The sequence below is a fragment of the Pan troglodytes genome, chromosome 10, assembly GCF_028858775.2.
Source record: "Pan troglodytes isolate AG18354 chromosome 10, NHGRI_mPanTro3-v2.0_pri, whole genome shotgun sequence".
NCBI classification, from domain to species: domain Eukaryota; kingdom Metazoa; phylum Chordata; class Mammalia; order Primates; family Hominidae; genus Pan; species Pan troglodytes.
Genome location: NC_072408.2, coordinates 139818612 through 140106969, shown reverse-complemented (window position 1 = coordinate 140106969; position 288358 = coordinate 139818612). Strand labels below are relative to the sequence as shown.

General features: G+C 42.4%; 7 protein-coding genes, 2 long non-coding RNA genes and 2 pseudogenes across 55 annotated transcripts; 4 read left to right on the top strand and 7 right to left on the bottom strand.

The window, feature by feature from the left end:
* Positions 1 to 646: 646 nt before the first annotated feature.
* Positions 647 to 26047, bottom strand: ZNF268 (zinc finger protein 268). Of its 9 annotated transcripts, XR_010147891.1 has the most exons (8): positions 25776 to 25970; positions 25432 to 25516; positions 19503 to 19703; positions 15954 to 16080; positions 15567 to 15662; positions 14032 to 14137; positions 2769 to 5434; positions 647 to 907 (listed from the first exon to the last, which is right to left on the bottom strand). XR_010147891.1 is itself a non-coding variant. In XM_009426639.5 (7 exons), the coding sequence occupies exon 7, from the start codon at positions 5406 to 5408 to the stop codon at positions 3042 to 3044; it is 2367 nt and encodes a 788-aa protein (XP_009424914.3). In that variant the 5' UTR covers positions 5409 to 5434; positions 14032 to 14137; positions 15567 to 15662; positions 15954 to 16080; positions 19503 to 19703; positions 25432 to 25516; positions 25776 to 26047; the 3' UTR covers positions 1483 to 3041. The 9 variants fall into 9 exon arrangements, 7 of the variants coding, with proteins under 7 accessions (XP_009424914.3, XP_054519857.1, XP_063641415.1 ...); XR_010147890.1 differs by lacking the exon at positions 14032 to 14137 and having other exon boundaries at positions 25776 to 25964; XM_009426639.5 differs by lacking the exon at positions 647 to 907 and having other exon boundaries at positions 1483 to 5434; positions 25776 to 26047.
* Positions 26048 to 50515: 24468 nt separating this feature from the next.
* On the bottom strand, positions 50516 to 77042 carry ZNF10 (zinc finger protein 10). 7 transcript variants are annotated; one of them, XM_063784666.1, is made up of 8 exons: positions 76799 to 77036; positions 76539 to 76716; positions 63905 to 64007; positions 63503 to 63776; positions 62999 to 63090; positions 56355 to 56481; positions 55605 to 55700; positions 50516 to 52007 (listed from the first exon to the last, which is right to left on the bottom strand). In XM_063784666.1, the coding sequence occupies exons 5-8, from the start codon at positions 63029 to 63031 to the stop codon at positions 50542 to 50544; spliced, it is 1722 nt and encodes a 573-aa protein (XP_063640736.1). In that variant the 5' UTR covers positions 63032 to 63090; positions 63503 to 63776; positions 63905 to 64007; positions 76539 to 76716; positions 76799 to 77036; the 3' UTR covers positions 50516 to 50541. The 7 variants fall into 7 exon arrangements, with proteins under 7 accessions (XP_063640736.1, XP_016777992.1, XP_009424894.1 ...); XM_016922503.4 differs by lacking the exon at positions 63905 to 64007 and having other exon boundaries at positions 76799 to 77042; XM_009426619.4 differs by lacking the exons at positions 63503 to 63776; positions 63905 to 64007 and having other exon boundaries at positions 76799 to 77042.
* On the top strand, positions 77031 to 87958 carry ZNF891 (zinc finger protein 891). Its single transcript, XM_003314047.6, has 2 exons — positions 77031 to 77325; positions 85496 to 87958. The coding sequence occupies exon 2, from the start codon at positions 85602 to 85604 to the stop codon at positions 87234 to 87236; it is 1635 nt and encodes a 544-aa protein (XP_003314095.1). The 5' UTR covers positions 77031 to 77325; positions 85496 to 85601; the 3' UTR covers positions 87237 to 87958.
* A 12163-nt stretch (positions 87959 to 100121) lies between these two features.
* ZNF140 (zinc finger protein 140) lies at positions 100122 to 122148 on the bottom strand. 4 transcript variants are annotated; one of them, XM_063785348.1, is made up of 6 exons: positions 121896 to 122148; positions 121639 to 121695; positions 119727 to 119853; positions 119395 to 119490; positions 106838 to 106904; positions 100122 to 102033 (listed from the first exon to the last, which is right to left on the bottom strand). In XM_063785348.1, exons 5-6 carry the CDS (start codon positions 106893 to 106895, stop codon positions 100892 to 100894), a joined length of 1200 nt encoding a protein of 399 aa, XP_063641418.1. In that variant the 5' UTR covers positions 106896 to 106904; positions 119395 to 119490; positions 119727 to 119853; positions 121639 to 121695; positions 121896 to 122148; the 3' UTR covers positions 100122 to 100891. The 4 variants fall into 4 exon arrangements, with proteins under 4 accessions (XP_063641418.1, XP_063641419.1, XP_009424909.1 ...); XM_063785349.1 differs by having other exon boundaries at positions 119395 to 119493; positions 121896 to 122022; XM_009426634.5 differs by lacking the exon at positions 106838 to 106904 and having other exon boundaries at positions 119395 to 119493; positions 121896 to 122022.
* Positions 122149 to 143359: 21211 nt separating this feature from the next.
* On the bottom strand, positions 143360 to 165820 carry ZNF84 (zinc finger protein 84). 11 transcript variants are annotated; one of them, XM_063785327.1, is made up of 6 exons: positions 165522 to 165789; positions 164057 to 164194; positions 161598 to 161802; positions 155064 to 155190; positions 154297 to 154392; positions 143360 to 146008 (listed from the first exon to the last, which is right to left on the bottom strand). In XM_063785327.1, the coding sequence occupies exons 3-6, from the start codon at positions 161610 to 161612 to the stop codon at positions 144030 to 144032; spliced, it is 2217 nt and encodes a 738-aa protein (XP_063641397.1). In that variant the 5' UTR covers positions 161613 to 161802; positions 164057 to 164194; positions 165522 to 165789; the 3' UTR covers positions 143360 to 144029. The 11 variants fall into 11 exon arrangements, with proteins under 11 accessions (XP_063641397.1, XP_063641398.1, XP_063641402.1 ...); XM_063785328.1 differs by having other exon boundaries at positions 165513 to 165570; XM_063785332.1 differs by lacking the exon at positions 165522 to 165789 and adding an exon at positions 165098 to 165504 and having other exon boundaries at positions 155064 to 155230.
* Positions 165821 to 165837: 17 nt separating this feature from the next.
* Positions 165838 to 170429, top strand: LOC104001763 (uncharacterized). The gene is made up of 3 exons (XR_001708444.3): positions 165838 to 166365; positions 168984 to 169034; positions 169783 to 170429. It is a non-coding gene; the product is annotated as an uncharacterized LOC104001763 (long non-coding RNA).
* LOC100610428 (protein tyrosine phosphatase type IVA 2-like) lies at positions 169023 to 169688 on the bottom strand (annotated as a pseudogene).
* Positions 170430 to 175270: 4841 nt separating the features above from the next.
* ZNF26 (zinc finger protein 26) lies at positions 175271 to 241790 on the bottom strand. 15 transcript variants are annotated; one of them, XR_010147885.1, is made up of 9 exons: positions 212250 to 212699; positions 199764 to 199938; positions 199303 to 199401; positions 194776 to 194978; positions 193868 to 193994; positions 193504 to 193599; positions 189196 to 190904; positions 188724 to 188843; positions 175271 to 175749 (listed from the first exon to the last, which is right to left on the bottom strand). XR_010147885.1 is itself a non-coding variant. In XM_063785336.1 (7 exons), the coding sequence occupies exons 3-7, from the start codon at positions 199812 to 199814 to the stop codon at positions 189559 to 189561; spliced, it is 1719 nt and encodes a 572-aa protein (XP_063641406.1). In that variant the 5' UTR covers positions 199815 to 199938; positions 211355 to 211458; positions 212250 to 212773; the 3' UTR covers positions 188480 to 189558. The 15 variants fall into 15 exon arrangements, 13 of the variants coding, with proteins under 13 accessions (XP_063641406.1, XP_063641411.1, XP_063641414.1 ...); XR_010147884.1 differs by lacking the exon at positions 175271 to 175749 and having other exon boundaries at positions 188480 to 188843; positions 212250 to 212744; XM_063785336.1 differs by lacking the exons at positions 175271 to 175749; positions 194776 to 194978 and adding an exon at positions 211355 to 211458 and having other exon boundaries at positions 188480 to 190904; positions 212250 to 212773.
* Positions 203803 to 203915, top strand: LOC112205160 (U4atac minor spliceosomal RNA; annotated as a pseudogene).
* Positions 241791 to 241845: 55 nt separating the features above from the next.
* Positions 241846 to 277086, top strand: ZNF605 (zinc finger protein 605). 6 transcript variants are annotated; one of them, XM_016924741.4, is made up of 5 exons: positions 241846 to 242110; positions 253411 to 253587; positions 267778 to 267898; positions 268128 to 268220; positions 273765 to 277064. In XM_016924741.4, exons 2-5 carry the CDS (start codon positions 253573 to 253575, stop codon positions 275552 to 275554), a joined length of 2019 nt encoding a protein of 672 aa, XP_016780230.3. In that variant the 5' UTR covers positions 241846 to 242110; positions 253411 to 253572; the 3' UTR covers positions 275555 to 277064. The 6 variants fall into 6 exon arrangements, with proteins under 6 accessions (XP_016780230.3, XP_063641405.1, XP_054519849.1 ...); XM_063785333.1 differs by lacking the exon at positions 241846 to 242110 and adding an exon at positions 260490 to 260627 and having other exon boundaries at positions 253500 to 253587; XM_063785335.1 differs by lacking the exon at positions 268128 to 268220 and having other exon boundaries at positions 241847 to 242110; positions 273765 to 277086.
* LOC129136569 (uncharacterized) lies at positions 253454 to 261111 on the bottom strand. Its single transcript, XR_008538407.2, has 2 exons — positions 259301 to 261111; positions 253454 to 256850 (listed from the first exon to the last, which is right to left on the bottom strand). It is a non-coding gene; the product is annotated as an uncharacterized LOC129136569 (long non-coding RNA).
* Positions 277087 to 288358: the final 11272 nt, after the last annotated feature.

Genomic DNA, 288358 nt, shown 5'->3' with positions numbered 1-288358 from the left:
GACCTCAGGTGATCCACCATCTCAGCCTCCCGAAGTGCTGGGGTTATAGGTGTGAGCCACCATGCCTGGCCCCATATATCTCTTTTTAAGTGGGCATACTGCCATTATAAATAATAGTGATTCTGCTGGTAATGAACAAAGGATGCTGGATCCACTAATAGTCTGTTAAACCTAATATGGCTTTCTTGTTAGCTATACATTGATTTGCTATAATTCCATTTAGAATTTTTAAACCTTGGTTCACAAATATGGATTTTTAAACCTATGTTCACAAATATGGTTTGCAAGTCATTTTTTCTCCTAAATTTCTATTTGATGGGGAAGTTGTAAAATATTGGGGTTATCTTTCCTTGGATTTTCCTTTTAACTATTCCTGAAAAGTCTCTGGAATGTCTTTCTTTTCTGGGGCTGGGGTAGAAGGACTAGGTAGATTTACAAACCAGTAACTCAATTTCTGTTTTGTAAAATTTTCATTTCATTAAATAATATTAAGTCCTAATCAAGTATTATTCTTTCCCACAGTATGTGAGTGCTGTCCTCAATCCTGTCAACACTTCTGGCTTCTACCAGGCAAGGCTGCATGTAGATTTGCACCTGAAAAAACAACAAACTAAAATCTAACCCTAGGTAGTAGTAAACTGAATATAAACTTTCTCTTATGAATTTATTCTGTCTTCTTTGGTACATCAGTAATAATATACACCTTTACAGTATTTCCCAGATTGGGGGATATACTTTAGCAAGTATCTGCAATTATTTGTTTATGTAAGATTTCCCTTCCCTTCTGTGAATCATCATTCTTCACCCCAAGTATCTTGAGATTGGATTCTGTATAAGCAGAATACATCAGTTAGGCATTCAGGTATCAAAATTCCTCCGCTTCAAGGATGAAAATTTCTTTGGGTATCTAATAGAGTACAAAGCAGAAGGTGTTTCAGAAATGTTTGCAGTATTGAATCCGCATATTCCTCCAAGATAGCCCTAATCTAACTGCCAGGGTCCCACTCTTCCCAGATTAATGCCCACTCACATAACAAACCTGATGAGGTAGTGAAGAAAACTAATTTTGTGAGTAAGCAATTGGCAGAATTTTTCACCACTCTGACTCTATAGCTACATGTAACTAAGTAGTATCACTGACAGATAATCTTAAATTGAAGTTTTAACATCATTATTCTCCATGTTATACATGGGTATCAAAAGCAATCCCCTCTTGACCACACTCCAGAATTCTGTTTAAAATTTTTCAATGACAACTTATCCATTTCCCCAGAGCCTCAGTGAGCACATGATGCCAACAATTCATTTCATGACTTCATAGCATGGGCCAAGTTTCTTACTTGAAAGACTTCCATCCTGTCTTGGGAAACAACCATTTCCAAATATCCACATATCCTTGCAAGTTTCTGCCTACTCCTCTACCACCCATTTCTGAAGCCATCTGATTTAGTAAGCTGTATGCAAAAGATACACAATGGCTAATGCAATCAAACAAGGAATGTATTAAAAACACACCCAATAGCTCAAAATGAAAGACAAGTGAACAAAGTTAAGAAAATGACAGTAACAAAAGCTGTTCTGGGAACCTCTATTGAAATAGCTACTTATTACATCAACATGCTACCATAGAACAAAAGCTCATGTTGCTTTTCTGAACCTGAAAAACCCATTAACAATGTACAGTTCTGAGCCTCAGCTGACCATAGTGCTCATGCCAAGTCCTGAGCAGGGCATCTTGAATGGTGGTTCCGTCATGACTACATACACCGTTAGGGAATGTTTCTCTAAGAGGAAATCAAGATGTTCTAACCTGTGAAGGTAGAATAGATTCCAGGCTACACAAACACATGAAGTGTGCCTTATATTGATTACTATAACTAAAGAGGTTGCTGCCAAGACTGCTTCCAAAGGGCAGAAGATAGCCCTAAAAAATGTTTGCAGTGTGGAAATGCATTTTTAATAAGTCATATTCTAGTAACAAGTTGCATTTGGTAAGACACAAAGAAACAATGTTGGTATGCAGAGTAGAAACCTCTGGAAGATGATATTGTCATATCAGAGAGATTGTCAATATCAGAGATACTGAAATCTCTGGAAGATGATTTTTGTCTCACATATGGCATTCACAAGTAAAATGCCAAACTGCAAAATTCATATTATGTAGTACACATAGGAAGATATCTAAATATCCCTGTAGGCTCTGGGATATTATTTCTTATTCTTAACCTCCTTACTAGATTCACCTGTACACAGAAATAATCTGTATCTTTATTATTTATAATTGAGAATTTTCTCAAATCTTTTCCTGAAATTTTGGAACACCTGGAATAAAATTTCTCTTAAAATGATTCCTAAAGGAAATAATTCTTCAAAATTAAGATTAAGATATAATAATAGGTTGGTTTTTTTTTTTTTTTTTTTTTTTAGAATGAAGCTTCTAAGGTGAGGTTAACAGTCCAGCTGTGGTTTATTTGGTACATTCATAAGATGTTCACTCCTATATATATTTTTTCCCTAGGGGTTTCTCATTTCTAGATTTAAACTTTCCCTTATAGCATGGTTCCTCCAAGGTATATGCTTCCGATACATAAAATGTTTGTAATTTTGTTAATTCTGCCATTCATTAGCTCAATAATTTCTCTCATTAAAATTCTGTAAACTATGAATTTCAAAGAAGTCTATTCTATATTCATCTGGTTCATGAAGTTTCCTCTTTGTGAATCTTATGTTAGTAAAATGACTTTACAACGTTTAACATGGTTCCTCACCTGTATGAAGTTTTTAAAAAAAGGTATGACTTGCTGCTAAAAATTTTCAGAGTGGTTACTAAATTCAGTTTTCCTGTGTATTGTCTACTATCTTTTTGCATGTAAAGAACAGCTTTCTGTGGATGCCTTTCCATATGCTGTGCATTCATAAAGTTTCTATTCAGTATGAGTTTTCTGGAAGATGACAAGATGATTCCACTTACAGAGTTTCTCTTTATATATGATTCTGTTTCTATCTCTTGTGAATCCACTTTTCAGAGTTTCATAAAATTATCAGTGTTTGTCATCTACATGAGTTCTCTGATGCATAATGAGCTGTGACTTCCAACAAAAGGCCTTCCCACATTCAGTGCACTTACAAGGCTTCTCTCCTGTATGTGTTCTCTGATGTGCACTGAGAATTGATTTTTGAGAGAAGGTTTTCCCACATTCATTGCACCCATAGGGTTTCTCTCCTGAATGAGTTCTTTGATGTACAATGAGTTGAGAATTCCTAATGAAGGCTTTTCCACACTCACTGCATTCATATGGTTTCTCTCTTGTGTGCATTCTCTGGTGTACAAGAAGGCGTAATTTCCCACTGAAGGATTTCTCACATTGACTGCATTTATAAGGGTTGACCCCTGCATGAGTTCGCTCATGTACAATGAGTAGTGATTTCCAAATGAAGGCTTTCCCACATTCATTACATTCATATGGTTTCTCACCTGAATGAGTTCTCATGTGTATAATTAGGTATGACTTGCTGCTAAAAGCTTTCCCACATTCACTGCACCCATAAGGCTTTTCCCCTGCATGAGTTCGCTGATGTGAAATGAGCTGGTCTTTCCTATTAAAGGCTTTCCCACATTCACTGCATTCATAGGGATTTTCTCCTGTGTGAATTCTCTGATGCACAATGAGTTGTGAATTAAAACTAAAGGATTTCCCGCATTCCCTGCACTCATGTGGTTTCTCTCCTGTATGAGTTCTCATATGTATAATAAGGTATGACTTGCTCCTGAAGGCTTTCCCACACTCAGTGCATCCATATGGTTTTACTCCTGTGTGACTTCTCTGATGTACAATGAGCTGGGACTTCAAACTAAAGGTTTTTGCACATTGACTGCATCCATAGGGTTTTACTCCAGTGTGCACTCCTTTATGTACAATGAGCTGTGATTTGAACGTAAAGGCTTTTCCACATTCATTACAACTATAGGGTTTCTCTCCTGTATGAGTTCTCTGATGTACAATCAGGTTTGACTTTGTATTAAAGGCTTTCTGACACTCACTACATTCAAATGGTTTCTCCCCTGTATGAGTTCTCTGGTGTATAATAAGCTGTGACTTTAAACCAAAAGCCTTTCCACAGTCGGTGCATTCATAAGGCTTCTCTCCTGCATGAGTTCTCTGGTGTGAAATAAGCTGGTATTTCCGACTGAAGGCTTTCCCACATTCATGGCATTCATAGGGGTTCTCTCCTGTATGAATCCTCTGATGTATAACAAGCTGTGATTTAAAACTGAAGGCTTTCCCACAATCGTTGCATTCATGGAGTTTTTCTCCTGTATGAGTCCTTGTATGTATAATAAGGTATGACTTGCTCCTGAAGGCTTTGCCACATTCATTGCATACATAAGGTTTCATTCCTGTGTGACTTCTCTGATGTACAATGAGCTGTGATTTCAAACTGAATCCTTTACCACACTGAATACACCCATAGGGCTTTACTCCTGTGTGAATCTCCTGATGTACAATGAGCTGTGACTTGAATGTAAAGGCTTTTCCACAATCACTACAAACATAAGGTTTCTCCCCTGTATGGGTTCTCTGATGTACCATAAGGTTTGACTTTGTATTAAAGGCTTTCTGACATTCATTGCATTCATATGGTTTCTCTCCTGTATGAATTCTTTCATGTATAATGAGCTGTGATTTTAAACCAAAAGCTTTCCCACATTCATTACACACATATGGTTTCTGTCCTGAATGAGTTTTCTGGTGTGAAACAAGCTGGTCTTTCCTACTGAAGACTTTCCCACATTCACAGCACTCACAGGAATTCTCACCTGTGTGAATTCTCTGATGTATAACAAGCTGTGAATGGAAACTGAATGTTTTCCTGCATTCACTGCATTCATGTAGTTTCTCTCCTGTATGAATTCTCTGATGTACAATGACGTATGATTTACTACTGAAGTCTTTCCCACATTCATTACACCCATAGGGTTTCTCTTCAGCAAGAGTTTGCTGATGCACTACAAGGTATGACTTGCTGCTGAAGGCTTTCTCACAATAGCTGCATCCAAAGGGTTTTTCGCCCATATACATTTGTTGGCACATAAGTTGCGATTTCTTATTGACGGTTTTTCCAGATTCAATACTTTCACAGTATTTTATTCCAATAACAGTTTGCTCATGTTTAGAATTAGAATGGAAGAATGATTTTCCATGTACCTGAAACCCATTAGGATTATTTCTAGCATAATCACTAGTGAAATCTATATATTTCAAACTCTTTCCATGCGTGCCACATTTACGAGGTTTTTGTCTTGAAAGATACTTTGTACTAAGAAGACATAGTTTTCCAAATGTAGTGCATTCAAAGCTTTTTGCCATACTTCCCAGTTTGTCTTTATTTTCCTGATGCCAATCCATAAGATCATCAATTTTCCAGACTGTGTCTAGAAATGAGAACAATTGGTCACATGTTATAAATCACATGATTGTGGTATACTAGAAAGTTGCCTATGAAATAAGAACAATTAGTCACATGTTATAAATCACATGATTGTGGTATACTAGAAAGTTCCCTGTGAAATGCCATATCATGAGGTTTTTAGTTTCAGATATCAGATCTGAATATAAATAAATTCTCAGGTATAAAAACACTCAAACTACTGGGTACTGAGGAAAAGAAAAACCAAACTGAAGATAGGCATAGTAAACTGATAAGAAGTTTAAAAGTTTTGCATATTGGATAAAGAAGGCAAAATAGGCAAAAGGAACAATGAAGATAATATAAACATGTCATTAGGGATCTATGAACGTTAGATTTATTCAAAAAATAATTATTAAATACCTACTATGTGCCAAACACTATGCTAACTTCTAGAGAAATGGCAGAGAACAATGCAGATTACTTCCTAGTCCTCCTGGGAATAACATCTCAATACCTAGTAAATGGATAAAAATAAACTGAGAGGGAACATCATTCCTTCACAGGACAAGAAGCAGTTCTTAAAACCATTCAGAGAAATCAAAACTGAAACAAAAACAAAGCTTTCTACAATGTAACAAAAATTAGAATGCCACCAGACTTCTCTTTAGGAAACCTACAGGACAGAAAATAGAGCAATGAGGAATAAAGTCAAAACATTTTCAGATGCACAGGTCTCAATGTTTGTATCACCCTTTTCCAGGAAGCTACTCTTGAGTTGCTCCAAGGAAAGAAATGACAGAGGATATAGAAAATAAAATCAAAAAGGAGATCCCAGGATAAAAATTGCACAGCAGGCCTTAAAAAAACTAAGCTACTCTGAAGCAAGTCAGAAAAACTTAGCAGTCAATATCACTAGGAAGAAAAAAGGAATACAATTAATAATTTGGCTGAAAGTATCAGCCAAGAATATTCAGATACTGAAAGGAGAGTCTGGAATTGAATATACGATGAATACATTAATGGTAACAAAATTAAATTAGCAAAAAATTAACTACAGAAAAAATACAAATTTAGAAACAAAAATAAATCACTGTGTACTTGCATGATTTACCTATAAACAGGAATTACAGTCATACCAACATAAAAACTAAAGACAGATTTAACCAAAAATATGAAATAACTGTATCAGAATGGAGGCATGGGAACATGAGAAGAGACATGTCTCCATCATGAGTGTGTATACGGTGGGAAGGTATGGAGGGAGGAGAGTGAAAGAGAAGTAAATCACCTTTCTATACTGAGCAATCATTAGGGGAGAAAGCCAAGGTGTAGCAGAATAAGCTGGTTATTTAGAAATATGGAGGTAACTACCACAAGAGTTAAAAAGAGACTGAAGATGTTTTCTCTAGCAGGCATGGAAAAGAATGGGCACAGGGTAGGCAAACAGCTTTGTGAACACAAAAACAAAAAGGGAAAGATAGAAAATAGATAGGAAATAAGACTAAGGATCAAGTCCTTTGTCACAACAGGAAATATCTGGAGGTTGAGTAGAAAATAGATAGATGCCCCAAAACAACATACTAACCAGGGTAATGAACGAAAAGGATATTAAAAGAAAGCAGAGCTAATAGACATCTACAGAACTCTCCACCCCAAATCAACAGAATATACATTCTTTTCAGCACCACATCACACCTATTCCAAAATTGACCACATATTTGGAAGTAAAGCTCTCCTCAGCAAATGTAAAAGAACAGAAATTATAACAAACTATCTCTAAGACCACAGTGCAATCAAACTAGAACTCAGGATTAAGAAACTCACTCAAAACCACTCAACTACATGGAAACTGAACAACCTGCTCCTGAATGACTACGGGGTACATAACGAAATGAAGGCAGAAATAAAGATGTTCTTTGAAACCAATGAGAACAAAGACACAACATACCAGAATCTCTGGGACACATTCAAAGCAGTGTGTAGAGGGAAATTTATAGCACTAAATGCCCACAAGACAAAGCAGGAAAGATCCAAAATTGACACCCTAACATCACAATTAAAAGAACTAGAAAAGCAAGAGCAAACACATTCAAAAGCTAGAAGGCAAGAAGTAACTAAATCAGAGGAGAACTGAAGGAAATAGAGACACAAAAACCCTTCAAAAAATTAATGAATCCAGGAGCTGGTTTTTTGAAAGGATCAACAAAATTGATAGACCGCTAGCAAGACTAATAAAGAAAAAGAGAAGAATCAAATAGACGCAATAAAAAATGATAAAGGGGATATCACCACCGATCCCACAGAAATACAAACTACCATCAGAGAATACTACAAACACCTCTATGCAAATAAACTAGAAAATCTAAAGAAATGGATAAATTCCCCGACACATATACCCTCCCAAGACTAAACCAGGAAGAAGTTGACTCTCTGAATAGACCAATAACAGGCTCTGAAATTGTGGCAATAATCAATAGCTTACCAACCAAAAAGAGTTCAGGACCAGATGGATTCACAGCCAAATTCTACCAGAGGTACAAAGAGGAACTGGTACTATTCCTTCTGCAACTATTCCAATCAATAGAAAAAGAGGGAATTCTCCCTAACTCATTTTCTGAGGCCAGCATCATCCTGATACCAAAGCCGGGCAGAGACACAACAAAAAAAGAGAATTTTAGACCAATATCCTTGATGAACATTGATGCAAAAATCCTCAATAAAATACTGGCAAACCGAATCCAGCAGCCCATCAAAAAGCTTATCCACCATGATCAAGTGGGCTTCATCCCTGGGATGCAAGGCTGGTTCAAAATATGCAAATCAATAAATGTAATCCAGCATATAAACAAAACCAAAGACAAAAACCACATGATTATCTCAATAGATGCAGAGAAGGCCTTTGACAAAATTCAACAACGCTTCATGCTAAAAACTCTCAATAAATTAGGTATTGTTGGAACGTGTCTCAAAATAGTAAGAGCTATCTATGACAAACCCACAGCCAATATCATACTGAATGGGCAAAAACTGGAAGCATTCCCTTTGAAAACTGGCACAAGACAGGGATGCTCTCTCTCACCACTCCTATTCAACATAGTGTTGGAAGTTCTGGCCAGGGCAATTAGGCAGGAGAAGGAAATAAAGGGTATTCAATTAGGAAAAGAGGAAGTCAAATTGTCCCTGTTTGCAGACGACATGATTGTATATCTAGAAAACCCCATTGTCTCAGCCCAAAATCTCCTTAAGCTGATAAGCAACCTCAGTAAAGTCTCAGGATACAAAATCAATGTACAAAAATCACAAGCATTCTTATACACCAATAACAGACAAACAGAGAGCCAAATCATGAGTGAACTCCCATTCACAATTGCTTCAAAGAGAATAAAATACCTAGGAATCCAACTTACAAGGGACGTGAAGGACCTCTTCAAGGAGAAGTACAAACCACTGCTCAATGAAATAAAAGAGGATACAAACAAATGGAAGAACATTCCATGCTCATGGTTAGGAAGAATCAATATCGTGAAAATGGCCATACTGCCCAAGGTCATTTATAGATTCAATGCCATCCCCATCAAGCTACCAATGACTTTCTTCATAGAATTGGAAAAAACTACTTTAAAGTTCATATGGAACCAAAAAAGAGCCCGCATCACCAAGTCAATCCTAAGCCAAAAGAACAAAGCTGGAGGCATCACGCTACCTGACTTCAAACTATACTACAAGGCTACAGTAACCAAAACAGCATGGTACTGGTACCAAAACAGAGATATAGATCAATGGAACAGAACAGAGCCCTCAGAAATAACGCCGCATATCTACAACTATCTGATCTTTGACAAACCTGACAAAAACAAGCAATGGGGAAAGGATTCCCTATTTAATAAATGGTGCTGGGAAAACTGGCTAGCCATATGTAGAAAGCTGAAACTGGATCCCTTCCTTACGCCTTATACAAAAATCAATTCAAGATGGATTAAAGACTTAAACGTTAGACCTAAAACCATAAAAACCCTAGAAGAAAACCTAGGCATTACCATTCAGGACATAGGCATGGGCAAGGACTTCATGTCTAAAACACCAAAAGCAATGGCAACAAAAGCCAAAATTGACAAATGGGATCTAATTAAACTAAAGAGCTTCTGCACAGCAAAAGAAACTACTCTCAGAGTGAACAGGCAACCTACAGAATGGGAGAAAATTTTCACAACCTACTCATCTGACAAAGGGCTAATATCCAGAATCTACAATGAACTCAAACAAATTTACAAGAAAAAACCAAACAACCCCATCAAAAAGTGGGCGAAGGATGTGAACAGACACTTCTCAAAAGAAGACATTTATGCAGCCAAAAGACACATGAAAAAATGCTCACCATCACTGGACATCAGATAAATGCAAATCAAAACCACAATGAGATACCATCTCACACCAGTTAGAATGGCAATCATTGAAAAGTCAGGAAACAACAGGTGCTGGAGAGGACGTGGAGAAATAGGAACACCTTTACACTGTTGGTGGGACTGTAAACTAGTTCAATCATTGTGGAAGTGAGTGTGGCGATTCCTCAGGGATCTAGAACTAGAAATACCATTTGACCCAACCATCCCATTACTGGGTATATACCCAAAAGACTATAAATCATGCTGCTATAAAGACACATGCACACGTATGTTTATTGCGGCACTATTCACAATAGCAAAGACTTGGAACCGACCCAAATGTCCAACAATGATAGACTGGATTAAGAAAATGTGGCACATATACACCATGGAATACTATGCAGCCATAAAAAATGATGAGTTCATGTCCTTTGTAGGGACATGGATGAAATTGGAAATCATCATTCTCAGTAAACTATCGCAAGAACAAAAAACCAAACACTGCATATTCTCACTCATAGGTGGGAATTGAACAATGAGAACACATGGACACAGGAAGGGGAACATCACACTTTGGGGATTGTTGTGGGGTGGGGGGAGGGGGGAGGGATAGCATTGGGAGATATACCTAATGCTAGATGATGAATTAGTGGGTGCAGCACACTAGCATGGCACATGTACACATATGTAACTAACCTGCACATTGTGCACATGTACTCTAAAACTTAAAGTATAATAATATTTTTTTAAAAAAACAAAGAAAGGATCTAGAGAATAGAAAATCTGGAAAATAAAATTTATTAAAGGTATTAATATTAAAAAAAAAAGAAAGCAGAGCAGATCAGGGGATCTTAACATCTCACTCCAAGTTTACTGTGAAAAACTGCAGGTAGTTTTCCTATTAAATCTGATCCCTCTTATTCATTTTGTATACAACCATCAAATTCTATCTCCCCAAACATCAATTCCCCACTGGGGCATTATCTTCCGTTAATGCACTAACAAATATATATGAGCACTTTTGGTTTTCACAATGGTTTGAGAAGGAGTGATATTATTAAATGGTCCTATAGTAAAAACTGTCCCCAACAAAATGAAAATAGGCCAGTGAATAATTACTCTGTGCCCTAGAATCAGATTTGCTCCTGTGTTTGACTGTCACTATTTTTTTGGTAGACTTTCATAGTTCATGGATACTGAAGCCATCCTAACTATCAAACCCTGTACTTTATCCTTCCATTCCTTCTGGTGCTGGTAACACACCCATCCTTATCTTTGCTCGGTTCCTGTGTCTCTGCTTTCGTCATTGGAAATCTAATGTGTCTTCTCTACAGCATGCTCTTTGTAACAATAATGGCAAAAACAGGATTATACTTGACACCTCAAGGTAGAGTTCAAAGAATTCAAAAAATCAGGGAATACCAAACCCAGTAACTAAAACACAGGCTTTTTTTTTTTTTTTTTTTTAGATGGAGTCCCACTCTGTCACCAGGCTGGAGTGCAGTGGTGTGATCTCGGCTCACTACAATCTCCGCCCCCCAGGTTCAAGCAATTCTCCTGCCTCAGCCTCCCGAGTAGCTGGGATTACAGTCATGCATCACCACGCCCAGCTAATTTTTGTATTTTTAGTAGAGATGGGGTTTCACCATGTTGGCCAGGATAGTCTTGATCTCTTGACCTCATGATCCGCCTGCCTCAGCCTCCCAAAGTGCTGGGATTACAGGCATGAGCCACCACACCTGGCCTTTTTTTTTTTTTTTTTTTTTAAAGAGACAGGGTTGGCCGGGCATAGTGGTTCATGCCTGTAATCCCAGCACCTTGGGAGGCTGAGGCGGGATCACCTGAGGTCAGGAGTTCGAGACCAGCCTGATCAACATGGTGAAACCCTGTCTAAAAATACAAAAATTAGCCAGGTGTGGTAGCGCGTACCTGTAATCCCAGCTACTTGGAAGGGGGAGGCAGGAGAATCGCTTGAACCTGGGAGGTGGAGGCTGCAGTGAGTCAAGATCGCACCACTGCACTCCAGCCTAGGCAACAGAGCGAGACTCCGTCTCAAAAAAAAAAACAAAATCAAAAAAAGAGACAGGATCCCTCTCTGTCACCCAGATTCAAGTGCAGTGGTGCAATCATTGCTCACTGCATCTTCAACCTCCCAGACTCAACTGATCTTCCAACCTCAGCATCCCAAGTAGCTGGGACTACTGGCAACAGTCATCGTGACCACCTAATTTTTAAAAATTTTTGGTAAAGCTGGGGTCTCACTATGTTGCCCAAGCTGGTCTTAAGCTCCTGGCCTCAAGTGATCCTCCCACCTTGGCCTCCCAAACTGCTGGGATCACAGACATGTGCCACTGCACCTGGCACATAGTTCCTCTAAAAAATTTAGCCTGTTGAACATGATCAGGCATTCTTAAGCTTGAAGATTATTTAAACATGATTCGAGACCATATTAAATATGGTTCCTGGCTGTGGTCCAAAGGCAATCACTGGGAACCCAAATATACACCAAGAGAATTGAGATTCTGAAGCTACAGAAAAGCCATTTCCCCAACGACCATCTCGAGTTTAATCACAGATGATGACGGAAAAGGAAATTATGCTTGGAGAGCAGAAACAAAGGTTCACCAGGTAACTTATTTCACTGCCACAGAAAGAAATTCTGACAAAGCCAACAGTGTAAACCAGTGGCTACCATGTGGTGTTCACTGCTGCTGCCCTCCTGGAACTGGGGGACCCTAGACTTGTCTCTATCCCTCTACATTTGGATGGCTGGATGTGTTTAATTTATCTTTAATTATAGGTCTATAGACCATAAAGAACTACTCCCCACTCTGAATGGGAACAAGATCCTAGACTTGTATTAATGTAGTACAAGAACCAACATATGGGTTGCAGCAAATATCTGAAGATGGATGGCTGGGAAGAAGGGTGTGACAGGTGCTGCCTGGCCAAGGAAGGTGAAGGCAGACAGTGCTGCTTACCCAGTGGTTCTGCCCTGTTCCTGGCTGGCAGTAACCTGATTTTTTTCCACCCCCATCTAAGTGATGTGCTTCAGTCAGGGAAGTGAGGACCCATTTCTATCCCCAGTCCCGCTTCCAAAAGGTAAAGCATAATTTATCCGAGCCAACGGAGATAGCCCCATTTCCCTTTCCAGAGCCTCCCTCAGACAGGGGCATGTGACAAAAATTTAGCCTGTTGAACACGATCAGTCTGCTTGGGACTTCCTGGGATGAGTCTTCCTGTCTGACAGACTCGTGTGTGAAGAAACAGCCCTTTTTATTTCATTGGCCACTGGTATATCCACAGGCATCAACTAGAACTGCAAGAGCCATCTGAGGGCCATTAAAGAAGGTAACCTAAGGAAAATGCCAACATACCTAGATGGGCCCTTGGTGATTGAGTGAATCAATCACTTAGTTGATCCTGGAGCTGCCCCACTTCAGGACCTTTTGTGATGTGTAGTAATAAATCACTTCTGCTTAAATTAGTTGGTCTGGGATTGACCAACAACTGCAGCTGAAACAATCCTAGTAATGCAAGGACTAACTGTTGATTTATGCTGTCATGCTAGTGATAGAATAAATGGGGTGTTCAGGGAAATATATCTGACAGTAACATCGAAGATGAATTAGTATAAAAAGAGTACAATGAATAAATTTAGCTAAATACAACAACCCAGACATGACAATACTGGCCTTGTTTTGAGTGGGAATTGAGACCATGAGGGTTTTAAAAGACCTCTTTTTAAAGGAACAAAATGCTAACAACGCTGTACCAAAATTAGTAAGGGAGCCCTGCACAGAAAGGAAATTCAAGCTGACTTCCCCAGTGTTAGGAAAAAAAACTTAGAATTTAAAAAACAGGATAAACAAAGAGAAGAAGGTGGTATGTAGGTGGAGCAGTGGGAGAGACGATTCCAGTTTCTGAAAACAAGGCCAGGGAGTGGTACAAGGAAGATGCCAGTGAATCAATCAAAACCAGGACCAAAGGGCAGATAAAAGATCAGTATGGCTATCAATTACCAGTAGAGGAAAAGAGCTTCAATCTTCCGAATGGAAGTTGTTAAGGTTTGAATGTGTCCCCTCTAAAACTCATGTTGAAACTTAATCCCCATTGCGGTGGTATTAAGAGAAGATTAAGTTGTGCCCTCATGAATGGATTAGTGGTTTCTAAAAGGGCTTGAGGGAACGATCTTAGGCCTTTTTTGCCCCTCTTTCTGTCCCACAGTGTTCCTCACCTCCAGAGGATGCAGCAACAAGGCGTCATCTTGGAAGCACAGAGCAGGCCCTCACCAGACACCAAACCTGCCAGCACCTTGGCTTTGGACTTTCCAGCCTTCAAAACTGTGAGAAATAAATTTCTGTGCTTTATAAAATTACCTAGTCTATAGTATTTTATTACAGCAACACAAATGGACTCAGACAGAAGTCTTCTTTTTTAGAGATGAGATCTCACTATCACCCAGGCCAGAGTCTAGTGGCACAACCATAGTTCACTGCAGCATCAAATTCATGGGCTCAAGCAATCCTCCCACCTCAGCCTCCCAAGGAGCTGGGACAACAGGTGCACACCACCATGCTCAGCTAACGCATAAGTCTTCTAAAAGTTACACTATATGAGGGAAATGAAGAATAAAGACCCCTTGGATTCAGAAGAGCAAGAGAAGCCCAGTGGAACATGAAGGGAAAAAGTGCTCGGTCATGCAGCAGAAGAGCAGCATCAACAGGTGTCACTGCAGGATCATGGACACTATCACATGACAAAGGAATGTGCTCAGAAGGTATAGAGTGATAATGTTAAAGCCATTAGCAAGGCCAGGCATGGTGCCTGACACCTGTAATCCTAGCACTTTGGGAGGCCGAGGTGGGCGGATCACAAAGTCAGGAGTTCGAGACCATCCTGGCTAATATGGTGAAACCCTGTCTCTACAAAAAATACAAGAAATTAGCCGGGCGTGGTGGCAGGTGCCTGTAGTCCCAGCTACTTGGAAGGCTGAAGCAGGAGACCCGGGAGGCGGAGCTTGCAGTGAGCCGAGATTGCACCCCTGCACTCCAGCCTGGGCAACAGAGTGAGACTCCGTCTCAAAAAAAAAAAAAAGCCATTAGCATAGAGAAGCACAAAAGGGGCAGAATCTACTAACAGGTTTCAAAAAGAAGGAAGATGGGACTGTGGTTGTTGAATTTATGTGTAAGGGATTTAAATGTAATTTTCAAAATATAGAAAGGAAAGGGAAGGATCATGAGAGTCACATCAAGTGAAGGAAAGAGGAAAGGCTTGCTAAAATGCATAATGAAATGAGTCTATCACCAAGATAGAGTAAGGAGGGAAATAAGAATGCCAACGAGAAGATTAAGAGTGGATGGTAAGGCCGGGCATGGTGGCTCACGCCTGTAATCCCAGCACTTTAGGAGACTAAGGCAGGCAGATCACCTGAGGTAAGGAGTTCGAGACTAGACTGGCCAACACGGCAAAACCCCATCTCTACTAAAAATATAAAAATTGGCCGGGCATGGTGGCGCACAACTGTAACCCCAGCTACTCAGGAGGCTGACATGGAAGAATTGCTTGAACCCAGGAGGCAGAGGATGCAGCGAGCCGAGATCACGCCACTGCACCCCAGCCTGGGCAACAAAGTGAAACTCTGTCTCAAAAAAAAAAAAAAAAAAAAGTGCATGGTAACACACGAGACAAAGTACAAACAAGAGGAGCACATCACATTGGAATTCATGCTAATTCTAAATAAAGAAGAAAAGATTTGTCTCCATCACTCACTTGGACAGGTCTGATTTGGAACTTGGGCCTGCACCATACACAGCTCTTCTCCTTGTTCCAACTTGAAGATGATATCAGGTTTGGTGTGTTGGTACCCTATAAATAGAAAATCACAGACAACCTGGAACAAACAGCTTGAGATTCAGAGATTCTGAAGAACGGGAAAGATTTAGTTTGGAGGTAGCATGATGAAGCTGCCTTTTTGCAATTTGGCAAAGTAAAGACCATTCAACTGGCATACTCTGCTGCCAATAGGGAACTAAGAAAATCTGGCCTTAAAATCTAAGTCCAAAATCACTAAGTATTTCACAGAAGGCCTCCAGTTTTCAGCAACCAAGAAGAAGCCTGGAGATCGAGCACACTCCTCCTCAGGGAGGCAGCACTTACCTAGGGACACCAGGTTGCTATAGTTCTCCAACATCACACTCCTGTACAGGCACTTCTGTGCTGGGTCTAGCAGCTGCCACTCCTCCCAGGTAAAATCCACAAACACATCCATGAATGACAAAGGTCCCTGAAATACAATATTCTCATCCAATTTCAAGTTATTTTACTAGGTTTGTGGAAAACTAGCTGTTTAGGGTGTCCATTATTTATGTTTAACTTTGTGAGAACAAAAATTGTATTGAAAACATGCATCAATGTGCATTAAATCAGTCATCTTTCTTTCTTTTTTTTTTTTTTGTTGAGACGGAGTCTCACTCTGCTGCCCAGGCTGGAGTGCAGTGGTGTGATCTTGGCTCACTGCAAGGTACACCTCCCAGGTTCACGCCATTCTCCTGCCTCAGCCTCCTGAGTAGCTGGGACTACAGGCACCCACCACCACGTCCGGCTGATTTTTTTGTATTTTTAGTAGAGACGGGGTTTCACCGTGTTAGCCAGGATGGTCTCGATCTCCTGACTTTGTGATCTGCCCATCTCGGCCTCCCAAAGTGCTAGGATTACAGGCGTGAGCCACCGCGCCCGGCCTCTTTAAAGTTTTAAGCTATCCTAGAAACCACCTATACAAGGATGCTCAGATATGGGACCTTCAGTACTAAAGGCAGGACAGTCAGGCAAACAAGTTCGACTGATCACTCCTACATCTGCAATACAGTTACCGACCTCTATGTCCAGGAATATAAACACAAATGAAATACAGTCCTGCCGCCAAGAAGCTTTTAGCACTGCAGAATGAAGAAAAGTTACATATGCAAATGCAACTGAAAGTCAAAGAAGCTAAGAAAAAAGAACACAGATTACAACGTGGGCACAAAGGAAGAAGGAAGCAATGCTATTTGACAGTGTCAGGTGGAATCTGTGAAAGGGCACTATTGGTACCCAGAAGAGAAGACACATTAAAACTTTATGGACTAAAAAGGTAACTGCTGTAAGTAGCAGCCACTCTGTGGGATAAAGACCTAAACATGAAAATATACAGATGGTAAATGAGCATACAAAGCATGCTCAATACCATATGTCATTAGGGAATTGCAAATCCAGACAAAAGTAAGACACCACTACACACCTATTAGAATGGATAAAATCCAAAAAACTGACCACCAAATGCTGGAGAGGATGTGGAGCAATAGGAACTCTTATTCATTGCTGGTGGGAATGAAAAGTGGTAGAGTCACTTTGGAAGCCAGTTTGGCAACTTCTTACAAATCTAAACAGTCTTACCATATAATCCAGCAACTATGCCCCAGGTATTTATACAAATGAAAACTTATGTCAAAGCAAAAATAGAAGACACACATGACAAGCATCAGATATGAAAAGAAGTTATCATTACTGAATTCACAGACATGAAAAGACTAACTGCTCTGCGCACATAAATTTGGTTAACTTAGTTGAAAAGGACATATTCCTTGGAAGACGCAAATTACCAAACTTACTCAAAAACAGATAAACTTGGGCCAGGCGCCATGGCTCACGCCTGTAACCCTAGCACTTTGGGAGGCCGAGGCGGGCAGATCACAAAGTCAGGAGAACGAGACCATCCTGGCTAACATGGTGAAACCTCGTCTCTACTAAAAATACAAAAAAATTAGCCGGGCATGGTGGCACATGCCTGTAGTCCTAGCTGCTCAGGAGGCTGAGGCAGGAGACTCACTTGAACCCAGGAAGCAGAGGTTACAGTGAGCCGAGGTCATGCCACTGCGCTCCAGCCTAGGCGACAGAGCGAGACTCCATCTCAAAAAAACAAACAAACAGATAAGCTTAATTGATAATTATATATCTATTAAAGAAATAAAATTTGTAGTTAACAGCATACAGATTGGAAAGAAACAAAACTGTCCTTTTTTACAGACAGAGTAAGGAAACTGAGGATGCCAACGAAAAGATGAAGATGACACGACTGTTTATGAAGAAAATACCAAAAAACCTAAGAAAGTTCCTAGAACTAACTAGTGAATGTAGCAAGGTCACAGGATACATGGTCAATACATAAAAGTTGGCTATATGCCTATATAACAGCAATAAATCATTTGATTTTGAAATTAAGAAACTAGCTGGATGCCGTGGCTCACACCTGTATTCCCAGCATTTTAGGAGGCCGAGGCAGGTGAATCACTTGAGGTCAGGAGTTTGAAACCAGCCTGGCCAACATGGTGAAACCCTGTCTCTACTACAAATACAAAAATTAGCCGGGCATGGTAGTGCGCACCTGTAGTCCCAGCTACTCGGGAGGCTGAGGTAGGAGAACTGCTTGAACCCAGGAGGCGGAGGCTGCAGTGAGCCCAGATTGTGCCACTGCACTCCAGCCTGAGTGACAGAGCAAGACTCCATCTCAAAAAAAAAAAAAAAAGGAATTAAGACACTGATACTGTTTACAACAGCAACAACAAAACAGAAAGAACTTACATATAAATCTAAAATATCTGTGTAGGATCTGTATGCTCAAAACTATAAACATTGACTTTTAAAAATCAAAGATCTAAATAATGGGGGAATCCTGTGTTCATGGATTTGAACTCAATCCCAAAGGCACTGTAAATCGAAAAGTGAAAGGTAAAGTAATAAAGTAATAAAGAAACAGATCTTTATGAGCTTAGGATAAGAAAACAATAGGACACAAAAATCATTAGCAATAAAATAAAAAAATTTGCAATCCAGACTCAGTAAAAGTTAGAAATATCTGTTCATCAAAAGTAAGCATTAAGAGAGTAAAAAAGCACGCCAATATTGGAAATAAAAGAAGCATCCGAGGAAAAAATTTGAATATAGGCTTCATAGTAAGTTTGTTTTAAACTTTAATGTGCATGAATCACTGAATCTTATTAAAATGAAGAGTCTGATATTAACAGCATTGAGGTGAACTCTGATATTCTCCATTTCTAACAAGCTTCCCGAACAATACATATTATGTAAACACACATTTTTTAAAAAAAAGGATACACATAAAACACAAAATAACTTTTTGGGGATGGGAAAGGAGATGAAAATTGAGTATGAGGAAATAAGAGAATATATAAATAAAGGTAGATAAGGACCTTATATGAACCAATGATGATAAAAGGGCCATGGGCCAGGCACAGTGGCTCATGACTGTCATCCCAGCACCTCAGGAGGCTGAGGCAGGAGGACTGCTTGAGCTTAGGAGTTGATGACCAGCCTGAGCCACATAGGGAGACCCCCTCTCTACTAAAAATAAAAAACATCAGCCAGGCATGGTGGCACTTGCCTGCTGTCCCAGCTACTCAAGAGGCTGAGGCTGGAGGATCACTTGAGCCTGGAGTTTGAGGCTGCAGTGAGTTATGATTGCACCACTGCACTCCAGTCTGGGCAACAGACCAAGACCCTGTCTCAAAAAAAAAAGTGGGGGGGTTTTGAACTGAACTGAGGAGTGATTAACTTAACCCTCTGACCTAAGGATCTCCATCCCTCTCCGCACCAAAAAAAAAAAAAAAGGTAATAAAGAAAACACTAGGAATAAACAAATGAGAAGCTCACCCAGGACTTGGTGATTTTTGGCTGCTCTTGGGAAATAAACAGCCACTCTAGGACTTTCTCTATTCTGCGACTCTTCTGCTTCTGCCTGGGTGCTCCAGGGAGAGGTTGCAGACCAGGAGTCCCTTGGCCCAAGATGGATTCCTGACCTTGGAGCTTTCTGATCCTATCCCATGAACTGTTTCGTTCTTGGAGAGGTGGGACCTGTAGACTCAAGAGCAAATTTACTTTAGCGAGCATTATTTCCTTTTGGGAAAAGGAAATAGGGGTCACATCACATAAATGTGAGAGAAACACGTTAGAAAACAAGGCAGGTTTAACTTCAGGAAATGCAGGGTTAGAGGCAGAAAAGAAATGGCTTCCTGACAAGGCTTAGCACCAAGAGTTCAAGTCAAGTTTTGAGCCCTTCATGATAAAAATACAGGTACGACCCTCAAACAGCAAAGCTAGAGAAAACTGTCCTGGCTCATCCTAGCCTCCAAACGGACTTCCTGCCACAAACCAAATGGCGTCTTAATAGGCTGGTTTGGTAGGGCAGTAGGAATACCCACACAACATTATTATGAGGGAATAAGGAACCAAACGAGGCTCTGACAGACAATAAAAACATAACCAAAATATCTGACCACATAAAAAATTGTAACATAATATTTCAAAATGAAGTAAAAGAAATCAGAAAAACGAAACTTTGAAAGGACAGATATATAAAAAATAAAAGAGCCTAGAAAGTAGATGCTTAGAAATGTGAAATCTGGAAAATGTGAAATGAGAAATATCAGAATAAACAAATAAATTAGGAAAAAAAATTCAGAAATGAAGATTAAATTTAGGAGGAACACAAAAAAGCGCCAACGACCTAGAAGGTGGCACAGGTGAAAAGTGGGGAAAGCCTAAAAAAAAAAGGAATAAAAAATTAGAAAAAGAAACAATGAATGAAATGCCATGAAAAGGCTGTTCACCAAGGCATTTTTATAACCCAAATATCTGTAACTACATAACTGGTTGAAAACACTATGGGCCATCCATACAGCCAGTAAAAGGTGATAAGAGATAGGGAAGAGGGAGCGAACAACCTCTATGTACCACTATTGGTATAATACAATGATCAATATATACTCTTAGTGATAATGACAAGGGGAAGAATAGTACGTACAGAAAGCTAGCTTTTGTGTTACAAAAAAGAAGTGGGATTGCAAGTATACGTATATGCATGTGTGTGCCATAAAAATGGGATCATATAATATCTAGTCTTTTGTGTCTGGCTTCTTTCACTTCGCATAATGCTTTCAAGGTTTATGCTTGTCATAGCACATATCAATAGTTTGTTCTTTTTGTTGGTGAATAGTATTCCATCACGTTTCATCATTCACCATTAATGGACATTAAGATTATTCCCTGGAGGCCGGGCACGGTGGCTCATGCCTGTAATCCCAGAACTTTGAGAGGTCGAGGCAGGTGAGTTGCCTGAACTCAGGAGTTCGAGACCAGCCTGGGCAACACAGTAAAACCCCGTCTCTACTAAAATACAAAAAAAAAATCAGCCAGGCGTGGCAGCGTACACCTGTAGTCCCAGGTGTACTTGGGAGCTACTTGGGAGGCTGAGGCAGGAGAATTGCTTGAACCTGGGAAGCAGAGGTTGCAGTGAGTGCCACTGTACTCCAGCCTGGGCAACAGAGCGAGACTCCATCTCCAAAAAAAAAAAAAAGATTATTCCCTGGAGACCAACAGCTTATGTCTCAGAGCCTTCTCTGTGTACACTGGGCACAGTCTACCCGCTCCACATTTTACTCTACATTTCAGGGTCTAGGATCCTAGAATCTCTGCCTCAAGAAATCCTCAACCTACATCCAGAGACTAAATAAGGTACACAGGCCAGGAAAATGCATGTAGAGCCAGAATATCTGGGTTCAAGTCCTGGCTCTACATTGACCAGGGGTGCCACCTGGTCTCCAACTAGCCCTTTCTGGACCTCAGTACCCTTACCCATCAAAGGAGAATAACAGCATTCACCACCTGGGGCTAAGGCTACTGTGAAGTTTTAAGGTGATAATACCTAATAAAAGACTTAGCACAGAACCTCATACGTAGTAGACACTGAGCATTAACATTTGGTTGAAATGGCAAAAGAAAACAAAACAAAACATAAAACCAGGAATACTTAATGAAAATAAACCACACTACAAAATGACAATCAACAAGATAAAAAGCATATGCTGGTTCTTAGAAAAGAGGACTCCACCTTCAAACATCCCCCAACTCTGACCAGCGTCTCCATTTCTACCACACTACACAAAATCCCTGCTACCTCTTGTCTGAACGTAGTCACCTAATCAGTCTCTTGCTTCCCCCTCTTTCTGTGTCTACTCTTGCCCACCTACAACCTGTTCCCCACTCAGCACTCAGAAGGGTCTTTGGAAATCCTAAGCAGATCATGTTGCTCCCTTTCTTAGCACCACACCCTCTCCTGGACCCCATGGTTTCCTAGCCTGATCTGGCATCTGCACCTGTGTTCATCTGCTCTCCTCTCTCTCACTCCCTACCCCCAGCCACAAAGTCCTTCCTTCCAGGTTACAAAGGCATCAAACTTCTCTTGCCTCGCAGCCTTGGCCCTGGCTGTTCCCATCCTGGATGTTCTTCTACCTGCTCTTCCCAAGGCTGGCTTGCTATTGTAACTCAGACTTAGCTTAGACGTCACTTCCTCAGTGGGGGCCTTCCCTGAGCACCCAAGCTAAAGTAGCCACCACGCATTCTTTGTTTTTTTTTTTTTTTTTTTTTTTTGAGACAGAGTCTCACTCTGTCGCCAGATTGGAGTGCAGTGGCGTGATCTTGGCTCACTGCAACCTCCTACTCCTGGGGTTCAAGCGATTTTTCTGCCTCAGCCTCCCGTGTAGCTGGGATTACAGGTGCCTACAATCACGCCCAGCTAATTTTCATATTTTTAGTAGAGACGAGGTTTCGCCATGTTGGCCAGGCTGGTCTCGAACTCCTGACCTCAGATGATCTGCCCACCTTGGCCTCCCAAAGTGCTGGGATTACAGGCGTGACCCACCACACACAGCCCATCACCACTAAATTCCATTTAGGTTTTTATGACTGCTACGGTTTCAATGATTGCATCCCTCCAAAATTCATGTTGAAACTTAACCCCCATTGTGATGGTATTAAGAGGTGGGGCCAATTAGCTGGGCATGGTGGTGCGCACCTGTAATCCCAGCTACTCAGGAGGCTGAGGCAAGAGAACCACTTGAACTCGGGAAGCAGAGGTTGTGGTGAGCAGAGACAGCCACTGCACTCCAGCCTGGAAGACAGAGCGAGACTCAGTCTCAAAAAAATAAACAAATAAATAAATAAATAAAGAGGTGCGGCCTTTTAATAGTGATTAATTCATGACGGCTCTCCTTCAGGAATGGGATTAATACCCTCTTAAAGAGGTTTCAGAGAGCTGCCTGGCCCTTTCATCTCTTTGGCCATGTGAGGACACAGCATTCTTCCCTTTTTGCCCCCTTCCACCATGTAAGGATGTAGCAAGAAAGTGCCATCTTGAAAGCAGAGAGCAGAGCCGGGCGCAGTGGCTCACGCCTGTAATCCCAGCACTTTGGGAGGCTGAGACAGGTGGATCATGAGGTCAGGAGATCGAGGTCATTGTGGCCAACACAATGAAACCACGTCTCTACTAAAAATACAAAAAAAAAAAATTAGCTGGGCGTGGTGGCACACGCCTGTAGTCCTATTTGGGAGGCTGAGGCAGGAGAATCACTTGAACCCGGGAGGCAGAGGTTGCAGTGAGCCAAGATCGCGCCACCGCACTCCAGCCTGGGGTCAGAGAGAGACTGTCTCCAAAAAAAAAATAGAAAACAAGAAAACAGGCCTCATCAGATACGAAATTCACCAGCACCTTGATCTTCAACTTGTCAGCCTCCAGAATTGTGAGAAAGTAGTATCTGTTATAAGTTCCTCAGTCTGTGATATTTTGTTACAGCACAAACAGACTAAGACAATGATCTAATATTACTTGATCTCCCTCATACATGTCACTTGACAAGCATTTTTGAGGTTTCCATTTCTTTAAGTGTGAATTACATGTCTCTATTTTGTCTTACTTTTCTTGGGTTCCATCTCAGTCTTCAACACCTCTTCCCCTGCTTTCTCTTGTCATTTCCCTGACCACTGTCCTCAGTTCTCTTCTTAGGGTACACATTCTCCCTGAGCTACTTTGGCCACATCTAATTTGCAACCTCTACCTAGAGGAGCCAATCCATACAAAACTGAAATCTTCCCCCTCTACCAATCACAATTCTGACAGTCTTCCTTTACTCAGCAAATGGTGACACTCCCAACCAGGCCCACAGAGTAGAACTCCAGTTGTCATCCCTGGCTTTTCTGCCTCTCTTAGCACTGCACCCAACTAGTTATGAAATCTAATTTCTTCTGCCTCTTTACCTCCTCTCCTTTTTTTTTTTGAGACAGAGTCTTGCTCTGTCACCCAGGCTGGAGTGCAGTGGCGCGATCTCGGCTGACTGCAACCTCTGCCTCCTGGGTTCAAGCGATTCTCCTGTCTTGGCCTCCCGAGTAACAGGGATTACAGGTGGGAGCCACTGCACCCAGCCACCTCCTCTCCTTTCTCAAAACCACTAATTTACTTAAACCCTTATATTCTCTTACCTGCTGCAGCCTAGACTGTTCTACCCTCAAATCCGTTGTGAAAACACTTCAATAAGTAAACTCCTTCCCCTATACCAACAGTCCCCAACCAGGGACTCGTTTTGTGGAGGACAATTTTTCCATGGACGGGCAGTCGGGTGCGGCGATGGCTTCTGGATGAAACTGTTCCACTTCAGATCATCAGGCATTAGAGTCCCATAAGAAGTGCGCAACCTAGATCTTTCGCATGCGCAGTTTACAATAGGGTTTGTGCTATGAAAAGCTAATGCAGCCTCTGATAGGAGGCGGGGCTCCGGCAGTCATGCTCACTAAACCGCGACTCGCCTCCTGCCATGCACCCCAGTTCCTAACAGGCCACAGACTGGTACCAGTCTGAAGCGTGGGGGTTGGGGACCACCTGCCCTATGTGATAAAATCCAAGTTTTTAATGGGGTCCTCAAAGCCCTCTATGATCTTAGGCCTACGGCTCTAGCCTCATTTTTTAATATACCTCTACTATGACCATTAAACTCAATATTTTAGCAACCCTAAAGTGCCCAAAGTTCACCACATGAGGTCATTTCAAGCCTCTCAAATTTGCACGTTACTTCTTTTTCCTAGGCTGGTTTTAATCCTTTGTCTACTTTAGGTTTGTCATCTTTCAAACCTAAGGTTAAGAATCTCTTAATCATTGAAGCATTTGGGAGTAAGGGGTTAGGGGGTGTCCTTACTTCCAAAACTGACCCATTCCCGCATGTCTCCGTGTATTTCCACAGCCTGCTCCCAGAGCACTCATTAACTTGTCATTGTCTTTCTTATCCACCATTCCTAGACCACTGTTCTTCAAGACAGGGATGATAAGCAACCCATCTTTGCATTTTTAGCACCTGCCCCAGGGTCCAGCAAACAAAATACAATAAAAAAAAAAAATGTTGAACAAGTGAATAAAAAAGTTTGTAATTTCCAAAATAAGGTTTAAAGATCCCAGATACAGAAGGCCCTCAGTAAATAAAGGCTGAAAAAACTGAAAGATGTGTGAGTATCCCTTGTTTAACTCCAAAGTTCAGCGTACAAAGTTGTTAGAAAAGAGATTGATGAAAGGAGGAAAAAAGGAAGTCGGATGACAAGAAGCATTTCTGGAAAGTCTAACATGCTCTAAACGACGATCCAGTTGCCTAAAAGAGCGGTGGGGTGAGAAAGCTCCTGGCAAATTCAGACTGGAATAGATGGAGTGCGCACACGTTGGCATTCAGGGAGAGCTTTTCAAGAATGAAAGAAAACCCCTACTCACCCAAATAGAAGCTGTCCGGACCCTGGTGGCCATCCCTACGGTCAGTTTTGTGTGCCTCGCTGGAAGTGACAGGACGCGAGCGATGCTAGAAGAGAGAGCACAGTGAAGAAAGAGGTCACCCAGCAGTCCCCAAACCCAGAGGGGGAGGGTCCGAGGCACCAGGGCTGCCTGCCATTCTCGGAGCTGAGGCTCCTTCCCTCCCACAGCACGGGATTCACCATCTCCACACCCTCACCCACACACAGGTTAGGGTCAGGCAACCGCCCCGGGTCAGCAGCACGAGAGAGCTAAGGCAGATTAGTTCTGTCCCGTCCCGCCGCCTTGAAACCGGAGGAATTCCCCACCTTCGGCTCCTCCAAACCCTGAAGGGGCAGCAGAATAGAGTCCAGGGTACTGCCTCCACCTCCAGATCTGCAGCCAGAAGGGTTCGCAACCACTCCAGACTCGGCTGGCCCGTTGACCACGACGGGCGATGAACGCTATCTGAGGAACAAGGATCTCGCCATCGGCGCGGAACAATGGCGGCCGCTACGTATGTCGCACAGGAATTGCGTCATGGACAGTCAAAGGCAAAAAAAACTACAACTCCCAGAGGCCTCTGCGAGGAGTTACTCCCGCGCCGGAGGGCTCCGGCCAAGAGCCACCGGGAGGGGGCGTGCTAAGGTGACCCGGAAGCTCAGGCCTTCCTGGCCAGGTCCCTGAGCTCCCGCGCTTGCAGGTTTTAAATTTTAAAGAGAATTAAAATACTTGACACCAATGGCTCAACGGTTGGAGGGATGTAAATTAGGTTACAAGTGTTCTAGTCCCTGCTTTACTGAAATGGTAAAAGTCTTATTTTGCTTTACACTTTAATAACAGATTCGTAAAATTCCCATTACATGTTAACATAAATAATATTTTAATGAAAATTACATATATTTTACAAAAGAAAAAATTTAGTAAGGAGTGGCTTCGCTTTTTAAGTCTTTTCTGACTTACTAGAAAGCTGGATTCTCATATCTGCTTCTATGTTTAATCTGTTGCGTATGTTGTTTTTGTTAAAGTATATAAAGATACAAGTCGAACAAGGGATAGTTTTGTTAGTGTACAATCTGAAACCACGTAGATGAACTTTTTCTACTCTATTACATAAAATCCGTTGGTCTACACTGCACTTTGAATGGATTCTTTTATCACGCATGATTTCGTAACATCATGCATTGGCCAGTTGGAAAATATTGGTTTACTTTAATGGCCAAAGCCGCAATTACTTACTTTTGCACCAACCGAAAATATCCACTAATCATTATTTATCTTAAGTATTGGGAAGAGGTGACATTCACAGAGGCAGATACAAGTTTTCTAGAATTCTTTTGTTTTTGGCTTTTAAAAACTTTTATAAATTTATGAGGTACAAGTGTAATTTTGTTACATGCATCAGTTGTGTAGTGGTGATGTCAAGGCTTTTAAGGTATCCACGCCCTATTGTACGTTATATGCATTGTACCAGTCAGGTAATTTATGATTATCCCTGAAACCCCCCCACACCTTTTGAGTCTTCATTGTCTATCATCCCACACTCTACATCCATGTGTACATATCCTTTAGCTCATACTTAAAGTGAAAACATGTGTTTTTCTTTCTGTGCCTGAGTTGTTTCACTGAAGATAGTGGCCACTAGTTCCATCCATGATGCTGCAAAAGACAATTTCATTCTTTCTTATGGCTGAATAGTATTCCATTGTGTATATATAACACATTTTCTTTATTCATCCATTCATGGACATTTAGGTTAATTCCATACCTGTGATATTGTGAATAGTGCTGTGATAAACATATGAGTGCAGGTATTTTTTTATATATATAATGATTTCCTTTGGGTAGATACTCAGTAACAGGATTGCTTTATCAAATGGTAATTCTATTTTTAGTTCTTTGAGAATTCTCCACGCTGTTTTCCATAGGTTATACTAATTTTACTTTCTCACCAACAGTGTATAGGAGTTTCCTTTTCTCCACATCCTCACCAACATCTTCTTTGTCTTTTTATTTTTATTATTTTATTTTATTTTTTGAGACGGAGTTTTGCTTTTGTTACCCAGGCTGGAGTGCAGTGGCCCGATCTCGGCTCACCGCAACCTCCGCCCAGGTTCAAGCAATTCTCCTGCCTCAGCCTCCTGAGTAGCTGGGATTACAGGCATGCACCACCACACCCGGCTAATTTTGTATTTTTAGTGGAGACAGGTTTCTCCATGTTGGTCAGGCTGGTCGCAAACTCCCGACCTTAGGTGATCCGGTCACCTCAGTTTACCAAAGTGCTGGGATTACAGGCATGAGCCACCGAGCTCGGCCTGTTTTTGTTTGTTTTGAATTTTTTTTCCTTTTGAGACGGAGTCTCGCTCTGTCGCCCAGGCTGGAGTGCAGTGGCGCGATCTGGGCTCACTGCAAGCTCCGCCTCCCCGGTTCACGCCATTCTCCTGCCTCAGCCTCCCAAGTAGCTGGGACTACAGGGGCCCGCCACCACGCCTGGCTACTTTTTTGTATTTTTTTTTAGTAGAGACGGGGTTTCGCCGTGTTAGCCAGGATGGTCTCGATCTCCTGACCTCGTGATCCACCCGCCTCGGCCTCCCAAAGTGGTGGGATTACAGGCGTGAGCCACCGCACCTGGCCCGGCCTGTCTTTTTAATAACAGCTACTGTGACTGATGTAAGATAATATCTCTTTTTTTTTTTCCCACGACCTCGCTCTGTCGCCCAGGCTGGAGTGCAGTGGCTTGATCTCGGCTCACTGCAACCTCCGCCTCCTGGGTTCAAGCAATTCTCCCCGCCTCAGCCTCCCAAGTAGCTGGGATTACAGGTGCCCACCACCATGCCCGGCTAATTTTTGTATTTTTTATGAGAGACGTGGTTTCGCCATGTTAGCCAGACTGGTCTTGAACTCCTGATCTCAGGTGATCCGCTCACCTCGGCCTCCCAAACTGCTGGGATTACAGGCGTGAGCCACAGCGCCCGGCCTCATTGTGGTTTAAATTTGCATTTCTCTGATGTTTAGTGATGATGTTGAGCATATTTTCATATGCCTGTTGGCCATTTGTATGTCTTCTTTTGGAAAGTGTTATTTGTGTTCTTTGCCTGCTTCTTAATGGGATTATTTGGGTTTCGTTGTTGTTGTTGATCTGTTTGAGTTCCCTGTAAACTCTAGATATTAGTCCCCTGTTGTATGCAAAGCTTGCAAAAATTTTCTCCCATTCTGCAAGTGTCTCTTCACTCTGCTTACTGTTTATTTCACTATGAAGAAGCTTTTTAGTTTAAGTCTCATTTCTCTCTTTTTCTGTTTGTTGCATGTGCTTTTGAGGTCTTAGTCATGAATTATTTACCCAGACCAATGTCCAGAGGAGTTTTCCGTAGGTTTTCTTCTAGTATGTTTATAGTTTCAGGTATTCCATTTAAGTCTTTAATACAACTTGAGTTGATTTTTGTATATGGCGAGAGATAAGGGTCAAGTTTCATTCTTCTGCATATGGCAATCCAATTTTCCCAGCACCATTTATTAAAGAGGTTGTATTTTCCCTGTGCTTGTTCTTGTTGACTTTGTCAAAGATCAGTTGGCTGTAGATATGTGGCTTTATTTCTGGGATCTCTATCTGTTCCATTGACCTATGTGTCTGTTTTTATACCAGTACTATGCTGTTTTGGTTATTATAGCCTTATAGTATAATTTGAAGTCAGGTGAAGTTATGCCTCCAGCTTTGTTCTTTTTATTCAGGATTGCTTTGGCTGTTTGAGCTCTTTCTAGGTTGCATATGAATTTTAGGATTTTTTTTCTTTTTCTTTTTCTTTTCTCTTTTTTTTTTTTTTTTTTTTTTACACAGAGTCTCACTCTGTCACCCAGGCTGGAGTGCAGTGTCATGATCTCAGCTCACTGCAACCTCTGCCTCCCAGGTTCAAGCAATTCTCCTGCCTCAGCCTCCTGAGTAGCTGGGATTACGCGTGTGCACCACCACGCCCGGCTAATTTTTGTATTTTTAGTAGAGATGGGTTTTCACCATGTTGGCCAGGGTGGTCTCGAACTCCTGATCTCATGATCTGCCCACCTTGGCCTCCCATAGTGCTGGGATTACAGCTGTGAGCCACCGCACCCGGCCTAGGATTTTTTTTTCTCTAAATCTGTGGAGAATGACGTTGATATTTTGATAGGGAGTGCACTGAATCTGTAGATGGCTTTGGATAGTATGATAATTGTAACATTATTAATTCCTCTGAACAGCATGGGATGTTTTTCCATTTGTTTATATCATCTACAATTTCTATCATCAGTATTTTGTAACTTTCCTTGTAGAGAGTTTTCACCTCTTTGGTTAAATGTATTCTGAGGTGAGCTTTTTGTAGCTATTAAAAGTAGAATTGCCTTCTTGATTTTGTTCTTAGCTAGATGTTGTTAGGGTACAGAAATGCTACTGATTTTTTGTTTTGATTTTGAATACTGAAGCTTTCCTGAATTCATTTATCAAATCTAATACTTTTTCAGTGGCATCTTTAGGTTTTTCTAGATATAAGATTATATCATTTGCAAACAGGGACAATTTGACTTCCTGTTTTCCAATTCAGATGCCTTTTATTTCTCTTGCCTGATTGCTCTGGCTAGAACTTGCAGTACTATGTTAAATAGCAGTAGTGTAAGTGGGCATTCTTGTCTTGTTCCAGTTCTTGGAATGTTTTCAACTTTTCTCTCATCAGTATGATGTTGGCTGTGAATCTGTCATATGTGGCCTTTACTATTTTTTAGTATGTTCCTTCTATGCCTAGTTTCTTGAGGATTTTTATCATGAAGGGATGCTGAATTTTATTAAATGTTTTCTCTGCATCTATTGAGATGATCGTGTGGGTTTTGTCCTTAATTAGGTTTATGCAGTGCATCACATTTGCTGATTTGTGTATGTTGAACCATCCCTGCATCCCTAGTATAACACTCACTTGATCATGTGTATTATCATTTTCATGTGCTGTTAAATTCAGCTTGCTAGTATATAGTTAAGGATTTTTGCATCTGTGTTCTTGAGGGATATTGGTCTATAGTTTTCTTTTTTTGTTGTGTCCTTGGTTTAGGAATCAGGGTAACATAGGCCTTGTAGAATGAGGTAGGGAGAATAATTCCCTCCTCCTCAATTTTTTGAAACAGCTTTAGGGGAATTGGTATTAGTTCTTTGTACATTTGGTAGAATTCGGCTGTGAATCGATTTCACCCTAGGCTTTTTTGGTGGGGGAGATATTTTATTATTGATTCAATCTTGCTCCTTATTATTGGTCTGTTCAGGGTTTTTCTTTATTCATGTTTCAATCTTGGGAGGTTGTATTTTCCAGGAATTTATCCTTATAATCTAGGTTTTATAGTTTGTTAGTATATAATTGTTCATAATGGTCTCTAATGATCTTTTGTATTTTTGTGGTATCAGTTGTAATGTCTTCTTTTTCATTTCTGATTTTGTGTATTTGGATATTCTATCCCTTTCTTGGTTAGTCTACCTAGTAGTTGTCAGTTTTAGGGTTTTTTCCTTTCAAAGAACCAATTTTTGATTTTATTGGTCCATTATATTGTATCCATTTTTGTCTCTATTTCATTTAGTTTTACTTTGACCTTTGTTATTTATTTTCTTCTGGTAACTCTGGGTTTGGTTTGTTCTTATTTTTCTAGTTCCTTGAGATGTAATGTTAGGTTGTTAATTTGTAATCTTTCTGCTTTTTTGATATGGGCATTTAATGCTATCCACTTCCCTCTTAGCACTGCTTTTGCTGAATCCTATAGGTTTTGATATGTTGTATTTCCATTTTCATTTGTTTCAAAAAACTTTTAAATTATAATCTTAATTTTTTCACTGACCCAGTGATCATTCAGGAGCATATAGTTAATTTCTACATATTTGTATGGTTTCGAAAGTTCCTCTTGTTGTTGATTTCTACTTTATTCCCCTGCAGTCTGAGAAGATAATTGATATGATTTTGATTTTTAAAAATTTGTTGAGACTTGCCTTGTGGCCTAACATATGGTCTATCTTGGAGAATGTTCCATGTGCTGATGGGAAAAGTGTATATTCTGCAGTTGTTGAGTAGAATATTCTATAAATATCTGTTAGGTTTGCTTGGTTTGAAGTCCAATTTAAGTCCAATGTTTCTTTGTGATTTTCTGTCTTGATGATGTGTCTACTGCTCTGAGTGGGTGTTGAGGTCCCCCACTACTATTGTATTGCTGTCTATCTCTTTCCTTAGAACTAGAAATATTTGTTTTAGGAATATGGGTGCTCTGGTGTTGGGTGCATATACATTTAGAATTATTATATCCTCTTGCTGATTTGATCCTGTTATCATATATTGATTTTCTTTTTCTTTTTCTTTACTGATGATTTAAAGTCTGTTTTATCTGATGTATATCTATTTCTGCTCGCTTTTGGTCTCCATTTGTGTGGAATATCTTTATCCACCCCTTTTTTTTTTTTAGTCCATATGTGTCTTTACAGGTAAAGTGAATTTCTTGTAAACAGCATATAGTTTTATTATCTTTTAAAATTCATTCTGCAAATCTATAGCTTTTAGGTGGAGTATTTATTCCATTTACATTCAAGGCTAATATTGATATGTGAGGTTTTGTTCTTGTCATATTGTTGTTTTCTAGTTGTGTTATAAGTTTTTTATTTCTTTCTCTTTCTCTGTCTCTTTGTCTTTGTGCTTTGGTGGAATTCTGTTGTGTTGCCATTTGATTTATTTGTCTTCCTCCTCTGTGTAATTATTTTATAAGACCTGTGAGTTTTATACATTCATGTATTTTTATGATGGTGAATATTAGCCTTTCATTCCCATAGTTAGGACTCTTGAGCATTTCTTATAGAACCAGTGTAGTGGTGACAAATTCCTTCAGTGTTTGCTTGTCTGGGAGGGGCTTTATTTCTACTTCATTTATGAAGCTTAATGTTGCTGGATATAAAATTCTTGGCTAAGTTTTTTTCTTTTAGCACTTTGAAAATGCCACCCCATTCTGCTCTGTCCTGTAAGGTTTCTGCTGAGAAGTTCACTGTTAGTCTGATGGGGTTTTCTTTGTAAGTGACTAGGCGCTTTTCTCTTGCTGATTTTAAAATTAGTTCCTTCTACTTTGATTTTAAGCAGTCTGAAATTGTATGCTGTGTTGAAATTTTTTTTGCAATACATTTTCTGAGGATTGCTGGACCTCCAGTATCTGAATGTCCAAATCTCTGGTTAAACTTTGTAAGTTTTCATCGATTATTTATTTCAATAGATTTTCTACCCTTTTTTATTTTTCTTTCCCCTCAGATGACAGTAATTCCTAAGTTCAGTCACTTTATGTAGTCCTAAATGTCTTGAGGGTTTTGTTCATTCTTTTATTTATTTTTAAATTTTTGTCTGACTGGATTACTTCAAAAAAATTGTCTTCTTTCTTCTGCTTAATCTAGTCTATTGTTGAAGCTTTCAAATGTATTTTGTAATTCCTTCAATGAAATTTTCAGATCAATAATTTGTTAGGTTTTTTTTTCAAAGGTATCTTATCTTCTTGGTAAATTTCACATTTATATCCTAAACTGATTTTCTGATTTCTTTGCATAGGTTTTCAGATTTCTCTTGCATCTTATTGACCATCTTTAAAATCAATATTTTGAATACTATATCTGGCATTTCAAGACTTTCTTTTTGGTTAAGATGTATTGCTGGAGAATTATTATGTTACTTTCAGGGTATCATAATATCTTGCTTTTTCATGTCTCCTATACCTTTACACTGATTTCTGCACATATGAAGCAATAGTTGCTTCTTTTACTTTTGAATTTACTTTTGTTGGGGGGACACTTTTTTCTTAATGATGTGACTATGATGTTGGTCGGGTAGAGCCATTTTACTTTGCTTCTAGGTATTTACAGTGGCAAAGTCTGTATTATTTCATTGGCTACACATACCCTCGGTGTAGTGCCTTTCTCAAATGATGGTTGTAGTAGCAGCACACCAGGCAGGTGAATGGGCTCACAATCTCCTGGGAAACTGGGGTGGCATGGACAATGGGAGTAAGACTGCTCTGACAAGTTATTGTATTAGTCCGTTCTCACATTGCTATAAAGAAATACATGGCCGGGCCGGTGGCTCAAGCCTGTAATCCCAGCACTTTGGGAGGCCAAGGTGGGCAATCACGAGGTCAGGAGATCAAGACCATCCTGACTAACATTGTGAAACCCCATCTCTACTAAAGCCACAAAATATTAACCAGGCGTGGTGCCTGCCACATGCCTGTAGTCCCACCTACTTAGGAGGATGAGGCAGGACAACTGATTGAACCCGGGAGGCAGAGGTTGCAGTGAGCCGAGATCGCACCACTGCACTCCAGCCTGGGTGACAGAGCGAGACTCCATTTCAAAATAAATAAAGAAATAAAGTAGTACCCGAGACTGGGTAATTTATGAAGAAAAGAGGTTTGATTGGCTCACAGTTCCACAGACTGTACAGGAAGCATGATGCTAGCATCACTTAGCTTCTGGAGAAGCCTCAGGAAACTTACATTCACAGCAGAAAGTAAAAGGGGAGGTGGCATTTCACAAGGCCAGAACAAGAGCAAGGCAGAGTAAGGGGGGAGGTGCTACACACTTTTAAGTAGCCAGATATCATGGGAAACCACTTACTACCTCAAGGACAGCACCAAGGGGATGGTGTCAAGCCATTCATGAGAAATCTTCCCCCATGATCCAGTCACCTCCCACCAAGCCCCATCTCCAACATTGGGGATTACAAAGTAACACAATATTTGGTGGGGAAACAGATCTAAACCATACCAGTTATTCTCATTCCTAAGTGCTGTGCTCTTGCAGTAGGAGCTCATTCCTAAGTGCTGTGCTCTTGTGTTTCAGTGGGCTGTGTGGGCCAGCATCCAGGCCAGTAGGTGGTACTTGTAGGTATCAGCTAGCTGCAGTAGTAGCCGTGGGATTTATGCCCAACCTCTGTTCCTTAGAAGAAGTACTTGGGTGTCCCAGGTGGTGGATTGGGCCATGAAACCCCCAGAGGCCAGGATCCCACACGCCCTCTCAGAGGGATGGCAAGGCTGGATAGAGCTGGACCAAGCAAGACTGCACCGAGATCACCAATGACAGGTGCATGCACTAACACTGACAGGGCTTGTGGGGCCGTCCTCAGGCCCCTAGTGAAATGCCCAGCTTAGGGGCAAGTGCTCCTGTGTCAGGGGCTCAGCATGGAGAGAGTAGGGCAGTCTCAGCACTGCAGCCTTGGCAGGCAGGAGTGGGGCCTGCTTCCCTCTCACATCCCAGTCCCAGTAAGGCTCACTCCCTAACCCAGACTGTGTCCGCCAATCTGCATATTTATTCAGTCACTGCAGTTTCCTTCTACTCTGCAATGCAGCCCCAGGCAATAGGAGTCATTGCCTGGTTCAATACCATGCCTCCCCAGAAGTTCTCCCCCTGCTCCAGTCAGAAGGTGGGGACAGCCCAGTTCAAGTGCCAGCAGCTGGAGCACACACCAGACTTGATTCTCCATTCTGGCTGTAGGAGTCCCTCACCAACTTGAGCCCCAGTTCCCTGAGTCCCAGCATGGGTCTCTAACACAGTCAACTGATGCCACTGCTAGCTCCCTGGACTCAGTACAGCTTTATAAGAGCTAGGATTGAGAATAACATCCTATTATTGTAGACGCCCAGGTCTAGAGGAGTTCATGGGATACTTCCCAAAGCAGCTCTTCCTCACAGTCTACTGACTGCTCCCAAGTTAGATCCAGGGCTCAGGAGGATCAAGGTGCTCTCCTGTGGCCTGGATTGCACAATTCCCTAGAGGGAAAGTGAACCACAGAAAGGCACTCAGTTACCCTCTCCCATATCAGGGATTCACTCCCAGTTTTTGGCCAATTGCAGCCCTGCAGGCTGCCTGCCCTCCTTCTCTTCCCCAGATTCTGGAGTTTCCCTTTGCTTTTCTTTTGAACTCCTATGTTCCCTCTTGGATAATATGTTCAAAGTGTGATTGCCCAGACACTATTTTGGTTCATAGAAGTGGATAAGGTGAACTGAAAAAGCCTCTAGTCAGCCATCTTGGGGAAAGAAAACCAAAATTGTATTTTTCTCTTGAAAATTCTACTTTTATATTGACCAATAAATAAATAAATAATAAAACCCTGTCATTTGCCTTCCTTTAAGTGACAAGTTTACTTGGTTGATTTTTGAGAGAATACCTGCAAAGGTTTCTCAGTCCTTCTTTAATGCAAAGTTCAGCTCCCAATGTAAAGTTCACCTCTCAATGTAAATAATCACACAAATGCTTTTTCTTGAGACAACTGTGGAACTTCAGTATACAGCACAGAACGTTCATTGCACAGATATTAAAAAGAGATGTATTTAGGCCAGGCGTGGTGGCTCACACCTGTAATCCCATCACTTAAGAACGCCGAGGCAGGCAGATCATGAGGTCAGGAGTTGAGACCATCCTGGCTAACACGGTGAAACCCCGTCTCTACTAAAAATACAAAAAAATTAGCTGGGCGTGGTGGCGGGCGCCTGTAGTTCCAGCTACTCGGGAGGCTGAGGCAGGAGAATGGCGTGAACCCAGGAGGCAGAGCTTGCAGTGAGCCGAGATCGCGCCACTGCACTCCAGCCTGTGCGACAGAGCGAGACTCCATCTCAAAAAAAAAGAGATGTATTTAAGAGTTGATATTTAATAAAATGACTCTTTACTGCTTTATCAAAGACATCCTAAAGTTAAATTGACTTCCTTTAAAAAATACAAATCTGGGTGGAGCGGCTCATCTCTGTAATCTCAGCTACTTGGGAGGCTGAGGTGGGAGGATCACGTGAGGCCAGCAGTATGAGACCAGCCTGGATAACATAGCGAGACCCCATCTCTAAATAAAATAAAATTACCCAGGTACGGTGGTGAACACCTACAGTTCTAGCTACTCAGGAGACTGAGGCAGGAAGACTGCTTGAGCCCAGGAGTTTGAGGCGGCAGTGAGCTATGATCATGCTACTGCACTCCAACCTAGGCAACAGAGCTAGACCCTGTCTCAAACAAACAAACAAAACTATGAACGTGTAGTGATGAAGAATACAATGGCTGCTAATAAATATCTTTTTTTGCTATTACCTTGATTGATGCTGAAGTGCCAGCAGTTTTACCCACCATCGTTTTGTACCATCAGTGCAAATTTCAACACAGTAGATAACCGCTTAAAATTGGAAATATCAGTGTTTACTGTAAAATTATTTAAACTCTTCTGTAAGTTTGAAATTTTTCATAAGAAAATATTAGGGGAAAAGTCATTATGGAAAAGATAAACTTTTCAATAAACTGTATAGGAACAACAAGGTAGCTATATAATAATATAAATAAAGATGGCTGTCTCACAATATATTTAAAATAAATCTCAGGTAGATTAAGTACGTCAACTAGGCTGGGTGTGGTGGCTAATGCCACCAAAGCACTTTGGACAATTTGAGAAGACCTCATCTCTAAAAAAAATTTGTTTAAATTAGCTGGGGTGGGGGTGCATACCCGTAGTCCCAGCTACTCAGGAGGCTGAGGCAGGAGGATCCTTTGAGCCAGGAGTTTGAGGCTGCAGTGAGCTATGATCATGCCACAGTACTCCAGCCTGGGTGTCTCTTTAAAAAAAAAGTATGTCAGGCTTTAAAAAAAATCAGGCTTTAAAAATTTTTATATATTATATTTTATTTTATTTTTATTTTTAGGAACATGATCTTGCTCTGTTGCCCCAGATGAAGTGCAGTGGTATAATCATAGCTCAAGGTAACCTCAAACTCCTGGGCTCAAGTGATCCTCTCACCTCAGCCTCCCAAGTAACTAAGACTACAGGTATGCACCACCATGCCTGACTTTTTTTTTTTTTTTTTTTTGGAGAGATACAGTCTCACCATGTTGCCAAGGATGGTCTCAAACTCCTGGCCTCAAGTGATCCTCCAGCCTCGGGCTCCCAAAGTGCTCTTTAGCAAAGCTCATTACCCAAGATAAGGGAAAAGATATCCAGGTATGGTGACATGCCTGTAGTCCCAGCTACTTGGGTGGCTGAGGTGGCGGAGGATTGCTTGAGCCCAGGAGTTCGAGGTTTCAGTGAGCTGTGATTACACCATTGCACTCCAGCATGAGTGACAGAGTGAGACTTCCATCTCTTAAAAAAAAACAAACAGAAATGTTCACACAAAAACATGTACATAAATGTTACCAGAAGCATTATTCATAATAGCCAAAAAGTGGGAACAACCCAAATATCCAACAACTAATGTTTGAAAAACAAAATGAGACATATCTATACAATGTAACAGTATTAAGCAAAAAAGGACTTAAGTACTGGTACATGCCTGAGCAAATAAACCTCAAAACATTATACTGAATGGAAGAAGCAAGTCTTATAAGACCACATATTGCGTGATACTATTTACATGAAATGTTCTCAGAAGGCAAATCTGTAGAAACAGTAGCTTATTGGTTGCCTAGGTCTGATTACTAATGGATATGAAGTTTTGGGGAGGGGGTATATGAAAATGTTCTAAAAATTAATTTTTTTTTGGAGACAGAATCTCACTCTGTCACCTAGGCTGGAGTGCAGTGGTGCTATCTCAGCTCACAGCAACCTCCAGCTCCCAGGTTCAAGCGATTCTCCTGCCTCAGCCTCCTGAGTAGCTGGGATTATAGGTGTGCCACCATGCCCGACTGTGTGTGTGTGTGTGTGTGTGTGTGTGTGTGTGTGTGTATTTTTAGTAGAGACAGGGTTTCACCATGTTGGCCAGGCTGGTCTCGAACTCCTGACCCCAGGTGATCCACCCATCTCAGCCTCCCAAATTTCTGGGATTACAGGCGTGAGCCACCACGGCAGGCCCTAAAATTAAATCATAGAGATGGTTGCACAATTCTGTGAAAATAATTTTTTTCTTTTTTCCTCTTTTTTTTTTTTTTGAGACGGAGTCTCGCTCTGTTGCCCGGGTTAGAGTGCAGTGGCAAGATCTCGGCTCACTGCTAGCTCCACCTCCCGGGTTCATGCCGTTCTCCTGCCTCAGCCTCCTGAGTAGCTGGGATTACAGGCGCCCGCCACCATGCCCAGCTAATTTTTTGTTATTTTTTTTTCAGTAGAGACGGGGTTTCACCGTGTTAGCCAGGATGATCTCGATATCCTGACCTCGTGATCCGCCCGCCTCAGCCTCCCAAAGTGCTGGGATTACAGGCGTGAGCCACTGCGCCTGGCCTGTAAAAATAGTTTTAAAATGAAATTATATACATTAAATGGTTACATTTTATGATACGTAATTTGTACCTTATGTTTTCACATATCATAGTGCAATGAGGGTTGGGGGAATCTCTGCTAAAGTCAATCATTCAGAGACCCATGTTTACAGAGTCTGTTGCTTTCAGTATATGATTCTGATAGATTTCTTATGTTGAAATCCAGCTTGCAAATGGTGGATGGGAGAGATAGTGGAAGTTATACAGGGTGTTTAAGCACCTTTACAAGATTTTTTTTAAAAATATAAAATCAGCTGGGCACGGTGGCTCATGTCTGTAATACTAGAACTTTGAGAGGCCAAGGTGGGGGGATTGCTTGAATCCAGGAGTTTGAGGCCAGCCTTGACAACATAGTGTAACCCCATCTCTACAAAAAAATACCAAAAAAAAAAATTAGCCAGGCATGGCGGTGTGCCACCCATAGTCCCAGCTACTCAGGAGGCTGAGGTAAGAGGATCACCTGAGCCTGGGAGGTCAACACTGCAGTGAACCGTGATCACGACACTGCACTCCAGCCTGGGTGACAAAGTGAGACCCTGTTTCAAAAAAAAAAAAAAAAAAAAAAAAGATAAAGTCATGACTCTCATACAAACACAAAATAAACATGTGCCGAATATTTTAATTACCTTCTTATTTAATGAGTGTACCAGTAAGCTGTTGTAAATAGTCCAAAGAAGAATTCAAGGAACCACAGATAAATAGGCAAGAAATACGAGGGTGAATTTACAAAAAGATGCAAAACTAAAGAATTGCATTCAACTAGACATAATATATTTGCATTTCTATAGAGAATAATATATTACGAGTTTTCAATAAAGTACAGGGTTGTAAAATATCTCAAAGACAATGAAAAGCAGATATAATATGGAAGAGTGCTTTAAATAATGCCTAGATTTACACTGAAAATACAAAGTAATATTTTTATTCATGTCTAATTCTTTTTCAAGTTTCCCTGACAGTCTTTCCCACTTTGTGTAATAATCTAAAGAACGTTCATTCTTCATCACATGGGACATGACTGAAAGCAGTATATCCCATTTTAGCCCATATTCCATGGCCAGAACTTGGTCACTTGACTCCATGTAACTCAAGGTGTGTTTGGAAAGAGTTGCTAATGAGGAAAAAGCAAACAGTTTTGATGAGCACTGGCAGATCCTCTACTACAGAAAGTTGTCACAGTAATCAGGGTGGAATATGCTTATGTCTCAAGCTATTTATTTGAGATATTTAGATTTTCCTGTTGAGTTTGCCATTTATTATTATAAAAATTTCCTATCTCTCATGATATTTCTTGCCATAGTCTGATGTTAATATAGCCATGCAAGTTTTTTTTTTTTTTTTGGTTACTGTATGCATGGTATATATTTTTTCCTCTCCTTACATTTCACCTCTATTTACCCTTATATTTAGAAGGTCTTTCTTACATCTGTTCTTTTAAAAATAAATTAAAGAGACAGGGTCTCACTCTATCACGCAGGATGGAGTTCAGTGGCACGACCATAGCTCACTGTAACCTCAAATTCCTGGGCTCAAGTGATCCTCCTATCTCAGCCTCCTAAGTAGCTAGGAATACAGGTGTGCACCTGTATAATATATATTATATAATGTATGCTACATTATATAATATATATAACATATATACCTGGCTAATTTAATTTTTTTGTAGAAATGGTGTCTCCCTATGTTGCCCAGGCTGGTCTTGAACTCCTGGCTTCAAGCGATCCTCCCACCTTAGCCTCCCAAAGCACTAGGATTATAGGCATGAGCCACCACAACCAGTTCTCTTTAAAAATGTTTTTCATAAATCACATTAGCATAAAAATTTCTTGTCATCTATCACTATCAATAAATATATACTAAAGGCCTGAAAACACCCCCAAACACACACACACACACACACACACACAAAATAATTGTGAGGGGAAATTAGCCTATGCTTGAAATGCAAAATTCAATATGATGTTAAAATTGGCTAATTCTAACATTTTAAAATTGCTCTCTTTAAATTTTTAAAATTTTTTTATCTCGTGGATATATATACATAATAAAAACTTCCATTTTAACTATCGCTAAGCATACAATTCAATGACATTAATTAGATTCACAATGTTGTGTAACCATCACCACTATTTCCAAAACTTTTCCATCACGCCAAACAGAAACTCTGGTACTCATTTAGCAATAACTCCCCATTCCCCCATTTGCCTGGAAACCTCTGATCTACTTTCTGTCTCCATGAATTTGCCTATTTGACCTGGGTCATATAAGTGGAATCATACAATATTTGTCCCTTTGTGTCTGGTTTATCTCATTTGGCATAATGTTTTTCGGGTTCACCTATGTTGTTGCATGTACCAGAGCTTTGGTTCTGTTTTATGACTGATAATCCTGTTGTATACTCCATTTTGTTTATCCATTTATCTGTTGATGGACATTTGGGTTGATCCACCTTTGGGCTATTATGAATAATTCTGCAAGGAATATTGGCATAAAAGTATCTGTTTGACTCCCTATTTTCAATGCGTTGGGGTATATACACAGTGGCGGTATTATTGGGTCATAGAGCAATTCTGTCCTTTCCAAGAAACCACCAAAATGTTTCTCACAGTGGCTGAACCGTTTTACATTCCCACCAGCAATGTACAGGGGCTCCAATTTCTTCACATCCTTACCAAACACTTGTAGGAAAACAGTCTGTTGCCAGTCAAGAGTAAGGCCATCTTGAAATGAAACTGACATAATGACTAATGTTTGAAGCATGCATACCAAGACATTGCTACGGTAAGTTCAAAAAACAATGCCCGTGCCATAGACAATCCCTCATAGAGATGCTTCTCTAAATTCCTATTGGTCATGAGTTTTGCAAGAGAGTCTGAAACATGGCCAGCTGAACATGTCTTAACAAAAAAGCTTGTGATATAAAGAATTCTTTCTGGAGGGTGAGTGCAGTAATCCGCAGTCTCATGGTTGCCCAAGACATCACTTCTGTTTATAAGTCCCTATTGAATGTTTCTGAGAAACTGGATTTATTAGCTTCTTTCTTTGGCTTCTCAGTTCCCTTGGCCTGTAGGGGTAGGTTTGAATATACCTGTTCACTGGGGAATAAGACTTAATACTTTCTGCTTTAAAAAAAAAATTACACCTATCCTAGAAGATGTGGAGTGGTATCTCATTGTGGTTTTGGTTAGCATTTCCCAAATGACTAATAACTTGGACCATCTTTTCACGTTTAGTGGCCATTAGCACATCCTCTTTGGAGAAATGTCTATTCATGTCTCCACTCATTTTTCAGTGGGGTTGTTTTCTGAGTTGTAGGAGTTGTTTAAATGTTCCTGATATTAAACTCTTACATGATTTGCAAATATTTTCTCTATTTCTGTAGGTTATTGTTTCACTTTCATGATAATGTCCTTTGATGCACAAAATTTCAAAATTTTGATGAAGTCCAATTTATCTATTCTTTTCTGTTATTGCTTGTGCTTTTGGTGTCATAATTAAGAATCTATTGCCAAATCTAAGGTTGTGAATATTTTTTCTTTTTTTTTTATAGAGATGGGATATCACTAGGTTGCCCAGGTGGGTCTCCAACTCTCGAGGTCAAGTGAGCCTCCTGCCTCAGCCTTGCAAAGTTCTGGCATTACAGGTGTGAGTCACCATGACAGGCCCTATGATCATGAGGATTTTTCCTTTATGTTTTATTCTAACAGTTTTACAGTTTTAGTTTTTAAGTCATTGGTCTAGTTTGAATTAATTTTTGTATGTAGTGTGAGAAGGAAGCCAATTTCATTCTTCTGCATGTGGAAATCCAGTCATCCGGTGCCATTTGTTGAAGAGATTATTTTTCCTTACTTAATATACTTGGCACCCTTGTAAAAATCAACTGGACATACATGTATAGGTTTATTTTTGGACTCTAAATTCTATTCCATTGATCTAAATGTTTATAGTTATGCAAATACCACATTGTTTTGATGACTGTCGCTTTGTAGTAAGTTTTGAAAGCAGAAACTGCCTCCGACTTTATTCTTCTTTTTCAAGATTGCTTTGGCTATTCACAGCCCTCTGGACTTCCAAATAAATTTGAGGCCAATATAGTCTGAATTGATACAAAGTTAACTTCAATATCATGCAAAAACTCTGCTCTTATATAGTTCTGTTTCCTGCTTCCCTTTATGTTATTGTCCCAAGTTACATCATTATATATTGTGTGTCTGATAACATAAATTTATAGTTTTTTTTTTTCTTGAGATGGAGTCTCTCACTCTCGCCCAGGCTGGAGTGCAGTGGTGCCACCTCGGCTCACTGCAAGCTCCGCCTCCCGGGTTCATGCCATTCTCCTGCCTCAGCCTCCCGAGTAGCTGGGACTACAGGCGCCAGTCACCACGCTAATTTTTTGTATTTTTAGTAGAGACGGGGTTTCACCATGTTAGCCAGGATGGTCTCAATCTCCTGACCTTGTGATCCACCCACCTCGGCCTTCCAAAGTGCTGGGATTACAGGCATGAGCCACCACGCCCAGCCATTTATAGTTATTTTTATGTATTTTCTTTTACACTGACACTAGCTTCTATAAGTGCCCATGTAGTCTTTTCTTACTGAAAGTCTTTCTTACTCTCTATATACCATCAAGTTACTGTCTAGTGTCCTTTCATTTTGACCTGAAGGATTCCCTTTAGAATTTCATGTAGGACAGTAACAAATTCCGACTGCTTTTGTTTGTCTCATTTACCATTCTGAAAATCCTAGAGCCCTTAAGAATTATGCTAAACCTATTTTGCTGTGCTCTATAAATGGAACAACAAAGCCTGGGTGACAGCACATCTGTTTAATAACATGGTTTACTGAATATTTTAAGCCCACTGTTGAGACCTACTACTCAGTAAGAAAATATTTCTTTCTAAATAGTACTGCATATTGGCAATGCACCTAGTCACCCAAGAGCTCTGGTGGAAATAAATGCTGTTTTCACACCTGCTAACACAATATCCATTCTGTAGCCCATGGTAAAGGAGTAATTTTGACTTTCAAGTCTTATTTCAAAAATATATTTTGTAAGGCTACAGCTGCCATAGCTAGTGATTACTCTGATGGATCTGGGCAATGTAAATGGAAAAAACTCTAGAAAGGATTCACCATTTTAGGTGCCACTAAGGACATCTGTGATTCATAGGAGGGAGTCAAAATATCAACATTAATAGGACTTTAAAATAAGTTGATCCCAATGCTCATAAATGATTTTGAGGAACTCAGAACTTCCATGGAGGAAGTAAATCCAAATGTGGTGGAAATAGCAAGGAAACTAGGAGTGGAGCCTGAAGATTTTAGTCCTTTCTCTTCCTTGTGTCTTTGCTCTACCAGTAGTAGGCTTTATATTTTCATATGTTTTCATGATGGTAGATATTGCTCTTTTGCTTCCAGGTGTAGGACTCCCATACGAATTTCTTGTTTAGCCAGCCAGTCTACTGGTGATGAATTCCCTAAGTTTTTATTTGCCTGGGAAAGACTTTCTTTCTTCTTCATTTATGACTTCATTTAACTTTTCTGGATATAGCATCCTTGTTTGCTGGAGAGTTACTGTGTTCCTTTGGAGGTGTCATTTTTTCCTTAGTTTTTTTTTTTCATATTTCTTGTGTTCTCAACATTGATATATACACATCTGGTGAAAAAGTCACTTCTTCCATTTTTTTGAATTTGCTTTAGTAGAGGAGGAGTTTTTCCTAAAGATGTATCTATGGTGACTGCAACTATGTGTCTATGGCTGACTGCAAGCTTTACTTCCTGGGCTTAAGCAATCCTCCTACCTCAGCCTCCCAAGTAGCTGGGACCACAGGCATACACCACCTGGCTAAGTTTTGTATTTTTTGTAGAGACTGGGTTTCACCGTGTTTCCCAGGCTGGTCTCAAACACCAGAGCTCCAGTAATCTCCCTGCCTTGGCCTCCTGAAGTGCTAGGATTACAGGCATGAGCCACTGCACCTGGCCAGGTAGGGCACTTTTTAATTTAATTTTTAAATTTTTTTTTTTGAGACAGACTCTCAGTTACCCAGGGTAGAGTGCACTGGTGGGATCTGGGCTCACTGCAACCTCTGCCACCCGGGTTCAAGCGATTTCCCTGCCTCAGCCCCCTGAGTAGCTGGGATTACGGATGCCCACCACCACACTTGGCTAATTTTTGTATTATTAGTAGAGATGGAGTTTCACCATGTTGGCCAGGCTGGTCTTGAACTCCTGACCTCAGGTGATCCGCCCACCTCCCAGAGTGCTGGGATTACAGGCGTGAGCCACTGTGCCTGGCCCGCGGTAGGGCACTTTAGTTTTTATTTTGGGTCCATGCAGCAGTGTAGTCTCCATATAATTTCTTCAGCTGTAAGCAGTTTCAGTGGTACCTGTGATTTCCTCAATGGCTTAGAGCACCATCGTTGGTGTAGACTGTAGTAGTTTTGCTGGAGATAGGGATTCCAGGTGGGCCAGCCCTTGTGCCCCAGGGCCCAAGGGAGTGGGAGTGGTGGGCCAAGCATGCTTGTCAATAGGGCTCCTGGGATGCAGATATGCAGGAGCTATTGAGCCCCAATGCAGGGTGAAGTGTGGTAGGGTCTGGGCTCTCAAAATGGCACTGTGCTGCAGCTACTTAGGCCTCAGGGTGTGTGTAAGACCCAGTGTATGCCCCATCTCTGTAGCAATGCCATCATGTGGTCTCCAGGCAGCTACTATGTTGGTCTTAGGGCCTGTGAGGGTTGAGGAAATTTCCCATGCTAGGATTGCAAGAAACCATGGTGGAAATGTGGACTGCTAGGGAATCTCTCACATACCCTTTCCTCACATTGGGGTGTTTCTCTGGGTTCTCAGTCAATCTCCAGTGGCTGAGCAGGCTACCTCACCTCCCTCTGCTTCCTTGCCTTAGGTGTTTTCTATCACTTCTCTGTTGAATTATATGTCCTCTCTTAGATGATCTACTCAAAGTGTGATTATATACTTGCCATTTTTGGTTCCTCTTTGTGAATGAGGTGAGTACCAAATGCCTTTAGTCAGTCATCTTGAAGCCCGCCCTCTAAACATAGGTTTTATATTCACTAGGAAACCAAAAATATTGTGTGACTTCCTTATGATGATTGATTGCTTTGTTGTGGTGGTGTAGAATGAAGCCTGCAGTATCTCCAAGGAATGCCTGTAATCTGTTCACTTTTTAAAATTTACTTTCTGTTCCTCACACATATAATTCCAATTGTTTTATCTCCAAGTTTGCTGATTTACCTTCTGTCTGCTCAAATATGCTGTTAAACCTCTATACTGAATTTTTCATTTCAGTTATACTTTTCATCTCCAGAATTTCTCTTCAGTTCTTTTTAATAATTTCTATCTGTTTATCGATATCACCATTTTGTCTAATAAGTTCAATGTCTAGGCAGTGAGGACTGATTCAGGAACACTCATGTGAAAAGCTTCTATTTCCCAAACATATTATCACAGCATTCTCCAGCACTTTTTAACTGAAAAACCCTTCAGATCAGTATATGACAAAATTCATTAGAATTTTAAAAAATTGGCCGGGTGCAGTGGCTCACGCCTGTAATCCCAGCACTTTGGGAGGCCGAGGTGGGCAGATCACGAGGTCAGGAGATCAAGACCATCCTGGCTAACGGTGAAACCCCGTCTCTACTAAAAATACAAAAAAATTAGCCAGGCGTGGTGGTGGGCGCCTGTGGTCCCAGCTACTCGGGAGGCTGAGGCAGGAGAATGGCATGAACCCGGAAGGCAGAGCTTGCAGTGAGCCAGATCGCACCACTGCACTCCAGCCTGAGTTACAGAGCGAGACTCCGTCTCAAAAAATAAATAAATAAATAAAATAAAGATTAATTTCGGGAGGACTGCCATCTTAACAATACTGAGTTTTCCCATCCTTGACCAAGGTATATTTCTCCATTTCTTTTGTGTTATTTATTCTTATTATATGTTCCTTAACTTCTTCCAGCAATGTTTTATAGTTTTCACTGTGCAGGTCTTTCATGTTTCATTAAATTTATCTAAGTATTTCACATTTTTTCTATCATTGTAAATGGAATTATATTTCTAATTTCATTTCCTAATTGGTCACTGTTAGTCCAAGCTGCAACATTTTATAAACCCCCAACCATTTCACAGACCCTGGTCAAGGTGATTCTTCAGGGGCTTGGGCCATGAGAAACATCCTACCTAACCACCTGACAACAGGAACATCTTTATCAAATGCTGCCAGGCAGCAAGCCATACCACCCAGACCCCTTCCACCCGGACCTATAATTACCCCAGCCTGAAAGCAGCAGTGGGCTCCGGCACTAAGCTGGTCCCCTCTCTGCAGGTTTTTGCTGGCAATAAACCTGTGTTTCTGTTGAGCCACTCTCTCTTTAACCCTCACCTTTCCTTCAAAACCTAACTTTTTTTGTATCATTATAAATGGAACTGTATTTCCAATTTCATTTCCTAATTGGTCACTGCTAGCATATAGAAATAAAATTGATTTTTGTAACCTCATATCCTATGACCGTGCTAAATTCCTTTATTAAGGTTCTAGTAGCTTTTTTTTTTAACGGAAAAAGAAGAGTCTCACTCTGTCACCCAGGCTAGAGTGCAGTGGTGCGATCCTGGCTCACTGCAATCTCCGCCTCCCGGGTTCAAGCGATTCTCCTGCCTCAGCCTCCCGAGTAGCTGGGATTACAGATGTGCGTCACCACACCCAGCTAATTTTTGTATTTTTAGTAGAGACAGGGTTTCACCATGTTGGCCAGGCTGGTCTTGAACTCCCAACCTCAGGTGATCCACCCGCCTCAGCCTCCCAAAGTGCTGGGATTACAGGCGTGAGCCACCGTGCTGGGCCTCTAGTAGCTTATTAATATGTATGAGCCCTCACACCCCTTTTTTGGAGACAGGGTCTCACCCTGTTGCCCAGGCTGGAGTGCAGTGCTGTGATCATAATTCACTGCAACCTCAAACTCTGGTCTCAAGTGGTCCTCCTGCCTCAGGGCCTTTTAAGTAGCTAGGACTATAGGTATGCACCACCACACCTAATTTTTAAACTTTCTGTAGAGACAGGGTCTCGCAATGTTGCCCAGGCTGGTCTTGAACTCAGTCAATCCTCCTCCCTCAGCCTCCCAAGTTGTTGGGATTATAAGCATGAGCTAACACACTGGGCCTTGGTATGAGCTTCTGAAGAAAAAAAAAATTCCATCACTGAGGAGACTGCTTTCCTAATTCTACAAGTAAGATATATTATTTCAGGAGGCTTTGGAAAGAACTGAAAAGTGTAAAAATAGAAAAGGAAACACCAATTTTCCCAATATATAGGCTAACTACTGTTAATATTTTGACAAATTTCCTTAGTGTTGGGCAACACTCATTTTTTACAATACATTTATTTTGACATATTTGAGCTTATTCCATATTAACAATTATTTATCATGCTTTTGTAACACATGACAGCATTTTTCCTTTACCAAACTTTTTGTGTACATATTTTAATGCCTGCATAATCTTCCATTACACGGATATGCCACAAATATTATGCTAGTGTACATTTTTTATTTTGCAAATTATGCACTGTCATAAATATTTCAGTGATCATCCTCATACATATTTCTGTCTTCATTACAAGTTAGACCCTTAAGGTGTTAACAATAGTAATATTATTAATGGCACCTACTATGTGCCAGGCACTCTTTTATGTGATTCATACATATCATCTCAATCCACATGACAACGCTTTGAGGTAGATACTAGTAGTAACCTCATTATACAGTTGAGGAAATTGAGCCACAGGTTATTAGCAATGTTAAGAGCCCCAGTTAAGTGACTATTCTACTCCCTTAATGAAAACCATTTCTGATAGGTATGTTGTATGTGGGCATGGTGTGTACACAGTGAGAAGAGCAGCAGGAAACATGAAACCCAGGACCTAGTTCTGAGTCTGACTTCACTGAAAATGTGAGACCAGGGCCAATTCACTTGATCTCAATTGTACAACGACAAGTATGAGCTAGAGGCTGCCATGTTCCTCGTAGTTCTCAAGTCTCCTGATTCTAACCATCATTTCTAGGTTTTTTCCTCAGAGAGAGATCAAGATCTCTGGTTGGCTTCAGCAATACTTCATCTATCAGTCAACAATCAATCATTGAGCAGCTAATATTTATGCCAGAAAATGGAGAATCATGGTCAGTCCCTATATACAACAGACTGATGTTTAGAATGAAAGAGAAAATTAAAATAGATCCTCTTCCTGAATCTTTTGTGGGTTATTAACTTACCAGAGAATCTGAAGACTGGGATCCTCTCCATAGAATGGAAAACCTTTGTACAAACAGAATAAATGTGTATACAACATTACAAGCTGTTTATTGATCCTCAGAAATGAAACCTATATCCACTATTTGTCAGTGATTTTCCCAGGCTGTTGAGTTCTGATTTAGGCAAAAGGGAAAAACCATGTATGACTGTAAGGGAAGTAAGAACTCAGTAAATTCTTATAAGCACACAAGCAGATTTCAATTAAATAACAGATATTAGGGTGCGGCAATATTATTAATAATCACAGCCAGTAACTACAGAGAACATAATATATGTCAGGCACTATTCTAAGCTGTTTCCATTTACTCATTTAATACTCACCATAATCCTACCAGGTAAGTACTATTATTATCGCTAATTTACAGATGAGGATATCAGTAAGTTTGGCACAGAGAAGCTAAGCAGCATGTTCAAGATCACCCAGCTAGTGGGGTTTCAACCTGGGTAGTCTAGCTCAAGTCTACGCTCTTAAACACTAATCTTTCTTTATAAAGATAAAAGACTACCTTGAGAAAGAGGGTATCTTTGGACTGTGCTCTGTTTATCACATGAGGACACTTGCTCTAAATATTGTTTAAATACTTGTTCCCACTAAAATGGGGACCCTCCCTGATATGTTCAAATGCCCAATGTTCCCCTAGGTCCTAACATCCAGAGAATTACTGTGTTTTTAAATTCTCAGGAGCTTTTGCAGTGCTAATAAGAGTGGAAAAAGTGGAACTCTGTGACCCAAAACAATTTAGAATAGGAAAGCTCATTAACAGGTGGTAGTCAAAAGCTTCTTTGATGGTAGAATAGAGAAACTAGATATCCTCTTACAATATTTAAAAGTTTCTTAAAATAATTATTACAGCAACATTAAACAGACTATAAAACTCAGTCAAAATCTCCTTATCTAACAAATCAATTCTGTTCAATTATCTGTATACTTTCAATTCTTGCCCACATGCAAATGTACTTAAAAATGGGTTAGCACTGGTAGTGGAGATGTGTTGTTTTTAATTGTACTACATTATAAGCATTTTTCCTGCTGTTAACCAAAATATGGTTTCTACCAGACACATAAAACATACCAAACACTACTAAATGTCCCAGAAGAGAGACACAGTCAAGAAAACAATGACATATTGACTGAAATATTATTTTCCATCTTTTGTTGCATTAACTGTATCATTTCTTAATTCTCAGCAACAACTCCCCCATAGTAGCATACTCATTTCTTTTCAAATGAAGGGGTTCTCGCTCAACAACTCACCTATTTAATAATTCCTTCTCAGATTCTAGCATTTAAGACTTGGTCAAGAATGCTCCCAGGCCAATTACTTCTGTAGGAATTCATGAAAAGAAGAAAATCTGATGGATTTGTGTACTGAAATAAAATCTGTGGTTTCTTTCCCTTCCAGGACCAATTCTCTAATGTGCAATAGGATAGTAACAAGACTGAAAGCATTTCCACATAGATTCAATTTGTACAGCTTATCTCCAGGAGTTCTCCAATGCAAAATAAAGTCATTGCTCTTTGTGAAAAATTCCCATATTTATTAGTAAGCATTTTCTCTAATATGATTTGTCTGGTATCCAATAAGGTTAGAGGTATTAACAAGCGCTGTCCCACATTGATTGCATGTTAAGAACTGCTCTCCAGTGTGAGCTATTTGATGAACTATAAATGGAGAATTCTGGCTGAAGATAATGCCACATTGATTACATTTATAGGTCTCTTCTCCAACATGAATTCTCTGGTGCTTAATGAGGTCATTCTTCCGGATGAAGGCTTTCCCACACTGACAGCATTCATATGGTTTCTCTCCAGTGTGTATCCTCTGATGCACAATAAGGGCAGAACTCTGGCTGAAAGATTTTCCACAATCATGACACTCATATGGTTTCTCTCCAGTGTGGGTTCTTTGATGTGAATAAAGGTGAGAGCTTCGACTAAAACATTTTCCACAATCCTTACACTCAAAAGGTTTTAGTCCAGTGTGAATTCTATGATGCACAACAAGGTGAGATCTCTGGCTGTAAGACTTTCCACATTCATTGCATTCATAGGGCCTCACTCTCACATGGGTTCTCTGATGCAGAATGAGATGTGTGCTCTGTCTGAAAGATTTCCCACATTCAGGACATTCATAGGGTTTCTCTCCAGTATGTGTCCTCTGGTGTCTAATAAGCCTAGAGCTATGAACAAAAGATTTCCCACACTGATTACATGTGTACAGTTTGTCTCCTGTATGAGTTCTCTGATGAGTAACAAGGTGAGAGAACCAGCTGAAGGATTTTCCACATTCTTTACATTCATAGGGTTCCTCACCAGTATGGGTCTTTTGATGTCCAATGAGGTGAGAACTCCGGCTGAAAGACTTTCCACATTCTTTACACTCATAGGGTTTTTCTCCAGTATGAATAAGCTGATGCCTAGTAAGATTAGAGCGCCAGCTGAAGAATTTTCCACATTCCTTACATTCATAGGGTTTCTCTCTATGTATGCCCTTTGATATACCAAGAGATGAACCATGAGTAAGAGAGTTGTCATTATCAGGGCATTTGTAGGATTTATCACCTGTGTGAGTTCTTGCAAACTGAATAAGGTGAATGTTTTGACAGAAAGTTTGACCACATTCATTACTGTTACTTGCACAACTGTCCTGATGACCATTAAGAACTAAATCATGTTTTAAACTTTTAGTATGTGAGTCACGTTTATGGAAATACTCTCTCAGTACTAGCTGAGCAGGAAGAAGACAGTTTCCCCCATATTTACCACTTTCAGAGACTCTCTCCTGAGTAAGTACTTTCTTTTGGGTGAATGCCACTTGCCTCAAATGTCTCTCTGGGTTTTCCTGATACTTGTCTAACTGGTCTCTACATTTCCAGACTTCTTCTAATGACAAATACCAGAGATCATTCCTTGCCATTCCTTCCATTTTAATGTCACAGGATTGCTTATCTTTAAAAATGCTCCTGCTGGAAACTGATGATTTGATTTCAAATGCAGTCTCTGAATCTGAAAGAAATGAAAAATGTTTGTGTAACTAAACAGAGTATTAAGGTGAGAATGCTAGGATGTATGTGGAGACAAAGTATGCAAGATGTACACAGTTGCTTTCAAATATGGCTTTATAACTTTGATAGAGAATGAGAAAAGGAAGAATGGAGCGGTAAACAATAAATGCATTGTGGTATACAGTACTCACAAAGGGCAAAAGGAGTAAGGAGAAGCCACAGGACACAGCATGACACATGGGATCAGGGTATCAATGGTGAGGGTAGAAATAAGGGAAATTCCATAAAAAGGACTGCACTCTTATTTTCTAATCCAGATATTAACAATGTAAGTTCCTCACCTGTCTACTTGTTGTCAGGACTTTCCCCTGACACACATTCTTCACATTACTATCAATTTAGTATTCTCTCTCTTTTTTTTTTTTTGAGACAGTTTCGCTCTTGTTGTCCAGGCTGGAGTGCAATGACGCAATCTTGGCTCAATGCAACCTCCGCCTCCCAGGTTCAAATGATTCTCTTGCCTCAGCCTCCCAAGTAGCTGGGATTACAGGCACCTGCCACCATGCCTGGTTAATTTTTAATATTTTTAGTAGAGACAGGGTTTCACTATGTTGGCCAGGCTGGTCTTGAACTCCTGACTTCAGGTGATCCACCCGCCTTGGCCTCCCAAAGTGCTGGGATTATAGGCGTGAGCCAGTGCGTCCAGCCCAATTTAGTATTCTTAAACCATGAATGCAGCCATACGTCAGGCAATGCTTTTTATCCAAATCACAGAAGCACTATAGAATAACACCCAGATAAGTGACACAACAGACCTCTCAGAGCGGCTACATGACAAGCTGGAAGAGTAACTGCACAAAAGTTACCAAGATACAAGTTCTAATCTAAGTTTTATATTACTACTAGTGGTGAATTTAGACAAGTTGCTAAACTTTGAAGAATTCATTTTGCTTATCTGTAATCTAAGGATGATAGTATTTGTTATTTAAGATTATTATATTATATAAAGCATGAGCCTATTACAGTCTCTGGCACATTCCTATGGTCAAAGCAATAAGATTTACAATAATCATCATCATTCTTCTCATTTTTTTGATTTCTTCGCTCTGAAACATAAGGACTTAACAACTGATAGGACTACTACCACAAGATGTGAACTTAGAATCTGAAGCCTGACCCATACGCTCTTAGAATTTCTGCCATCTGCTACCTGTGTATATTACTGCAAATTATTTCTCTTGAATAAGAGCTTTATCTGTTTCTCAATGTCTTTCAGGTAAAACATATAATCCCAAACCTAAAAAATACACTGATAATACCACTTCATCTTACATAAGTGGGGTGACATTCCACTCTTACCTGGTATTATGGGTTAAACTGTATCCCCCCCGCTAAAAAAAGGTATGTTGAAGTTTTAATCCTCAGTATCTCAGAATATGACCATATTTGGAAATACAATCTTTCCAGATGTAATTAGTTATGATGAGGTAGTACCAGAAATAGGATGGGCCCCTAATCCAGTATGAGGGTGGTCCTCCATAAAAAAGACACAGACACAGGGGAAGAGACCATGTGAACATGGAGACCAAGACTGGAATGATATATCCACAAGCCAAGGAATACCTGGGGCCAGCAGAGCCTGGAAGAGATAAGGAAAGACCCTCTCCTAGAAGCATAGCAGAGCCCCACTGACATCTTCATTTTAGACTTACAGCCTCCAGCTGTGACATGATACATTTTGGTTGTTTTGAGCCACCTAACTGCTGGTTCTTTGTTACCGCAGCCCCAGGAAACTAATACACCTGGTAAATGATCCCTGTGCCACGCCTGGTCCCTAAATGACTTCCTTATACAATCCCACCCCGACCAGTCCTGTCCCTTACCACTTAGTTCCTAGTTTCTTCCCCATCCTGATGATTTTTAATAGGAAATACACCACCCTTTCCTCCCTTTCCCCAACCCAGAACATCAGAAAATCTTATGGAGAAGTTTTTCAACCTACAAATGCCAACTGGAAGATTCTATGAAGAATATCTATGATAAGGGGGGTGCTGAGCACTTATGGAGGACAATTCTGAGTGGAGAGTTTGATCATAAGAATGAGGTGTTTTATTAATATCCTAAAATCTTCCACATATTATGTAATACAGCCATGCCAGTAAGTTATTGTCGAAGTCTGTTGGACCCATCAATCAACTAATCATCTGATTTTTAAAAATCATCATTCATTATATTTTTTGATTTGATAATGAATTTACAGCCTTGTAGATTCTGTAAAACTCCATGCCTTTAAGCCCATGAAGTCTGAGTATTTCTTTTGACAATAAATTCTCAATAAAAATATAAACTGCTGGGTCCAGTTAATAATTGTTATTTTTGGATACTTGTCAACAGACATTCAGGAAAGCTTACTAGATGAACAAAATAGAAAAGAAAGAAAGAAGGTAAGTAATAAAAAGAAAATATAACAATATTTCCTCCCATGGTCCCAAAGAAAGACTTGCTTTGAGATACCATTTTGATACAATCACCTACAAGGCAAATACTAAAAAGTAAAAAAGAGCTTATGATAATATTTCAAAGTAGAGATTTAAACTAAGTGGAAGTTCAGAAGAGGAAGAGGCCAATACTTAATGAGGAATCATAAAAGCCTTCATGGGAAAGAACTTGAGGCTAAATTACAGGACAAGTAAGACTCAGATTTAATTTACATCACACTCAAAGTCTGAGATGCAGGGAAATGCCTATAAATAAATTTTTAAAACATTAAATACAAAACTAGATAGAGGCTGGGCATGGTGGCTCACGCCTGTAATCCCAGCACTTTGGAAGGCCAAGGTGGGCGGATCACTTGAGGTCAGGAGTTTGAGACCAGCCTAGCCAACATGGTAAAACCCTATCTCTCCTAAAAATACAAAAATTAGCTGGGCATGGTGGTGCATGCCTGTAATTCCCGGTTCTTTGGGAGGCTAAGGCGGAAGAATCGCTTAAACCTGGGAGGCGGAGGTTGCAGTGAGCCTAGATCGCGCCACTACACTCCAGCCTGGGAGACTGAGTGAAACTCCATCTCGAAAAGAAAAAAAGATCTAAAGTACAGTAGGAAAAACTGGTGTTTCTGTGAGCAGCCATTCTGGAAAGGAAGGAGAGTTGAGGCAACAGGAATTATGAGCTCTCTGCAGCAGTTTTCTACCTGGCAGAAAACAAACTCTCAGAAAAGAAGGTGATAAGAGTCCCACTCCAGAGCTTGCACAGAGAACTGAGTTGTGGGAAGGGGTCACATGAAAGAACAAAGAGAGGCAAAAATGCAAGAAGTGATTCTATGACAAACGAAAGCACAAGATGCTAGGGTTAGTGGTAACAATTAGGAGAGCGACACGTGCAAGCGCTGAAACCAAGCACGTCAACAGACAGAGAAACCTTTGCCTCTGAATGCAAATGGAATGTAAAGACTGGCAGTGGGGAAACAGGGGCCAGATAAACTCAGTCTTCCCAGGAAGAAGGGTCTGTGAGGAGGGCCAGTGACCACTATCTCTAGAAGTTCTAGCACCTCACAGCCCATCTGGGCTGCTGCCTATGACAACTCTTGACTGGTCCTCACCAGGATGGGTCTCTTGGTGAATTTCTCTCTCCACCAGCCAGGGCTCTTCTCCCTTCTCCAACCGGAGGATCACATCTGGCTTAGTAAGCTGATAACCTGTTCACAGTGAAAGACAAAGAACAGGGTAAGAGTCAGGGGAGCTCTGAGGTAGGCACAAAGAAACATCTCAGATTCAACCTGACCACCAACCCTCTGCAGGACTGGCAGGGACTCTAAAGTTGACAGAGGCAGGAAAACTTATTTTATTTTATTTATTTATTTTGAGATGGAGTCTCGCTCTGTTGCCAGGCTGGAGTGCAGTGGCATAATCTTGGCTCACTGCAACCTCCACTTCCGGGGTTCAAGTGATTCTCCTGCCTCAGCCTCCCAAGTAGCTGGGACTACAGGAGCACGCCACCACGCCCAGCTAATTTTTGTATTTTTAGTAGAGTCGGGGTTTCACCATGTTGGTCAGGATGGTCTCAATCTCTTGACCTTGTGATCCGCTCACCTCGGCCTCCCAAAGTGCTGGAATTACAGGCGTGAGCCACCACGCCCAGCCAGAAAACTTTTTAAAGAGGCATTTTTAAAACTTCAATACATTAAAACAAGTTTTCCACAAAAGCTGGAGTAAAAAAACCCTGTTCTATGCCTCAAAGAAATTAGGTCTCTGAACGCCAAGCCTATACTCTGGTGTGATACATGCTTCAGGGTCTCTGTACCTTTTGATCAATGGAGAACCAAAATCTTCAAAAACAGAGCTAGTCTTACCCAAGGAAACCAGGTTCTTATAGTTCTCCAGCATCACATTTCTGTACACGATCTGCTGAGCAGTGTCCAGCAGCTTCCACTCCTCCCTGGTGAAGTCCACAAATACATCCTTGAAGGTCACCAGTGTCTACAACATCAAACACATTTGCATTGCACCAGATATGCATCTTTGCTATCCCCCTTTCCTGATCGCTAACAGGAAGAGAAATTAAGCTGACAGCACTGGGGCAGGTAAAGTGGATGGACCACAATTTATTCTAGGAGTGAGTAGTATTTATTCTAGTCAAGTCTTAAAAGGAATGGCTATTAGGTACCTACTGTCTGAAAACAAGTTTTATGTGATGCTTTAGGTTAAAGAAAACTGTCATAAGCATTTTTATTTAAATTAAATTTTAAACAGCTATGGCAGGGGGAATCATCCATTCTCCAAAAAAGTTAACCCACTTTTACACTACGTAAATAAAGAACCTAATTCGAGTACACCTTAATGCTTAAGAGATTTACCACCCTAGCCATGTTTTATAACCTAAAATAATTATCCAAAACATTTTTCATGACTATTGGTAGGTACTAAAAAAAAAAAAAACAGAAGAGTTGGGAGATTATATTTTAGCAGTAGCAAAACAATTTGACAAAGAAACAGGAGACAGATGCAAGGCCCTTATCAGCCACATCAAAAATAAGTGTTGATTGTATCTAGAGAAAAACCTATTTGAGTGACTGAGGGTCTCTCATCAAAGACCATAAAGGTCAGAAGACAGTGGAATAATGTTTGTTTGTTTTTAAATGCTGAAAGAACAGACAAACCAGAATTTCTACATCCAGTGAAAATATCTTTCAAAAATGATGCAAAATTAAGATATTCTCAAATGAACTAAAACTAACAGAATTTGTTGCCAGAAGTTCTGCTCTAGAAGATGTGCTGAAGGAAGTTCTTCAGGCAGAAGGGAAATGATACCAGAGAGAAACCTGAAATCTCAGAAATGGAAGATAAATAACAAAAACAGTAGATATCTGGGTAAATATAATAGATTTGTTTTCTTCTCTTAAATTTTTCAAAAATATACAGAACAGTTGAAAGAAAGACCTGTAACATTTTCTGGTGCAGTTTTTCGACGTACACACAACTTTAACAAAAAGGGAGGAATGTAAAGGGACCCACATGTTGTAAGGCTTCTAGATTTTGCTTGAAGTAGTAAAAATTAACTCTAAGTGGACTGTAAAAGATTAGATATGTATATTCTAATCCCTACAGCAAATATTAAAAAATACAAAAATATAAAGCTGAAAAACCAAGACATTAAGTGAAATACTAAAATATATTCAAATAATCCAAATAAAGTTAGTAAATTAAGAAGGGGGAAAAGATATACAGAGAACATATAATAAAATAACACACTTAAATCCAATTGTATTAATTAATAACATTAAACAAAAATGGTCTAAACGTAACAATTAAAAAACAGGTAGCCAAACTTTATCAAGAAAAAAAAAAAGCAACCGGGTGCAGTGGCTCACACCTGTAATCCCAGCACTTTGGAAGGCTGAGGTAAGTGGATCACTTGAGTTCAGGAGTTCAAGACCAGCCTGGCAATATGGCAAAACCCTGTCTCTACAAAAAATACAAAAATTAACCAGGCGTGGTGGCATGTGCCTGTAGTCCCAGCTACTCGGGAGGCTAAGGTGAGAGGATCACTTGAACCCAGGAGCCAGATGTTACAGTGGGCTGTGATCACACCACTGTACTCTAGCCTGTGCAACAGAGTGAGAACCTGTCTCAAAAAAAAGCAATAGCAAAAACCACAAGTCCTTGAGCCCTGGAGTTTCAGACCAGCCTGGACAACATAGGGAGATCCTGTGTCTACAAAAAATTTAAAAATTAGCCAGATGTGGTGGCTCATGCCTATAGTCCCAGCTACTGGGGAGACAGGTGGGAGAATCACTTGAGTCCAGGAGTTTGAGCCAGACTGCAGTGAGCTGTGATAGCACCACTGCACTCCAGCCTGGGCAACAATGAGACCCTGCCTCAAAACAAACAAACAAACAAACCACAAGCCTCAACTATCTGCTACCTAAAAGAAAACATTGGGCCGGGCACGGTGGCTCACGCCTGTAATCCCAGAACTTTGGGAGGCTGAGGCGGGCGGATCACCTGAGGTCGGGGGTTCCAGACCAGCCTGACCAACATGGAGAAACCCTGTCTATACTAAAAATACAAAATAAGCCAGGTGTGGTGGCACATGCCTGTAATCCCAGCTACTCGGGAGGCTGAGGCAGGAGAATCGCTTGAACACAGGAGGCAGAGGTTGCAGTGAACCAAGATATCGGCATTGCACTCCAGCCTGGGCAACGAGAGCAAAACTCCAACTCAAAAAAAAAAAAAAAAAACCAACATTGAATACAACCTAGAAACCTAGAGAGGTTAAAAGTAAAAGGACAGAAACAGATATACTATGGAAACACTAATCATACAAAAGCTAGAGTGGCTGTATTAGTATCAGACAACATAGAATTAAGAACAAAGAATATTAGCAGAGATAAAGAGGGATATTACACACTGATAAATGTGTCAATCTGCAAAAAAATTTCAAATCCTAAATAGATCAAAATGTAACATATAAATTTATAAAACTTCTATAAGAAAACATAGGAGAAAATATTTGTCATTTTGAGTTCTTCAGAGGGTTCTTAACAATAACACCAAAAGCATGATCCATAAAAGAACAAATTGATAGGTCAGGCATGGTGGCTCACGCCTGTAATCCCAGCACTCTGGGAGGCCAAGGCAGGAGGATCATCTGAGGTCAGGAGTTCGAGACTAGCCTGGCCAACATGGTGAAATGCCGTTTCTACTAAATATACAAAAATTAGCTGGGCATGGTGATGCACACAAGTAATCCCAGCTACTTCGGAGGCTGAGGCATGAGAATCGCTTCGACGCTGGAGGCAGAGGTTGCAGTGAGCCCAGATCACACCACTGCACTCCAGCCTAGACGAGAGAATGAGACTCTGTCTCCAAAAAAATAAAAAAGAACAAATAGAAAATTGACAAAGTGAGCTTCACCAAAACTAAAAATCTTTTTCCTCTTCAAAAGACATTGCTAAGAGAATGAAAAGACAAGCCAGAGACCAGGAAATAATATTTGCAAATCACATTATCTGACAAAGGACTTGTACATATAAGGTACAGAGAACCCTCAAAACTCAGTAAGAGGCTGAGCACAGTGGTTCACACCTGTAATCCCAGACTTTGGGAGGCCAAGGCAGGCCTCGGGAATGCCTCAGGATTGCCTGAGTTCAGCAGTTCGAGACCAGCCTGGGCAACACGGTGAAACCCCGTCTCTACTAAAATACAAAAAAAAAAAAAAAAAAAATTAGCCAGGCATGGCGTCATGCACCTGTAGTCCTAGCTACTCGGGAGGCTAAGGCAGGAGAATTGCTTGAATCCGGGAGAAGGCAAACGTTGCAGTGAGCTGATATCGCGCCACTGCACTCCAGCCTGGGCTACAGAGCAAGACTCCGTCTCCCAAAAAAAAAAAAAAAAAAAAAAAACTCAGTAAGAAAACAGACTAGTTTTCTTACTGAGCAAAAGACTAAAATAAACATTTCACCAAAGAAGAATATAGGTAGTTGGTAATAAATAAGCAAATGATGCTTAATATCATTATTTATTAGGGAAATGAAAGTTAAAATGACAGTGAGATACCTCTAAGACACTTATTAGAAAGGGTAAACTTTTAAAATGTGTGATACCAAGTGCTGGTGAGGATGCGGAATAACTGCCACTCCCACACATTACTGTGAGAATGCAAAAATGCTACAACCCCTTTGGAAAATTTGCATATTTTTCATAAAGTTAAACGTACTCTTGGCACACACCTATCATTCTCTTGGCTAAATACCTGAGTATGAAAATTTATGTCCACACAAAAACCTGTATGCATATGTATAAACCTGAGAAAGGGCTTTATTTATAATTGGCAAAAACTGGAAGAAACTCAAATGTCCCTCAACAGGAAATGCATAAACAAAACGTGGTACAGCCACACAGTGTAAATCTACTCAGTAATAAAAAGGAACATCCTACTGACTCATGCAACAACAGATGAACCTCCGATACATTATGCTATATGAAAGGAGCTAGAGGCTTCATACTATGAGATTCCATTTATGTGACCTTCTGGAAAAGGTAAAAATCAATAGATCAGTGATTGCAAGGGGCTGGAGGGGGAGTAAGCATGGACTATATACAAAGGGGTAGCACATAGGGAATTCTAGGATCATGGGTTTGCCCTGTATCTTGGTGTTTTTTTTTTTTTTTTTTTTGAGATGGAGTTTTGCTCTTTCACCTAGGGTAGAGTGAAGTGGCACAATCTCAGCTCAGTGCAACCTCTGTTCCCTGACTTCAAGCAATTCTCCTGCCTCAGCCTCCCAGGTACCTGAGTTTATAGGCGCCCGCCACTGTGCCCAGCTAATTTTTGTATTTTTAGTAGAGACGGGGTTCCACCATGTTGGCCAGGCTGGTCTCGAACTCCTGACCTCAAGTGATCCACCCGCCTCCGCCTCCCAAAGTGTTGGGATTACAGGCATGAGCCACAGTGCCCAGCCTGCTCTGTATCTTGAATGAAGTGGGGGCTACACAACTATATGCATCTGTCAAAAATCACAGAACTGTAAATCCAAAGTGGAAAACGTTACTGTATGTAAAAAAAAAATTTTAAATGGAATGTTCTAAGAGATCTGTATGCTGGATATCTTCTCTCCTTCCCTCCAGGTTTCCTCTCCACCCTACTCTGTTCCCCAGGGAGGGTGAGCTGTGTGGATTATACCAAAGGTTTCTCTTGCCCTCTGCCTTTCTGATTTATTTCACCAATGGAGATCACCAGCTGGATATGGCAAGAAAGTTGCCCCAGTGCAGTGGTGGTGACGTAATGGAGGTACCTTGACAGATGGGAACAGCCTCTGTGAACTGCAAGTCTGGTTTCCAGAACCTGTTCTCATCCCTTCAGGCCTAATGGTGATGACACTCTGCTCCCACCTCATTCTCGTATTACTGAAGTTCAGTGTGCCTGCTACTTTCCACTAGTCCTTGACTCACTCATTGCTGCTCAGTTTCTAAGAAGCCTGCCCAGTTTTAACTTCAGTGGCTATCTGATTTCTGGCCTGGTGCTTTTAGCATTCCTATAAGTAATACATTGCACTTTTACTGTGAACACAGAGACAAAGCATATCATGGGGACACCACTGAAAGGTGCATGACATGTTAGTCAAGAACCGGATTTGAAATCAGGCGAACCTGTGGTCAAATCTGTACATCTTAAATTTTGTGTTTTTTTTGTTTTTTTCTTTTTGTGGGGGCGGGGGGGGGTGGGACAGAGTTTTGCTCTGACACGCGGGCTGGAGTGCAGTGGCATGATCTTGGCTCACTGCAACCTCCGCCTCCCGGGTTCAAGCAATTTTCCTGCCTCAGCCTCCGGAGTAGCTAGGACTACGCCACCACGCCTGGCTTATTTTTGTATTTTTAGTAGAGACAGGGTCTTACCATGTTGGCCGTGCTGTTCTCAAACTCCTGACCTCGGTGATCTGCGCACCTCAGCCTCCCAAAGTGCTGGGATTACAGGTATGAGCCACCGCACCTGGCCTGTATACCTTAAATTTTGGATTGGATAATGCTTATTTAACTTCACCATGAGTCAGTTCTCTTAGCTGTAAAATACCGTCTGTCTCATAGTATTATACACACTAACACAACAGTACAATACCGTGTTAAAGAAGACAGAGATGAGAAGTGCCATCCGCTGCAGTCCAGCATGTACAGACATGCCAAGAAGGTATATAGCCTAAGTATGCTTTCATTCCTCCTAATACTTTTGAAATATCTTGTGTGCTTCTTGTTCTTTGCTGGAAGTAAGCATTATCCTGAATTGTGTTGTTTATTGTTTTCAAAATGCCCTTACCTCATATGAATATAATTGTAAACGAATAACTGTTTGGCCGGGCGGGGTAGCTCACACCTGTAATGCAGTGCTTTGGGAGGCCGAGGCAGGCGGATCACCTGAGGTCAGGATATTGAGACTGGCTAACACAGTGAAACCCTGTCTCTACTAAAAATACAAAAATTTAGCCAGGCATAGTGGCACACGCCTGTAGTCCCAGCTACTTGGGAGGCTGAGGCAGAAGAATCACTTGAACCCGGGAGGTGGAGGTTGCAGTGAGCTGAGATCGCGCCACTGGACTCTAGCCTGGGTGACAGAGCAAGACTCCGTCTAAACAACAACAAAAAAAGAATAACTGTTTGTAAATACCTGTTTTTGAATTTTTTGGTCAGCATGAGTTCATCTTTTTCTTGTATTAGCCTCCAGTCCATTTTAAATATAACACTAATCTCATTCCATTCTATCATATTTTCCACTACTATTCTACTATTTTTATTTTGTATATATTTGAAAATTTCTGTAATAAAAGAAGAGAGGGAAAGACCAAAGCCCACAGTGATCTGTCTTCTTCCTAACTCACCTGGGAACAAAACAAAAACCTAATTCTAGTCTGCTGGAGAAGAAGATATAATTTCTGAAGATCTTTGGCAAAGGAACTAAAGCAAAAAGGAATTCCCAGTTGGAAACTGGGAAGAAAGCCCAGCTTACCCGGGACCAGGCAGTTAGTGACTTAGCATCCATGCCCTCCTTGTTCTTGATGATACTTCCTTGAGTGACAGCAGAGTGCTGAGGAGACAAAGCTGGGAAAAAGAAAGAAACATAAGTTAAGTTTGCTATGACTGGGAGGCTCCCTAAATTGTCAGTCTAAACTTCTTCATACCAGCTGGGTATGACACAAACACCCACTATACAGAGGAACATCAGAGATATTCTATAAGCAAATCTACAGTGCCCGAAGCTCCCCAAGATTAGGAAGAGAAGAGCTACATAAATTGCATTTTTACCCCCTTAATCTCTGGAGTTCCACACCACATTTGAAGATTTAAAACTGAATGATCCTACCTACCATTACAAATTTTTTTTTTGAGGAAAAAAATACCAAACCTGACCTAATCAAATAGTCTCACTTTACAGATTAAAAAAACAAGTGTTGTCTCCAGCTGGTCACAGAACAGAAGTCAGAGATAGAAGCCCAAGAAAAATGTGACGCACCATTACTGGCTTGAAGATGGAATGCAGTGTGAGGAACATGGCAGTCTCCAGCAGCAAAGAGCAGCACCAGCTGAAAGCCAGCTAGGAAGCAGGGACCTCAGTCCTGCAGCCACAAGGAACTGAATTCTGCCAAGAAGAGTGAGCTTGAAAGTGAATTTTTCTCCACGGCCTCCAGATGAGAACTCAGTCCAGGTGACACCCTGATTTCAGCCTTTAGACATCCTGAGCAGAAAACCCAGCCATGCTGTGCTTGCACCGCTTCTGACCAACAGAGCTGATAATAAGGAAATGCTGTTTGAAGCTGCCAAGTTTGTGGTATATGCTACAAGCAACAGAAAACTAATATAGCCAATTACATTTTAAAGATAATTTAAATATTAAGGAAAAATATTATATATTTACCTAGGTAGTTACCATTCGCCAGTGCTGTTTACTCGTTTGTGTAGATCCAGATTTCCATTTGGTTTCATTTCCTTTCTCTCTGAAGCACATTCTTTAACGTTTCCTGTAACGGAGGTCTCCTAGTGATAAATTCTTTCAGCTTTCTTATAGCTAACAATGTCTTTTTTGTGCCTTTGGCTTTTTTTTAAACAGCCATATGGTACAATTCAACCATTTAAACTGTGTATTCAGTGGGTTTTGGTATATTATATAATTTTTTAAATTGCAGTAAAATATTTTTTTTTTTTTTTTTTTGCCATTTTAACTGTTTTTAAGTATCCAATTCAGTGGCATTAAGTACATTCACAGTGTGGTACAACCATCACCACTATGTAATTCCAAAACTTTTCCATCGCTCCAAACAGAATCTCTGGTACCCACTCAGTGGTAACTCCATATTCTCCCCTATTCCCTGGAAGCCCCTAATCTACGTTCTGTCTCTATGAATTTGCCTGTTCTACTTAGGTCATGTAAGTGGAATCATACAATATTTGCCCTTTCGAGTCTGGCTTATTTCACTCAGTATACATTTTTCAAGGTTCATCTATGTTTTAACATGTATCAGAACCTCACTCTTTTAATGACCAAATATTCCATTGTGTAGAGACTACATTTTGTTACCCACTCATCTGTTGATGAACACTTGCATTGTTTCCATCTTTTGGTTATTATGAATAACACTGCCATGAGCACTGGCATACAAGTATCTGTTTGAGTTCCTACATTCGATTCCCTTGGATATACACCTAGGACTGAAACAGCTGGGTCATATGGTTTTATGTTTAGCTTTTTGAGGAACCAACAAACTGTTTTCCATAGTGGCTGCATCACTTTTACATTCACACCAGGAATATATATGCATATTCTAATTTCTCTACATCCTTGCCAAATACTTGTTATTCTATTTTTTTTAATTACAGCCATCGTAGTAAGGATGAAGTGACATCTCATTGTAGTTTTTACATTTCCCTAACGACTGATGATGTTGAGCACATTTTCATGTGCTTACTAGCCATTTGTATATCTTCTTTACAGGAATGTCAAGTCCTTTACCCATGTTTACAATTGGGTTGTGTGTATTGTTGAGTTGTAGGAGTTCTTTGTATATTCTAGATATTAAACCCTTAACAGATACATGATTTGCAAATAGTTTCTCCCACTTTTTTTTTTTTTTTTTTTTTTTGGAGATGGAGTCTCACTCTGTCACCCAGGTTGGAGTGCAGTGGCAAGATCTCAGTTCACTGCAACCTCCACCTCCCAGGTTCAAGCAATTCTTGTGCCTCAGCCTGTAGCTGGGACTACAGGCATGCAAAGCTAATTTTTTGTATTTTTTAGTAGAGACGGGGTTTCACCATGTTGGTCAGGCTGGTCTCGAACTCCTGACCTCAGGTGATCTGCCCGCCTCGGCCTCCCAAAGTGCTGGGATTACAGGCGTGAGCCACCGCGCCCGGCCTGTTTCTTCCATTCTATAGGTTGAGTTACCTTTGTTGGTGAAAGATGTTTTTTCCTGAATGTGTAATTCTATTTAATAGGTAGACAGTTATTTTTTTCTTTCAGTACTTTGTAGATATAGTTCCACTCTTCTTAGATGTCTTATTTCTGGTGAGAAATCCAATGTAATCCCTTATTCCTCTGTATATAGCATGTATTTTCCTTCTGGCTGCTTTTGAGATTTTCTCTTTTATTGATTTGAGTAATCTGATTATTATTTTCCTTGGTATACTTTTCATGTTTCTGGAGTTTAGGGTTCCTTGAGCTTCTTGAACTTGCGGGTTTATAGTTTCATTAAGTTTTGACATTTCCAGCCATTATTTCTTCATATATTTCTCCATCTCTCCTTTACTCTCTTCTTCAGGGACTCCAATTACTCATATGGTAGGCTACCTGATGCTATCCACAGCTTACTCAAGTTCTTTTCATTTTTTTTCTGGTTTCTTTTTTCTCTCTGCATTTCATTTTGGATAGTTTTACTGCTATGCCTTCAAGTTCACCCAACTTTTCTTCTGGAAATCTAATCTTCTGTTAACCTGGTATATTTTCATTTCAGGCAATATAGGTTTTCTCCCTAGAAACTCAATTTTTTTTAATACTTTCTATTGCTGTACTTACCTTCTTAGCAATACGAAATACAGTTATAACTAATGTTTTACTATCCTCCTCTGCTAATAATAATATCTATGTTAAGTTTGGATGAGTTTCAAATCATTATTACCGTCCTCACTATGGGCCATGTTTTCATCTCTTTGCATGCTTGGTGAATTTGATTGGATGCCAGATACTGTGAATGTTATTGTATTGGATGCTGGATATTTTTATATTACTATAAATTTCCTTAAGCTTTGTTTTAGGATGGTTAGGTTATTTGCAAACAGTTTGATCCTTTTGGGTCTTTCTTTTACAATTTGCTAGACAGGTTTAGCAGTGCCTAGTATAGGGCTAATTATCCCCCATTACTGAAGCAAGACCTTCTTGATAGATACTGATTGGGTAGACACGACCTATCCAATGCTCCAGGAATTGGAAGAGTTTTCCAGTCTGGCTGGTGGGAATAGATATACTCTTCTCAGCCCTATGTGAACAACAGATACTGTTCCCAATAATCCTTTAGAGGACTCTTTCCCTGGCTCAAGTAGTTTCCTCACATGTATGTACTAATCTGTGCTCTGCTGAATACTTGAGGGAGAACCTTTGCAGATCTCCAGAATTCTCCTGCTGTAAGATGCTCTCTTACAGAAGCCATATTGCTTTTACTTATGGGACCATGCATAAAACTGAAAAGGAAACCCTTAAATCTTCAGAAGACAGAGCAAACAATATACAGGAACAAAGTACAAAAGAAATGCAAATGTAAACATATAGGAAATAGTCAAATTTAGTATTCAAAAAATGGAAATTAAAAAAACTAAATTTAAAATAAATTTAAAATGCAATGTTTATAAACTTCTGCTTCCAGCCGAGATGGAATACGAGAGAACAGAATTAACCTCTTGCCCCAACAACAACAAAACAGACAAAATACATTAAACAGTGGTTTTCAAGACCAAGAGAGATAAAATAGTATTGACCTCATAGGGTTATTGTGGGAATTAAATGAGTTAGTATTTGTAAAACATAGAATGGTGCCTGACACGTGGTAAGACTTATTTAAAAAAAAAAAAAAAAAAAGATGTCTAGTGACCCAGTAACACAAGTGTCTTTCTTTTCTTTTTTTTTCAAAGTCGAGGCCTCATTCTTGTCACCTAGGCTGGAGTGTGGTGGCATGATCATAGCTTACTGTGGCCTCAAACTCTTGGGCTCAAGTGATCCTCCCTCCTCAGCCTCCCAAGTAGATAGAACTACAGGTGTGAGCCACTGCACCTGGCTTTTTTTTTTTTTTTTTTTTTTTTTGAGACAGGGTCTTACTCTGTCATCCAGGCTGGAGTACAGTGGCACGAACACAGCTCACTGCGGTCTTGACCTCCTGGGCTCAAGTGATCCTCCCGCCTCAGCCTCCTGAGTATCTGGGACCACAGGCACATACCATCACACTCAGCTAATCTTTAAATTTTTGTAGAGACAGGGTCTCACTATGTTGCCCAGGCTGGTTTCAAAGTCTTGGGCTCAAGTAATCCTCCTGCTTTGGCCTCTCAAAGTACTGGGATTACAGGTGTGGGTCACCATGCCCAGCCTGGCTAATTAAAAAAATTTTTTTTGCAGAGATAGGGGTCTCATTATGTTGCCCAGGCTAGTCTAGAACTCCTAGCCTCAAGCAATCCTCATGCCTTGGCCTCCTAAAGTGCTGGGCCTCTCAAAGTGCTCAAATGACAGATGTAAGCCACTGCGCCCAACCAGCAAGTGTCTTTCTAGAGTTTCTTTTTAACATCCAATCAGTCACCACAACCTGTAAATTCCCCCTCTTAAATGTCTTCCACCAACTCCTACTGCTGTGGCCCTGATTCAGGGCCTCATAATTCTTGACCTAGAGACCTCCTACTTGACTTCTTTGCCTTTGGTCTCTCTCACTCCAATGAGTGTTTGCAGCAACATCATCTCTGTAAAACACAAAAGTTTCACTCCCTGTTTAAAATTCCCTTTTGGTCTCCCAGTACGTATAGAAAAATGGACTAAGTCCTTGGCATAGATTTAGGATCCTCTGTGATTGTGGCTTTTCTACCTCCCTATGCCCTAAATGTTTTATCAAACTACCATACATTTCCCTATAACTATGGTGAACCACTTGAGTTGCCTGAACATCTTTATCTATGCTATTCCTAAGCCAGATATGTTCTTCCTTTTCTTGTCTCTTGGTAAAACCTTACCCATGTTGCAAGATCAAACATTATCCCTTCTTATGTCATTACCTAATTTCTCCAGGAAATTTTAGTGTTTCTTACTCTTTGCTCCCACAGCCACCGAAAGAAGAAGCAACAATGACTGAATTAAAGTACAGCAAGAGAGATCCACAATTAGCTGACCAAAGGGTCATGTCCTTATGGAGAGAAGTTTCTGACATCAGGTACAGGTCTCTGTCCTTATCCTGTTTTTAATCCTTTCACCAGCAATATAAGTAAAGATCAGTTACAAATTTTAGCTGACAATAAAGGCAATGACATACTATTTCAGGAAATTAAGATATACAAGTGGATGCTATATGTACTTTGTATGGATGTTATCACAGGAGTACAAGGTTCCTTTTAAGGAGTCAGAATGCCAGAGTTAGCAGGATAAAGAGGTGTATGAACCCAGATGGTTCCTTTATTCATCCCTTTTTACACCAGACATTAACTGAATACTTACAATATGCCAAGTACTATCCTAGGGGCTAAGAACAGAGTAGTAGCCATTCAGACATGGGTCCTTCCCTCACAGAGCTTGCTTTTCAAGATAAGCAAAGGCTGAAGTAACTGGAAATACTCAGCCTGAAAAAAATTACTTACAGGAAGCAAGAAAATAGTTTTCACACATTTGCACATCCTATCCTCAGAATAATATTTATTCTGAGTTGTTGCACAGGGCAGGATTAGGACATATGTGTGGAGTTACAAAGAAGTCAATTACAAGTCAATATAATGAGATACTGTTAATCAAATGACATATCTGGAAATAGTACTGGCATCCCAGGGAGGTTACTGTGGCCTCGAACTCCTGGGCTCAAGTGATCCTCCCAAGCAGCTAGAACTACAGGTATGAGCCACTGTACTTGGCTAATTTTTTTTTTTTTTTTAGACAGGGTCTCAAAATTTCTGGTCACTAATAAATTTTCAATAGGATCTCATTAAAAAAAACAAAACTACAGTAAGGCTTCTGGTTTAGACAGACACATAAGGTCCATTCTAATAACTACCATAATTATAAACAGTTTGGGTTAGGTCTCACTCAATTCTAATTTCCCTTAGCAACTACTTCTAGATAACTCACTCAAACCTTTATCTAACCCAGCGGTTTTAAACTCTGGCTGCACGCTGGAATTGCTAAGTATGTTTGGCATTTATTGATACCTGGGTCCCATACCAAGAGATTCTGATTTAATTATCTGAGAAGGGATTAAGGATTTTTTTTTTTTAAGAGCTCCACCTGGTACAAATGAATGTATAGCTAAGGTTGAGAAACACAGATGTAAACCATTATTTATTTAATTCCAGGTTTCTACCATTCTTGAGGTAATCAGATCCATCACAAAGGATCCTGTTATGTGACTGGCCAAAACTGACTTCTCTAAAGTATCAGTCATTCTCAGAGCAGGGATACTGGGAGAAGTTTTGTTTGTTTTTGAGGAAACAGCTGGTAAGTTAGTAACTATCTTAGTGGTATAGATTTGGAACTTCTGCCATTTTAATAAATCTCTACCAAACACTTATATTCCTAGCTCTGTACCAGGCCTTGAAGATAGAAATGTGAACAAGGCATTTAATCCCTTACCTCAAGCAGCTGAGGCTACTTGAAGAAACTGAAAACACACATTTACAGTAGAGTTTGATTACTGCTATAATAACGGCAATGGACAAGGGCTCACGGGAGCATAGAAGGTGGTTTCTAACACAGCCTAATGGTTTCAGGGAGGAATGGGCTGAGTGTCAGAGCTGGTTTGGTAGGTAAGGGAGGTTGGGGAACATCGTGAGCAAAGGCAATGCTTAAGTAGATTATGTGTAAGGGGAAGAATTTCAATACTTCTAGTGCATATAGTTTAGGCCAGAGAACAAAAAGAAACAGGGCCAGAGGTGTGCAAAGCCAGATCTAGGTCACAGCCAGCCAAGAATGCCATTCTCAGAAATGTGGACTCTTTCCTAAATGTTGTAAGCCAGGAAACAATATTAGTGTCTTCAAAGTGCTCTTCTAGGGATAGCTGTGTAATGGACTAGAGGAAGATATAATAGTAGCCCAAAAAAAACCAGGTAGTAGGCTAATACTTTAATCCAGAAGATTTGGGAACACAAATTAGGGCCATGATGGTAGAAATGGAGAGCAGCTAGATTTGGGTAGGATCAGTATGTCCTGGAATTTGACCGAATGTGGGTGTGAGAAAGGGCTAGCAGCTTCACATGACTCTCAGGTTTCTGTGTGACTAAATGGAGAACAATATCAGAAGGGTTACGTACTAGAGAAATGATGTGATTGGTTTTGAACATAGTGAGTAGGCCACATGAACACAGTGAGTAAGCCACAGAGAAGTGGCATCTAGGAGGCTGTATTTAAATGTGAGGGTTATCCAGATGTACATCATCTGCCTTCCATATCTGTATTCTATCTGAATCCATTCAAGCTGCCTGGCTATATACTCAAACAGGACAAGCTTTTCGGGAGGAGGATGGTCTTTTGTCACATATTTAAGAGTAACTATATTCTCCTGCTATAAGATATAGGTGAAGTAAACACATGAATAAAGGAGTCTAAGGGGGATCATATGTTCCTATCAACAACCCTGTGACGTATTTCATATAAAGCTTACTAAGAAACAGTAATATTCAATAGTGCCATGTAATGGCATTATCAGACGAAACCATGGCATAAAACCAACCAGAGAACTTGAAGAGTAAAATAAACGGTAGGACCAGGATTATAGAGAAAAATCAACGTTTAGGAAGCAAATAAAAGAGAAGCCCAAAAAGGAGGCAGAGAACCACCAGATAAAGAGATCTAAGATATGTAAATTTCAAGGATGGGTAGATCAAAATAGAGTTAGATAAATTAAGGATTGAAAGGTATTGGATTGGTTAGATAAGCCTTCACTAATAATTTGAGGAGATCAGTTTCAATACACTAGTGGAAACAGCAGACAAATTCCACAATAGGAATGAAAAGTTTGGAAGTGGAGAAGGAAGAGAAAGGGCAGGTAGAAGAGGTGGTGGGGTCAGAGTGGAGACTAAAAACAGAGGAAGCAATTAATAGACAAGGGAGTTGGAACTAGAGGAGAGAGAAGGGGGGAAGGATGGGGTCAAATCTCTGATGAAGGCATCAGGCTTCTAAAGGAAGAAGGATGCTTCATTCTCTCCTACCTCCTGGAAGTCAGGATAGGTGGGATGTTGACAATTAGCAGGCAGTTCAATAAAAATGTGAGTCAAAAAAGAAAGCAAGGCTATTTGCTAACAATGAGAGGAACAACAGGTGGGCATGATCATTGAGGACAGTGATAAAGGTTTGGGCCATGCAGTGACAAACTAGCAAAAGCTGCTGACAAAAGATAAGCTGAGGTTACGGAGAGTATGTCTGTCACACTTGTCTGCCTAGCTGTGATTTCCTCAAGCAGCACTCGCTGCCTGGACAGAAGAAAAGGCAAACTGTGCAGTGTTCTGGGCTGGGATTTCTATGTGTGCAGGTAATGCAGAGCAAGGGAAGTAAGAATGCCTCATGTGAGAAATGTGTGCAATCAACAACAGGATCTAGTTTTGGTATAGACACGAGTCAAGGAAGGAGCTGACAGATTTGAGGAGAACCTCCAAGAAGAGTCGTGAGAATAAGGACATAAAAAGAGCCAGGAGGACAAGGGGTAAGAGTCAGAAAGAGGGATACCGAAGTTTGCAGAGGCTGTGCTGTTTGGGTCATGAGTGGAAGTCTGAGACACACAGGAGTGATGACATGAGCGGAGTGAAGTGAAGAGCCTCCAGAGATGAGAAGGCAAGGTAGGCTCAGCTCATATAACGAAGTCCTGGAACACTGCGATGCCACAGAGGAAAGCTGTTTCAAATCCTCTGCCTGATGATGTCCAGCATTATTTATTTCCTGTTTTGGCTGCAGCAGCATAATGGATCTTGGTATTCAGGGAGCAGTCAGTGCCCTTTCCCCAGCTCACAGTGCAGAGTTTGGAGCCCAACTTACTATTTGGTCACTGCTGTGTAAGAACAAAAGATGAGAGGTAGTCTGGATGCTCTGAGATCCAATAATCTTCCCAGTAAGACAAGGCAGACCCATGAAAGGCAAAAGACAATTCTATATGCGCACACTAAGATCAAAAGGCATTTCAGGTAGCTATCAAGAGTGACTGAGCGTCCCCCACCTGAGAAGCTCTTTTTAAGATGTTAGGAACACAACTATGAGAATAATTTCCCTCCCTCAAGCAGATTGTAACCATGGAAGGATGTTAAAAGTCTAGTACCACAGACATGAAGAGAATGGAGAAAGGAAATGTGGCTGGGGAAATCTGCAAAACTTCCTGGGGAAGGAAAAACTGGAACAACGATGAGAAAAGGTCCAATGTTAGGAGTTAGAAAGTACAGCAACAGCCATTCCACAATGTGAGCTTTACATTTGCAAAGAGATTTTTCTTCCCACCTCCAAATGGTATAATCTCCTAGAAGACAAAGACTATATAATTCTATTTGTGAACATAAATGTTACAATAAAGTCTATATTTTCTACCAGAGTGGTCACAAAAAATATTTATAATCACTCCATTTTTCTTCTGAGGCAAAGTCAAAACATAGTGCCAGAGAAAGGGAGACCATTTTTACTTTGGTAAACTCTTAAGGACAGAGGGCTATATTAGTTTTCCATTGCTGCCAATTATCAAAACTTTGTGGTTTTCAACAACACACATTTGTTACATAACAATTCTGGAAGTCAGAAGTCTGATACAGGTTTCGGAGGGCTAAAATTAAGGTGTTGGCAGAGCTGTGTTCCTTCTGGAGGCTCTAGAGAAGAATCTATTTCCTTGCCCCCGTCCAGTGTCTAGGACCATCTACACTCCTTGGCTCCTGACCCTTCCTCCACCTGCAAGGCCAGCAATGATACATTTCTCTGTGCCTTTCTTTCATGGTTGTATTTCCCTGATTGCTAACCTTCTTATCCCCCTTTTACTTTTTTTTTTGAGAGGGAGTCTTGCTCTGTTGCCCAGGCTGGAGTGCAGTGAAGCAATCTCGGCTCACTGCAACCGCCGCCTCTCGGGTTCAAGTGATTCTCCTGCCACAGCCTCCCATATAGCTGGGATTACAGGCGCCCACCACCACACTCAGCTAATTTTTTTTTTTTTTTTTTTTTTTAGTAGCGACAGGGTTTCACCCAGTTGGCCAGGCTGGTCTCGAACTCCTGACCTCAGGTGATCTCCCCACCTTGGCGTCCCAAAGTGCTGGGATTACAGGCGTGAGCCACCGTGCCCGGCTACCCAGCTCTTTTATTTTTAAGGACCCCTGTTATTACACTAAGCCCATTGAAATAATCCAGGATAATCTCTCCCCATCTTGAGATCCTTCATTGAATCACATCTGCAAATTTTATTTTGCAGTATAAGGTAAAATATTCCCAGGTGCTGGGGATATCTCTGGGGAGCCATTATTTTGGCTGCCACAAGGGCAGAGATGGGCTGAAAAGAAGCTCCAAGTATCGGCAAGAAGGCTATGAAAGTTACTATTTGAGGCACACGCAGTTCCAAAGCACAGCTCCAATCAAACACTTAGCGTACAAGTTTCACAACAACGTTCTGGACCCTTTTCAACTTAATTCCCACTACACTTACCCCATATTCTCTAAGGATCACTTTAATGCCATCTATGCTGTGACGCCTTCCCACTATCTGAGAGAGAATCAGTGGTTCTATCATCCGTAAACATGAAGGACTCTGCCCATGCCCTATTCCAGCACTTCAACGCTGCCTTACAGTACCAAGATTTGTCTGTCTCCCTTATGAGATAGTGAACCACTTGAGAATTAGGACAATCTCATTCTAAATCCTGGGAAGAGGCTAGCAAAGTGCTTAGCACTTCATATTCATTCACTCTGACATGTGACTATACTTAACCAGCACTCACATTGACAGGTACAACCTCGTCAGGAACAGCATTTCACTTGGGGACATGGAGTACATGTTCATTAATAAAGAGAACAGGGTCTCTTCAAGTTCTGAATAGGTTTACCAGTATTTGCTTCAGCAAAGGGCAAGGTATGATCAGCAAAAAGGACCCAGCAGCCACAAAGTTAAAACTCGGTAACCAATAGACATGGCAAAGATATACTTAAAGATACAAAAGGCAAAGATCCTGCATCTGTCAAAACTCAGCAAATGTACACTTAAGATTTGCGCTTTTCATGTTATGTAAATTTTACATCTAAAGAAAAATCTAAACAAATATAGAATTCTAATTAATAATACATACGTATTCTGAAATTTTTAAGGAATACGTACCCATGTCAATTTACTTTGAAAAAAATTTAAAAATACAATGAACTGATGGATAAAAAGAGGGACAGATGGGTATGTGTTAAAATTAGGTACAGTAAGATATTAATGGTAGAGTCTAGATGGGAAGGTTTATAAGTATTCACTATAAACTTCTTTTAATTTAGCTGTATGCTCAAAATTCTTCATAATAAAATTTTGAACAGGAAATGTTAGGATCAGTCAGCAAGGAGATATTGTGTGGAAAGAGTAAAAAATAATGCTCTTGGATGTTCATTACGAGTCAAAGAGGCACATACACAGACAAAGGTGGCCTATATCATATCTTGTCCCAACCTTGCTTCATAGCCAGAGGAATTAAAAGCCCTGGCTGACATGAGACATGCTAGAAAGAGTACTGCTGATGAAAGTAAAAGAGTCTCTTGTAGGCACAACAGAGATATTAACAATAAGAAATTTCTTTTTCCTTAAAATACTTTTTTTTTGAGACGGAGTTTCGCTCTTGTTGCTCTTGTTAATTTAAGACGTGTATCTCAAATCTCTGCCCTTGTGACTGGCATATGTTAATTAGCTGGGCGTGGTGGCTGGCTCCTGTAATCCCAGCTACTAGGGAGGTTGAGGCAGGAGAATTGCTTGAACCCAGGAGGCAGAGGTTGCAGTGAGCCAAGATCGAGCCATTGCACTCCAGCCTGGGCAACAAGAGCAAAACTCCATCTCAAAAAAAAAAAAAAAAAAAAAAAATTCTCAGATTTTCTTGACAATTGAATATAATCTATAAACAGAACTGTTTTTATTCTTACTCATCCTTTATTCTTCTGGTAAGAATTGCCTAGTAAGGTTTTGAAGTTTTTCTCATATAGTTCACATATATTTCTAGCTAAAATTATTTTCTTCCTATTGTGAAGACTTTTTAAAAATAAAAGTATGTGCTAACTTGTTGAGGACGGCAATCAATCTATTAGCTTATATATTTCCTTTTCAGTCACTTTACTACAAATTATTGATAGTAATTGAATCTCTTCTCATTTTGGGGACTTAATTAGTTAATTAATTAACAAGGATAATTTTGTAATCTCTTTTCCAGAAGGTAAGCCTCATATCTACTTAAATATTGTCCTAAGTAGAATTTCCAGACAGTGCTTATATAAAATACTGATAAGCAGAAATTCTCATTTAATTTATGATGTGTATCTCAAATCTCTGCCCTTGTGACTGGCATATGCTAAGAGCTAAAGAAATGCATGCTGAGAGAAGTAATCAAAAAACAAATGTAACTTTCAAAAAGAGGCAGGAGCGTGTGCAACTTACCATCCAAGAGGCTTTGGAAGATGGGGGACAATTTTAGTAAAACAGAAGAGATTAGTTATGTCACAAGAGAAAAGTTAGTGTGGAGGTAATTTTCAAAAGGGTAGGGAGGATTTGTGCTATCCAGTTCTCGGAGACCTAACTGCAGTCATTTCTAACCTAATAACACTTGTTGGCTGGCATTCTGGGTGACATCCTGCCTTCCCTTTTACTTTTTTTTTTTTTAATTAACAGTATCTTTCTGCAATTAATGTATAGCTGGAATTGAAATTGTTCACCTTCTGCATACACTTTGGGTGGGATCTACGTACGAAATCTTGATGTTAACCTTATCTTTGACACTCATATTATGTGTTAGATGGCGTATATATAATTTTAATTCAAATCTAGTGTCAAGGGAAAATAAAAATATAGTAATTAAACTTATGATCTGTCTCTGAAAATAAAAAAAGTAGATTAACCACACAAACACACCTCCAGTTAATCTATTTGATTAAAAAACAAAACAAAGATGAGGAAGCTAAGAGCTAGAGATGCAGGATTTGTTTTTAAAAGACCACACACGAATCGGCGTCACTATTTCAACAAATACTAGAAAGGCCATATGCAAAATTTTAAACATCTATCCCAGCTGGGGGGAAAAATGGAAGTTAGACTAGAAGAAACCTTATTTTGTATGACTGAAAATATCTGGTTCAAACTTACCACCACCGCCGCCCACTCTGCGTCAATCTCCAGGTGCAGCCGTTATTCTCCACAGAACAAGAACGTCCGCCGTGAACGCCGGGGCCGCGCGAGGGACAGAAAGTGACTGAGGCAAGGGGTGACGATCACCGTTAAATTTTTTCATTGACGAAATTACCGTCTACCTAGAAATACGAAGCTGATACACTGCTACATTACTAAAGGGCTCAACACGCGCCTGATGACGATGCAAACACAAAATTCAGCACTTTCGTATATACCTGCAATAAGCAACTAGAAGGTTCGATGGGAGAAAGCGATCCCGTCACAAAGGCAGCAGCAACAGCAAAACAGAGAACGCGACTCCATTCACCAGCGGAGCGCGAAGAGCGGCGTCAGAGGTGAGTCTGAGGCCGGCTCGGCACGGCGGCGCCACCTCCCCGTGGCCTGACGTCACGCACGCGCACGCGCCCCGCCCCATTGGTCCTACGCCCGCCCCTGCTGCGAACGCACGCACACGCACCCACAACACACACCGTTACGCACGCGCCCCAGCCTGGCGCTTAGGCCACGCTCCGCCCCCAGCCCGTCAGCCGGGCGCCCCGGGACCCTAGAGCCGGCGATTCATCGCCGGCGCCGCAGCCGCCACTCTGTGCCGGACCCTGCGGGCCTTCGGCCCAGAGCGCGTCCGTGACGCACAGACCAGGCCCCTCTGCGGGGCGGCGCAGGAACTCCTGGGAAACGTAGTTCGGCCTCGCGTCCCCCTCGGGCGGGACCGCGGACGCCTGGAGGCAGGCACTGAGGACGGGTGAGCATGCGGGGCTGTGGCTCGTTCACCCGGGACGAGTCCCTCGTGGGATCAGCCTCGCCCGCTGAGTTCTCCTGCGTGCAGGGATCGCCTCACGGGAGTCTGAGCAGCAGGGAGCCTGCCCGGGAGGCGGCGGTGGGAGAGGCCCTTGAGGGAGGAGGGGCTACTTACCGGGTGCGAGTGGCGCGCGGGGAGCGAGTGGGGACCAGGGGCGCGCGGGGCGGAGGGGTCCCGGGCTGGCTGCGGGTGCCACGCAGGGAGCGCTGGGGGGCCGGGGATGCGCGTTTGCCTCCTTCTCTAAGCAACACGGGAGGGCTAAAGGGTGCACGCCTCTGTCCAGCAGCCTCTCTTGAATCTCTAAACCTGGTAATGAGTTGAATCACAGCCATCGTTTTTTTCACCTATTGCCTTATACTGTGGTTGAATGCGATATGGTTTTATTTCCTTAATACTCTGGTGTATTCAATTGGCTGTTTCCCTTTGACTTCACCTATGCTCACAAGATTGTGTTTTAATCTTTTTGTGTACTATCCTTGCCCGTTATACTAACAAGATTTTACAAGCTTCATGAATAATTTGGACAGCACAGTCTCTTCTATTCTGTAAAACAGGTCACCACCCCCCACCGCCCCCCCGCCCGCCTCCAAAAGTTTGGTGCTATTTGGTCTTAAAATATTTAGTACGCATTTAACTTCTGACTCAATTTTTTTTTTTTTTTTTTTTTTTTGAGACAGAGTTTCGCTCTTTGTTGCCCAGGCTGGAGTGCAATGGCGCCATCTTGGCTCACAGCAACCTCCGCCTCCCGGGTTCAAGTGATTCTTCTGCCTCAGTCTTGTGAGTTGCCGGGATTACAGACATGAGCCACCATGCCCAGCTAATTCTGTATTTTTAGTGGAGATGGGGTTTCTCCATGTTGGTCAGGCTGGTCTGGAACTCCCGACCTCAGGTGATCAGCCTGCCTCGGCCTCCCAAAGCGCTGAGATTACAAGCGTGAGCCACCGCACCCGGCCCTGACTCAAATTTTTTTAAAAGTCTCATTGATTAGGTTTTTTAGTTCGTATTCTGTTTTAGATACCTTTCCTAGATAATTGTTTTTAATCTAATTTTTCAAATTCATTGGCATAAAATTGCCCATGCTATTTTATCACTGTAAGTAATTTCTATGGTGATTTTTAAAATCACCACTTTTTAATATTTTACTGCTGTAATTGTTATTTTTTTCTTTTTTGAACCTAATTATCTAGGTCTTTTTTTCTTGATTACTCCTATAAGGTATATGTGTACATAGTCTTTTAAAAAATGTAGATTTGGTTTTGGTTTTTTTGTTGTTTTGTTTTGGTCTTTTTTGGGGAGGGGGTCCTATTACAGTAAGTTTTGCTCTTAATTTTTAAATTTTTCTTTTACTTTGTCTCTGTTTTTCTACTTTTTTTTTTTTTTTCGAGACAGAGTTTCACTCTGTCTCCAGGCTGGAGTGCAGTGGCGTGATCTCGGCTCACTGTAGCCTCTACCACACGGATTCAAGCGATTCTCCTGCCTCAGGCCCCACCACGCCCGGCTAATCCAGCTAATTTTTGTTTTTGTTTGTTTGTTTGTTTTTGAGACAGAGTCTCTCTCTCTCGCCCAGGCGGGAATGCAATGGCAGGATCTCTGCTCACTGCAACTTCCACATCCCAGGTTCAAGCCATTCTCCTGCCTCAGCCTCTGGAATAGCTGGGATCACAGGCGCACACTGCCATGCCCGGTTAATTTTTTGTATTTTTTAGTAGAGACGGGGTTTCACGGTGTTGCCCAGGCTGGTCTCGAACTCTTCAGCTCAGGCAATCCGCCCGCCTTGGCCTCCCAAAGTGCTAGGATTACAGGCGTGAGCCACCGTGCCTGGCCATCTGCTTCTTGATTTGACTGGGTAATTAATTTACTACTCTTTATTTGTGCTCCAAGAAATGTGTGTGTACATTTTTAAGAGCTGAATATGTTAAAAGACTCATAATAAAAACAGGAAACACCTTAACCCCATCTCTTCCCAGTGGCAACCACTTGGAAATATTTAAGCAGTTCTGGCTTCGAACTCCTCTCAGTATTTTTTTATTCACCGATTTGTGACATTGTTTTAAAATTTTTATCATGTTAAATAAGAACTTTGGCTGCCTTCTTTCCACATCCTTAAATCACAATGTAATTATTTTACAAATATTATAATGTAGTTCTCCCACAAATTTTGGATAAATATGTTCAGTATTTTCATTTGATGACTACTCTTTAGTACTGAGCCATAACATGTTTCTTGTGCAAGGTTTACCTTTCTTGTTTTTAATGACTGCCTTTTTTATTCATTTGCTTAGTTTTTCTTAAATCTATGTAAAATGTCTTTTGGTTCCATTTTCCTCAAGGGCTAATCTGTCATACAGTCTTATCACTTTTCTCCTTTCCTGGACATCCCCCTGCAATGTAGATTGATCAGTTACTCTGTAGGCATGCAGCACGCTGGCATACCACTGGGCTTCCCTTTTGCCCTCATCAATTTCCTCATCTCACTTCTGTGTTAGATCTCCTGTTTCCTGTAAAGCACTTCTATTCCTGTTTGGTAGATTGTAATCTTAACTGCCTTGAAGAAAGGGTCCATATGATCTACATATATTAAAGTTGTAGAAATGATTAGAAATTACTTTTTCCTCACATTTGTATGGTGTTTTCACCGAGTATACACATCTCAATAGGAAATTACTTTCCATTAGAATTTTGAAAGCCAGTGAAGCTAGATAGGAAATGGAGCAGTGTTACTGTTACTGTTGAGAAGTCCTATTTCATACCTTGTTCTTTTATGTGTAATCTGTTTATCATCTCTTGGAGCTCTTTGGTATTCAAAAATTTCACGATGATGTGTGTTCTAATTATTTAAAGAAATTACTTGGTTTGATGGATCAGTTCTTAGATACTGTGTTTTTTTAAGGAATAAGAAGTTTCTGGCCGGGCACCGTGGCTCACGCCTGTAATCCCAACATTTTGGGAGGCCGAGGTGGGTGGATCATGAGGTCAGGAGTTCAAGACCAGGCTGGCCAAGATGGTGAAACCTCATCTCTACTACTAAAAATAAGAAAATTAGCCGGGCATGGTGGCCGGCGCCTGTAATCCCAGCTACTTCGGAGGCTGAGGCAGAGAATTGCTTAAACCCGGGAGGCAGAGGTTTCAGTGAGCCGAGATTGTGCCACTGCACTCCAGCTTGGGCGACTCCGTCTCAAAAAAAAAAAAAAAAAAAAGTTTTCCAGATTTCTGAGTAATCTGAGGTACCTTAAAATTGCTCATATAGTTGTCTTTTTTTACTTATTCTTACTTTTTCTTTTAGATCAGCTTTACTTACTTATTCATTTATTTATTGAAACAGAGTCTCACTGTGTTGCCCAGGCTGGAGTGCAGTGGCACATCTGGGCTCACTGCAGCCTCCACCTCTTGGGTTCAAGCATTTCTCCTGCTTCATCCTCCCGAGTAGCTGGGATTACAGGTGTGCACCAACACATCTAGCTTTTTTTTTTTTTTTTTGTATTTTTATTTGAGACGGGGTTTCACTGTGTTGGCCAGGCTGGTCTTGAAATTCTGACCTCAAGTGATTCGCCTACCTCGGCTCCCAAAGTGCTGGATTACAGGCGTAAGCCACTGTGTTCAGCCAAGATCAGCTTTCTAGAAAAGTTCCTTAAGTTTATCTTTTTTTTTTTTTTCTGAGACGGAGTCTCGCTTTGTTGCCCAGGCTGGAGTGTAGTGGTACGACCTTGGCTCACTGCAAGCTCCACCTTCCAGGTTCATGCCATTCTCCTGCCTCACACTCCCGTGTAGCTGGGACTACAGGCACCCACCACCACGACCGGCTAATTTTTTATATTTTTAGTAGAGATGGGGTTTCACAGTAGCCAGGATGGTCTCGATCTCCTGACCTCATGATCCACCCGCCTCAGCCTCCCAAAGTACTGGGATTTCAGGCGTGAGCCTCCGTGCCCGGCCCTAAGTTTATCACCCTTGTACCTTTTTGGGGAGTTTTTAAATTATAATTTTTAACTTCCTGGGAAATTAAAAAAAAATCCATAGAGTTGTATTCTTATTTCATAGAGGAAATATCTCTCTGATTATTTTTCAAATTATGAAGTTTTCCAACACATACACAAATATAATAGTATAGTGTACCAATCATCCTATTTTATTTTTTCCTGATGAGAAGATGTACATATTTAGAATTAGCCAGCTGGACTCAGTTTAGATTATTCAGTTTTGTTGGCAACATCCAGAGCATGGGAACCAGGAGCCAGTCAAACATATGCCTTCTTCGCTCCATCAGGCCTGATCAAGGTGTTGACCTTGGCCACATCAGTGTCATAGAGCTTCTTCACAAGCCTGTGAGGAGGGCATGTTGACCTGGTGCTTGTTGGCTTTAAGATCCACAGTGAGCACAAGTGTGTTACCTTCTATCCTCTTCATGGCAGACTCAGTAGGAATTTGATGATAGCATGGTGGTCAATCTTGTTTCTCCTGAGGGTGCTCTTCTGAAGATACGTGGGCTGCCTCCAGAGCCTCAGTGTCTTGGGCTGCTAGAAGATGGGTGACATGCGGATCTTCTTTTTTTTTGTTGCTGTGGATGCCTTTCACCACTGCCTTTTTGGCCTTCAAAGCCTTTGCTTTGGCTTTAGCCATAGGAGAGACAGGAGTTTCCTTCTTCGCCATCAGCGCCATCTTGTGAAAAAGGCCCCATTGTTCTATTTTGAAGCAAATCTTGGACATTATATATTATTTGCAAATATTTCAGAATGCATCTCTGAATGATAAGTACTCCTTTTTAAGTAGGATAGTCTCACACCTGCAAAATTTGTAATTCCTTTATATCAAATTTATAGGCAAAAGCCAAGGGATGGGGTGGGGAGGGTATGCCTGTAGTCCCAGCCATTCAGGAGGCCAGAGGCTAAGGTGGAGGATCACTTAAGCCAGGATTTCAAGGTTAGCCTGGCCAATATAGTGACACCCTGTCTCTAAAAAATAAGTAACTAATGTATAGGCAGTGTTCAGATTTTTCCGTTTTCTCGTGAATTTTTAAAATTCATTTCTTTGACTCATGGTCCAGATAATGTTTATACAATTTGAAGTCTGTATGGTTTTTCCATAGAAAAATTATGTCTCCATATTGTTTTAATTCCAATATCCCTTGCTGTGTGCTCTTTTGAATATGCTGTTGTTGCTTTGAAGTTTGTTGTTTTCTGTTTCTTACATTGTTTCCTCTGAATTCCTTCTTTGCTTTTGTTTTACTCCTACACCCCACTGCTTTCTTCTGAGTTCAGCTTACATCCTTTTAGTAGTTCCTTCGGGAACTATCTTGAGTGGTTAACACACACACCCATATAGAACACCCATATAAAACAACAATAACCTAGAATTCAGTCGTATGCTAAAGACTGAGAGCAATATAAAAGGCCTTTTATATTGCTCTCAGTCTTTAGCATACGACTGAATTCTAGGTTGTTGTTGTTTTCCTTTAGTACTTTGAAGATATTATTTTATTGCCTTTTTGGCCTCTATCTTTGCAACTGAGAAGTCTGTAGTCAGTATAATTGATATTCCCTTGTAGATAATTAGCCTTTTTTCTTCGGTAACTTTAAAGTTTTACACATTATTCTTGATATTCTAGTTTACCTTCAGTGTAGCTGGTAGCTGGTGTATTTTTAAAATGTATTCTACATGGCACATGGTATATAGGCTTTCAGATCAAGGACTTATATATCCTTCTTTCATCTTGGAGTAAAAACAATCATTCATTATATCTCACATTGCTTCTTTTCTGTTCCCTTTTTTCTCCTCTTCTGGAATTCCTGTTCAACACATATGCATATCTTTAATCCATCTGGAATTTGTGAATGTGAGGGGTGTGTTTTTTTCCAAACAGAAAGCCATTTGTCTTGATATCATTTGTTAAATAGTTCATCCTTCCCCCCACCGATTTAAAGTGCCATCTTTGTTATGTACTAAATGTCTAGCTACACAGAATCTGTTTCTGAAGATACTGTTTTGTTTTCTATTATTGCCCTAATATCATTCTGTTTTACTTACTAGAGATTTATAATGTATTTTGAAACATAATAGGGTAAGGCATTTTAAAGTATTTGCCTTGATTTTTTATATATCTTTAGTTTTCTATAAAACTTTAAAAGCTACATTTCAGGAAATCCCTATTAAATACATAGATTAATCAAAATCCCATGGTGATTCACCTAGTGAATCTCGCCATTTATTCAAATATTTTTTCCTATTGTTTAGTAAAGTTGTTTAGTGTTTGTAATTAGTGCTATAACTAGAAAAGAAAGAAAACTATGAGGAATGAAGGGTTAAACCTGCAATACAATTCTTAATATCTTTTACTACAAGGCAAACAGATTTTCTTTCTTGAAGAGGAAGCCTAACTTTCTTTGTTGTTGTTGTTGTTGTTGTTTGTGTGTGTTTTTGTTTTTTTTTTTTCAAGCAAAGGATTTCACTCCGTTGCCCAGGCTGGAGTGTGGTAGCGTGAACATGGTTCACTGCAGTCTCAACCTCCTGGGCTCAAGTGGTCCTCCCATCTCAGCCTCCTGAGTAGCTGGGGCTTCAGGCGCATGCCACCATGGTTGGCTAATATTTAAATTTTTTGTAGAGACCCAGAGTCCCACCATGTTGCCCAGTCTGGTAGCAGTCCTCCACGTTGGCCTCCCAAAGTGCTGGGATTACAGGCATTAGCCCCTGTACCCAACCCAGAAGCCTAACAATTTCCTTTTCCTTCTTGAAAGAAGGGTGTGGGTGTGGAAAAAATACCCCCATGCACAAAACCTTAATTATCATAGGTTCATTTGGTTTACTCAAATTGTTGAGTTTCTGCCATGGGCTGAGGACTCTTCTAGGTACTAGGAATATAGCAGTAAACAAATCAGACAAAATCTATTTCTAAATGAGTTTCCCTAAAGTGACAGACCTATATACGCTCCTGGTTTAGGGACATAGACTCTACCTGATAAAGATCTTTGTCTAAATAAAAATGTCAGTTCTATAATTTTGTCCATTAAAACTGAGTTCTATTGATGTACAGTATTCACAGAAAAGACTTGCATTTGACGGTTAACTACCTAGTCTTCCAAAAGTGAGAACTTTAAAAATATTAGTATAATAAATTGTTTTGTGATTTGTCATGATCCTTAAAGTCCCCAAGCATGTATCTTTTGTATTTACACTATATGTTATTTTGTTATTTATATTAAATCCATTATAAAAATTATCCAGGAAAGTACAATATCTAATGTTAATAGTTAGTGCCTCACTCCTAAACTTGGGAATGCAGTTCATGGTTCTTCCTTTGTCATTTGACCCCATTCAAGTGTTAGATAGAATAAATTATCATAGATGACAATATGGACTTTGGGGAGGGAGGTTAAACTGGAAGTAATAATCAAATGAACATCTGTTTCTTTATTCTAAGTTCCAGGGTACATGTGCAGAATGTGCAGGTTTGTTACATAAGTAAACATGTGCTGCACCTATCAACCCATCGCCTAGGTATTAAGCCTGGCATGCATTAGCTCTTTTTCCTAATGCTCTCCCTGCTGCCCTCGCCCCACAGGCCCCAGTGCGTGTTCCCCACCCTGTGTCCATATGTTCTCATGGAAGTGAACATCTGTTTCAAAGTCACATATACACCTTTAACTTCAATAAAATTCATTGGTAGGATAGCAGCCAAGTTGTCAGTCCTGTAAGGTTATTCTTGTAAACAAGTTATAGAAGAAATTTATATGAAACAGGTGTGTTTCACAGGGAAATTGTTTTTCTGTCCCAAAAAGTTTAAAAAGTAGCAAATAGTACATTAAATTTAATTTGACAGCCATGCATTTTTTACTGGTTGGTTCTCTTTAGTTTACATTTTTAAAAATAACTCATGCCCCATTCACCCAGAGCTCAAAGTGGTCTGCAGGAGAAACCAGTACAAAGAATCAGGATGGCATTTCTTGAAGTGGGTAAGGATCGTTATATTGCATGTCAGTACAAATCCCAGTAAAGATTTTAAGCTGGTTAGACCTTGCTGAGAGGTAATGGGGAGGGTCTACAATTTTATATTCACCTTTCCCCAAGTGGGGCCCTGTTTCCAGCTTTCTTCTTTTACCTGAACCTGCTTCTTTGGCTACAGGGAGAACTTCGGGTGAAATGCATCCCTCCTGTGACTGGATTGGAGACACAAGAACAGAAACATCCTGATCTCTCTACTCTACTGTGCAGGCTTATGTACTCATAAAATGGCAGTTATGGACCTATCCTCCCCATGGGCTTTAACTAAACAGGACTCTGCCTGTTTCCATCTGAGAAATGCTGAAGAGGAAAGGATGATTGCTGTATTTCTGACAACCTGGTTACAGGAACCAATGACTTTCAAAGATGTAGCTGTGGAGTTCACTCAGGAGGAGTGGATGATGCTGGATTCTGCTCAAAGAAGTCTGTACAGAGATGTGATGTTGGAAAACTATAGAAATCTCACCTCCGTGGAATATCAATTGTACAGGCTTACTGTGATCTCCCCATTGGATCAAGAAGAGATAAGGAATATGAAAAAGAGAATTCCCCAAGCCATCTGTCCAGACCAGAAGATTCAACCTAAAACCAAAGAATCAACTGTGCAGAAAATTTTGTGGGAGGAACCATCCAATGCAGTGAAAATGATAAAACTCACAATGCATAATTGGTCCTCCACATTAAGAGAAGACTGGGAATGCCATAAGATCAGAAAACAGCATAAGATTCCAGGGGGACATTGGAGGCAAATGACATATGCCCCAAATAAAACAGTATCTCAGGAGCTATTCCGTGACTATCATGAATTAGAGGAAAACTCTAAACTTAGATCAAAACTTATTTTTTCACAGAGCATTTTCACCAGTAAACATTGCCAAAAATGTTACTCAGAGATTGGATGTTTGAAACACAATTCAATCATAAACAATTATGTGAAAAACTCTATAAGTGAGAAGCTCTATGAAAGTCATGAATGTGATACAACTCTATGGCATCTTCAGAGAAATCAAACAGTACAAAAAGAGTACACATATTCTAAACATGGAATGCACTTCACACATAATATGTTTCCTGTACCTAACAATTTGCATATGGCACAGAATGCCTGTGAATGTAATAAAGATGAAACGCTGTGTCATCAATCATCCCTTAAGAAACAAGGACAAACTCATACTGAAAAGAAACATGAATGCAATCAATGTGGAAAAGCCTTCAAAAGGATTTCTAATCTTACTTTATACAAGAAAAGTCACATGGGTGAGAAACAATATGAATGTAAAGAATGTGGTAAAGTGTTCAATGATTCCTCAACCTTAAGGAGACATGTAAGAACTCACACTGGAGAGAAACCCTATGAATGTAATCAATGTGGAAAAGCTTTCAGTCAGAAAACATCCCTTAAGGCTCACATGAGAACTCACACTGGAGAGAAACCTTATGAATGTAATCAGTGTGGAAAATCCTTTGGCACAAGCTCTTACCTTATAGTGCACAAGAGAATACACACTGGAGAAAAACTCTATGAATGCAGTGAGTGTGGAAAAGCCTTCAACACGAGCTCTCACCTTAAAGTTCATAAGAAAATTCATACCGGAGAGAATCTTTATGAATGCAGTGACTGTGGGAAAGTTTTCAGTGGGGTCTCATCCCTTAGAATGCATATAAGAACTCACACTGGAGAGAAACCCTATGAATGTAAGGAATGTAGGAAAGCCTTCAGTGTTTCCTCTTCCCTTAGGAGGCATGTGAGAATTCACACTGGAGAGAAACCCTATGAATGTATTCAATGTGGAAAAGCCTTCAGTCAGAGCTCTTCACTTATTATACACAAGAGAATTCATACTGAGAGAGAAACCCTGTAAGTGTTATGAATGTGGAATTGCTGTTTTCATTGTCTTAAGGTGGATTCCAAGCTCCTTGTCTCAGTCTTTGTTCTCTAAAATAACCATTTAAGGTTACAAATGGCTCTTTTTTTAATATAACATTTTGTTCTATAAATACTAATTATGACTTTTTTTGATCCATGGCTGTTTAGAATTAGGTATTTTTAATATATGAGGTAGGTATATTTTCAGTTATCTTTTTATTGTTGGTTTCTAGGTTAATTCCATTGTGTTCAGAGAATCTGGACTATATTTTACTGCTTTGTTGGTGTTTTTATGAAAGTTGTTTTCTGGCCCAGTGAGATTGGTATTGCTAGCAGCCAACCAAACATTTGAGCTCATCTTTCCTTACTAATGAATTCCATCTTAGCCAAGAACAATAAGGTCTCTGGTTATAGAACGCTTCTTTGACTTCTTGTAGCTAAGGGTAGCCATATCATTCATTCTTGCTGATTCAAAAATAGACATATCACTGGGAACAGAACTATCTATCTTGTCCTCTACTTTTTGCACTTCATCTTTGTCCCTGTGAATTGGCCATTCCTGAAGCTGCTGAAAGAGCTACCTTGTGATCATGAAAATGACAGCTGTAGCCAAGGGATGAAGTAGAAGAAAGAGATCCCTGTTCCTCAAAGAAATCTTTAAATAGTTGTACCAGCCCTGCACTACTTGTATCTGGATATGTTCCTACATGAGAAAAATAAGGTTTTTTGTTTGTTTTTTGAGATGGAGTCTCGCTCTGTTGCCCAGGCTGGAGTGCAGTGGCACAATCTCAGCTCACTGCAACCTCCACCTCCCAGGTTCAGGTGATTCTCCTGCCTCAGCCTCCTGAGTAGCTGGGATTACAGGCACCACCGCCATGCCTGGCTAATTTTAGTATTTTTAATAGAGACGGGGTTTCACCATGTTGGCCAGGTTGGTCTCAAACTCCTGACCTCAGGTGATCCACCCACCTAGGCCTCCCAAAGTGTTGGCATTACAGGCGTGAGCCACTGTGCCCGGCCAAGAAAAATATGTTAATTGATTTTTTCTTTTTTCTTTTTTTTTTTCTTTTTTTTTTCAATTTTTCAGACAGAGTCTCTGTCTCTCAGGCTAGAATGCAGTGGTGTGGTCCCAGCTCATTGCAACCTCGACCTCCTGGGCTCAGGTGATCCACCACAGTCTCCTCAGTAGTTGGGATCACAAATGCATGCCACCATGCCTGGCTAATTTTAAATATATATATTTTGTAGAGACAGGCTCTTCCTACATTGCTCAGACTGGTCTCAAACTCCTGGGCTCAAGCGGTCCTCCTGCCTTTGCCTCCCAAAGTGCTAGGATTCCAGGCATGAGTTACCATGCCTGGCTCTTACTGATTTTTTTTTAAAGCACTACATAAATACAGTCAACGCAGTCACCATATTGTAGAAAAACAGAGGTATATACAGTTAAATGTTTTATGTTGGATGTACACATTTGAAGAGGAACATAGAAAAAAAGTATGGAAAAGGAATGTTGACCGAGCTTTTATGCTTAAGCAGCAGATGAAGATAGAACCAAGATCACTGAAAGCAAGTGTTTAGAACAGCAAAAAGAGTATCCCAACATTTCAGCATTGGAACTACAGAAAGTTTTCAGACAGAGGGGAAGTTACCAATTTTAAATGCTAAGTAAAGCATGAGATTTTGCTGCTTGATCTTGCAGATACTGACCAGATTAGTTCTAACAAAATATGGAAGGAGTGGCATACGGTGGAAGAAAGAAGGCAGTAGCTGCTGTTGTAGTTATTCATGTTAGCCTCAGAGGATGGTGAGACATCCAGATGAAGAGGTTGGTACGCAATTCTAGAACTGAGGAGGTGTCTAGATAGAGATATAAATTTTAGTGACATCAGTAAAGAGACAATAACAGGCTTTGGAAGGTGAGTAAGAATGAAAAGGGAATGTCTGCCACCTACCCTGAAGACATACATTTAAAGGAACTATAGTAGAGAGATAAGAGGAAAACAAGAAGAGTGGAGTTTCACTGAACCAAGACAAACAAGTTTCAAAAAGGAAGGTGAAGTTGGCCGGGTGTGGTGGTTCACGCCTGTAATCCTGGCACTTTGAGAGGCTGAGGCAGGCGGATCACAGGGTCAGATCGAGACCATCCTGGCCAACATGGTGAAACCCTGGTTCTACTAAAATACAAAAATCAGCCGGGTGTGGTGGCACATGCCTGTAGTCCCAGCTACTCAGGAGCTGAGGCAGAAGAATCACTTGAACCCGGGAGGCAGAGGTTGCAGTGAGATGAGATCTCACCACTGCACTCCAGCCTGGTGACAGAGCAGGACTTCATCTCAAAAAAAAAAAAAAAAAAAAAAAAAGGAAGGTGAAGGTAAACGTTTTTAGTGTTACTTAGGGATCCAATTAGATGAAGTCTAACAAGGTAAACATACAGCCAAGTGAAGATCATTTGTGATTGTAGTTGGAAATAACATAGTGGTACATAATGAAGATGGTTGCTAGATTGGGCTGACTTTAGGAATCAATAAAGGGCAAAGAAGTAAAGACTGGATGTAGACAAGTTTGAATAATAGGAGAAAGGGTAGTAGCTGGAGAGATTTGGAGTAAAGAGATAATATGTTTAAAATATGAAAAACTAGAACATGTTTGAATTCTAATGTGATGAACGTAGTATGGTGAGGTTTAATATGCAGCTTAATAAAGTTTAATATAAGCTTCTGAGAATGGGGTGTAGATGTTTAGAGCACAAACAAAAGTATTGGTTTTTGCCATGAGGTGAAGGGATACTCCCACCATTCTTTCAGGAGTAGAAAAATGGGTGGGTTGGTTTAAATTACTTGTTTATTTATTTACACCTAACTGTACTAAGCAGTGATCAGAATATGTGAACTGTATAATGTTTTGTGTTTCCTAAGAACTGTGTGGCAGCCACTGCTAATTACTAACCAAATATATATATTTTTTATTCTTTATGAATAGATCTTCAGTTTTGCTAACAGTAGTATTGTATTTAGCTACAAAACTACTTATCCCAACCTCTTTGTAGCCTTGATGCCATTTCTACTGTTCCTGGCCAGTAAAATATAGATATATGATTATAGGTTTCATGGTAAGATTATCTGCTAAGAGGAAGGTGGATGAAATACTGCAAGGAGGTTTTAGTGAAGAAGATCTCTATGTATTTGAAAGTCCTTCCAATTTATCAATAGAGCCATCAGTGGAGAAGACAGCAAAGCAAGTAGCAAAGTCTACGTGATTGAGGAGAGGTCATTTAAATAAAAGATAGCAAGGAAGAGAGGGAGAAAGTGGTATAACTAGATGGTATGAGCTTCAAAGGACGGAGTGGTTTTCTCCAGGCTGCAATGGTTAGAAGCAGTGTTAGGGAGTAAGGAAGATACTGATCCCACTTCCAACCTGTGGATATGTGGAATACATGAGAATAAGCCCCCTTGTGATGTGATTGTTGTCAGGTAGGTGTTTTTTCTTTCCCAGGGAACAGCCAAGTTTAAATTAATGAAAGGAAATGTTCAGGGAAATAGTTGAGGATATTAAGGGAGTTTATTAAGGGAATCTCAGAGGGCACCATGAAAGAGTCTCCAGAAGGACAGGGATTTAGGGTTTCTGGCTTTGGCCTGAGGAATACAGAAGATTGTAGTGACATTATTGATAGAGGAAAAAAGACCAGATCAGGGGCTATGACCAGTGAAAACAAAATTTAGAGGGAGTATAGGTTAAATCCCAGCAGTCTATAAGAAGATGATGGGTATTTAGGTCTACTGGGATTCATTTGTAGCTTGGAAAGGAGAGCCTGCAGTCATGCTGTGAAACCAAGTGGTTTCAGGTGTTAGCAGCCCTGGTGGGTATAGCACTAGCCATCAGTAGTTAGAAAATGGTCCCAACTGGCCGGGTGCAGTGGCTCACGCTTGTAATCCCAGCACTTTGGGAGGCCGAGGCAGGCGGATCACGAGGTCAGGAGATCGAGACCATCCTGGCTAACATGATGAAACCTCGTCTCTACTAAAAATACAAAAAATTAGCCAAGTGTGGTGGTGGGCGCCTGTAGTACCAGCTACTCGGGAGGCTGAGGCAGGAGAATGCTGTGAACCCGGGAGGCGGAGGTTGTGGTAAGCCGAGATCGCACCACTGCATTCCGGCCTGGGTGACAGAGCAAGACTCCGTCTCAAGAAAATCGTCCCAACTGCATGTGGTCCTTGGGTGAGATCATCTTAAGGAGTACTCAGCAAGGGATTGTACTTTGCTTGGTTAGGACTGGAATTTACACTCTAATTTTGGCCCAGTGATCTTGGAACAGATTGAGCATCTCAAATCTGAAAATCTGAAATTCAGAATGCTCCAAAACCTGAAACCTTGTGCGCCGACGTGACTTTCAAAAGAAATGCTCATTGGAGCATTTAAAATTTTGGATTTTCAGATTTGTGATGCTCAACTAGTAGGTATAATGCAAATATTCCAAAATCCAAAACAGTTCTGGTCCCAAGTATTTTGAATAAGGAATACTCATCCTGTACACCAGCAGGTAGACTCAGGCACAGTCTCGCCCGGCATCTCACCTGGATTTTATTGCAATAGCCTCCTAACTGGTTTCTCTGACTTGAATCATACTTTCCTTTAGTATGTTTTCTATGCAGCTGCCATGGTATCCTATTAAAAAACAAAACAAAACAAAAACTTTGTGGTTTTTAATAATAAAACTAATACATGCATAGGAGAAAACAATGTAAATAACTTCTGCCCTACACAGAAGGGAAACCCTGGATTCTACTGCCTTAAAAAATTAATATCGTAGGTGAATGTGCATTCTGTCAGACTTTATGTACATACAAACATTTTATAAAAATTGAGTTATACCTTTTATCCCACATCTTTTTTTTTTTTTTTGAGAAGGAGTTTTGCTTTTTCCCAGGCTGGAGTGCAGTGGCATGTTCTCGGCTCACAGCAACCTCTGCCTCCTGGGTTCAAGCAATTCTCCTGCCTCAGCCTCCCAAGTAGCTGGGATTACAGGCATGTGCCACCACTCCTGGCTAATTTTGTATTTTTAGTAGAGACAGGGTTTCTCCATGTTGGTCAGGCTGGTCTCAAACTCCTAACCTCAGGTGATCCGCCCGCCTCAGCCTCCCAAATTGTTGGGATTGTGAGGCCATCGCCCCCAGCCTATCTAACATCTTTTTAAACATCTTTCCATGTCAGTGCATGTAGTTCTATTTCATTTGTAATAGCTGCTTAGTATTTGATTATATGCTTGTACCATAATGTATTTGATCCATTTGCCTCCAGAGTTTTTATAACAATACTGCAATCAATAATATTGTTTATATATTGTGCTTTCCTGTCAACTGTTCTCTACACTTCCCAGGGTGATCCATCTAAAGTACTAACCTGATCACATAAGATTTCACTTTTAATCTTCTTCTGGCCTTTTTCTCCAGTTAAGATAAAATCTTTTTACAAGACCTTGCTCAAACTCTTGCCTTTTCAGGCCTTATCTCTGGTTATTCCCTTTATCTTCACTGTCTCCCTAATTTAACCTGTCCTATTTATCCTTTAGGTATTGTGTCCTTCATCTGCTTTAACAATACTTGTCACACTTTCACACTGTATTGCCTGTTTGTGTATTGTGCCCTCTACACTGTAAGTTTTGGTAAGGTGGGAACTTTGTCTAAATTTTTCATTGTTTTATTTCTTGGCCCAGTGTAGGTGTTCAGTTAAATATTTACGGTTCTTCAGCAAATTTTGTGCCTTTTCTTTTACTTACCATTCTAGTGGAAGTTTAACTTAAAAGCTATTTAAGTGATTGTAAGGTAAAAGTTGCAAGGAGGTGGGTGCAATGGCCTGTGCCTGTAGTCCTATCTACTCTGGAGGCTGAGGTGGGAGGATTGCTTGAGCCCAGGAGTTTGAGACCAGCCTGAGTAACATGAGACTACATTATAGTAAAAATGCATGGAATTAATTTTTCTTCTAGGTATAGGAAAATGTTGCACCATAACAGGTGTGCAGAAACTAAGACTGTTGGGACAACAGCAGTTTAATGTTATTTATATTATGTCCCTCTCCTAGTCCTTCTCCTCTCTTCCCTCATCCCACTCACCACCACCCCATTCACTACACAGACTTATTTTTTGTAGAGCAAGTGTTCATATTCTGTTCCATTATGTATTATAATATGAAAAGGGATGAGTTGACCAAGTATTGGTGAGTGTGTCGTATACTTGCTTTAGACTACCAATGGAAGCATAAATTAGTACAAACTTACTGGGTGGGTGTGGTGGCTCACATCTGTAATCCCAGCACTTTGAGAGGCTGAGGTGAGTAGATTGCTTGAGCCCAGGAGTTTGAAACCAGCCTAGGCAACATGGCAAAACCCCATCTCTACCAAAAAAAAAAAAATTACCCATGGTAGCATGAATCTGTGGTCCCAGCCACTAGGGATGCTGGGGTAGGAAGATCACTTGAGCTGCAGTGGGGTTGAGTCTGCAGTGAGCTGTGTGCACCACTGCACTCCAGCCTGGGTGACAGAGTAAGACCCTGTCTAAAAACAAAAACAAACCAAAAAAAACTTGGGACAGTAAAGCAATAAATGTCCAAAGCTGGAATATTTATACCCTTTAAATATTTAAAACCCAGCAATTTTAAACTGAGATTTTATAAAAGGATTCTTCATGTATAAGTAACAATATTCACCTCAGTTTCATGCCCTAGTGAAAAACTGGAAAATTCCTAAATTCCCAGTAACAGTCAATAAAATGGAATATAATGCAGTCACTAAAATGTATTTCTGTGTGGATTGACATGTGGAGATATATTTGATACATTATGAATTTTAAACAGTCACAAAATATGGTATGACCTTTTAATGCATGTTATAAATATGTGTGTGTGCATTGAAAATATGGAAAGACATAACACCAAAGTTTTATCAATGGTTATGTCATAATTTTTTTCTTTTGTCTTTTTTTAAGATGTCTAGTTTAGTGAACAGAGCTGTGGTCTATTTCTTAAAAATAATTCTATCATTAACTTTTTAATAAATACTTTTTAAAGCATGATTTTAATATCTTCAAAGTTGTAAAGTAAATAATTTGCTTAGGCTGTTGTTGGACACATAGATTCTTTTCATTTTTTTAAATACCAGATTTAAAAAATTAAAAAATATATTTTTATATTTTATAAATAAATATATTTTATAAATATATTTTTAATAAATAAATATAAATACATATATATATTTTTTTTTTTGAGACAGAGTCTTGCTCTGTCGCCCAGGCTGTAGTGCAGTGGCACGATCTCTGCTCACCGCAAGCTCCACCTCCCGGGTTCATGCCATTCTCCTGCCTCAGCCTCCCGAGTAGCTGGGACTACAGGCGCATGCCACCATGCCCAGCTAATTTTTTGTATTTTTAGTAGAGACGGGGTTTCACCGTATTAGCCAGGATGGTCTCGATCTCCTGACCTCGTGATCTGCCCGTCTCGGCCTCCCAAAGTGCTGGGGAAAATATATTTTTTAACTTACCATTTCTATCTCCTACCTTTTAAAGGCAAACTTTTTGAAAGTGTTGATAAAGGGTGTGGATACTTTTTAGACTTCCTCTTACTCTAGGCAGAATTCAAAATATGAAGGATACAAATAAGTTTCTCTGATAAGAACAGGGAATTGTGTTAGAAAAAGCAGTCAGGGCTAGGCACAGTGGCGCACGCCTGTAATCCCAGTGTTTTTGGGAGGCAGAGGTGGGTGGATTGCTTGAGCTCAAGAGTTCAAGACCAGCCTGGGCAACATGGTGAAACCCCATGTCTACTAAAAATACAAAAAATAGCTGGGCGTGGTGGCACGCGCCTGTAGTCCCAGCTACTGGGAGGCTGAGGCAGGAGAATCACTTGAACCCAGGAGGCGGAGGTTGCAGTGAGCCAAGATAGTGCCACTGCACTCCAGCCTGGGTGACAGAGCAAGACTGTGTCTCAAAAAAAAAAAAAAGGTCTCCATGAGAAAATAACATTTAACTTGAAATACGAAGGTAAAGAAGGAGTAGGGAGCTCCTTCTTCTGGCTCCATGGGCAGAGGTGGAGGGACAGAGGAAGAGCTTTCTAAATAGAACAGCAAGAGCAAAAGGACTCATCAGGATTTGACATATTTGTGGAACAGAAAGTAAGTCCAGTAAATGGAAAACTGTTAGGCAAAGGGGTAAGGAGAAGAGTATATGAAACCAGATTGAAAGGAGGCAGGGGCCAGATAAAGACCTTGCTAGCTATGACATGAGTTTATACTTTATTTGAAGAGTTATGAGGAACTATTTAAGTTTTTCAGAGATTGAAATTATTTGTTTTAAAAAGATCACATTTTTGTATAAAAAAATCTTGAGAGACTAGGAAGCTATTTGCAATAGTTCATGTATGAAATTTGAATGCCAAATACTAATTTCCTTAGCATTCACTTATTTATTTATTTTTCTTTATTTTTTAATTTTCTGTAAGTTACTGGGTTTCCTTTTTAATTTTTCCATAAGTTGCATTCACTTTTTAAAAGACAATGAGATTTGTTTTAGCATAAACAGGAAATTCATGGCTAATACATGTCATGACTTAAATTCACCTCTAACTTAAGAAATGCATGTCAAATACATAAAATTATATTTTCTACCTATGAGCACAGTTTCATGGGAGTTTTGATTTTTCTAAAATATTTTTTGATGCAATATCCATTTTTTTCCATGCAATTTTGTCCTTTGTGATATTGAGGGTGTTCATGATGCAGAATTTATTTTAAAAAATTATTTCTGTAATATTTATTTCTCCCTTTTTTTGAGACAGTGTCTCACTCTTGCCCAGACTGGAGTGTAGTGGCACAATCTCAGCTCACTGCCACCTCAACCTTCAGGGCTCATGTGATCCTCCTACCTCAGCCTCCTCAGTTGTGGGGACCACAGGCATGTGCTATCACACCTGGATAATTTTTTTATTTGTATTTTTTGTAGAAATGGGGTCTCACTGCATTGCCCAGGCTGGTATCAAACTCCTGGGCTCAAGCAATCTTTCTGCCTTGGCCTCCCAAAGTGCTGGGTTACATAATTTATTTTTTTTTGTTTTGTTTTCTTAAAAGAATTGTTAACATACCAGATTAATTTTTTACACTTTTTGCCACTTTTTCTGTGTCCTGCCTTTTAAAGGCAGACTTTTTGAACGAGTTGCTAAGGACTCAGACTCTTTCTTCCAAATCAATCATACCCAATAGGCAGGTTTTGCTACCTCTCTTTGCTCTGAAATTTCTTGGATCTCTTCAGAGGGATTTAACAAATTTCCTGTCCTTTTTCTCTTTTCTTTTTCTTTTGTTGGTTTTGTTTTTTTTTGTTTTGTTTTGTTGAGATGGAATCTTGCTTTGTCGCCCAGGCTGGTGTACAGTAGCGTGATCTCGGCTCACTGCAACCTCCACCTCCTGGGTTCAAGTGATTCTCCATGCCTCAGCCTCCGTGAGTAGCTTGGATTACAGGCATGCACCGCCACACCCAACTAATTTTTTGTATTTTTAGTAGCAATGGGGTTTCACCATGTTGGCCAGGCTGATTTTAAACTCTTGACCTCAAGTGATCTGCCTGCCTCAGCCTCCCATGCTGGGATCATGCTGGGATCATGCTGGGATTACAGGCACAAGTCACTTAGCCCACCTTACATACATTGATGTATGATAGAAAATTCTTTTGGGCACATCACAGCAACAAAAGTTAACCCAGCTTTACCTATTTGTGAGTATCTTAAGTCTCCCAAAGCATTTGATTGTTGCTTTCCAAGAAAACACAGAATTGTGGTCATTCTCCCATGACTATTCTTTACTAATATTGATTGCATCTGTTGTTCTATCCCCTTTCTGCATTCATAGTAACTTCTTTTTCCAATGCTGAAGATTAGTTTTAATAACCTTTTGGGAGACTTTTAAAAAACTTTTTTTTCCTGAAGAATAATACATAAAGGCATGCAGCTTTATGAATTTCCCCAAATAGAACACACTTAACCAGTCCCCAGATCATGAGAGCCAAATTAATACTTTTACTACTTTTGCAATATTCCTAGACTCATCTTTTAAACGTCTCCCTCCTTTCTTGTGCTATTGTCGTGCTATTTACTTCGGTGTATTTTATAATCCACCAGATATTGTTATGAAAGTCAATATTTATATCAGAGTTGACAAACTTTGTCTGAAGGTCCTGAGAGTAAATATTCTAGGTTTTCTTTTTTTTTGAGACGGAGTCTCGCTCTGTCACCCAGGCTGGAGTACAGTGGTGCAATCTCAGCTCACTGCAAGCTCCGCCTCCCAGGCTCACGCCATTCTTCTGCTTCAGCCTCCCAAGTAGCTGGGACTACAGGCGTCTGCCACCACGCCCGGCCAATATTCTAGGTTTTGCAGGCCATATATGGTAACTGTTGCATATTCTTATTTTTCTAAGCAGCTTTTTAAAGATGTTAAAATCATTCTTAGCTCAAAGGCCTTGATTTGGTCCATAGACCATAATTTCCCAACACCTGACTTGTATTTATCAACATATTTACCCCTCCAGTGTTATTTATTTCTGCATTTCCAAGTTTCTAAGATCATTTCATACTGCCTGAAAAACTAGTATTTCTTTTAGCCTAAGAATGCTACCGTAAATTTCCTCTATTTTTATTCTGAAACATCTTTATTTCTGAAGGATATTTTAGCTCAGTATGAAAAGAGGTTAGTAGTTTTTCACAGTGTACATATGAGCCCCCCGTCCCCCACTGCAATAGTTTTTCTTGAAGGGACCTGCCTCTCCCTTAGTTGAGAATATTTAAGTGAACTGGCTTCAACCATATGTCAAGTAGTATGTTTGTGGGCTATCCATTTATTTCTAGGAACCCTATGATCATTTAGTCATTGCCACCTATATGGTTAAAAATCTCATTACCAGTGCATCCCTTGGACTCTTGTGCAGATTTTACCCAACCCCTCCCATGCCAAGATCCTATGATCTCTACTGAAATTGGGATCTTACTTTCATTATAGAAGTTCTGCATCATCTGCAGTCTAGAGAGGGTGGGTACCACAGAGTTGTCCAAGGATGGTGGTAAACTCCTCACCAATGTATTTCTTAATACCCTGACGGGAGTGTCTTTTGGCCTTTCTCTGGCTAAGGGAAAAAATGAACATAATAATTCATTCTGATAGTTACATCTCCCTCTAAAGCAGAGGTGTCCAATCTTTTGGTTTCCCTGGGCTACACCAGAAGAAGAATTTTCTTGAGCCACAATAACTGATAGCTATCATTAGTGTTCACGTATTTTATACGTGGCCCAAGACATTTCTTCCAATGTGGCCCAGGGATGCCAAAAGACTGGACACTGGATTCCATCCAGTATGACTTTTAAGATATCTAAGAAGATTTTGCTACACTTATTACAATGGTAGTTTTCCCACAGTGTAATTCTCTGATATAGGTTTGAAATATTGCAGAAATTCACTCTACATTCATTTATACAGTTGCTTTTTCTCCTACAAGAGTATTAAAATTTAAGTATTGCATTGTAATTGAAGGCATTCCCAAATCACTGTGTTTGTATCACTTTGGTTAATTGGAGATTGCTCCAAAGTAAACGTTCTCAATGTTGGCTGCACTCAACAAAAACTAGAGAGCAAAGATTTGATGTAGTCAGGGGTTGGCCAAGTTTTTCTGTAAAGGGCTAGATAGTAAATGTTTAACCTTTGTGGCTGTATATTAAACTCTTCAGTTGTAGAGGTAAGGAGCCATAGACTATGTAAATGAATACCTGGCCCATGGGCTGTAGCTTGATGACCTCTGATATAGTTCATGAGGTGCATCCCCACAGAGTAAACAGTAGGAAGGAAAGTGGATGTGGAGCAGATAATGGGAGAAATTCAGTATACTCTTAAATAAATAAATAATGAATTTTTTAATATCCTAATATTGCTGACAGGGTAACTTGAGTTTTACCCTGATACAAGCCATTCTTGCCTGAGAAAACCAAATCAGATACTAGATACCCATATGTAATAAGGCATGCTGCTTGAGGACACCAAATCAGATATTAAATACCCATATGTAATAAGGCATGCTGCTTGAGAAAATCAAATCAGATATTAGATACCCATACGTAGTAAGGCATGCTGCTTGTATTCGAGTCAGACTGTACACTATTGTAAGATAAATCAGCCTCTCTGAAACAACTCTTAGGGAAACTGGAGAAGCTTCTAAATGTATGTACCAATATGGCATGCCAATGGCAGGTTTGAGGAAATACACTTCTGATAATGTATTCAGAACTCTAGTACATGTAAATAAGGTGTTTTTGGGCTAAAACTTTTATAAATTTCACCTCTTACAAAATTACTTATATTTATCTAATAACACCTCCTACAAATGTGCCCTCAATGCAGCCATTACATTAATGCTCACTAAATTCATTCCTATTCATATTCTCTACCTCTCTTTCTACAAAATAAAATTGCTTACCTTCCTGATTAAGGCAAACTAACCCTGATGGTGTGAGCTTTGTCAGCTGGGCAGGTGGTAATGCCAGAACAGTTTTAAATACATGCTTACAAAAGAACGGTTTTCACTGTACATGGAACAAAACAGGAAGAATACCTTGGTAATTTTCTGTGATGTATCTTACACTTGTTTCACACTGAATAACAAATGTCTATAGTCAGATTCAAGGATAACTGTCAGCATTACCTTAAATCCAAACTCTGTCTGAAAGTTAAAACCATAAAACACCTAAAAACACTTTGTTATGTTTGTATGTTTCAACAAAAAAAACTACTCTTTATTTTTTATGTCAATATTGTAGTTACATTTTCAGAATCACATGCTGTGGGAAAAAATCAGCAAGCAGAAGGTTTATAATAAACCAAAAGATTTATTTAAACATTTTCTGAATTCACTTAAAAAACAAAAAGGAATTCCCCTTCCCTCAAAATAGAACCCTTTCCTACAGATTCCATCCAGTATGACTTTTCAGATATCTAAGGAGATTTTGCTACACTTATTACAATGGTAGTTTTCCCACAGTGTAATTCTCTGATATAGGTTTGAAATATTGCAGAAAGTCACTCTACATTCATTTATACAGTTGCTTTTTCTCCTACAAGAGTATTAAAATTTAAGTATTGCATTGTAAATGAAGGCATTCCCAAATCACTGTTTGTATCACTTTGCTTAAATATGAATTTTCTGATCTCCAAAGTGCATCTTTGTAAAGCTCATCTCTTGCCCATGCATTCTGTCCTGGTTGACAGATGTGGAATGAGGGCTAATCTCTGGCTTTCTCCAATCTATTGGATATGTATTCTTTCCTGGTAGGAATTTACACACGTAAAGTAAGGGACTCCTACCAAATGAAGTCTTCTCAACATTACCAGATGGAAGAATCTCTCAACAATATTGATTTCACCTTGTTATTGCAAAAAAAAATAAGAGTGGTTATTAATGGCTTTTCCACATATTCCTGGGTTTTTTTTTCTCCAGGGTGGTGAATAAAGTGTGGGCCATATTACTTCACAGTCATCACTTTCACATAAGGCTTCTTTCCAAGAGTTCTCTGAAGTAAGGCATTATACTTCTTTTTAAAAAATTCCATACATTCATAGTTTTTCTTTGCAGTGTAAATTCACTGGTGTTCAGTAAGGAATGAGTGGTAATTAAATGAATTTTCATATTCATAGGGGTTGTCAAGAGTGTGTGTCCTCTGATGTTTAGCAAGGTTTGAGCTCCAGCTGAAGGATTTGTTGCATACCTTACATACATAGGGTTTCTCTCCAGTATGAGTTCTCTGATGTAGAATGAGGGAAAAGCTCCGGCTGAAGGCTTTATCACATTCAGCACACGCATAGGGTTTCTCTCCAGTGTGAATCTTCGTATGTTGAATAAGGGATGCGTGCCAAGTGAAAACTTTACCACATTCATCACATTCATAGAGCTTTTCTCCAGCATGAATTCTCTGATGTTTAATAAGGAATGAGTGACAACGGAAAGCTTTCCTACATTCATTACATTCATACGGGGTTTTGGTTGTATGGATGCTCTGATGTCGAGTAAGGTGTGAGAAACGGCGAAATGCCTTCCCACATTCAATGCATTCATAAGGTTTCTCTCCAGTATGTGTAATCTGGTGGCGAATGAGTTCTGAGCCACTGCTAAATGCTTTACCACATTTCCTACATATATATTGTTTCTTTCCTATGTGAATTCTCTGATGTCGAGTGAGGTTGGAGGCACGGCTAAAGGCCTTTCCACACTCAGTACATTCATAAGGTTTCTCCCCAGTGTGCGTTCTCTGGTGTTCAATAAGAAATGAAAGGTAACTGAATGTTTTATTACAGTCCTTACACTCATGGGGTTTCTTTCCAGTATGTATCATTTGGTGTTTCACAAGGTTTGAAATCTGGCTAAAGGTTTTGCCACATTCCTTACATGCATATGGTTTCTCTCCAGTATGAGTCCTCTGGTGTAACACTAGGGAAAAGCGTCGACCAAAAGTTTTTCCACATTCATGGCATCCATAGGGCCTCTCCACAGTACTGATATTCATATGTTGAGCCAGGGCTTCTTGATGAGAGACTGTTACTTTCCTAATACATCCCTGATTTTCTTGCAGCATCTCAGTATGATCCTTGCATTTCCAGCCTCCTTTAAAACTGGAATACACAGGGCCTTGACTTAGAATTCTTTCCATGATCAAATACTGGGATGAGTCATCATAAATGACATTTTTTGGTGAAAAGTCTTTGATCTCACCACTTGACTCTGAAACTGAAAGATACCAAAAAAAAGTGAATGTTTCTTTTTCCTGTATTGAATAAAATAAGGCCATTTCTCCCTTCTTTAGCAACAGAATGAAGTTTTTTTTTTGTTTGTTTGTTTTTTTTTTTTTTTTTCTTGAGACGGAGTCTCGCTCTGTCGCCCAGGCTGGAGTGCAGTGGCGCGATCTCGGCTCACTGCAAGCTCCGCCTCCTGGGTTCACGCCATTCTCCTGCCTCAGCCTCCTGAGTAGCTGGGACTACAGGCGCCCGCTACCACGCCCGGCTAATTTTTTGTATTTTTAGTAGAGACGGGGTTTCACCGTGTTAGCCAGGATGGTCTCGATCTCCTGACCTCGTGATCCGCCCGCCTCGGCCTCCCAAAGTGCTGGGATTACAGGCGTGAGCCACCGCGCCCGGCCCAGAATGAAGTTTTAAAAAATCTTATCAATAGCAGCTTTCACAGCTGTGACTGAAATCTGAGTAGTATGCCCAGAACTTCAGAAAAGATCAAACAGAGATAGACATATAGGTAAATAAAGAGAAAGAGTAAACATAAGTAAGTGAAAGAGCAGGGAAAATAGAGCTATCAGGAAGTATTTGTGAAGGATAGGTTGCTAGTCTTCTTCACCACCATTTAAACGGTATTTACTGCCAGAATTATCTAAAAATGGCAATTTCATAATGCTGCTACTAATAAGTGTTCGTCAGATTGCACAAAGACATTAGATTCTGTTCATTTAGTGCCTCTGGAACATCTTATAATAACTTAATCTAAATGAAAAATAAAGCGGTTTCTCTGAAAACTTGCCTATGATCCTCCAACTCTACCTTCTGAACTAGTATGAAGTTCATATTTGGTATAATTATGTCTTTTCTGGGACCTATTTGAGGGTGGAATGTGGGAGGAGGGTAAGGATTAAAAACCTGACTATTGGGCATTATGCTGATTACCTGGGTGACAAAATAAATTATCTGTACACCAAACCCCCATGACACACAATTTGCTCATGTAACATGAGTAACCTTTAACCTAAAATGAAAGTTGGACAGAAAAATAAAGTGTCTTAATATCAAATGTGTTTGACAAACATAAGCCCTAATTTTCTCCATGCTGAATTTTAACGATGGACTTCATCATTTTTAAATTGGAACAGAATTTTGAAATAATATGAAGTGTCTCCTTAAAAATACATTCATACTCTTGGCCGGGCGCAGTGGCTCACGCCTGTAATCTCAGCACTTTGGGAGGCCAAGGCGGGCGGATCATGAGGTCAGGAGATCGAGACCAGCCTGGCTAACACAGTGAAACCCCGTCTCTACTAAGAATACAAAAAATTAGCCAGGCGTGGTGGCATGCGCCTGTAGTCCCAGGTACTCAGGAGGCTGAGGCAGGAGAATTGCTTGAACCTGGGAGGCAGAGGTTGCGGTGAACCGAGATTGCGCCACTGTACTCCAACCTGGGTGACAGAGCGAGAGTCTGTCTCAAAAAAAAAAAAAAAAAATCGTATCTTTAGGAAATTCTTATTAGGAAATCTATACTTAAGTGTATAGAGGTAAAAGGCCATAATATATAGAACTTATTCTCAAATGTTTCAGAAGAAAAATCATATGCCAAATGATAAGGCAAATGTGTACAAGCAAAGGTGAATGTGGACATTCTTTGTACTATTCTTATAACTTTTACATAAGCTTAAAATTCCCCATAACATCTAAAAACGCATTTTTCATTTCAGTCAAACATACGTTGGCACTTTGGGAAAAATGTTATCTGTTATTGCTCTCACAGTAAGCTTTTAAGAAAAGGTAAATAGACTGTTTCTTTGATGAAATATTTAATTCATATCTCAATAATGGATCAAGATCTGTACCTATATGGTAGGTATACAAAATACATGAAAGATCAAGATGGGGAGGCAGTGAAACAGCTGTTAAAATAATTGTGTCAATGCAGATAAAACTTTAAATTCCTTTCTTGCCTCTTCTTTAAACCAATTCTGTATCTACTGAGTACCTAAATAAGAACTCTGTAGATGTGAACTGAGTAATTCTCTTCAGGAACTGAGAATATAAATAGGGAAAGAGAACACAGAAGAAAATATTGATATAAGACACAAGAGTAAGTTCATTATACTTAGGGTAAAAATTGTATAAAAGACCAGAGATAAGATTTAAAAATCCACTCCAATAAATAAAGGCTTCATCTAGAAATGCTTCAAGGAAACTTATTGGGAACTGAAATATACCAAGTGAACCTGGACATTAAAAAAAAAATAGAAAGCTGTTGGGGCCAGGTGTGGTGGCTCATGCCTGTAATCCAACTTTGGGAGGCTGAGGCTGGAGGATCACTTGAGTCCTAGAGTTTGAGACCAGCCTAAACAACATAGTGTGACAAAATGAGACCCCTGTCTTTACCCAAAAAAAAAAAAAAAATTAAAACTTAGGCACGGTACTGTGCATCTGTACTTCTAGCTACTTGACACAGTGACCTGGAAGGACTGCTTGAACCCAGGAATTCAGGCAACAGAATGTCACCCTGTCTTCAAAAAAAAGGGGTGTTGGACAGGTAAGATGTTATTGTTAGATATGAAGAATAAGCTCAGGTGTTCTCTTGCATGGTAGGATGATTATAGCTAATAATAATGTATATTTCAAAATAGAAGAGAGAAGTTTTGAATGCTCTTGTCACATAGAAATGATACACATTTGAAATGATACACATTTGAGATAATGGATTTGCTAATTAACTTTATATGATCATTATACAATGTATACATGTATTGAAACATCACATTGTACTTCATAAACATGTACAGTCATTGTGTCAATTAAAAAGAAAAAATGGGGTTAATTGCAGATTTAGTGTATTTGCCATATTTCTCACAACAATGAGAGTAAAAAACACAATCAAAACAATGTTCGAGATATAAAAATAGAATGCTAATTACATATCCCTTCACACACTTCCCTTCCTCAATCACCTCACCTCTTCCCACCTCCTACTATACCTCCATACTCTTTTTAGTAGATGCCAAATGGATTTGAGGAAACTCAGTACTTATTAAAAGCCTATAGATAGAAGGTTTCTTTTTTCTTTTTTTTTTTTTAAGAAACGGAGTCTCGCTCTGTCACCCAGGCTGGGGTCCAGTGGCACGATCTTGGCTCACTGCAACTGCCGCCTCCCAGGTTCGAGCAATTCTCCTGCCTCAGCCTCCCGAGTAGCTGGGACTACAGGCACACGCTGCCACGCCTGGCTAATGGTTTATTTTATTTATTTATTTACTTATGTATCTTAGTAGAGATGGGGTTTCACCGTGTTGCCCAGGCTGGTCTCAAACTCCTGAGCTCAGGCAATCTGCCCACCTCGGCCTCCCAAAGTGCTAGGATTACAGGCATGAGCCACCAAGGTTTCTTTCTTGATGTAATAAAGGATTCCTTTGATAAACCAGCAACTAATATACTCCAAGGAAACTTTTTAGATGTATTCACTCTTTTCTTGGGAAAACAGCCTAATATCTTCTATCACCAATGTTATTTAAGATCAATACAGGAAGAAGGAAATTATGGAAAATTATGACAGGGAGACCTGCAGTTTACAGTCTGACTTACAAGGACCTTAGAAGTCACTACTCTGTCCTAAAAACAAGTGAAAAGTTGAACAAACTAAACTCCAGCCCCTTCTAGCCATCCTATCCCACATAAGGTGGAAAAAAAATTAAGAACTAATTAAGTTCTTAGTCCAGAAGCACAGGCTTACCATAATTTTAAGATTACAAAATGCTTCTCTTCCCTCAACACCTTACCACTACATTACAAAAGGCAGTTCCTTTTACTCAGTACATCATGTCCACCCTTCAACGTAAAATTATGAGGTATACTAAATGGCAAAAAAAAAAAAAAAAAAAAAAAAAGTTTGAACAGACTGAACAAGCATCAGAATCTGAGACAGATATGGTAGGAATGTTGGAATTATCAGTCCAGGAACTTAAGAAACTATGATTAATATGCTAACAGTTTTACTGGGAAAAAGTATACAAGATGCAAGATGAGATGGATAATGTAAGGAGAGAAATGAAAATTTTAAGAAAGAATCAAAAGGAAATACTAGAAATAAAAATTCCTGTAATGGGCCAGGTGCAGTGGCTCACGCCTGTAATCCCAGCACTTTGGGAGGTGGAGGCTGGCAGATCACAAGGTCAGGAGATCAAGACCATCCTGGCTAACACAGTGAAACCCGTCTCTACTAAAAATACAAAAAATTAGCCAGGTGTGGTGGTGGGCGCCTGTAGTCCCAGCTACTCGGGAGGCTGAGGCAGGAGAATGGCATGAACCCGGGAGGTGGAGCTTGCAGTAAGCTGAGATTGTGCCACTGCACTCCAGCCTGGGTGACAGAGCGAGACTCCATCTCAAAAGAATTCCTGTAATGAAAATAAAGAATGCCTTCAACGGGCTCATAAGTATTCTGTGTAGATATCTCAATAGAAACGTCCAAAACTGAAAAACAGATAAAATATTGAGGGGAAAAAAAGGAACAGATTATCCAAGAACTGTGGGACAACTACAAATGATGTAATATATGCATAACAGAAATACTAAAAAAGAAGGAAGAACAGAAGCAGTCTTTGAGGAAATAATGACGGAGAATTTCCCCAAATTAATGTCATAAACCAAACCACAGATGCAGGAAACACAGAGAACACCAAGCAAGGTAAGTGCCCTCTCGCCCCTCACAAAAACCCCTACAATTAGGTATATCATATTCCAATTTCAGAAAATCAAATACAAAGAAAAAAGAAGTCAAAGGAAAAAAACCTTACCTATAAAGGAACAAGGCTGGGAATTACAGTAGTCCTCTCCTCTGTAGTTTTTCACCATTTCAGTTACCTTTGTTCAATATTTAAAAGTATTAAATAGAAAATTCCAGAAATAATTCATGTTTAAACTGTACACCATTCTGAGTAGTGTGACGTCTCGCACCATCCTGCTCCACCCCACCCCGAATGTGAATCGTCCTGGCATATCTATGCTGCGAATGCTACCCACCTGTTAGTCACTTAGGAGCTGTCAGACCACCTGATGCAGTATCGTAGTGCTTGTGCTCAAATGACCCTTATTTTACTTAATCATGGCCCCAAAGCACAAGAGTAGTGATGCTGACAATTCAGATATGCCAAACAGAAGCTACAAAGTGCTTCCTTAATGGGAAAATGTGAAATTTCTTCTCCACTCAATAAGGAAAAACTCTCTCATATGCTGAGGTTGCTAAGATTACAGCAGAATGAGTCTTCTATTCATATGAAGAAGAAAAAAAGCAACTCAGCTAGTTTCGCTGTTGCACCTCAAACTGCTAAAGTTACAACCACAAGTGCATAAGTGCTTAGTTAAGGTGTAAAAGGGCCAGGCAAGGTGGCTCATGCCTGTCATCCCAGAATTTTGGGAGGCCAAGACAAGGAGATTGCCTAAGTGCTTGAGGCCAGAAGTTTGCAACCAGCTGGGCAAGATATGGAGCACCCGTCTCTAAAAAAATTTTTTTTAAATTAGGCAAGTGTGGTGGCATGCACCTGTGGTCCCAGCTACTCAGGAGGTTGAGGTGAAAGGATCGCTTAAGCCCAGGAGCTCGAGGCTGCAGTGAGCTATGATAACACCACTGCACTCCAGCCTGGGTGACAAAGTGAGACCCTGCCAAAAAAAAACAAAAAACAAAAAACAAACAAAAAACCGGAAAAGGCATTAAATTTTTGGATGGAAGACATGAACAGAAACATACTCTAACCAATGGCAATGAGGTTCAATACTATCTGCATTTTCCGGCATCCATCGGAGGTTGCGGAAAATATCCCCTGAAGATAGGGGAGGATTACCGTACATCAGATCTTCTCAGAAACCAAGAAAAAAAACAAGGAGAGTGGAGTGAAATATTTGAAGTGCTGAGAGAAAAAAAAAAAAAAAAACTCTCGAGCCCACAATTCTGTAGCCTGTGCGATTATCCTTCAAAAGTGAAGGAGAAATCACTCTCTTAGAAAAATAAACGTTTTTTTAAGAATTTGTTGCCAGTACACCTGCCCTGCAAGAAATGTTGAAAGAAGTTCTTCAGAGAGGTGGAAAATGATACAGGTCAGAAACTCAGACCTACATGAAGAAAGGAATCGCATTTAAGAAGAAATAAGTAAAAGTAAAATAAATATTTTATTTTTTTAAAAGACAGGGTCTTGCTTTATTGCCCAGGTTACAGAAGAGTGTTGGGATTATATTTCACTAGAGCCTCAAATTCCTGGGCTCAAGCACCTCCCACCCAAGCTTCCCAAAGTACTGAGATTCCAAGTGTGAGCCACTGCACCCAGCCTTAGTTTTCTTATTCTTAATTAACCTCACAGATAACAGCTTGTTCAAAATAATAACAATGTATTGGCCGGGCACGGTGGCTCATGCCTGTAATCCCAGCACTTTGGAAGGCTAAGGCCGGCAGATCACCTGAGGTCAGGAGTTTGAGACCAGCCTGGCCAACACGGTGAAACCCCGTCTCTACTAAAAATACAAAAATTAGCCGGGCGTGGTGGTGTGCACCTGTAATCCCAGTTACCCAGGAAGGAAGCTGAGGCAGGAGAATGTCTGGAACCCGGGAGGCAGAGGCTGCAGTGAGCCAAGATCATGCCATGGCACTCCAGCCTGGGTGACAGAGCAAGACTCCATCTCAAAAAATAAAATACAAGGCTGGGCACGTTGGCTCACGCCTGTAATCCCAGCACTTTGGGAGGCCGAGGCGGGCAGATCACAAGGTCTAGGAGTTGGAGACCAGCCTGGCCAATATGGTGACACCGCGTCTCTACTAAAAATACAAAAATTAGCTGAGCGTGGTGGCTCGCACCTGTAGTCCCAGCTACTTAGGAGGCTGAGGCAGAAGAATCGCTTAAACCCAGGAGGCGGATGAGCCAAGATAGTGCCACTGCACTCCAGCCTGGGTGACAGAGCAAGACTCCGTCTCAAAAATAAATAAATAAAATAAAATACAAAAAATTAGCCAGGCATGGTGGCACACACCTATAGTCCCAGCTACTCAGGAGGCTGAGTAGGAGAATCGCTTGGACCCGGGAGGCAGAGGTTGCAGTGAGCCAAGATTGTGCCACTGCACTCCAGCCTGGGCAACAGAGCGAGACTCTGTCTCAAAAAAATAATGATAATAACAATGTATTTTATGATTATAGCTTACATATAAGTGAAATGAATGACAACAGTGATACTAAGGACTGGAGGAAAAAATGAGAAATATTTTATTATAAGGTACTTGCACTACACATGAAGTGGCACAGTATTATTTGAAAGTAGGGTTGGATTATTTATAAATGTAGGCTGGGCATGGTGGCTCATGCCTGTAATCCTAGCACTTTGGGAGGCCAAGGCAGGTGGATTACTTAAGGTCAGGAGTTTGAGACCAGCCTGGCCAACATGGCAAAACCCTATCTCTACTAAAAATGCAGACCATTAGCCAGGCATGGTAGCACGCATGCCTGTAATCCCAGCTACTATGGAGGTTGAGGCAGGAGGATCTGTTGAACTCGGGAGGTGGAGGCTGCAGTGAGGAGAGATCATGCCACTGCATTCCAGCCTGGGTGACAGAACAAGACTCCATCTCAAAAAAAAAAAAATGTATATTGCAAACTTTAGGACAACCATGAGAAAAAGAAGTATAATCAATATGCTAAGAAGAGAAAATGAAATCATATAAAATGCTCAATAAAAAACACAAAACGGGGCTGGGTGCGTAGGCTCACGCCTGTAATCCCAGCACTTTGGGAGGTCGAGGTGGGCAGATCACCTGAGGTCAGGAGTTAGAGACCAGCCTGGCCAACATGGTGAAATCCCGTCTCTACTAAAAATACAAAAATTAGCCAGGTGTGGTGGTGGGCACCTGTAATCTCAGCTACATAGGAGGCTGAGGCAGAATTGCTTGAACCCAGGAGGGGGAGGTCGCAGGGAGCCAAGATTGCGCCACTGCACTCCAGTCTGGGCTACAGAGTAAGACTTCATCTCAAACACACACACACACACACACACACACGAGGTTAGATGTGGTGCCTCATGCGTATAATCCCAGCACATTGGGAGACTGAGGCAAAAGGATCTCTTGAGCCCAAGAATTTGAGACAGCAGTGAGCTATGATTGTATCATTGCACTCTGTCCTGGGAAATGGGGAGACCCTGTCTCTAAAGAAATAAGTAATTTTTTTTTTTGAGACAGAGTCTCGCTCTGTTGCCCAGGCTGGAGTGCAGTGGTGTGATCTCGGCTCACTGCAAGCTCCGCCTCCCGGGTTCACGCCATTCTCATGCCTCAGCCTCCCGAGTAGCTGGGACTATAGGTGCCCACCACCACGCCTGGCTAATATTTTGTACTTTTAGTAGAGACGAGGTTTCATCATGTTAGCCAGGATGGTCTCAATCTCCTGAACTCATGATCTGCCCACCTTGGCCTCCCATAGTGCCAGGATTACAGGCGTGAGCCACCGCACCTAGCCAAAAATTAAATAAATTTTAAAAATGAAGGTCAACAGTCTAAATACGCTAACTTAAGACATTGTCAGAGTGCATCACAAAACAAGACCCAACTATATGTTGTGTACAAGAAACCTAGTTTAAATATGAAGATGCATATAGATTTAGAATAAGTGAGTACAGAAAGGTATACCATACTAACACTTATCAAAAGAAAGAGAAGTAGCTAAATTAATTTCAGACACAGCAGACTTCAGAGCAAGGTTAAAGAAAAGCATTGCATAATGATAAAGGAGTCAATACTCCAAGAAAGAAATCATAAAAATCCTTAGTGTGCATGTGCCTAACAACAAACCATCAAAATACATTAGGCAGAGCCTGATAAAACAGCAAGGAGAAACAGATGAATGCACTATTACACTTGGGGACTTCAACACCCCTCTTTCAGAACTGGACAGATCCAGCAGGCAGAAAATCATTAAGAACATAGCTGAACTTAACAGCACCATCAATCAACTGATATCAGTAGACTACTTCATTCAACAGATTACACATTCATCTCCAATTCCCAAGACATTCACGAAGATAGACACTATTCTTAGTCATAACACACATCTTAACAAATTTCAAAGAATAGAAATCATATAATATGTGCTGTCAGACCACAATGGAATGAAACCAGAAATCAGTAACAGAAAGATTAAAAGGAAAATCTCAAAACACATGGATATTGAACAACACACTTCTAAGTAACACGAACAAGAAATCTGAAATTTAAAAATATGTTGAACTAAATGAAAATGAAAATACAACTTATTTCAGTGGGATAATCAGTGGGATGCAGTGAAAGCAGTGCTTAAAGGAAAATTTATAGCATTGAATTAATATATTAGAAAAAATGTAAATTGTAGGGAAAAGAAAGAGAGATCAGACTGTCACTGTGCCTATGTAGAAAGGGAAGACATAAGAGACTCCATTTTGAAAAAGACCTGTACTTTAAACAATTGCTTTGCTGAGATGTTGTTAATTTGTAGCTTTCCCCAGCCACTTTGACCCAACCTGGAGCTCACAAAAACGTGTGTTATATAAAATCAATGTTTAAGGGATCTAGGGCTGTGCAGGACGTGCCTTGTTAACAAAATGTTTACAAGCAGTATACTTGGTAAAAGTCATCGCCATTCTCTAGTCTCAATAAACCAGGGGCACAATGCACTGCAGAAAGCCGCAGAGACCTCTGCCCTTGAAAGCGGGGTACTGTCCAAGGTTTCTCCCCATGTGATAGTCTGAAATATGGCCTCGTGGGATGAGAAAGACCTGACCGTCCCCTAGCCCGACACCCGTAAAGGGTCTGTGCTGAGATGGATGAGTAAAAGAAGAAAGCCTCTTGCAGTTGAGATAGAGGAAGGCCACTGTCTCTCGTTTGCCCCGGGAACTGAATGTCTCGGTATAAAACCCGATTGTACATTTGTCCAATTCTGAGATGGTAGCAAAACCGCCCTATGGTGGGAGGCGAGATATGTTTGCAGTAATGCTGCCTTGTTATTCTTTACTCCGCTGAGATGTTTGAGTGGAGAGAAACATAAATCTGGATTACGTGCACATCTAGGCATAGTACCTTCCCTTAAACCTAATTATGATATAGATTCTTTTGCTCACATGTTTTTTGCTGACCTTCTCCTTATTATCAACCTGCTCTCCTACTACATTCCTTTTTGCTGAAATAATGAAAATAATAATAAAAACTGAGGGAACTCAGAGGCCGGTGCTGGTGCAGGTCCTTGGTATGCTGAGTGCTGGTCCCCTGGGCCCACTGTTGTTTCTCTATACTTTGTCTCTGTGTCTTCTTTCTTTTCTCAGTCTCTCATCCCACCCGACTAGAAATACCCACAGGTGTGGAGGGGCAGGCCACCCCTTCATAAATCAGTCATCTACCTTCTATGTTAGGAAATTTTAAAAAGAGCAAATTAAATTCAAAGGAAGAAGAAAAGAAATAAAAATCAGAGCAAAGGACCCAGGTGCAGTGGCTCACACCTGTAATCCCAGCACTTTGGGAGGCCAAGGTGGGTAGATCATTTGAGGACAGGAGTTCAAGACCAGACTGGACAACATAGCAAGACTCTGTCTTTACAAATAAAAAATAAAATATTTAGTGAGGAGTGTTGGCATGTGTCTGTACTTATAGCTACTTGGAAGCTAAGGCAGGAGGAAGGCTTGAGCCCAGGAAATTTAGGTTACAGTGAGCTACGATTGTGGCACTGCATTCCAGCCTAGGTGACAGAGCAAGATCCTGTCTCAAAAAAATAGGCTGGGTGTGGTGGCTCACATCTATAATCCCAGCACTTTGGGAGGCTGAAGTGGGTGGATTACTGGAGGTCAGGAGTTCAAGACCAGCCTGGCCAACATGATGAGACCCCATCTCTACTAAAAATACAAAATTAGCTGGGCGTGGTGGCGTGCACCTGTAATCCCAGCTACTTGAGAGGCTGAGGCAGAAGAATCGCTTGAACCCGGGAGGCAGAGGCTGCAGTAAGTGAGATAGTGCCATTGCACTCCAGCCTGGGCAAAAGGATAGAAACTCTGTCTCAAAAAAAAAAAAAAAGCACAAATATTGATGAAATTTAAAATAGGATATTAATAGAGAAAAGCAACCAAATCAACCTAGTTCTCTGAAAAGATAATTAAAATCAATAAGCCTCTAGCCAGGCTAATTAAGAAAAAAAGATGTCATACATTACTAATATCAGCAATGAAAGGGGGCCTCAGTACAAATTTCATGGGCATAAAAAGGATAATAAAGGAATACCATGAACAACTCTGCCCACAAATTTGATAACATAGCTAAAATGGTCCAATTCCTTGAAAGACATACATTGCTAAAGCTCACACAATAAGGAGGAAACTATCTGAATAGGCCTGTATCTAGCAAAGAAATCAAATGAGGCTGCGTGCGGTGGCTCACACTTACAATCCTAGCACTTTGGGAGGCCAAGGTGGGCAGATTGCTTGAACCTAGGAATTCAAGACTAGCCTGGGCAACATGGTGAAACCCCGTCTCTGCAAAAAATACAAAAATGAGCTGGGCATGGTGGAGTGCACCTGTAGTCCCAGCTACTTGGGAGGCTGAGACGGGAGGATCACCTGGGCCGGGGGAAGTTGAGGCTGCAGTGAGCCATGATTGCACCACTGCACTCCAGCCTTGACAACAGAGTGAGACCCTGCCTCGAAAAAAAAAAAATCAAATGAATAATTAATAACTTTCAAAAATGAAAGCATCAGGATTCACTGGTAAATTCTACCAAACATTTAAGGAAGAAATTATACCAATCCCCTCAATCTCTTCCAGACGACAGAAGCGGAGGGAAAACTTCCCCACTCATTCTATGAGGCCAGCACTGACCTAGTATCAAAACCAAAGGAATTATAAGAAAAGAAAATGACAGGCCAGTATCTCTCATGAACATAAATGTAAAAATTCTCAACAAAATACTAGTAAATTTAATCCAACAATGTATAAAGGGAATTATACTCCATGCCCAAGTGGAATTTATCCCAGGTATACAGGGCTGGTTCAACATTTGAAAATCAATTATTGTAAAATATAATCCATCACATCAACAGGCTAAAGAAGTAAAATCACATAATATCAATAGAAGCAATAAAAGCATTAGCAAAATCCAACAACCAATCGTGATAAAAAAATAAAATCACATGATAATATCAACCATTCACTGCTGATGGGAATGCAAAATGGTACAATCACTTTGGAAGACATTTTGGCAGTTACTTACAAAACTAAATATATTCTTACCATATGACCCAGCAGTCACACTCCTTGGTATTTACCCAAATGAAATGAAAACTTATGCCCATACAAAAACCTGCACACAGATGTGCTTTATTCAAAATTGTCAAAATTTTGGAAGCAATCACAATGTCCTTAAGTAGGTGAACATATAAGTAAACTGCAGTACATGCAGACAATGGAATATTATTCAGTGCTAAAAAGAAAGAGCTATCAAGCCATGAAAAGACATGTAACTAAAATGCATATTACTATGTATTATTTATGTGAAAGAAGCCATTTTGAAAAGGTTAATTCCAACTCTCTGACATTCTAGAACAGGCAAAACTATGGAGACAGTAACAAAAATCAGTGGATGCCAAGGGTTAGGAATGAGTGATTAGGCAGAACACAGAATTTTTAGTGCAGTGAAATTATTCTATAAACAACAATGGTATGTGCAGGAAAAAATCTAGAAAGATTTAGAGCCTTCCTTCCTTCCTCCCTTCCCTTCTTTCTTCCTTCCTTTTTCTTTTCTTTTCTTTTTTTTAGACAGAGTCTTGCTGTCGCCCAGGCCGGAGTACAATGGCATGATCTCAACTTACTGCAACCTCCGCCTCCTGGGCTCCAGCGATTCTTCCACCTCAGCCTCCCGAGTAGCTGGGATTACAGACGCACACCACCACACCCGGCTAATTTTTGTATTTTAGTAGAGACGGGTTTCACCATGTTGGCCAAGCTGGTCTTGAACTCCTGACCTCAGGTGATCTGCCCACCTCGGCCTCCCAAAGTGCTCACAGGTGTGAGCCACCACACTCAGCCGTATTATTTGTATAATAAAGATAAAGAGATATAAATATACAAATTGACTAGCATTCCTATAGAGAAGCAATATAGAAAAGAAACTGGGGAAAGTTGCTCAAGAAGAAATAACAGGTATGCAACAATTTTACAAAGAAAATTCAAAATTTTAAGAAGCTGTGCAGGTAACTCCTAAATGTCTACTTTAGTTCAGCATCAGCATCATCTGGTCATTTGTTAGAAATGCAAATTCTGGCTGGTCTGAATGCAGTGGAGTTTATAAGTCATTGATAACAACTAGTTATCGATTTCTTTGTTTCTCCTCCACTCCCGCTTTTTTTTTTTTTGACTAGCCAAAAAAAGAAAGAAATGCAAATTATTTGGTTCCACCCCAAACCTACCAATTTAGAATTTCCAGGGTGGGGCCCAGGAATATGCATTTGAAACCTCTTGACTATGATACTCAATTGCCTACTGGATTTATATATTCATATCCCACAGAGACCCAAACTCAACAAGTCTCAATATAATCTTCCCTCCCCCACAAACTTGCTGATCCTTTTTTTTTTTAACTAAGGGAACAATCATACCACCAAAAAGACGAATGTCAGCCACGACTTCTCAGTCTTCTTCATGTCTGTCATCTAGCCGATCGCCAGGTCCTTTTGAGTCTACTTCTTCACTTTATTTCCAATCTGTCTACCTCCCTTAGCTCCCTGGATGCCTACATAGTTCAGGTAATGATTAGATCTACACTAGGTTGCAGCAACAACTCTTAAATGGTAGCCCTGTTTACTTAAAATAATTCAGAGAAAAAAAGGGGCAGGGGTAAGACAAATACAATAAAATGTTAATCATTACATCTGTAACTAAGGCTGTATAGATTGGAGCAAAGAGAAAAATGAAAGAGAATTGAGAACCTAGAAACATACAAACACAAAAATTGACATTTAACTAATTTCAAAACAGTGAGGAAAATGGTTGATCTATCAATAAATGCTACTATGATAACTGGATCTCCGTACAGAAGATAGCAAAGTTGACTACTAACTCACATGACAAAATAAAGTGAGCGATGGATCGAAATGTGAATGGCAAAATAAGTAGGCTTTTTTAAAAGAAAATATAGGAAGATGTCTTCATCATAATCCCTTAGGAGGGAAAGATTTCTTAAACAGGCTAAAAAAATACTAAACATAAAAGAAAAGATTGATACATCTGACTACACTAAAATTAAGAATTTCTGTTCATCAAAAGAAGCTATGAAGGTTAAAAAAAAAGCCACAATGTGAAAGATTTTGAAGTACATACAATTAGCAAAGGATTTCTATCTAAAATATATAACTTCTACAAATCAATAAAAGAATCCAATAGATACAAGAGCAAAAATCTTCAAGATTCACTTCACAGATGGGGATACCTAGATGTTCAATAAACATACGAAAAGGTGCTCAACTTTATTAATGGCCTGACAAATGCAAGTTTAAACCACAAGCTACCACTGCACACCCTTCTGATAGATGAAAATTACTATGCCCAACAGGCATTCACTTATTGGGTTTGTGGGAGTATAAGTCAGTCAAGGATCTTTGGAAAACATTTTGGCATTATCTAATAACATAAAGAGGTGCATTATCCTCCAACTTGGCAATTCCAGTCCTAGATATAAACCACAGAGAAACTTGTGCCCATATGTATCAGGATACATGCACAGTAACAGCATTGCTTGCAGTATCTCTAAATGTGCAAAAAACTTAAGAAGCCCTCAATAGTAGAACGAATAAATTGTGGTATACTTATCGTACAATGAAAAAAACTATTAGAGCAATTACGTTAAAAATTCTTTTAACTTTTAAAAAAATAGGGTCTTGCTGTATTGCCCAGGCTGGAGTGCAGTGGCACAATCACAGTTCACTGCAGCCTGAAACTCCTAGGCTCAAGTGGTTCTCTTACCTCAACCTCTCAAGTAGCTAGGACTATGGGCACATGCCACCATGCCTAGCTAGCTTTTAAAATTTTTTTGTGGAGACAGGGTCTCTCTATGTTGCCCAGGCTTGTCTTCAACTCCTGGCCTCAAGTGATTCTCCCAACTCAGCCTCCCAAAGTATTGGAATTATAGGCATGAGCCACCATGCACAGCCAAAAACATTTTAAAAATAATTTTGAGAAGCAAATCAATAAATACATTATAAATCTTTCTATATAAAGTTAACAAACACACAAACCTCAACTATAGTGAACACAAATGCAAGCAGCTGATGGAACGATAAAGAAAACCAAGGAAGCTACTTTACCATGAAAGCAAAGAGATGATTAGCTTTATTGGAGGGTTAGGATGAGCACACAGAAGGCTCTCAAGGAACCTAGCAGTATTGTGTTTATTGCCCTTGGGCACATGGCTGTTTGCCTTATAATAATTTATTAAGCTGTACATGTATGTTCATGCATTACTTCTGTCTGTGTGTGATATTTCACAATGAAAAAAATTTTCAAAATAAGATCCTGGAAGGAATACATAAAAACTTCAAGAACTGTGTTAAAGTAGTAGAATTAGGCCAGGCACAGTGGCTCACGCCTGTAATCCCAGCACTTTGGGAGGCCTAGGCGGGCAGATCACTAGGTTAGGAGTTTGAGACCAGCCTGGCCAACATGGTGAAACCCCATCTCTACTAAAAATACAAAACTTAGCCAGGCATGGTGGCAGGTGCCTGTAGTCCCAGTTACTCAGGGGGCTGAAGCAGCAGAATCACTTGAACCCGGACAGCGGAGGTTGCAGTAAGCTGAGATCGTGCCATCGCACTCCAGCCTAGGGGGCAAGAGCAAGAATTTGTCTCAAAAAAAAAAAGTAGAATTAGAGGCAACTTCCATGTTTTCCTTTTTCCTCACTTCCTTTGTACATGCTTTTATCAGTTTTGTTATTTTTTAATTCAAAAAGGACATTTTTCCTCATTTGCTCCCACTAAACAAAGTTTCCCTGCACCTGTGCCATCTCACTGCTTCAGCCCACATTAGTACCTCCTTTGCAAATCCTTCTGGACATTCTCCTAAGGGACCCCGCAGCATTTCATATTAACCACTACTCTTCCTTAAAGCTACAGCTCAGTTTTCATGGCATCTGTTTCATCAGTCCTAAGCTGCTGCCTCCTAAAAAGTACGCATTCCTCCTTTTCTCTCTAAAAATCAGTGGACCTCCATTAAACATGTGCTATAGAAGCAACTATAGAATTTACAGAACTTACAGAATTCATCACCTTTTCTCCAAAACTGACCCTTTTTCTCTCTTTTGTTTCTCTACTACTATCTGTATCCAAATTACCCAAGCCTAAAACACCAACTGGAAATTCCTTTTTTCACTGCTGTACTGCTAATTTGAGGATATCTAATGCAAGTTATTTAGACACATCACTAGGCCATGAATTCCTTGATAGTTATTACACTTTTGCACACCCTCTAGTCTCTGTAGCACTTAATAGAAAGTCTTGAGAAAGATTTGACAAGATTAAAATTTCTGTAAATATTAAGAGTGTATGTGAAGGAATAAATAAATATCAATTAATCAAAGAGTAATGAATTAATCTTTTCAAGGTGATTAAATAGAACAGCAAAATATGTACTTTTAAATTTTTTTTTCTTTCTCAGGTTGAATTCAGGCAATAGAAATGTATGTCCATTTGAAGAAAGAAAGGAAAGAAAAAACAAAAAGAAATGAAATTCAGAGACCAGACAGAACTAACAATGGGAACAAAAAAGACACCTGTGAGAAAGAAGAGACAGTATGTGAGAACTGGTCGAGTATGTCAGCTGTTACGTAATATAGAAAAAACAGAATTGGGTATGAAGTAGTCTTTTATGGAGTTGTAAGTGAAACTTCAGTCTTTATACCTCTGGTATCTTTTTTTTTTTTTTTGAGATGGAGTCTTGCTCTGTCGCCCAGGCTGCAGTGCAGTGGCGCAATCTCGACTCACTGCAAGCTCTGCCTCCCGGGTTCACGCCATTCTCCTGCCTCAGCCTCCCAAGTAGCTGGGACTACAGGCACCCGCCACCACGCCAGGCAAATTTTTTTGTATTTTTAGCAGAGATGGGGTGTCACCGTGTTAGCCAGGATGGTCTCGATCTCCTGACGTCGTGATCCACCCACCTCGGCCTCCCAAAGTGCTGGGATTACAAGCGTAAGCCACTGCGCCTAGCGTATCTCTGGTATCTTTAAGGGAAAATTTTCCAATCAGCATATTAAAAAGTATTCCTTTTTCATTGACTAATTGAGTGGTTTTAAAAAATTTCCCCATCAGCTTCCAACTCACTCACCTGAAAACAGATCTCTTTTCACTTCCCTTTTCCCCAGCCAGGGTTCTTTCCCTTGCTCCAATAAGGAAACCACATCTGGCTTAGAAATGGAAAGACCTGCTTGCAGAAAATGAAATAAATTCAAGATCAGTCATTGAATCCTAAGAGGTGCCACAAAGGAAATGTCAGATGTAAGTTTTTAAAATGTCTAAAAATAAAGTGCAGTTACGTCCCCATCTTAAAACTAATTTTAAGAAACCCCATACCTCTCTTGGGAATATTCAGCCAGATAATTATAACAGCCACCCTAACGGTCAAATTTTGCCTTGAGGGAGATGAAGAAGAATACTTACCCAGTGAGACCAGATGGCCATAGTTCTCCAACATCACACATCTGTACAAATCTCTTTGAGCAGGCTGAAGCCATTTCCACTCCTCCTGGGAGAAGTCTATGGCCACATCTCTGAATGTCACTGACCCCTGAAATGACGGACAGATATTTGCATGACCAGCACGCATGCCCCCGAACTCCCTCATCAAGGAATAAAATGAGTCTCACTGTGGAGGTTAGGCAATGTGTCTAAGTAGTAACAGTGAGAGTTTTCAGAATTCTGAGTAATTATATAATGAAGAGCCTAGCTCTTGTGTTTTGTTGTATAACTGGAGAAAAGGAGAAAAACAAATTATCTGTCCTGAGATAATTTACAATTTTATTCAAAATAAAGGATTATACACATGAACAATATGGATTTTTGGCACTGGTTGTAAAAATTCTTAAGATTTTACAGTATTCCTTTATGTTAATAAACAATGTATATTTTCCTTAATACCAGCCTATTTTAATATAATTCAGCCAGAATTTCTTCAGGGTAATAATTGGCTACAGCAGATAACAGCACCACCCTTCAAATGGGGCATACAGTCTCAAGTTTGTCACAGTTATCCCTAATCCTAAAGAAATACCTGTGAAACTTAGTGGTAATTTTAGCAATGTCACACAACAAGGAGGATAAGCAATAAAGAATCTTGATTCCGCAAGAAGAGAACGTAATACCTCCCAGGACAGAACCCAAAGCACTTTCCCTCAGAGTTAGGGGGAATAACATATGAGCCCTTGCTTTGCAGCCTGGTTTTGCACCACTTGAGTGATCCACATTGATCTATAAGGCATGAATGGGAATTTAAAATGTCTCAAACTAGTAGCAGCCCCAGATGGATGGCAGTTATAATTTACAGTTTTGAAGTTTAATAAAAAAGTCATTAAAGACTGTTGACTAATAAAGCAGCTGTTTCCTACACAGCAAGATCTGCAGCAGAGGTGGAAATTGGATTCCCCAGCAAAACTCAGAGAGCCTCTGAATTTGAAGAGAAGTATGACAAAAAGTAGGATAAAGAAGTGGAACTGAAATGAGGGACTCATTTTGAATAGTTGACCCTGTTATCCCCACTGCTGTGAAGCACAATTACCAGCCAAGCCCTTAGGCCAAATCAAAATAAAAATGTGTTCCTTATGTCATGTCTGAAAAATGAGCTCTGAGGATTCGGAGATTTTGTTTTGGTCACTTCTGCATCCTCAAGACATAGAATGAGTTGCGCATTACAATCACTTGGAAGGACTGTTAGACTGCTGGGCCAAATTCCCAGTTTCTGATTCAGAAGGTCTGGGGTAGGACTCAAGAATATTCATTTCTAATACGTTCTCAGATGATGCTGATACTGCTGGTCCAAGGATCACACTGTGGGAACCACTGAAAGTAGAGGTTCAGTAAAAACATATTGAATAAATGAATGAAGGGGCGCTGGAGTAACGTAAAGCACTCCTCATCCTAATACTGTGGGAAAGAGGAGGCGATGTAACAGCTGGCACCCTCCCCTCTCACCCTAAAACATGCCAGCCAGGTCAGAAACCCCGCCCACATCTGGATAGCTTCCTGTCACTCTCTTCATGTATACTTAAGTATAAGCACCTGAAAAGGAGGAACAAGGGACAGGGTCCTGGGGTTCTGCCAGGCAGGTGGTTGTAGGAGAAAGAAAGCCACGTCCCAAGTCCTGAAAAACACGGCTGCACTTCACAAAGAAAAGCGGAAACAGGCTAAGTGGGTTGGCTCACTTGAGGCCAAGAGTTTGAGGTTACAGGATGCTATGATCGCTCCACTGCCTGGGCGACAGGAGGAGACCCTGTCTCTCTCTTAAAAAAAAAAAAATTATATATATATATATATATATATATATATACATTTATTTATTTATCAATCATTAGCTTACCTGAGACATAGCTCGCAGAAGGGAAGGAGGAAATCAGAAAAGTGTAAAATGGCAGACCTGGCAGAGAGAGAAAGGAGCCCTGAGCGAACAGGCCAGCTAGGCCGCGCCCAAGTCACTAGATTCCCGCACTGGGGATTCCCGTGGCCCCCGCTCCGCGCCTCCCACGTAGAGAGCGGGGCGCCCTGAGAGATCGCGCTTGGACCACTGGCGCCGGCTTTCTCTTCCTGCCACGGCGCGCCTCCGCAGAACCCCCTCACCTAACAGTGGCCACAGGACGGTGCGTTTCCGTGGTGCTTTCCGCCAGGTGGGCGTAGCGTTCCAGGGCTCCGGACCGAGTCACCGCCCGGGGCCATCCGGCGCAGACCGGGAGGGCTCCTTTCGTTGCCTACAGCCAACACAGGACAGACGCTCGGCGACGCCCCCCAGGGCCCCACCGCGGGCGTCGCAGGAATTGCGTCTGCAGAAGCCTCGCCGACGTCACCCCAACCAGGCCGCCGGCCTCAAGAAACTACAATTCCCAGAAGCCAATGCGGCCCTGCGCGCAGGGGCTTTTCGTTCCTACTGGAACTCCCAGAGCGCCTCGCTGCCGCGCCCAGAACGCCAGGAGACAAAGAACGAGGGCCTGGGACAACTACAATTCCCAGACGCCATCGCGGTCCGGTGCGCCAGAGCATAGGGGCTATCCTCCCACGCCCAGAGCCGAGAAACAAAGAACTCGGGTCCTAGGCAACTACATTTCCCAGAAACAACCGCGGCCCCCCGCGGAAGAGTACACAGACCTTTGCGTTCCTATAACTGCCAGAGTGTCTCGCGGCCACGCGCACAACTAGCCGAGAAACGAAGAACGCGGGACTCAGGCAACCACACTTCCCAGAAACAACCTCGACCCCGCGCGAGAGAGCATATGGCTTTCCCCGCCCGACTGCAACTCCCAGGGTGCTTTGAGGCCAAGCGCACATCATCGAAAGACAAAGAACACGAGCTTCAGGCAACTACACTTCCCAGAACCTCTAGCGACCGTGCGCAAAAGAGCGGAGGACGTTCTTCCCCTACTACGACTCCCAGAGTGCATCGTGGCCACGCCCAAAGCCAGAAGACCACGCAGAGCTCCAGCGACTACATTCCCCCAAACTCCTGCGCTGCACGCCAGAGGGTATAGGGTTTTCCTCCCCTAGTACGACTCCCACAGTGCTTTGCTGGCGTGCACACACCGCCCAGAGACAAGGAGCTGGAGACTCAGGTGACTACACTTCCCAGAACACACCGCGGCCCAGCAAGAGCCCAAGACCGCCTCTATTAAACAACTAGGATTCTTAACAACGACTGTGGAGTCAGTACTTCAGTCTAAGACCTTTTGCTACTGGAAAGGGGTTTGGATCTCAGACTCTAAGAGAGGGTTCTTGGATCTTGCACAAGAAAGAATTTGAGGCGAATCCATAAGGTGAAAGCAAGTTTATTAGGAAAGTAAAGGAATAAAGAATGGCTAATCCATAGGGAGGGCAGCCCCGAGGGCTCCTGGTTGCGCATTTTTGTGGTTATTTCTTGATGGTATGCTAAACAAGGGGTGGATTATTCATGCCTCCTCTTTTCAGACCATATAGGGTAACTTCCTGAAGTTGCCATGGCCACTGGTGGGCAGTGAGGACAATCAGGTCGTTCTCATCGCTATCTCGGTTTTAGTCGGCTTCTTTACTGCAACCTGTTTTATCAGCAAGGTCTTTATGACCTGTATCTTGTGCCAGCCTCATGTCTCATCTTGTGACTAAGAATGCCTTAACCTCCAGGGAATGCCGCCCAGCAGGTCTCAGCCTTATTTTAACCAGCCCCTACTCAAGATAGAGTTGCCCTGGTTCAACCGCCTCTGACAGTGGAAGATGTAGCAGTGAGGACAGCCAGAAGTCACTCTCATTGCCATCTTGGTTTTGGTGGGTTTTAGCCGGCTTCTTTACTGTAAACTTTTATCAGCAAGGTCTTTATGACCTGTGTCTCATGCTGACCTGCTGTCTCATACTGTGAGTTAGAATGCCTAACGGTCTTGGAACGCAGCCCAGTATGCCTCAGCCTTATTTTACCCAGTTCTTATTTAAGATGGAGTTGCCGGGCGCTGTGGCTCACGCCTGTAATCCCAGCACTTTGGGAGGCTAAGGCGGGCAGATCACCTGAGGTCAGGAGTTTGCAATCAGCCTGGCCAACAGGCCAGAGTGTAACCTTGTCTCTACTAAAAATACAAAAATTACCTGGGCATGGTGGTGGGTGCCTGTAATCCCAGCTACTTGGGAAGCTGAGGCAGGAGAATCACTTGAACCTGGGAGGTGGAGCTTGCAGTGAGCCAAGTTGGCGCTACTGCACTCCAGCCTGGGCGACAGAGTGAGGCTCCATCTCAAACAATAAAAATTAAGTGGTGGCTCACGCATGTAATCCCAGCACTTTGGGAGACTGTGGCTAGCGGATCACAAGGTCAGAAGTTTGAGACCAGCCTGACAAACATGGTGAAACCCCATCTCTACTAAAAATACAAAAACTAGCTGGGCGTGGTGGTGCACACCTATAATCCCACTCCGGAGGCTGAGACAGGAGAATTGCTTGAACCTGGGAGGCGAAGGTTGTAGTGAGCTGAGATCGCGCTATTGCACTCCAGCCTGGGCGAAAGAGCGAGACTGTGTCAAAAAAAAGAGCAAAACAACAACAAATAAAATAAAAAACAAGATGGAGTTGCTCTGATTCAAGCACCCCTGATGCTTTGGCTTCGTATAACTGTAATAACCAGAATCCTTGCAACGCTCCCAGGTCACCTTGAAACAGTGGTCTCAGAGGATGTGACTCCGAGTCCCTCGTGGCCTTATGGAGCGGCCCAGTCTCTACTTGGTACCGGCACAGCCACGGCTTCTCCCTCTGGGATTCCCCCAGCCTCGAGCAGTCTCCGAGCAGTCTCATGTTACCTGAGAAGGAACGCTGGAGCGGCCCTGGTTTTTCATGTGCTCCAGCTCGAGCCCTCCCCCAGAAGCCTTCTGGAAAGAGGCGCTGGATTGCATCTACAGGGGCTGGACGCCCAGTGACCTGGGGGCGCCTCTACTCCCAGCATTGTGTGGGGCACTGTCCTGGGCACGTAGGAGAGGTTTTGGGGAAGCAAGCCAGTCACATCCCTGTCCTTGAAGAGCACCAACTGTATGCTGAAATACGAGGTTAGGGAAGAGTCAACCCACTGAATCAAAGGAGTATTGTTCCAGATCGAGAGAACAGTTTATGAAAAAGAGAGACAAAAAAGAAAAAGCCCATTATACAAAATGGAAGAGGGCAAAAAAAGAGGAAATTCACTGGCCTGGTGAAAAGACATGAGACTGAAAAAAAAGTCCTTGTGAAGGAGCTTGGATGTCGCTCAGTAAGCTAGGAAGACACATTAAAATTCGAAGGAGGATATGCGTAATCATATTTGCATTCCACAGCCTGTGTTCATGGTGAACTGAAGGGAAGAAGGCCACTAGGGGCAATAGTTAAGTGTTCTGGAAACTAATCTGAACTGTGGCAGAGAATGGATTGAGGGGAATGAGTTAAGAAACAACTTAATGCCAGGCGTGGTGGCTCACGCTTGTAATCCCAGCACTTTGGGAGGCTGAGGTGGGCGGATCACGAGGTCAGGAGTTCGAGACCAGCTTGGCCAACACAGTGAAACCCAATCTCTACTAAAAATACAAAAATCAGCTGGGCGTGGTGGCGCGCGCCTGTAATCCCAGCTACTCAGGAGGCTGAGGCAGGAGAATCGCTTGAACTCAGGAGGCAGAGGTTGCAGTGAGCCGAGATCGTGCCATTGCACTCCAGCCTGGGTGACAGAGCTAGACTCTGTCTCAAAAAAAAAAAAAAAAACCATTTAAAGGGAGAATCTAAAGGACTGGGTGATGAATTGGATATCATCCAATTAGATGGAAGGAAAGGAAGAGCTAAGTTTCTTGTTTGGATGATATGTTCACAGAATTTCCTTCTTTAAAGACTTTTATACCACGGCCTGTCCACTCTTCCGGTTTCAGCTTCCAGTTAGGATACAGATGACTCACCCAGATCTCATAGCTATTTTGTTTCACTGAGATGATGAACCCAGGAAAAGAAACAAGTTCGGAAGAGAAGAAAATTAATTTGGGGACATGTAGAGAATGATGTGTGTGTGTTTAACTTTATTAATATTGTCCAAATTATCCTTTCTAACCTGGAATCTTGCCAAAGATTTCACTTCATTTCCCCACATCTTTTCTTCACACCGAAGTCAGCCTGATTTTTATAAAGCAATTCTGCTCATATTCTTCTGCTTAACATAACTTGATGACTTTTAATTATTCTTAAGTAAAGGCAAAAGTCCTTACCATGGTCCACTGGCTGCAGGATCTTACTCCCATCTTTTCAAGCTTTTCTTACATGACTTTCCTCCTCTCTAACTGCACTTTGTTTCCTCAAATGTCACGTGCCTAAGGATCTTTGAGCACGTTAATTCCGTCTGAAAAAAAGGTGACTATCCCTTCACACCATAACCTCATTAGTTCATTTCAGGTCATCCTTTAGATTTCAGCCCAAGCAAGTCTTGCTCAAAGAAATGTTCTTTGATCCCATTATAATCAGTAAGGTCCCAGTGATTACACCCTAGACTTACTCTCTTTAGCATTTACTTAATTTGCAATTATGTTTGTAATTATGTACTTACATTCATGTGATTATTATGTTAGTGATTACATCACTAGACTGTAAGCACTATGAGTCTAGACACCATTTTGTTCATCACTGTACCCATAATGACTACTATGCTACTTGGTGCTCAGTGAATATTTATTGACTGAAGGAATGACACATATTATCAAATTTTAACTTTATCATATTGTAAGGTAAAGTGATATCATGTTTTAATTTACTTTTTATGATAATATGAAACTGATTATTGACTAGTGTCTATCTTCTGTGAAATAATGTTTCATAGCCTTTGCTATGAAACATTATTTTGCTATGAATCACTTTTCTATTAGGAGTCCTATGTTTTTATTATTAATTTGTAGAAGCTCTTTGCATAGTGGGATTTTATGCCTTTTGTATATATGTTGCAAATACAGTATATTCTCACAAGTCATTACTTATATTTTCCCTTGTATATATGAGGTTGTGTGCTATAAGCTTTTTTTAAAAATTTTGTTTCTCTAGACAGAGTCTCATTCCATCATTCAGGCTGGAGTGCAGTGGTGCAATCTCAGTTCACTGCAACTTCCACCTTCCTAGGTCCAAGTGATTTGCATGCATCCGACTCCCAAGTAGCTGAGACTACCGGCACATGCCACCACACCCGACTAATTTTTTTTCTTTTTTTAGATGGAGTTTCACTCTTGTTGCCCAGGCTGGAGTGCAATGGTGCGATCTCGGCTCACTGCAACCTCCTTCTCCTGGGTTTCAGCGATTCTCCTGCCTCAGCCTCCCAAGTAGCTAAGATTACAGGCACCTGCCACCAGGCCCAGCTAATTTTTTGTATTTACAGTAGAGAAGGGGTTTCATCATGTTGGCCAGGCTGGTCTTGAACTCCTGACCTAAGCTGATCTGCCCACCTTGACCTCCCGAAGTGCTGGGATTACAGGTGTGAGCCACTGCGCCCAGCCTGTGCTATAAGTTTTTACGTAGTCAAATCTAAAAGTCTTTTCCTTTCTGGCTTTTGAATTTCTCTTGTTTAAAAAGGGTATTCATATACCAATTTTAAAAATATTTGCTACACTCTTAATTTTCCTTGTATTTGGGTCTTTTTCTGGATCTTCTATTTTGTTACATGGATCTTGTTGCCTATTTCTGTGCCAATATTATATGGTCTTAATTACTGTAGCTTTCTGGTAAGGCACATCCTCTCTTACTCTTTCTTTTCTAATTTTCTAGACTATCTATCTTATGTGTTTTCCCCTGTAGATAAATTTTATTTTTTATCATTTATTTACTGAGACGGAGTCTCACTCTGTCACCAGGCTGGAGTGCAGGGGCGCGATCTTGGCTCACTGCAATCTCTGCCTCCTGGGTTCAAGCGATTCTCCTGCCTCAGCCTCCTGAGTAGCTGGTACTACAAGCGCCCACCACCACACCCAGCTAATGTTTGTATTTTTAGTAGAGACAGGGTTTCACCATGTTGGCCAGGATGGTCTCAAACTCCTGAAATTTTTATTTATTTATTTATTTCGAGACCAGGCCTCACTCCATCACCTATGCTGGAGTACAGTGGTGCAATCATGGCTCACTGCAAACTCTACCTCCTAGGCTCAAGCAATCCTCCAGCCTCAGCTTCCCAAAGTGCTGGGATTACTGGCATGAGCTATCACACCTGGCTGTAGATAAATTTTAAAATAATCTTGCCAAACTCCTTTAGCAAAATTTATTTGAAATTCCATTGTGATTATATTCAGTGTTAAGAGAGAAACAATACATTCCCTATGCGGTAACAACAATTTGAATGACGGTAGCTTTGTCATCTGAAACCACGGAGGCCAGAGGGAGGTGGCACATTTTCCAAGTGCTTGAAAGATTTGTCAACCTCTAATTCTATATCTACCAAAAATACCTTTCAGGAATTAAGAAGAAATAAAAGCATTTCAGATGAAGCAAAATAATAATTGGTTGACTGCCCTTCAAGACTGACTCACAGAGCATCTCTGACTGGAAAGGTAACAGGCTGGAACTTCAAAAAGACAGAAAAAACTGTGGAGTGGGTTAAAATTGGGGTAAATGTAACGGACTACCTTTCTCGTGAGCTTTTAAAATCATGCTCGATGGTTGAAGCAAAAATTTTAACATCATCTGATGTGAGACTTAAATGTATATAGAGGAAAGACTTAAGACAATTATAGTAAAGAATGAAAGGGCCAGGTGCAGTGGCTCACACCTGCAATCCCAGCACTTTGGGAGGCTGAGGTGGGAGGCTTGCTTGGGGCCAGGAGTTTGAGACCAGCCTGAGCAACATAGTGAGACCCTGTCTCTAACAGCAAGAAGAAGAGTAAAGGGACCTAAATGGAAGAGAGGTTTTTACACTTTAGTCAAAGTTGTAACATATCAATACCTGTAGATTGTGACATTAGGCATATATATCATACTACCTATTGAAACCACAAAGCTATATTCAAAAATACTTTCAATAGCTAAAAACTGGAATTCTAAAATAAGTTCAAGTAGCCCACAGGAAAGCAAGAAAATGGAAAAACAGTAATAAGCAGAAGGAAGAAACAGAAAATAAAAAATAGAAGTCCCACATAATGCTTATGTATAAAAAATAAAAGTCCCACATAATGCTTATGTATAAAAAATAAAAGTCCCACATAATGCTTATGTATAAAAATAGGAAACACACAGACACACAAGTATATATCACTGTGAGTATACTGTAAATTCTTGTTTTTTCTTCTTTCTGTTTCTTAAATATACTAAGATAATTCTCACGAGTTACTCCTCTCTGCTAGAACACTAGTATTTCCACTCAAATTCACCTTCTCAAAAAGGCCTATTAAACTACCAATTATATGTTCACTATTTCGGTAATGGCTACGCTAGAAGCCCAATCTCCACCAGAATGCAATATACCCAGGTAACAAACATGCACCAAGTACTCCCTGAATCTAAAATAAAATTAAATTTAAAATTTAAAAATTAAGGCCGGGCACGGTGGCTCACGCCTGTAATCCTGGCACTTTGGGAGGCTGAGATGGGTGGATCACTTGAACTCAGGAGTTGTAGAGCAGTCTGGCCAATGTGATGAAACCCCGTCTCTACTAAAAATACAAAAATTAGCCGGGTGTGGTGGTGCACACCTGTAGTCCCAGCTACTCGGGAGGCCGAGGTGGGAGAACTGCTTGAACCTGGGAGGCGGAGGTTGCTGTGAGCTAAGATCGTGCCATTGCACTCCAGCCTGGGTGACAGAGCAAGACTCCGTCTCAAAAAAAAAATTAAATAAGCTTGAATAAGATTTTTTAAAAACTACCAATTGCAGTTTTCCTCACATTTAAATCAATCTGTATCATATTACCCTGTTTTGTTTTATCATAGCATTTATTCAAATATTAAAAAGTATGTATATATAATTAAAAAGTGTATGTATATATACATACACTTTTATATACATATATGTACATATATACATATATATATATGTCTCTTGTTAAAATATAAACTCTGTGACAGAAGAAATCTTTTCTTACTCAGACTTTCACCCTATTGCCTGGAACATTATAGGTAGTCCATGGTAGGTAAAGGTTCATAAAATGTTTTGAATTAGTATATTCAATTTTTTTTGTAAACGTCTGTGCACAGTTTCATTGTATACATTTTTCATAAATTAGCCAATAAAGACTTACAGGAGACAGTTTTACTTTCTATAACCTTAAGTTTTATGCAGGTGAAATCTATGTTTTATAGTTATTCTCCTTAGTGTATGTTTTAACATTTTTTTCACCCACATTATAGATATTAATATAACTATATATAATGTTTTTACTTTTTTTGAGACAGGGTCTCACTCTGTCACCTAGGTTGGAGTGCAGTGGTGCAATCATGGCTAACTGCTGCCTCAACCTCCCAGACTCAAGTGATCCTCCTACCTCAGCCTCCCAAGTAGCTGGAACTACAGGCCTATGCCACCTTGCCCAGCTTATTTTTATTTTTTGTAGGGACAGGGTCTCCCTATGTTGCCCAGGCTGATATCAATTCCTGGGCTCAAGCAATCCTCCCACCTTGGCCTCCTAAAGTGCTGGGACTACAGGTGTGAGCTACTGTACTGTTTCTTATGTGCCAATTGTAGAATTATCCTTTCTGGCATTTGTCTTTTTTAGTGAGATATAGGGATGCAACATTATTATTTTGTACAAACTGCTTGGTTGTAGGTCCAAACAACCTGTATTGGATAAAACATGCTTTGAGCTGGACATAGTGGCTCATTCCTGTAATCCCAGCAGTTTGAGAGGCCAAGGCAGGAGAATCACTTGAGGCCAGGAGTTCAAGACCAACCTGGGCAACATAGCGAGATCCCCATCTCTACAAAAAATAATTAGCCAGACATGGTAGTGTGCACCTGTAGTTCTAACTACTTGGGAGGCTGAGCCAGCAGGATCACTTCAACACAGGAGTTGAAGGCTGCAGTGAGCTATGATCGTACCACTGCATTCTAGCCTGGGTGACAGAGTGAGACCCTATCTCTAATAATTAAATTGGCTGGGTGCAGTGGCTCACGCCTGTAATCCCAGCAATTTGGGAGGTCGAGGCGGGCGGATCACCAGAGGTTGGGAGTTTGAGACCAGCCTGGCTAACATGAAGAAACCCTGTCTCTACTAAAAATACAAAATTAGCCGGGCATGGTAGTGCATGCCTGTACTCCCAGCTACTCAGGAGGCTGAGGCAGGAGAATCACTTGAAACCAGGAGGCGGAGGTTGCAGTGAGCCGAGATCGTGCCATTGCACTCCAGCCTGGGCAACAAGAGCGAAACTCCATGCCCCCCACAAAAAAAAAAAATTAAACTGAATTTTAAAATCAAATTGTTTTCAGTAGCCTAGAGAACACATAGAGGATGCTTCTCTTCAATAGGGCTCTGCCACATGAAGTCATCTCTGGATGTATTTTTAAGAATAAGGATATATATATATGATCTCTCTATATTATATATATAAGATCTGTATATAGAGAGATATAGATATAAGAATAAGTATATATATATCCCCCTCAAGGTTCTTTTAATGACTCATTTTCTCCTTTTCTCTGATCCTCAGTTTATAGCTTCAGCAGCAGAGATCAGAAGAGATCAGCCTAAACATTTCTTAAAATGATATTGTGAACACTAGTGTATAAGTCTTTGGAGACACATGTTTTCATTTTCCTTGGTAAATACAGAAGAGTAGAATTGCTGAATCATATGGCCAGCATATATTTAACTTTTAAGAAACTGCCAAACTGTTTTCCAAAGTGTTTTTTTTTTTAATTCCCACTAGCAACGTCTGAGAGTTCTGGTTCCTCCACATTATTGTTAGCACTTGGTATTGGCAGTGTTTTGTTTAGCCATTATGATGGGTGTAATGTGGTATCTCAGTTTTATTCTTCATAGCCAAAAATCTGAAACAACCCAAATGTCCACCAACAGGTGTACAGACAGACAACTGGGTATATTCATACAAAGGAATAATCAGCAATAAAAAGAAACAAACCGCTGATGCCCACACAACACGCACAAATCCCAAAAACACCAGAGTGGAAGTAGCCACACAAAAACAAATACTTTTTGCATAATTTCCATTTATATAAAATTATAGAAAAGATAAAAATAATCTATAGTATTAGAAGGGAGATTCGTGGTTACCTGGGGTCAGTGATGGGAGTGAGATTTGACCGGGAAGAGAAACAAGGGAATATTTTGGAGTAAAGGAAATGTTCTACATCTTGACAGGAGCTGTGGTTGCACAGCCACAGACATTTTTCAAAGCTCATAGAACTTGAACTATACATTAGAAATATGTACACTTAGCCAGATGTGGTGGTGTGCACCTTAGTTCCAACTACTAGGCAGGCTGAGGCAGGACAATCACTTCAGCATAGGAGTTCAAGTCCAACCTAGGAAACATAGCGAGACCCAATCTCTAAAGAAAAAAAAGAAAAGTAAGTATACTTATTTGTATGCAATTTTTTTTGAGACAGAGTCTCGCTCTGTCACCCAGGCTGGAGTGCCGTGGCACAATCTCGGCTCGCTGCAACCTCCACTTCCTGGGTTCAAGTGATTCTCCTGCCTCAGCCTCCTGAGTAGCTGGGATTACAGGCATCTGCCACATGGCCAGCTAATTTTTTGTATTTATAGTAGAGACGTGGTTTCACCATGTTGGCCAGGCTGGTCTTGAATTCCTGGCCTCAAGTGATCCATCTGCCTCAGCCTTGCAAAGTGCTGGGATTACAGGCATGAGCCACCATGCCTGGCTCTATGCAAATTATATCAATAAAAATTCTAAATGTTTTGAAGAAATAACAAGAATTGATAGCAGTGGCTCAAGCCTGTAATCCCAGCACTTTGGGAAGCCAAGGCAGGCAGATTGCTTGCACCCAAGACTTAGAGACCAGCCTGGGAAACATGGTGAAACTCATCTCTACTAAAAGTTATTCGGGCATGGTGGTGTGCACCTGTAACCCAGCTATTCGGGAGGCTGAGGTGGGAGGATCACCTGAGCCTGGGATGTCGAGGCTGCAGTGAACCAGAGCTCCACTGCACTCCAGCCTGGATGACGGAGTGAGACCCTATCTGAGAAGAAGAAAAAAAAAGCAAAGCAAATAAACAGACTAAAATTTGTTAAAGGAATATTTAAAACATAGCGTGTCTGACCCCACAGAAAGCAACAGTTGAACCAGAGATGGTGCCTGGGCCCTGTGGAGAACAGATCTGAAATTTTTTTTTTTTTTTGAGGCAGAGTCTTGCTCTGTCGCCCAGGCTGGAGTGCAGTGGCGTGATCTCAGCTCACTGCAAGCTCTGCCTCCCAGGTTCACGCCATTCTCCTGCCTCAGCCTCCCGAGTAGCTGGGACTACAGGTGCCCACCACCACGCCCGGCAAATTTTTTGTATTTTTTTTTTTTAGTAGAGACGGGATTTCACCGTGTTAGCCAGGATGGTCTCGATCTCCTGGCCTCATGATCCGCCCGCCTCAGCCTCCAAAAGTGCTGGGATTACAGGCATGAGCCACCGCGCCCGGCCCAGATCTGTAGTTTTTATGTAAGAAGTAGCAAGTACCGAAAGTGGCCTAATAATACGTATATGTGCTCGAAGATTTAAGGGCCTGACATTTATGAAGTTTTTAGTTCAGTGAACGGAGGAATGCTAAGACATCCCTTTAAGGGAAAAGGCAAGTTATTGCTATTTGTACCCCACACATGCAGAGGTAAAATGCTTGGTAGACCTCGTTGGATTTGGAAAGCAGCATAGAACACACTTGGAAATTCTATTCTAACAAATAGGCCCTTGATGGATCCCAAGTTGTACAATGTGTGCTTGTGATGCAACTGCAAGGTCCATTTTCAAAGATACCTCGTTTCTTCTATATTTTGGGTTCTCAAAATAAGGTAAGACATTCACAAGTTGTTCATCTATTTTGGCCTTTAAGATCCCTGATCAGTTAACCACTTCCAAAGGTTTATGTAGGTTTAGCAATTCTCATCACCATTATGACCATGAACCTCCTGCACTAACCATGCCTGTCTTGCTCCTTGTGAGTAAATTCTGCTGAGAACTGTTCCATTCCAGAACCTATCATCCCCTTTGACATCAGGAATCTCATTTTAATGACAGTATCTATAACACACAATTATACCCACATTTTTACATGAGGCTGGTTCTCCCTTCACCAAGTAATTTCTCATGGTGAAAGAACTGTCCTCTGGCCCCTGTTGTGGGTCAAAATCGGAGGAATGAGTGAGTGGATTACTTATGACAAATCTATATTAACAATATGTCCTTAAATCCTTAGATTCATGCCAAGAAATTTTTGACATCTCTACTTTACCTTAATATTGGCCTCTGTCAAGTCCAGCTTTCAGCTAATCAGCTAAGTAGAAACAAAGATACAAATAGATCAGTAAAAGCAAAGTCTTGTTCATTGTAAAAGCTAATAAATAAACAAATTTTGCCAAGATATAACAAGAATAAAAGTAAAAAATAAATATTATTAATGAAAAAAAGCAATATAACTACAAATACAGAAGAGATTCCAAATTTGGGGTTTTTTTTGAGATGGGGTCTCACTCTGTCACCCAACTAAGGTTCAGTGGTGTGTTCATGGCTCACTGCAACCTCAAACTCTCAGGCTAAAGCAATCCTCCCGCCTCAGCCTCCCAGGTAGCTGGGACTACAGGCAAGCACAACCACACCCGGCTAATTTTTTAAATTTTTTGTAGAGATGGAGTCTCACTTGTTTTTTTGCCCAGGCTGGTCTCGAACTCCTGGACTCAAGCGATCCTCCCACCTTGGCCTCCCAAAGTGCTAGAATTACAGGCATGAGCCAGCATGCCCAGCTGAGATTTTAAAATCAATAGGAACATATCTGTAATTTCATGTCAATAAATAGATATAATTAGTAGGAAAAAATCTACAAAAACTTCCTCAAGAATTGATAAAGCAGTGTGGAAAAACTGTGACTTACATGCTATCTTTTGTGGTAACTTGCTGGATTTTTATACGGTTTGTCTCCAGTCCTCTAGAATGCATGTGGTGTCTCCAACCTGCTGGCCACTTCCTACCTATCCTGCCTGACTGACATGACTTTGCTGCCATATGTATTACTGTGATGTTCTATAAAATGTTCAGTCTATTCAGATTATATTATGATGGCTGACAGCCCTGGGTAAAACTGTGAATGCACAGTATTGTCTGTCTCATGTTAATGCTACATTTTCTGATCCTTTTTCCTGAATTGAATAAAAAGAATTGGTTTTCCAAATCAAAGGCCACTGCCACATACCCAAGGCCACTTAAATCTGCTTTAGAAACAACGTCATGTCTGCAAGTGGGACATGGACTTGGCTGAACTCACCTGTAGTCATTCCCTAGGATTTGTTAATATCCCAGGGGTACTACCACCACATTCTTTAGGTCTTTACGAGTCGCACTCATCTCTGTCACCCCCTCCAGCTCTTCTCCCCAAAATGCAATATTGTTTTCAATTTATGATCTTACCTTCTGGGTGGGATTCAGAGGTTTTCACCTGGCCTTCCCCACTATGGTGGCTTTTAACCAAAGACCAATAGTCCAATGTAGAAAGTACTCCAACTGCCAAGGATGTCAATCCCAATTATACATTCGAAGACCAAGCAAATGAGTAATGCATGGGTCAGGGGTCAGGGTCACTGGGACCATTGGCCCCACAGTAAGCCTAAATGTATGACCAGGCCTAAATACGCTCTCATGCTAACGGAGGCATCATAATGCTATGAAAGTCTGGTATCAGTATCAACTCAGACTTTGCATATAATAGTCTTTAAAATCTCTGGATATTACCCTTTACCCAGTGTATAGTGAACCAAGTAAGTGCCCATCAGTCTTTGATGAAGGGCTGGAGGTGTCATCACAGTATATATTTGCCATGGTGTCATAGGGTCTTTCCCCTTGGGGACCCACCTACCTCTTTAGTGTCTTTCTGATCTGAATATTAGCTCAAGTTCAAGGATCATGGCATTTTACTGAGGCAACTGCCCTTAGCCTCTTGCTCACTCATTCTCATCTTCTTGGACTATGTTTACTAACAAATTTCCTGGTTGCCTGTCTATCTAGTTTATCCTTGGGGAAGTTATGTTTTACTAACCATCTTCACAAGTTCCTGTGAATCAAACCCTCTTGGCTGTCACACTGACCTTACTATTTATTATAATAAATGTGAATCCCTGGCTTCTGCCAATTAAGACTCACCACCCGGCCTTTCTTCCTTCAACTGTGGGATCCTTACAGGTGCATTACTCCAAATACCTTTCAAGAAAATACTTCCCATTCTCCTGGAGGGATTCATTGCTTTTGGGAGTTACCACAGTATTTGAGACTGTGACCCAGTCTCCCAGCCAGTGCGTGAGCAGCATGGGGGATAGGATGGCCTGGCATCATTTCTGGTCAATGTGGAACTCCTCTGTGGTAAATATTTGTGCTTGCATTTTACTTTGAGCTGACAAGAAATATCCCATTCCAGAGAGACTCTGGCAAACGTGGCAGCCCAGCTGCTACATATTTCACTGGCAGTTACCTGGGAAAATGTCCAAATGGAGAAAAACACCTGGTTGGTGTGATGACCCAGGCACTTAAAAGGTACGGAAGGGGGTGGGGGCGGTGGCTCACGCCTGTAATCCCAGCACTTTGGGAGGCCGAGGCGGGCGGATCACAAGGTCAGGAGATTAAGACCATCCTGGCTTGTAGTACAGGTGTGGGGAGTTCAGTTAGCAGACAGCCCTCGCCTGTCAAGCCCTTCATGGTCAGCCTTTGCTGCAGAAGAGCTTCATCCAAAGTCACCTCCCTTCCAGGTCAGGCTGTATTCAGTGACTGAAAGAGGTGTGAACATAGACTAGACCATGCTTGCCTGATACATGAGCCCTGTCAGGCAACACTCACTACAGAGATCCATTCTAAGTTGGGAGCAGTTTTGTAGGATCTGCATTGCAGTTTAACCTTTTCTTTTGCTTAATCCTACTTCCTTCTCTTTCCTTTCACAGATACTGATCTACAGTGAATACCTCCAAAGTATATCTCAGAGTCAACTTTCAGAAAACCCAACAGATTGCAGCTTGTACCATTATTGAGATGCTCCAAAATAGCAAAGGATGGGCCAAAGTTTTGGAACTGGATTACTCATTATCCAGCTGACATACAAACCCCACCACTGTGGCAGGTGGAGCACAAAGAGGCCCCGGCATAAGGAGGTGGTTCAATCATTAAATAGTTCACCAATAGTAAATTAAGAGGAAGCACCTGTGTTATGTAACAGATGTTTGAACTTAGGAGATAGATTATTATTAAATAACAGGTTTGGGTGCTGATATGTTTTGGCTGTGTCCCCAGCCAAACCTTATCTTGAGTTGTAGCTCCCATCATCCCCCCGTGTCGTGGGAGGGATCCGGGGGGAAGGTAATTGTATCATGGAGGTGGGTTTTTCCCATGCTGTTCTTGTGGTAGTGAATAAATCTCATGAGATCTGATGGTTTTATAAGGGCAGTTCCTCTGTACACGCTCTCCTGCCTGTCACCATGTAAGACGTGTCTTTGCTCCTCCTTCATTGTGAGGACTTCCCAGCCATGTGAAACTTTGAGTTCATTAAACCTCTTTTTCTTTATAAATTACCCAGTCTGTGGTATTTCTTTATAGCAGTATGAGAATGGACTAATACAGTGGCTACTGCTGAAAGCCACTGATGCTCTACATAAAGATAACAAACAGTTAAGGACAAGTAATAGACAATTGATTGCAGTTGTGAAAGAGGGCCTTTGGCTGCACAAAAAGCAGCTCACATCTGCTGTATCACAAGTGGTATTAGGTCCTTGCTTGCAGGAAAAAAAAACTATTGCATGAGGAAAGGCCACGTGGAAGCCTCAAACTACAATCCACCCAAGATAGTAAATAAGAACAATCTCTGGGGGGATAGTAGAGATTAGAGTCACCCTTCAGGATATAAAAGATTTAGGAGTGATGGTTCCCATCATATCTCTAGTAAAAACTACTCATAACTGCAGTTCAACTTCAAGCTCAACTAAGTAGTAGTCCTGATCACAGCCATTAGGCCAGATGTGATATTTCCACTAGAAGAGATTAATACAGCCTCAGATACATGGTATATGGCCACTGATCCAGTAAATGCATTTTAATATCCCGATTCAGAAAAAAGCATAAATGTTTGCATTCATATCAAGTGAAATGATGTGGGCAATGAAATGAACAACATACACGGCTGGGCACAGTGGCTCATGCCTGTAATCCCAGAACTTTGGGAGGCTGAGGCAGGCAGATCACGAGGTCAGGAGATCGAGACCATCCTGGCTAACATGGTGAAACCCCATCTCTACTAAAAATACAAAAAATTAGCTGGGCATGGTGGCGGGTGCCTGTAGTCCCAGCTACTCGGGAGGCTGAGGCAGGAGAATGGCATGAACCTGGGAGGCGGAGCTTGCAGTGAGCCGAGATCGTGCCACCACACTCCAGCCTGGGCGACAGAGTGAGACTCTGCCTCAAAAAAAAAAAAAAAAAGAAAAGAAAAGAAAAGAAAAGAAAGAAAAACAATGTACACAAAATGGACAATGATATAACTAGTTTTGCTCCCAGCGCAATATTAACTCTCTCAACCTCAGAGCTGTGGTTATGGGAAGCACAAGGTCCCCCTAGAGGATCATCTGTGATCTTCCTGCTTCCACACTGCAGTACCCAAACCCATGTGTTCTTTCTCTTTGAAAACACAGCACCGTATAAAGGTCAAACATCAAGGATTAGCCCCAGAGGGGGCACTTTCCACCAGAGGACAGTGTTCTAAATTATAAACTACAGATACAGCATGGAACTTTGTACCCTTGTGTCCAAGGACCAGCATGCCAGAAAAGCCACTCTTTGCTGGGGCATTGACACTGATCATCAGCAGGTATGGCTGCTGTTACACAACAGGGCAGGAGAAAAAAGGAGTGGAACTCAGGTGGCCCTCCTAGGTGCCTCTTTGAACTTCCTTGCCCCATTGTGATGTAAGTGGACAAATACAGCAACTTGGATCTGAAAAGGACATGGTGGCCAGGGCTCTGACCCCCTCAGGAATAAGGGTCTGGGACAAGCTACCACATAAGCCACTTATGTCCACAGAGGTGCTAACAGGGTGTGATGAGAATCTACAGTGAATAATACAGAAAGCAACTGCAACATTAGGGGCTGTGGTTTGTCCTATGAATCTTCCTTTTCTTAGTGTCTCTTCAGAGACAGCCCCACCAGAATCCTAGAGCAGCAGCTTCCCAAATGTAACATAGACAAGGGGATCTAAGTGGTGGGAAGGATGGACTGTGTGATCAGAAACATGCATTATGACTCAGATCTCTCCTCAAGGAGGGACTTACCCAGGGCAGGGAGAGTCATCAGCAGAGAAACTCCACTTTTGAAGCTGGCCTCAGCTGAAATGAGCTGCTTCACCTAAGAAATCAGCAGCATCACTGAAGAAAAGAGCTGCTTCACCTAAGGCTGCTTCCTTCCCAAGGCAGCCTGAGTCTGGGTGATGGGGTGAGCAATGCAGGGTTGTAAGGGCCTGGCCGTCTTGGTTCAACACGAGGCACTCCAATGGGCAGTACATGTTCCAGAGTTCCCTGCTGGCTCCAATGCAGTGCAAATTGACTTCTTCCTCAGCTCAATGTTTTCTTTCTTCTTCTTCGATCATTTCACAGCTGTTGATCCTCAACAGACATCTTGCACCCCAACTTCTCAGTAACCACTTCCAGAGAACAAGTTACGACATAGCCTGATTTCCTCTGTTAGAAATATTTGGGTTGTAACAAACACAACTTGAGCCAGATGAAGCAAACATGAGAATTTATTAGGATATTTGCAGTATCTCACAGAAGAATTCAACAATCAAGACATGAAAAGGGCAGAGGTGGACCTGAACATGAAGACCAGAAGAACCAGGTACTGGAACACAATCGGGACTCTTTCTTGATTTTGCTTTCATCATGGCTTCATTCTTCTCTCTCACTGCAGACCATGTTTCTCCATGTGGCAGAAAACAGCCACTCACTGCACCCACATTTAAATATAGCTTGTGATGCAAAAATTACATAGACAAAAAAGATAGTCCTAGCTTTCTAGAAGCTTTCTAGTGGGAAAGATAAAACATGCAATGATTATATTATCACAGTGAGAAACACACGTACAGGTTCATATAGATTCAATAGGCATTAACAAGGAACAAGGGCATTTCAATTGCAGATTTGCAAAAACATAAGTGATAATAGAAATCTCAAGGAACTACAAGTTGTTCACAGAGGCCAGAAAATATTGCATAGGAGGAAAAAGTTTTCAGAAATGACAGATAGATAGGCATTGGTTTGTACAAAAGTCCTTGCATACCATGAGAATGTTACACTTTAAGTCCACAATAAGCCACACGATATTTCAACATGAGGCATGTGAAATCAGGGTTGCATTTAAAAATAATCACTATGTATACATGTGAAAAATGGACTGAAAAATGATAGCAAGGTGCAGAAAACATGCATGCATCTGCAAGGGTTATGGTTGGTTATCAGCAGTTAGGCCAGGGGTAGGTGTTGAACATCTGAAAGCTCATTGGTACCTGTATAGACTAATAAGACCTCTGAAATTGACAACCTGGACATAGATTGCTGGAATGACCAAATGACTGCGGAGGTCTCAAATGCAGATTCCAAATGCCTACTGCTGTAGATTTTGCTAGAAAGTTACTTTTGATAAATACGGCATTCTGTGGGTGCATTTTATGTCAACATTCTAAAAGTGATGTTCCTGAAACCAAAGTGTCACAAATATATGGACCCATAGATAATGATGTCAGATCCTGCAAGAAAAAGTCACACAGAAGGCAATCCTGGTACAGGTCTCAAAATTCAGTCTGGACCTTAAGGAAAACCCACTACTTAGTAAAAGGAAAACAATGTAAATTGTCCTTTGTAGAACTGTGCACAATTCCAGGTCAGTGGGAAAATCCAGGCAGTAAGAGAATAAGAAAAGATGATGCTTCCTGTATTTGGCCTCCTTTAGTATGCTATCCCAATGTACCTTATTGTGCTCCATAAAATCACAAATAAATCCAGTCTAACTTTAAAACTTTCTTCTTGATGTAGAATTTGTGGTAGGAAACAATAAGGGGCAATGCAGAGACACAGATTTGTGGTTTACAAGGTAATTTCAAAAACACATTAAAAAATCTCTAATTGCAGAATCAGAGCTCTCATGACACTTTAGAAGGTGAGTTCTAGTGATTACTGCACAACGTATTTGAACCTCTGCATCAGTTTTTAACTAGACCTCTGCTGTCAGCATCAATCCTCCCCATAACACCTGACATTTAGAAAAAAATGTTTGTTCTTGGGCAATCAATAGGCTAATGTTGAAGTTCCATTATCTAGTGTAGGAAGTATCAGGTTTAACTGCTTAATAGTTAATGGAATAATCTAGAATTTCCAAGACCTAATGAATCAATCTCTGGGATTGGAAAGAGAATGGTGACAGATGGAAAGAAAAAATAGGGCAAAAATCACCAAGTACAACATCACCCTGTAACTGTTCATTTGCATTAGTTGGTCTCCCACGTCTAGTAAAATGAATTTGAGATATTAAAAAGTAGGAAGTTCTTTTTCTTTTCTTTTTTTGACAGAGGCTCGCTCTGTCGCCCAGGCTGGAGTGCAATGGCACGATCTTGGCTCACTGCAACCTCTGCCTCTCAGGTTCAAGTGATTCTCCTGCCTCAGCCTCCTGAGTAACTGGGATTACAGGCACGCACAACCATGCCCGGCTAATTTTTTTTAAGACAGGGTTTTGCCATGTTGGCCATGAACATGTTGGTCTTCAACTCCTGACCTCAAGTGATCCACTTGAGGTCTCCACTTGAGGTCCTCAGCCTCCCAAAGTGCTGGGATTACAGGCATGAGCCACTGTGCCCAGCCAGGAAGTTCATACACTTCAGTATGAACAAAAAGTTGGAAAATTAAATGCTTTAAAATTACAGCATGGAAAGACAGAATTATTTGGCTGTTGAACTGGTATTCTGGTTTAGAAAATTATTCATTTATTTAAAATTCCAACTTTCCCAAAATGTTGCAAAATCAATAATTAAAGGAGAAAATACTGTTTAAGGTAAAGGTGCAAAATACCATACTGATACAACAATTTGAACATAAAAGGAGAAGTCTTGAGTTTTTCTAAGTTTGCAATCAAGCTCAATATTGGACTTTTCTAAATTTCATCAGCATACAAAAAATATTAACTTTGCCAAGCAACATTATTGAGAGAACATTACAAAATCCTTACTTAGCTAAGGGATGGTTCATGCATTTTTATGGAAATATATAATGGTAAGTTCTCAATGTGAAGTTTTCCATGGGGATAATGCAACTAGTGAAACAAAGTCAAATACATTTCAAGTGATAAAATGGAAATCTTGTTTCCTTATACAGATAGTTCCTGACTTAAGAGGATGTGACTTACAGTTTCTCAACATTACAATGGTATCCACACAACTACTATTTTTCACCTTCAGTATTCAATAATTACATCAGATATTCAACACCTTTTTATAAAATAGATGATGCATTAGAATGTGTTCTGAGAATGTTTAAGGTAGGCTAGGCTAAGCTATGATGTTTGGTAAGTTGGGTGTATTAAATGCATTTTTGACTTACAATGTTTTCAACTTACAATGGGTTTATTGGGAGGTAACCCCACTGTAAGTCCAGGATCATCTGTACATTTCCAGGGACCACAGAAATTTGCTAGAAGATAAAATAGGCATCCTTGAATGTCAAAAATGTTTTTCCAGCACAAAATTCCCTAATACTTTACATCTTCAGAAATGTTATTTTTTAATAATTCATTTATCCATCTAATTTTTACAAGATATTTTATGCAACACAAAAAGCAGCACAAAATATCCATGATACTTTATCACAGTAAATTAAAATAGTGGCATTTGGGTTACATATCACTTACGATACATATATATATACTATATGGAGGCACCTCACTAAATGAGAAAAAGATTTAATACAGCACTACTTTATTTCATTTAGTTTGGGTGTTGTAATGTAGTTCACACACCTTTATTTTGCTCATTCAGTTATATATTACTATGGTTATTCTGTGGTTCCTGCCTTTGCATATTTATTTTATATAAACTGTTACTCAGACTCTGAGGATGCAGAAGACTTACATAATGTTGGCTTCAGTTACTGAATAGAAAGGTCCATAAAAACAAAAGACCCCTTATGTATGTCTATAAGTTAAAAGAAATGGGTTATCACTTAAGGTACTTATTCATGTAGTCATGTTACATGAGTTTCCATTTTTTATATTATTGTTAAAAAATAAAAACCAGTGGTGTGTAGTGTTGTCTTCACAGACATCAGAGGCACTAAAAGGCATATGCGTTTCATACTCCCAATTACATTAAATTATAGGTAAGTCCAAAACACAAAACATATGTGACACTAGAAGATAAGCCACAAATACCACTAAGAAATGTCTTAGATGTTTCAATAACCAATTTATTCACATATTTTTAAAACTTCACACTTCAAAGTGAACATCTGTCAACCACTTAGAATTGGGTATTTTTGGTACCCATGTCTACAAAAAGTGTATGGCTTCCCTTGACAGTACTATACTGAGGGGCAAGTGTTCCCAGTGTCTTTAAATTGTTAGGTTCTCCATAGTATGAATTCTCCAAAATACAAAATAGTCTGGTTACTTGTTGCACTGTCCCATATTTAGTACTTTCATAGAACTTCATTCCTAAGAGCATTTTCTTATGTACAATGAACTGTCATTTCTTAAAAATATTGCCTCATTTCCCACATTCATGGGGTTTTCCCTCATCCCCAGTGGGAATATTTCTAATAGCTTAAGAGACTTGATTTCTGGAAGGCTTTTGGACATTCACAGGATTCTTCTTTGCTGTGAATGTTCTACTCTATAAGGCTTGTCTACGGTTTTAAAAGTTTTTGAGATCCACTGCAGTCATGGGTTCACTCTACTCTATGAATTATGATCGGCTTTCCATACACCACCTCATTTAGAGTTCTCATCCTCATGGAGTACAGACACCTAACACGACGTGACTGTCTACAAACGTTATCATAATTGCATTTCCTGAAGTCCAAGATGATCTGTCAAAGACTACTATTAACTGTATTCCTAGGATTTTTTTACTGTATGAGTTCTCTGATGATTGATGAGCTGTGACTTCTGTGAGAAAGCTTTCCCACATTCAATGCATCGATAAGGCTTCTCTCCTGTATGAATTCTCTGATGATTAACCAGCTGTGACTTCTGAGAGAAGGCCTTCCTACATTCACTGCATCCATAGGGTTTCTCACCTGTATGTGTCCTTTGATGTGGTATAAGGTGTGACTTCCGAGAGAAAGCTTTGCCACACTCACTGCATTCAAAAGGCTTCTCTCCTGTATGTATTCTCTGATGATTGATGAGACTTGACTTCTCCCTGAAGGCTTTTCTACATTCATTGCATTCATAAGGTTTTTCTCCTGTATGAGTTCTCAGATGTCTAATTAGCTCTGACTTCTCAAAAAAAGCTTTCCTACAAAGACTGCATTCATAGGGTTTCTCTCCAGTGTGAATTCTCTGATGGGTATTTAGCTGTGATTTCTGGGAGAAAGCTTTTTCACAGTCCCTGCATTCATACGGTTTTTCTCCAGTATGAGTTCTCTGATGAGTTGCAAGACTTGACTTCTCACCAAAGGCCTTCCCACATTCACTGCATTCATAGGGTTTCTCCCCTGTATGTGTCCTCTGATGTGATATGAGATGTGACTTCTGACAAAAGGCTTTCCCACATTCACTGCATACATATGGTTTTTCTCCTGTATGAATTCTTTGATGATTAGTGAGACTTAATTTTTCACTGAAAGCTTTCCCACACTCACTGCATTCATACGGTTTTTCTCCCGTATGAGTTCTCTGATGTCTAACGAGCTGTGATTTCCTGCTGAAGGCTTTCCCACATTTACTGCATATAAAGGGTTTTTCTCCTGTGTGTGTCATCTGATGTGATATGAGATGTGACTTCTGGGAGAAGGCCTTCCCACACTGAATGCATCCATGAGGTTTCTCTCCTGTATGTGTTCTCTGATGATTAATGAGACTTGACCTCTCTCTAAATGCTTTCCTACACTCGCTGCATTCATAGGGTTTCTCTCCAGTATGAATTGTCTGATGTCTAATAAGCTCTGACTTCTCAAAGAAGGCTTTTCTACAATCACTACATCCAAAGGGTTTTGTTCCTGTGTGAGTTCTGTGATGTGTAACGAGTTGTGACTTCCTGCTGAAGGCTTTCCCACATTCCCTGCATTCAAAAGGCTTCTCACCAGTATGAATTCTCTGATGGTTAATGAGATTGGACTTTTCACTAAAGGCCCTCCCACATTCATTGCATCCATAGGGTTTCTCTCCTGTGTGTGTTCTCCAATGCGATATGAGATGTGACTTCCGGGAGAAGGCTTTCCCACATTCGCCACACTCATATGGTTTCTCTCCTGTATGTGTCCGCTGATGGGATGTGAGCTGTGACTTTTGGGAGAAGGCTTTCCCACACTGGCTACAATTATAAGGTTTTTCTCCTGTATGAGTTCTGTGATGTGTAATAAACTGAGACTTCTGGGGAAAGGTTTTGCCACAATTACCACAGCCAAAGGCTATGTCTCTTATATGTCTGCTCTGATGTTTAATGAGACTTGGTTTCTTACTGAAGCGCTTCCTACATTCACTGCATTCATAGAGTTTCTCCCCTAAACGATTTCTATGATATATGATAATCTGTGACTTTTTATAGCTCTCTTTATATTTATCACAGTCATAGTATTTTAACCAGGTATCAGTATCCTCAGGCTTGGAATGGAGAAAAAAATTATCAAACACATTAAAGTCATCTGATTCTGCTTTTCCATAATCTCCTTTTGGAATAAGCAAATCTAAATGATGTTTTAAAATCAATCCATCTAAGTCACCTTCACTGTTTGATTTCCTTAAAGGAACAAAGTTCATGTTCAGATTGAAATTTTTTCCAAATGCATCACATTCATGACCTCTTTTTATAATTTTAAGCTTGTCTTGGTTATCCTGGTGCCACATCATGTTACCATCTACTTTCCAGACTTCTATAAAGGAAACAAAAAAAATCTGTTTGGTTGTGCTTTCTAAAAACAAAACAAAACAAAACAAAACTAGAAATGCTATGCTGAGGGGTTGGCTGCTTTTAAGGCTTAGTTTCCGAGTCTGAAATAAGTCCCAAGTATAATAACTATCTTCTAGGTATTGCAAGGAAATGCTAAAAACAGAAACAGGAAACTGACTGGAGATTAAGTCATCTTTGGTTGTTGACAAATATGTTTATTAAATGGGGAATGTGAAAAACACATGAAAAGCAAAGAAAAAAGGTTAGAAGAAGCTTTGACCCAATGTTTTGAGTAATTAATTCATTCAATACTTTCTGAGTATATACTATGCCCAGGTATTGTGTAAGGTACTAGAGACACAAGAGAAAAAATAAGTTCCTGTAGGCCAGGAGCGGTGGCTCACGCCTGTAATCCCAGCACTTTGGGAGGCCGAGGCAGGCAGATCATGAGGTTGGGAGATCGAGACCATCCTGCCTAACATGGTGAAACCCCGTCTCTACTAAAAATACAAAAAATTAGCCGGGTGTGGTGGTGGGCGCCTGTAGTCCCAGCTACTCAGGAGGCTGAGGCAGGAGAACGGTGTGAACCCGGGCGGCGGAGGTTGCAGTGAGCCAAGATCACGCCACTGCACTCCAGCCTGGGTAACAGAGCAAGACTCCATCTCGAAAAAATAAAAATAAAAAATAAAAAAATAAGTTCCTGTCATTATAAAATTTATATTGTAATGGAAAAGATAAATAATATTTTTAAAACAACAAACTATACACTGTAGTAAATACTAAGAAGAAAATGAAAATATTTGAAAGAATGATCAGTCATTTCAAGCTTAAACAATGAGAAATATTTTGTGTATTGTTTCTCATTCTAAAGTTTTATTTAAACTTGCCATATGCATCTTCACATTACTATTAAGAAAGCCACTTAGATCCTCCCACCTTAACTGCCTGAGTAGTTGGGACAACAGGCATGCACCACCATGCCCAGATAATTTTTTTTTAATATTTTGTAAAGATGGGGATTCCCTATATTGTCCAGAATGGTCTTGAACTCCTGGCTTTATGCAGTCTTTCCACCTCAGCCCCCCAAAGTTCTGGGTTACAGGTGTGAGCCACTGCGCCGGGCCAATTTTGGTTTTTCATGGAGGACTTTTAGCAGGTCTCAAAAGTTTTCTTCTAATAGTTTTCTTGGTGTTCTATCATTCATAGGTGTTGAATTTATCAAACTTTTTCTATTTCAATTATTACATTTTTACTTTGTTCAAGTAATATTGTATCATATTAAACAAACATTGTATTGTGAAAAATACCCTGCTTAGTCATGGTATGTAATCATTCTTATACCTTTTTGTATTCTTTTTTTAAATATTTCTGAGAATTTCTGTGTCTAAATTTAAATAGGATGTTGTTTCATAGTCATCTTGTGATTCTTTTGTCTCCTTTGGGTATTATGGTATTACTGGCTAACAGATGAATTAAGAAATATTACCTCTTCTACTGCTTGAAGTTTTTGTGAGAAATTGATGTTTTTCATTAAGTGTTGATGAAATGTACAACTTAAGCAGTTTATAACAGCTATTCTATCTAAAAAGATTTAATTTTTTTGTTATGTGGATATAAGTATATTCTATTATATATATAATGAAACAATTCATAGGATGTTTTTTGAGTTTACTTTTGTAATCCATCTCTATCAGTATTTTCTATTTCATAGTATGTTATGAACAATTATTCTAGGCACTTGACATGGAATAATTTGAACAAATAGAGAATGAGTCCTATACTACAATCAATAAATAACTCAAAATTTTCTCCATTTTTAGGATGAAGAATATGAATATAGTTCTGTTACATAATATTTGTGTTTACTGTGTGAGACAAATGAGTTACTGAATGTAAAAATAATTAGTAAAACTGCCCTTTGATTTTGGAATTCATGAAGCAGGCAAATGCCCTACCTTCTATTTTTATCAATATTTAGATAAGGCAGAAAAATAAATTTTAATAAGATACACAGAATAATCTTATATTTGAAGAATGCTATGAAAAAAGATAGTTTGGAGCAGTAGTTAGTATTTGGCTCATATAATGTGTTAGGTACTATTCTAAGCCATTAAACATTTGTATGCTTAATACCTAAGAGTTTAAAGTGAAGAAATCAAAGATTCATTGAAAAAGAAAAATTAAATTTAAAAAAATTGTATTTTTAATTGAAAAATAATAGTTGTACATATCTGTCTACAGTGTAATATTTTGATATATGTTTATGTTGTAAAATGATTAAATCAAGTTAATGTTTATAACCTAAAAAAAAAAAAAAAGAAAGAAAGCCACTTAATGCAACACATTTTCAAAACCATATCATCTTTCATCTAAACTATTCAGGCACAGAACTTTAAAATCCATGTGTACTTTCACTAAAACTATCCCAAGACCCAAGTTCCCATTCTAAAAATAATCTAATCTGACAGTTTGACAGTCATTTGTTACATAGCTCTATTTCCATTATCCTCATGATATAACCATTTATACTATTGTAAGTGAACTTCAAAATATGTGTTTCTTGAGACAGGGTCTTGCTCTGTCGCCCATATTGAAGTGTAGTGTTGTGATGCAGCCTCAACCCCCCAGGCTCCCAGGCTCAAGAGATCCTCCTACATAAGCCTCCCAAGCAGCCAGAATACACAGGTGTGCAACCACATAGCTGGCTAATTTTGTTGTTGTTCTTGTTGAGATGGGGTCTCCCTATGTTGTCCAGGCTGCTCTTGAACTCCTGGGCTCAAGTAATTCTCCCACTTTACCCTCCCAAACCAGTAAGAGACTTGGTCTCTCCCAGAGTGTTGGGGGTTCAGGCATAAGCCAATATGCTGGGCCCATTTTTCAATAAAAATCTACATTTCAAATTTTTTGTGAGGTTGTACCTAGAGGTAAGAAAGATAATCAGTAATGTGAAAACATTCTACAAATTTAAATGTCAACTGAAGGTTATATATTTGTAGGATTATATGGTGGAGGTAGAATCAACAAGATTTGCTGATGTATTTGGTATGGAGAAAATAAATGGAAAAAGAGAATCAAGAATTACCCTTAGGTTTGGAGTTTGAACAATTTGGTAGATTATGGTGTTTATGAATTGAGGAAGACTGAGGGAGAAATATGAGGGTTAAAATCAAGACCCCATTATAAACATATTAATTTTGTTTTTTGAGACAGGGTATTGCCCTGTCACTCAGGCTGGAGTTTAGTGGTGCAATTATAGCTCACTGCAGCCTTGAACTCCTGGGCTCAAGTGATCCTCCCAACTCAGCCTCCTGAGTAGCTGGGACTACAGGTGCGTGCCACCATGCTCAAGATAATTTTCAGAATTCTTTTGTAGAGATGGGGTCTCACCATGTTGCTCAGGCTGGTTTCAAACTCCTAGGCTCAAGTAGTCCTTCCCCTTCAGCTTCCCAAATTGCTGGGATTACAGGTGCAAGCCCCCACAATTGACACAGTTAGGCCTAATATATTAATTTTGAGATGTCTATGACGTTTCAATAAAACGGTATCAGAGAATATGGGTGCAGAAAATGAAACATCTATAAATTAAACTTACATTCATGTTATTTTAAATGTTATCAAATTATTGAACTATTAATACTTAAGTATGTGTTTTAAATTTACATCTGCCTTCCCCCATCTTTACTTTTTTTCCTATTAGAAAAACGGAATTGCCTTATATTTGGTCATTTGTGGTGTATCCCAAATAGTCCCACTCTCTCCATCACTTTCTCTGCTGTAAACTATCACATTACCTCAATGAAATACCCTTCTAATTGGTTTCCCTGCTTCCAATTACATTTTCTATTTGGCAGTCAGATTAAACTTTCAAAATTCTAAATCAGATTTTACTTTTCAAAATTTCTTGACTCAATTATAAGTCCTTTGTATTGCCTACAAGTTGAGTATGATCTAGTTCCCATGCTCTCTCCAACTTATCTGTATCTCTCAGGCATACCAACCTCAGCCACATGGGCTTCCATTCCGTTTCTAAAAGTAACTAAACCATTTTCTGACTTCACATATTGTTATTTATCATTCCTTTTGGAGACACTTTTCCCTATGCTCATTTCACATCTTTCATGTCTACAATTAGTTTTCCCATGTCATTCTCTGTTATGGACTAAATGTGTCTCCTCAAAACTTGTATATTGAAGCTTAACTCTCAGAATGGCTGTATTTGGAGACAGGACCTCTAAGGAAGTAAGATTAAATGAGGTCATAAGGGTAGGACCCTGATCAAATAGGGTTATTGTCTTTACAAAAATAGATATGAGGCCAGGCACACTGGCCCACGTCTGTAATCTCAGCACTTTGGGAGGCTGAGGCAGGCAGATTACTTGAACCCTGGAGTTTCAGAGGAGCCTGGACCACACAGTGAAACTGTGCCTGTACAAAAAAGAACCTGTTTTTAATTAGCCAGGTGTGGTGCTGCACACCTGTGGTCCCAGCTGCTTGGGGGGATCACTTGAGCCCAGGAGGTTAAGGATGCAGTGACCCATGATTGTGCCATTGCACTCCAGGCGGGGTGAGTGAGACCCTGTCTCAAAAAAAGAAAAAGAAAAAAGAAACCCCACAAGAGATCTCTTCTCTCTCTCTCTCTCTCCATGTACACACTGGGAAAAGGCCATGTGAACACATAGTGAGAGGGTGGCTGTCCACAAGGCAGGAAGACAGCCCTCCCCAGAAAAAGATCATGGTGGTACCTTGATCTTGGGACTTTCCATCTCCAAAACTGATAAATAAATTTCTGTTGTTTAAGCTCCCCAGAATATGGTATTTTGTTATGGCAGACTGAGCAGACTAACCCATTCTCTCATCTAATTTATTTCTGTAATAACACTTAGCAGGATCTGAATTTTTTCCTGCTTACTTACTACCCTGTTCTTTTTTTGTCCTCTAGCAAGTAAACACTGTGTTGGCAGGAAATATATATCTCTAATGCTCTAATATACCCATAGTACCTAGCACAGTAACTTAAAAATAAAAGAAGTCAATAAATATTCTATTTTATCTGAAGTAGTCTGGATAGAAAAGAGCATCAGGACCAAAACTACCATCCATAGAAAGCCCTGCTTGCAAGACTGGCCCCTGGCTGGCATCTGAGAACATGGGTTTCAGGAATGTCCCTACTATTTCCTAACTGATAATTACTATGCCGAGACTGTATACAAACAATATGATCAGCACATGTTAGGCAGAGAATACCTACATGACCAGCTCCCAGTAAAGACCTTGGGCACTTATCTCTAATGGTCCTTCCTGGGCAGAAACATCAAACACATGCGTTACTATATTTTTGCTGCAGAGGGATAGTAAACTTTGACCCTTACAGGAGGGAGGGAGCTTAGGAAGCCTGCACACGGGTTCTTCGAGACTCTGCCTGTGCCTTTTTCATTTGTGATCCAGCTGTGTCCTTACAGTGTCACTGTAGTAAATCTCAGTCATAAGTACAAATATGCTGAGTCCCGTGAGTCCTTCTAGTGACTCTGAACATAGGGGGATCTTGGGGACTCTGACACACAGCCCCCATTTGTGTAATCTTGATAATTAGGCTCTCCACTGCCTTGCAATAAAACAAATGCTCAGTGTTTTAAGTGCTCAATTTTTTAAAAAAGAACACAAATATCTCATCTTCTTAACTAAGTGTTATGCTTCTACAACTTATTTTCTGGTCTTACTTTGTAATCCTTTTCAGTAAAGGATTAAACCCACTAGGTGAGTGGATCTCAACTAAAAAGGGCACATAAAAACAACAAGAAGTTTCTCAAATTACAAATCTGCCTTACCACATAAAAAAAAAAAAAAAAACAAAACAAACAAAACACAGGCATGGTGGCACACACCTGTAGTCCCATCTACTCAGGAGGCTGAAGCAAGAGGATGACTTCAGCCCAGGAATTTGAGGCTGCGGTGACCTATGATCACGCCAAGGCAATGCAACCTGGGCAACAGAGCAAGACCCTGCCTATAAAAACGAAGACAAGGCTTTTGGAAAGAAATATATCGAACATTACATGTTCTATAACTAAAGTGAAGACATTTAATTATAAGCCCCTGCATCTATGTGTGCAAACAAAGCTCAGGGACCAACCTTCTAAAAAATATTATATATACTACGATCAGGTCACAGATGGGACTTCAGAAAAAGCTGAGAAAAATGTAGGCTGGGGTAGTAAAGGAACATTTCATAAATATGAATGCAGTGGAAATCAAGTTCCTATGGAAAGGATTAAGAATTTCTAGGTAACTAGTATAATACCATCAAAAGTTCAAGATGTTACATATCTAAAAACACTTGAGAAATGTTTAAATGGAACTGACCATGAATGGGAGATAGGAAGAAATAACTGAACAGGCAGCAGTAGTGTCATACTATGGAGGTCCCTGAAAGCAGAGATTACAAGTCTATAGCAGATGCTGCCACTGCCTCGCCCATACTCTGACATGATTCCTACCCGAGGCACTTAAAACTCTCTACCCAAGAACTTTCTTGAGCTGAAAGCACAAGATTGGTCTGTATGCAGGGACCCTGGACATTCTGGATACTTACTATGGCAGAGCAAACCTCTGGACTGAGAGATGGGAGTTAGTACATAAATACCTGGGCTTCCTGGTACCTCAGAGTATCAAGACTGAGGAATATTCTCACAGTGCCTCAGAGGCACTCAGGAGAACTGAGCATCCACTACCCACAGCAGTAGTCGGAGCGTCAGCCCATCCTTCACTGGCATTAATGCCCCCAGCACTTCCATGGTCTAACTTGCCCATTCTCTCACTACATTTGTGGGGACCATGTCCCCAATAAGTTCTTACACTCACATAAGTATCTGAGGGTCTGCTTTTGAGGGAAACTGAAGTAAGTCAATGTCACAAAGCAGATAATGAGTAAAGAGGTTCAACTGATCAGAGTAGTGTGGGATGCTTTAGGAGATAAAATATGGTGGTATCATTAAGATAGCCTGTAAAATATTAGAATCTGGATCTATCCAGCAATTTGACAACTTCAGAAATGAGACATCATGGACCTAGTTTTAAGCGGAAGTTGAGGGAGGAAGGCTTTAAAAAGATACTTTCCCAATAGAAAAAAATTTTTTAAACAACATGAAAGGATGGTAGAAAGGGGTTATTCGGCCATATGCAGTGGTTCACACCTGTAATCCCAGCACTTTGGGAGACCAAAGCAGGAATCACAAGGTCAGGAGTTTGAGACCAGCCTGGCCAACATGGTGAAACCCTGTCTCCACTAAAAATACAAAAAAAATTAGCCGGGCATGGTGGCATGTGCCTGTAGTCCCAGCTGCTCAGAAAGCTGAGGCAGCAGAATCGCCTGAACCTAGGAGGTGGAGTAGTGAGCCAAGATCGCACCACTGCACTCCAGTCTGGGTGACAGAATAAGACTCTATCTCAAAAAAGACAAAAAACAAAAAAAACAAGAAAGGGATTATTCATATACTTCATGGTGTCTAATCTATAGAAAAAACCACAAAGGAACTTAATTTAAAAGGGAGGATAAGGACAAATTGGGAGAAATGACGGCTCCATTTTCTAATATAATGAGACTGAACAGATTGGGGCGTTTGGGCATCAGAGAACCCAAATTGAAGACAAAATCAAGATGCTTCAATGTACAAACGGAGGTGTCTTTGACCACAGGGGAAGGAGGGACTGAATGGGATCAAACATGTGAGAGGACAGAATACCAAACAAGAAGTCAAGGTCCCAGATGTTACAGAGAATAACGTCATGGCCAAGATAAGCAGGACACATTTCATTTTAAGCTACAAAGAAGCTACGTCTAAATGTGACTTACTTGAGTAGCTAATGTCAATTGTTCTGAGGCACCACCAAAGGTTTAGAGATTTTGAAAAGAGATCCTTAAAGCACATTTCAGAGATGCCAACCCATCACTGACCAGCCAACCCATCAATGACCAGCCCACTCGTCACTGACCAGCCAACCCATCACTGACCAGCCAACCCATCAATGACCAGCCCACCCGTCACTGACCAGCCAACCCATCACTGACCAGCCAACCCATCAATGACCAGCCCACTCGTCACTGACCAGCCAACCCATCACTGACCAGCCAACCCATCAATGACCAGCCCACCCGTCACTGACCAGCCAACCCATCACTGACCAGCCCACCCATCACTGACTAGCCCACCCGTCACTGACCAGATGACATGGGGCTTCTGCTCTCTCCCATCTGCCTGGTTCTCATACACTCACCTGGAGAATCTGAACTTGGAATTTCTCCATCTCCTACCCACGGCTCTTCTCCTTGCTCCAATTTGAAGATGACATCTGGTTTCATAACTTCATATCCTGTTAAGGGAAAAATCACAAAGGCCTTGGGCCCAACTGCTTGGGGTTTAGGGCCTCTAAAGATGAGCAAGGTTTCACATCAAAGTTGGCCTGGTGAAGCTGTACCCCAACAGAGTAAGTAATTCTCAAAGTTACAGTAACGGTCTCCCTTGGTGGCTAATAGGGTCTAGTACAAAGCCACTGAACACTTCAGAGGCTCTGGAGCCAGTAAGCCTGGGTTTACATCCAGGCTCTTTAATTTACTAGCTGTTAGTTCTTGGGAAAGTTACTTAACCTCTCTTGGCCTCGATCTTCTCATCAGGAAAAATGGATAATGACTGTACTTGCCACATAGGATTGCTCTGATGACTAAATGAGTTGATATACGTAAAGCACTTGGTATAAGATGTGGCATATAGTAAGTTATATGCATTAGGTGCTACCACTACTGCTCAAACTATTACTACTTAAGTTTCAGAGGCTGCATGACAAACTTACGACTTCATTATTGAAAGGTGAGACCCAAATACTTTCTTGGTGTCATAGTCCAAGCAACTGTGATCTAAGTTTCAGGTCTAAAATCATTAAAAATTTCAGAAGCCTAGCTATAGGCTTCTGAAACTTCCCAGCAACTAAAAATAAAAGGCAATGCATTGGGCATAGTCCAAGGTCCTCAAGAAAGCTTTTATTACCCAGTGACACTAGGCTGCTATAGTTCTCCAACATCACATCCTTGTATAAATTCTTCTGAGAGGGATCCAGTAGCTGCCACTCCTTTTGGGTGAAGTCCACAGATAAATCGTCAAATGAGAATGACTCCTGTAAGAGCACAATCCTGGTAAATCTGAAGCAGTTAACACTGTATGATGTGAGAAAAAAATATTGGAGCTTTAGCACTTCATTCTCATAACAAGTTATACAAAATGCCTACTATGTCCCTACCTTTGCATATTTTGTGTGATAAAATGTCATTGTGCATTCTTCCATCCTTCCATTTACACAACTGTTAACCTAAAGATTAAAGAGAGCCTCTCCAGAAGAAAATGATGTTTGTTTGGGAACAGAGTACTGCCATGAGAAGACAGGTGCCATAGTAAACTACATGTGTATCCAGGGAGGTAAAGAAAGACGAAGGTGTCTACAGCCAGTACGGTCATACCACCCTCAACGCGCCCAGTCTCGTCTGGTCTCGGAAGCTAAGCAGGGTCGGGCCTGGTTAGTACTTAGATGGGAAGAAAGACAAAAGTTTTTAAAGGAAAAAAATGAGGTGCATCACATAATTGTTTTGAAACAGTTATCCTTGGCTACAAAGATCAATAACAAGGGTGACACCAGTCCAAAGCTGGACAGGCAGCTGCTGGGCAGATGTCCCAATAAAAGTATTTTTTGTGTAAGGCTTCAATGGCCTTTGCACGAGGCTGTGGCTTTTGCAGTCTTTTGTGATAATTTTTATCAGGCATGCAAGTGTGAGAACACTTTTTTCACAGGCTTCCCAAGCTCTACCTGTAGGGGTTAAAAAAATTAACACTAGTGACTCCATTTTGATTCTGACAACTTTCACAGAAGACATGCAAACTGGAATAGGTGACTTTAAACCCCCTGAACCACCAACAAAATCTTTACTGAACCTCAAATTTGGCACTGGAAGAGGTAGTAGCAAAAGAAAGAAAATAGGATAGGCAAGGTGGCTCACACCTATAATCCCAGCACTTTGGAGGCCAATGCAGGAGGATCACTTGCGCCCAAAAGTTTGAGACCAAACTAAGTAATACAGTGAGACCTGTATTACATATATATAAAAATAATACAATACATAATATAATACATAATATAAATATTATATTAAAAATAATATAATATATAAATATTATATATAATATAAAATATATATAAATATTAGCTGGGTATGGTGACACATGCCAGTAGTCCCAGTTACTTGGGAGGCTGAGATGGGAAGACTGTTTGACCCTGGGAGGTCGAGGCATCAGTGAGCTGTGATTGCACCACTGCACTGCAGCTTGAGTGACAGAGTGAGACCCCATCTCAAAAACAAACCAATACACTAAAATACCAAGAAGGAAAATAATAAAATAATACTCTCAAAAGTCGCATTGTCTTACAGAGGGCTGCAAATATGCACTTACAAATAAAATAAACTTATAGTAACTAAGAAATAAAGGAGAGCACAGTGTGGATAAAAAGCAGGCAGCACTTCACTCTATTTGAGTGTAGAGTTAGGCTCTATGGAAAAGGTAAAATTGAAATGGGTTTTAGAAAATTAGTTGTTTTCCACAAAAAAAAGAGGATGCAAAGACATTCTGGGAGGCAGCAGCTCTGATTTAAAAAAAAAAAAAAAAACTGTGAGGACTGAAGAGATACAAAAACATCAGTCTGACAGGATAATAGGGAATGGGATAGTGATGAGATTAAAGGCCACAGTGGGGGCTGGGGCAGAATGTGGTTAGCTTAGCTAGGACACTTTCTTGTTGCCAAGTTAGCCATCAAAGACCTTACAAGAAAGGGAATGATAGAACCAAACAGATTTTAGAAAGGTGACTAGATTTTGGATCAAGATGGATTTCTGTCTCAAAGTCTCCTAAGATAAAAAGAAAACACAAGCACACATCTTTTAAAAATCTAGAATGCCACCGGAAAATCAAAAAATAAATTTGACCCTCACAGCACACAATACACTTTAAGAGAAGTCAGAGAATTTGAAGACAGATCAACAGAAACTGTCAGTTTTGAACAGACAGAAAATGACTTAAAAATGAACAGAGCTCATGACACTATCAAATAATACCAAAGACTCTAATGTGAGTGTCATAGGAGTCCCAGAAAGAGAAAAGAAAGAGCATGGTGAAAATAAAGTCTCAAGAAATGATAGCTGAATATTCTGTAAAACTGGCAAAAGATATAAACCAAAAAATTCAAGAAGTTCAGTGAATGCCAGGCAATAAACATAAGGAAATCCATACCCAGACACATCATAAATGGCCAGAAAGAAAAAAAATCACATCACTTAAAGGGAACAGCAATTCAGATAACTGCAAATTTCTTTCTTTGTTTTTTGAGACAGAGTTTTGCTTTGTCACCCAGGCTGCAGTGCAGTGGCACAATTATAGCTCGCTGTAACCTCTGCCTCCTGGGCTCAGGTGATCCTCCCACTTCAGCTTTCTGAGAAATGGGGACTACAGGTGTATGCCACCACACCCACTTAATTTCTATTTGTTTGTTTTTGAGACACAGTCTTGTTCTGTCACCCAGGCTGAAGTGCAGTGGCCCAATCTCAGCTCACTGCAACCTCCGCCTCTCAGGTTCAAGCAATTCTCCTGCCTCAACCTCCTGAGTACCTGGGATTACAGGCACCTGCCACTACGCCCAGCTAATTTTTGTATTTTTAGTAGAGATGGGGTTTCACCATGTTGGCCAGGCTGCTCTCGAACTCCTGACGTCAGGTGATCCACCCACCTCGGCCTCCCAAAGTGCTGGGATTACAGGTGTGAGCCACCGTGCCCAGCTGAGAGTAAGCAAATTAATGATTGTCTTAGGCTGGGGTGGGAAGAGGAATTGACCAAAAATGTCACAAAGATTGTTTTGGGGTGAGGAAAATCTTCTAAAACTAGATTGTGATGATGGTTATACAGCATAAGTTTACTTAAAAATCAATGAATTATACATTAAAATGGTGGATCTTATTGAGGTCATACTTCAATAAAGCTGTTAAAAAGATATTACAAACTTGTGCCAACATACTTGACAACTTAAGACGAAATAGCTATATTCTTTTTTTTTTTGAGATGGAGTCTTGCTCTGTTGCCCAGGCTGGAGTGCAGTGGCGCAATCTCGGCTCACTGCAACCTCCGCCTCCCAGGTTCAAGCGATTCTCCTGCCTCAGCCTCCCAAGTAGCTAGGATAACAGGCGCCTGCCACCACGCCCAGCTAATTTTTTGTATTATTATAGAGATGGGCTTTCACCATGTTGGCCAGGATAGTCTCAGTCTCTTTACCTCGTGATCTACCCTACTCGGCCTCCCAAAGTGCTGGGATTACAAGTGTGAGCCACCGCACCTGGCCAAATAGCTATATTCTTTGAAAAACAATGAACCCAAAGTAACAAGAAGAAACAAAATCTGAATTAATCCTGTAACTGCTAAAGAAACTGATCCCACAATTTAAAACTTTCCCTCAAAAAAAATGCAAGATCTATGTAGTTTTAGTGGTGATTCTTCCAAACATTTACTTAAAATGATCTGGCCAGGCGTGCTGGCTCATGCCTATAATTTCAACTATTTGATAGGGTGAGGCAGGAGAATTGTTTGAGGCCAGGAGTTCCAGACCAGCGTGGGCAATATACTGAGAACCTGTCACTACCAAAAAAAAAAAAAAAAAATGTAAACTAGCTGTACTTAGTAGTAGGTGCCTGTAGTCCCATCTACTTGGGAGGCTGAGGTGGGAGGCATGTTTGATTCCAGGAGTTCAAGGCTGCAGTGAGCTATGATTGTGCCACTGCACTCTAGCCTGGGTGACAGAGTGAGACCATGTCTCTTAAAACAAAAAGAAAAAAAAAGTTATTGCTGATGTTTTTGTTAACATGAAAAATCTAATCAAATCTAAAGAAAAATCATTAGAACTAATAAGTGAGCTTAAGAAATTCCTGGCCAGGCGTGGTGGCTCACACCTTTAACTGGGAGGCCGAGGCGGGTGGATCACAAGGTCAGGAGTTCAAGACCAGCCTAACCAATATGGTGAAACCCCATCTCTACTGAAAAAAAAAAAAAAAAAAATACAAGAATTAGCTGGGTGTGGTGGCATACCTGTAATCCCAGGTACTTAGGAGGCTGAGGCAGGAGAACTGCTTGAACCCGGGAGGCAGAGGTTGCAGTGAGCCAACACTGTGCCACTGCACTCCAGCCTGGGCAACAGAGTGAGACTCTGCCTCAAAAAAAATAAAAAAATTAAAAAAATAAGTTCCCGTATACAAAGTCAATATGCCAAAATATTGCGTATTTCCATGTTTTGGCAAGAAAATTCTTTCAAATAACAAAATTTCAGATACCATTTACTGTAGAAATGGCTAACGGCAGGTCTGGGACAAAAAGGTTAAACCTGTGCCTTGATAGATTCTGTCATGCTGGAAAGCAGTGTTCTAGCTGATCAAGAAGAAATGATCAAAGTAACCTGTCACCATTTTGCAACTCCCAATGAAATAATCCATCTATGCAATGATCATTTAAAAAATGTTGGCCAGGCATAGTGGCTCACACCTGTAATCCCAGCACTTTGGGGGGCTAAGGCAGGCGGATTGCCTGAGCTCAGGAGTTCGCGACCAGCCTGGGCAACACAGTGAAACCCCGTCTCTGCTAAAATACAAAAAATTAGCCAGGCGTGGGAGCATGCGCCTGTAGTCCCAGCTACTCAGGAGTATCGCTTGAACCCTAGAGGCAGAGGTTGCAGTGAGCTGAGATGGTGCCATTGCACTCCAGCCTGGGTGACAGAGTGAGACTCCATCTCAAAAAAAAATAAAAAATAAAGAAGCCACCTCAACTGGGGGAGGGACTGCAGTTGCAATTGCAGTGAATGCCACAAAATGTGAAGTGAAAGAAGACAGAAGTGAGCATACACTACAACAGACAAAATAAATAAAATGAGCACACACTACAGCAGACAAAATCAAATATAGTGTTTAAGAACGCACAGATAGGAGCAGAACTATAAAGTCAGGAAATGGAGACCCAAAAAGGATCCTGGTTACCTCTGTCAGGAGGAAGAGGTTGTGACGACTGGGAGAGGGCACATGAAGGGACTCATCTGGGCTAAGAATATTCTATTTCCTGATCTGAGTGGTGATTTCATGCATATTCCACTGATAACAATTCATCAAACCGTATTTTTTAAAACGTACTTTTCTGCATGTAAATTAGGCCTTACAGTTTAAAAAGGTAAAAAGTAAATAATTATGGTCATGAAGTCCTGCTCTGGCATTCTACCCTTGGGACATACTCTGAAGAACGCTATGAAAAATGCCGTAAGGTTCATGCGTTTATTAGCGTTTCTCTAGAGAACATTACCCACCACAGTAGCCCCCACCTATCCACAAAGGAGATGTTCCAAGACTCCGGTGGATGCCTGAAACCAGATAGAACCAAACCCTATAAAGCCTACGCTTTTTTCCTACACATACATACCTATGGTGAAGTTCAGTTTATGAATTAGGTACAGTAAAAAATAAACAACAATAATAAAATAGAACAATTATGACAACATAGTGTAATAAAAGTTACCACACACTGAGACTATAACTTCTGCAGTTTGAGGTGTGACAGCAGAATTAGCATGTATTTATTTTTCCTTCTTCAAATTTCATGAATAGATTTGTTCTTACTGTAGATTTTAGCAACCTCAGCCTGTATTTTTTGTAATGTTGAGAACTTTCACCTTTTCACTTAAAGCTTCTCTTTGGTATATCCGAATTACTAGCATCACTACTTTTATGTCTAGGAGCCATTATTAAGTAAAATAAGGGCCACTAAAATACAAGCACTGCAATACCATGAGCTGATCTGACACCTCAGATGGCTACTAAGTGACTGACAGGTAAGCAGCATATACAGCATGGATCTGCTGGACCAAGGGATGAGGCAGGTCCTGGGTGGGATGGTGCAAGAGTTCATCATGCTACTCAGAACAGGAAGCAATTTAAAACTTACCAATTGCTTATTTCTGAAATTTTCTACTTAATATTTTCAAACCATGGGAAATTGGAAAATTGAAACTGCAAAAAGCAAAACTGCAGATAAGGAGGAACTACTGCATATCTCTCATTCATAAGACTTCATCAAGGAAAAAGAAATGGACACCCGATAACCAAGAAATATTTACTTCCTATGGGCAATCAGTTTGCTTTTACCTTTAAATGATGCAAAGCATATAAAAGCTCGCATTTCTCTATTACGACTACCAAAAATTTGAAAACAAAGTTTGCAGCTCAAATGCAGTAATTATGTAAGATGTTATGGCTTTAAATATGCTATAAATACTCAATCCTAAGAACCTGTCATGGTCCAGTAGTTAATATATCACTGTGCCAATTTTGTTCCAATCCTGATCATCTGAGGCTATTTTCCTCTGATTTCTTAACTATTCAAACTTTTCTTTTTCACTGGAAGGCTTATACATTTCTTCTAATTCCCTGGGAAAAAATAAGAACTCAACAATCAACTCACCTGTAACATGGTCATTTTCTGCTGCTGTACGAGATGATCAGCAAGGCTGAGATCGGTTCTACTGTGCGTCTCTTCTACTTCTGCCCCAAAACTGTGGAGTGAGGTCTCAGCTAGGTCTTCTACACTGAGAATGAATTCCTGGTTCCAGGAACTCCTTTCTTATCTCACATGAGCAGGCTTATTTGTAGGGACCAGGATCTGTGGACTTCGGGAGAAATGTACTTCAACTGGTATATTCACATTGCACATGAAATCTTTCTCTCTTGCTAGGAACTTGGAATTCACGATCATCTAAGGCCAGAGGTACGCTTGCTATATAACTGAAACAGCGCTCTCAGGGAAACAGAATATAGTAAAAGGGAACAGTGGAAGCCTAGGTCTCTGCAAACAGATAAGGAAATATCAGAAATAAAGTAATTGTGAGATTCACTCAATATTCACTGTGAATGCTGAAATGCAAATCAGTTTAACAGGTGCTGTTAGGAAAAACACAGTTTATATGATCTGTATTAAAACAGATTTGAGTTTCAATCAACTTTTTCCTTTACCAGCTAGATGACTTTTGGCAAAAACAAACAAATTTCACCATTCTGAGCCTAGTTTCCTATTAAAATCTTCTATTAATATATCCTTAACTTTTGTCTGCCATTTTTGTCTACCCATTTCAGAAGGAAATGGGTTAAAATCTCACAATATGACTAGAGATTGGTCAGTTTTTCCTTATAATTCTGCTGATGTTTGGATTATATGCTTATGGCTATGTTGTTTGATGCGTCAAGGTTAAATAGGGGTTTTAAAAAATCATTGTGTAACAACGCTTCATACCCCCAATAATGCTTTTTGCCTTAAAATCTATTTTATCTTAGATAACGTCTGCAACATCAGCATTCTTTTTTTTTTTTTTTTTTTTTTTGGTACGGTCTTGCTCCCTAACCCAGGCTGGCATGCAGTGGCACAATCAGAGCTCACTGCAACTTTGAACTCCAGGCTCAAGGGATCCTCCTGCCTCAGCCTCCCACGTAGCTGGAACTACAGGTTTGTGTGCCTCCATGCCCAGCTAACTGTTTTTGTATTTTTTTTCTTTGTAGAGACAGGATCTCACTATGCTGCCCAGGATAGTCTCAAACTCCTGGGCTCAAGCAATTCTCCCACCTCAGCCTCCCAAAGTGCTGGGATTATAGGCATACAACACCACACCTGGCTTCAGCATTCTTTTGGTATTTACCTGGTATGTTATCATCTGGTCAACTACACTAAAAATCTTGGCATCATTATCTTTGTCCCTTATAAGCAGCTCAGAGCTCAAATTTATTAGTGTTTAAAAAAAAAAATCCAAATTGGCCAGGAGCGATGGCTTACGCCTGTAATTCCAGCACTTTGGGAGGCCAAGGCAGATGGATCACCTGAGGTCAGGAGTTCAACCAGCCTGACCAACATGATGAAACCCCATCTCTACTAAAAATACAAAAATAAACCAGGTGTGGTGGCATGCGCCTGTAAGCTCAGCTACTTGGGAGGCTGAGGCAGAAGAGTTGCTTGAACCTGGGAGGTGGATGTTGCAGCCCGTGCCATTGTACTCCAGCCTGGTGCAACAAAAGGGAAACTCCATCTCAAAAACAAAAAAAAAATCCAAACCAACAGTGTGTCTTTTAACTGACAAATTGAATACATTTAATGTTTATTGTGGTTACTGCCTTCTTTCTTGCCTTCAAAGCCTCAATTTCTGTACTTGCTAAAATGGTGAAGATAAAGTGGACCTCACAATGGGAGTCTAAGAAACAAATGAGGTGTTAAAAGGAAAGCGACTGGGGCCTTGTAATAACAGTTACAGCTAACATTCCAGTGCTTTCTGTATGTGAGACAATATACTAAGCATTTTAAATTTAACTCATGCACAACCCTATAAGGCATTTAACATAATCTCCATTTTACAGAGAGAAAACTGGGACAATGAGTGATTGTAAAATGTGCCTGTGATTGCACATTTAGTAAGTAGCAAAATTCAAATGTTAATTCTCTATCCTGCTATGTTCAAAGCATGAATACTAAAATCATATTGTCATTTGTGCATATCTACATGCACAAACACACACAACATAAATCCTGGAGTCAGCTCCTATTCCCATGCACACATTCAGTCACTAATTCCCACAAAAATATAAATGAAGGACGCCCTGCCTCAACTGTATCACACTAACAAGGAGCACTTTCTTTTTCATGCCTTTTTGTGGTTCAAACTTCAGTGCCAACTCAGAAACACACAGCAGTTTCTCCCAGTTATACAAGAAATGACTCCTTTATACCTTAAATTGTGATAATACATAAATCTTAGAACAAAAGCTGGCACACAGTCATATGAAACATATACTAGCTATAATTATTATTATAAAAGTAATATATGATGGCAAAATATAAAAAACATACACAAGCTAAATAAGAACTATTATCTATGATCTCACCACAGGTAACCATTCTTAGGATGATGGAAACTATTGTGATATTTTTCATACAATGGAAGCATATGGTCATATTTAAAAGCTGTTTTTGTTTTTTTCCCATTATGTGAAGAACATCTTTCCAGGTCAATAACCTTATTTCTGTAAGATATAAACAACTCACATAAAATAACAAAAAAATAAAATCCGACTCATAATTGACAAAATACATAAAATATGTAGGAATATCAAGACCCATATAAGCATACTAAAAACACCAATGAGAACTATAAAAACAGAATTAAAGAAATTTATAATTCGATTTTATTCTGGGATAGGAAGACTTCAGATTGTGAAGATAATTTGACCTCAAATGATTTATGTAACTCATTCGACTCCAATCAGAATCTCAAAATTCTAAAGTTTATGTGTAAGAAAAAAGGTTCAAGAACAATTCGGACACTTTTTTTTTTTTGACAGGGTCTTACTGTGTTGTCCAGGCTGAAGTGCAATGGCATAACCATAGCTCACTGCAGCCCTGAACTCCTGGGCTCAAGTGATCCTCCTACCTCAACCTACAGAGTAGCTGGGGCTACAGGCATGCCCTACCACACCGGGCCTGGATGCTTTTGGAAATACAAAATAATGAGTATGAACAGGCCCACTGTAATACATACAAATTATAATCATTATAACATTTGACACTGGCTCCAGAGAAGTTATACAGATGAAAAAAAGCAGAACTGTCTAAATATGCAAGAGTCAGCATGTAATAAATGTAGCATTTCAAAGCCATCAGTAAAACTAAATTATTTAATGAATACAAGAATATTTGAAAGAAAATAAACGTAGCTATTTCATACAACTACTTTCAGTGGGTTAAATTTTAAAATAATGGAAACCCTAAGAATGTCTACCAAAAAAACCCACAGGTGAATGAATATATGTATAATTTGAGGGGAGATTTCACTACACCATACCAAAAGCAAAAGTCACTTAAAAAATTTAAAACAGTCAATAAATGTAACCATTAAAAAATACACGGCCAGGAATGGTGGCTCACACCTGTAACCCCAGCGCTTTAAAAGCCTCCTTCGATAGCGGCAGAGCCAGGCTGCTGGTGGATGCGGTCCAGCAGGGCAGCCGCTCCTTAGGGCCACGGCGCGGCAAGCGGGCTGGCCCGCGGTCGAGGCTAAACGCGCCCGAGGCTAAACGCGCCCGAGGCTGGCGCCTCCACGCCCGCCTGAAAGGACGCCCAGGAACGGCGCCTCCGGAAAGGCCGTGCCCGCCCCACAACCCAGAATCCGCGCAGCTCCGCGGCCCACGGCATCTTCACGACCCGGCCCAGCCCCAACCCGCCCCAGACCCGCATCCGCGCGCGGACGCCCAGGGCCTTGAAGCCGAAGCTCCCCGCGGCCACTCCCGCGCGCCTCCCCCGCCATTCCCGGAGCCCCCAGCGCCGGGCCCGCAATAAACTCACTGAACTCACAAAAGACGCCGCCGCCGAGTCGCGCCCGCGCCCGCGCGCCCGCGGCCTCGCGATCACGTGACACCGCCCGTCCCTCGTGTCCCGCGCACGCGCCCAAACCGTCGGCCTTTGTGCGCTCCCGGGCGGCTCCGAACGGGCCGGGACGAGTCGGGGACTGCACACGCGCACACTCGCACGCGCGCACACGCGTACACTCCCCTCTCACGTGGCAGCGAAGGACAAAGAGGAAGAACGGGCCACCTGCAAGCATTACCACGAGTGCATGTGCGCATGCGCGAAGGACGGAGCCCCGCGAACTCAACTTCCCACGGTGCCCCGCGTCCGGAAGTGCCTGTCGCTTGGAGACGCAGTGACTCCAAACGGGCTCACACGGTTTTCTGAGAAACATAAAGGGAAACCGAATCCACCAATATATATATATATTTTTTTGAGACGGCGTCTCGCTCTGTCACCCAGGCTGGAGTGCAGTGGCGTGATCTCGGCTCACTGCAAACTCCGCCTCCCGGGTTGACGCCATTCTTCTGCCTCAGCCTCCCGAGTAGCTGGGACTACAGGCGCCCGCCGCCACGCCCGGCTAATTTTTTTGTATTTTAGTAGAGACGGGGAGTCACCGTGTTGCCCAGGCTGGTCGCGAACTCCTGAGCTCAGGCAATCCGCCCGCCTTGGCCTCCCAAAGTGCTAGGATCACAGGCGTGAGCCACCGCGCCCGGCCCACCAATACTCAATTGGTTTGACTTCAGTTGAGGAAACCAGAAAAAATTTAAATATATTTATGGAAAGAAGGTAAAAATTAACAGAAAAAAGTAAAGTTGATCCATAACTGGAGTCGTAGGGAGAATTATAGGTAAGTCACGATGCTTATGACAGCAAGATGGGGCCGGGGAGATGGAGGAGAGAGAGGAGAGAGATGAAAAAAGAGAAATAACCATAGACACATAGGAAATTGAATGAAAATCCGCTCTATACTAATAAATTTGATTATTTGTGACACAAATGATTCTCCAGGACAAGATGGGCCAAATTTGACCCAATTTTATCCACAATTTGAAGACAAATTCAGAGATCCTTTGCCAGAAAGCATCATAATGAGTTGCTTAGTGAATTGCTTCAAACATCCAGTGATTAGAGAATTCTTATATTTATTCCCAGAGGTAGAACTCACCAGTGAAGTACTAGCATAAAAACAGACGCATGGACCAATATGGAACAGCGTAGAAAAACCAGAAATAACCCCATGCATATACAGTCAACTAATCTTGTGTCAAGAATACACGATGGGGAAAGGACAGTCGCTTCAATAAATAGCGTGAGGAAACCGGATATCCAAATACTGCTACGCAAAAGAGCTCATTGCCCGATGTGCACAGAAGCCAATACTATGGCACCAGGCGTCCGAGAAAAGAAAAGCTTAATTGCGAGTTGACCAACCAAGTGACAGGAGTTTAGTTCAAATCTATCTCTCTGTGCTGCCCTTAAGGCAGCACTTTTGTGAAAAAAGTTTAGAGGGTGGATTCTGGGATTCACAGGTGAATGGTGAAGGAAAAAGGAAGTCTGGAAAGTCCCCGACCATGTGCAGTTGTCTCTTCAAGCCTCTTCTTGGGTCCCATGTGCAAATTAAGGTAGAGTTAGTGTGAAAAGTGCAGTGGAAATTCAGGCTGCGACATCAGCAAGCTCATTCTGCATGGACTCCGTTTGGTTATATTGGTTTCAACTGATTTCAGCCAGTTGTATTATGTTACAAACGGAGTTTCAGCAAACTGTTTCTTATCTGCCATCCTGTAAGCTCAAGAATTTCTGTTAGCCGGACGCGGTGGCTCACGCCTGTAATCCTAGCACTTTGGGAGGCCGAGGCGGGCAGATCACCTGAGGTCAGGAGTTCGAGACCAGCCTGGCCAACATGGTGAAACCCTGTCTCTACTAAAAATACAAAAGTTAGCTGGGCGTGGTGGTGCACACCTGTAATCCCAGCTCCTCGGGAGGCTGAGGCAGGAGAATCGCTTGAACCTGGGAGGTGGAGATTGCAGCGAGCTGAGATCGCGCCACTGCACTCCAGCCTGGGCGACAAGAGCGAGACTCCATCTCAAAAAAAAAAAAAAATTGTTAGTCACTGGTTTCTTTAACTATTTGGGGGCATGGTTTCACAACTACTTCTTCTTCTTCTTTTTTTTTTTTTTGAGACAATCCCTCACCAGAATCTAGGCCTTTTCTAACCTGCTCCTCCAAACTCTTCCAAACTCTGCCCATTACCCAGTTCCAAAGCCACTTCCACATTTTCAGGATTTATTATTAGCAACAGCCCCACTCCTCAGTACCAATTTTCTGTCTTAGTTTATTTTCTATTGCTGTAACTGAATACCTGACACTGAATAATTTATAAAGAAAATGAATTTATTTCTTACAGTTCTGGAGACTGGGAAGTCCAAGGTTGAGGGACACTTCTGGTAAGGACTTCCTTGCTAGCAGGACTCTCTGCAGAGCCCCAAGTCAGTCCAGGGTGCACACTGTGAAGGGGGATCAAGCAGCCGAGCCCATTTCTCTCTTTCTCTTCCTATAAAGCCACTAATGCCCACCCTCATGAGCTCATCTAATCCTAGTTACCTCCCAAAGGTCCCACCTCTCAATTGCCATAGGCAGCTTTCCCACTCTCCTAACACTGTTACAATGGGGGTTAGTTGCAACGTAATTTTCAGAGGGCATAGACATTCAAATCATAGCAGTATATATCCAAAATAAATAAAATTAAAAGATATCTCAGCGATATCTGCACTCCCCTGTTCATTGCAGCATTATTCACAATAGTGAAGATGTAGAAACAACCTAAGCATCTATCAAAAGATAAAGAAAATGTGGTATACGTACACAATAGAATATTACTTGGCCTCAAAAAAGGAGAAAATTCTGTGATTTACTACAACATGGATGAGCCTGGAGGACATTATGCAAGGTGAAATACACATAGAAATACACGGATACAGAAAGAAGATACTACACGATCTCACGTAGATGTGGAATCTTAAAAAGTCGAACTCATAGAAACAGTGGAAGAGTGGTTACCAGAGGTCAGGTGGCAAGTGTGGGAAATGAGGAGACGTTGGTCAAATGTTTTAAAAAGAGAACAAACTTGCAGTTATAACATGAATAAATTCTGGAGACCTAATGGACAGCATGGTGACGACAGTTAATAATATGTTGTACGCTTGAAATTCACTTAGAGTAAGCCTGAAATACCCTCGTCACACATACCTAAAGGGTAACTATGTGAGGTGATGGATACATTCACTGGCTTGATTGTGTCAGTCACTTCACAATTATATATATATATATATATATATATATATATATTATATATATGTCAAAAGATCCCATTGTCATCTTGGATACAATTTTATCTCATTTTTTTCTTTTCTTAAACATTTTATTGATTTTATAGAGGGATTTCTTTTTTTGTTTGCATTTTTCCAGCTATTGGGAGAGTGGCTGAGTACTGAGTCTATCACTACTTGGATGATACAGGTAAGACTCCAGATTCACATTTCCAAGTACTAAGAGTTCCTCTAAAATGCCACAGTCCAGCCGGTCTTCATTTACATTTCTGCTGAACACAGCAATGCCCACTGGTATCTCTGAAGTGTAATTGCCCCTTAGGTCGGCATTTCTCCAAGTAAAGCAGCTGTTTGGAATTGAATGCTCCCCTTCTTTTTTGTCTTATAAACTGAACTGCATCTTCATACTTAATTCCATATTCAAAGCAAGCGCTGCCAGCACAGGTGCCCTTCCCAATCCCACAGCACAATGCACTGCAAGGCAGCAACCTGGCTTTTCACGCCCTTTGGTGATTAACAGGTTTAGCCAGTCATCTGCTATCTGATTAGGTGGTGGAGCTTCATCGTCAAAAGACCAATCTAAAATGTGGATTCCTTCTTTTTCAACTGGAACTTTACCAAATGTAGCATCACAAACTCAAACCAAAGGTGTCACTCCACACGTCTCACATTCCTCTGTGAACTTGTTGCAGTGGCACTGGTAGACTTGTGGGTTATGAGAAAATGCATGTTCCTGTAAATCTCCACAGGGGCTGAACAGTCCATTATGGCAAAGAAAAAGTGTGAGCATGTGTGTGAGTGTAATGGGGAAAGTGAAAAAAAATCAATAAATCTTGAAATGTTTCACAGCAGAAAACTTTTTAATGTTTTATTTTTAGATCACTAAACTGCCTATTGATCAGTGTTTTTTCTATTTAACTTGTCTATTCCTTATGAAGCTTCTGTCTTCAAGATAAGCAGAATTGTTCAGAATCCACTGGAATCCAAATTCAACTTGGGCCTCAATTTCTGCAGATGGACACCTCTGGACTCCAAAAAATCCAAGGACATAAAAAACTTAAGCAGCCTTTATTACATTTAGTTCAACAAGTTTAAAGTGTAGGTCACTTTCCACTTTTGTTTACTTGATGCTTAATTTTACTGGAATCGTTAAAAGAAATATACTTGCAATTTTTTTAAAAAAGGTATCTATTTCTGAGGCCAGTCTTGGTGTCTAGAGTTTTCAAGGTAGTGTTAATGACAGCATGTAGAACCTCAAAGCTCATTTGTCGGTGAAAATGCTGTGCTAAGCCTGGCAGAAGTCTGCTCCCACACTCAGAATCACCATAAATGTGCAACATCACCAGAAAGTGCTGGTGTGCTGGGGACTGGGCATTGGAGTTGGGGATGGCTGTCCCAGCCTCTGTACACGACACCTGGCCTGGTGGATCCAGAGTTAGTCTTGCTGCCCAGCTGCCACTCCAGCCACTCCCTAGACACAATTTTAAATTGTCAGATATACCTTTAGTAAAGCTGAAAAAACAATTCCAGAGGAATTAAAAGAAGGAAAATTTTCTATTTATTAAATAGCATAAAGATACCAAAATTGATGAATGTATGATTTGAAAAGAAACCTCAAACTTAAGATTATGCAAGCATCAATATTGAGAAGTTATTAACAGAGAGAAGCTGGCAGTGCATTGCTAAAATATACTATAAGCAAATGGATTCTATTCTAGAAACACAAAGTTGATCAGAAAATCTACTAATATTACCATCGCAGTAAGTTAAGGGGAAAATAAAATCACTTCAATTACATGAAAAAATCAATTTTAAAATATATTTTAGATTTTATAAAAATAGCAAATTTGTTTGCTACCTTAACATGATAAAAAAAAAAAAAAAAAAAAAAACCATAGGATTTTAACCGTAAAGCCAGTGTGCTTCTTAATGGTAGAATATTAGGAGGAGTTAGGAACAAGATATGGATACTGACAGATCAGGATTTTTAAAAATTGGACTAATATTAGAAATGCAGAAACTGCAGATAGCGAGTTTCAGTGGTTACTGCTGACATACATTTCTATACATTGGGGGGTTGTTTCTTAAGTTGTCCTTTTTTTTTTTTATGCATGGGAGGCATATGGAAAGACAGAGGTTTGCTGACTTCCGGGAAAAAGGAAATTAAGAAACCAACTTATTAACTGTGGCTAAGTGCAGTGGCTCACACCTGTAATCCCAGCACTTTGAGAGGCTGAGGCAGGAACATCGCTTGAGGCTGGGAGTTCAAGACCAGCCTGGGCAACATGGCGAGACTCCCCATCTCTACAAAAAAAATTTTGAATTCCAAAACAAGAAATCAACTTAGCCTGGGATAAGGTCTTGCCTATTGCCCTGCTTACAGTAAGAGTCACCCTAAAAGCAAGCTCCAATTAGGCCCCTATGAAATGCTTTATGAGCAACCCTTCCTTAAAACTAAATTTTGTTAAAATTCCTAAAACAGTCATATTGTAAAAGAACTAGATACCAAAAAATATGTAGAGTCTGGCCAGGCACAGTGGCTCAGGCCTGTAATCCCAGCACTTGGGGAGGCCAAGGTGGGTAGGTCATGAGGTTAGGAGTTCAAGACCAGTCTGGCCAACATAGTGAAACCCTGTCTCTACTAAAAATACAAAAAATTAGCCAGTTGTGGTGGTGTGCACTTGTAATCCCAGCTACTCAGGAGGCTGAGGCAGGAAAATCGTGTGAACCCGGGAGGTGGAGATTGCAGTGAACAGAGATCACGCCATTGCACTCCAACCCAGCCGACAGTGTAAGACTCCATCTAAAATATATATAATATATATATAAATATCTAAAATATATATAAATATGTATTATTTATATATAAATATACATTTTAAATGATCTTATCCATCTGTTATTTTATCCATCCAAAATAAATACATAAATAAATATATATATATACACACACACACACACACACACACAGTCTCTGGGTGCAACTTTGTTCCTATAGATGTTCTTTGTTCCTATAGATATTCTTTGTTCCTATAGATGTTCTTTTACAATGCCCTAGCCCAGGAGACCAAGTACCCCTTCAAATCTGGAAAAATCACAACCCTGAGCACCAAATACAGCCCAAATGGAATGGACCCTTATGAAGTTCTCCTGGTAACTCATTCATTCATAAAGTTAAAAGGAGTCAAGCCCTGGGTTCATCAATCACCAGTAAAGATTGTACCTGTCCACTGCACTCCAGCCTGGGTGACACAGCAAGATCCCATCTCCAATAAAAAAGTAGTATGTGATCATATTTAAAACTCTCTGCAACCCGTCATTACACAGCTTACACTTACCACAGACAACAGGAAGCAGTAGGGCCAAGTCATCCAAACCCCAAATGGCTGTAGAAGCCCAAACTAACTTCTCCACCCAGGAATACACTTGTGAGCCCCTAACTGATCACCCAGGAATACATTCGTGAGCCTCTAACTGATCACCCAGGAATACATTCGTGAGCCCCTAACTCATCACCCAGGAATACATTCGTGAGCCCCTAACTGATCACCCAGGAATACACTTGTGAGCCCCTAACTGATCTTCAGTTACTTTCCAGAAAAAAACAAAAGACTGAAAGGGCTCTTGGATCCCCAGATAAATGAAAAGCCATTTATCCATATTTTCATTCCTTTTAGAGTCTAAAACCAGCCTCTGCCTGATCAAACTAGAAGGCCAGAAACAGAGGGCAGCTGAAGGAAACAGCTCACTCAAGATGCCAACCAGGCCTCTGTTCATGCCATCATGGATAAGATCTATTTTTGAGGGTCTAATTAAGTTAGGAACTATAATTGTATGTATGTTGGGATTCCTTTTCCTTCTTGTCAAGGTACAGATGGAGCAGAGCTATCTTGTATGTCAGTAGCCCCACTCATGCATTCTTTGTACTCAGACCTGCGTGCCTTGAAAGCATGAAGTAGCTAGAATGGTCGTCACCCCACTTCCCTCAAGATTGAGGAGTGCACAAAAAGGGGGGTACCTGTAACTGTGGGACCAGCTCAAACAAATTAACCATTTCTTAAGTTGTTGCAGGTGCACACACAGCCAAAATTGCCTTGGCACATGCAATGCAAAAAGCTTTAATTTCTAATTGTTATCATCACCAGCCTGGCAGGCCTGCATTGGCATCATCTGGGTCTAGCTGGAAATGCCATAAAAACTTGACCCACCCGAATCACAGAGACAGATCTGAGCATTGCCTCTTGTCTCCTTGCCAGTTGACTTGGTATAAAGCTTTTTTTTTTCTTCCTCAAAAGAGGGAACCATAATGTTGGCTTCTGTGCATGTTGTAAAGTAAGCCTATTGCTCAGTAACAAATGTATCTTTCCATTTTTTAGTTTTTCTTTTTTTTTTTTTTTTTTTTTGAGACGGAGTCTCGCTCTGTCACCCAGGCTGGAGTACAGTGGCGCAATCTCGGCTCACTGCAAGCTCCGCCTCCCGGGTTCACGCCATTCTCCTGCCTCAGCCTCCCAAGTAGCTGGGACTATAGGCGCCCGCCACCACTGCCAGCTAATTTTTTGTATTTTTAGTAGAGACGGGGTTTCACCATGTTAGCCAGGATGGTCTCGATCTCATGACCTCGTGATCCACCTGCTTCGGCCTCCCAATGTTAGCCAGGATGGTCTCGATCTCATGACCTCGTGATCCACCTGCTTCGGCCTCCCAAAGTGCTGGGATTACAGGCGTGAGCCACCATGCCCGGCCCATTTTTTAGTTTTTCTTTTACAAACTTTAAAACATTATTGTATTCATAATTTTTCAGTTTATATGTGGTTTTTGGAAGATTTATTCCCAGACAGTTCTCATTTTAAATTTAACATTTTATAAGATATATTTCTAAGTAGCTTATTTCTATTGCTATAATGAATATGAGGGTTTTTTATAGTATTTTTTGTTATTGTTGTTGTTTGTTTTTGAGATGGAGTCTCACTCTGTCACCCAGGCTGCAGTGCAATGGCATGATCTTGGCTCAATGCAACCTCCACCTCCAGGATTCAAATGATTCTTCCATCTCAACCTCCCAAGCAGCTGGGATTACAGGCGCTCACCACCAAGCCTGGCTAATTTTTTTGGTACTTTTGTAGAGATGGGGTTTCACCATGTTGGCCAGGCTTGTCTTGAACTCCTGACCTCAGGTGATCCACCCACCTCGGCCTCCCAAAGTGCTGGAATTACAGGTGTGAGCCGCCACACCCTGCCTATAGTATGTTTTCTTATTGAAAGTTGGTGGAATCATGGACTGAATGTGCCCCTTAAGTCATATATTGAAGCCCTAACCCCCAGTGTTGCTGTACTGGGAAGTGGAATGTTTAATAAAATAATTAAGGCTAAATAAGGTCATGAGAAGCCAGGAGTGTTGGCTCACGCCTGTAATCCCAGCACTTTGGGAGGCCAAGGTGGGCAGATCACCTGAGGTCAGGAGTTCGAGACCAGCCTAGTCAACATGGTGAAACCCCACCTCTACTAAAAATACAAACATTAGCCAGGTGTGGTGGCAGGTGCCTGTAATCTCAGCTACTTGGGAGGCTGAGGCATGATAATCACTTGAACCTTGGAGGCGGAGGTTGCCATGAGCTGAAATTATGCCACTGCACTCCAGCCTGGGTGACAGAACGAGACTCTGTATCAAAAAAAAAAAAAAAAAAAAGTTGAACTATATGAAGTTGTCCTTTTTGTGGGTTGGTCCAGTCACTCCTCTACATAACAGAACACCTCAAAATTTAGTGACTTATTATTTTAACTTGATTACCTAAAAAAAGAGACTTATTGGCCAGGCGCAGTGGCTCACGCCTGTAACCCCAGCACTTTGGGAGGCCGAGGCAGATGGATCATGAGGTCAGGAGTTCAAGACCAGCCTGCCCAAGATGGTGAAACCCCATCTCTACTAAAAATACAAAAATTAGCCAAGTATGGTGGCGAGCACCTGTAATCCCAGCTACTTGGGAGGCTGAGGCAGAGAATTGCTTGAACCCAGTAGGAGGAGGCTGCAGTGAGCCAGGATCGTGCCACAGCACTCCAGCCTGGGAAAGAGTGAGACTGCATCTCAAAAAAAAAAAAAAAAAAACTTATTATATCTAATAGTTTCCTGGGTCAGAAATTCAAGATAGGCTCAGCTAGGCAGCTTTTTCTAAGGCTAGATCTAGAACAGAAGGGGCTGGAATGCCTGGGGGTGTTTTAGGCATCTCTCACTCTTGATGTAGTCTGTGTGTGAGCTAGTTAGGGCTTTCTTACTGCAGGGCAGCTCAGGGCCATTGGACTATTTATATGGCTGCTGAATGGTTCAAGAGTGTGAATTCCAGTGACAAGATGGAAGCTGCATCACCTTTTATGACCTAGCTTTGGAAGTTACACAGCTTCATCTCTGCTGCATTTTTTTTTTTCTTTCTTAAATAGAAACGGGGTCTCACTGTGTTTCCCAGGCTGGTCTCAAACTCCTGGGCTCAAGCAATTTTCCTGCCTTGGCCTCCTGAAGCTCTGGGATTACAGGTATGAGCCACTGCACCTGGCCTATTTCTGCTGCATTCTGTTGGCTACAGGCAAATTACAAGTCCACCCAGGTTCAAGGAGCTGGTGTCGACCTCAACTCTCATGGGAGAAATATATAGCAGGCACACTGTGGAAGAGAATGTGTGATAGGAGATACTGTTTTGGCCATGTTTGGGATTACCACGGTCTGCCCTCTGGCTGTAACAATTCACATCCCCCCCATGCAAAGTACAGCCATCTCCTCCCCCAAGATCCCAATGTCTCATCCCCTTATAATATCAGATTGAAGACCAGGATCTCATCGTCAGACTCTGCTACAGGTGCAGATGGGACTCTTGAGGATGCAGTTCCTGAGGTGCTATTTCTCCCAATCTGAATGCCTGTGAAATATGAGACAAGTTATTTTCATCTTACACACCCAGAACGTAACAGTGGGGCAGACACAGAAAAACTGTTACCAATACTCCTATTCAAAAATGGGGACAAGAGGAGGCACACAGTAGTCACTGTTCCATAGAAATCCATAAATCCTACTGGGTACCCATTACCAGTTCGATGATTAGGGTTTGGTTCTGCTTTCTTGGGCTTCTCCTCCATGGCTCTTTGCTCTACCCTCTGGATCTTAGTTCTGCTCTCTGAGTCATCCATGGTTTTTCATAAAATGTGACCATGTTTGCAATTGAGTATCCTTCTCAACCTACTTCCTGAGCAAAAAGGTTGAGAGTTCAAATATCTTTTTTTATACAGTTTGTCCTTATCTGTAAAGTTAGCATCACTGTTTTTAAGAATGTGTGGGATTTTTAGCTATCTGCATACAACCCATTCCATTAGACAAAAGCCACACCCCAAAAATCTCTTAAGACTTTCTCTACCATGGGCTCTCAGTGGGCCTTTTGTGGGACCTCACCCTTAAAATTCTTAGCAGTTCTGTTGCTTATGAGAGAGGGCTCACAGAAGCATTCTCTCAAGTCCTTAGAAGTCCTTTTTGTTTATTCATTGAAGGGGGTCAGGAGGCACCGCTTCAGATCTTTCTGGAATCTTACATAAGGGTATTATAGCCAGCCCTGGATTACATCTTTTCCCTGAGGAGCTTTTGTACTTTGAGAATGCTTTACAAGCTGAAAAGACTGATTACCATTTCCTCCGTGGAATGGTTCGTTTTTTAGTTCTCTTTCCTCTCATTTTATTATAAGCAATGAGGAGCCCGGTAGCATCCTGAACACTGGGTCTAGAAAACACTTAGCTCTATCACTGAGGTCATGAGGTACATCTTCTATTTTCCATTTACATTAGGTGACAGTGTTGATAAACCTGTCACTACACAAAAAAGTCTCATTTTCTCCATGTTTCAATAATGCTTTCCTTGTGTTCCTTCAAGCTCTCACCAGCAACCTCCTTGATGACTTTTAGACTCTGCTAATACCATCCCCAAAGCCCACTGGGTTTTACTGATATTTTACTCAAGGGCCTTTCAGATTCTGCTCATCATCCAGTGCCAAGGCCAGTGATGCATGTAAGTAGGACCCCACTTCCAACACTAAATTTCTATTCCAATCACTACTGTAGTCTAACGTATCACCTCAAAACATTATAGCACAAATAGCAACAAAGACGTTATTATTTCTGATGGTTCCTGTTTGTCAGGGATTCAGGAGAGGTCTGACTGAGCCGTTCTGGGTCAGGATTTCTCATGGAGCCGGAAAGGCATGGAACGGGAGCATATGGGGCTGAACAAGCATCTCTTTATGTCATCTCAGAGCCTCTCTATGTGGTTTCTCTATATGGATTATTTGAGATTTCCTCCTAGTACTGCAGCTTCAAGGACTGCTTACATGGCAAATGAAGGATCTCTGCAATCAAGGCAGAAGCCGCATGGCTTTTTATATCCTGCGAAGTTACATGATCACTTCCTCCACATTCTTTTGGCTACAAGTGACTCACAAGCCAACAAAACTCAAAGGATGGGGCAAGACTATAAGTGGGAGGAGTGGCAAGATCACACTGTAGAAGAGGAGATGAGACAGAAGCTACTGTTATAGCCCACTTCAGAAAATAAAATCTGCCACATTTGTAAAACATGGTTGATTATTGTAATTTCCTATGGTTCAACCTCATATACAAATGTATGGCGAAAGAGACCTGGATTTCATTTACTCAGAAAATTTTCATATATTAGATTGACCTGTATTTATTTTTTCTTCTACTGTCTCTATCCTGATTTGGTGTAAAGGTTATAGAAGAATTTCTAGGTGAATTTGGAAGTAATCTATATTTTAAAAATTCTCTAATACTGCTTACATAATGATAATCAAGTCCTTAATGTTTGCTAAAATTTTATTGGACATCCATCTGGGCTTTGCTATATTTCACTGAGGGAAGCTTTTGATACTCCAATTTTCTTATTTATTGTTGATTTTATTCAGTCTTGCTTTTTCTGCTTGGTCAGTTTTGATAATGTGCAGTATTCTAGAAAACTGAAAAATGTGTTATCTATTTTTATTTGACTGGCGTATGGTTATCCTTAGTATTCTCCCATAATTTTTTAAAATCTAAACTGTTGTATAGCCCCTGTTCATCAAATATTAGTTACAAGTACATTCTCACAAATGCTCTTGAATCTTTCACCCAAACAGAAAATTAAAAATAACTTGAAGCCTCTACTTAGTGTTCCCTTTTTCCAACTCACTGCTTCTTCCACAGGGGTAGACACTATCCTAAAGATTTTGATTATCATTTTCTAGCTTTTTTCCCCGTTGTTTTGTCACATAAACACATATGCCTAAACAATATATAACTCCATTTTGCTTTATCTTGGCCTTTAACAAAGATGTTATACTACATACAGTATTTGGGGAATAACATTTATCACTATTAAATGTCTAGGACTTGAACATATTGATGATTCAATTTGTTCAAGCTTGTTCAATTTGTTCAGTTTATTTCATAGTTGCATATTTTATCAACTGGATAATAGTCTCTTTATTCTTTTACATCTTTATCAGATTTATTTTAATTAAATTTGCATTGAGATAGTTTCACCTAGAGTATACAAAATAATGCAGAGATCCCTTATACACTTTTCCCAGTTTCCCCCAATGCTAACATTTTGCAACACTATAGTATATCAGAGCCAGAATACTGACACACAATACTTAACATTTCCCCAGTTTTACTTATACTTTGTATGTATGTGTGTATATTAAGTTCTGTTCAATGTTATCACCAGTGTAGGTTCATGTATCAACAACCACCTTCAAGATGCTGAACAGTTCCAACACCATAAGATTTGTATCTATTTTGTATTTTGATGCCACTGAAAATTGATTCAATTTGTTAAATCCCATTTTATATTATTTTTCTGATATATAGAAATAAAATTGATTTGAATATACTGACATCCAATAATTTTGCAAAATTCAGTTTTTCTTTTTAATGACTTTAATTTTTTGTGTGTGATAGGGTCTCACTCTGTCACCCAGGCTGGAGTGCAGTGATGTGATCCCGGCTCACTGCAACCTCCACCTTTCGAGTTCAAGTGATACTCCCGTCTCAGCCTCCCGAGTAGCTGGAATTACAGGTGCACGTCACCACCCTGGCTAATTTTTGTATTTTTGGTAAACACGGGCTATCACCATGTTGGCTAGACTGGTCTCAAACTCCTGACCTCAAGTGATCCTGCCCACCTTGGCCTTCCAAAGTGCTGGGATTACAGGCGTGAGTCACCACACCTGGCCTCTTTTTAATGATTTTAGAAATGACTCCACACAACATGAAAGTTTAAAAAGTAATATAGAATTTACACAATGATAATGAATTTGTAAATATTACCAATATTCCTCAAATTTTTACCATGTTAGCTTTCTCTACAAATAAACGTTTTTCTTTCTTTCTTTTTTCTGAGACAGAGTTTCACTCTGTCACCCAGGCTGGAGTGCAGTGGTGTGATCCCGGCTCACTGCAACCTCTGCCTCCCGGGTTCAAGCAATTCTCCTGCCTCAGCCTCCCAAGTAGCTGGGATTACAGGTGCCTGCCACCACGCCTGGGTAATTTTTGTATTTTTAGTAGAGACGGGGGTTTCACCATGTTGGCCAGGTTGGTCTCAAACGCCCAACCTCAGGTGATCCACCCGCCTCGGCCTCCCAAAATGCTAGGATTACAGATGTGAGCCACCATGCCCGGCCAAATAAATGTTTTTCTTGAAATGTATAAGCATTGGCAGGGCACAGTGGCTCACGCCTGTAATCCCAGCACTTTGGGAGGCCGAGGTGGGTGGATCACCTGAGGTCAGGAGTTCAAGACCAGCCTGGCCAACATGGTGAAAACCCGTCTCTACTAAAAATATAAAAACTAGCTGGGCGTGGTGGTGGGCACCTGTAATCCCAGCTACTCAGGAGGCTGAGGCTGGAGAATCACTTGAACTCAGGAGGCTGAGGCTGGAGAATCACTTGAACCCGGGAGGCAGAGGCTGCAGTGAGCCGACACGGTGCCACTGCACTTCAACCTTGGTGACAGAGTGAGATTCCGTCTCAAAAAAAAAAAAAAAAAGAAAAAGAAAAAAAGAAATGTATGAGCATAGGTTGGAGGCATAATTTCTCGACATCCCTAAACACTTCAGTGTTGAGTAGTGTCCCCCCAACTCAAAGAGATATGTTGGGGTCCTAATTTCCATACCTCAGAGTGAGGCCTTATTTGGAGAGAGGGTCTTTACAGAGTTAACAATGTTAAAATGAGGACTTAGGAGTCAATATGACTGATGTCTCTATAAAAAGGGGACGTTTGCACAGAGATATGTACATATAGAAGGGAGATTATGTGATGAGACAGTGAGAAGACAGCCATCTACAAGCCAAGGAGAGAGGCCTGGAACAGATCCTTCCCTCAGAGCCCTCAGAAGGAACCAAAACCTGTCAATGCCTTGATTTCAAACATGGAGCCTCCAGAACAGTAAGACAATATATCTGTGTTGTTTAAGCCATCCAGTTTGTGGTTCTTTGTTATGACAGTCCTAGACAACTTATACGATTGTTCTAATATTGAAAGTGGGATATTAAGTCTCCAACTAGTATTGAGTTGTCTCTCTTCATTTCTGTCAGATTTTGCTTCGTGTATTTTGGTGCTGTTATTAGGTACATATATGTTTATAATTATTATATCTTCTTTTTTGCCTTTTTTGAGGCAAAATATAAATATATAAAATGTAAATATATAATGTATAAATATTATCATCATTACCATTTTTAAGTGTACAGTTCAGCAATAATAAATACATTCATATTTTTCCCCTTCATCCTTCCCCCTCTTCCCAGCTTCTGGTAACCACCATCAACTCTATCTTCATGAGGTCTACTTTTTTAGCTTTCAAATATGAGTGAGAACAGGCAATATTTGTCTTTCTGTGCTTGGCTTATTTCACTTATTATAATGGCTTTCAGTTCCATCCCAGTTGCTGCAAATGACAGGATTTTATTCTTTTTTATGACTGAATAGACATATTGACTGTGTTTATATATATCACACTTTCTTTATCCATTTGTTGATGGGCTCTGATTTTTGTTTTGTTTCGTTTTTTGAGATGGAGCTTTACTCTGTCGCCCAGGCTGGAGGGCAGCAGTTCAATCTCAACTCACTGCAACCTCCGCCTCCCGGGTTCAAGTGATTCTCCTGCCTCAGCCTCCCGAGTAGCTGGGACTACAGGTGTCTGCCACCACACCCCGCTAACTTTTGTATTTTTAGTAGAGACGGGGTTTCACCAGGCTGGTCAAGCTGGTCTTGAACTCTTGACCTCAAGTGATCCACCCACCTCGGCCTCCCAAAGTGCTGGGATTACAGGCATGAGCCACCACGCCTGGCCTGATTTCATTTTTTGGCTCTTGTGGATAGTGCTGCAGGAAACGTGGGAGTGCAGGTGTCTCTTTGATGTACTGATTTCCTTTCTTTTGGCTTTTCACCCAGTAGTGGGGTTGCTGGATCATATAATAGTTCTATTTTCAGTTGCTTTGAGGAGCCTCCATACTGTTCTCCATAGTGGCTGTACTAATTTCCACTCCCACCAACAGTGTACGAGGGCTGTCCTTCCTCCATATCCTCACCAGTATCTGTTCTTTCCTGTCTTTCTGATACAAGCCATTTTAACTGAAGAGGGATGATATCTGATTGTGGTTAGTTTGCATCTCTCTGATAAGTAGTGATATTGAGCATTTTTTCATATACCTGTTAGACATTTGCATGTCTTCTCTGAGAAACGTCTGTTCGGATCTTTTGCCTACTTTATAATTGGAATATCTGGAGTTTGGGGGGTTTTTTTGTTATTTTTCTTTGTTTTTGCTATAGAGTTGTTTGAGCTCCCTGTATATTCTGGCAATTAACCCCTTGTCAAATGGATAGTTTGCAAATATTTTCTCCCAATCTGTGGGTTGTCTCTTCATTTTGTTATTTCCTCGGCAGTATGGAAGCTTCCTAGCTTGATGTAATCCCAATTGTCTATTTATAATTGTTACATCTTCTTGATAACTTATCTTTACAAAATACTTTTCTTTATCTCTAGTAAAACTTTTGTTTTAAACTCTATTGTGTCTGATATTAGAAAGCCACTGGAGATTTATTATGGTTGCTGTTTGCATTTTATATCTTTTTCCATCCTTTACTTCTAATCCAATTGTATCTTTGAGTATGTATGTATGTCTCCTGTACATGGTTGGATTTTTTTTTATCATCACTTTGACAATCTGTGTCTTTTGATAGTTTAATCTATTCACATTTAATGTTATTACTGGCCAGGTGCGCTGGCTCATGCCTATAATCTTGATGCTTCAAGAGACCAGAATGGGAGGATTGCTCGAGCCCTGGAGTTTGATACCTCCATCTCTATAAATAAATAAATAAAATAAAATAAAATAAAATAGCCAGGTGGGAGGTGGGAGAATTGCTTGAAGCCAAGAGTTCAAGGCTGCAGTGAGCTATGACCATGCAACTGCACTCCAGCCTGGGCAATAGAGCAAGACCCTCTTAAAAAAAAGTTATTATTGATATAGTTAGATTTACATATGCTGCTTTCCCTTTCGTATTTTATGTCTCATGTATCTTTTGTTCATCTATTTCTCCTTCACTTTTGTCTTAAGTGCATATTTTGTAATGTAATATTTTATTTATTTAATGATTCCTTACAATATTTTTGCAGTTATTTCTTTAGTGTTTGTTCTAGGAAGTGTTAAATACACATTAACTTATCAGAGTCTACTTCAGATTTATACTACCTTAATTCCAATAAGACTTTTATAAACCCATTATTCCTATATAGTTCTAGCCCCCACCCCGACTTTTGTGCTGGTATTGATATATATATCTATGTTACAAATGCAACAACACATTGCTATAAATATTGCTTTATATATTTTATCATTTAAAGAGGCTGAGAGATGAAGAGAAAGTATATATTAACAGCTTTTGTTACAGTAGCCTATTTATTTCCTATTTCTGGTTCTCTCAGCTTATTCTTGTGGCTTTAAGTTGCCATCTAGAGCCATTTCCTTACCCCAACACGACTTTTCTCCCACCCTCCTCCTTTGTGGTGTTATTGGTAGACATATTACACTTCTGTATGTTATAGTCCAAACAGTACTGCATATTGTTTTATATAATTGCTTTTTTTGTTGCTGTTATTGAGACGGAGTCTCACTCTGTCGCCCAGGCTGGAGTGCGGTGGCGTGATCTCGGCTCACTGCAACCTCCGCCTCCTGGGTTCAAGCCATTCTCCAGCCTCAGCCTCCCGAGTAGCTGGGACTACAGGCGCCCGCCACCACACCCCGCTAATTTTTTGTGTTTTTAATAGAGATGGGGTTTCACCATGTTAGTGAGGATGGTCTTGATCTCCAGACCTTGTGATCCGCCCACCTCGGCCTCCCAAAGTGCTGGGATTACAGGCGTTAGCCACCACGCCTGGCCTATAATTATTAATCAGTTACTAATAAAATAAGAAATCTGCACTTGCACTATCTTTTATTATTACATAATTACCCTTTACTGGTGCTCTTTGTTTTTTCTGTGGAAACAAATTACTGCCTGGGGTCATTCCTCAGACTGTTGCTCTTCAGTCTCCAAACTGATCACTGGAAATGATGTTAAGTGGAGCTGATCCCGTTCCCACTCCTTGGCTCTTGGACCTGTGTATACTCCCTATTGAGGAGTCACTACCAGATGAAAGTCTGTGATTCCAGGACTGCATCTTGGAGGACGGTGCCCTGTGCTTGTCAAGTACTGCCACTAAGCTGGTACTTCAAACCACCTTCAGCAGGTCATCCAATGCTCTGTCACACCAGCCGCTTCTAGGTGGTGGGGTAAGCATAAGGTGTGACCAATAGATCAGTCATGGGACCACCACTGAACCTTATCTGTGGTAAAGTGGGTCTCCTTGTCTAATGCCCTGGCATGTGGGATAATCAGAATCTCTACTCTCCTAAAAATTATTAAATAGACTTCTTCCAATGTTACATACTGTTATTTTCTGGGGCTTATTTCCATATTTTTGTACCATCAAATTACATCTTATAATTTTTAAGTCTGTTTAGATTTGGCCAAGCATGACTTTTTATTTTTTTATGTTTCCAACTTTCTTGGTATTAAATATTTTGTTTAAAATGACATTATTTCACCCTGGTTTGTGAATAACCCTTCTAGGTAGATATTTTCTTTCAGAACATTGAAGACATTCTTTTACTGTCTTCTGATTTTTACTGTTGCTATTGACAAGTCAACCTAAGCATGTAAAATTGGAAAAGGGCAACTCAATGATAAAATATCAGACTTTCAACTAATATTCCCATCCTTACAACCTCCAATGATGGTATCTCATAACATATTACAAATACCAAGAGAGTAGAATTTTTTTTTTTTTTTTTGAGACAAGGTCTTGCTTTGTCACCCAGGCTGGAGTGCAGTGGTACAAATATGGCTTACTGCAGCCTCAATCTCCTGGGCTCAAGCAATCCTCCTGCCTCAGCCTCCAGAGTAGCTGGGACCACAGCCCTAAGCCACCATCCCAGGGTATTTTTTTTTTTTCAGAGATGGGGTTTTGCTTTGTTGTCCAGACTGGTCTCAAATTCCTGAGCTCAAGTGATCCTCCTGCCTCCCAAAGTGTTGGGATTATAGGCATAAGCCACTGCACTCAGCCAGAGTAGGGCTGATTTTAAATTTTAGACTTTGGCCCCAAAGTGAGCTGTTATTTTCCTTTTACTGTGATGCTCTTAAAATAGTAAAAAAAAAAAAAAAAAAAAAAAGTAGCTAAATTGTTTTTAAAAATTAAGGTTGCTCTAGCCGGGTACGATGGCTCATGCCTGTAATCCCAGCACTTTGGGAAGCCAAGGCGGGTGGATCACCTGAGGTCAGGAGTTTGAGACCAGCCTGGCCAAAATGGTGAAACCCCATCTCTACTAAAAATACAAAAATTAGCCAGGTGTGGTGGCAGGTGCCTGTAATCCCAGCTACTCAGGAGGCTGAGGCAGGAGAATCACCTGAACCCCAGAGGCGGAAGTTGCAGTGAGCCGAGATCACGCCACTGCACTCCAGCATGGGTGACACAGTGAGACTCTGTCTCAAAAAAAAAAAAAAAAAGAAATTACCCCTACACTTTTTCACAATAAACCTTAGATCTTCAAGACACTCACAAAACCAAAAGCCACTTCCTTCTCTCAACACTTACCCCCAAGACAAATGAAGATATATGGAAATATATGGCATACCTAGTTCAGACTTCTATTAAAGAGTCACACAAACATTCCATCAATAAACAAGCAGCATGAATTTCTAAATAAACGTCTGCTTGAAGCACTTTTATTTGCCAGTAGAAGTAATATTTCCAACTGTCTCAGGTCAAGAGTTCCTTTTGGCCTCCAGCCTGATCTCAAGACTGGACTTTCCTCTTTGGGAACTCCTATGCCCTCTACTCAGAAGACTGTCCTCTTGGCTTCTTTTGGCTTTTCAGCAACATTGACATTTGTCTTCTGTATTATTATTATATAGTTTGTTTATGTATTTATTTTTACTTTTTACAGATATGAGGTCTTGCCCTGTCATCCAGGCTGAAATACAATCATGGCTCACTGCATCCTCAACCTTCTGGGCTGAAGCGACACTCCTGCCTCAGCCTCCCAAGTAGCTGGGACTATAGGAAAGCATCTTATTTTTTTTCATTTTTTAGTTCTCTTTCTTATTCTTTTGCCACAAGTTGATAATTGAGGCCGATGCAAGTGAAGACATAGATACATGCCACAGTTAGGATTGTGTCATATACACAGAACATGTGTTTGTCATTTTCTTTTCTTTTTTTTTTTTTTTTGAGACAGAGTCTCACTCTGTAACCCAGGCTGGAGTGCAGTGGCGCAATCTCTGCTCACTGCCACCTCCACCTCCCGGGTTCCAGCGATTCTCCTGCCTCAGCCTCCCGAGTAGCTGGGATTACAGGCGCCCGCCACCATGCCCGACTAATTTTTGTATTTTTAGTTGAGACGGGATTTCACCATATTGGCCAGGCTGAACTCGAACTCCCGACCTTGTGATCCACCCACCTTGGCCTCCCAAAGTGCTGGGATTACAGGCGTGAGCCACCACGCCCGGCCAGTAGCTACTACTTTCAATAACACACTTTTATTGGGTCTTGGTGGAGGGAGAGGGCTGAGGGTCTTAGGAACACATAATGGATACAATCCAGCATGTCACAAAGCATTATCATTCTTTCTTCTAGATTATGGCAAAGTTCCTGACTTTTATTCTTCCCCTTGCCATAAGCCAGTGTTGGATCTGGTCTTGCCTTAGCTGCTACAGCTAACTTTTAAAACCATCATCATGGTCAGGCATGGTGGCTCACGCCTGTAATCCCGGCACTTCGGGAGGCCAAGGCAGGTGGATTACCTGAGGTCAGGAATTCAAGACCAGCCTGGCCAACGTGATGAAACCCCGTCTCTACTAAAAATACAAAAATTAGCCAGGCGCGGTGGCACACACCTGTAATCCCAGCTACTATGGAGGCTGAGGCAGGAGAATCGCTTGAACCCAGGAGGTGGAGGTTGCAGTGAGCCGAGATCGTGCAATTCACTCCAGCCTGGGTGACAGAACAAGACTCTGTCTCAAAAAAAAAAAAAAAAAAAAAAAAAAAAAACCAAAAAACAAAAAGCAAAACCATCATCATTGCTGGGTGTCAGTGCACCAAGTATATGCTGTAAGTAATTGCCCTTCACTGAACACCCTCAAAGGATTTCACAAGTATTTACCCCCTCCCCCAACTTTTTTTTTGAGACAGGGTCTCACTGTTGCCCAGACTGGAGTACAGTGCAGCTCACTGCATCCTTGACCTCCTGGGCTCAAGTGATCCTCCTGCCTCAACCTCCTGAGTAGCTGGGATTGCAGGTGTGCACCGCTGTAACCAGCTTTTAAGAAACTTTTGTAGACAGGGTTTTGTCACGTTGCCCTGGGTTTTGTCATGCTGAGAAGTTTTGATATATTACTCATTCCTGCAATGCTCTATGAATTCTACATATTTTCCTAAATGAGCAATCCCATCCCAGGGCATGTTTAGTGTAGATTATTGTTACCAAACTGGTAAAAATAAGCCATGGGGAACTGGCAGAATAAGCTTCCTCCTGCAAGGCAAATTCCACATTTTCCCAGAAAAGGGAAGGGGTTCTATCTGTATCAGGAGGTGGCAGGTTTTTTATACCTCAACTACTCAACTGTGCCATGGCTGTGCAAAAGCAGTCAAATAATACACAAATATATTTAGCCATGTTCCAACAACAGTTATTTATGGACACTCAAGTTTGAATTTTATATATTGCCAACATCTACTCTATAGCCATAAATGAAGCATCTGCAGTGCAAAGTCTATCAGAAGAGTTTGCTAGGCTGAGTCCTCAGGTTCTTCCCAGATACTCCTATTCAAAGTCTATCAGAAGAGTTTGCTAGGCTGAGTCCTCAGGTTCTTCCCAGACATTCCTATTCAAAGTCTATCAGAAGAGTTTGCTAGGCTGAGGCCTCAGGTTCTTCCCAGACATTCCTATTCAAAGTCTATCAGAAGAGTTTGCTAGGCTGAGTCCTCAGGTTCTTTCCAGATACTCCTATTCAAAGTCTATCAGAAGAGTTTGCTAGGCTGAGGCCTCAGGTTCTTTGCAGATACTGCTATTCAAAGTCTATCACAAGAGCTTGCTAGGCTGAGTCCTCAGGTTCTTCCCAGATATTCCTATTCAAATTATCAAGGGATAACTTTTTTTTGGGGGGGAAGGTTGAGGATAACTTTTTCAATGCATGTTTACATTAAGGGATTTAGTAAACATTTGAGGTGAACTGACTTTAATTCACCAAGCCAAATATACTATTTGATTCCCACCACCTCACTCCTACAGCTGTAAGAAACTTTTTCAGCAATGTCAAAGTTGCCAAGTCTGACACTCCACCCTGAGGTGAGATTTCAGGGCTTCAGGCCTGTCATTCTCATGGTCTAAGATCTAGCAAGATCAAAATCAGCCATCTCTGCCCCTGTCTCAGATTTTCTCATAAATTTAAAATTCTTATAAGGCTATAATTCTTCAGTGTTTCCAAAATCTCAGCATCAGGCACTACAACGTTCCAGGTGTACAGAAACAATAACACTATTTCACATGATGGCTAAAAGTTGCTATCTTCAAATATAAACAAGAATGCGATTTTCTTGTCTCAGGAAAAACAAACAAACCTAAATCATATACCCCACTTTGTTAACTACATGCTACCAAGGCAACAACTGATCAGTTAAAGCCCTTAGGTTATAAGAAATAGAAAGCTGGCCGGGCTCGGTGGCTCACACCTGTAATCCCATGACTTTGGGAGGCTGAAGTGGGCGGATCACCTGAGGTCAGGAGTTCAAGACCAGCCTGGCCAACATGGTGAAACCCCGTCTATACTAAAAATACAAATATTAGCCAGGCATGTAATCCTAGCCACTTGGGAGGCTAAGGCAAGGAAATTGCTTGAACCCAGGAGGTGGAAGTTGCAGTGAGCTGAGATCATGCCATTGCATTCCAGCCTGGAGGACAAGAGTGAAACTTAGTCTCAAAAAAAAAAAAAAAAAAAAAAAACCCAAACAACAAAAAGCAAAAGACATTTTTATTGAGAAGTGAGGAAACACACAGATCAGAGAAGCAGGTTCTAAAGGGATCGTATCCACAGTTATTCTTGTAATCAATTAGCCAGAATGAATGGATGTTCTCAACAGAATTCTGGGACAAGAATGAATGAGTTCCCACATTTTCTGGTTCATGTACAAATGAATTACAGACTCAAAATTCTGAAAAAGAGATTACCATTATCCAACAATGGGTAAAATGCTCACCTGTAGCTAGTGGAACGGATACCTGAAAGACACTACCACAGGAAGCACCCCAGAGAGGGGAGGTATTTCTCCAGAGAAAACAAGGGTGCTCATGTCAATCAATGGACAACAGGCATGGAACTGCAAAATATAATAAACATTCATTACAATGAGTTCTCTTAAGCGGCAGCCCTGTAATAAATGCCAGATCTGCTTATGAAAAAGAAATCAAAAGATAATTAGCATTTAATATGGAAAATACTGGGGGATATTATTCCACAAACTATCAAATATATATATAGATAGATAGAACAAGTTACATTAAAAAATAAAGTACAAAAAATTTTAGAAATACTATTCAGTGTTAACTCAGGAAAGTCACATTAAATATCCGTTAACTTTAAGAATCTGTTCCCGGCGTTTTTCCTGAACATTATTTACATATTTTTAAAAAAACAACTTTATACTCCACCATGAAGTCAACTGTTCATACCAAGATTTTATTTTACAAAAACACAGCTTCAAATCTGGAATGTGACTTTCCATGGAACACACTTTCAATGGGAAAATGCTTCCTTAATTTATTCAACTTATAAGGTGTTCCTAGTGTAAATTCTCTGAATCTTCATGATGATACTACAACATTTGATATTTATTGCTCCACATTCCTTCCGTTATTTTCATCTACAAATATTTGTAACTTATTTCTGAAAGCTTTTACACTCATCCCAAACATGGTTGGTCTCTCTCCTCTCTTTTGACATGAGTGTAATTTTAGGGCCTCCTGCTTGTAAATCCTGTCTATATTATCCGAAGTCTCCTGAACATGTTTCTCACATTGCATCATTCTGATTTCTCATTTATGAGTCTTCCGATGTATACGAAGCCCTGAATTCCAACAGAAGGATTTCCCACATTCAGAGCATTTCCATGGTTTCTCTCCGGTGTGAACTCTTTGATGTTCACTGAGAGATGACTTCTGAGTGAAGGCTTTTCCACATTCACTGCATTTAAAAGGTTTCTCTCCCGAATGAGTTTTCTGGTGTATCTGAAGTGATGCCTTCCTAGGGTAGGCTTTTTCACATTCGTTGCATTCATAGGGCTTCTCAGTTGAATGAGTTCTCTGATGTATAATCAGCTGTGATTTTCCACAAAAGGCTCTCTCACACAAACTACATTCATAGGGTCTCTCTCCGGTGTGTGTTCTCCTATGTATAACAAGGTATGACTTGCTGCTGAAAGCCTTCCCACATTCACTGCATCCATAGGGCTTCTCTCCTGCATGAGCTCTCAGATGTGCAGTGAGCTGTTCCTTCCTACCAAAGGCTTTCCCACATTCACCGCATTGATAAGGATTATTTCCTGTGTGAACTCCCTGATGTACAATGAGTTGTGTCTTCATATTGAAGGCTTTCCCACAATCACTGCATTGATAGGGTTTTTCTCCTGTATGCATTCGGATGTGAACAAGGAGATAGGACTTACTCCTAAAGGCTTTCCCACATTCACTGCATTTATGGGGTTTCACTCCTGTATGAGTTCTCTGGTGTACAACGAATGGAGACTTCAAACTAAAGGCTTTCCCACATTCGCTGCATTCATACGGTTTCACTCCTGTGTGACTTCTCTGGTGTAAAAGAAGCTGTGATTTCCAACTGTAGGCTTTCCCACATTCACTGCAGCCATACGGTTTCCCTCCTGTGTGAATTTCCTGATGGACAATGAGCTGTGACCTGAAAGAGAAGACCTTCTCGCACTCACTACATGAGTAGGGTTTTTCTCCTGTATGAACTCTCTGATGAGCATTAAGGTTTGACTTGGCACTGAAGGCTCTTTCACATTTACTGCATTCATAAGGTCTCTCTCCTGTATGAATTCTGAGATGTACAATGAGCTGTGACTTACAACGAAAAGCTTTCCCACATTCACTACACACACAGTTTTTTTCTATGCTATGAGCTCTTTGATGCTTAAGAAAATATGGTTCTTCATAACCATGAAACTTATCAGGATTCTTTCTTAAATAACTTCTGCTTGGAGCTGAGTTTTGTGTCAAACTTTTTCCATGTGTGTTATAGAGTCTGTGTCTTGAAGAATCATGGGTTTTGCTCAGATTAAGTCTTCCCAACACACTACAAGCATAGCTTCTTTCAATACTCTCAAGCTCATCTTGATTGTTCTGGTACCATTCTTCCCAGCCATCTACAAACAAACAAACAAAATATAACTTTCTGAATCATAACATAAACCTGATATGGAATTAAACAGTATTAGGACTGTGATGTAATCAACCTTTCTCTTTTGGTAACAACCCAACCACACTGGTTCAAAAGAAATACTGGCCAAGCATGGGGGCAAGAGAACTGAATCAAAACAAACCAAAACAGGTCCCGTCGTGAAAACTGGTAGCAAATTACCAGTAATCAAAAATAGTTTTTAAAATAGAGGTTTAAAATTGGCACTTGGATTAGCCAGGCATGGTGGCGGGCACCTGTAATCCCAGCTACTAGGGAAGCTGAGGCAGAAGAATCGCTTGAACCTGGGAGGCGGAGGTTGCAGTGAGCCGAGACCATGCCACTGCACCAAGTACAAAGTTCCTGAGGAGGAAGCCTGACTGACAGGGTTTAAGAAACAGAAAAAGGCCAGGAAAGCTAAAACCCACTGAGTGAATGGAATGAAAGCAGAACCAAATTATTCAAATCCATGGCAAAAAGTTGTTTATATTTTTAAGATTTTTTTTTTTTTTGAGACAGGGTCTTGCTCTTTCACTCAGGCTGGAGTGCAGTGGCGCAATCTTGGCTTACTGCAGCCTCGACCTCCTGGGTTCAAGTAATCCTCCCATGTCAGATTCCTGAGTAGCTGGGACTACAGGCACATGCCACCATGCCCAGCTAATTTTTGTATTTTTAGTAGAGATGGGGTTTCACTTGTTGGCCAGGCTGGTCTCAAACTCCTGAGCTCAAGCGATCTGCCCGCCTTGGCCTCCCACAGTACTGGGATTACAGGTGTGAACCACTGTGCCCAGCCTAAAGGTTTTAATTACAGAAAATCTCAATCTTCTGCATTTAAAAGATCAGTTTGACTGTTCTGTAAAAAGTAAGAAAAAGACAGAGAAATACTTTAGGAAGCTATTGTAGCAGTCCAGAATGAGATAATAATTTGAACTACAGTTCTTGATATACTTTGGATATCTGTCCCCGCCCAAGTCTCATGTTGAATTAGAATCTCTAGTGCTGGAGGTGGGGCCTGGTGGGAGGTGTCTGCATCTGGATTATGGGGGCAGATCCCTCATGGCTTGGTGCAGTCTTCACAATAGTGAGTTCTTGTGAGATCTGGTCATTTGATAGTATGTGGCACATTCCCCGCCCCGCCTTACTCCTGCTTTCACCATGTGACGTGCTTGCTCCCCCTTTGCCTTCCACTATGACCGGAGCTACCTGAGACCTCCCCAGAAGCAAAGGCTGCCATGCTTCCCATACAGCCTGCAGAACTCTGAGCCAATTAAACCTCTTTTCTTATAAATTTAGTCTCAGGTGTTTTTCTTTTTTTTTTTTTTTTTTTGAGATGGAGTCTCGCTCTGTTGCCCAGGCTGGAGTGCAGTGGCACGATCTCGGCTCACTGCAAGCTCCGCCTCCTGGGTTCACACCATTCTCCTGCCTCAGCCTCCTGAGTAGCTGGGACTACAGGCGCCTGCCACCACACCCCGCTAATTTTTTGTATTTTTAGTAAAGACGGGGTTTCACCATGTTAGTCAGGATGGTCTCCATCTCCTGGCCTTGTGATCCACCCGCCTCGGCCTCCCAAAGTGCTGGGATTACAGGCATGAGCCACCGTGCCCGGCCAGTCTCAGGTATTTCTTTATAGCAATGAAAGAATGGCCTAACACATGTCTGGAGTTGAGGAAATTTGGAACATACGGGAGAGAGAACTAAGACGGTTTGCTAAGGGACTGGATGTGGGAGCAGAGAAGGGGAGGAGTCAACAGCTTGAACGGCAAGATGGCACTGCTCCTTAGAGATGGAAACACTAAGAAAGAAACTTGTGGAAGAAAATGAAGGACTCTGGCCATTTCTTTTGAGGAAGAACGATAATTTTAGAAGGAAATCCCCATTTCTGATACTGAGAGTAAAGTCTGGGAAAGCGTGGGGTAGCGCTCCCACAGGCAGGTAAAACCCAGGACTCAAGTGCCAAAGAGAAAGACGTCAATTTTGACGTTACAACACTGGGGGGAAAGCGTAAACCTTCGGAACGGAAGAGCCTTTCGACAGTTACAACATTCGGAGAGGAGAGCCAAACTGGGAAAAAATACCCCTCTGGACAACGCAAAAGGGAAGTATAAGGTGTGTAAAGTCACTCAAAGATATAGGAGACACCAGGGCTAAGACGGTGAGTCAAGTCTAGGGGATTTAACTGTGGAAGGCAAAGGAGGAAATAAAAGAAACGGAAATAGAGGGCAACGAGCCACAGCAAGTGAGGGGAAAAAGCAATCCTCTAAAGGTCTCGATGCCCAATAAAACCCATGACCATGGGGAGGACGGAAACTTACCCAAAAGCAAACCTGAAGCAGAGTTCAGGAAAGAGGGGCAAGCCTGCCTCTCAACAGTAAGGGGGAAGAAAAACCCAAATATATGAAGAGTGACGGCGATGTCATCTGAGGAGCTCCTGGCTTCATCCTGAGTCAGCTCCAGTAGCTCAAGGACTTCCAGAAGCATTTCTGAAGACAACACTGTGAGTGCCCACTCCTCAGGTACTCATCAGCTCACTCCCATGCCTCCCACCTTCCTCTTTCTCACTCACCCACCTGGACAGCTCTGCCTGGAAATTTTGGCATTTATTATCCATGGATCTTCTCCTTGTTCCAACTTGAAGATTAAGTCAGGCTTGGTACCATGATACCCTGTTGATGGGAAATCACAAAGGGTGGGGACCAGGCTGTTAGGGACAGGACCGAGGAATCAAGAGCTACAGAGCAAAACTGCTCATCTCACTTGGGGAAAGATTACAATTAAGAAGTGTGGGACAAATAGGGACTAAGGAAATTTGACCCCTAAAGTTCAAGTTCATAATCATTAAGCACTTCAGAGATCCCAGAGTAGTTCAACAACAAAAAAAGGGATGGCAATTTAATATTCACTATCTGAGTAACATTGAGATGCAGTACTTACCCACTGATATCAGGTTATGATAGTTTTCCAATATCACATCTCTGTACAGGTACTTCTGTGTAGAATCCAGTAGCTGCCATTCATCCCAGGTGAACTCCATAGATATATCCTTGAATGACAATAATCCCTGAAATAACACACACCCTGTTCAATTGGATGCAATTACATTAGGTGACATGGAAAAGATGCAGAGGAACTGGGAAGGGATAAATGTTCCTCTACCAACTATTTCCTGTGGCTGGTTCAGCATTTACTTTGTGAGAGAATTAAAAATCAATCAAGGAGTGCCAGGCACGGTGGCTCACGCCAGCACTTTCGGAGGCCAAGGCGGGTGGATCACAAGGGCAGGAGTTCAAGACCAGCCTGACCAAGATGGTGAAACCCTGTCTCTACTAAAAATACAAAAATTAGCTGGGCGCAGTGGCAGGCACTTGTAATCCTAGCTACTCAGGTGGCTGAGGCAGGAGAATCACTTGAACCCAGGCAGCAGAGGTTGCAGCAAGCCAAGATCGTGCCACTGCACTCCAGCCTGGGCGACAGAGTGAGACTCCATCTAAAAAAAAAAAAAGAAAGAAAGAAAAAATCAATCAAGGAGCTTCTATTTGCCGGTACTCTCTTGGGTCCTGAAGATTTCAGGATGAATAAAATCCAGTTCTGTCTTCAAGAAACTTTCTATCTTGTAGATGGGAATGAACATTTATACATGCAAACAAAATAAGGTGTTCTGAGTCCTTGGTAAAAACATCCAGGGTACGTTTTGTACAGAAATGAAGAGAGCCACTCAAGTAGTCTTAGAAGATTCATGATGTGTTCAAGAAGTTGGGGTAGAAAGGGCAATTCAGGAGGTGTTTGGACGAGGTTCAGCTGAGAACAGGGGGATAAACAAGACAGTTTATCCTTCTACTTGCAGGAGTCTGAAGGCAATTGGTCTGGGGCTTCCATCTCTTGCTCCACCTTACATGGCTTCCACTTCCAGGGCAACCCAGTCTAAGATGGCTCTAGTCATCACATCTGCATTCTAAGCAACAGCAAAGAGTGGGGGCTGGGAGGGAACAGCAGGGAAATTCAGAAATGGAGTTTCTGTATATGCCCAACTGAAAAACTGGCAAATCTATTATGAAAGAAAGAAAAAAAAATAGATGGAACATAATTTGCAGTCCCTGTACCAGAAGCAAGCATCACACAGAACACATGGTAGATCCTGGTCAATTCAAGGAACAACAAATATTTCAGACACCGAAAAGACTGCTGTCTTTGTTTTCTATTTTTATAACAGAATACCAGAAACTGGGTAATTTATAAAGAAAAATGTTCATTTAGCTCAAGGTTCTGGAGGCCAGGAAGTCCATGAGCATGGTGCTGGCATCTGGTGAGGGCCTTCTTGCTATGTCATAACTTGGTGGAAGGCACTACATGATGAGAGACAGACAGCATGCCAGCTCAGGTCTCTCTTCCTATCCTTTTAAGGCTACTAATCCCATCATAGGGGCCCTGCCCTGATGACTTTATCAAATCCTAAATACCTCCCAAAGGTCCCACCTCCAAATACCATCAACAAATAAATTTAGGAATAAAATTTCCAACACATGAAATTTGGAAGATACACTCAAACCACAGCGATGGCTACAACAGGTGAACAGGTAAGAGCTAGACTACAAAATAAACCTGGCCGGGTGTGGTGGCTCATGCCTGTAATCCCAGCACTCTGGGAGGCCGAGGGAAGCGGATCACAAGGTCAGGAGTTCAAGACCAGCCTGACCAACACGGTGAAACCCCATCTCTACTAAAAATACAAAAATTAGCCAGGCGTGGGGGTGGGCACCTGCAATCCTAGCTACTCAGAAGGCTGAGGCAGGAGAATCGCTGGAACCAGAGAGGCAGAAGTTGCAGTGAGCCAAGATCGCATCACTGCACTCCAGCCTGAGCGACAGAGCAAGACTCCGTCTCAAAAAAAAAAATAAATAAATAAACCTGGAATGATTTTCCTGGTTTATAGAAGAATTACCAATGTAGGTTTATATAAATAAGAGAAATAATAGGGCAATGTTCAAAGAAATGCGGCCTGAAAATTCTCTTGGAGTGAAGACAAATACAGGAGTTCACATGAGAAAAACCTACCAATTGAAATACAAGATAAGTTAACAAACAAAAAAAAGGTCCAAATTTAAGCAGAGGGTAATGAAACGTCTGAAAATAAAGTATAAAGAGAACACCTGATAACCAACTAAAAGGAAAGAACAATGTTTCTTGAAAGTGGGAGAGAAATAAAGTACTGAGAAAAAATAATGCTGATTCTGAAATCTTATACCAGCCAAACTAAAAAGCAAAAATAAGGGAAAATAAAAGACATTTTCAAATATACTAGCACCTGGAAAATTTATATCCATCAAATGTGGTACCTCATGCCTATAATCCCAGCATTTGGGAGGCTGAGGCGGGAGGATCACTTGAGGCCAAGAGTTTCAGACTATCCTGGGTCACATAGTTAGACCCCATCTCTACAAATAACAAAAAAATGTGTGGGCATAGTGGTGCACGCCTGTAGTCCCAGTTACTCAGGAGGCTGAGGTGGAAGGATGGTTTGAGCACAGGAGTTTGAGGCTGTAGTTGGCCATGACTATGCCATTGCACTTTACACTGGGCAACAGAACCAGACTCTGTCTCTAAAAAAAAAAAATTACACCCTATAGAGACAACATTAAGACACAGAAAGAATTGGTGGGAAGCTGGATACAACGGTGAGCACTGAAATCAGCAGAACATAAATCTATTGATTCAAACACATCTGAACTAAAATTATAATCAGCTACAATTTAAGCATGTGTGTGATGCAAATATATGAGAATCATAAAAAATGAAGGTATAAAGAAACATCTTTCACTTGGGAAAAGAGAAAATGAAACTGTTTAGACTTTGTTTTAAAGGGAAACGTTCAGTGTGCCTGTGAACAACTTAAAGACAATCAAGCACTAAAAATGTAGGGAGGGAGCAGGGAGGAAGACAAGTACAGCTTCCCCAACAGTAGAGAAAAAACCGACTGAGAAAGAACACATTCATGTTAGAAGAAACATACTGAAAACAAAACTAAGACAGTTTTAAACTTATGAGATACACCAAAGAAAAAATACAAATTAGAAAATAAAGAAATGAAAAAAGATATCAGGTAAATGCTACATCAATGAAAGCTGATACTCACAGAATTAGCATAAATAATTGCATTTTTACATCAGTTTAACTCAAGGCACTTAAACTAAAGGCATTTCTTATGCATCCCAAGTAGCATGACGGTCTCACTACAGCCAACAGACTCCTCTTGCCCAGGCACCTCCACGTGGTTCACCATCCCTCCTGGCTCATCAATACTCAGGCATTATTCTTCTATGCTAGATGGCTTTTCTATAATATATAATTTCACAAATCAAAACACCTACAAAGTTGTAAGATTTATGCCCATTAGGGAGGTTGAGATGGAGACTAAACATGATTTGAAAGTAGGAACAGAGAGAATGGAGAGAAGATTTAAACATGATTATCAGTATCCTCCTCTGAGACCCATTTAAATTACATACAGGAATACAGTACGCACAAACACACCTCTAAAAGAAAAGGGAGGCCAGGGGCGGTGGCTCATGCCTGTAATCCCAGCACTTTGGGAGGCCGAGGCGGCAGATCACAAGGTCACGAGATCGAGACCATCCTGGCTAACATGGTGAAACCCCGTCTCTACTAAAAATGCAAAAAATTAGCCAGGCGTGGTGGCGGGTGCCTGTAGTCCCAGCTACTCGGGAGGCTGAGGCAGGAGAATGGCGTTAACCCAGGAGGCAGAGCTTGCAGTGTGCCGAGATTGCACCACTGCACTCCAGCTGGGCAACAGAGGGAGACTCCAACTCAAAAAAAAAAAAAAAAAAAGAAAAGGGAACTACGTAAACAGAAGCCAATATGATATTTTGATAAATTTTTAATAAACAGTAAGCCAAAAATCTGGTAACTGACTTCCGTGAGCAAAAGCTCTCCCAGAGGTAAGCTGATGCACAGCAAACCATCTCTCCCACAGAAGCCCCAAAAGCTTTGGGAACAGTCATCCTGCATGACGAGAATGAGGTGTGAACTGTAAACAGCTAAAAGCAGTATATGAATTAGGCTCCCAGGTCCCACCCACCTAGGGTCTCCAGGGTGGGTGTTACTCAGCCAACACATGACTACCTAACATGCCAGTGGTGCTAGGTACTCTTAACAAAATCCAGGCTGGGCACGGTGATTCACACCTGTAATCCCAGCACTTTGGGAGGCCAAGGCGGGTGGATCACCTGAGGTCAGGAGTTCAAGACCAGCCTGGCCAATATGGTGAGACTCTGTCTCTATTAAAAACACAAAAATTAGCCAGGCATGCTGGTGCACACCTGCAACCCCAGCTACTCAGGAGGCTGAGACAGGAGAATCGCTTGAACCCATGAGGTGGAGGTTGCAGTGAGTAGAAATCGCACCACTGCACTCCAGCCTGGGCGACACAGAAGACTACATCTCAAAACAAAAAAACAAAAAACAAACAAAAAATCCAAACAGGTAAGGGACAGAGTCATGAGACAGAGGGAGGCACAGGTGCTGTTTCAGACAGGGTGATCAGGGCAGCTCTCTGATGAGGTTATACCTAGGCAGAAATGCAAGCGCTGTGAGAAGCCACTGAAAGGCTTCTCGCTCTGACTGGTATTTTGAGATCATCCTGACTGCTGTGGAAGAGGGAGGGGGTTGTGTAAGAGGAGATACCGGGGAGACCAGTTAGAAGGCAACTGTGTTAGTCCAGTGGAAGAAGGCAGTGTAGGCCAAAGTGACAGCAATGGGGATGATAAATGGTGGCTGGATTCTGGGCATCCTGTGGGGACAGAGCCAGAACACAACCTGATAGAGACAGCATGGCACGCTGAGAGACAGAAGGGGGGCCAGGAGGACACCAAGCAGCCTGGCCAAGCAAACTACAGAACTTTCCCTTTAAGGAGGTGGAGAAGCCTGGGGATAACAAACGGAGAAAGAAGATAGTGAATAACTGGTCCATGAATGACGGAAGATGGGGGAGATCCAACCAGAAAACAGTCCACAGAAGTGAGTCACTGAAGGAGAAAAGTGACCTTGCTAAGAACACGTGAGAAGAAAGGGAAGCGGGTATCCATCCTCTCAAACAGCAGGGGCTCTAAGAAAAGGGGACTGTGCAAGTGCCCCACACACAACCTGGCCATCTGCAACAGCCGACCAGGCTAAATCTGGGTAATTTTCAGAAGGAACTGACATGTACTTAAGAATTTAAGTAAACAAGGATCGAATAACTGCTTTCCTCTGAAAAATTCTGAAGGCAGAGACTGCCGCGGGACTCTTAAAAGGCAGCTGGGGAGTGAGGGTTCAGCAGGTCACCTCAGGCAGGGCCCCGCCCCCCGGCGGCTCACCTCAGGCAGGGCACTGTTTCCCTGGGCCCAAGGAACACCCAGAAGATTCCCGAACTTGACGCTTGAGCTCATTAGCAGGCTCCTCCTCAGCAGCACTACCTGCAGGGAGGGAGACCCCAGGGGAAGAGGCAGTGAGTGGACTTCTGGGTGAGTCTGCACGCAGTGAGAGAAAGAATCACATACACCATGGAACTGCAGGGCAGAGCCCTGTCAGAGGCTCCAACCAAGCCCCACTGATGCCTGTCATAACTCTGGGTACTGACCACCGCACAACAGGAGACTCTGTGTCTTTTTCTCTAACCATTGATTTTCCCACCCCAACCCAGAAGGAGCCCCCATCGGAAGGCAACAAGTAAATGAAGTGGGAATACAGACAAGCCTCCTCCATCTCCCCTCTGCAGGCTAGAATGAGGGGAGGTACAAGAGCCTGGAGTGAGAGTGTGGACTGAACTTTCCCATACCTGAAAGTAACTGAGAGTCAATAACAAACAAGGCTGTGACCAGAGCATCATCAGCTCTCCTCACGACGAGCACTAGGGAAGGGCTGACAGGAAGCCTGAGGCTGTGATGAGAAAAATGAAGCCACTACTGTGCCCTTATAACGTTGAGGTGCTTATCAAGCTGGTTACTTTAAATCTGAGGGAGAAGAAACATGAAACAAGTCACTTCGATGTGACCATATTAGAAGCTGGAGGTCGACAGCAGAAGACGAAACGGAGCCCAAAGTGGCTGCTTCTGGGGACACAGGATGGAAGAGGGAAGGTGCACAGCAGACGAGCAGCGGGTAGACCAGGAGCAGCGGGTAGACCAGGAGGCTTATTGTCTATTTTATTTAAAGCCTTCTACTATTTCTTTAAGCTTGATACGAATGAAAACAGGCCAGGCATGGTAGTTCACGCCTGTAATCCCAGCACTTTGGGAGGCAGAGGTGGGTGGATCACCTGCAATCAGGAGTTCAAGACCAGCCTGGCCAACATAGTGAAACCCTATCCTACTAAAAATACAAAAATTAGGCCGGGCACAGTGGCTCACACCTGTAATCCTAGCACTTTGGGAGGCCAAGGCGGGCGGATCACGAGGTCAGGAGATCGAGACCATCCTGGCTAACATGGTGAAACCCTGTCTCTACAGAAAATACAAAAAATATGGCAATAGAGTTATTTGCATAAGTTCAGCAAGAATCTGTTTTCTTTTGTAAAAAGGACACAATTGGAGAGACTGGTTATTTTATCAAGGCCTCAAATGGAATGGCATATTTTCAGATATAACCAGGCTGCTTTGAGAAATTTAGGTTGGATTTATAGAGCTGATAAAAAGCCCCTTGGAAAGACTCGCCTGGTACCTTGTCCACCTTAAAGATTCCTGATCTGTGGCAAGTAAAGAATGTCACTTTCTAACAGGCTCAGGAACCTCATGGTATTTTGGGATCTCGAGAAGACAGGAATTCATACAGGTGTTACAAGCACAGTCGAGCAGCAAATCCTTGGCTTGGCTTCTGGCCTTCTAAGCTTTTAAAAAGTCGAATCCAAAATTCCTTTAAAAAGTTCCAGCAAGGCCGAGAGCGGTGGCTTACGCCTGTAATCCCAGCACTTTGGGAGGCTGAGGAGGGCAGATCATGAGGTCAGAAGTTTGAGACCAGCCTGACCAACATGGTGAAACCCTATGTCTACTAAAAATACAAAAATTAGCCAGGCGTGCTGGAACACACCTGTAATCCCAGCTACTCAGGAGGCTGAGGCAGGATAATCGCTTGAACCCGGGAGGCGAAGGTTGCAGTGAGCCAAGATCACACCACCGCACTCCAGCCTGGGTGACAGAGCAAGACTCCGTCTCAAAAAGAAAAAAGAAACAAAAAAAAAAGCTCCAGCAAAGTCAACTTAAAAGAAGCCTACATGGCTGGTCACTATTCTTGCTATTCTTTATGCAAATAACCAGGCCAAGTATAATGAGATCAAAATTTATTTGCAAATAAGTTGGTCCTGCTACGATTTATTCTTGGTAGAAGTAGGGACACCAGAGAGAGAAAATTTTAGATTCTGATCGCTGTTCTGAGTTTTTATTATTTGCCTATAATTTGGGCTAACTCTGAATTATTTCCTGGCTACAAGAAGTCCCTAAAAAGGAACCAGGTTTTCGTTTTCTTCATGATACTTTTAGTCGGCCCATTAACGGAACAGGTTATTTGCTGCTGTTGTTCTGGCACAATCAAAAGTTCTCTTTCGTTTGTAATCCTTGTGTGCATTCTATTTCTATTATTCAAATTATTGTTATGTATCTCTTATTGTTTTACTTCATCTGAGACAAGCAAAGTCATAGTATTCTGAAGACTAGAAATGATTCAACAACCCTGTGAACCTCCTTAATTTGGAACCCTCCTTGGCCTAATCTGTTTTCCACTGCACTGCTGCTAAAGCTCTGCAATATCAGGCACCCTACCTAACGTTCAGAGGAGGGCGCATAAGATAGAAAAGCTGGACTGGGAGGTGAAGTGTGAAGGCCAAAGCAACTCCATCTTGGAAGCTCATCGACCATGTGGGCTTCTGATTAACCCCTGTTCTGGACTCCATCTTGGAAGTTCATCTACCGTGTGGGCTTCTGATTAGCCCCTGTTCTGGGAAGGCCTCTAAGATTTCCAGTTCATCTATTGTTCCTTGTGTCAGACCAGGTACTTACCATAAATCCTACCCTTAGGTCAAACAACCTTGATGTAACCGTACTTCAACTGTCTTACACATCCCTTCTGAACCACCCCTCCCTAAGGTCTAGAAGCACTGGGTCTGGGGGTAATGGTGCAGGGATCCACCACCTTGTCTTGCCACTGCATGAGACACAGACATGGCTTCCGTTCTTAAGTCCCTATTAAATGTTTCTTTCTAAGAAAACAAAACAAAACAAAACAAAAAACCATGAGAACCAGTAAGAAAAGTCAACAGGGTAGCAGTTTTAAACAAAACAATAAGGACTAGCTTTTTGGCACATTAGCAGTCACCAACCAGAAAATATGGTAAGAAAATGCCTATATGATCACAGTAACAAATCTAGAAAGTACTTAGGAATAAAAAGCTTTAAAATGCAGGAAAACCTAACAAAAAATACCCATGATAAAATATGTAAGTACAAAGAGATGGAAGCAACATGCCATGTTTATGATGAGTAGACTTACATGGCAAAGATATTAATTTTCCACAAATTAATTTACACGTTTGATAAATTCTCAATGAAAATACCAAGAAAGGTTTTCATTTTATTTCATCTAATAATTCTAACTCTCATTAATGTAAAATAAAATCATATGCTTGGACTACTACTGCTACAGCTAGAAAATTTTAAATACTCTTGTCTTTTTTAAAACACCAGAGACCTGTGGAAGGAAGCAGGACGAAACAAACTAAAACTGCAGAGAGAAAAGAGCTCCTCTTGGGTGAGCTGGGTGAGCTGAAATTGCTGGCTGTTGCCTCGCCGGGCCATCTGCTCAGCTTGACAACAGTGAAGGAAGGGCTCGGCCCAGACAGAGGACTATTCTAGGGCAAAGAGAAACCACTGAAGGTTTTGATGTGCCCCAGTGGACAGTGAGTTGTCCCCATGGGACATCTGTTGAATGCTGGTCAGTGCAAGAAGCTGCAGGCTGGGCTGGAATGGCAGACTGAGTCTCCCGCAGCCTCAAGGTGCTCCAGAAACAAAGTACCAGTAGAGAGGAGCCTGCAATAAATATACCATCCAGAAACCCGAAGACACAGGTAACAGAGTACAGCCCCTAAACAGCTCAATTCCTGTTTTGATTGAGGTGATCAGCCATTCCCCTACTGCATGACAGAGAAAACAACAATATAAAACAACAATAAGGTCAGGCATGGTGGCTCACCCCTGTCATCCCAGCACTTTGGGAGGCCAAGGTGGGTGGATCACCTGAGGCCAGGAGTTTGAGACCAGCCTGACCAACATGGTGAAATCCCGTCTCTACTAAATATACAAAAATTATCCAGGCATAGTGGTGGGCACCTGTAATCCCAGCTACTGGGTAGGCTGAGGCAGAAGAATTGCTTGAACCCAGGAGGCAGAGGTTGCAGTGAGCCAAGATCGCACCACTGCACTCCAGCCTGGGCGACAGAGCAAGACTCTGTCTCAAAAAAAACCACAACAGTAAACTTCAGTCTCTGTGGTTATTCCTTTTAAAACAATGTCAGCAAAAATTTAAAAACTTTGAGACATGAGGCAGGAAAATATGACTGACAAAAGGAATAGGCAGATAATTGATAAAGATGCACAGATGATCCAGACGATGTTAGCAAACAAGTAATATTACAAATAACTATCATAATATATAACTATGTAAATATTTAAAATACAGAGAAGTTGTATACAGTGAATAAAAGGAGAACTGGAATTAAAAAAAAAAAAACAAAAAAAAAACAAGGAGACATTTAGAAACAAACAACTGATCCCTGAAATGAGCATCAACAGGACAATGGCCAATACAAGTCTGTTAAGGATGTGGAGCAAACCATCCTTCTCATGGGGTTGTGTTACTGTCCAGTGAGCGCATGGTGAGGGCAATACCGCTAACGCCTACACAACACACCCACATCGACTATGGTGGTGCAATTTTTTGAAAAGTGGAAAACCTCTTTTCCATGAAAATAAAAAGGGATATAGAGCAAATGCAGTTCTCAATTCCTGGTACTGGGAATGTGAAGTCATTTCGCCACTTTGGAAAACTAAGAGTATGTACTAAATTTAAATATACGTATACAATGACTCAACAGTATCATTCGTAAGTATGTGCCCAGTGGTTCTCAATGGGCAGGAGGGAGATTTTGCCCCCCCGGGGGCATGTGACAATGTCTGGAGCCCTTTACGGTTGTCATAGTGGGGCAGTGCTACTGGCACCTACATAAGTCGGGGCCAGGAATGCTGCTCAGCAACCCACGATGCACAGGACGTTCCTCCACAACAAAGAATTATTCCATCCAAAATGTCAATAGTGCTGAGGTTGAAAAATCCTGGTATGTGCCTAACAGAAATGATAGTTGATGTCTACCAAAACAAATGTACAAAAATGTTCAAAGTCATGTTATCTAAAATAGCCAGTAACTGAAAACAACCTAAACACTGATGTTGACGATAACAGATTATTACAACAGACAAATTAAGAAATGTTCATACAACAGAATATCATACAACTTCACAAAAATAAGCCAACACAAACATTTTAAGGATATAAACATATGCATTAAAAATGTACAGGGAAAGACCTAGAAGAATATCTATCAAACTGATTACCTCCGAGGAGAGAGAGGGGATTGGGATGGGTGGGTGGTTATAAGAGACTGAATTGTGTTCTAAGAGAATCAACTGTATCATCAAAAATTAATAGTTCCAGTTCTGCATGTAAAGAGTTTGGAAGTAGCCACTCTGTCCTAACAAGTAAAAAGTTTAACAAACTGAAAAATCAACAACTCTTCTTAGATCTGAAAGAGAAGTGAAGATACAAGGCAAACAAACCACTGTCCCCAAAATTAGAGACAGGCAGAAACACAGTAGTTACCAGATCACAAATCTCTGTGAGAAAGCGTCAGGACAGAAATACCTGAACTGCAACTGACAAATTGCTAGAGGCTAGGTGTGTACATGTTTGAAGTTAAAAAGTCCAGGGGGACCCAGTCATGGTGGGAGTGGAGGGAGACAAAGTCCCAAGCTTTTCTGAGTTTTACTTTCAGGAGCTCAACCAGGTTCCCAGAGCCTAATATACTGGGGTTTTGTCAGAGCTTAACTAACCTGAGGGAAGAGAGATATACCAAATTCCATCCTGTCCCATCTAAGGGATGGGGTGGGGGTGGCCTGGGAAATACTTGTGAGGTTGAAAGTCCAGGAGAACAGGCTCACAGAGACAGACCTAATCAGGGGCCTACAGAATGCTCACCCTTTCCTGACATCTCATCACCACATTAGTAAAGTACTATTAAAAGTAATTCCTTTTACTCAGTACATCATGTCTAGCTATGAACGTAAAGGGACAAGGCAATACTAAAAGGCAAAAAAACATAGGGCAACCACGCGCGGTGGCTCACGCCTGTAATCCCAGCACTCTGGGAGGCCGAGGGGGGTAGATCACCTGAGGTCAGGAATCCGAGATAGGCCTGGCCAGTATGGTGAAACCCCGTCTCTACTAAAAAGACAAAAATCAGCCAGGCATGGTGGAGTGCACCTGTAGTCCCAGCTACTCGGGAGGCTGAGGCAGAAGAATCACTTGAACCCAAGAGGCGGAGGTTGTAGTGAGCCAAGATCACACCACTGCACTCCAGCCTGGACTCCATCTCAAAAAAAAAAAAAAAAAACACAGACAGGGCAAGCATCAGAACCAGACATGATAGGGATGTTGAAGGTATCAGACAAAACTTAAAACAACCATGAATAATATGTTATGGGCTCTAGTGAATAAAGTAGGCAGCATGTAAGAACAGATGGGCAGGCCAGGCGTAGTGGCTCACACCTGTAATCCCAGCACTTTGAGAGGCTGAGGTGGGTAGATCACTTGAGGTCAGGAGTTCGAAACCAGCCTAACCAACATACTGAAACTCTGTCTCTACTAAAAATACAAAAATTAGCTAGGCACGGTGGAGCGCACCTGTAGTCCCAGCTACTCAGGAGGCTGAGGCACAAGAATGGCTTGAACCTGAGAGGTAGAGGCTGCAGTGAGCCCAGATCGCACCACTGCACTCCAGCCTGGGCAAGAAAGTGAGACTCCATCTCAAAAAAAAAAAAAAAAAAGAAATACTAGTGATCAAAAACACTGTACAGAAGTGAAGAATGCCTTTGATGGGCTTATGTATTATGTAGACTGCACAAGATTGAGGAAAAAAATCTTTGAACTTAAGGATGTATCAACAGAAACCTTCAAGCAAAGAGAACATTGGGGAAAAAAAAAAAGAACAGAATATCCAAGATGGACAGCCATAAAAGGTGTAGATATGCAAAATGGAAATACCCGAAGGAAAGGAAAAGAACAGAAGAAAGACAGCCGGTGCCTGACGCACAGTGGTTTGACTTAGTATTTTTCAATTTTACAATGGCGCAGAAGCAATACACTTCAGTACGTTCCCCAACTTATGATGAGGCTCCATCTGGATAAACCTATTATAAGTTGAACATATTGTAAGTCGAAAATGCACTTCTGAGAAAGAGATTTTCAATTTATGATGAGTTTATCAGGATGTAACCACATCATCAAGTCAAGGAGCATCTATATATGAAACAATAATTACTGAAAATTTCGCTGAAGTAATGTCAGACACCAAATCACAGATGGAGGAAAATCCGAGAATACCAAGAAGATAAATGCCAAAAAACCTGCACGTAGGCATATCATTTTTAAAACACAAAAAATCAAAGATAAGCCAGAGGCGAAAAAAAATACCTTACCTACAGAAACCACACAAGCAAGAAAATGGAGTGAAACAGTTAAGGTGTTCAGAGAAAAAAAAATCATCAAAACAGAATTCTGTACCCTGCAAAATTATCCTTCAAAAGTAAAAAAAAAAGTCTTTCTCAAACAAAAACTAAGATAATTTATTGCTATTTCAAGTAAACTTGCCTTAACTAGGCAGAAAAGGAAAATACAGGTCAGAAACACAGATACACTTTTTTTTTTTTGAGATAGGGTCTTACCCCGTTGCCCAGGCTGGAGTGCAGTGGCATGATCTTGGCTCACTGCAACCCCCGCCTCCTGGGTTCAAGCGATTCTCATACCTCAGCCTCCCAAGTAGCCAGGCCTACAGGCACGCACCACCATGCCCAGCTAATTTTTGTATTTGTAGTAGAGACAGGGTTTCACCATGTTGGCCAGGCTGGTCTCGAACTCCTGACCTCAAATGACCCGCCGGCCTCAGCCTCCCAGAGTGCTGGGATTACAGGGATGAGCCGCCAGGCCCGGCCACAGATATATATTTTAAAAAGTGAGAACATCAAAGAAAGAATAAGTGAAAGTAAAATTAAAATTTTTTTCTTATCATTTTTTTGAGACGGTCTCGCTCTGTTGCCTAAGCTGGAGTACAGTGGCACAGCAGCCTCGAACTCCTGGGCTCACCTCACCATCTCACCTCCCAAGTAGCTGGGGCTACAGGTGCACACTAGCACACCTGGTTTTTTTTTTAGGTTTTTTTTTTGTTGTTGTTGTTGTTGTTTTGTATAGGCAAGGTCTCTGCGTTGCCCAGGCTGGTCTCGAACTCCTGGCTTCAAGCGAGCCTCCTGCCCTCAGTCTCCCAAAGTGCTGGGATTACAGGCATCAGCCACCATGCCTAGCTATTTTTATTTTGTTGTTGTTGTTGAGTCTCGCTCTGTCGCCCGGGCTGGAGTGCAGTGGCACGATCTTGGCTTACTGCAACCTCTGCTTCCTGAGTTCAAGCGATTCTCCTGCCTCAGCCTCCTGAGCAGCTGGGATTACAGGTGTGTGCCACCATGCCCGGCGCTAACTTTTGTATTTTTAGTAGTGACAGGGTTTCACCATGTTGATCAGGCTGGTCTTGAACATCTGACCTCGTGATTCACCCGCCTCGGCCTCCCAAAGTGCTGGGATTACAGGCCTGAGCCACCACGCCCGGCCATGCCTAGCTATTTTTCTTATACTTAGTTGACCTAGTCTGTTCAAAATAGTAATGGAGGCTGGGCACAGTGGCTCACGCCTGTAACCCCAGCACTTTGGGAGGCTGAGGTGGGTGGATCACTTGAGGTCAGGAGTTCGAGACCAGCCTGGCCAACACAGTGAAACCCTGTCTCTACTAAAAACGCAAAAATTAGCCGGGCATGGTGGCACACACCTGTACTTCCAGCTACTCGGGAGGCTGAGGCAGGAGAATCGCTTGAACCTGGGAGGCAGAGGTTGCAGTGAGCCGTGATCATGCCACTGCACTCCAGCCTGGGTGACAGAGTGAGACTCTATCAAAAAAATAAAAAGAAAAAAGGACAATAAAGGAACATCATACTATGTACAATTCTATGTCCACACATTTCATGACCTAGATGAAAGAGACCAAATCCCTGAAAGACACAATCTGCCAAAACTGAACAAAAAGAAACAGACACTCTAATAAGCCTAAATTGAATCAAAAATTAAGAATCACCCAAACCAGAAAGTGCCAGGCCAAGATGGGTTCACTCACTGGTGAAGTCTACCAAACATTTAAGGAAAAAAATCACACCAATCTTTTTTTCCCTCTACAATATTTTTCAGAAGATAAAGGCAGAGGGAATCCTAACTCAGTCTATAAAGACAGCATCGCTCTAATACCAAAACCAGACAGAAACCCTAGAAAACTATAGAAAAATTATCTCATAAATATAGATACAAAAATCCTCAACAAAATACTAGAAAATAAAATACAACAATGTATAAAAACAAGTGTACACCACAGCCAAGTGGGATTTATTCCTGGTATGTAAGGTTGGTTCAATACTTGAATCAGTTCCATCGTATCAAATGACTAAAGAAGAAAAAGCATAGATAGATGCAGAAAAAACTTTTTTTCTTTTTTGAGACAGGGTCTCGCTCTGTCACCCAGGCTGGAGTGCAGTGGTGCAAACATGGCTCACGGCAGCCTCAACCTCCCAGGCTCAAGCAATCCTTCCACTTCAGCCTCCTCAGTAGCTGAGACTACAGGCATGTGTCACCACGCCCAGCTATTTTGTTTTTTAATTTTTTGTAGAGATGAGGTCTCACTATGTTGCCCAGGCTGGTCCTGAATTCCTGGGCTAAAGCTATCCTCCTGCCTCAGCCTCCCAAAGTGATTACAGGTGTGAGCCACATCTGGCCCAGAAAAAAAATCTGACAAAATCCAACCCCATTCACAATTAACAACAACAAAAACCCTCACTAAACTAGGAATAAGGGTCTTTCTCAACTTGATAGAGAATATCTACCAAGAAAAATGCTACAACTAACATCATACTTAACTGTGAGAAACTTGAAGCTTTCCCACTAAGATCAACAAGGCAAAATGTATCTTTAATCCCCTCTCACCACTCTTTTTCAACATTGTACTGGAAGTCCTATCTGAGGCAAAAAAACAAGAACAGAAAATACAGGATGAGAATCCCTGTTCCAAAAACCTGAAATCTAAATGCTCCAAAATTCAAAACGTTTTGAGTCCTGACATGTGGAAAATCCCACACATTAACTTAATACAACCTTTGTTTCACACACAAAATTATTTAAAATACTGTATAAAATTACCTTCAGGCTGTACGTATAAGGTATATATGAAACATAAACAAATTCTGTGTTTAGACTTGGGTCCCATCCCCAAGATATCTTATGTATATGTAAATAGTCCAAGATCTGAAAAAATCCAAAATCCAAAACAATTCTGGTCTTAAGCATTTTGAATAAGTAATAAGCATATACTTAACCTGTAAAATGTATAATGACTGTGAAGGAAGGAATAAAACTTTGTTCACAGATGACATAATTGTGCAAAGTCCAAAAGAATTCACCAGACCCGGCACGGTGGCTCACGGCTGTAATCCCAGCACTTTAGGAGGCCGAGGTGGGCTGATCACGAGGTCAGCAGATCGAGACCATCCTGCTAACACAGTGAAACTCCATTTCTACTAAAAATACAAAAAAATTAGATGGGCGTGGTGGCACGTGCCTGTAGTACCAGCTACTCGGGAGGCTCAGGCAGGAGAATCGCTTGAACCCAGGAGGTGGAGGTTGCAGTGAGCCGAGATTGTGCCACTGCACTCCAGCCTGGCCAACAGCGAGACTCTGTCTCAAAAAAAAAAAAAAAAAAAAAAATTCACCAAAAGACTCCTGGAACTACGTGATTATACCAAGGTTGCAGGATACAAAGTTAATATACAAAAGTCAACCCCTTTCCTGTACACAGGTGTAAGCTGAATTTGAAATAAAAAACACAATACCATTTACAGTAGCACCCACAAAAATTAAATACTTAGGTGTAAGTCTAACAAAATATATAATTATACTATATAAAATCTATATGAGAAAAACTACCAAACACTGCTGAATGAAAACTAAGAACTAGATAGAGAGATATAACATGTTCATGGATAGGAAGACTCAATATTCAAGACTTCAGCTCTTCCCAACTTCATCTACAGATTGAATGCACTGTCAGTTAAAATCCCAGCAAGTTATTTTGCAGATGTTGACGAACTGATTATAAAGTTCAGAGAGACAAAAGACTTAGATTAGCTAACAGGATACGGAAGCAGAAGAATACAGTTGGGAGAATGAACCTGACTTCAAGACTTATAGGCTGGGCATGGTGGCTCACACCTGTTATCCCACCAATGCTTTGGGAGGCCAAGGAGGAAGAAGTGCTTGAGGCCAAGAGTTGCAGGCCAGCCAGGGCAACAAAGTGAGACCCTATCTGTACAAAAAAAAAAAAAAAAAAATTTTAATTAGCCTGATGTGGTGGCATGTGCCTGTAATCCCAGCTACTCAGGAGGCTGAGGTGGAGGATCCCTTGAGCCCGGGAGTTCGAGGCTGCAGTGAGTTGTGACTGTTCCACTGCACTCCAACCTGGGCAACAGAGTGAGATCCTGCCTTGAAAAAAAAACAAAAGATTTACTATAAAGACCAGCCTGGGCAACATGGCTAAACTCCATCGCTACAAAATATACAAAAATTACCCGGACTAGGTGGCATGTGCCTGTAATCCCAGCTACTCGGGAGGCTGAGGCTCAAGAATCGCTCGAACCCGGGAGGCAGAGGTTGCAGTGAGCCGAGATCGCGCCACTGCACTCCAGCCTGGGCGACAGAGCGAGACTCCGTCTCAAAAAAATAAAAAAAGACTTATTACAAAGCTACAAAAATCAAGACAGTGTGGCAGTGTGGTATTAGTGAAACAACAAATAGATCAATAGAACTCAATAAAGAGCCCAGAAACAGACCCATATAAATATAGTTAACTGATCTCTGACAAAGGAACAAACTCACAGGGGGAAAAATCCACTCCTAACTTTCTCTCGTTTCTTTAGCACAACAGCCTTTCTCCACCGTGTGTCCTTTCCTTTCATTAACCTGAGTCCTCACCTCGGTCCTCTTGAGGGTTCCAGTTGGTCACACTCTGAGCTTCCACGAATACAATAAGGTGTCTTTATATATTTCCAGTTTAGACCTCCCATGTGAGTTACAGGCTGAAATACAGGCATTGGATATTCAACACCTGCGAAAGTCATTCCCAGGGTCCCTCTTCCAATAGCATTCCTAGTCTCCGGCTGTATAGCTCAATGGTAGAGCACCACATCCGGCAACGTCGTCAACACCACTCACCGAGGGCAAAGGATTTGGCAATCAAATCACTTGTAAAGACTCCCCTCTGGTTCACTCCATCAATAATTCATAAAGTCCCGATGATCCACTGGCCCGCCCCTTACCTCTCGGACTCTCGAGCTCCGCTCCTAGCCTTTTCTCCCTATTCATTCACCTGTAATTGCGTCCATAGTTCACTAGACTACCCTCCCCACCAAACCAAAGCTCCTCTAAAATTAGGAACTTACATAATTTATCTCTGCATTGCCAGCACCAGCCTTAGAGTCCAGCAGACAAAAAGACACTCCATAAACAAGCATTTGGCCAAACGAAAAAGGAGGAACTGATCATTTCTCCAACTACGTCCTAAGGGTCTGCATAAGACAACTTCGTGTAGAAAACATGAAATGATGGAGGATCCTCAGACTTCAGGGCCCGCAGCTGGCCATGAAATGCAGTATAACTGCCCGTCACAGAATACCACAGGCACGTTTCTGCAGGACCAGAGCTTGGGCGAGCTTCAGAGGAACTTTGGTTTGGTGGGGAGGGAAGTCTAGTAAACTACGCACACAATTACAGCTGAACGTGAGTTCAGTTCCCGGAGTAACCCTGAAGAGATTAACGTGGCCACCCTCAGTATCCAGTCGAATTTTAAACACGGAAAGTCTCTACTTACCCAGCACGAAGCTGTCCGGAAACTGGTGGCCATCCCCACGCCCACGTTCGCGCGCTGCCTGCGGGGGCAGGACCCGCGGGCTGCGGAGAGACCGTGAGGGATGCGTCCGCCCGAAGACAGGTGCGGGACCAGGGCCCCAGGCTCCTGACCGTCCCGGGGCTGAGTCGTTGGCAGGGACGCCGGCTCCTCAGCTCTCGCCCAACACGGACCGCGCGTGACTAGACAACCTCCCGGTCTGGGTACCAGGAGTCGCACGGATGGATTTGTGCCTTTCCGTGGCCCTGACTCGGGAGAGCAGGAGGCTGATCTGGCCCCGTCCACGCCCCGGACCGACGGAAGTGTTTAGCTGGTCAAGTCTCTGGTCTGCCCACGATAATCCGAGCCGCTTAGCTCCGCGCCTCCGCGGCCACAGAGACTCAGCCAGGTACACCCGCTGGCCAGATTCCGGTCCACTGAGTCTAAGCCGGAAACAGCCCTGCACGCGCGCACCCGACTAAGGCCGGGAGTGCGGCGCATGCGGAAGTGCGTCCTGCGTCGATGCGCCAGGACGCGAAGGCGCCGGAAAAACTACATCTCCCACAATCCTCGGAGAAGGCTCCCTCGTTACAGGCCTGGCTCCCAGCTGCAGCGGATCTAGAGAGGGGCACAGCCTGACGGGAAAGGAAGGCTGGGAGGGGGCTCCGCCAGCGGCACCTGGTTCACCCTCCCCCGGCTGCGCCAGGTTCAGTACCATCCTCGGAGCCTGGACGCCCAGTTTCCCAGGGCCTGTAGAACTGACTCAGAGTCCGACCCCAGCAGAGACGCAGGCGTGCTGAGGTTTTGATATCAAACAAGATAGGGTTCAGACCAGAAGGCACAGCAAAAAAGGACGCTTTGTAAAGCTAAAAGCTGCAGTTCATAGGGTTAAATAACAGTTTTGAATATCAGTGCACCAAATAATACAGTAACCAACTTCATAAAGGAGAAACTATAGTAGATGTTAAAAACAAATAAATAGAACCACACCAGTAATGAAACTGCCTTTGCAAAAATTATATCAGTGAGAAAATTATAGCAGTGGGGGAGGTCTAATCTAACCAAACCCCCAACTCTGCGCGCCTTTGGCTGTCAAGATGCCTTCATTATTCCTGGGCTTAGGCCAAGCTAACTTTGGAAGACATTTAGGTTATAGTTCAAATGATAGCCCTTTTCCAAAACCCAACTGCCTTTGTAAAACCTATGAGAGACCACCAAGCTAGCGGGAGGAGAGGAGCCTGAATTCTGCTAAGATGTGGATTGGTCACAAGACACACAACTTCCCCAGTTACTCCTACAGATAACACCACTATTGTAGATTGGCCTTTTGAGATTTAAAAATGTGCAAAATGGCCAGGCACGATGGCTCACGTCTGTAATCCCAGCATTTTGGAGGGCTGAGGTGGGTGGATCGCATGAGCCCAGGAGTTGGAGACTAGCCTGGGCAACATGGTGAAACCTCGTCTCTACAAAACATATCAAAAGTAAGCCGGATGCGGTGGCATGCATCTGTAGTCTCAGCTACTTGGGGGGCTAAGGCAGCAGAATTGCTTGAGCCCGTGAGGTGGAGGTTGCAGTGAGCCGAGATTGCACCATTGCACTCCAGCCTCGATGACAGGAGTGAAACCCTGTCTCAAAAAAAAAATAAATAAATAAATAAAAAATAAAGTGCCAAACATCTGAATAGACATTTCTCAAAAGAAGACATACAAATGGCAAACAGGTATATGAAAAGGTACACAATATAATTGATCATCAGAGAAATGCAAATCAAAACTACAACGAGATATTATCTCACCCCAGTTAAAATGACTTTTATCCAAAAGACAAGCAATAATAAATGCTGGTGAGGATATGGGGAAAAGGGAACCCTGGTACACTCTTGGTGGGAATGTAAATTAGTACAACCACTATGGAGAACAGTTTGGAGGTTCCTCAAAAAAATAAAAATAGAGCTACCATACAATGCAGCTATCCCACTCCTAGGTATATACCCGAAAGAAAGAAAATCAGTATATCCAAGAGCTGTCTGCACTCCCTTGTTGACTGCAGCACTATTCACAATAGCCAAGATTTGGAAGTAACCGAAGTGTCAAACAACAGGTTAATGAATAAAGAAAATGTGGTACACATACACAATGGAGTACTAGGAAGCCATAAAAAAGAATGAGATCCTGTCATTTGCAACAACATGGATGGAACTGGAGATCATTATGTTAAGTGAAATAAGCGAGGCAGAGAAGACAAACTTCACATATTCTCACTTATTTGTGAGAGCCAAAAATTAAAACAATTGAACTCATGGTGATAGAGAGTAGAAAGATGGTTACCAGCAGCTGGGAGGGTAGTGGGACACTGTGGGGGATGGAAATGGTCATTTGGCAGAAAAAATAGTTAGAATAAGACCTAGTATTTTCTAGCACAACAGGATATACTCAAAAATAATTTAATTGTACATTTTAACATAACTAAAAGTATAATTGGATTGCTTGTAACACAAAAGATAAATGCTTAAGGGTACCCCATTTTCCCTGATGTGATTTTTATGCATTGCATAATAATCATTGCATTATAATATGCATTCTATATCAAAATATCTCATGTAATCCATAAATGTATACACCTACTATGTACTCATAATAATTCAAAATTAAAAAAATTAGCCAGGTGTGGTGGCATACACCTGTAATCCCAGCTACTTGGGAGGCTGAGGCAGGAGAAATGCTTGATCCTGAGAGGTTGAGGCTGCAGTGAGCCATCATCCCACCACTGCGTTCCAGTCTGGGCAACACAATGAGACCCTGTCTCAAAAAAAGAAATTAATTAATTAAAAATTTTCCCACAGAGAAAATCTGGGAATGGATGGCTCCACTAGTGAGTTCCATCAAATATTTAAAGAAGAAAGGATAATTCTTTAGAAATTCTCTCAGAAAATAGATGAGAGGGAATACTTCCCAACTTATTCTATGAAGCCAGTATTATTCTCATACCAGAGCTAGACAAAGACATCACAAGGGAAAAACAAAACAGAGCTACACACCAATATTCCTATGGTGTGTAGTACCATAGACATAGACACAAAAATTCTTAAGGCTTGAGAAAACTCTTTTTCTCCTGAAACTGGTTTTGCAGGTGGTTACTCATGAAAACTTACCAAATTGTTTAAATACATGCAGTTTATTCTATATCACTTTATAACTTAATAAAGCTGTTTAAGAAAAATGTTAGTAAGCTGAATCTGGCAACGTACAAAAAGGATTTTGTAAAATGACCAAATGGAATATATACCAAGAATGAAAGATTGGTTCAACACTGAAAATCAGTATAATAAAAAACAAAAACGATGTGACTATTTCAATAGATGCAGCAAAAGGCATTTAGCAAAACCAGCGTCTATTCATGGCAAAAACTCTCAACAATCTAGGAATAAAAGGGAATTTCCTCAACTTGATAACGGGCATTTTAAAAAAACCCTAGCTAACATCCTACAGAACGGTGAAAGACTGAGTGTTTTTCCCCTATAATAGGAAACAAGCAAGGGTGTCTGCTTTCAACACTTCTGTTCAAAGTTGCACTGGATGTTCTAGCCGGTTCTGTTCCACGTTGCACTGGATGTTCTAGCCGGTTCTGATCCACGTTGCACTGGATATTCTAGCCGGTTCTGTTCCACATTGTACTGGATGTTCTAGCTGGTTCTGTTCCACGTTGTACTGGATGTTCTAGTTGGTTCTGTTCAACGTTGTACTGGATGTTCTGGCTAATACTGTTCAACGTTGCACTGGATGTTCTAGTTGGTTCTGTTCAATGTTGTACTGGATATTCTAGCTGGTGCAATCAAGCAAAAGAAAAGAAAGAAAAGGAATCATCCAGATTGGAAAAAAAAGTAAAATTGGCTTTATTCACAGATGACATAATCCTGTATATAGAAAATTTCTAGGAATCAATAATAATAATAAAACCACTGAAACTAATAAATGATGTTAGCATGGTCAAAGGGTACAAGATCAACATATAAACACTATACTTCTATATACTAGCAGGGAATAATCTTAAAATGAAGTTAAGTAAACAATTTCTTTCACAGCATCAAAAAGAATAAAATAGTAATACATTTAATAAAAGAAGTAAAAATGTGGCCGGGCACGGTGGCTCATGCCTGTAATCCCAGCACTATGGGAGGCTGAGGCTGGTGGATCACGATGTCAGGAGATCGAGACCATCCTGGCTAACATGGTGAAACCCTGTCTTTACTAAAAATACAAAAATTAGCCAGGCATGGTGGCAGGCGACTGTAGTCCCAGCTACTCGGGAGGCTGAGGCAGGAGAATCGCTTGAACCCAGGAGGCGGAGGTTGCAGTGAGCCGAGATTGTGCCACTGCACTCCAGCCTGGCGACAGAGCGTGACTCCGTCTCAAAAAAATAATAAAATAAAAAATAAAAAAGGAAGTACAAATTTGTATGTTGGAAACTACAAAACATTACTCAGAGATATTAACAAATATTTAAATAAACAAAGACATTTCATCTTAGTGGATTGAAAGGCTGAATACTATCAATATGGCAATTCTCCTCACATTGATCTATAAATTAAATGCAATTCCTGTCAAAATCCCACCAGACTTTTTGGTAAAAATTGGCAAGCTGAACGTAAAATTTATAATGACATGCAAAGAACATAGAATAGCAAAACAATTTTGAAAAAGAATAAAGCTGTAAGACTTACACTACTTGATTTTAAATTTGCTATAAAGCCACAGTGATCAAGACAGTGTGATATTAGCACGAGGATAAGTAAATAGATCAATGGAAAATAACTAAGGATCTAGAAATACATTGTAACATTTATGGCCAATTAATTTTTGACACAGTTACCCAGATAATTCAATGATGAAAGGTAGACTTTAGTAAACGATTCTGGGTAAATGGATGCCTACATGCCAAAGGAGGAGAAGGAGAAGACTTGCCTTACACGTCATACATGAAAATTAGCTGAAAACGGGTCAGAGACCTAAAAGTAAGAGCTAAAACTATAATACAATAGAAAATTGTTGTAAATTTGGGTTGGGTAAAGAGATTCCAGATATAACAACAAAAGCATGATCCATGAAATAAAAGCATTGATAAATGGAACTTTGTCAATATATAAAAACTTTTGTTTCAAAAGACAGTATGAAGAAAGTGAGAAGACAAGCCACAGTCTAAAAGAAAATATTTGCAAATCATTTATCTGATAAAAGACTTGTATTCAGAACACTTACGACTCAATAATAAGACAAGCAACCCAATTTTGCAAATGAGCAAAAGATCTGAATATATATATATATTTTTTTCACCAAAGAAGCTACAGAAATGGCTAATAAGCACATACAAAGATGCTCAACATCATTATTCATTAGGGAATAGCAAAGTTAACCACAATGAGATACCAGTAAAAACTCAATAGAATGGCTATAATAAGAAAAGCAGACAATACCTAGTGTAGGCAAGTATGTGGAGAAACGAGCCTTCATGCTTTGCTAGTGAGATGTAAAAATAGCAGTCACTTTGGAGAACAGTTTGACCATTACTTAAAAAGTTAACCATAAACTTACCACATGACTCTGCAATGCTACTTCTAGGTATCTAAGAGAAAATGAAAACTTATGTCTGTATAAAGTCGTTTATGATAATGTTTATAGCAATATTATTATTATTATTATTATTATTATTATTTCGAGATGGAGTCTCACTCTGTCGCCCAGGCTGGAGTGCAGTGGTGTGATCTCGGCTCACTACAAGCTCCACCTCCCGGGTTCACGCCATTCTCCTGCCTCAGCCTCCTGAGTAGTTGGGACTACAGGCGCCCTCCACCATGCCTGGCTAATTTTTTGTATTTTTAGTAGAGACGGGGTTTCACCGTGTTAGCTAGGATGGTCTCGATCTCCTGATCTCGTGATCCACCCACCTCGGCCTCCCAAAGTGCTGGGATTACAGGCATGAGCCACTGCACCCAACCAGCAATATTATTTATAATAGCCAGAAACTGGAAACAACCCAAAATGTCTATCAACTGCTGACTGGATAAAGAAAAGTGAAAGCAACTCAAATATCCATCAAATGATGCCTGGATAAACAAACGTGGTATAGCCATACGATGGAATACTGTTCAGCAATTAGAAGAGGGGGGAAGTGCTGATACATGCGATGTGAATAAACCTCAAAAACATGATGCTGATGTCAAGAAGCTAGACAGAAAAGTCATCACATGTATGATTTTGTGGATATAAAATGTCTAGAAAATGCAAATTTGTAGAGTGAAAAATCACATCAGTAGTTGCCTAAGGATAGGAGTAGGAACAGGGGTTAAATGTAAATGGGCATAAAGAACTTTGGTAATGAAGATGTTCTAAGGCTGCATTGTGGTCATGGTAGTAAAACTCTATGAATTTACTAGTATCACTGAATTGAATACTTACAATCGACACATTTTGTGGAATGTGAATTGTATTTCAATAAAACTTTTTTAAGGCCACTGAGTTTGACTATTGGAAATGAGAGAGATAAAAGCAGAAATAAATGAGGTCGAAAGCAGAACAACAGTAGAACTAATAAATAAAAACATTTGTTTTTGAAGAACGTTAACAAAATAGACAACTCGGTATTCTAATCCAGCAAAAAGAGAAAAAGTACAAATATACAAAATAAGAAATACACAGAGGAAATAACTACTGAAACAAAAGATAGATGTTTTTTAAATCATAAAAGACGTTTTTGCCCAACTCTAGGCAAAAACATTTTGAAGACCTAGATGAAATGATTAAATTCTTAGGAAAATTGAATTTTCCAAGATTTACCTCAGAAGACTCAACAGCCTACTTTTCATCAAATAAACTTGTGAAGAACCACCCCACAAAAAAGTAACAGATTTTGATGGTTTCATAGGAAAATGCTGCCAAACTTCAAAGACCAGATAATCCCAATGCTCATAAATTATTCCAGAATAAATAATACTTCTGGCCGGGCATGATGGCTCACGCCTGTAATCCCGGTACTTTCGGAGGCCGAGGTAGACGGATCACGAAGTCAGGAGATCAAGACCATCCTGGCTAACGTGGTGAAACCCCGTCTCTACTAAAAATACAAAAATTAGCCGGGCGTGGTGGTGGGCACCTGTAATCCCAGCTACTCAGGAGGCTGAGGCAGGAGAATCACTTGAACCCAGGAGTCGGAAGTTGCAGTGAGCCGAGATCGCGCCACTGCACTCCAGCCTGGCAACAGAACGAGACTCCGTTTCAAAAAAGAACAAACAAACAAACAAAAAAACTTCCGAATTTCTGGAGCAATTATAACAATACTATGTTAACCTAAAAAAGTATCACAGAAAATGAAAACAAAAATTGATTTCACTTGTCAACAGTGATGCAAATATCTTAAGTCATAAACAGAGTGAGGTATTGAAGTCTTCAATTATTACTCTAGACTATTGCTCTCATGAATTCTGTCAGTTTTTGCTTTATATATTTTTATGGTCTGTTATTAGATATATAAGTATTATAATGTCCTATGTTGAATATTTTATTAATCTACAAGGTTATTCTTTGTCTTGTGATCTGTTTTGGTTTAAAGGCTATTTTGTCTGATGCAACCATCACTGCTTTCTTTGGGATATTTACATGGAATATCTTTTTCAATCCTTTCACTTTCTACTATTTGTGTTTTTGGATGTAAAGTCAGTCTCTTATAACAGCATATAGTTGAATTATGTATTTTTATTCAATCTTCAAATGTAAGTCTTTTGATTGAAAAGTTTATCATTTACATGTAAATTAACTACTAAAGAGGATTTTTTTTTTTTTTTTTTGAGACAGAGTTTCGCTCTGTCACCCAGGCTGGAGTGCAGTGGCGCAATCTCAGCTCACTGCAACCTCCGCCTCCCGGGTTCAAGTGATTCTACTGCCTCAGCCTCCCGAGTAGCTGGGACTACAGGTGCGTGCCACCACGCCCAGCTAATGTTTGCATTTTTAATAGAGACGAGGGTTTCACCATATTGGTCAGGCTGGTCTCGAACTCCTGACCTCAGGTGATCCACCTGTCTCAGCCTCCCAAAATGCTGGGATTACAGGTGTGAGCCACCGTGCCTGGCCGGAAGATATTATTTCTGTCATTTTGCTTTGTTTTTGAAGTGGCTTATAAGCGTTTTTATCTCTAATTTCCTGCATTGCTGTCTTCTTTTGTGTTTACTTATCTATTTTTTTTGAGAGGGAGTTTTGCTCTTGTTGCTCAAGCTGGAATGCAATGGCACGATCTCGACTCACTGCAACCTCTGCCTCCCGGGTTCAAGCGACTCTCCTGCCTCAGCCTCCCGAGTAGCTGGGATTACAGGCGCACACCACCATGCCCGGCTAATTTTTTGTATTGTTAGTAGAAACGGGGTTTCACCATGTTAGCCAGGCTGGTCTCAAACTCCTGACCTCAGGTGATCCACCCACCTTGGCCTCCCAAAGTGCTGGGATTACAGGCGTGAGCCACTGCGCCCGACCTAGTTGATTTTTTATAGTGGAATGTTTAAATTCCTTTCTGATGTTCTTTTGTGTCTGTTCTATAGCTATTTTTTGTGGTTGCCATGAGGAGTACATTTAACATCGGAAACGATAACGCTCTAATTTGAATTTTTACCAGTTTAACTTTAATAACAGGTGAGAACTCTGCTCCTTTAAAGCTCTGCTCCCACCCCTTTGATTTGCTGATGTCACAAAATTACATCCTTACACATTGCAGGCCCCAAAACATACATTAATCCTTCTTTTAAATGCATTAATCTCTTAAATTATGTTAAAAAAAAAAAAAAAGGAAATGTGGAGTTATAAACCAGAGTTACAATAATGCTATCGTTTGGTCTAATGATTATTTTATGGTCTACTCAAATTTTTTTTTCTTTTGAGACAGTGTCTCACTCTGTCACCCAGGCTGGAGTGCAGTAGCACAAACATGGCTCACCGCAGCCTCAAACTCCTGGGTTCTCCCAAGTCAGCCTCCCAAGTAGCTGAGACTATAGGCATGTGCCACCATGCCTGTAGGGTCTAGCCCTACAGGGTCCGTGGGATTTTCTCCCCTTGTGCGGAGACGAGAGATCATACAAATAAAGACACAAGACAAAGAGATAGAAGAAAAGACAGCAGGGCCCGGGGGCCACTACCGCCAAGACGCGGAGACCGGTAGTGGCCCCGAATGCCTGGCTGTGCTGTTATTTATTGGATACAAGACAAGGGGGCAGGGTAAGGAGCGTGAGCCATCTCCAATGATAGCTAAGGTCACGTGGGTCACGTGTCCACTGGACAGGGGACCCTTCCCTGTTTGGCAGCCGAGGCGGAGAAAGAGACAGCTTACGCCATTACTTCTGCATTTCAAAGACTTTTAGTACTTTCACTAATTCTGCTACTGCTATCTAGAAGGCAGAGCCAGGTGTACAGGGTGGAACATGAAAGTGGACCAGGAGCGTGACCGCTGAAGCACAGCATCACAGGGAGACGGTCAGGCCTCCGGATGACTGAGGGCGGGCTTGACTGATGTCAGGACCTCCACAAGAGGTGGTGGAGCAGAGTCTTCTCTACCTCCCCCGGAGAAAGGGAGACTCCCTTTCCCGGTCTGCTAAGTAACCGGTGCCTTTTCTAAGCACTGACGCTACCGCTAGACCATGATCCGCTTGGCAACGGGCGTCTTCCCAGGCGCTGGCGTTACCGCTAGACCCAGGAGCCCTCTGGTGGCCTGTCCGGGCATAACAGAAGGCTCGCACTTGTCTTCTGGTCACTTCTCACTGTGTCCCCTCGGCTCCTATCTCTGTATGGCCTGGTTTTTCCTAGGTTATGATTGTAGAGCAAGGATTATTATAATGTTGGAATAAAAAGTAATTGCTACAAACTAATGATTAATAATATTCATATATAATCATATCTATGATCTATATCTAGTGTAACTATTCTTATTTTATATATTTTCTTTATTATACTGGAACAGGTCGTGCCCTTGGTCTCTTGCCTCAGCACCTGGTTGGCTTGCCGCCCACACATGCCCGGCTAATTTTTTGTATTTTTTGTAGAGACGGGGTTTCACCATGTTGCCCAGACTGGTCTCCAACTCCTGGACTCAAGCAATCCACCCGCCTTTGCCTCCCAAAGTGGAGATTACAGGTGTGAGCCACCATGCCCGGCCAAATTTTCTATTCTACATGACTCAGTCTTGTTAAGTTATATGTTTCCAGGAATTTATTCATTTTTTTCTGGGTTATTTACATTTTTTTGCTGTACATTTTCTTGTAGTATTCTCTCATGATCCTTTGTATGTCTGTGGTATCAGTTATAATGTCTCCTCTTTCATTTCTGATTTTGAGTCATTTCTCCTTTTTTCTTAGTCTAGCTAAAGGATTGTCAATTTTATTTATCTTTTCAAAAACCAACTCTTAGTTTTGTTGATCTTTCTATCATTTTTATAGTTCTATTTCATTTATTTCTGCTCTGATGTTTGCTATGTCCTTACTTCTACTAACATTGGGTTTAATTTGTTCTTTTCCTAGTTTCTGGAGGTGTAATGCTAGCTTGTTTATAATCTTTTTTAGCATAGGCATTTAGCACTATAATGATCCCTCTTAGAACTGCTTTTGCTGCATTCCGTAAGTTTTCATATGCTGTGTTTCCATTTTTTCAAGTCTTAAGATAATTCTAAATTTCCCTTTTGATTTCTTCCCATTGGTTGACCCATTGGTTGTTCAGGAGTATGTAGTTTAATTTCCACATATTCGTGGTTTCTATTTGCATAGAACATTTTATTCTATTCCTTCACTTTCAGCCTATGTGTATCCTTAAAACTGAAGTATGTCTCTTATAGGTAGCGTATGGTCGGGACTTGTTTGGGTTTTTCTCTAATCCACTTAGCTACTCTCTGTCTTTTGACTAGATAATTTAATTCATTTATATTCAAGGTAATTATTGATGGGTAAGGACTTACTATGGTCATTATGTTAATTGTTTTTCTGACTGTTTTATAGATCCCTTTGTCCTTTCCTCCTCCCTTGCTGTTTTCCTTTGTGACTTGATCATTTTCTCTAGGTGATATGCTTTGGTTCATTTCTCTTCATTTTTCATGTATCTACCATAGGTTTTTGTGTTGTAGTTACAATGAGGCTCACATATAACATAGTTATAATAGTCTATTTTAAGCTTATAACAACTTAACTTTGCATATAAAAACCACATCTTTACTCCTCCTCTATTTTATGTTTATGATATTACAATTTACATCTTTTTATATTGTGTATCTACTAACAAATGATTGTAGCTATAGTTATTTTTAGTAGTTTTGTTGGCTGGGCACAATGGCTCACACCTGTAATCCCAGCACTTTGGGAGGCCGAGGTGTGTAGATCACCTGAGGTCAGGAGTTTGAGACCAGCCTGGCCAACATAGGGAAACACCGTCTCTACTAAAAATACAAAAAATCAGCTGGGCGTGGTGGTGGGCACCTGTAATCCCAGCTACTCGGGAGGCTGAGGCAGGAGAATTGCTTGAACCCGAGAGACAAAGGTTGCAGTGAGCTGAGATCGTGCCACTGCACTCCAGCCTGGGCAACAAGAGCAAAACTCCCTCTCAAAAAAAAATTAATTTGTCTTTTAATCTTTATACTAGAAATATAAGTGATTTACAGATCACCATTATAGCATTAGAGTATTCTGAATATGACTGTATGCTTTTACTAGTTTTATACTTTCATATGTTTTCATGTTACTAATTAGCAACTTCACTTCAGCTTAAAGAATACCCTTTAGCATTTCTAGTAAAGCAGGCCTAGTGGCGATGTACTCCCTCAGCTTTTGTTTGGGAAAATCTTTCTCTCTCTTTCATTTCTGAAAGACAGCTTTAGGGATAAAGTATTCTTGATTAGCAGTGTTTTTTTCTTTCAGCCCTTGGAAAATATCATCCCACTCTCTCCTAGCCTGCAAAGTTTCTGCTGAGAAATCCACTGATAATCCTTCGTGATTTTCTCTTGCTACTTTCAAGATAGTCTTTGCCTTTAATTTTTTTTTAAGCAGGGACTGCTCTGTCACCCAGATGGAAGTGCAGTGGCAAGATCCTGAATCGCTGCACCTCAACATCCTGGGGTCAAGTGATCCTATCACCTCAGCCTCCCAATTAGCTGGCACTACAAGCACATGCCATCACTTCTGGCTAATTTTTATGTGTGGAGACATGGTCTCACCATGTTCCTCAGGCTGGCTTCCAACTCCTGGGCTCAAGTGATCCTTCTGCCTCAGCCTCCCAATTAGCTGGCACTACAAGCACATGCCATCACTTCTGGCTAATTTTTATGTGTGGAGACATGGTCTCACTATGTTCCTCAGGGTGGCTTCCAACTCCTGGGCTCAAGTGATCCTTCTGCCTCAGCCTTCCAAAGTGCTGAGAATACAAGTATGAGCCACCACGCCTGGCCTGTCTTTGATTTTTGATGGTTTGATTATAATATGTCTTGGTGATATTTTCTTACCTAATTAGAGACTTTTGAGCTTCATGCACATAAATGTTCATATCTATCCCCAGACTTGGGACATTTTCAGCCATTAGCTGCAAGCCTTGTGGGGCATTGTTGGATTCCCCTCTTTTTGTGGCTTCTTATCATCTTCCCGACTGCTCCAAAACCTGTCCTAGCTTATCACCCTAGATGTTCAAAAGATACTTGGTTTGTAAAGTGTCTTTATTTATTCTCCCATCTAGTTTCCTCTCCAGGTTGGCTACCCTGTTTCTTCATTTACTGTGCTATCACCCATAGTGTTTCTTGTTGACATGCTTTAGGTTTTGAATTTGTGAGTATGAATTCTTTCTAGTTTCTGTGATATTTTTCACTGTTTCTTCTTCCATTTGAACTTTCGTTTCATGAAATTAGAAAAACTCTATGAAATTTTCAGTAGGTTTTTTTAAAGACAGGGTCCCACTCTCTCACCAAGGCTCACTGCAGCCTTAAACTCTTGGGCTCAAGCAGTCCTCCCACCTCAGCCTCCTGAGCAGCTGGGATGACAGGCAATGCCCCACCAGGCCTGGCTAATTTTTAAAAATTTTTTGTAGAGGCAGAGTCTGGCTAAGTTGCCCGGGCTGGTCTTGAAGTCCTCAGTTCAAGCAATCCTCCCACCTTCACCTCCCAAAGTGCTGGGATTACAGGCATGAGCGCCGTGCCTGGCCTTGAGTAGAATTATATTGAATAGACAAGTTAACTTGATATTATTTACTCTTCCCATTAAAGTACATCAGAAGTTTCTGTTATTGTATATACATATGCCTCCTCCTGACTTCTTCTTATTAAAATTTGGAGTCTTTACCCATTGCTTCAACTCCTACTCCCATTTTATTCCGAGAATCTAGCTTTTGCTCCCTGTATCCTACCAACAACATTCTTCACATATTCTACCAACAACATTCTCCTGAAAGACACCTTTGACTTTGAGGCAAATTTTAGAACCTCCACTTTTTCAGAAGTTGACATCTTCTCTTACAGCTTTTCATAATTGGCTTATTATTCACCCTCCTGCCTTTTGAATTGGGTCTTCTCTTTGTCTTCCACTGTCCTGTTTTACTTATTTAAGTTTTCTCTAAATTCTTTGATATCTTTGGTCTTGTTTCTGTATAGACATTCTTCATTCAGCAAAGTTATTTATTATTTCCATATTACTTACAATTTGTTAGGTTTTATAGCTGTGATGTTGCTATTTACCAGGTTTATAGGGATGAATAAAGTAGATTCTCAAGATTATGGTTTACAGAGAGCACTAGGGGAAAGAGAAGCAAGAAAGAAAGCTTTGAAAGAGCAGCCATTGACTTTGAAGGAAATCCGGGAAAGGATGGCATCCAGGAAGTGGGAGAAGAAATGTTTTCAAGGTGGGGAGAGCTCCTGATACTTCAAGACTTTTCTGAGGTAAAACATGCGGTGCTGAGAATTTTTTTTATTTCTAAAAATCAAACAGAGACTCTAAGAGAGAAGACTCAGAGCCAAACAATCATGGATGTAAGTCAGCAAAGGCTGGAAGGTAGTGATAACTTCACAGAATTGAAAAGTTGGGATCCTGTTATACAGAAACAACCGGCTATGCCTTGGGATCAAAATTCAGAACAATCAAATGGAAATTACAGTGAAGATGAATAAAAGGGAAAGCAGAAATGGAGAGGAGGAGGAGAAGCAGGCAGAAAGAGAGAAGGAGAAAAACAAGAGGAAACATTAAAGGAGCTGGAAGATGAACAGGAAAAAGAAAGCAAAAAAGAAAATGAAAAACAATATCCCAAGAAAAGACTAGTCAGCAAATCCCTCATGGAAACTCTTTGGGCAAAGTTTAAATTAAACAGATGCCCCACAATACAAGAGAGTCTATTACTCTCATTTGAATTTGGCATGACACATAAACAGATATGTCAATGGTTTTGTAAAAAGGGGACGAAATATAATAAAGAAATGTCCAAGGGAAAGCATAATAAAAAACATAAGAGATGAGGGTCTTGCTGAGTTGCCAAGGCTGGTCTTGAACTCCTGCCCTCAAGCGATCTTCCTACCTTGCTCTCCAGAAGTGTTGTGATTACAAGCATGAGCCACCCATACCTGGCTAAGATGTTTTATATGACACCATTCTCACAAATAAATGGAGTTCGGAAAGGATAAACAAGAAAATATTAACAATCGTTAATTTTGTGGCGTAGAACTAAATGAGGGCAGTGCAAAGTGGTTCCTGGACATTCTATTTTTACCCTACTGTGGATTTAACATTTTTATAATGGACAATAATTGATTTTATTTAAGAAAAAAATAAATAAGGAAAGTATCAACCTTTGGGGGGAGAAAAGATTATGGTTTAAATCTTTGACAGACAACTAGACTGGAAATTACTACCAAAAAAAAAAAAATGTGTTTCAGTGGAAAACTATGTGTTGGTCACATACTGTACATCCTTCCTCAAAGTTATCTGATTCCAGACATATTTCATTAACTTTTAGCTATTTTTTTAAAAACTCGTTGGGCCGGGCGCGGTGCCTCACGCCTGTAATCCCAGCACTTTGGGAGGCCGAGGCAGGTGGATCACGAGGTCAAGAGATCGAGACTATCCTGGCTAACACGGTGAAACCCCGTGTCTACTAAAAATACAAAAAATTAGCCGGGCGTGGTAGCGGGCGCCTGTAGTCCCAGCTACTCAGGAGGCTGAGGCAGGAGAATGGCATGAACCCGAGAGGCGGAGCTTGCAGTGAGCCAAGATCATGCCACTGCATTCCAGCCTGGGCGACAGAGCAAGACTCCATCTCAAAAATAATAATAATTTTAAAAAAGTAAAAACTCTTTGTGGGTTGTAGGGTATCTTAGTCCATTTGTGCTTCTATAACAAAATACCTGAGGCTGGGTAATTCATAAAGAACAGAAACTTATTTATCATAGTTCTGAGGGCTAGAAGATCTAGATCAAGGCACCAGCAGGTTTGGTGTCTGCTAAGAGCCCAGTGTCTGCCTCCAAGACGGCATCTTGTAACCACACCCTCCAGAGGGGAGGAAAGCTGTGTCCTCACAGGGCCAAAGGGACGGAAGGGGCAAAAAGGGCCAAACTCCCTCCATTAAGCCTTTTATTTTATTTTATTTTGTTTTGTTTTATTTTATTTTATTTTTTGAGACAGAGTCTCACTCTGTCCCCCAGGCTGGAGTGCAGTGGCGCGATCTTGGCTCACTGCAACCTCCGCCTCCCAGGTTCAAGCAATTCTCTGCCTCAGCCCCCCAAGTAGCTGGGATTGCAGGCGCCCACCACCACGCCCAGCTAATTCTTGTATTTTTAGTAGAGAAGGGGTTTCGCCATCTTGGCTAGGCTGGTCTTGAACTCCTAACCTCGTGATCCACCTGCCTTGGCCTCCCAAAGTGCTGGGATTACAGTCGTGAACCACCGCGCCCGGCCCCATTAACCCTTTAATAATGGCATTAATCCATTTATGAGGGCAGAACTCTCATGACCTAACACCTCCGCCAAGGCCCCACCTCCCAACACTGTTGCATTGGGGATTAAATTTCCAAGTTTGGGGGACATATTCAGACCATAGTATAGGAAAAGACAGGCATGCAGAACTCTTGTTTGGTAGAGTTTGTCTCCCTCCTGGGGAAAATGTATTTTTTTCTTAATTTGAAATTCTTTTTTTTTTCTGCAGTCACCCTAGGCTGGAGTGCAGTGGCTGCAATCTCTGCTCACTGCAACCTCTGCCTCTCAGGTTCAAGCAATTCTTGTGCCTCAACCTCCCAAGTAGCTGGAATTACAGGCACCTGCCACCACGCCTGGCTAGTTTTTGTATTGTTAGTAGAGACAGGGTTTCGCCATGTTGGCCAGGCTGGTCTTGAACTCCTGACCTCAAGTGATCTGCCCGTCTCAGCCTCCCAAAGTGCTAGGATAACAGGCATGAGCCACCGCCCCCAGCCTATGTAGCCATTTGATGTAAACTGTTGGAGCTTATACCTGGCTTTGAACCACTGTTGTCTGTAAGTGATATAACTGCACTGCTGACTCTGTAGGGGAGAGAATAAAGCCATGTCCCAACCACCTTCGGTCCCTTCAGTGTTCTTTCTGCTGCCCACCACCCATCCACCAACTCCACTCAGACCCCAGCTCAGGTTGGAACCTAACAGAATCCCAAAGCTGAAGAACTTGGAGTCCAGTGTTCGAGGGCAGGAATCATCCAGCACAGGAGAAAGACATAGGCTGGGAGGCTAAGCCAGTCTAGTCTTTTCATGTTCTTCTGCCTGCTTTTTTTTTTTTGAGACGGAGTCTCACTCTGTCGCCCAGGCTGGAGTGCAGTGGCACGATTTCAGCTCACTGCAACCTCCGCCTCCTGGGTTCAAGCAATTCTCTGCCTCAGCCTCCCGAGTAGCTGGGATTACAGGTGCCCGCCACCATGCCCAGCTAATTTTTGTGTATTTTTTGTACAGACGGGATTATATCATCTTGGCCAGGCTGGTCTTGAACTCCTGACCTCGTGATCCACCCGCCTCGGCCTCCCAAAGTGCTGGGATTACAGACGTAAGCCACTGCACCTGGCCCTCTGCCTGCTTTTTATTCTGGCTGCACTGGTAGGTGATTAGATGGTGCCCTCCCAGATTAAGGGTGCGTCTGCTTTTCCAAGTCCACTGACTCAAATGTTAATGTCCTTTGGCAACACCCTCACAGACACACCCAGGATCAATACTTAGCATCCTTCAATCCAATCAAGTTGACACTCAGTGTTGACCATCACATAGTGGAAGAGCAGCCCCCATTTTCTTTATGTTAGTCACTTTATCAACATCATTCCTTTTTTTTTTTTTTGAGATGAAGTCTCGCTTTTGTCCCCCAGGTTGGAGTGCAATGGCGCGATCTCGGCTCACTGCAGCCTCCGCCTCCTGGATTCAAGCAATTCTCCTGCCTCAGCCTCCCGAGTAGCTGGGATTACAGGTGTCCGCCACCATGCCCAGCTAATTTTTGTATTTTTAGTAGAGACAGGGTTTCACCGTGTTGGCCAGGCTGGTCTCTATCTCCTGACCTCAGGTGGTCAGCCCGCCTTGGCCTCCCTAAGTGCTGGGATTACAGGCGTGAGCCACCATGCCCAGCCCATCATTCCTTATTCTTAAAACAACTCTATGAGGATCTTTTTATTATGCTCTGATATAGTTTGAATATATGAAACTAGATATAGTTTGAATGTATGTTCCCACCCAAATTTCATGTTGAAATGTAATCCCCAGTGTTGGAGGTGGAGCCTGGTGAGAGGTGTTTGGGTCATGAGGATAGATCTCTCGTGGTTCGGTGTAATCCAATAATGAGTGAGTTCTCACAAGACATGGTTGTTTCTTTTTTTTTTTTTTTTTGAGACAGTCTCACTCTGTCGCCCAGGCTGGAGTGCAGTGGCGCAATCTTGGCTCACGGCAAGCTCCACCTCCCGGGTTCACACCATTCTCCTGCCTCAGCCTCCCGAGTAGCTGGGACTGCAGGTGTCCACCACTGTGCCCGGCTAATTTTTTGTATTTTTAGTAGAGACAAGGTTTCACTGTGTTAGCCAGGATGGTCTTGATCTCCTGACCTCGTGATCCACCCACCTCAGCCTCCCAAAGTGCTGGGATTACAGGTGTGAGCCACCTCGCCTGGCCAAGATCTGGTTGTTTAAAAGTGTGGTGCCTCCCCCATTTTTCTGCCATTTCTGCCGCATGAGATGCCTGCTCCACTCCATGTTCCACAATGACTGGAAGTTTCCAAAGCCTTCCCCAGAAGCAATTGCCAGGACTGTTTCCTGTACCGCCTGCAGAGCTGTAAGCCAAATAAACCTATTTTCTTATAATTACCCAGTCTCAGGTATTTCTTTATAGCAATGCAAGAATGGACTGACACATGCTCATTGTGAAGAAACAAGCATAGAAAATTTGCTATTTGCCCAAGGACATAGGTAGCAATTGAAGGACTTATGGTATAAAGTCTGGGTCATTAGGGATCCAAATCCTGAGTTCTTTTCTTTATTCCATTTACCCCCAGTTGTCTCAGGATCCTTGGGGTGTTGCTTTTCCAGCCAGAAACCTCTGTGGCCTGTGGCGCCTTTGCCCGAGTTTTGCTCAGGCCCTCTAGACTCATTCTGTCCACTCAGCCTGGCATGTTGTGCTTGGCTCGCGCCACCTGCCTGGACCCTGCGCTTGGCTCACGCCACCTGCCTGGATCCTGCGCTTGGCTCGCGCCACCTGCCTGGATCCTGCGCTTGGCTCGCGCCACCTGCCTGGATCCTGCGCTTGGCTCGCGCCACCTGCCTGGATCCTGCGCTTGGCTCGCGCCACCTGCCTGGATCCTGCGTTTGGCTCGCGCCACCTGTCTGGATCCTGCGCTTGGCTCGCGCCACCTGTCTGGATCCTGTGCTTGGCTTGCGCTACCTGTCTAGATCCTATGCCTGCAAAGGCTGAGTCAGGCATGGCGCGATGAGGAGTGTGTGAGCGAGCATGGGGTCTGGCCGCTACACAGTAGACATGCCGGCTGCTGCAGTGGGGTGGGCAGCTCCAGGTGCTGGAATAGGCACCAGCTCTCGGCAAAGCTGTGGCTGGACCAGGTACACCACAAGCAGCTTCAACAGCTGGCACTGGGAAACGCAGTGGCATTCAGAAGCTTGGTGATGCCAAGGACCACAGGGCCCCTAAGAGGGAGTCACAGCCCTGGCTCAGGGAGCTTCCAGGTCTGGGATCCCCGAAGGGCCGCAGCTCTTCTCTCCTCTGCACTCGCAACATGGTGAGCAAGGGGCATGTTTCAGCCCTGTTTGTGTTACAGCTCTTTTAGCCCCACCATTCAACAGATCCTGAGTTCTTGTCCAGTGATCAGGAAGAATGAGGTACATGGACAAGTGAAGGGTGAGCGAGGTGAAGAGGAGCTTTATTGAGCAATAGAACAGCTCAGAGGAGACCCACAATGGGTAGCTCCTTTCTGCAGCCAGGGTGTCCTGACAAGCGTTCAGCTCCTAGCAGAGAGAACACCCTGGAGTGGGAGGTGTTCTCACTCTCTACAAGCAGGTCATCCCATTATCTCTGCAGTTTTCAGCAGAGAGGAGGCCCTGGACTGGGTAGCTCTTCTCTGCAGCTGGTTATCCTGACACCTGCTCAGCTCTGGCTGAGCCTGGGGCTTTCATGGGCCTCAGAGAGGAGGAAGAGCCTTCCAGTGGGTCCATGGGTGGCTGTGGGTGGGCCTGGAAAAGGCACCACAAATTCCCGCTCTGGTCTGCGGGACTGGGAGCCCGGCCCCCAGCCTTCTAGCCCTTCCTGGCCTCAAGGTGGGGCTCACCAGGGACACGCCCCCTTCCACCCAGGAACCTGTCTGCCTCCTGCTGTCTTCATGGTGCCCAGGCTGGGCAGTGCCAAGCTGCCCTCAGCCCCCCATCATCTTCCCTCCTATGCTCATCAGTGCCCGATGTCCAGAGGGGGCTGAGGCAGCAAGGGACTGGCGGGTCAGCACTGCCTTGAGAGCGTGCACACCCAGCCAGGCTGTGACAATGCCCAGGCTTGGCCCCAGCTTTGCTCCGAGATTGGAGCAGGCACCGACAGCAGAGAAAAGCCAGGCAGGGGGAGCAGGCATTTCCCAGCCCGCGAGGTCAGGGGGCTCTTCCTGGGCCCTCCAGAGTGCAGAGATGCCTGGGTCTGCAGTCATGGTTTGCAGCTGCGTGGGAAGGAGGGGCGGGGTGGGATTCCTGCCTGTTTCATGGAGCCAGAGGCTCAGATCTGAGCCACAGTTTGGACAGCTGCAGCTGTGTCCAGGAGGGTGGGGCTCCAGCCTGCTCCCCACCCTGAGAGCACAGGGATGCCTGGGTGGTTTGGGCAGCTGCAGTGGCACCTGGGGAACTCCCGCCCCAACTTGGAAGGGACGACGCGCTCACTTGTCCCCAGCTCCATGGAGCATGCAGCCCCAGGCGTGCTCCGCTGCTGCAGCCGGCATGATGGCAGCAGGCACTCCAGACAGCCCGCCGCTGCCACAATTTAATCTTCCCTTTCTATCTAAACCCAGAGCTAATAAGGCACTGCTATAGCCTCATAACATTCCTAACAAATTGTATTTTTAGCAAATTCCAGACACATATTCTACGCCCAGTTCTCTAACTGAAGCAAACTTAGTCACCACTTATGACCGTTCGCAGGCCGTCCTTCCCCCTGGATTGTGAGATTATATCGTTGACGTAAGTTTAAATGCATAGTCCCTAATCATGCAGGCTTCCCAGATCTATCCATATTAGACAAGAACCCTGGTCTCCTGCTACCCCAGGTCTTCTTATTCATAATTATATGAATCTTTTGTTACGTGTAAACCTGCAACTGGCCTAAAACGACTCAGAGCTCCTTTGAGGGAAGAGAATCTACGGTTAGGAATCTACCGTTAGATTTACATGGAGGGGAAGAGAATCTACAGTTAGGAATCTACGGTTAGATTTACATGGACGGGAAAAAAAAGAGGTCCTGGAAAAGTGCATGAGAGAAATAGACGCCTGTAAAAATAATGAACGACAGGATACAGACCAGCGAAGAACAATGAGAACATTTGGGTGTGTGAGACACGATAGAATCAACACAAGATAACCATTCTGTTCCTAGATGATCAGGGACAGTGTTTGGGCATTAAAAAAAGCAGAGTTAGCCGGGCCCAATGGCTCACGCCTGTAATCCCAGCACTTTGGGAGGCCAAGGAGGGCGGATCGCCTGAGGCCAGGAGTTTGAGACCAGCCTGGCCAACATGGCAAATTCCCATGTCTACTAAAAATACGAAAATTAGCTGGGCATGGTGGCATGTGCCTGTAATCCCAGCTACTGGGGAGGCTGAGGCAGGAGAATCGCTTGAACCTGGGAGATGGAGATTGCAATGAGCCAAGATTGCAATGAGCCAAGATCACGCCACTGCACTCCAGCCTACAGAGACTCCAGCTCAAAAAAAAAAAAAAAAAAGAGGTAGAGTTGGGCCAGGCACGCAGTCATGGTGGCTCACGCCTGTAATTCTAGCACTTGTGCTCAGGACTTTGAGGCCAGCCTGGGCAACATGGCAAAACCTGTCTCTACAAAAAAAAATTTCAGAAAATTATCTAGGCACGGTGGCATGTGCCTGTACTCCCTGCTACTCGGGAGGCTGAGTGGGAGGAGGCCAAGGCTGCAATGAGGCATGATCACACCCTTGCACTCCAGCCTGGGTGACAGAGTGAGACCCTGTCTCAGAAGAAAAAGCAGAGTTGCAACAACATGCATTAAAAAAAAAAAAAAAAAAAAGTATGGCTCACGCCTGTAATCCCAGCACTTTGGGAGGCCGAGGTGGGTGGATCACGAGGTCAGGAGATGCAGACCATCCTGGCTAACATGGTGAACCCCCGTCTCTACTAAAAAATACAAAAAATTAGCCAGGCATGGTGGCAGGCGCCTGTAGTCCCAGCTACTCGGGAGGCTGAGGCAGGAGAATGGCGTGAACCTGGGAGGCGGAGCTTGCAGTGAGCCGAGATTGCGCCACTGCACTCCAGCCTGGACGACAGAGCGAGACTCCGTCTCAAAACAAACAAACGAACAAAAAAGTAAAGTTACAACAACAAATAAGCATACATGATTTCTATAGGGACCAGCCCTACAGGGCCTGTGGGTTTTTCTCTTTATGTGCGGAGACGAGAGATTGTAGAAATAAAGACACAAGGCAAAGAGACAGAAGAAAAGACAGCTGGGCCCGGGGGACCACTACCACCAAGACGCAGAGACCAGTAGTGGCCCCGAATGCCAGGCTGCGCTGTTATTTGTTGGATACAAGACAAGGGCACAGGGTAAGGAGTGTGAGCCACCTCCAATGATAGGTAAGGTCACGCGAGTCACGTGTCCACTGGACAAGGGGCCCTTCCCTGCCTGGCAGCCGAGGCAGAGAGGGGGGTGGGGAGGGAGAACAGCTTATGTCATTATTTCTTATATGCATTTCTTGGAGGGATCAACAGCTTAATACTTTCACTAATTCTGCTACTGCTATCTAGAAGGTGGAGCCAGGTGTATAGGGTGGAACATGAAAGTGGACCAGGAGCATGACCGCTGAAGCACAGCATCACAGGGAGACGTTTAGGCCTCTGGATGGCTGCAGGCGGGCTTGACTGATGTCAGGCCTTCCACAAGAGGTGGTGGAGCAGAGTCTTCCCTAATCTCCCCAAGGGAAAGGGAGACTCCCTTTCCTGGTCTGCTAAGTAACGGGTGTCTTCCCAGGCGCTGGCGCGACCAGTAGACCAAGGTCTGCTAAGTAACGGGTGCCTTCCCAGGCGCTGGTGTCACCGCTAGACCAAGGTCTGCTAAGTAACGGGTGCCTTCCCAGGCGCTGGCGCGACCGCTAGACCAAGGTCTGCTAAGTAACGGGTGCCTTCCCAGGCGCTGGTGTCACCGCTAGACCAAGGTCTGCTAAGTAACGGGTGCCTTCCCAGGCGCTGGTGTCACCGCTAGACCAAGGTCTGCTAAGTAACGGGTGCCTTCCCAGGCGCTGGCGCGACCGCTAGACCAGGGAGCCCTCTAGTGGCCCTGTCCGGGTGTGACTGAAGGCTCACACTTGTCTTCCGGTCACTTCTCACCGTGTCCCTTCAGTTCCTATATCTGTATGGCCTGGTTTTTCCAAGGTTATAATTGTAGAACAAACATTATTATAATATTGGAATAAAGAGTAATGCTACAAACTGATTGATATTCATATATAATCATATCTATAATCTATTTCTAGTATAACTATTCTTATTCTATATATTTTCTTTATTATACTGGAGCAGCTTGTGCCCTCGGTCTCTTGCCTCGGCACCTGGGTGGTTTGCGGCACACAGATTTCTTTTACTTCTATATTTTTAAATTATTTAGCTTAGGGTTCTTTTGATTGGCATGGAAACAGATGCTGGGAATGCCCTACATACTTACTACAGTAAGTTTGTATTAAGACTCTTTCGAAGTAAAAGAGTGAATTTGTGGCTGGGTGCAATTGCTCATACCTGTAATCCCAGCACTTTGGGAGGTCAAGGTGGGTGGATCACTGGAGCTGAGGAGTTCGAGAGCAGCCTGGGCAACATGGTGAAACCCCGTCTTTACAAAAATTAACCAGGCATTAGGCTGGACACAGTGGCTCAAGCCTGTAATCCCAGCAGTATGGGAGGCTGAGGTAGGCGGATCACCTGAGGTCAGGAGTTTGAGACTAGCCTGACCAACATGGTGAAACCCTGTCTCTACTAAAAATACAAAAAATTAGCCAGGCATGGTCGTATGTGCCTGTAATCCCAACTACTCGGGAGGCTGGGGCATGAGAATCACTTGAACCCAGGAGGTGGAGGTTGCAGTGAGCCGAGATCGTGCCACTGCACTCCAGCCTGGGCAACAGAGCTAGACTCTGCCTCAAAAAAAAAAAAAAAAATTAGCTAGGCATGGTGGCATGTGCCTGTGGTCCCAGCTACTCAGGAGGCTGAGGTGGGAGGATCACTTGAGCCTGGAAGGTGGAGGTGCAAACTGTATTTGCACCACTGCATTCCCATTGGTTCACAAAGTAAGATCCTGTCTCAAACAGAAAGAAATGAAAAGAAAAAAAAAGAGTAAATTTGTAATAAGGCTCTGCCAGAAATATAACTCAAACTAGCTTAGACTAATAGAGGAAATCTATTGGCTTTTATAACCAAAGAAGTCGATCTGTAGGCTTCAGGAATAGCTGACTCCAGGGCTTCAATCAGCATAGGATATGTTAATTTAAAATAATTAAAAGGGCCTGGCGTGCTGGCTCATGCCTATAATCCCAGCACTTTGGGAGGCCGAGGTGGGAGGAGTTAAGAGACCAGCCTGGCCAATATGTTTAAACCCCATCTCTACTAAAAATATAAAAAGTTTGGCCAGGTGCGGTGGCTCACGCCTGTAATCCCAGCACTTTGGGAGGCCAAGGCAGCCAGATCACAAGCTCAGGAGATCGAGACCATCCTGGCTAACACGGTGAAACCCCGTCTCTACTAAAAAATATAAAAAATTAGCCGGGCTTGGTGGCGGGCGCCTGTAGTCCTAGCTACTCGGGAGGCTGAGGCAGGAGAATGGTGTGAACCCGGGAGGCGGAGCTTGCAGTGAGCAGAGATCGTGCCACTGCATTCCAGGCTGGGCGACAGAGCGAGACTCCGTCTCAAATGATAGTAATAATACACATAATAAAAAACATAAAATCAGCCAGGCGTGGTGGCTCAAGCCTGTAATCCCAGCACTTTGTGAAGCCGAGGCGGGCAGATCACGTGGTCAGGAGATGCAGACCATCCTGGCTAACAAGGTGCAACCCTGTCTCTACTAAAAATACAAAAAATTAGCTGGGTGTGGTGGTGCACGCCTGTAATCCCAGCTACTCGAGAGGCTGAGGCAGAATCTGGGAGGTGGAGGTTGCAGTGAGCCGAGTAGCACTGCACTCCAGCCTGGGCTACAGACCAAGACTCCGTCTCAAATAATAATAATAATAATAAAATAACTAAAAGGATCTGACTGGGTGTGGGTGGCTCATGCCTGTAATCCCAGTACTCTGGGAGGCCAAGTCGGGTGGATCACCTGAGGTCAGGAGATGGAGACCAGCCCGGCCAACATGGCGAAACCCCGTCTCCACTAAAAATACAAATTTAGCCAGGTGTGGCGGGCGTGGTGGCAGGCACTTGTAATTCCAGCTACTCAGGGGGCTGAGGCAGGAGAGTCGCTTGAACCCGGGAGGCGGAGGTTGCAGTGAGCCGAGATCGCGCCATTGCACTCCAGCCTGGACGACAAGAGCGAAACTCAGTCTCAAAAATAAATAAATAAATAAAATAAAATAACTGAAAGGATCAGAATCTAGTTTAAAGAGAGTTTAAGTGTAAAGTTTGAGGACAGCCACCTGGGAAGTATAAATCTTAAAGAATGAAAGTTCATATTTTGAAGTGTAGAAGTTTGGGATTGTTTATATAGACAATGTTTAGGAAAGTTTAGCAGAACTTTAATTCTTTATATATAAGGCTTAATGTAGAGTTATAATGGCCTGATTAGTTAAGGTAGTTTCTTTAGGGGGAAGATATACTCACTATTTTATATTGAAGATGTAGTAGTTATGGGTTTTCTGTGTTATTTGGTCTGAGTTAGGTTAGGTACAGGACGATAAAAAGGCATATATGTTAAATACATACAATTATAAATATATATATTTACAACTTGTATAGATATATAAATTGTTGTGGGGGAGCAGTGACTATATGGGAAAGTGGAATAGGAGTAAAAGAATTTACCAAGACAGGGCCAGGCGCAGTGGCTCACGCCTGTAATCCCAGCACTTTGGGAGGCCGAGGCGGGCGGATCATGAGGTCAGGAGATCGAGACCATCCTGGCCAACAGGGTGAAACTCCGTCTCTACCAAAATACAAAAAATTAGCCAGGCGTGGTGGAACACACCTGTAGTCCCAGCTACTTGGGAGGCTGAGGCAGTGGAATAGCTTGAACCCAGGAGTTGGAGGTTGCAGTAAGCCGAGATCGCGCCCCTGCACTCCAGCCTGGTGACAGAGCAAGACTCCGTCTCAAAAAAAAAAAGAATTTACCAAGACAGGCAGATTTATTAGAGAAAGTAGGAAAATACTTTCAAGAAGGTAACAGGCAGCCAGCAAGAGAGGAACTGACTGCAAGGAAACAAAGGTTTCCTGGAGATGTAATAGGTGGTTCTTGGGCTGCAGAGTTCTACGTTTAGTTCTGACAACACCAAGGTTGCAGGAAGCTGACGTGCATTTTTTGTATCAGCTGAGGATCTGGTGATAGCTGGCCACAGGAAGATTGTGAGTTATGACAGCTCTGTGTCCTGGACCATTAAGAAAGGCAGACTTACAGCTTATCTGCTTTCTCTTATTTCTTATTTTGCTTTCCCCTGCTCCCACTACCCTGTCTCTTTTTCCCTAATTAGGACTCCGCATTAATACATATTAATTTACAAAAGATAAGTGATTGTATGGGGAGGAGGAAAAAAGAAGTCAAGTCTTGGCAAGGCAGTTTGGAGAAGGAGGAATAAAGAGATGCAGAAGCAGAAGGGTGAGAAGTTTTGGCAGTTTCCTTTTTTAATATATCAATAGTTCTAAAGAGTTTAATTTTTTCTGTAGGGAAAGAAATTTTCAGTCTCTTTTAGATGCTTTTTACTATTATTGAAAGTAACTTTCAATTTTTTAAAAATTTTAGACTCAGTTTTTAAAAATTATGCACGTAAATAAACTAATTAAGGTATTTTTAATGTCATTTCATTTTGGTCTTTGTAGTTTGGGGTCTTTATGGGTTAAATAAGACCATTTTAAAAGATATTGACAGGAGGTCGCATCATAAGTACTATATATGAATTTAGCTGGAGTTACTTAAAGGTGTATTTTTTTTTTTTTTTTTTTTTTTGAGACGGAGTTTCGCTCTTTTGCCCAGACTGGAATACAGTGGCACAATTTCAGCTCACTGCAACCTCCACCTTTCTGTTTCAAGCAATTCTCCTGCCTCAGACTCCCAAATAGCTGGGATTACAGGCGCCGGCCACGATGCCCAGCTAATTTTTGTATTTTTAGTAGAGACGGGGTTTCACCATGTTGGTCAGGCTGGTCTCGAACTCCTGACCTCGTGCTCCACCCACCTCAGCCTCCCAAAGCACTGAGATTACCGGCGTGAGGCACTGCATCCAGCCATTAAAGGTGTATTTCTTTTGAAGGGGAAAGACTCAGTTTTAGATGGATGAATGTCCATAATTTGGGGTTTTTGTTTTAAAGATCAAAGACTGAAAGGGAAAGAGTTGTTGGGTCTGGTATGCTGCTTAATAAGGATTATTTATTGAAGAGTCACTTTTCAATAGATGTCTTGGTGAAACCCAGTAATTTTGGGCACTTAGGGCACGAGGAGATTTTTGTATGTTTTTTGTTGAGGGGAGTCTTATGGGTCCAACGTATGTCATGAACGATGAGCTTAAAGTTTCACAAAACCTAAGTCACTAAATTATCTTGTGGCTGGGAGAAAGAGTGTCTTATCTTTAAGATTTATCTCTGTCTTTATAAAAAGTTTTTTTTACTGGCTTTGGTCATTTAAAGTGGGACTTCAGATGTGCCAAATGAACTGAACTTAAGAGTTTAGCCAGTTTTTTTTTTTTTTAACTTACAAGTTTTACTTAAGCCATGGAATTTTTTTTTAGAGGAGAAACTGTTTTCTTTCCTGACCAAAATTGGAATGAAAGAAAAGGCCATGGCCATGCTCAGTGGCTCATGCCTGTAATCCCAGCACTTTGGGAGGCCAAGACAGGCGGATCACCTGAGGTCATGAGTTCGACACCAGCCTGGCCAACATGGTGAAACCTCATCTCTACAAAAATACAAAAAATTAGCCAGGCATGATGGTGGGTGCCTGTAATCCCAGCTACTCGGGGGTCAGAGGCGGGAGAATTGCTTCAACTCAGGAGGCAGAGGTAGCAATGAACTGAGATCGCGCCACTGCACTCCAGCCTGGGTGACAGAGCAAGACTCCATCTCAAAAAAAAAAAAAAAAAAGGCGTATAAATTCTAGTAAGTCATTTAATAAATGACACACTTAACCTCGGAGAAAAGTGAAAATCATAAATCTGTGAACAGCAAAATTTTCTGAGAACAAAAACAAAACTACCTTAAAGCAGAATTTTAATTTTAGCTCTGTTGAGCATGGAATTGGTTTGCTTAAATAAAGTTGAATCTCAGTTAGAACCAGGGCAATGTGGGCTGGGTACGGTGGCTCAGGTCTGTAATCCCAGCACTTTGGGAGTCCGAGACGCATGGATCACCAGAGGTCAGGAGTTTGAGACCAGCCTTGCCAACATGGTGAAACCCATCTCTACTAAAAATACAAAAAGTAGCTGGGAGTGGCTGGGCGCAGTGGCTCACGCCTGTAATCCCAGCACTTTGGGAGGCCGAGGAGGGCGGATCACGAAGTCGGGAGATCAAGACCATCCTGGCTAACACAGTGAAACCCCGTCTCTACTAAAAATACAAAAAAATTAGCCGGGCGTGGTGGTGGGTGCCTGTAGTCCCAGCTACTCAGGAGGCTGAGGCAGGAGAATGGCGTGAACCCGGGAGGCGGAGCTTGCAGTGAGCCGAGATCGGGCCACTGCACTCCAGCCTGGGCGACAGAGCGAGACTCCGTCTCAAAAAAAAAAAAAAAAAAAAAATTGCCGCTGACTCCACCGCCTATCCTATCCCAAACCTATAAGAATCAATGACAAGCCCACCACCCTCCGCTGACTCCTTTCTCAGACTCAGCCCACTTGCACCCAAGTGAATAAACAGGCTTGTTGCTCACACTTAGCCTGCTCAGGTGGTCTCCTATACGGACGCACGTAACACTAACATTTACCGATATTACTTACAGCTACGATGAAAAATGGAAAAGCAGCCGGACGCAGTGACTCATGCCTGTAATTCCAGCATTTTGGGAGGCTGGGACAGGAGGATCATTTGAACCCAGGAGTCGGAGACCAGCCTGAGGCTGCAATGAGCGTTCATGGCACCACTGCACTCCCCACTGGGTGACAGAGCGAGACCCTGCCTCCAAAAAAAAAAAAAAAAAACAAACAAGGAAAAGATGCAGATGCTTCCTCCTGGAGGCGCCTTTAGGTTCTCTCACAGACATGGTGGGCCAGCAGTGCTTGCTCCATCCTAGATTTCTTCCAGTCCTCCCCAGTTAGCCGCCAAGGGGCTTTTCCAACCGGAAACCTCCAATCCGCGACCCCGGCGGGTGCACCGCCGAGCCCCCCGGGAAGTGTAGTTCCAGCGCGAGCGGGACGCTGGGAAATGTAGTTCTGCGCGTTCACTTCCCTGATCGGGCAGTGTCCGCCGCGGCACTGCGAGGTCCGAGGGGTAAGGGAGCGTGCAGCGGGGGCGGGACGACGAGGCGGCGGGGCTGGGGGCGGCCTCTGTGTCTGCGCCGGGGATCGCGGTGACCCCGCTGCGGACCGGCTCGCGGTGACCCCAGCGCGCACGAACTGGCTGCCGGCCGGGGCGAGAAAGGCCTGCGGACCGGCCTGGGCGCATGCGCGGAAGGCGGGCCTCAGGCGGGGGCCCTGGGGGCGTGCGGGGGTGGGAGGCAGAGGGTGGGGTGGGGGCTGTAGGGCGGGCGGCGGCGGGGCGCTGAATGTGGGTGTCGGGGGAGATTTGGGGTCAGCTGGGCGATTCACTGGGGGCCTATGGAGGTCGCTGTAGACTTGGGGTGCAGCACGGGCGGGGCAAGGGGACGCGAGGTTGCCCTTGGCCCCAGGGGAGAGGGGCCCCTGGGAGGCCGTGTGGAGGATTTGTCTGCAGCGATTAGGACTCTGCTGATCAATGATTTGGATGCCTTTGGGTGAGCATTGGAGGCCAGGGGGGTGAATGATGAGGCTTCTGCGGGGGCCTGCTTTGGAGGGCTTAGGGACTTGCTTGTGTGGGTTCCATTCACTGGAAAGCCTGCCGGCTGTGACAGTGTTGGATTTCACCAGAGCCCTGTGCTCCTGGAAAACAGCGAAGGTTGAGGAATTTCCCACTCTTTTGGGTTCCAGCAAATGGCTCACTGCAAAGATCCCCCGTTCCCTATATGACTTTGGTCAGCCTCCAGGATGCCCCTTGTTCACACAGACCTGCCACGTTGCGGTCGCTTGCCTCATCGGTGACTGGCTGAACTCCACCGAGCGGTCGGAGCAAAATGCTCCTTAAGCAAACTCTAAGCTTCTTTCCTTTCCCCATTTTCTTGAGCTTTGGCCCATCCCCAGCCTGAGCCAACACGCAGCCTCGCCTGAGAACAGGCTGGCTCAGGGTCAAGCTTTCCCCGCTCTGCTGTCTGGTCGCCCGCACTTCCACCTCGCTTGGCCAGGCCTGGTCTTTGCTAACCTTGTTCACAGCTCTCTGTGAAAGAAAAACCCTTTTTGCCTTGCAGAGATGCACGTGAGTCTCGTGGCTTCACGGTTCTTCCCAGAAGCCCGTTCTCCTTCCCCTTCCCAACCCTCTTCCGCGTCTTTTTTTCCCCACTTCCAATAACCCTTTGGAACCGTCTTTCTTTGCTCTGTCCAGTTGTATGTTTTATTTGACAGCTGAATAACAGTGGTTGCTATTTCAACCCCTGTCTCCAATAGCGGAGGCGAGTATGGGGTGGCCCATGCTGGCGAGTGGCTGGGGTTCGTTTCTGTGCTTGTGTTTGGGGATCTTATGATGGAAGCATTAGGAATGGCGCTGTGTGTTTGTGACAAGGGAGTCTGGATGTAAGTTAATGGTGGACCTGTTGCAAGTTGTGAGTGCGTGGACAACGGGGGTCATACTTGGAGTCATTGGAGGGGCCTGCGGGATCGGCATTTGTGCAGAGCCCCACAATCCCTTTCCAGGTGGTGTTTGGGAGGGCCTGTGGGAATGTCAGTGAATGCTCCAGCATGGAGTGGATTAGAGAATGGGGTGTCATGGGGGCGAATGCTTGGGGGCCCCGGGGATAAGGGATTAGGGATCCCTGGGCATTGAGTGACTGGGGTCTAATTTAGGGGGTCTGTGGCGCAAGCCTGAGAATGTCAGTTTACAGGGGAGGGGCTCTGTGAGCGCATGACTTGGGCACCTGATGAAGTGAGTGAATGGAGACCAGTGTGTTCGTCCCAGGACAGAAGCCCCTTCTCCTCCCCTCCCCACCCTTCTTCTCCCCTCCCCACCCTTCTCCCCCCCTCCCCACCCTTCTCCCCCCCTCCCCACCCTTCTCCCCCCTCCCCACCCTTCTCCCCCCTCCCCACCCTTCTCCTCCCCTCCCTACCCTTCTCCCCCCACCCTTCTCCCCCCTCCCCACCCTTCTCCCCCCTCCCCACCCTTCTCCTCCCCTCCCCACCCTTCTCCCCTCCCCACCTTTCTCCCCTCCCCACCCTTCTCCCCTCCCCACCCTTCTCCCCTCCCCACCCTTATCCCCCCTCCCCACCCTTCTCCCCCTCCCCACCCTTCTCCCCCCTCCCCACCCTTCTCCCCCTCCCCACCCTTCTCCCCTCCCCACCCTTCTCCCCTCCCCACCCTTATCCCCCCACCCTTCTCCCCCTCCCCACCCTTCTCCCCCCTCCCCACCCTTCTCCTCCCCTCCCCACCCTTCTCCCCTCCCCACCCTTGTCCCCCCGCCCTTCTCCCCTGCTCCCCACCCTTCTCCTCCCCTCCCCACCCTTCTCCCCCACCCTTATCCCCCCTCCCCACCCTTCTCCTCCCCTCCCCACCCTTCTCCCCTCCCCACCCTTCTCCTCCCCTCCCCACCCTTCTCCCCCCCTCCCCGCCCTTCTCCCCCCTCCCCACCCTTCTCCCCTCCCCACCCTTCTCCTCCCCTCCCCACCCTTCTCCCCTCCCCACCCTTATCCCCCCGCCCTTCTCCCCCTCCCCACCCTTCTCCCCCCTCCCCACCCTTCTCCTCCCCTCCCCACCCTTCTCCCCTCCCCACCCTTGTCCCCCCGCCCTTCTCCCCTGCTCCCCACCCTTCTCCTCCCCTCCCCACCCTTCTCCCCTCCCCACCCTTCTCCTCCCCTCCCCACCCTTCTCCCCCCCTCCCCGCCCTTCTCCCCCCTCCCCACCCTTCTCCCCTCCCCACCCTTCTCCTCCCCTCCCCACCCTTCTCCTCCCCTCCCCACCCTTCTCCCCTCCCCACCCTTCTCCTCCCCTCCCCACCCTTCTGCCCTCCCCACCGTTCTCCTCCCTTCTCCACCCTTCTCCCCCCTCCCCACCCTTTTCCTCCCCTCCCCACCCTTCTCCCCCACCCTTCTCTCCCCTCCCCACCCTTCTCCCCCACCCTTATCCCCCCTCCCCACCCTTCTCCTCCCCTCCCCACCCTTCTCCCCCCACCCTTCTCCCCCGCTCCCCACCCTTCTCCCCTCCCCACCCTTCTCCTCCCCTCCCCACCCTTCTGCCCTCCCCACCGTTCTCCTCCCTTCTCCACCCTTCTCCCCCCTCCCCACCCTTCTCCTCCCCTCCCCACCCTTCTCCCCCACCCTTCTCTCCCCTCCCCACCCTTCTCCCCCACCCTTATCCCCCCTCCCCACCCTTCTCCTCCCCTCCCCACCCTTCTCCCCCCCACCCTTCTCCCCCGCTCCCCACCCTTCTCCCCTCCCCACCCTTCTCCTCCCCTCCCCACCCTTCTGCCCTCCCCACCTTCTCCTCCCCTCTCCACCCTTCTCCCCCCCTCCCCACCCTTCTCCCCCCACTCCCCACCCTTCTCCTCCCCTCCCCACCCTTCTCCTCCCCCATCCTTCTCGTCCCCTCCCCACCTCACCTGCAGGAGTGACTGAAGCCCCTTCTCCCCCGCTCCCCACCCTTCTCCTCCCCTTCCCAGCTCATCTGCAGGAGTATCTGAGTTCTGTGGGGATCCTTTGGGACTCAGAGTTTGGGGTTTCAGTCTGTGGTGATTCTTAAGTGGGGCTTTGGGGGTGCTGGTGATTATGGTGTCTGGCATCTGTATTTAAAAACCACGTGGGAGTCACTGGGGTCCAGTCATCAGTTGGGCCTGTAGGGATGACTCTGCCTGGCCTGTGAGGTCTATGGTGTGACGTAGGAATGGTAAGTGTCTGGGGGCCTGTGGAGGATTAGGAATAAAGGGTCCAGTGTACATCGTTGAATGCGGGACAGTTTTATTGGCTCGTGCCCTGGCATTGGCTTTGTTATTTGAGGGTGTTGGAACCAGGTGAGAAGGAGCTTGTTTGTATTAGTGACCGGGTACCAGAGATGACTGAATGACTGATGGGGTGGGCAGTGAGGTCTGTGAGGAGGAATGATCGAGGGCTTGGGATCAATGCCAAGTATGCGTGCAAGTGTCTGTGACTGGTGTGCGGGTGGGTGAGGGCGAGAAATTGGGGACCCTGTGGGTGTCAGTGAGAGGGAAGCCTGGGGAGCCTAATAGTTTGTTTGCCATTTGCGGTGAATGTGGAGTTAGAAGTTAGTGGCCTTAGCTGGGCACCGTGGCTCACACCTGTAATCCCAGCACTTTGGGAGGCTGAGGCAGGCAGATCAGGAGGTCAAGAGATCCAGACCATCCTGGCCAACATGGTGAAACCCCATCTCTACTAAAAATACAAAAATTAGCTGGGCATGGTGGCGGGCGCCTGTAATCCCACCTACTCAGGAGGCTGAGGCAGGAGAATTGCTTGAACCCAGGAGGCAGAGGTTGCAGTGAACCGAGATTTTGCCACTGCACTCCAGCCTGATGACAGAGTGAGACTCCATCTTAAAAAAGATAATAATAAGTTAGTGGCCTTTGGGTATCTGTGATTAGTGGTCTATACTGTGCCAGTCTGTGGAGTCTGTGGTCAGGTGTTTCTGGAGGCTGTTGTGGGGCCACTAGAGTTACCGCCTGGGGGCTTTGTTGGATGGTCACTGGGGAACCCATAGTGTGTGTCTCTGAAGGCCCTGGAGGGGCGGCCTCTTGGGGAGAGAGACTGCGTGGCCTGTAAAGTCAGCCATTGTGGTCCTGTGGGAGTGATGGGGGCACATGGGGTGAGTGAGAGTGGGGTTGATGGAGTTCGGTGGTTGTGTGGTCTGGAGGTCTGTGAAGCAGGCCTATTGGATTCAGTGATCTGGGGATGTCTTGGGATGTGGACCTGGAGAATTCTCAGGTGGTCACTGTGAGTGACTGGGGGACTTGGGATGCTGGAGGTTGGCAGGGGCTTGGAGCTGCGGAGTTCAGTGGTTTGTGTCTGGGGTGTGTGTGTGATGGAGGCCCTCCCTGGGACTTGGTAATCCGGGGAACTTGCCAGGGCCGTGTTGGTGGGTCTGGAAGCAGATCCGAATGCGAATGGGTCGTGGGTTGGCTCAGGCAAGCCTCTCGTGAGTGACAGGTCTTTTTGCCCTTTGGCCCTCTCCTTGTAGCTTGTGACCGCTGATCAGTGATCACTCTTTTTACGTGATTATTTCCTTTTTTAAAAGTTCTCAGTGACCCCGTTGGCCTTAAGGTCTTCCCCTTGTAGAATTTTCCCCTTGCTGTTTGTACCTCCTGGGCCTCTTCCATCCCTCCTGATGACCTCCAGCTCCCCCACCCAAGACCTTTGCATCTGAGGTGCCCGGAGTGGTGTGGTCGGCCCAGCCTTCCGTGGCGGACTCCTCCTGCTTCAGGCTCAGCTAAAAGCCACCTCCTCCCACAAGCCTCTACGACGTCTGGGAGGAATATCTTCTGCCCATTCATCCCTTGGTCACAGTTAAAATTTCCTTTTTTTTTTTTTTTTTTGAGACAGAGTCGCCCATGCTTGAGTGCAGTGGCGTGATCTCAGCTCACTGCAACCTCCATCTCCTGGGTTCCAGCGATTCTTCTGCCTCAACGCCCCCAGTAGCTGGGATTACAGGTGCCCGCCACCATGCCCAGCTAATTTTTTGTATTTTTAGTAAAGATGGGTTTTCACCATGTTGGCCAGGCTGGTCTCGAACTCCTGACCTCAAGTGATCTGCCTACCGCCTCGGCCTCCCAAATTGCTGGGATTACAGGCGTGAGCCACCGCGCCTGGCCCACAGTTAAAATTTCTTCTGAGCGCTCACAGTCAGAAATCATTTATTTACTTGGCTGTTTCCCTAGAGGGCAGAGACACCGTACATCTTGTTGAGTGGTCTTTCCCGTGTTCTCAGAACAGTGCCTGGTGTGTAATAGGAAATCAGCAAATGCTGCTTTCCTAGCGGGTAAATGAGACTGTGTGTGTGTGATGTGTGTGAACGTGTGTGTATGTGATGTATGTACATGTGTGAAAATGTGAGGCGTGTGTGGGAATGTGTATTGTGTGATGTACGTATGTGTTTGAATGTGTGTGATGTGTGTATGAGTGTGTGTGTGTATGAGTGTGAGTATATGTGTGTGATGTATGCGTGTATGTGTATGTGTGTGGTGTATGTGTGATGCGTGATGTACATGTGTATCAATGTGTGTGTACTTGTCTGTGTGATGTGTTGTACATGTGTATGTCATGTATGTATCATTGTGTGTGCATGTGTGATGTACGTGTATATCAGTGAGTTTGTGCATGTCTGTGTTATGTGGGATGTACGTGTGCATCAGTGTATCTGTACGTGTCTGTGATACGAACGTGTGTATCTGTCTGAGTGTGTGCGTGTCTGTGTATGGTATACGTGTGCATCAGTGTGTGTATGTGTGTGTGACGTACGTGTACATCAGTGTGTGTGTACGTGTCTGTGTGTATATGTGAGATATGTATGCATCTGTGTGTGCATGTCTGAGTGTGTATATGTATGAGATACGTATCTGTGTGTACATGTCTGTGAGTGTGTCTGTGATGTACGTATCTGTGTGTACGTATATGTGTGATGTACATGTGTATCTGTGTGTACGTGTCTGTGTGTGTGATGTACGTGTGTATCAGTGTGTGCATTCTGTGTACGTGTCTGTGTACATGTGTATCTGTGTGTATGTGTGATGTACATCTGCGTCTGTATGTACGTGTCTGAGTGTATGTGTGATGTACATGTGTATCAGTGTGTCTGAGTGTGTGTGCATGTCTGTGTCTATGTGTCTGTGTATACGTTACGTACCAGTGTGTGTCTGTGAGTGTATGCGTGATGTACTTGTGTATCAGTGTGTCTGTACATGTCTGTGAGTATGTGTGATGTATCAGTGTGTTACATGTCTGTGTATGATGTATGTATCTGTGTACATGTCTGTGATGTGTGTTATCAGTATGTCTGTACATGTCTGTGTGTGATGTACATGTGTATCAGTGTGTCTGAGTGTGCATGTCTTTGTGTGTATTGTGTACCTGTGTACCTGTGTCTGTGAGTGTATGTGTGATGTACGTATCAGTGTGTCTGAGTGTGTGTGCATGTCTGTGTGTACTGTGTGTGTCCCTGTGTATCTGTGTGTGTCTGTGAGTGTATGTGCGATGTACTCAGGGTGTCTGTGTGTGCCTGTCTTTGTGTGTGTGTACGTGTGCATCAGTGTGTGTGCACGTCTGTGTGTGATGTACGGGTGTATTAGTGTGTCTGTGTGTGCGTGTGTGTGTGCATGTCTGCACGTGTGCGTGTGTGTATGTCTGTGTATGTGCACGTCTGTGCATGTATGTGCGTGTCTGTACGTGTGCATGTGTGTGCATCCGTGAGTGTGTGCGCATGTCCGAGTGTGCGTCTACTTGTAGATCAGTGTGTGTGGGGTGAGAGTTTCGGTGTGAATGTGAGAGCAGAGGGATTACTCAGGATTCTGAAGGGGGAGGCCAGGGTGGCTGCTTTTGGACTCAGGACGACAAGATGTTCCCTTTGCTGGAGAAGCAGCCGGAGGAGGTCCCTTCTGCATTCACTCAAAAAGGGTCTGACCTAATTCGAAGCTTCCGGGAGGGCAGGGGGACCTTGATCTCAGGGACCCCAGGTTTGGATGCCAGTAACTATGGGGTCTCTTTGTAGTCAGGGCTTCTCTCTGGGCCTCCTAGATGGTAGAGCCCCCGACCTCTGTGCCACAAGCCTGAAGGAGCTCCCAGGCGTCTCAGGAGGAGCTGCGTCTTTGGATGCCAATCTCTGGGCTCTTCCAGGATGTTTTTTCTCGAGAATCTGCCTCGAGCCGCAAACCCTTCACACTGCGGACTAGAAAGAGTCCTCTTAGAGCCTCTGACCTTTGTCTCTACTTCAGCTGCGAACGGGCGAAGCCTGCGCCATGCCTCTCCTTTCCCGCCGTTTCTAGGAATTCCTCCTACCTCAGTGTCCTTGCTCTGCCGTTCACCACGGTTTGGGTCAGAATCCAGAGTTCAGCCAATGCTTCCAGAGAGACTGTGGTTGTTAACTGTCCCTGTTGACACTGGGACCTGTCTCCCCTCGTGACCTGAGTCTTACCTTGATTCTCTTAATGACAGAGAGGGAGACATTAAGAACTTGGGAGCCAATGCCAGGCGCGAGCTACACTGGTCTCCGCCTCCTGCTCCCTGCAGATACTGTTGGGGACCAGCCTCAGCACCACCCGTAGGGTACCCAAAGTCCGGTGGCGACAAAGGAATGAGAAGAGACAGGTTAAGAGTGCATAAAGAGTGAGGGCCGGGGGCCAATTGCAAATCGGAGGCTGCAAAAGGCGCAGGGTTCTGGTCTCCACTCTATTGATTGAGTACCATCACTTACAGCTAAGCAGCAGACGTTCAGGGCGAAACAGTGAAAGGGAGGCAGTGCGCCCATCATGCGTGTAATCTATAGCACTGGTGGTTTAAATGAATCTCCTTTGTGCTCAAACAGCCTATTTTTAACTTACCAGAGAGTAGCTAGTGGGAGTGGGCTTAACTAGGAACCTGCACGTCTGGCTTCCAATGCTTCAAAGGAGTGTCCTTCTCCTTGAACACAGTGTTTATGGATGATGGAGCAACTCGCTCAGAGCCTGGGAACATCACGGCGATAAGAAGGCTTTCCTCCTCAGAGGCCTCTTGTGGCTTTCCACAACTTCTTGTCCCATATTTTTATGGCCAGTTAATACAGGCACCCCATAAGCCTTTCCCCCAACAGATACCAAGCAGGCGTGAGCTACACTGGTCTCTGCCTCCTGCTCCCTGCAGGTGCCAGGCGTGAGCTACGCTGATGTCTGCTTCCGCAGGTGCCAGGCGTGAGCTACGCTGGTCCCCGCCTCCTGGGCCCTGCAGGTGTGGATGCTGCTGGCTGTGCACCGTGGGGTTCCTGAGCGTGGGGTCACCTGGGAACGACCCTTGTCTAATTCTCCAACCCTCCGCCTCTGGGGTACGTGGGAGACCGCGCAGAGGAGTGGCGTCTGGCTCTACTCTTTTTTTCAGTTGCCCTGAGGCAAAACCCGGCCATTTGCTAATATGCAGTCCTAACTTTCCTCCCTCATTTGAGGCAGGGGAGCGGAGACTTCAGTCATTGCTTACTCTATTTCTGTGGGACAGTGAAGACAGACAAAGACGAGAAAAGGGCTCTTGCTGTAGGTCTTCTCGCTCAGTTTACCTCACTTTCTGGAAAGGTGCCACTGGCCTCGTGCCACTTGTTATCTTCCTGGCTAGCCGGTTAGCCCCTTGCCTGTGGGGCCCTTGCCGTGTGCTTGGGAGTCACCTGCTTCAGCCCTGGGAGCTCCAGAGCTGCTCGGCAACCATTCCTGGGCCACGTGGACTTGCTCCACAGGTGTAGACGGCAAGTGCTGGACAAACGTTGCTTGGCAGGATTGTTACGTGAGGTGGAATTTCCGTCCCTCTTGTCTCCCAAGTTTACAGGAAGCTTTTTTTGGACATTTCTTTTCAGACTCATTCTGATGAAGGAAAGAGCATCCCTGTGCAGCTGCGTGTCCTTCATTTCTTTGGCTCTGATTCCGTGTCTGGCTTCATCTAAGTGGCCTGGTCCATGGGCAGTGAAGAAATGTAAAGTGTGAGCATTCGTGTGTACCAGGATGTGGTGCTTTTTGAGTTCATTATGCTTATTTTAAATCTTGGTCAGTCTTTTCCATCTTCTGCCTAAGATGGTATCTTTTGTGCAGTTTGTGGTCTTTGAAAAAGTTTTAAAAGTTTTTAAAACTGGAACAGATACCGCCTGCACTTTCCTTCAGAAATCAGCAGTAACAGCCCAGGCTGTCGGTTTCCAAGGGGTACCTGAGGCAGACCCCAGTCCCTGCGGAACTGAGGAATCATGGAGGGTTAAGGGCTCCAAAAGTTTGGAGGCGGAGGTTGCAGTAAGCCGAGATCACGCCACTGCACTCCAGCCCTGGCAACAAGAGCGAAACTCCACCTCAAAAAAAAAAAAAAAAACTTTTGAAAAAGTTTTAAAGATAATGGTTATACTTAGTTCCCTGATTATTTGGGGAAATAAACCTAAAATCTGCCAACCCAGAAGACCTCTTCACAAAAGTAGAAAATAAAAAAAATAATTTTATTATTGAATAAAAATTAAACGAGGCCAGACACAATGGCTCACACCTGTAGTCCCAGCACTTTGGAAGGCCAAGGCCAGTGGATCACTTGAGCCCAGGAGTTCAAGGCCAACCTGGGCAATAAGGCAAAACCCCGTCTCTACAAAAAATACAAAAATTAGCTGGGGATGGTGGCGTACACCTATAGTCCCAGCTACTCAGGAGGCTGTGGTGGGAGAATTCACCTGAGCCCAGGAAGGTTGAGGCTACGGTGAGCCAAGATCATGCCACTGCACTCCAGCCTGGGTGACAGAGCAAGACCCTGTCTCAAAGAAAAAAATGTGGCCGGGCGTGGTGGCTCACATCTGTAATCCCAGCACTTTGGGAGGCTGAGGTGGGCGGATCACCTGAGGTCAGGAGTTCGAGACTAGCCTGGCCAATATGGCGAAACCCCAACTCTACTAAAAATACAAAAAAATTAGCCAGGCGTGATGGTGGGCACCTGTAATCCCAGCTACTTGGGAGTCTGAGGCAGAAGAATCGCTTGAACCCAGGAGGCGGAGGTTGCAGTGAGCCGAGATCATGCCATTGCACTCCAGCCTGGGCTACAACAGCGAAACTCTGCCTCAAAAAAAAAAAAAAAAAACAAAAACCAAGGGGGTGAATCTCTTTCTGTATTTTGCATGAGGGAAAATTAGGGATTTTTTCCTCCTTTTAAATCTGTATTTGCCCTTCCAGGCCTGTGAGCACACGTTCCCCTCGGGGTGTCAGCTGCTCCCCCATGTGGTCTGGAGATGCGCGTGAGGGAAGGGCTGAAGGCCAGGCTTTAGTCTCTGAAGCTTCTGATGAGTTGAAGCAGAGGGGTGCTCAGGGGCCCAGGACCGAGGGTAGACCTGGGAATTGTGCCCCCTCTTCCAGCTGTGAGCTGCCCCCACTCTGGGCAGCTTGTGAGTTGCCATTCCCGCAACTCCCAGCCCTGGGATGCTGGAGGCAGGAGGTCAGAAAATACCCAAAGAACAGCAGCAGCCTTTACCCCTCCATGATTCCTCAGTTCCACAGGGACTGGGGTCTGCCTCAGGTACCCCTTGGAAACCAGCAGCTGGGCTGTTACTGCTGATTTCTGAAGGAAAGTGCAGGCGGTGTCTGTTCCGGTGTGAACTGGGGAAGAGGCAACGTAAGACATTCCCTGCCTTGTGTCTTGCTGCGCCCTCTGTCTCCCATCTGCTGTAGGCTGCAGCCAGGCCCTGCTCAGCCGCAAACCCACGCCTCAGCTCCACCCCAGCCTGCGTCTGCCCAGGGGTGTCTGTTTTTCTTTTTTTACTCTTACATTAGTTCCTCTGATCTATGTTTTCCTTTTGTTCCTGGGCTGATCCATCTCCGTCTAAAGTCCATTTTCTGTTTACCACCCTGCCTAGAAGTAAGTTGCGTTTTACTCTGTAGCACTTAACACAAGTAATTTGATTTAGGTGCTCCAGGAAGTATTGCTGCCAAATGGATAAGTCCTCATGGCATTTCCAGAGCTTCATGATGTCTGTGCTGAGCAGTTTGGGGTAGTGGTGCTCCTCTGGAGGTGTCTGCTTGAACCAGCCAGGGGAGTGGTTTCCATCTGGCATTTATGGGTGGAGCCGGGGCTGTTCAGTTCCGTGCGTACTGCAGACCTGGCCTAGATGCAGGTCAGACCCGACGGAGACATGCTAGTAGCTCACATTCCACCCTGCTTCCCACCCGCTAGCCCTGGTGTGAGCCTACCCAACATCTAGTTTGAGACTTTAAATAATCTGAGCTCCCAGCAAGAGAACACCAAGATTTAGGTTCCCAAATTAATTAGATCATCTAAAATAAAATGTCCACTGCATCCACAGGCAATAGCCCTCTGGAACAAGACAATCCGTGTGAGATAAGAAAGAAGAGCCCACAAGACCAAGGATGTATTCTCAGTTTACAGACCACTGACCAGAGGCCACTCCAGGGTGTCAGGACTAAGAGAAGTCACAAAACAGCAGATTTCCCAAGAGCAGCGGAAAATGATCCAGTCACAGGTGGGTTATCGGTTTACCCTCTGTTTCATGAAAATGATCCAGTCACAGGTGGGTTATTGGTTTATCCTCTGTTTCATGAAAATGATCCAGTCACAGGTGGGTTATCGGTTTATCCTCTGTTTTGTGGGTGTTACGAGGCTTACAGAAATCTCTGCAACACACAGAAGGGTCTAAATACATTTAAATAAGAGAAAATATAAACTTGGGAAAGAAGATGTCCAAAGAAGCACAAAGTAGATTATAGAAACATACAAAAGTCTCAGCTGGGCATGGTGGCTCATGCCTGTAATCCCAGCCCTTTGGGAGGCCAAGGAGGGCAGATCATTTGAGGTCAGGAGTTTGAGACCAGCCTGGCCAACATGGCAAAACCCCGTCTCTACTGAAAATACAAAAATTAGCCTCCCAGCTACTCGGGAGGCTGAGGCATGAGAATCACTTGAACCCAGGAGATGGAGGCTGCAGTGAGCTGAGATCGCATCAGTGCACTCCAGCCAGGGTGACAAAGTGAGAAAAAGAATCATACAAAAGTCTTAAAGTTGGAAGAGATCAATAAGAAATGGGATCCTTCCCTGTTACAGAGTTGAACTGCAAGCTTTTCTGTTATTTCCAGAAGCCATAACAGAAAGGGAAGTAGGAATAGTTAACGTGGGTTCCTCTTGTCAAAAGGAAAAAGCAGACAGATTACTCTGGAGAAGCAAATACTTCCGATAATTACACATAAAGAAAATGTTTTGATAATTATTCATGTACCTGGCATAGTGGTAAGATCCTAAATAGCAGCCTTGTAATAAACAAACAGGTTTCCTAGGACTATTTCTTGGAGCTCCTCAATGTCAGCTAAGGGCATGAATCGAAAGAATTCAGAACACAGTTTCTTCGAGGACTGAGATGGGGTCTTGGTTGCACATCCTACCTAGATTCCAGTTTTAGGAAAGAAACTTAAATCACCTGGCAGAATTGATCATTACGAAACCTTCAAATGGTCCCCATAAGTATGCTCTCCCCTGGAATGTTGATGTGTTTTGGATGGAAATGCCGCTTCTGTTGGCAAAGGCCTGACATGCAGGGATCTGCGTTCAGCTCTGTTTCCGTACTTTGTTGACTCAAGAAACAGACTGTGGTGTCCCCTCACCTTTCGGAGGAATTCTTACCACCTAGCCAGCCTCTCCCCTCTCACCCTTTCCCTGCCTTTCCTTTCTTCCTGATATTTTCTTTTTTTGATGTTCAGTCCCACGCCAGGAGTGGCACCACTGCACTCCAGCCTGGGTGACGGAGCAAGACGCCGTCTCAAAAAAAAAAAAGTAAAGGAATAAAGGATGGCTACTCCATAGGCAGAGCAGGGCATTCCGGAAAGCAGGAGGAGGAAGGCGCCCACCCTAGGTACAAGGCTTGTTGACATGTAGGACAACAACAATGACAGTCACAGGGAGATGTGCTCAGCCACAAGGGTTTGTGACAAAGGATTGATTTTCTTAATATGTTTTATAAGAATCAATATTATTATCTTTAAAGCAAAATTAGAAACGGTTTTGTTCTCAAGACATGGGTCTGTTTAGTACACATTACTAATCTGTTCCCTTAACCGTAAACATCTAGAGGCCAGGAATACCTCACCTCCTGGCAATGCTGTCCAGCAAGCTCCAGCCTCATTTTCCCTCGCCCTCACTCAAGATGGAGTCGCTTTGGTTCTAATGCTTCTGACAAAGAGCCAGTTGCATCAGTGCAGATGTGGGGATTGTCTCTTTGCCCTCAGCCAAGGGAGCCCTGAACAAAAAACTCCAGCAATTTTTTTGGACCCTGGGGTAGGGAGGGAGGGGCTGGGAGTAGAAAAGTACCAGGTACTGAGTCAAAGTGGGGAAAAGTGTCTTCAGGGTTCTCCCCCACCCCAACGAGGAGGTCTTGCATTAGCACCTGAGAAAGGCCTCAGGAGACTGGAGTGCAGGTGCCTGGGTAAGAAGGGCAAATGTGTGAGATCACGACCCCTGACTGCAGCTCCCCTCAAAGACCAGAGTGCGCTGGCCGTGCACCAAGTCTCTTGGGAGGGCAGTTTTCCCCTGAGGCCTGCTGGGTAAAGCCTTGGTAATTGCCTGTGCTTACACCTGAACATGCACTACAGGTTTTTTTGTTTTTTTTTTTTGAGATGGAGTCTCGCTCTCTCGCCTAGACTGGAGTGCAGTGGCACAATCTCAGCTCACTGCAAGCTCCGCCTCCCCGGTTCACACCATTCTCCTGCCTCAGCCTCCCGAGTAGCTGGGACTACAGGCGCCTGCCACCACACCCGGCTAATTTTTTTGTATTTTTAGTAGAGACGAGGTTTCACTGTGTTAGCCAGGATAGTCTCAATTTCCTGACCTTGTGATCCACCCACCTCAGTCTCCCAAAGTGCGGGGATTACAGACGTGAGCCACCGTGCCCGGCCGCACTACAGGTATTTAACCAGGAGCTGAACTCCTTGACTCCACTCCTTGATTTTTTAGGACCTAAGTGTGAAACAGGCTACCTCATCATGGACCCCAATAGGTCAGACTTTGACGGGCCGTGACAATAACCAGGTAAATCGTCTGAGGCAACAGCAGACCATGGCTATGACGCCATTTCAAGCAGGATGGTCGGGCCTGGAGGACTGAACATGGCCTCAGCAGTCACCTCGGCAGTTGCCATGCCAGGAAAGACGCCCCACAGCCCACTGGAGAGACAGAAGAATCTGTGTGAATCTTCTTTACCTGGCCTGAGGCATCAATTCAGGCACAGCAGAACACTGGCCAGGAAATTGAACGTGACCTGAATGTCTTCCAGGCTGAGACAGGTCCTGAGTGCAATCCCAGAGGGCACACGTGGTCCCCTAGAAACAACGAATTCACAAGGTCAGGTGCCCCAGCCAGGCACACACGCCTCAGGTTGTGAGGTTAACAGGGATCCAAGGTGGCTTCCCATCGTCGGGCCTCTGTCCAGTCTGGATCATTGGGTTTAGGCCTTGACTTCAGAGGGCCTGCCTGGGACTGAGTACCAAACCATTCTGTTTATCCATGACATGAGTTTGTTAGTCCCACCTTATCAGAGTGTGGACAGTCTCTGGAGGAGTTCTGCACAGAGCCCAGGAGCCAAGGCAGTCCCCTGCCTCTCCTCGTCAGCACCGTGAGGAAGCCGAGGTGTGGGCTCAGCAGACAGTCCAAGTCCACAGCCGCCACAGTCCATGGAAAGGCAGCAAGAGGAGCTCTTGTGTTTGGTTTTTTAGGAGGAGGAGAAAGCTTTTAGCAGCAGGTCTGAAAAATAAAGATCATTATTATTTTTTCCCTTTCCCTGAGCCTCCCAGATGCCAGTTTTGTTTTGTTTTTCTGTTATCTGTGTGTCCCATGTAGTAATCAAAACTTAAGAACAAAATGTCTCCTGTTTTCATTCATACGTGCTGTCTGGAAAGGTTGTATACAAGAGGGACAAAATATTTTTACATAACCAAAAAGATAAATCATGTTTAAGAATTGTTGAGCACAAAATCCTGAACTTTTAAAAGGTTTAAAAATAGGTTTACATATCTCCCGTCTATTTGAGGCTTCAGAAAGGGGATGAAAGGGCCTTGCACCATGCCCCGTGGAGTCTGAGGTGTCTGTAACTGGAGAAGAAGAGTGCGTGATGGAGGGCAGCCTGGAGAAGAAGGACGTGCGACGGAGGGCAGCCTGGAGAAGAAGGACGCGCGACGGAGGGCAGCCTGGAGAAGAAGGACGCGTGATGGAGGGCAGCCTGGAGAAGGACGCATGATGGAGGGCAGCCCGGAGAAGAGGGACGCGTGACGGAGGGCAGCCCGGAGAAGAGGGACGCGTGATGGAGGGCAGCCTGGAGAAGGAGCGTGATGGAGGGCAGCCTGGAGAAGGACGCATGATGGAGGGCAGCCCGGAGAAGAGGGACGCGTGACGGAGGGCAGCCCGGAGAAGAGGGACGCGTGACGGAGGGCAGCCCGGAGAAGAAGGACGCGTGATGGAGGGCAGCCTGGAGAAGAAGGGTGCAAGATGGAGGGCAGCCCGGAGAAGAAGGACGCGTGATGGAGGGCAGCCCGGAGAAGAAGGACGCGTGATGGAGGGCAGCCTGGAGAAGAAGGACGCGTGATGGAGGGCAGCCTGGAGAAGAGGGACGCGTGATGGAGGGCAGCCTGGAGAAGGACGCATGATGGAGGGCAGCCCGGAGAAGAGGGACGCGTGACAGAGGGCAGCCCGGAGAAGAGGGACGCGTGATGGAGGGCAGCCTGGAGAAGGAGCGTGATGGAGGGCAGCCTGGAGAAGGACGCATGATGGAGGGCAGCCCGGAGAAGAGGGACGCGTGACGGAGGGCAGCCCGGAGAAGAGGGACGCGTGACGGAGGGCAGCCCGGAGAAGAAGGACGCGTGATGGAGGGCAGCCTGGAGAAGAAGGGTGCAAGATGGAGGGCAGCCCGGAGAAGAAGGACGCGTGATGGAGGGCAGCCTGGAGAAGAAGGACGCGTGATGGAGGGCAGCCTGGAGAAGAAGGACGCGTGATGGAGGGCAGCCTGGAGAAGAAGGACGGGTGATGGAGGGCAGCCTGGAGAAGAGGGACGCGTGATGGAGGGCAGCCTGGAGAAGAAGGACGCGTGATGGAGGGCAGCCTGGAGAAGAAGGACGCGTGATGGAGGGCAGCCTGGAGAAGGAGCGTGACGGAGGGCAGCCTGGAAAAGGACGCGTGATGGAGGGCAGCCTGGAGAAGAAGGGTGCAAGATGGAGGGCAGCCTGGAGAAGAACGACGCGTGATGGAGGGCAGCCTGGAGAAGAAGGATGCGTGATGGAGGGCAGCCTGGAGAAGAAGGACGCGTGATGGAGGGCAGCCTGGAGAAGGAGCGTGACGGAGGGCAGCCTGGAAAAGGGCGCGTGATGGAGGGCAGCCTGGAGAAGAAGGGTGCAAGATGGAGGGCAGCCTGGAGAAGAACGACGCGTGATGGAGGGCAGCCTGGAGAAGAAGGATGCGTGATGGAGGGCAGCCTGGAGAAGAAGGACGCGTGATGGAGGGCAGCCTGGAGAAGGAGCGTGACGGAGGGCAGCCTGGAAAAGGGCGCGTGATGGAGGGCAACCTGGAGAAGAAGGGTGCAAGATGGAGGGCAGCCCGGAGAAGAAGGACGCGTGACGGAGGGCAGCCTGGAGAAGAAGGATGCGTGATGGAGGGCAGCCTGGAAAAGGGCGCGTGATGGAGGGCAGCCTGGAGAAGGAGCGTGACGGAGGGCAGCCTGGAGAAAAAGGACGCGTGACGGAGGGCAGCCTGGAGAAGAAGGATGCGTGATGGAGGGCAGCCTGGAGAAAAAGGACGCGTGATGGAGGGCAGCCTGGAGAAGAAGGACGCGTGACGGAGGGCAGCCTGGAGGTGCCCGTGGGAAGTGCCCCGCGGGGAACGGCTGCGTGAGGCCTGAGGCCTCTTGCCTGAGCTGCGTAGTCCAGGCTGCGGTTATCTCGTCCCCTCCCAGCAGCCACCGAAGCTATCCGTTACAACAGTCAGTTACCCTGTTGCTCGTGAGCGATACGGTTCCTCAGACGCCCCATGATTGGGCCTACTGATGTGTAGTTTGGACTGGGGCTGTGCTCAGATGCAGTGCGCTCAGGAAACCTGAACGGGAAGCAGATCTGGTCATGTCGGGCCTGGATAGTGTGGCCCAAGTCAGTGGAATGTGTGGGGTTAGCTGGGCCAAACCACAAGGAAACAGCGAAACATTGACCTACCTGCCGAGAATGTCATGGCCGATTGACCTGGGAATCTGCCTTTGGGCGGTGCTAGCCTTGACCAGAGTCTGGAAAGCAGGACAGCTGTTTCCCGTGGTTCACCGTCTTCTGAGAGCAGAAGCAGCACACGCGGAGGCTCGGTCTAGGCCATGTCTGCATCTCTGTGGGACGTTTCTCGTGGCTCCATGAGGCGGTCAGTCACATATCTGCTTGCTCCGGAGTGGAAGACATCTTAGTCTGCATTTAGCAAGTGCAGTTGGGTGGTTGTGTTTCCTGGGTCAGCACCGGAGTCTTTTTGGTGAGCACCCGTATGGGTAACAAAATGCTTCTTAGGAGCAGAACTGATTTTTATCTAAATGTCTCGTCCTCAGGAACAGGAAACCAAATGTTCTCTGTTCTTATTTATAAGTGGGAGCAAAACACTGGGTACACGTGGACACGAAGATGGGACCAGTAGACACGGGGGACCTCAAACGTGGGGAGGGAGGGAGGGAAGAGGGAAGCCTGTTGGGTTCTGTGCTCACCACCTGGGTGACAGGATCAGTCGTACCCCAAACCTCAGCATTACGCAGTAAACCCACAAAACAAACCTGCACATGTACTCGTGAGTCTAAAGAAAAAGTTGAAATTAGTTTTTTTAAAAAAAGTCCTGTCTCCACCAGGAACCTTGTTTTACCTGCCAGTCTGAGGCTGGCCGGTGGCCTGATCCAATGGCCAGGGAACTAGCCATAGCCTGAGTTGGGTGGATTCAGTCTTCCTATGCTGCTCTGTAACGGCCCTAACTGCAGCAGTTCCCATCAGGGACTGGGGCAAAGGCTAGCAGGGGTGTACATAGATGGGACATCAGCATCAACAATACATTCAGGACTGGGGACCACATCATAGTCCTGTAGCATCCACAGTACGTTGGCTGTACACCACGTCTGTTGTGGGGAGGGCAGTTTTCCTCTATGAGGCCCACAGGGTAAAGCCTTGGTGATTGTTTATGTTTGTGCCTGAAATTTCGCACAGACCTTTTTAACCAGGAGCCAGCTTCCTCAGAGGAGTTTTAAAACACGTCCAAGTTCACGTCATCAACATCACAGTCAGGACAGAACGGTTCCGTCACCACACAGGAAGTCTGTGCGGCCTCTCTGTGGCCATGCATCCCTTATCCCTGGCCACCACTATCTGTTCTCTGTCACTACAGCTTTGCCTTTTCCAGAATGTCCTATAAATGGAATTATGTCGGCTAGGCACAGTGGCTCACACCTGTAATCCCAGTGTGTCCGGAATTGGTGGGTTCTTGGTCTCACTGACTTCAAGAATGAAGCCGCGGACCCTCACGGTGAGTGTTACAGCTCTTAGGGTGGCGTGTCTGGAGTCTGTCCCTTCTGATGTTCAGATGTGTTCGGAGTTTCTTCCTTCTGGTGGGTTCTTGGTCTCACTGACTTCAAGAATGAAGCCGCGGGCCCTCGCGGTGAGTGTTACAGCTCTTAGGGTGGCGCGTCTGGAGTCTGTACCTTCTGTTGTTCGGATGTGTTTGGAGTTTCTTCCTTCTGGTGGGTTCGTGGTCTCGCTGGCTCAGGAGTGAAGCTGCAGACCTTCGCGGTGAGTGTTACAGCTCTTAAGGCAGCGTGTCTGGAGTTGTTCGTTCCTCCCGGTGGGTTTGTGGTCTTGCTGGGCTCAGGAGTGAAGCTGCAGATCTTCGCGGTGAGTGTTACAGCTCATAAAAGCAGCGTGGACCCAAAGAGTGAGCAGTAGCAAGATTTATTGCAAAGAGCGAAAGAACAAAGCTTCCACAGTGTGGAAGGGAACCCGAGCGGGTTGCCAATGCTGGCTGGGGCAGCCTGCTTTTATTCTCTTATCTGGCCCCACCCGCATCCTGCTGATTGGTAGAGCTGAGTGGCCTGTTTTGTCAGGGCGCTGATTGGTGCGTTTACAATCCCTGAGCTAGATACAAAGGTTCTCCATGTCCCCATCAGATTAGTTAGATACAGAGTTTCCACACACAGCTTCTCCAAGGCCCCACCAGAGCAGCTAGATACAGAGTGTCGATTGGTGCATTCACAAACCTTGAGCTAAACACAGGGTGCTGATTGGTGTGTTTACAAACCTTGAGCTAGATACAGAGTGCCCATTGGTGTATTTACAATCCCTGAGCTAGACATAAAGGTTCTCCACGTCCTCACCAGCAGCTAGATACAGAGTGTCGATTGGTGCACTCACAAACCTTGAGCTAAACACAGGGTGCTGATTGGTGTATTTACAATCCCTGAGCTAGATATAAAGACTCTCCACGTCCCCACCAGACTCAGGAGCCCAGCTGGCTTCACCTAGTGGATCCCGCACCGGGGCTGCAGGTGGAGCTGCCTGGCAGTCCCGCGCCGTGCGCTCGCATTCCTCAGCCCTTGGATGGTCGATGGGGCTGGGCGCCGTGGAGCAGGGGGTGGTGCTCGTCGGGGAGGCTCGGGCCGCACAGGAGCCCATGGAGTGGGTGGGAGGCTCAGGCATGGCAGGCTGCAGGTCCCCAGCCCTGCCCCGCGGGGAGGCAGCTAAGGCTCGGTGAGAAATCCAGCGCAGCGCCGGTGGGCCAGCACTGCTGGGGGACTCAGTACACCCTCCGCAGCCACTGGCCCGGGTGCTAAGTCCCCCATTGCCCGGGGCCAGCAGGGCTGGCTGGCTGCTCCCAGTGCGGGGCCCACCAAGACCACGCCCACCTGGAACTCCAGCTGGCCCGCAAGCGCCGGACACAGCCCCGGTTCCCGCTCGTGCCTCTCCCTCCACACCTCCCTGCAAGCTGAGGGAGTGGGCTCCGGCCTTGGCCAGCCCAGAAAGGGGCTCCCACAGTGCAGTGGGGGACTGAAGGGCTCCTCAAATGCCACCAAAGTGGGAGCCCAGGCAGGGGAGGTGCCGAGAGCAAGCGAGGGCTCTGAGGACTGCCAGCACGCTGTCACCTCTCACCAGCACTTTGGGAGGCTGAGGCGGGCAAATCACCTGAGGTCGGGAGTTCGAGACCAGCCTGACCAACATGTAGAAACCCCGTCACTACTAAAAATACAAAAATTAGCAGGGTGTGGTGGTGTGTGCCTGTAATCCCAGCTACTCGGGAGGCTGAGGCAGGAGAATCGCTAGAACCCGGGAGGCAGAGGTTGCAGTGAGTCGAGATCGTGCCACTTCACCCCAGCCTGGGCAACAGAGTGAGATTCTGTCTCAAAAAAATAAAAAATAAAAATAAAAAAATAAATGGGATCGGCCTGGCACAGTGGCTCTTGCCTGTAATCCCAGCACTTTGGGAGGCCGAGGCAGGTGGATCACAAGGTCAGGAGATTGAGACCATCCTGGCTAACAGGGTGAAACCCCGTCTCTACTAAAAATACAAAATGTTAGCCGGGCGTGGTGGCAAGCGCCTGTAGTCCCAGCTACTTGGGAGGCTGAGGCAGGAGAATGGCGTGAACCCAGGAGGCGGGGCTTGCCATGAGCCGAGATCGCGCCACTGCACTCCAGCCTGGGCGACAGAGCGAGACTCCATCTCAAATAAATAAATAAATAAATAAATAAATAAATAAATGGGATCACATATGTGACCTTTTGACGGTGGCATTTCTCACTCAGCATACCTTTGAGATTCATTCATATCTTATGGGTAGTTTCTTCCTTTTTCTTGGCGTGTGATTCCCTTGAATACTATCCCATGTATGGATGGGCCACAGTCTCTATCCATTCACTTATTGAAGGACATCTTAGTTGCTTCCACTTTTTAGCAGTTTTGAATAAAGCATTCATCTGCATATAGGTTTGAATATAAATTTTCAGGTGAATGTAAGTTTTCAGTTCACTACTTGAGTAAACACCTAGGAGTGGAATTGCTGGGTTGTGTGGTAAGTCTGTGTTCAACTTTATAAGAAACTGCCAAAATGTTTTCAAAAGCTGCTGTACATTTTACATTCCCACCACAATGAATGACAGTTGCTCTTGCTCTGAGTCCTCACAGATATTTGTCAGGGGTGTGTGTGTGTGTGTGTGTCTGTGTGTGTGTGTGTTTAGTTTTAGCCTTCTAATAAGTACATAGTAGTTTTTCATTATAGTTTTAATTTGCATTCACCTTTTGACAGATATAGTGAACATCTTTTCATATATTTACTTTCCATCCATACATTTTCTTTTTTTTTTTTTTTTTTTGAGACAGAGTTTCATTCTTGTCGCCCAGACTGGAGTGCAATGGCACGATTTCGGCTCACTGCAACCTCTGCCTCCTGGGTTCAAGCAATTATCCTCCCTTAGCCTCCCCAGTAGGTAGGATTACAGGTGCGTGTCACCATGCCTGGCTAATTTTTGTATTTTTAGTAGAAATGGGGTTTCACCATGTTGGCCAGGCTGGTCTTGAACTCCTGACCTCAGGTGATCCGCCTGCCTCAGCCTCCCAAAATGCTGGGATTACAGGCATGAGCCACCGCGCCCAGCCACCTTCCATATATTTTCTTTGGTGAAATGTCAAGATATCTTGTTAATTTTTAAAATGAGGTTATTTTCTTAGTAAGAGTTCTTTATATCCTGGATATGAGTGCTTTAGCAAGTATGGAATTTGCAAATAATTTTCTCTTAGTCTGTGCCGTGCCTTCTCTTTCTCTTAACATTGTCTTTCACAGAGCAAAAGTTCTTAATTTTGAAAAAGTCCAATTTATCAAATTTTTTTCTTAAATTGATCAGGCTTTTGGTGTTGTATCTAACTCATTGCCAAACCCAAAGTCACACAGGTTTTCTTTGGTTTTCTTCTAAAAGTTTTATAGTTTTTTATGTTTAGGTCTGTGATCCATTTTCAGTTAGTTTTGATATAAGGTGTGAGGTATGTGTTGAGATCCCTTTTGCTTATGAGTATAAAATTGTTGAGACATTATTTGTCACAAAGACTGTAGAATTGCTTTTTGTACTTTTGTGAAACAATTCAGTATATTTGTAGGGGCTTATTTTTGAGTTCTGTGTTCTGTTCCATTAACTTGTGTTTTTATCCTTTCACAAATGCCATCCTGCCTTAATTACTGTGGTTGCATAGGAAGTCTTGAAATCAAGTGATGTGAGTCCTTTTATGTTTAAACTATTTTGAATATAAATGTGCCTCTTTCGTAGGCAGCATGTAGCTGGGGTTGCTTTATATTTTCCATTTCTGAGCTTTTGCTTTATTATTTCTTCTGGTCTATCTTCCAATTCACTTATTCTCTCTTTATCTTTTCCTAATCTACTCTTAAGCCCTTCCATTGACTTCTTAACTTTACTTATTATGCATTTTATCTCTAGAAGTTATATTCCATTTTTTTCAAATCTGCTTATTCATTTTTATAGTCTTCTGATTATTTTTCGTACTTTCATTAACCTCTCATTTCTTTGAATATATTAAATGTATTTATTTTATATTCTGTGCTGACAGTTCAAATATCCTAAGTCTTTTATACCACTCCTGTTTGGTTTTTTTTGGTTTTTTTTGAGATGGAGTCTTGCTCTGTCGCCCAGGCTGGAGTGCAGTAGCGCCATCTCGGCTCACTGCAAGCTCCACCTCCCGGGTTCACGCCATTCTCCTGCCTCAGCCTCCCGAGTAGCTGGGACTACAGGCACCCACCACCACGCCCGGCTAATTTTTTTTTTTTTTTTGAGACAGAGTCTCACTCTGTCGCCCAGGCTGGAGTCCAGTGGTACGATCTCTGCTCATTGCAACCTCCGCCTCCCGGGTTCACGCCATTCTCCTGCCTCAGCCTCCCGAGTAGCTGGGACTACAGGCGCCCACCACCATGCCCGGCTAATTTTTTTGTATTTTTAGTAGAGATGGGGTTTCACCATGTTAGCCAGGATGGTCTCGATCTCCTGACCTCGTGATCCACCTGCCTCGGCCTCCCAAAGTGCTGGGATTACAGGCATACGCCCGGTTAATTTTTGTACTTTTAGTAGAGATGGGTTTCACTATGTTGGCCGGGCTAGTCTCAAACTCCTGACCAGGTGATCTGCCTGCCTCGGCCTCCCAAAGTGCTGGGGTTACAGGCATGAGCCACCGCACCTGGATGATTTTTTTTTTATGTGTGCATTCTGGTTTCTCTTTTACTCTGTACTCATTTTTCTTGAATCTTTATTTGTGAGAATTATTTTGATCTCTTTCTCTAAATAGAATTTGCATTTGATTCTGCCGGATGCCTGAATGCATGGCCCCCTCAAAAACACTTCAGAACTCTCTGTGCTTAAGATTTTTGCAAAACACATCTATACTGGAGTTGAGCCCACACACCCATATAAATCTAGCTTGTTATAATTCTCAGGGACAATTTTTGACCTCTTTGTGTAACACTAACATTTGAGGCAAGAAATTGATTTTCTTTGATTTTTTTTTCATTGACCCACACACAGAGCACTCCTTGTGTTCCAGCTTTATGAGGGAAAATAACCTATTAGTCCCCTATGCTTGGGCTTATTCTAAGCTTTTCTCCTTTTTCCTGTGTCCCTTGTAGCTGCTGGGACTGGAATGCTCAAATTTACCTGAGTCCAACTGAAGGCTGGCCTCTGCTTACCTCTCTAGGTTTCCACTTTCCCTTTTAAAGAGGCCAGGACCATTCCCACCGCTCCCACTCCCTCTCTTATATTCCTGAACTTTCATCCCTCAGAAAACACACTTTGTTTCCATGCCTTTGCTCATGCTGCTGCCTTGAGAGTGTCCTTTTCCTCATCCCCCTCTGTAACCAGGACTTTCTAAAGACCCTTTATAAGCCTTACTGTCTTTACAGCACCTAACCCAGTGTTGTTAAATCCAGTGTTTTTATCCCCGTTTTGTCTCTATATTCTGTAAATGCTAGTTTCATAGCCCTGTAACCTTATTCACTCTGGCCTGAAAGGTACTTGAGAATGTGATTTTTTTCTACTCATTTTTAAATTTCTAGTACCTGTTATGGTTCCTGGAATCCTTTTTTTTTTTAGACGGAATCTTGCTCTGTCACCAGGCTGGAGTGCAGCGGCACAATCTCAGCTCACTGCAACCTCAACCTTCTGGGTTCAAGCTATTCTCCTGTCTCAGCCTCCCGAGTAGCTGGGATTACAGGCACACACCACCACACTTGGCTGATTTTTGTATTTTTAGTAGAGATGGGGTTTTACAGTGCTGGCCAGGCTGGTCTCCAACTCCTGACCTCAGGTGATCCACCCACCTTGGCCTCCCAAAGTGCTGAGATTTCAGGTGTGAGCCACCGCACCCAGATGGTTCCTGGAATCTTAATTGCTCAATATGTGTGTTTTGGAAGATACCTAAAATAGCTGGCCAGTTGTTCTTACTTGGGAGCAGAATCACTCCCAGAGGAAAGAGAGTGTTTTTGTCTTTGTTGTTGTTGTTTATTTATTTATTTGAGACAGAGTCTTGCTCTGTTGCCCAGGCTGCATGCAGGTGCACGATCTTGGCTCACTGCAACCTCCACCTCTCAGGTTCAAGTGATTCTCCTGCCTCAGCCTCCCTAGTAGCTGGGATTGCAGGCGCCCACCACCACCCCCAGCTAATTTGTGTGTGTGTGCATGTGTGTGTGTGTGTGTTTAATAGAGTTGGGGTTTCACCATGTTGGCCAGGCTGGTCTTGAATTCCTGACCTCAGGTGATCCGCCCACCTCAGCCTCCCAAAGTGCTGAGATTACAGGCGTAAGCCACCGTGCCCAGCCAGTGACTGAGAGATATTACTGTCATTAGCAGACAGAGGCCAGGCATGCTGAAGGGCTCAACTGCATGGAACAGTATTCCTTACCTAAGAATGGTTCTCAAATACTAGTGGCACCTTCTTTGAGAACCACTGTATTGTTTAAAGACAACCTATTCTGGTTTCTTGTTCAGTGGATAGGTACATGGATGAATGAATTCACAATGATAAATATTTTCAAAACATTCCTTCCTCAAGGCATAATGCAAGATTATTATGTTTATTATATTAGATTATATTGGTTATTCATTATTGTGTCACAAATTACCCCAAACCTCAAGGGCTGAAAACAACAAACATTGATCTGTTTCTGGGTTTTGGAATCTGCCAGGTACTTGCCCAGTTGGTTCTGGTTGAGGGTCTCACATGATGCAGTGATGAAGGTGTTGAGAAGGGCTGCAGCGAGGAAGGAGCTGGCTCCTCCAGGCTCACTCAGTGGCTGTTGGGAAGCCTCAGTTCCACGGCACGTGAGCTTCCACATGGCGGCCTTACAACACAGCAGCCAGACTCCTCCAGAGAGAGAGAGTGCCCAGGGTAGAAGTTGCATTTCTTTCTAACCTAGTCTTGGAAGTGGCATCTCATCATGTTTCCCTGTTCTGTTCAGGACAATGAGTCAGTGAGTCCAGCCCACAGTCAAGAGGGGAGGATTATGCAAAAGCATGAATACCAGAGTCAGAGGTCACTGGGGCCGTCTTAGAGGCCACCTACCACAAATACAGAAGAAAGTATTTCACAAGACCAAATGAGAACCACTTCAGGTTTAACAGGGATTATGCTTTTCCAGATATCATTTGAGGATGTGGCTGTGGATTTCACGTTGGAGGAATGGCAGCTACTTAATCCTACTCAGAAGAACTTGTACAGAGATGTGATGTTGGAGAACTATAGCAATCTGGTTTTCTTGGGTAAGAACATTCTTATGTAACTTAGTGTATGGCCAGTAACTGGCCTGTGAGGTGTTTGTTTATTTTGGATGTAAGTTTTACATGTCAAAGATTATTTGACTTTTATACTGAATTGAAAGATTTTCATTCACTTGCTTTATTTTGCAGCCTTTATAATAAAACATTCTACATATTTAAGACTCTTAGCCCAGGCAGTTAGGTCCAAGTCCTCTGTGTTTCCAATCGACAGGTTTTCAAATTCTCAAACCTGATGCAATGTTCAAACTGGAACAACAAGATCCATGGATAATAGGTCAAGAAATCCTAAATCAGAACTTTTCAGGTGAGGAATAATCAGGTTTATGAGATACAGTGAACATTTAATCTCAGGTTTTTGATGACAGGTGGGCACTTTTAAAGTGTTGTTTATAAAACTGTGTTTAAAGTTCCTGAATCTTTAGAGTTGACTCAAGATTGGTGACATGAGTTTTAATGGATGTGCTCCATAACCTGGTCTCCACATCGGGATGTGTCTTTTCTCCATGGAGTTTATGATGAAATGTATCCCTCTTATTCAGTGGCATAGATTGGTGGCCATTTACAACCCCACTTTCTTAGTTAAGGCTCTCTTTATGAATTCATAATTTTTTTCTTCTTTTAGATAACACTGATTGCCTTTGCGTTTATTTAAACTTCAAACTTTTAATTTATTATTTTTCTTCTCTTCCTCTAATTTGATATATTTCTATTTTAAAACCACAGAGAGTAGAAGATGAACCCACTGATACAGAGTGAAAATCTAGGCTGGGCGCAGTAGCTCATACTGTAATCCTCATGCTGTGGAGGTTGGGGAGAGGGCAGGGCACGACAGTCACTTAAGGCCAGGAGTTTGAGACCAACCTGCGCAACAAAGCAAGACCCCATATCTACTACTACTAATAATACCTAACAATAATAATAATAATTCAGCCAAATATGGTGGTGTGCACCTCTAGTGCCAGCTACTTGGGAGGCTGAGGTGGGAGGATTGCTTGAGCCAAGGAGCTGGAAGCTGCAGTGTGCTAGGTGTGCTAGGCAACAGAGTGAGACCCTGTCTCTAAAAACAAAAACACACACACAAAAAACCCTAATACCTTAAACATAGTAAGGAGATTTTGCTTCTTACCTTCCTCTGTACAAACTAAGGATTTTCAAGTCAGTTCCCAGTGCATCTTTCTGGTACATTTGATGTTTAACTTCTCTAAAGCTTCTCTCTCATACCATCACATAGTCAGGTGGGTTTAAGTCCCCATTACCTGCTGTGTGATATTTAATCTCCGTTTTTGTTGAAGAATCTCATGGTATGGGAACATCTTATCTCTCCACTTATTTTTCTATGCTCAAGAGTCATTATTAACTCCATTTGAGCTAGATTTGTGCTCAAGAGTCATTATTAACTCCATTTGAGCTAGATTCTTCCTCACACGCTCTTCTGAAATTTTTCTCTGCATCTGTACCTCTGATTATGGTACATTTTCCCCAGGTAGACTCTTTCACTTTGAGCTCTTTTCTTCAACTTCAGTGAATGTTCCTTGATTCACAGCTTTCTCTGAAATCTCTATCCATGTAGCATCTATAGTATAGTAACTCAGGCCTGATGGACATTATCTGAAATTCCTAAAACAACTAGTCCTAAGATTTTTTTCCCCATAAAGAGAGATTGCCAGTAACGTAGTCTGTGTTCTCTGTGGAATTTGTGGTATGCACTTCTTTGATTTTTAAAAATTGGTTATTATGGACCCAGATAAGGAAAGGTCTTGTTTATCAGATGTCCCTTCAGTAGAAAAGTTTCCATCTAAGCGTCTACCCTGGGAAATATTTATTTAAAAAATTTTTTTGAGACAAGGTCTCACTTTGTCACGCAGGTTGGAGTACAGTGGCGCAGTCACAGCTTACTGCAGCCTTAACCTATCTGGACTCATGAGCTCCTCCCACTTCAGCCTCCCCAGTAGCTGAGACTACCACCACACCCAGCTAATTTTTAAAAATTTGGTTTTTCTGGAGAGACAGGGTCTCACTATGTTGCCCAGGCTGGTCTCAAACTCTGGGTTCAAGTGATCCTCCCGCCTTGGCCTCCCCAAGTGCTGGGATTACAGGAAGAGCCATAATGCACAGCAGGGAAACTGAGATTACAGGTGTGAGCCATAATGCACAGCAGGGAAATATTTCGGGTTACAGATGTCTGGGCACCATTCCCATTGTTGTTTAGGTCTGAGTATGTGCAGTTTGGAAAAGCTGTAAAGATAGATGTTATGTTCCCCTATTAATTTAGAACCACTTCTCACGTGGAATGAGAGGAATTGAAATGAGTCATGAAATAACTTTATAGGATTTTAATTTAGAAGACAATATAAAACCATAAAATATTTAGCGATGCAGTATTTGAACATGAAGCATTTGTGTTAAAGTGCAAAATTAATTCCCAAGATTAATGATACCAAAAGGAACTATATTAGAAGCTCAATGACAAGTGAATAATATTTATCCTACCTATATTGAGAGCTTGTTATGTGCTATGCAGTGGGGGTACATTAGTGAAAAAGACAAACCTGTTCCCTACACTCATACAGTTTACATCCTACTGGGAGAGACACGAGTAAGAGGATTACCTATTTGATAAGTACTATGAAGGAAAGAAATAAAGAGGGTATTTGTTGGTGTGCCATCAGAATGACATTTTGGTGGGTGTGACATGGTGGCTCATGCCTGTAATCCCAGTGCTTTGGGAGGCCAAGACAGGAGTATTGCTTGAGGCTGGGAGTTGCAGGCCCACCTGGGCAACATAGCAAGACCCCATCTCTACAAGAAGGATATTAAAAATTAGCCAGGTATGCTGGCACACACCTACAGTCTCAGCTACTTGTGTGACTGAGGCAGAAGGATCACTTGAGCCTGGGAGTTTGCAGCTGCAGTGAGGTATGACCCTACCTCGTCACTCCTTGGGCGACACAGTGATAGCCTGTCTCTAAAAAATCACCAAATACTACTTTTAAGCCTGTACGTAAACTACTTTATTATTGTTTATCATTTAATCCATTAATTTGGATAGACATATTTATTTATTTATTTATTTTGAGACGGAGTCTCGCTCTGTTGCCACGCTGGAGTGCAGTGGCACGATCTCAGCTCACTACAACCTCCGACTCCCGGGTTCAAGCGATTCTCCTGCCTCAGCCTCCCAAGTAGCTGGGATTACAGGCGCACACCACCACGCCCAGCTATTTGTTGTATTTTTAGTAGAAATGGGGTTTCACCATGTTGGCCAGGCTGGTCTCGATCCCTTGACCTCGTGATCTGCCTGCCTCGGCCTCCCAAAGTGCTGGGATTACAGACGTGAGCCACCGCACCCGGCCTGGATAGACATATTTTTAATCTCATCTTGATTTGATTTTAATTTAAAAGTATTGTTTTTCTTTTTTCCCACATCTTATAAAACAATTTTCTGTAAACTCTTCAAGTGGATCTCGCACTTGTCTACATATGACTCTTGCTTTTGATCTTCAAACTTCTTTGCATAGTCTTTTTCATCTCAATGAATAGTATTATCATCTTTGTTTATGCCCGAAACACTGAGTCTTTCTTTAATTTTCCATATCAGCAGTTGTGCTTCCTCTGAAATTCTATTTTCTTTTTGAGATGGGGTCTCACTCAGTCACGCAGGCTGACGTGCAGTGGGCTCACTCTCATCTCACACCACCTCCTCCCACCTCAGCCTCCCAAGTAGCTGGGACTACAGGTGTGCACCACCACACCTGGCTAATTTTTGTATTTGGGTAGAGATGGGGTTTCACCATGTTGGCCAGGCTGGTCTTGAACTCCTGGGTTCAAGTGATCCATCCACCTCAGCCCCCTGAAGTGCTGGGATTCCAGGCATCAGTCACTGCAGCCAGCCTGCTTCATCTGAAATTCTGATATCTGAGAATTAGATGAGGCTTTTTCTTCCCTAGAAAAGAGTAGTTTTGGGGGTTTTTTGTTTTCTTTTGTTTTGTTTTGTTTTTGAGCCTGTGTCTCACTCTGTCTCCTAGGCTGGAGTGCAGTGATGCAGTTATGGCTCACTGCAACCTCAACCTCTCAGGCTCTAGTGATCCACCCCCTCTGCCTCACAAGTAGCTGGGACTTCACGTGTGCACCACCACACATGGCTAATTTTAGAAAAAATAAATTTGAAGGGACAGTTTCTCCATATGTTGCCCAGGCTGGTCTCAAACTCCTGGGCTCAAGCAGTCCTCCCACCTCAGCCTCCCAAAGTGCTGGGATTGTTGTTGTGAGCTGCCACCAGGCCCAGCCTCGTTTTATATTTGAGACCATGCCAGATCTTTTCATCTCGCAGAGTACTTCCTGAGAATATTACCCCACAATTGCTAGTAAATAATATCATCAAAAAGTCAAGTAAATAAACCTTTAAAATATGCAATAAATGGTCTTGTAGAAATCACAAACAATTGTACTTATTGGATGAAAATATCTGTTCTACTATTATAAAAAATTATTGTGGTTAGGAGTAATTTCCAGTGATAGCATTACATATACATAAAATATGTACTTTACAGATCCGATTAAAGGAGGATGAATGTGAAGAAGTTGAATAGAAGTGTTGATACTGAGCTCTGGAGAACTCTTGGATAATTCCAAGAGGAAGTTTTACTGATGATGGTGAAGTTATTGATATCAGTGATTTAAGTAATGATCCCAAATAAGAATATTTTATAAATGCAATAATAGTACAAAAAAAGTTTCTTATCTTTCAGGTGTAAAGTTGATATTGTACATTTATTCTGCATTATATCCCTTACTTTTTCTATTATACCATTCAACAATATATACTAATGTTGCATTTTTATGTTTTTAATATTCACATTCTTAACTATATTACCTCACTTCTTCTCTGATCTTCTGATACTAAGTTCTGGACACATAGTAGATAATCATAGATTATTGTCAAAAAAGTAAACTAATCACTTCAGTATTTGATTGGAAATTGCTCCAGGCTCTTTCATCTCATGATCACTGTTCTTTGAGTATATTTAATATTTCCTTATTTAAAAGTTCATGTATTTAGCCAGGTGTGGTGGCTCACGCCTGTAATCCCAGCACTTTGGGAGGCCGAGGCGGGCGGATCATGAGGTCAGGAGATCGAGACCATCCTGGCTAACATGGTGAAACCCCATCTCTACTAAAAATACAAAAATTAGCCAAGTGTGATGGCGCACACCTGTAGTCTCAGCTACTCAGGAGGCTGAGGCAGGGGAAACGCTTGAACCCGGGAGGTGGAGGTTGCGGTGAGCTGATGTCGCACCACTGCACTCCAGCGTGGTGACAGAGCGAAACTCCCTCTAAAAAAAAAATAAGGCTGGGCGCAGTGGCTCACACCTGTAATCCCAGCACTTTGGGAGGCTGAGGCGGGTGGATCACGAGGTCAAGAGATCGAGACCATCCTGGCTAACATGGTGAAACCCCGTCTCTACTAAAAATACAAAAAGTAGCCAGGTGTGGTGGCACATGCCTGTAATTCCAGCTACTCGGGAGGCTGAGGCAGGAGAATTGCTTGAACCCGGGAGGCAGAGGTTGCAGTGAGCCAAGATCATGCCACTGCACTCCAGCCTGGTGACAGCACGAGACTCCATCTCAAAAATATATATATAAACAGTAAAAATAAAAGTTCATGTATTTAAACATTTGTAACTTAAAAGTTCATTTTCATTTCTGTTAAAATTGTCAATGCCCAATAAGTACACATTATTTGAGGGAATTTTAAAAACTGGGATTATGGCGCCATTTCAGAAGCTTTATGCAATAAGCATAATAATTGAAGGAATTACACAGTATGGTTCATTTTTTCTCTTTTTAGAAGTCTGGCTAGATAATCCCAAAATGTGGCTCCGAGATAATCAAGACAACCTTAAAAGTATGGAGAGAGGCCATAAATATGATGTTTTTGGAAAAATATTTAATTCAAGCATAAACATTGTTCATGTAGGAATGAGATCCCATAAATGTGGCACAGGAGAAAAAAGTTTGAAATGTCCTTTTGATTTGCTTATTCCAAAAAATAATTGTGAAAGAAAGAAAATTGATGAACTCAATAAGAAATTATTGTTCTGTATCAAACCTGACAGAACCCATGGTGGAATAAAATACTGTGATTGCAATACATGTAGAAAATCCAGCAACAAAGAGCCATGGCTCACTGCTAATCATATAACACACACAGGAGTCTATTTATGCATGGAATGTGGCAGATTTTTTAACAAGAAGTCACAACTTGTTATACACCAGAGAACTCATACAGGAGAGAAGCCCTATCAATGCAGTGAGTGTGGAAAAGCCTTTTCACAGAAGTCACTGCTCACTGTTCATCAAAGAACTCACTCAGGAGAAAAACCGCATGGGTGCAGCGAATGTCAGAAAGCTTTTAGTAGGAAGTCACTCCTCATTTTACATCAGAGAATTCATACTGGAGAGAAGCCGTATGGATGCAGTGAATGTGGAAAAGCCTTCAGTAGGAAGTCGCAGCTTAAAAGACATCAGATAACTCACACAATAGAGAAACCCTACAGTTGCAGTGAGTGTGGGAAAGCATTCTCCCAGAAATTAAAACTCATCACACATCAGAGAACGCACACAGGAGAGAAACCGTATACATGTAGTCACTGTGGAAAAGCCTTCTTTTGGAAGTCGCAGCTTATTACTCATCAGAGGACCCACACAGGGAAGAAACCTTACGCATGTAGTGAGTGTCAAAAAGCCTTCAGCAGGAACTCACTTCTCATTAGGCATCAGAGGATTCATACAGGAGAGAAGCCCTACGAATGCAACGAATGTGGTGAAGCCTTCATCAGAAAACCACAGCTGATTAAACATCAGATAACTCACACAGGAGAGAAGAACTATCGATGCAGTGATTGTGAAGAGGCCTTCTTTAAGAAGTCAGAGTTAATAAGACATCAAAAAATTCACTTAGGAGAGAAACCATATGGATGCATTCAATGTGGGAAAACCTTCTTTGGGAAGTCCCAGCTCCTAACACATCACAGAACACACACTGGGGAGAAGCCTTATGAATGCAGTGAGTGTGGGAAGGCCTTCACCCAGAAGTCAAGCCTGATATCACATCAGAGAACACATACAGGTGAGAAACCCTATGAATGCAGTGAATGCAGGAAAACCTTCAGTGAGAAGTCAAGTCTCATTCATCATCAGAGAACCCATACTGGAGAAAAGCCCTTTGAATGTAGTGAATGTAGGAAAGCTTTTGCCTGGAAGCCACAGCTTCTTAGGCATCAGAGAATTCATACAGGGGAGAAACCCTATGAATGCAGTGAATGTGGGAAAGCATTTGTTCAGAAAGTGCAGCTCATTAAGCATCAAAGAAATCACACAGGAGAGAAAACCTATGGATGCAGCGATTGTGCAAAAGCTTTCTTTGAGAAGGCACAGCTCATTATACATCAGAGAATTCATACAGGAGAGAGACCATATAAATGTGGTGAATGTGGGAAATCTTTCACAAGAAAGTCACACCTTATGAGGCATCAGAGGATTCATACAGGAGATAAATACTATGGATGCAATGAGTGTGGGACCACCTTCAACAGGAAGTCGCAGCTTATGATACATCAGAGAAATCATATAATATAAAAATCATGACTTTGGCGAATGCAGAAAGGTTGCTATCAAATGTCATACTTTCTGACACTTTTGAGGATGCATATGGGAGAGAAACCCTATTGAGGCAGTGACTGTTGAAAAAGCTTGAATTGAGGAGTCAACAGTCACTAAGCAGAATTTAGAAAGAGAAGTTTTTAAAAAGCAAACAGTGTAAAAAAAGTCATCTCCCAGAAGACACTACTCGTTACATATTGGATGACTCATTGAGGTGAAAACCTTATTAGTGTTGTGATAGTAGAGAAGCTTTTAGTCAAAAGTCAGTTTATTAAATGTTTAGAAGACCTAAACAGGAAGAAAATTCTATTGTTTTTTATAACAAAGTGGAAGATTTCAAGAAAGGACAACTCACTGTACACTTGAGAATAATACCTACAGAGGTTCATACTGAAGAGTAGTCTCAATAATGTAAAGAATTTGACAAGCATGATGCTATTGAAATAGTTCTGTAAGGAAGTGGTGTTCTTTATACATCAATTATTACAAAAAGCAGTGAATTTTAAGTGTGAGGTGTGTTTACTTAGATGTGAAGAGTTCTCCTGTCTGCTGTGATGGAATAACAAGGGTCAGATTTCCTCTCCTGCCTTAAACAACTAGAAGCTATACAATACGTATAATAGGTAATGGTTTTTAGACATAGGACAAGCACAGGTTTGTGATCCTCAGGAGACTGCAGACAGAGTGAGGTGAGCACCATGGTTTCTCAGCCTGCCCCCGCACGGCAGTTCCTAGGCTGCAGTTCACGGCAGTTCCTAGGCTGCAGTTCAGGGAAGGGAAACAATAAATCTCGCTGAATTGAAGAGACAGGACTGGCAGTTGGGGAGGCCACAGCAGCTAGAATTTCCAGGGGAAAGTACTGGAGAGATGGGATCCTCCTAGATACAGGGCTCAAGAAGTCTGCTGGGAGTCCCCCTGAGTCCTTTGACTTAGTACTGACTTGCACTGAGGCCAGGAAAAGAAGCACTGGAAAGCAGCAGGCTGAACAATTCCTGGAACTCATGCAGGGCTGAGAATAGTTTATGTTCTCAGCAGCCAGAGTGGAAACAGAGTGGAAACACATGGAGCATCAGGTAGAATTCTCAGAAAGGTTTTGTTTTAGTAGTGCAGCTAATTAACTCTAGATTAAAAGCTACTCTGGACCTATAGTGTCTGGCATCCAAAAAAACTAATCTGTTATGCAAAGAAGCAATAAAATATGACTTATAACCAGGAGAAAAATCAGTAGAAACCCAGAAAAGACAGAGGTGATGGAATTAGTAGACAAGGATATTAAAAGAGCTATTGTAAATATAAAGTAGAGGAAAACATAAGGTTGATGAAACCTGAGGTATAAGAGATATTTTTAATGGCCAAAATGGAACTTCTAGGGATGAAATCAACTTCTGATTTTGTTAAAATCCCGAGTGGAGAGATTAGATACAGAAAAAGAAAAAAAAATCAATGAACTTGAAGAGTAAGAATAAAAACTATCAAAGTGATATACAGAGAGAAAAAAAGACTTAGAGAAAGAGAATAGGAAAACCATTACAGTAGTGTAATATATGTGTAACTGGAGTCCCAGAAGGAGAGGAGAAAATGAAGAGGCATGAAGAAGTATTTGAATAAATAATGGCTAAAGATTTTCCAAATCTGATGAAAACAATACCCCCACATATTCAAGAAGCTCAAATGACCTGAAGTAGAATAAACATAATTTATATCACAGCAGTGCACCTCAGAGTCACATTCATGAAAAGCACTGATAAACAGAATACTTTTAAAACACCTTGAGAAAAAAAGATAATACATACACATGAACAAAGAATGGCAGCATATTTCTGGTGAGAACTATGCAAGCTGTAAGACAATGGAGTATTATCTCTAAATTCCTTAATGAAATAAACAACAAACCCTGCAACCTAGAATTCTGTTACTGTCAAAAACGTTTTCAAAAATGAAGGCAAAATAAAGACTGTTTCAGACAAACTAAATCAAAGGTAATTTTATTACCTGTAGACCTGTCTTCGGGAAACATTAAAGGATGTTTGAGGGCAGCAGGAAAATAATACAAAACTTAAGTTTGGGTCTGTACAAAGGAATGAAGTTCTGAAAATGGTGAATATGGGGGTAAATATAAAAGATATTTCTCTCTTTTTAAAATCTTTTTAAAAGGGAATTGGCTGCTTAAAGCCAAAGTAATGATAACGTATTTGGAGTTTATTTAGAAGTAAAGTGTGATGATGATAACACTTAAGTGTGAATTTTTAAATATAGTTGAGTAGACTGCATCATCTGAGTCAGAAGCCTATTCCTTCAGGGCTCGGGGTAGCTTGAATTTGTAGCAGGCACATGACAGAAATTGTATGTATTGTGGATCTGCATGTGTGCTGAGTATTCCCTATTTCTTCGATCCCTTTTCCCCCATTTTCTGCTCTGCTCCCCCCTGAGGCTGTCTTCTAGAGACTGGGGTTTCTTCATAGGTTTGAACAGTGGGAGATACCAGAGGTGGGAGGAGAAAAAGTTATTTATTACCGTTCCCTTCCTCCTGCCTGGACCATGGTTTAAGGTAGCTTCTGTGTTCCCGTAAGGATACAGCTTCCTTTGGGAAGCCCCATCTATGGCTGTAGATCTCTCGGTTTCAGTTGACACCATTCCCTCTCCATGATCTTCAGACTTAACTAATACTGGGTGCTTCCCCAACCCACTGGTTGGGTGTCTTTAATTGTGAACACATATTTGTAAATAGTGCCTTTATTAATTGTTCTTGAGTTAATATTTTGAGTGTGCCACTTATTTTCTGTGCCATCTGTTAAATGATGAGCATTTAATAAAATTGTGATAATCAGTTATCAGTACAAGTGCCTCATAGTGCATAGGCTGAAATGTCTCAAGATTCCCCACACTACATATCAGTATTTTCTATCTGTATCTGGACAATGCAGTAGAAATTATAACAAATACAAAGTTCTTTGTGCTTTTCTGCTGCATATGTCAGTGGCTCTGGAGATTGTTACCATCTGCTACATATATAAATAGACTTGCAGTTATTACTAAGCTCCTCTTCAGTAATAGAAAGACTTACGAAGTCTTTTACTACCTCTGGGTTAGCCAAACAACCTTCAAAAAGCATTGTTATTTAGGTTAAATATCCGTGGACAAGAAACAAGATAATCAGTTACTGAGTGAAAAAAGACGGGAATGATGTCCCATACTTCCCAGCTCTCTAAAGTGTTATGCTGTACAATTAAAATACCCCTGACCCATCATCTGCTACCATTCGTTGTGGATAATTCATGTAATCTCGAACCTGTGGGCAAGTCTTTACCCTTCAGTAGTCAAGATTACGTTAGAGACTTCGTCCACGAATCCACACCACCTTTCCCATCAGTTCTCACCAGAAATATGCTGCCAAAAAGAAAATCAGCTTTTCTAAGATCAAGCCGGAGTTGCTTCTCTTACAACCTTACGGCGCTAATGCATTAAGTTGAAGTCGACTGCCAAAGAGGCCCAGCAGAGGGCAGCACCCCCGTCATTTTTTGAATTTCTCCTTTAGGAATTTTGCCTTCCTTTGTCTTCTGTCCACCAGGCCTTCTCTCCAGCTGGACACAAACCTCCTTTGAAGGGAAATAATTGCCGTTAGGCTTCACAGTAGTGCTTTTTCCTTTCACTCGGATTTGCATTTTAACCTGCATTTTGAAGATCTTTATACATGTTTTCTATTTCCGACAATGCCAGGAGGCTTCATTGACGTTGTAGTCTGTGTTAATAAACTTGTGTATCACTCTGCTCTGATCTTTTAGGAACTAACTTGCAAATGAAATGAATATGTTGGGACTTTGGCATAATTTGAATATAGCATTGTGAGTTGTGATTGTCTCTTCCTAACTGTGCTGTAATAACCTGTGTATGAGAATAAAATGGTTTCCACCATCAGGATTCTCCCATGCCCCCCTTTATTTTGCCATAGACTAAAGGGGAAAGGCCATTCTCACTCTCCTTACCTTAGAAAATTTTATTTGCCTCATGATGACTGTCTGCCGCTTAGAAGTAGACAATATAAAATCTCATCACTATTTCACAAGAATAAAATTCAAATCAGTTATATCCAAAGTAACTTTTCAACTGGGGGTGGTGTCTCACACCTGTAATCCCAGTGCTTGGGGAGGCCAAATTGGGAGGACCGCTTGAGCCCAGGCATTTGAGACCAGCTGGACAACATAGCAAGACTCATCTCTACAAAAAAAATTTTTAATTAGCCATGAGAGGCTGGGTGCAGTGACACAAGCCTGTAATCCCAGCACTTTGGGAGGCCGAGGTGGGTGGATCACCTGAGTTCAGGAGTTCGCGACCAGCCTGAATAACATGGTGAAACCCCGTCTCTACTAAATACAAAAAAATTAGCCGGGCATGGTGGCACATGCCTGTAATCCGAGCTACTTGGGAGGCTGAGACAAGAGAATCACCTGTACCTGGGAGGAGGAGGTTGCAGTGAGCCGAGATCACGGCATTGCACTCCAGTCTGGGCAACAAGAACAAAAGTCCATCTCAAAAAAAAAAAAGTTAGCCATGATGGTGCATGTCTGTAATCCCAGCTACTTGGGAAGCTGAGGCAGAAGGGTCACTTGAGCCCAGGAGTTCAAGGCTGCAGTGAGCCATGATGGGGCCACTGCATTCCAGCCTGAGTGACAGAGTGAAACCTTGCCTCTTAAATGAATAAAAATAAAGTAAGCTTTCTTCAACAAGTTTTCTTCCAACGCCACACACTCCATCACCATATTAATTTAAATTATTTAGTATGTAGCAGATTTACTTTGAGACCAAATCTGTGAAGTTGGTGATGATATTTAATAATTCTTTATTTCCCTTATGGGATCTTTGCAACTTAGAACACAATTATTACTCATTGTATCCAGGTCATTTAACATCTTGTCAGAATGCTAACATTAAATAAACCAGGCCAGGCGCGGTGGCTCACGCCTGTAATCCCAGCACTTTGGGAGGCCAAGGCGGGTGGATCACTAGGTCAGGAGATCGAGACCATCCTGGCTAACACGGTGAAACCCCGTCTCTACTAAAAATACAAAAAATTAGCCAGGTGAGGTGGCCAGCGCCTGTAGTCCCAGCTACTCAGGAGGCTGAAGCAGGAGAATGGCGTGAACCTGGGAGGTGGAGCTTGCAGTGAGCCAAGATCACACCACTGCACTCCAGCCTGGGTGATAGAGCGAGGCTCTGTCTCAAAAAAATAAATAAATCAGGCGCTGGGCGCGGTGGCTCACACCTGTAATCATAACACTTTGGGAGGCTAAGGCAGGCAGATCACAAGGTCAGGAGTTCGAGACCAGCCTGGCCAATATGGTGAAACCCCATCTCTACTAAAAATGCAAAAATTAGCCAGGCTTGGTGGCATGTGTGTAGTCCCAGCTACTCTGGAGGCTGAGGCAGGAGAATCGCTTGAACCCAGGAAGCCGATGTTGCAGTGAGCTGAGATCACACCACTGCACTCCAGCCTGGGTGACAAAGCGGACTCCATCACAAAAAAAAAAAAAAAAACAGGGAACACCAAACTTATTTAGTGATACCTAAATCTCGAAATGTGCACAGCAAAAAGAATGTAGCTATCGAGGCATTCACTGTTAAGATGAAAAGAAATGTAAGTGAAGGGACATTTATAACTTGAAGTTCTCATTTAAGAATTACTGGCCAGGGCCGGGCATGGTGGCTCATGCCTGTAATCTCAGCACTTTGGGAGGCCAAGATGGGTGGATCACGAGGTCAGGAGATTGAGACCATCCTGGCTAACAAGGTGAAACCCCGTCTCTACTAAAAATACAAAAAATTAGCCGCGCGTGGTGGCGGGCGCCTGTAGTCCCAGCTACTCAGGAGGCTGAGGCAGGAGAATGGCATGAACCCGGGAGGCGGAGCTTGCAGTGAGCTGAGATCGCGCCACTGCACTCACTCTGGCCTGAGCGACAAAGCGAGACTCCATCTCAAAAAAAAAAAAAGGCATTACTGGCCAGATGTGGTGGCTCATGCTGCCTGCAATCCCAGGACTTTGGGAAGCCCAGTTGGGAGGAGAGGAGAGCTTGAGCCCAAGAGTTTGAGGCCAGCCTGGGCAACATAGTGGCACTTTGTTCTCCACAAAAATAATAAAGCAAGTAAGCATTCCTATCACTAAAAGTACTTAAAAAAACAAATCAAGCTTAAACTTACAATAGGGGGTGGGAGAGGTGAATTAACTTTTTATTTTCATTAGTGCGTGCTCATGTGAAAGGAGCAGTTAGGCAATGGAGTGTTACCACTGCAGCCACGCAGGTCTAGTGTAGATTCGTCCCCAAACCATGGTATTTGCCAGGCAGCTCTGAGGGTATGAACAAGGCATGTGCATTGTGTCCCGTTGTGTGTAATGTGTTTGTATGAAGCAGATTCTGTCAGAAGATGATGTTGGCTGAGATGTGGGCCAGCTGTACTTCACTGCTTCATTACAAGGGTAAGGCTGGCCAGGTGCGATGGCTCACGCCTGTCATCCCAGCACTTTGGGAGGCCAAGGTGGGTGGATCACTTGAGTTCAGGAGCTCAAGAGCAGCCTGGCCAACATGGCAAAACCCTATCTCTACTAAACATACAAAACAAAAAAATAGCCGGGTGTGGTGGAGCACCTGTAAACCCAGCTGCTCGGGAGGCTGAGGTGGGCAAATCACATGAACCCAGGAGTTGGAGGTTGCAGTGAGCCAAGATGGCACCACCACTGCACTCCAGCCTGAGCAACAGAGTGACACTCCGTCTCAAAAAAAGAGAAAACAAGGGTGGGGCTAAAAGGCTAATAGCTAACTGAAAATGAGCAGCTGTTTTTCATTCTGTGAGGAGCATCTTGTATAAGCCGTAGTGTTTGATCCACTCATCATTGCATGGGCAGCTGTGTGAGGTCAGACCTGTTACTGACACTTCCTTCTGTGCTCTGTTTGAAAAGAAAATCTCTGTATGCAAATGTTAACTGAGTAAACTGTTTCATGAATTCATATGTGTGAGTGTGATCACTGGGAGCAATTTGCAAATAAACTCTGGTTTCCATTCCAACCAGGTATCCCCAAATTAAATCTGAATTATCATCAGTTTTCAATTTGTTGTCATCCATAAGCATCCAGATACACCCCCACACCCAAAGAAGCAGCTGTTCCCTTTCAGTTTCTTGTCTGTTCCTTTTCTCCTCAGTGAGAGTGTGAGCTGAAACGTCTCCAGCCTGATCCTGTCTACTTAACCCCCTTCCTTGCAGAACCACCCACTTCTGTTAATTTTTTACACCCCTTTTAACTTTCCTGCTTTAGGACAATGAACAATTAGCTGTCATTTGGTCCATCCCATAGGCAATTATGTGGGCTTGTTTTCTAAAGCACTGGTAACTATAATTAGATGGTTCAAATAATATTAAAAACTGGTGTTTTCTATGGCACAATTATGCATTTGTCAAAATATACACAACTTGCCCGCTGCAGTGGCTTATTCCTGTAATCCCAACTACTAGGGTGGCAGAGGCGGAAGGATCACTGAGCTCAGGAATTCCAGACCAGTGTAGGCAACATAGCAAGACCCCATCTCTCTTTTTTTTTTTTTTTTGAGATGGAGTCTTGCTCTGTCACCCAGGCTGGAGTACAGTGGTGCGATCTCAGCTCACTACAACCTCCGCCTCCCAGGTTCAAGGAATTATCCTGCCTCAGCTTCCCAAGTAGCTGGGATTACAGGTGTGCACCACCATGCCCAACTAATTTTTTGTATTTTTAGTAGAGACAGGGTTTCACCATGTTGGCCAGCCTAGTCTCAAACTCCTGACCTCAGGTGATCCACCTGCCTCAGCCTCCCAAATTGCTGGGATTACAGGTGTGAGTCACCACACCCAGCCAAGACCCCATCTCTAAAAAAAAATTTTTTTTTAGGCTGGACCTGGTGGCTCAAGCCTGTAATGCCAGCACTTTGGGAGGCCAAGGCCGGCAGATCACGAGGTCAGGAGTTCGAGACCAGCCTGGCCAATATGGTGAAACTCCATCTCTACTAAAAATACAAAAATTAGCTGGGCGCAGTTGTGGGCTCCTGTAACCCCAGCTCCTCTGGAGGCTGAAGCAGGAGAATCACTTGAACCTGGGAGGCAGAGGTTGCAATGAGCTGAGATCGCACCACTGCACTTCAGCCTGGGTGACAGAGCAAGACTGTCTTGGAAAAAAAAAAAAAGTTTAGCCTGATGTGGGAAGCTGAGGTAGGAGGATTCCTGGAGCCCAGTCTGAGGCTACAGTGAGTTATCACACCATTGCACTCTAGCCTGAGCAACAGAGTGACGGAGTGAGTGAGACCCCATCTCTAAAACAAAACAAAAGCAAACACACACAACTTGATATAAAAAAGTAGGCCAGGCGTGGTGGCTCACGCCTGTAATCCCAGCGCTTTGGGAGGCTGAGGCGGGCGGATCCCAAGGTCAGGAGATCAAGACCATCCTGGCTAACACGGTGAAACTCCATCTCTACTAAAATATTAAAAAAAAAATTAGCTGGGCGTGGTGGCAGGCCCCTGTAGTCCCAGCTACTCGGGAGGCTGGGTCAGGAGAATGGCGTGAACCTGGAAGATGGAGGTTGCAGTGAGCCAAGATAGCGCCACTGCACTCCAGCCTGGGCGACAGAGCAAGACTCTGTCTCAAAAACACACACACACACACACAAACATACAAAAAAGTAGATTTTACCCTTCTAATGTGTACATGAGAAATAAGGAAAGATTTTTAAATCAGTAATTTAAGTTTCTACCTCAGGAAACTAGAAAAACAAGTGCAAAATAAATCCAAAACAAGTGCAAGGAAGAAAATGATAAAGAACTGAAGTCAGTGATTGAAAATAGGACAACTAAAGCTCATTCTTAAAAAAATTAACAAAAATGATTAACTTATAGCAACATTGACAGAAATAAAAAGATACAAATCACCAGTATTAAAAATGAAATAAATACTTTATTACAGACCTTGCCAACATCAAAAATAAAAAAGGATCTCTACTAACAACTTCACACTTATAAATTCAACAGCTTGGAAGAAATGGATTAATTTCTTAAAAACCACAGACTACCAAAACTCACCCATGATGAAGTTGAGTATCGAAAAGCCCTATATCCAGTAAAGAAATTGAACTACTAATGTTCTACCCAAACAGAAATCTCTAGGCCCAGATGGAGAACTGTACCAGTCATTTAAAGAATAATTTATATCAGCTTTACATGATATTCCAGAAAAATAGAAGAGGGGGAATATACCTCTCAACTCATTTTATGAGGCCAGTATTACACTACCCTGATAACAAACTGAAGACAGCATGACTGCATGCACACATGTGTGCACACACACACAACTACAGGCCAATATCTGTCATGAACTTACATGTGAAAATCCTCAACAAAATATTTGAAAACAAAATTCAAAATATATAAGAAGTATGCACCATGACCAAGTGGGATTTATTCCACATATGTAAGGGTAAGTTGAATATTTCGAAATACATCAATGTAATTCGTCTTTAAAACTGTACAGCAGGCCAGGCGCGGTAGCTCACACCTGTAATCCCAGCACTTTGGGAGGCCGAGGTGGGCAGATCACGAGGTCAAGAGATTGAGACCATCCTGGCCAACATGGTGAAACCCCGTCTATACTAAAAATATAAAAATTAGCTGGGTGTGGTGGCATGCACCTGTAATTCCAGCTACTCGGGAGGCTGAGGCAGGAGAATCGTTTGAATCCAGGAGTTGGAGGTTGCAGTGAGCCAAGACTGTGCCATTGCACTCCAGCCTGGGTGACAGAGCAAAACTCCATCCCAAAAAAAAAGAAAAAAAAAAAATTATAAAATGGGCAGTAGACATTAACAGGTATTTCACTGAGAAAAACAGATGACAAGCACATGAAAAAACATTCACTATCAGTGATTTGGGAAATGCAAATTCAAATCACAATGAAGTGCTACTACACACCTATCAAGATATCAAGATGGCTTAAGTAAAAAATAGTCTGAGGCAGGAGAATGGCGTGAACCTGGGAGGTGGAGCTTACAGTGAACCAAGACTGTGCCCCTGCACCCCAGCCTGGGCGACAGAGCGTGACTCCGTCTCAAAAAAGAGAAGAAATAGTGACAGCGGCTGGGTGCAGTGGCTCATGCTTGTAAGCCCAGCACTTTGGGAGGCTGAGGCGGGTGGATCACGCGGTCAGGAGTTCGAGACCAGCCTGGCCAAGATGGTGAAACCCCATCTCTACTAAAAATACAAAAATTAGCCAGGCATGGTGGTGCGCACCTGTAATCCCAGCTACTTGGGAGGCTGAGGCAGAGAACTGCTTGTACCTGGAGGCGGAGGTTGCAGTGAGCCAAGACACGCCATTGCACTCCAGCCTGGGCAACAGAGCAAGACTCCGTCTAAAAAAAAAAAAATAGTGACACCATCAAATGTTGAGGGTACATAGAAGCTGTATCACTAATACATTACCAGTGGGAGTGGAAAACGGTACAGCAATTCTAGAAAACAGTTTGGCAGTTTCTTATGAATTAAACATCAAATTACCATATAACCTAGCAATTGCACTTTTGGGGATTTATCCCAGATAAATATATTTTCTCACCAAAACCTGTACACAGATTAATATCAGTTTATTTGAACAGCCAAAAACTGAGAATAAGGTAAATGGTTAAACAAATTGTGGCACACACATATGGAATGCTATTCAGGAAAATAAATGGACTACTGATACACACAAAAACTTGGATTAATCTCTAGAGAAATACACCAAATGCAAGAAATCAGTCCCATAAGGATGCATATTGTATTATTCCATTTATATAACATTTCTGAAATCATAACATTTTTAATGGAGGACAGATTCTTGTGTTGCCAAGGTTTAGGAATGGGGGTAGAATGGTGGGAAGTGGGTAAGTGTTGTTATAAAAGATCTGTATGTTGAAAACGTCAAAATGCTTATGAGAGAAATAAGGGAAATCCAAATCCTAAATAAATGGAAATATGTATCATATTTGTGGTTTGAAACAATAAATAGTAGAATGTCAGTTCTCTCTAGATTTACCTATAAATTTATTGCGATCCCAATGGAAATTCCAGCAGGAGTTTTTGTAGACATTAACAAGTTAATCAAATTTATTTGGAAAAGCAGAAGAAACTAGAATAGCCAAAACATCTTTTGTCAAAGAAGAACAAAGTTGGAAGACTCGCACTCCCTGACTTCGAAACTTACTGTAAAGATACAGCAATCTAAACATTGTGTCAGAGAAAGGATAAACACATAGATCATGGACCATAATTGAGAATACATAAATAGACCTTCGGTGTATATGGTCAATTGATTTTTGACAAAGTTGCAAGGGCAAATCAATGAAAATAGTGGTTTAAAAAAATGGTGCTGCAACAATTGAAAATCAATATACAAAACAAATGAACCTCAATCCATAACTCATCCCATATTCAAACTTAATAGATGAAGATTTAAATGTAAAACCTTCACTTAACAAAAATTCTAGACACTGCACCACAGCAAAGATAAAGAGTTTACCACTAATAAACCCTCAATGAAGGAACTTCCAAAGATTGCCATCAGAGAAAAGTAGTGGGTGAAGCCAGGAGGTAATACATGTGAACCTAAACTAGTATTGGCTATGTAAACTAACAATAATAATGTTATGTTACTGGTTATGCAACAAAAATAACGCAGAACTAAAACAGTGAGTAACATGGTATGTGTTCAGGATGATCAGAGATAAAAATGTTGGGACGCTGGGTGCAGTGGCTCACGACTGTAATCCCAGCACTTTGGGAGGCCAAGGCAGACAGATCACCTGAGGTCAGGAATTCCAGACCAGCCAGACCAACATGGTGAAACCCTCTCTCTACTAAATACAAAAAATTAGCCAGCTGTGGTGGTGGGTGTCTGTAATCCCAGCTACTTGGGAGGCTGAGGCAGGAGAATCGCTTGAACCTGGGAGGTGGAAGTTGTAGTGAGCCAAGACTGTGCCACTGCATTCCAGCCTGGGCAACAAGAGTGAAAACTCTGTCTCAAAAAAAAAAAAAAAAAAAAAATTGGAGCCAGGCGTGGTGGCTCACACCTGTAATCCCAGCACTTTGGGAGGCCGAGGCTGGTGGATCACCTGAGGTCAGGAGTTCGAGACCAGCCCGACCAACATGGAGAAACCCCCGTCTCTACTAAAAATACAAAAATTAGCTGGGCGTGGTGTCAGGCACCTGTAATCCCAGCTACTCAGGAGGCTGAGGCAGGAGAATTGCTTGAACCTGGGAGGAAGAGGTTGCAGTGAGCCGAGATCACGCCATCACACTCCAGCCTGGGTAAGAAGAGCAAAACTCTGCCTCAAAAAAAAAAAAAAAAAAAAAAAAAAAAAATTGGGATGCCTCTCTGTTGGTTATGGAGAGAGCAGATTAAGTGATTACCTTTAGACTTTGTTCAGTCTTGTATACATAGCAAACACCTTAACATTAACACTTAAAGAATAGCTATTGAAAACGGAAGTGAGAAAGCTTGATTAAATCCAAAAGAAGATAGAAAATAATAAGGGACAAAAAACACAAGGCCAATGGAAAGCAAAAAGTAAAATGATAGAAATAAACATAACTGTATCAATAATCTTTTTTTTTTTTTTTTTTTTTTGAGCGGAGTCTCGCTCTGTCGCCCAGGCTGGAGTGCAGTGGCGCGATCTCAGCTCACTGCAAGCTCTGCCTCACGGGTTCACGCCATTCTCCTGCCTCAGCCTCCTGAGTAGCTGG

What these genes read in the sequence shown, in the direction of transcription:
- ZNF268 (XM_054663882.2), bottom strand. Translation starts at nt 25,464, where the DNA reads ATGGCCACCAGGGTCCGGACAGCTTCTATTTGG. An exon ending in TCCGGACAGCTTCTATTTGG is followed by an intron (nt 19,704 to 25,431) that starts GTGAGTAGGGGT and finishes TTGAGTCTACAG; the next exon opens with GTCCCACCTCTCCAAGAACG. An exon ending in TAGCAACCTGGTGTCCCTAG is followed by an intron (nt 15,663 to 15,953) that starts GTAAGTGCTGCC and finishes TTCTATTTATAG; the next exon opens with GGTACCAACACACCAAACCT.
- ZNF10 (XM_016922503.4), bottom strand. Translation starts at nt 63,031, where the DNA reads ATGGATGCTAAGTCACTAACTGCCTGGTCCCGG. An exon ending in TAAGAACCTGGTTTCCTTGG is followed by an intron (nt 55,701 to 56,354) that starts GTAAGACTAGCT and finishes CACTGTGAACAG; the next exon opens with GTTATCAGCTTACTAAGCCA. An exon ending in TCACCAAGAGACCCATCCTG is followed by an intron (nt 52,008 to 55,604) that starts GTGAGGACCAGT and finishes CATTTCTTTCAG; the next exon opens with ATTCAGAGACTGCATTTGAA.
- ZNF891 (XM_003314047.6), top strand. Translation starts at nt 85,602, where the DNA reads ATGGCAGTTATGGACCTATCCTCCCCATGGGCTTTAACTAAACAGGAC.
- ZNF140 (XM_009426634.5), bottom strand. An exon ending in TGGCCATCTGGTCTCACTGG is followed by an intron (nt 119,494 to 119,726) that starts GTAAGTATTCTT and finishes ATTTTCTGCAAG; the next exon opens with CAGGTCTTTCCATTTCTAAG. An exon ending in GAAAAGAGATCTGTTTTCAG is followed by an intron (nt 102,034 to 119,394) that starts GTGAGTGAGTTG and finishes GGTATCTTTCAG; the next exon opens with TTTCAGAGTCAAGTGGTGAG.
- ZNF84 (XM_009426625.4), bottom strand. An exon ending in TAGCAGCCTAGTGTCACTGG is followed by an intron (nt 154,393 to 155,063) that starts GTAATAAAAGCT and finishes TTCCCTTAACAG; the next exon opens with GATATGAAGTTATGAAACCA. An exon ending in TCCAAGTTCAGATTCTCCAG is followed by an intron (nt 146,009 to 154,296) that starts GTGAGTGTATGA and finishes TTTCCTTTATAG; the next exon opens with AAGTCTGGAAAGTAGATGGT.
- ZNF26 (XM_063785336.1), bottom strand. Translation starts at nt 199,814, where the DNA reads ATGATGCTCTGGTCACAGCCTTGTTTGTTATTGACTCTCAGTTACTTT. An exon ending in GAAACAGTGCCCTGCCTGAG is followed by an intron (nt 193,995 to 199,302) that starts GTGAGCCGCCGG and finishes GTGTTATTTCAG; the next exon opens with GGATTATTGTCATTCAAGGA. An exon ending in TTCCAGGCAGAGCTGTCCAG is followed by an intron (nt 190,905 to 193,503) that starts GTGGGTGAGTGA and finishes GTTTGTTTGTAG; the next exon opens with ATGGCTGGGAAGAATGGTAC.
- ZNF605 (XM_063785333.1), top strand. Translation starts at nt 260,517, where the DNA reads ATGGAATTATGTCGGCTAGGCACAGTGGCTCACACCTGTAATCCCAGT. An exon ending in TGAAGCCGCGGACCCTCACG is followed by an intron (nt 260,628 to 267,777) that starts GTGAGTGTTACA and finishes ATGCTTTTCCAG; the next exon opens with ATATCATTTGAGGATGTGGC. An exon ending in TAGCAATCTGGTTTTCTTGG is followed by an intron (nt 267,899 to 268,127) that starts GTAAGAACATTC and finishes TCCAATCGACAG; the next exon opens with GTTTTCAAATTCTCAAACCT.